The following is a 278,832-nucleotide window of genomic DNA, read 5'->3' as shown; positions in this document are numbered from 1 at the left end:
TTCAGATTCAGAATTCAGATTCAGAATTCAGATTCAGAATTCAGATTCAGAATTCAGATTCAGAATTCAGATTAAGAATTCAGATTCAAAATTCAGATTCAGAATTCAGATTCAGAATTCAGATTCAGAATTCAGATTCAGAATTCAGATTCAGAATTCAGATTCAGAATTCAGATTCAGAATTCAGATTCAGAATTCAGATTCGGAATTCAGATTCAGAATTCAGATTCAGAATTCAGATTCAGAATTCAGATTCAGAATTCAGATTCAGAATTCAGATTCAGAATTCAGATTCAGAATTCAGATTCAGAATTCAGATTCAGAATTCAGATTCAGAATTCAGATTCAGAATTCAGATTCAGAATTCAGATTTAGAATTCAGATTCAGAATTCAGATTCAGAATTCAGATTCAGAATTCAGATTCAGAATTCAGATTCAGAATTCAGATTCAGAATTCAGATTCAGAATTCAGATTCAGAATTCAGATTCAGAATTCAGATTCAGAATTCAGATTTAGAATTCAGATTCAGAATTCAGATTCAGAATTCAGATTCAGAATTCAGATTCAGAATTCAGATTCAGAATTCAGATTCAGAATTCAGATTCAGAATTCAGATTCAGAATTCAGATTCAGAATTCAGATTCAGAATTCAGATTCAGAATTCAGATTCAGAATTCAGATTCAGAATTCAGATTCAGAATTCAGATTCAGAATTCAGATTCAGAATTCAGATTCAGAATTCAGATTCAGAATTCAGATTCAGAATTCAGATTCAGAATTCAGATTCAGAATTCAGATTCAGAATTCAGAATTCAGATTCCGAATTCAAATTCAGAATTCAGATTCAAAATTCAGACTTAGAATTCAGTTTTAGGATTCCAGTTTTGAACTCAAATTCATGTGAAAATTATCAGATCTGAGGATTTAATTCTTTCACACAAGTTCTGATTTCGAGAATTTTGTTTCATTCAGGGGGAAAGCAGTTTCATAAAACATTGATCGCATTTTTTTTCGAATATTTGGAACTTCATCTGCGGAACAGCCGAAAAAAAACGTTTAACCCATTCAAGAAATGTCGAAAATTTAAACCTTTGTTTCAAAATAGGAAAATTAATTGTAGCTAAAGGAAAATTTATCTTAAACAGCTAACCAATAATGGGCGAAAGAGAAATGCAAAGTGTTTCAAAAAAAGAATGTTGAAACTATCCAAACTAGAAACTAGCAAAAAGCAGTCTGTATATGAGAATGGGAGGAGGAAAGAATTTGTTTTTTTTTATTAATTTTAACGAACTGTGATGTAAAAACATATTTATTTATATTTAATGCAAAATCTATATACATATTGTATCCATACTAATCGGTCATAAACAAAATAAGGCAGAAAAAGAATAAATTAATTGGAGAAAAGAGCAAAAATTTGTAAGAGAGCTAAGGAAAAAAAAATTCAAAGAGATGTGTTGTGTATAATTCTGTACTATTAGGCATATTGCATTGTGTATAGTGTCGTACGAGCAAAACCTGATGTAAATATTCTCTTTATCAAACATACAACACAATCACCCTTGTGCATATATAAAATAACCTTAAACAAATAATGAAAATTATATGCAAAATAAATCCAGAGAATCATCCATAAAAGAAAATTGAAGATATTGCGTATGCTGTTTGTTGCGTTTTTGTTTTTTGGCACGCAAAATCCAATTTGACATGGGATGAAAGAATGTCAAGCTTTCGAATACCTACGAACTATTTTGTTTAACGTTTTATATATTGTTTTCACATGTTTTTATTTTATTTTAAGGAAACTGGGATACAGAGAGGGAAATATATTCAGAGCAAGAATGTGACAATAGGCAGACGGCTTCCTTTCAGAAACAAAACGTTGATTCCTCATTTTTTCACATGTGAATGAAAGGCTACCGAGGAAGGATAAGAAATGTCAAAAACAAGACAAACGAGTCCTGTTAGGCAATGTTTTAATGTCATTCGTTGTCGAGAACATATATTTAGAAACAATATGAAAAAGCAAGACACAGAGTATATAGAAGCAAGAGTAAGCTACTCACTTAAATTCCTAAACACATAAATGTCCAAAGTCCATTGAAATAGCGAAAATATTTTTAACAAATGAGACAAGATTAAGCCAAGTGGATGTGTAAAACCGTTTTATGAAGCTAGCAAAAAAAAAGGTATTTTAATCGAACAGCAAGCAACTCTTCGTAACGTTAATGTCCTCAACCATCAAACATTTTCAAAACTGATTAAAGAAAACTCAAGAGGAAGTGTTCGACGGCACGATGTGACTCGAATTTCTACGGTCTCTGTTTCCTCGTAGCAAAAAACGAATGCTTTTCAGAACTTGTCAAGAGATAGAAAATATTCCATCAATCCTCAAGCAGCAGAGAGCGACTTTCTTTCACCCTCGATAGTAAATAGCAAAACATTAAAAAATAACATCACAAACAAAGCAAAACAGAACTTGTTCCACATCTAGAAAAATAACGCCACAAGACAATGTAATGTCGATTCCTATCGTTTAAAATCGGAATTTACAGTCAGTCAGTCGGTCACCCATGTCATCCGTAACTTCACATGCCTCAATCAATAATAATAACAACAACATCAAGGAACACAAGAAAGAGAAACAAAAAACAAAACATTCAAACAAACAGCAAAGTTACAACACGTACTGGAAATTGAACAAAAGTCGATAATAGTAAACTATAATATATTAACTTATTAAGATAGTAAGAAAAGAAAAACAAAAAACCAACATAAGAAATCACTACTACAACACTATGAAACATAGTAATTAATATAATTTGGGCGTCACGAGGTTTTAGAAAAAGAAATAATGAAAAAACTAAACCCGCAGCAGGAAACCCAAAACAAAAACCTATATTATATGAATATATCATACAATGAAACAAGTGGTGAATTTAATGATGAAACAAGTAAAATAATGAAAACAAAAGAATAACAAACAAGCAAACAAAAAAGGAAAAAAAAATATGCCACAAGACAGCAGAACCATCGTTTTGGGGCAGCAGTAGCAAGCAAAAAAAACAACAACAGAAAATATTTAATTATATGACAAACAAACCGGTAAACAAAATATAGTTCTTTCAAATAAAAATTAAACCCCTCGGTGTTTCATTTTGGTTCTAGTCGTATCCGAAATAACCTTGAACTTGTTATGAGAGAGACAACTTTGTTGTTTCAAGGTGACTTAAACAGAAAACGTTTCTGATTTCATCCGTCGAAATAATGGTGTTTGCTATGCGCTTTGGTAGGTCGTCGCTAACACAGACATCGTATTAATGGTACTTACCGGGGAAAAGCTTAGATGAACAGAGTTAATACAAATCTGATATTTACTGAATTTGAATTTTGATTTGTTCTGAATCTATTTGATTGTGAAATAACATGTAAAGTGTGTCGAATTGCCGAACTTTTTTCGAATGTCAAAACGCCTGTAGTTTCTTTTTGGTCCAATCGAATGACAGAATTGGAGTACCCGGATTTTTTTTTTCCATGCGGCAGCTTTATGAGAAATCACACGGCCCTTTTGAGGCCAAAATTTCTCACCCGTAAATGAAATGGGTAGGATTTGGAGGAGACCGCAATACACCGGGCGAATTAGGAATGTGTCCCACTTAAACTCCGGTTGCTCTCTGACAAGTCAAACCCTGGCGAACCAGGACTGGGCTTGCCAATGAGCCGTATTACGAGCAAGGGTATTTTATATCAGTTGTATAGTGTGTAAATGTGTAACATTGTGCTAAGTGAAGTGAGCTACAAATAACAGTCTTTGTAGGGTTATGTATTGTTGTCCCAGTCAGTAGTATTCTGTCATATGAAGTGAGCAACAAATAGTAGCCTTTGTAAGGCTGAGTGATGTTGTCACAGTGAGTAGTATTGTGTCATGTTAAGTGAGCAAAAATAGTAGCCTTTGTAAGACTGAGTGTTGTTGTCACAGTGAGTAGTATTGTGTCATGTGAACTGAGCAACAAATAGTAGCCTTTGTAAGGCTGAGTTTTGTCGTCACAGTGAGTAGTAATGTGTCATGTGAAGTGAGCATCAAAAAGTAGCCTTTGTAGGGCTGAGGTTTGTTGTCACGGTGTGTAGTGTTTTGTGTAAATAACCCATCCCAATTCCCGGTCAAACAATCATCACTGATCGGACCTTTAACTGATTGGTTGAACGTTTGTGAAAAGCCCTGGGGCCAGCACCGTGATACCCGGCTTCACCTCAGTTTTAGTGATCGGGTGGTGCTCCTAAGTATCGCAAAATGGTGATATTTTTGCAAAGGAATAATACTTAGGCGACAAGGCATACCCAATTATATCCAAGTGATATAATTGAGCCTTCAACCATGCCCAGGGAGAATTGGAGTACCCGGATTTTGATTTGAAATTTTGTATGGAAAACACGAAAATTTGTTCGAAGAATATGTCACTTTTTCGGAGTTTCTTGAATGTTTTGTTCTTACGCGATGCATTTAAAATTCGAATAAATGGTATTATGGAAGGCTGTTCTGGGGTCGATGCCACCAGATAAAGCTGATAAAATTCGCAAACATAAATAAAGCAACATCAATGGTGGTTGCATAATTTCGGATCAAGGGGCTGAAGAAAACAAAAATTCCCGTACCAAGTTTTCAGTCAAGAAACCCGCAGGAAGAAGAAAAATGAAACGAGTGAAACACGTATAGCGGCAACATGGCGTCCTCATTGCAAAAATTTCAACCACAGGCAATTTTTAATAATCCTTAAAATGATATCTACGGCTCGAGAATGTCAATCAAAGGGATCTTTGGTAACATTAATAAATTATGGTTGGGCACAAAATGCAGAGTTTTCAGCATAATCCTTGTAAAACTTCATTCTAAATCTGCAGTATGACAACAACAGATGCGTTTGGCAACAAAAATATTACCCTATTTCGAGTCTGTTATGGGGTGAAGTGTTTAATTTCGGGAACCACACTGACGTTCTGGTACCAAAAAATTTGGTACGGTGCGTTTGTATGCGATTTGACAGCTGGTTCAGTCCTCTGTTTCGGATGGCCCATTTTATTATTTTCCCCCCATAGAACAATAATTTAAAGCGACTTACGTGCTGTGTTGCTTCGTTGACTTTGCTGGCCTCGATGTTTGATGAGTAGCAATGATCGTTTCCATACTCCCGATTCCGGAAATTCTGCTCCCACGATTGTTCCGAAAATTCAACAGCACACCATGCCCTGAGGGTGCTCGACGCGCACAGTGGGATCCACCCAACAACACTGCGCTTTCTGCAACCTGTCGGCTTAAGTGCCGCACCGTCTCCTTGAGAACGACAACAATCGCGCACTCACTCTTCTTTCCAGCTGCTGTTAGTTTTAAACGTAGCACAACCCCCTGTGGGTGCACTCCGGAGGCACAAAGCAGCATCCGCAATCCTCCACTGTCTTCGCTAGACAACCTTGGCTGTCTCCGTTCGCTTGAACAACTCCGACAATGTCGTGCCGATTCACTCCGACAATCGTGATCGAAATCCAAATTCTTCCTAAATCGTGGCTGAACCGCAACAATTCCCTGCTGTCGACTGGTCATCAACACCCAAAGGAAAGCCGAGCTGAGATGGCCACACAGGTGCACTTCCGAATAAACTTTTCCGCTGACCGTCGAGAAGGCAGTGAAATTTCTCGTTTCTTGATAGCGCTCTCCTACCGCCGATGTGCCAAGAAAGAAGCGAGGAGCTGGCACGTGTGTCGAATTCGGAAGCGTTCTGAGGAACCAATGGCTTCATCACCCATTGAGGCACTATGTGTAGAAAATGGAGTACTTCCGTTCACTTCCCTTGCAGCAATTACATGGGCAAGAAAGGCAACCTGGATTGCGGAAAGGAGTAGAGTAAGCGAAAATTTCCTTCTGAACAGAGCGAATAGAATGCTGCATGAAATTACTTACCATCGACTACCACCAATACTCAAATTGTCATCAGAAACAACGAGGAACTGGTACGAGAAGCCACCAAATATCGACTGGACTATAAAACGTCATTTCAAATCCGGTGGAAATAGTAGACAAGCAGTTGCCTTGTTCACCTCACTGAAAAACAACAAGTACCTACATAAAGCAGAATGTTTCACTGATGGCTCCCTATCAGAAGGAAAAATAGGCATTGGAGTTTTTCACCCAGATATGGAAAACGTTTCGAGACAACTCCCAGAAAATTATTCAATTTTTTCCGCAGAAGCAACAGCCGTGCTTCTTGCTATGAATAACATCAACATACCAACCGCAATTTACACGGACTCAGCTAGTGTTCTTATGGCTTTGGAATCCGGAGTAAAGCATCCGATTATACAAAAAATCTATAAACATGTTAACTTAAAAAAAGTTACATTTATCTGGGTCCCAAGCCACGTAGGCATAACCGGAAATGAAGCAGCAGATCGTCTGGCAAACGCAGGGAGGGAAGCCGAAATGCTGGAAACTGGAACACCGAAAGCAGACACCCTAAAATGGGTGAAATCGATTATTTCGAGACAACATTCATCAAAATGGAGAATCAACACAACAATCAAATTGAGAGAAGTGAAATCAGATACCGACAAGTGGAAAGACGTAGAAAACAAAAAAGACCAACGTATCCTGACAAGGCTAAGAATTGGCCACACGAAAATTACGCACGATTACCTGTTGAAGAAGGAAGAACCTCCAGTGTGCAGTACCTGCAATGTGGTGTTAACAGTGAAACACATTCTAATAGAATGTATAAAATACAACACACAAAGAAGTGATTTACTACGAGAAACAACTTTACAATCAGTGCTACAAAATGAAAAAAACAAAGAAAAAAAAGTGCTAGAGTTTATAAGAAAAAGTGAACTCAGTGATTTAATCTGATATGTAAAATATGATACACGAAATGGGAGGGTGAAAACATCTGGTTAATCCCTCGATAAATAAAACATACAAAAAAAAAAAAAAAAAAAATGGCTTCGACTAAAATCTTTCGCAATCGCGTGTACCTTCGGCCAACGACACCGCGATGAAAAGCTTTAGCGTCCTGGCAAAATAAATGAGCTTTCCGTAGAGGCAAGGCAGCCGTATATAAAAAAAAGGGGTCCTGAAGAGGACAACATTTTCCAATCAGGAAGTTTTCTTATTTGGTTCCTAATTTTCTACTCACGTTTGACCCCTTTCTTCTGGCTTTGCTGGTACTTTGGCCAACGGACCTCGGAGTATCCGCTTGCTGGATTTGTTTCCGGGCGGTGACGTATAATTGCCGGCTTTTTCCACTCCACTAATAATCGCGTGTCCGCGAGCTACCTCCGATCCGTTTGTTTCGGCTCTTTTTCTCCGCACTTTCGAGTGCTAGCAGCACCGGATTCTCGTCGCTCAGTGGTGGAGCGAAATCTGTTTTGCGGGAGTAATGGTTGGGTTGATAGAAAATTGAAGTTTTGCACGGGATCTCGCTTACCTTCAGCGTTTTTTATGTACGCGAAAATTGCTGCGGCTTCCTCCACCACTTTGCACGACTTTTTTCCCCGGAAGTGTTGTGCTTGACAGCCGAAGTGTAGCCAACATTCAAGCGCAAACTTTTTCCGGGTCACGAATATTTGCGGTGCGATTTCTTTATGTATTTGTTTGTTTATTTCACGCCAGGCAGCACGGTAAACAAAGTTATTCGAAACTGTATAAAAATTAATACAGTTTCAAGAAAAGTGTCTCCACTTAGTTTTAACTTTGAGCATTATACCAAAGATATTATATTCTATCAAGATACCCGGCTGAATAGTTTTTCGAACAAGTAGTCTGGGACATCGATACGTTTGTTTACGGTGCTGCCACTCAGCGAAAAAGTCTTCAAACTTTCGACTTGCATTCAAGCTTGCAAACACATACAAGTTTTCCATCAGGTCGACGAAATCACATAGTCATTAAAAATGAAAAACAATGTTTTCTAACTATTCTGGGTTAAGTGTTTTTTTATTTCTACCACAGAAGTAATTTTTCGACTTCTCTTGAGAAGTGTGGTGGTGTGTGGTTGATTTTTAACCGCAAAGCATAGTTGCGGAGAAGTTGTAAAATGGTTATTCTTGAACTAAAATTTAAAGCCATGTTTCTCGTTATCTCTGAAAGATATGAAAAATTCATAAATAAAAACACAAATTTTATAATGAATAATTTTATTGTTATTGTATGCAAATAGATTTATTTGAACTTGGAAATCATAAAAAAGTAGTACATCCCGGAAGTGGGATCAAGACAATCTTCATTGGCTGCCACGACACGCGGAATTCAGCCGATGATTCAACTACGACACGAGGATGCTGTTTTATATGTTGTCTGTATGATACATAAAATAATCGTATCAGCTTCTTATTGCGTATCAATTCCTTCAGACATCAGACGTTGTCGCGAATATTCATAAAGAGTTTGCCAGGGATTGCAAGTAGGGTCAAACAACTGATGGCATCTGCTACAGCCACATCGATTAAGGGATTTATGACATCCTTTTAGGGATGAGGGGGCTCTAAACTTTGGGTATCGGTTTCTGGATATCCATCACAGGCAGGGTAGAAAATTTGTTGCGAAGTATTCCTCTGTATAGTTCTTCTTAAAATTGGCAAACCTGTAAAAATATCAAACTATAATATGAGAAAGCCTACGTAAAAAACAACACATACCAGTTCTAACATCCGGGTTCCGGTCCATCGCCTTTAAGTTTGTTTTTTCCGCTTCACATACAGTAGGAGCTGCAGCTGACACTATTTCTAACAACGAACGAAAAAAATCTACTCCATCAGATGTAAACAAAAACGTCAACGCATGCTATTCAGATTTTCGATTTTAAGGTTAAAGCATTATTCGTCAATAATTTTTTGGCGCTAGTGTTATGTCCCCAAAATTTCTCATAAGCTGATAGTACCTGATTATACTCACAGTGTGTGCAAAGAGCTTTTATACAGTTTCGAGCTTTTCGTCTGTTAGCCAACTCTAAGCCTGTTCAACAGGCAATTGCAATTGGTTTCAATCGATTTCGATTGGTAAATGGATGTTCACTCAGCCAATGTTTTGGTCGAAACTAATCCAATTGACGTTCAATGAAGCCAATCGAAATCGATCGAAACCAGTCAAAACCGATCAAGCTAGGAAGCAGGATTCGTTTCGATCGATTTCCATCGCACTAACACATATGTATTTGTTTGCTGTCAAAAACAGCAGATTTGGTTTGTTGTGAAAAAATTATTAGAAGAAATGAAAGCGGTGTCATTCGGTGCGGTGTTTCCTGTCGTGTGCTGAGTCGGTGGTGCAGTGCTAGTCGTGCGGAGTCAGTGGTGCTGATCGGTGGTGCTATGTCAGCCCTATGTGGTTTATCTATAGGTGGGGACAACCAAAAACTTTAGTATTAGTTCGTTGTATCCATACAGTTGTTTATGAACGATTGTGACGTAACGCGACGCCATCACGGAGTCAAGTGTTAAGCGCCCAAATGTAGCTATGGAGATTTATAAGGAAGAATGTTTGGGACGCAAATAAACTTGTTTATTATTTTGAACGAATACCGTCGCCGTGCTGTGCTGTGCGTCAGGAAAAAAAGCGTAGATGAATGGCTGCTTTGATTGTGATTTAGGAAATTGCATGGAACATTGTATGCCGTCGGTGAATGGCGACTTCAACGTCGAGACGCTCATGAACGATTGTGACGTAGCAATCAAAACATTGAAAAAACTGATTCTCACACTCGTGCAAGGGCACTCTTGTCCGCACCTATAGATAAACCACATAGATGTCAGCCATGCTGGATCGGTGGTGTTGTGCCAGTCATTGTGAGTCGGTATGGCTGTGCCAGGTATTCTGGATTGACGCGCTGGTCTGGTGGTGTCATACATGCTGGGTCTGTGGGGCTGTGCCAGGTATCCTGAGTCGGTGGTGCTGTGCTAGTCGCGCTGGTCCGTGGTGCTCAAAGAGATGTCGGTCGATGTGGCGTCGCTGTTCTGTGCTGTTCTGTTAGGACTCCATTTTCACAATACATCTGTCTGTCGGTCTTGGATTATTATAATAATCAAATAGGAAGTGACCAACTATGTGACTACTATGTAAATAAATAGGAAGTGAAATTTGGTCTATGTTGTGAAATACGATAAAATGTCAAATAAAATATAAAATTTATCGATCCTCTGTATTTTATTTTATAATATCATGATTGTATGTTTTAAAAATAATAATTATTTTCCTATAGCAGCAATTTTTCGCTTTTGTGCTTTTCTTTTCCCTCAAAATTGCTCATATTTTTTTTTTTCTTATTATAGAGACTTTCAGCCTTCGGCTGGTTCGTCTCTTTCTAAGCGCACATCTTTCAAAGTAATGATGGCTAACATCTCACAAATGCTAAAACCACCAGACCACAGAAAGTGTACTATGTATGCCATGACCGGGATTCGATCTCATGAACTTTGGCGTAGATGACTTGAACTCTAACCACTACGCCGAAGCCGCTGGCTTTGCTCATAATTCTAAACAAATTCCTATTTAGTATTCTAATATAGTTCGAGTCGAACAATAAACTTTCTAATCTGAAATTTGTCGGACAGCTTGTATACGGGAAAGAATTGCTATTGAGATATGGCCAAAATGATGGATTCATTACAATTTGCCTTGAGTAAACCACCTTTTCGAATTCTGAACGAAGCTGATAAAGAAAATTACATCTGAAAACACTGCGCCAGTGCGTTAGTATTAGTGAATGGCTGTTCAATCAACAGCCTAAAAGAAATCGATCGAAGTCAATTGGAAAAACAGCTGATCAACTGTCAATCCATTTCAATTGATTTCGATTGGGTTTCGTTGAACGCACCTTCTGTATATTTTGATATAGGGATGGGCAAGCGTATATGATCAGTTCATCTGCAGATGTAAACAAAAATTGTGGATAGAAAAATAAGTAAGAAAATATTGCGTCAAGCAACGAAAGAACTTTATTAATTTATTTCTTTTGTTTAAGGAATCAGTTTGCTGTCCTGCTGTGTTTCTCGGTTCAATTTATGATTTCTCCGATTCATCCGAATTGCAAGAGGAGCATGCAGTGCTTAGAAGTGCAGGAGGCAAGTTACTTCTTTGAATGTCGGAAAGTTATGATTCCGGTGTACCTTGTATCGGGTTGGGGAACGAAACAATAATGGACGAAAACTTCGGACCTGGCCGCTTCCAGCACATTCGGCATTATTGAGCTTTCTGATGTCGACTCTAGCTGGGATGAACGATGAGCGCCGCTCCGACATGTACTGGCAAATTGCAACGGAACGGGAAACAGTTTACTGTGCAGCAGCTTTCAATATTGATCAGAAGATGCATAACAACCGACAAGGCTCAAATTGGAATATTCTAATTCCCGATAGGACTTCATTTCATATTGGTTTAGTGAACATCTGCAAACAACGGTTGAAATTATATTATCAAGTAAGTGTTTTAAAAAGTTATTATGTTAAAAATTGGATTGGAATTGGAAATTGGAATAATTGCTTGGTTAGGTTTTTCAATAAATTTCAGAATTGATAAATAATAAAATTTTAAAGAGTATTAATCCGTATTTTAGAATGTGATATGATTTTTGACTTAAGTAAAAAATAAATGAAAAATTTCATACCTGTTCAATTATCCAAACATTCAAAGCGTAACTTTCACTCCAACCATAAAGGCAATCCGGCGAGTCAATGATTACTGCCTCGGAGATCAAAATAATGACCTCCTCCGTTGCCGTCAGTTCGTAAAACTTGAGCACTGTAAACTGCCGAACCAACTGTTCCCGGATCTTGCCGGCTCTCTTTGGTCATCCGATCCGTTCTCCATATTTTAAAATTATTATTTCGGTTCCAGAGCCAGCTAAACATCTAAAATGAAAACTATTTTAGAGGCGGAACAATTTCGAATACTTCTGAAAGCTTTCCTCCAAATAAGACGCGACGGATGTTTTACCTTTACCTTTACTGATTTTCGTTAACAATTTTCGAACGAGGGTTGAAAATAAATAAATAAGTCAACGAATAAAAAACTACCTTCACTTAATGATTTTTCCGGCTGTCGATTGCCAAATTTAAAAAAATACTTGCACCAAACTTTTCACCGGCGCTGCGCAAAAAGTTTTGACATCCTCTTTCTACATAATTACAACAACAGCAAACTTTTTGTACAGAGCTGAATAATCGAGAATTAGTTCGGATTTGTATATCGGCAACCCAAAGTTACCCAAAATTGAATTGCGAATAAACAAATTTTGAACAACAATCGATAAGTTATGCTGAAGGTGTAATTGCAATACATTTTATGCATAACTCGATTTTTCCGTGAGGGGTGTGCTAAACGCATTCCAATCTTGGTTGCACGCTTTAAATTGTTTATGGGGAAATGGGTAAATTATAAATTGTTTGCGACTTCGCTCAAATATCGTATCCGAAAATAATCAAAAATATTAAATGTAACAATGGAGCTTACTAGAAAATTCTCTCGCTCCAACTTTGCCCAGAGTAGTTGCAACTTGTTGATTTTTCACATTTTATCTACCTTCTTTGCGACAATTATCTAAATGAATCGTTATTCGTTTTGTTTAGAATCGCCCCTGATGGCATATGGATCGGTGGAATCAGACCTTTATTTGAACATTAACAAACTATTTAATACCGTATTTGTTTATCTCGAGTGTTGCACTAGTGCACCACTAAGTGCTGTCATCTTGTTTGTTTATTCGGACAGTGTTGCACTGGTTTTGACCTGGTGGCGCACTGCCACGATGCATAACGTCGTAAAACCACCTTGCCGAACTGTTTATTTTGCGTACATTACGCGGCAATGACTTCTCGCTAGTTTTGAAATACTCAGAGCCCGACTCCATTTTACATTTAGTTTGATCGAAAACGACTCAGTTTTTTCGAGTAACGGCTACTCAGACGACTCGTGTATATGGCACTCAGAGAATCCGAGTGCTTGAAGGCAAAAACTGAGTGAATTTGGATCAGTTTGTGTGAGGCAGTCGACTTTGTTTGTTTTCCACAACAAGGAATTGGATAATTTAGATGGTAAATGTACATTTTTAACGGTAATCTAATTATAATAACGGAATTTTAATCCTTTTACAGGGAATTGCGATGAGTTTTTCTCGAATCCGAGGTGCATTGGTCTCCGCAGGTCCCACAGAAGACGAAACCCAGCGGGGGACGTAAAGAAAAATGAAATGGTTAATTCGACATAACGTTTTTTTTTACTAAAGATTTATGAGCAATATTTCGACTTGTTATTTATCTAATCGACAAATCCATTATTTTTTACAACAACTTTACAGGTTTTTACTTTTACAGTATAAAAAATCCTCCTGAGCCGATGTCCGTGAGTTCGAGCCCGAGAGTAAACATCGAACACAGTCGTACCGGAAAAGTTTTTCAATAACGATCCGCCAACTGCCACGTTGATAAAGTCGCGAATGCCATAAAGATGGTATTATGCATGCTGAAAAATTCCAAAATATACGCGCTAATAATCATAGCAGCTTCCCTACTAGCGACACGTCGCATACGTCGCGACGTTGAAAATAATAACGACGCAGCGCGAGTTTCCTAGGAAACCTGAAGCATGCGATTGATGGCCTAAGGAATATTTACAGAAAATAACATAAACAATGTTCGAAAACTAGATGGAAATCGCATTCCATCCTAGTCGCTTGGCAAGTGCGGATGTATTTTCGTTTCGCTACATATCGGTGCTTAATACACGCAGAAGTGAAAAAAAAGTTTTAAGTTCCCACAAGCAGTTATCCTGCATCATTCGGTCGTCAATTGCCGAATCCATTCAGCAACGGAAGTGACAAGCTGTGTTTCCCCCGGCAGCGCTGGTGCGCAATCCCCACATCTGGCTGGAACATCAGGCTGCCTTGTCGTCACCATCAGCACCAGGACCATCAGCAGAGGAGTGCAAATAGTTTCCTCCCAATCCAGGTTTGATTACTGTATGGGCGGTTGTCCGATAATCCGGTATTAATTGCCGTGTTCGGATAACGGAAGCATTGCACAAGTCTGAATTCGATTGGTCATTCCCTCCCGGTGAATCGAATCATCATCAATCAACCGAGGAAAAAAACATCATTGCCGTCGTCATCGCCAGGGCCAGCTGCGATCGACAGAAGAACACGTGGTTGTGTACCAGGAAAAAAACACTCAAGAAAATTAGCTTACTAAGAAGTGCTTGAAAAAAATTGTAAGTTCTTTTTCATTCTTTTTCACTTTTTCTTTTTACTATCTATTTCTCTTTATTTCGACCATTGTTTGCTTCGTTCATATTTTTAACATTGGACATTCGTGTTCGTGTGAAGAAATATGAGCGAAGGCGGGGGGTTGATCCCCTCAACTGAGGATGACGAAGATAGCGTCTATGAGGATGAGGAGCATTTAGAGGATTCGGTTGTTGCGGGTCCTTCTAATGATTTTCATTCTCCAATGGATGATAATTCTGAGTCATCCTCAGTTGAAAGTAAAGCATCCCGACTCCGAGTCTACACAGAGAGCACAACTTTCACTGGTCCTTGGGTGGTTTTCATCCGGCCCAAAAAGAATGGTAAGCAATTAAATGTGGTTCAGATCACAAGAGATCTGGCAAGGTGGTCCTCCGTAACCTGCATTAAAAAGGTGAGACCAAACAAATTGCGAGTTGAAGTGGCCAACCGGAAAGCCGCAAATGAAATCGCTGTCAGCAATTTTATAAACTTAGAGTACCACGTGTACATTCCGTCTCGAGACGTAGAGATCGAGGGCGTGATTACAGAAATGAGTTTGAAGGCAGATTACGTGAAATCCAACGGCGTTGGTAAGTTTAAGAGCCTCGATTCGGCTTCGGTCGAAATCTTGGATTGCCGCCAACTCAGAACTGCCACCGTCGTAAATGGAGTCAAAGGGTACTCACCTTCAGGCTCATTTCGAGTGACCTTTGCGGGAACCGCCCTCCCTCATTACGTCTTGATTGACGGAATTTTGAGGCTGCCTGTGCGACTCTTTGTTCCTCGCCCCATGGATTGCAAGAATTGCAATAAGTTGGGACACACTGCGTCGCACTGCTGTAACAAGCCACGGTGTCCCAAATGCGGGGAGAATCATGGGGCTGGAGCGTGCTCAGCAATAGAGCAGAAATGTGTCTATTGCGGGGGCTCACCCCATGAAATCTCCTCGTGCGAGGCATATAAGAGTCGCTGGGATAGCCAAAAGCGCTCTTTGAAGGAACGCTCAAAACGGTCTTATGCCGCCATTTTGAAGAGCGCGGCGCCTCCGATCCAACCTCATTCAAGTAACATTTTTACTGCGCTGTCAGTTGTAGACAATGTAGAAGCAGATTCTACCGACGAAGAACACCCGGTCATCTTTGTAGCCAACTCGCGAAAACGCTTAAAACCAGCACCGAAGACCCCCAAAATTCCAGCGAAAATCCCAACATTTAGTCCCTCAATTGGTATTAAGCAAAAACCGACACCTATAGTGAAAGAAAAACAAGTCCCTCCTGGATTCCGTATGAATATGACATCTCAGAATACACCACACATTGCGGAAACTGCTAAGTCTTTCGTTCCTAATGTTGTTTCGCCAGAATCAACTTCACAATCTGGAATTTTTAAATTGTCCGACATTTTAAATGGGGTCTTTACTTTTTTCAACGTCTCGGAATCGATCAGGAGTATTGTTACCTCTATGCTTCCTGTAGTAAAGACATTTTTGAAGCAATTGATGCAAACTTGGCCCCTTCTTTCAGTGTTTATCTCTCTCGATGGCTAATTTAAGCCGAGAGGTCGGAGATATCACTGTGTTACAGTGGAATTGTCGTAGCCTAATCCCTAAACTGGATCCGTTCAAATTTCTTCTTCATGAAACTAGTTGCGATATTTTTGCCCTTTCTGAAACATGGCTTTCTTCTCAATCAAACATCTCATTCCACGATTTTAACATCATTCGTTTCGATCGCAATGATTCTTATGGAGGGGTGCTTTTAGGGATCAATAAGCGCCACTCTTTCTATAGAATCCACCTCCCTTTGTCAGGAGGAATTGAAGCTGTTGCTTGTCATACAACTATAAGGGGTAAGGACTTATGTGTTGTCAGTTTGTACTGGCCTCAGAGAGTTGCAGTGAACCAAAGCCACCTAGAGGACCTGTGCTCAGTGCTACCTGAACCAAGGTTGATCCTGGGTGACTTTAATTCACATGGGACTGTCTGGGGGGAGCAAACTGACGATAGTCGTTCTACTCTTATCTATGACATTTGCGACAGTTTCAATTTAACAGTTTTGAACACGGGTGATAAAACACGGGTACCTAAACCTCCTGCTAGACAAAGTGCAATTGACCTCTCACTCTGCTCAAACTCACTATCATTGGATTGCCAGTGGAAGGTAATCCCTGATCCCAATGGTAGTGATCACCTGCCTATCAAAATTACAATCACCAATGGGGTGAACGCTTCAAATTCAACAAATATGGTATATGACCTCACAAGACACATCGACTGGAAAAAGTACTCGGACGCAATTGTTTCAGCCATCCATTCTGTGGAAGTGTTACCTCCGTTGGAGGAATATACCTTCCTTGCTTGCTTGATCCATGATAGCGCAGTTAAATCTCAAACGAAACCCATCCCAGATCCATCTGTTCGCCGAAGGCCTCCCAATCCATGGTGGGACAGTCAGTGTACTAAACTTTACGTGGACAAATCGAACGCTTTTAAAGTTTTTCGGAAACACGGAACCCTGGATAACTTCAACGCGTATTTTTCTCTTGAGCAGCAATTTAAAAACTTGATCAAGGGGAAAAACCCGATTTAATACACTTATCAGTGGATTGGAGGCTTTCTTACAGAGTGTCAATTATCTTTGGAAATAAATGACACAAATGATTCCTTATTTCTGAATTAATTATTATTAATCTATAAAAAAGATTATGATTAAAGAAAATCGATAGCAAAAATTACTAAACTCAATATAAAAAAAGGTGCCCAGTACGTTTTTTGGAGGATAAACGAACTTATATTCAACGAGTTCATTTATAATCCAAATAATTCAAACTGTTAAAGTTTGAGAGCCACGTATCTCGACGCTCACTAGTGGTCAAGGGGTTAACCTCCTAAACTCTCATGCTAGATGGCGTGGGATCGATTCTCTGCTGTTTTATGAAATTTTTGTCAAATTTTTGATCGCCTTTGTAATTAATTTAGCGATTGCTGGCTACTGCTGCTGAGCAAATGGCTACCTTTTTTGGAGCCAACGTAAGCATGATATGTTCTATGGAATAGAAAAATTTTAAACAATTTTGTTTTTTTTTTGGTTTTGAGATAGGTCCTACAGGAAAAAAAAAATGCAATTTTTTGATACTAAATTCATCAAAATCGTGAAACCTAGAATAGGAGTTAATGTGTTAAGAACGTTTTTATGGAACATACAAATTCCCGGACATCATCGTAACTCGTCGAGCTGAGTCGATTGGTACCTATAAAGTGGGGTCTTGGACCCTTAATTAATGATATCCCCAACTGACCGTTCCCTATGCCTTTCTGTAAGAAAGCCAAAAAGGTGGCCAGTACGTTTTTTGGGGGATAATCGAACTGATAATCAACAAGCTCATTTACTCTTGAAATATTTCAAACTGTTTAAGTTTGAGAGCCACATTTCTCGACGCTCACTAGTGGTCAAGGGGTTAGCCCTCTCAACTCTCATGAAAGATGTCGTGGGATCGATTCACGGCTGATTGATGAACTTTTTGTCAAATTTTCGATCGCCCCTGTAATTAATTTAGCGATTGCTGGCTACTGCTGCTGAGCAAATGGCTACCATGTTCGATATTGACTTTATTATACATTGGAATGCCATAAAAATTTGCACAGAATAATTTTGAGGGCGAACAATTAATTTTAAGACTCAATTTTTTGGCAGGGGTCGGCAAAAGGGATTCTCCATATTAACTGTTCACTTAATTTTCGATATTACCTAAATAAGACATCAAATGAATTTGGGAATTTTCAGGAAAATTTTGATTCACATGTCAAAATAAAGGGGCTGTCCATTTCAAAAGTTTTCTTTTTTGTGGCATTGACTTCATTATGCATCGGATTGAGAAAAAAAATTAGCACATGGGAATTTCGAGTGGAGAAACGGCCAATCGATTTCAGGTATCAAATTTTCAGTCACATGTCTGCAAAAGAAGTCGTCCAGATTGACTGTAACCTGTTTAAGAGCCCTTGACGTTATCAACTATCCTTATTAAATGTTTAGTGTTTTGTGATATAATTTCGTGGGATTTCATGAGAAAATTTCTCATCCAATTTTAGTGTTAAGGTTTCACATGTGTTTTTTAAAGACTTATTTCTGATTTTAAGTTTAAGAACGAGAAACAGGGTTATTGAATGTTTTATTCCATATTATTCTCATATCACATAATTATGGTTAAGGCTAGTATATCATAAATTATGCTTTACAAAAATAAGGAAAAATAGACGATTCAGAAAAATCAACTCCAAATATATTCTCAGTCGTTTCTGTGTTTCTGTGCAACCCCTTTTTATCGACCGCTGATTGGAAAAAATCATATTGGAAGGTTGTTGCTATTTTTATCTAGGGTTGGTGGTGAAGGGAAAACCTCGTAGTCACCATATGCTGCATTGAAAAATTATAAAAAAAAAAACAAATAAAAGAGAATCATATGTTACCACAACAGTGTTGCTATGAAGCAATTTCTGAGTCTAACTTCTCAATATGAATTTTAATTTGTAATCTGAATTCTGAGTTTGAAATTCTATTGATAACTGATTTTTCATAACGGATGAAAATAAATTGAGGTTCAAAAAGTCTTTTTTCCTAAAGAGTGAAGTGCAGTGACGACGATGATCAACTTACGCTGGAGAGAAGGGGTGACGAACTGCATTTAAATTGAAGATGTCAACACTGTGAACAGCTTTGGCTAAAGGAAGTGTGCGATTCGTTATGTACTAGCTTTGTAGGAAAATTCTGCTACTGTTTTACTGTTTTCATTCCAATACTTGGTGCTAGAGAGTGAACTTTAAGATAATGTATTGTTAAATAAGAGTTATTGTTTTAAAAGTAGGATGGATCCTCATCCAAAAGAATTAGTTTTTAAAATGAATATTTTCTCATGAAAAATAAATAAATTGAAGTAATACAATATTGATTTAAAATAATAATCTCATTTTTTATTAGTAATACAAATTTAAATTCCAATGATATTCTCAATGTTTGTAATATTTTCTCTTAATCTAACATCTTTACTCTTAACATTGTCTCTGTTCAAAACAAACTTAAATATTTTAATCAAACAAACATGTTTATTTGGTTTCTTCTTGTGTAAATTTTAGATCGAAAAACTCATCAGGTATTGAATCAATCGATACTTTTCTTTTTTTCTTAGGTGCTGAATTTTTGCTGGTAACAAGTGAGTCATTGGCAGCTCGACTACGACGTTTCTTTCGTTTTTGTACATCCATTTTAAGCTGATCAATTTCTTGTTCACACTGGGTTTTATTTGCTTCAACTTTTCCAATAGAAGTCTTGTTTTCAGACACCGATTTTCTATTGCAACTACGAAGAGTGTTCATATTGTGTATACACCTGAAATAAATAAAAGCTCTTAAAAAAGTTTGTACAGTCATAAGGAGTAAAATTGAACAACGCACCATACACGATTATCTGAACTGTTAGAATATTTTATTTAACAGATGCAAAAAGAAACTATTATAAACACAACTTTGTTTGTGTTTTTATTTCCATTAAATGTTTTTTACCGAACTAAAAATATCTACAATCAGTTTTTAATAAAAATTTAATTCAAGTTGCATATCAGATGTCAATAATTTTTTAAACCATATTTATATGTGTATGAGAATTTTTCAAAATTTAAAACATAATCTCTAAAAAAAGCTTAATGATGATGATGATTATAGTGTCCCACCTCATTCCCCTACATCGATTTGAGCTGATCAGTTCATCATCAAAGTTTATATAAATAAGAATTTACATACAGAATACAAATTCGATAATCTCCATTTTACATCTGTGTTTATGTTTACAATCGCATAAAACGTTTTGATTCAGAGTAAATAGTCTAGGTCTAATTATATAAAATTGAAAGAAGAAAGCTTCCAATATTTTTTGACTGACTAAATTTGAAGAACAAAGAGCCTCAATTTCTTGAATTTAGTGGATAAAACCAGTTGTTAAACGACCAAATATAACAAACCATCTTTGCAGTAACTGGAAAAGTAGATTTTGGAACTAAACGTCAAATATATGCACGGGGTTCAAATACATGTAGACAACTCTTAAGTTTATTCTACTGACAGCAAAACGCTGAAAAAACAAGAAATTTTATCATAACCATCATCAACACCATTATAATCAAATGTTAAAAGAGTTCGAATATAGTTTTGAAATTGGAATGAATACTCACTGAGAATCGAAAATTACACCTTGAAATCGATAATTTTCAGACTTAAATTAAAGAACGAGAAATAGGGTTATTGAATGTTTTATTCCATATAATCGAGAAAATGTATCGATTCAATCTGTATGCGCAAACTAATGTTCACATAATTATGGTTGAAGCTAGTTTATCATAAATTATGCTTTACAAAAATAAGGAAAAAATAGACGGTTTAAAAAAATCAACTCGAAGCAGTCTTCTGTGCAACCCCTTTTTATCGACCGCTGATTGGAAAAAAATCTTATTGGAAAGCTGTTGCTATTTTTATCTTGGGTTGGTGGCGGAGGGAAAACGTCTTAGTCACCGTTTGCTGCATTGAAAAATTATCAAAAAAAAAAAAAAGAAACAAATAAAAGAGAATCGTATGTGTGGTGAACTTTCACTTTCTTTCCAGGCTCCATGACGATCACTATCGGAATCACTCTTCGTTAAACTTATTCTTAAATCCGCGCACTGCTCATTCAAAAGTAGTCGAAAGAATGACCGTTTTTTTTCCATCGCATTAGATCATGGATTCCGATCCGGACGATCATGTATAGACCACATCACAACGCTACGAATAATACTGGAACAAATCAACGAATTCCAGGACTCTCTTCTGCTGGTGTTCGTTGATTTCGAAAAAGCATTTGACCGACTGAACCACGAAAACATCTGGGCTGCTCTTAGACGACGAGGGGTCCCAGAGAAACTAGTCCATCTCATCGAAGCACAGTACGAGGCATTTTCGTGCAAGGTCTTGCACGACGGTGTCTTGTCCGAGCCAATCCCGGTAACTGCTGGAGTGAGACAAGGATGTATTTTGTCACCGCTGCTTTTTCTCATCGTAATGGATGAGATCTTGACTGGATCGATTGACTGTAGACCAAACCGAGGATTGCCGTGGAATCCTTCAACCATGGAGCAACTGAACGACCTTGACCTGGCAGACGACATTGTTTTGCTCGCCCAAACACAACAAGACATGCAGAGCAAACTCGACGACCTCACCGAAAGCTCCAAGGCAGCAGGTCTCAAAATCAATGTCGGAAAGACCAAGTCGATGGAGATCAATACAGAAAATCGTTCCAATTTCGTGGTAGCTGGACAACAGGTTGAGACAGTGGAGTGCTTCCAGTATCTTGGTAGCCAGATTACGCCTGATGGTGGTACCAAGAAAGACATCGAAACCCGCATCAGAAAAGCCCGATTTGCGTTTGCGAGTCTCCGAAACATCTGGCGGTCACGCCAGATCTCTCTACGAACTAAGATCCGAATCTTCAACTCAAACGTCAAATCCGTATTGCTGTACGGGTGTGAAACTTGGTGCACATATGCGGTGACGACGCGAAAACTGCAAGTTTTTGTGAATCGCTGCCTGCGGAACATCATCCGCGCTTGGTGGCCTGGCAACTGGATCTCAAACGTTGAACTTCATCGCCGGTGTCATCAAAAGGCGCTAGAAATCGAGATTCGGGAACGTAAGTGGAGATGGATTGGGCACACGCTGCGAAGAGATGAAAACGAGATTTGCAGAGAGGCGCTTGACTGGAATCCAGATGGGCATCGAAGAAGAGGCAGGCCCAAAAGCTCGTGGCGGCGAAGTCTAGCCGCTGAAATCCGCACAGTTGACGAGAACCTTGGCTGGCAGCAAGTGAAGACGCTGGCTCCGGATCGCCAGCAGTGGAGATCTTTTATCTCAGCCCTATGCGCCGGTCAATCGGCGCTGGACCCTTAGGTAGGCATTAGATCAGACTTCTATTACGCACACCACAGTCTCCCAGCCTCTTCTCATTCAACCTAGATCACGCATACACTTACACATATTCACTGATTCTCCATTCATTCCGTTCATTCATTTTTCATTCAACGACCCACTGCTAAATCACATTAATGATTGCATACACTCAAATAAATTCTTTAAACCATAATATTTTTCATATCAACGATAACGTTTTCATAACTTATTTTATTGTTCATTTTTAATCTCAAATATATATTTATGATTTCCCCAACTACATCTACCACAGTATGTTACCACAACAGTGTCGCTAAGAAGCAATTTCTGAATCCAACTTCTCAATATGAATTTTAATTTGTAATCTGAATACTGAGTTTAAAATCTTATTAATTATCAATTTTTTAAAACGGATGGAAATAAATTGAGGTTCATAAAGTCTTTTAATCAAACCCCTGTTTTTTTCTAAAGAGTGAAGGGCAGTGACGACGATGATCAACTTACGCTGGAGGGAGGAGGTTACGAACTGCATTAAAATAGAAAATTTCAACACTGTGAACAGCTATGGAGAAGGGCATCCCAACTTCCAAACTGAAACTTATTTTTACTAGATAATGCAATTTGCACAACTTTGAAAAATTATCCCGGAGCGAACGAAGCCTACCGGAATTCTTGTGTTATAGCTCCGTCAAAATAAATAAAAAAATAAAATAGATCACAGTCAAATGTGTGGTGGAATAACTAAAGGACCCGAAAATTTTGAAAAACTGCATTTTCCGCATAAAATTATATTTTTTCCTTGAAAACCAAACTATTTATTGAAATTGGTAGAATATTGTTCATTAAGTTCTATGTGTGACCTAAATTTAATACAGGAAGGCTCAAAAAGAACGTAGAAAAAATACAAAGACGTTGAAAATGATGTTTTAATTCGTAGATATTATTATCTTCGTAGACTGTTAGCATAGTATGTACCATTACCATTCACGGGCCAGACACCATTTACCGCCCAAAATCACACATTAATGTGCATTTAAAAAAAAACTGGGATGTTTTCCCAAAAATAAGACATCTAATCTCTGTTGGCCTCATTTTTCAACCATATCACTGAAAAAAACAACATTCAATTATGCTAACGATAGCCATTAATTATATATTTGAATTTTCATTTTCGGTCAAATTATTCAATTCGATGCCTTTTAGCGAACTGAGCATTACTGTGCTTCTAGTGCGGAAAGGGTTTTCGTTTACCAGGTATATAGTACATATTTGGCTGAAATCGACTTGAAACGATAGATTTATTTTCACACAATAGGTTTACATAGGAAAATTTTCGATTTCTTCAATAGTTGTTGTTTTTTGAAGCGTTTAGTAATGGGCGGTCAAATGTGTAAATTGGAAGTAGCATTTAGTTTGATTATGTTACAAAATGATGAAAGTAATCGGTTACTTGAGGCTGTTTGCCGGGAATCATCATTTTGTCAGTCAACACACTTTGTTAAAATTTGCGAGAAAATTTTCACAAAATGTATTCTCTCGAGATCCAAAATATAGTTTAGACAGCTCCATACATGGACAATACTACAAAGAACAATTTACGGCTTGTAAGATAGTTTTTCTTAAAAAAAAAACACTACCGGTACCGGAAAAAGTCGAGTGGGCAGGGCCAGTTGAACAACCCCAGGTTTAGTTAGTTATACGTTTTTCGCATTCCACTAAATTTTTTTGAAAGTAGATCAGTTTTGAGATTATTAGAAAAGAAAGCGAATTAAAATCTGCCATCGTTTTCGTATCAAACATGTTTGAAGTTGAAAAATCGCTTAACTGGGCGGTAGATGGAAACTTGACGGTTTTCTCATTTTCACTTGGTTTTCAATTTACGATGATAGTGGTATGAATTGGTTAAAACCATAGTAAATAAACAAAAAAAAACGACCCACGTACCTTTATTAAGTGTTACCAAGCAAAGTTGGAAACTATCTTTCACAAGATATTTTAATTTGCACAACTTTTCAACAAAACTTTTAAACACAACAAACGTACACGTACACTTCGAGGGAATTGAAATGGCTACCTAAAGATTTTCATTAGATTGAGCGTAGGGCGCTAGCAACACAAAAATAATATAGTCATCTCACTTGCACTCATGAATACCCGCATACCTATGAGAGACCAACGCGAATGCTGTCAGCTGTCAGTAACCCATCATATACGCTCCCAATTTCATACTCAAAAATTTGTTGTTTTGGTACTAAACAGCAGTTCAGTGGAATCCAGGAGTGCCAGGTGTTCTTTTTTTTTATTATTTATTATAGACATTTTACCACGGTTGTGGCTTTCGTGTCTCACCAGGTGTTCTGGTTTTCAGTATTTGTTCCGGTTTTCGAGGAATAATCATGATTTATTAATGGGCACACGTTTTCATGTTAAATTACAAAGAAATTCATGGTAAATGTTAAGAAAATCTAACATATCTTTATGAAAATAGTTAAACCTGATCATGAGTTAGAACTTAAACGATAATGAACACGATTTTCCTCAGAATACTTTTCAATGGTAATTTCCAATGACAATGAAGAACTCTTGATCTGGGTTATGAATTCTGTCTCTGGATCTTAATTTCGAATCTGAGCTTTGAAACTTAATTCGTAATAAGAGTAACCCACTTCTATTGAATCGGGGACTCTTATACATTAACAAACTTAATATATGTCAAAACAAATGAAAATTGTAATCCATATATATAAAAAGCAATTTCTGTGTGTTTGTTTGTTTGTTTGTCCACTATAGACTCAGCCGTCTTAGAAGCTAGAGGTCTGAATTTTGGCATAGATGCTCATTAGGACCAGGAATGATGAAAAATGTTTTCAGATTTTCGGATGACCCCTTTTGAAGGGGGTCGTCCATACAAGACAAATATTGTTTTCGCGTTTTTTTACGTTATTTGTTGTCGGATCGCCATGAAAATTTGCCTACGGGTGTTTTAAGAGATAGGAAATCGATTTCAGGTATTGGATTTTGGGTCAGGGGTCGCCAAAAGGGGTCGTCCATATTAACTTTTCAATATTTTTGTCATATTGTCGTTAGTGTACATCGGATTGATATCAAAATTTGCGCTCGGAAGGTTTTGGGGACGGGCAATCGATTGCCGGTATCAAATTTTGTGTAAGGGGCCAGCCAAAGGGGTCGTCCATATTCACTGATCGCTATTTTTGTCATACTGGTGTTATTATACATCGGATTCAGATGAAAATTAGTACACGAGTGTTTTGAATGACAAGCAATCGATTCCAGGTATCGAATTCTGTGGAAGGGGTCGACAAAAGGGGTCTACAATTTCAACTTTTCAATATTTATGTGATATTGACGTTATTGTTCAACGGATTGAGAAGGAAATTTGCACAAAGAAATTATCAAGGATGAACAATTGGTTCTTATTATCCAATTTTCGGTCAGGGGCGGCTAAAAAAGACGTCCATATTAACTATTCACTGTTTTTTGCGATAGTGACGTTATTACCCAATGGATTGGTTTGAAAATTTGCACACGGGAGTTTTGAAGGAAGGGTAATCGATTTCAGAGATCTAAGTTCGGTAACGATCGAGTCGAATTCGCTTTGCAATAGTTACGTGAAATTCATAAACGGGGGTGTTTTGGCACGATGAATTGATTCTTGATTTCAATTTAAATAGGAAATGACAGAAAAAGTGATCGTACATATAACGTGTTCAATATTTGTGCAATTATTCGTTAAAAATGCATTCGGAATTTGTCTCTGGAAAATGCATGTAAATTGACATTCATTCAAACTGTTGATGACATATTCTAAATTGAAAGCGAAACGGAGTTCCTATGGGATCAGCTAGTATTACATAAATAATACCAATTGAAGTTGGAAAATATTCTTCACTAGATGTTGCAGTTTGCACAACACAAAAACATCGCGGAGCAGATTAATCCTACCGAAATCCAAATTGCATATTGTGACATATATTTGGCAAAAATATCGTAATCTAATTAATAATAAAACATTTTTTTTAACTTGGATAAGTTTAATAAAACTACTAGCACAATGCGTTCATATAGCGGACAATCACGATAAGTGAATTCTGCCATAATAATTGGAGGGTATTGTCAAAACAAAATCAAAACAAGTCCACCTTTCAAGTGAACTCGTTGCAAAAATTTAGAGGGACATATCCCCCAAAGCTTCATTTTTTTCAGGGATTTTCATCCTATTGGATGATTCATCCCGTTATATGAACAGCCCAAAGTTTCATCTGCTCAAATGCCAGATCTTGGCTCACACCCGGTATGCTCCTACAGCGATTGTCATCTCATGTCAAAATAAGATCAAAATTTTACCCAGATCAGAGAGATCTTATGTTAAAGGTTGGTGCAGGAGAGATTAGAGAGATGATAAATGAAAAGAACTCTTTAACTGTTTTTTAATAGGTCATACACGCCAAAGGTAAAAAAAATCGAGCCAGCTGGGTGACACAGATTCACGGCAGATTGATTTTTTCTATCGAAGTGATTTTTTCTATCGATGCTGGCGTTCGGAAATTAAACAAACTCCATGCAAAAACATTGAAAGGTGCTTTGACATCTAACAAAAAAAATCGATGCATCACTCAAAAAATCAGTTTACGAACACGCCGTCAGAATACAGAAATGAGATTCATTGTTATTGTTGATATTATCCAAATGGCGGCTTAAGGGAAAATCAACAATTAAAACAGCTTTCTCTTTAAAGGGCACCCAATCGGCCTGACATTGGAGAGGGAGGAGGGTCTTTTAGGACCCCAACTTTCAATCTCAGAATTCAGATTAAAATTTAAATTCATATTAAGAACTTGGACTCAGAAATTGCTTCATAGCAACACTGTTATGGTAATTTACGATACTCTCTCATGGATTTCTCTCTTTGTTAGTTTTGCAATGCAGCAAATGGTGACTATTAGGTTTGTCCTCCGCCACCAATCCAAGATAAAAATAGCAACAGCCTTCCAATAAGAAATTTTCCAATCCGGCGTCGATAAAAAGGGGTTGCACAGTAAACTGCTTCGACTGGGAATATATTTGGAGATGAGTTTTTTAAGCCGTCTATTTTTTTTCCTTTATTTAGTCGAGCATAATTTATGATATACTAGCTCCAACCATTATTATGTTAATATGAGTTTGCGATTGCATATTTATTAAATCCAATGCTTTTTCTCGATAATATTGCATAAAACATTCATATCACAAAACTTTAAACATTTCATAAGAATAGTATATAACGTCTAAGGCTCAAAAACAGGCAACAGTTAATATAGACGACTTCTTTTACAGACACGTAACTGAAAATTTGATACCTGATATCGATTGGCCGTTCTTCAAAACTTCCATGTGTTAAATTTGTTTTCAATCCGAAGCATAATGAAGTCAACATCACAAAAAACTCCTCAAAACTCCTTTGTGCAAAATTGTTTTATCAATCCAATTTATAATAACGGAAACTAGCCAGATAGTTTCAGGAGAAAGCGGGATACTTCACGAAAAAAGCGAAACATTCTAGATACTCTTTAAAAAAAAGCTTCGACCATCTCTTAAACCGAAATTTAATACATGGAATCAGTTGCTCGTCTCTCAAAACTCCCTCAAAACTTTCTAAAATCCCCCATGTACAAATTTTCAGATCAATCCGACCAAAAATCACACCAAAAACGCGAAAACCGTGTTTGTTCTGTATGGACGACCCTCTCCTGAAGGAGCTATCCAAAAATCTGAAATCATTATTATTTATTGCTGGTTCTAATGAGCATCCATGTCTCATTTCAGCTCTCTACCTGTTAAAACGACTGAGCCAAATGAAGACAGACAAACAAACAAACCTTGAGCTTTTTAAAATTGAAATTCAGAATAAAGATTCGGATTTGAAAATTTTCTTTTTTTTTTATTTTAATATTTCTGTTAGCTAAAGTCTTTGCGAAATATTCAATTTTAAAAATGTAAAAAAAAATGTATTCTGTAAGATATCGAACACAGAATTCAGATTACAAATTTAAATTCATATTAAGAACCTGGACTCAGAAATTGCTTCATAACAACACTGTAATGATAACTTACGATTCTCTCTTATGCAGAAACGGTGACTACGAGGTTTGTCCTCCGCCACCACGCCAAGTTAAAAATAGCAACAGGCTTCCAATAAGAATATTTCCAATCAGCCGTCGATAAAAAGGGGTTGCACAGTAAACTGCTTCGACTGGTAATCAGGACCTTTCAAAATTATTTTTAAGCCAAGTTGTACATACTATCCTTCATGAAAAATCAACATGACTTCACCATTAGCCACAATTTTGATTCATTTTATTTTTCGAATCGCGAAGCAGATGTAAAAACGCATACACTTGAAGTTCAATAAATATGACGACCTGAGTTTGATTTAATCAATTAACTCCATCGAAGAATCATATGCGTACAAGAAGTGTTTACGAGCAGAGTTATTTAAACTATTCTGGGTACTTCAAAATTTTGCACAACTGAGGCTTGGTTCTTTAAAATTCAATTAATATTTTTAAATCAGAATTAATTTAAGAACACGTACACTTGAAATTCAATAAAATGTCAACTGTAAAAAGATTAAATTTCAAATGTATCAGTGATCCACAACGAATTACTCTGAACTAGCTAAATGTATGCTGTTTAATTTACCAAGTTAATCTAGGAAAAATTATCTGACGTATAAGTCAAGTATTTCAAAACGTCTTGGTCTTTAAAATTTCTAAGTAGGATGCATATGAAAATTTTAAAATCTTTCTTTGCAAAGTACAAGGACGCGAAATTATATTATAGGTTTTTCCGGACATTTTAAGCAAAATATGTGTACTCACTTATCTTAATTTGGTTTTAAAGCTGTGAAAATAGTTGTTTGATTTGATTAAAAAAATTAGCACATAAACAAAAAAACCTATCCACGTACCTTTAATAAGTGTTACCAAGCGTGGTTGGAAACTATTTCAATTTGCACAGCTTAAAAAAAATCGCGGAGCAGAAGGGTCCTTTTGGAATCCTAAATATTGCCTTGTGTGATAGCTTGGCAAAAAAGTACCATAATCGATGTTGAAAAAAGACAAACGGGAGGTAAATGAACTTTGTAAGTACCCGACAATTTTGGAAAACTGCATTTTTTCGCATTCCATCGTATTTTTTTCTTGAAAACCAACTTTGAAATTTATTGAAATTGGAAAATTTTGTTCATTAAGTATTATTTGTGACCTGTGACCTAATCATGTTCGTAGACTATTAGCGAAGTATGTGTAATCATTTTCAATCGGTTTTAAAATTGTGCAAATAGCAGTTTGATTCGATTGAAAGAATAGCAAATAAACAAAAAAAAAACGACCCACATACCTTTGATAAATGTTTCCAAGCAAGGTTGGAAACTATCTTTCCTAGGTATTACAATATGCACAACTCTAAAAAAAATCGCGGAGCACCGAAATCCAAAATATCGGCTTGTGAAACATAATCCGTATCTTAAAAAACAAGTGGTTGGTAAAATTAATTGTAAAGCACCCGAAATTTTGAAAAACTGCACTTTTTCGCATTACATTGTATTTTAACTTTAACCAAACCAAATTTGGTTCATTAAGTTATATTTGTGACCTGAACATACCTCAAATAGAACGTAGAATAATATACAAAGACGTGAAATTAAAATTAAATAAGATTTGTAGACTGTTAGCAGAGTATGCGTACTCATTTTCACTTGATTTCTAAGGTGTGAAAAAAGTAGTTTGATTACATTAAAAGAATAACGCATAAACAAAAAATAACGACCCACTGCTATTGGATTGAGACCTTTTATACTTTTACAATGTTAATGTACGCAAAAAACGAATAAAAATTTTAATATTCGTACGTTTACTTTACATTGAAAATTATACATTTTTCAATTTATGCAAAGACCAAAGGTATCCTTCGGAAATTCAAAATATCGTCTTGTGTGATAGCTTCGCCACAAAAAAAACGATGTTAAAAAAAAGTGATTGGTAAAATAAATTGTTAAGTACCCGAAATTTTTGAAAAAATGCATTTTTCCTCATTCCATCGTATTTTCTCTTGAAAACTAAAAAGTTTTGAAATTTATTGAAAATGGCAAAATAAAGTTCATAAAGTTCTATTTGTGACCTGAATTTAAAACCAGATAACTCAAACAGAACGTAAAATAAAATACAAAGATTTCACGTCTGTATTAGAATAATCCGTTGTTTGCAAAGTATGAGTATTAATTTTCACTTGGTTGAATTTGCTGAATTCGATTAAAAGAATAACGCATAAACACAAATCAACCCACGTACCTTTGAAAGTGTAACCATGCAAGGATGGAAACTGTATTTCACTTGTTATTACAATATGCACAACTTTGAAAAAAAAGAAAATTCGCGGAGCCGACGAGAACGCGTACATTCGAGGTGCTTAAAACGACAGCCTTACAAAATTAGCATTAAATTCACCGTTGGGCGCTAGCAATACTATAAGAATATTGTCATCTCACTTCCGCTAATGAATACCTGTATACCTAAGTGAGAGCATCACGTCAGCTGTCAGCTGACAGTAATCCATAATGCACCGATCATAAGGTAAAAAACGACCATTTGCTATATAGAAATGCCATTTGCTGTGATGGGACAAAAAATCAGGCCAAGACACCGGGATGAAATTTACTTTTAAAAATGTTTCAAACTGTTTTAGTTTGAACATCGATATATCAAGCGTTCACTGGTGGTCTAGTGGTTAGCTCTCTGGTCTAACACGTTTCAGGGCGTGAGATCATATCTCTGCACTAGTTTGATGTTTTTTTGTCAAATTTTTGATCGCCTCGTGATTAATTTAGCGATTGCTGGCTACTGCTGCTGAGCAAATGGCTACCTTTTTTGGAGCCGACATAGGCATGATATTTACTATGGAATAGAAAAATTTTAAACAATTTTGTTTTTTTTTTGGTTTTGAGATAGGTCCTACAAGAAAAAAAATCCAATTTTTTGATACTAAATTCATCAAAATCGTGAAACCTAGAATAGGAGTTAATGTGTTAAGAACGTTTTTATGGAACATACAAATTCCCGGACATCATCGTAACTCGTCGAGCTGAGTCGATTGGTACCTATAAAGTGGGGTCTTGGACCCTTAATTAATGATATCCCCAACTGACCGTTCCCTATGCCTTTCTGTAAGAAAGCCAAAAAGGTGCCCAGTACGTTTTTTGGAGGATAAACGAACTTATATTCAACGAGTTCATTTATAATCCAAATAATTCAAACTGTTAAAGTTTGAGAGCCACGTATCTCGACGCTCACTAGTGGTCAAGGGGTTAACCTCCTAAACTCTCATGCTAGATGGCGTGGGATCGATTCTCTGCTGTTTTATGAAATTTTTGTCAAATTTTTGATCGCCTTTGTAATTAATTTAGCGATTGCTGGCTACTGCTGCTGAGCAAATGGCTACCTTTTTTGGAGCCAACGTAAGCATGATATGTTCTATGGAATAGAAAAATTTTAAACAATTTTGTTTTTTTTTGGTTTTGAGATAGGTCCTACAGGAAAAAAAATGCAATTTTTTGATACTAAATTCATCAAAATCGTGAAACCTAGAATAGGAGTTAATGTGTTAAGAACGTTTTTATGGAACATACAAATTCCCGGACATCATCGTAACTCGTCGAGCTGAGTCGATTGGTACCTATAAAGTGGGGTCTTGGACCCTTAATTAATGATATCCCCAACTGACCGTTCCCTATGTCTTTCTGTAAGAAAGCCAAAAAGGTGCCCAGTACGTTTTTTGGAGGATAAACGAACTTATATTCAACGAGTTCATTTATAATCCAAATAATTCAAACTGTTAAAGTTTGAGAGCCACGTATCTCGACGCTCACTAGTGGTCAAGGGGTTAACCTCCTAAACTCTCATGCTAGATGGCGTGGGATCGATTCTCTGCTGTTTTATGAGATTTTTGTCAAATTTTTGATCGCCTTTGTAATTAATTTAGCGATTGCTGGCTACTGCTGCTGAGCAAATGGCTACCTTTTTTGGAGCCAACGTAAGCATGATATGTTCTATGGAATAGAAAAATTTTAAACAATTTTGTTTTTTTTTGGTTTTGAGATAGGTCCTACAGGAAAAAAAATGCAATTTTTTGATACTAAATTCATCAAAATCGTGAAACCTAGAATAGGAGTTAATGTGTTAAGAACGTTTTTATGGAACATACAAATTCCCGGACATCATCGTAACTCGTCGAGCTGAGTCGATTGGTACCTATAAAGTGGGGTCTTGGACCCTTAATTAATGATATCCCCAACTGACCGTTCCCTATGCCTTTCTGTAAGAAAGCCAAAAAGGTGGCCAGTACGTTTTTTGGGGGATAATCGAACTGATAATCAACAAGCTCATTTACTCTTGAAATATTTCAAACTGTTTAAGTTTGAGAGCCACATTTCTCGACGCTCACTAGTGGTCAAGGGGTTAGCCCTCTCAACTCTCATGATAGATGTCGTGGGATCGATTCACGGCTGATTGATGAACTTTTTGTCAAATTTTCGATCGCCCCTGTAATTAATTTAGCGATTGCTGGCTACTGCTGCTGAGCAAATGGCTACCATGTTCGATATTGACTTTATTATACATTGGAATGCCATAAAAATTTGCACAGAATAATTTTGAGGGCGAACAATTAATTTTAAGACTCAATTTTTTGGCAGGGGTCGGCAAAAGGGATTCTCCATATTAACTGTTCACTTAATTTTCGATATTACCTAAATAAGACATCAAATGAATTTGGGAATTTTCAGGAAAATTTTGATTCACATGTCAAAATAAAGGGGCTGTCCATTTCAAAAGTTTTCTTTTTTGTGGCATTGACTTCATTATGCATCGGATTGAGAAAAAAAATTAGCACATGGGAATTTCGAGTGGAGAAACGGCCAATCGATTTCAGGTATCAAATTTTCAGTCACATGTCTGCAAAAGAAGTCGTCCAGATTGACTGTAACCTGTTTAAGAGCCCTTGACGTTATCAACTATCCTTATTAAATGTTTAGTGTTTTGTGATATAATTTCGTGGGATTTCATGAGAAAATTTCTCATCCAATTTTAGTGTTAAGGTTTCACATGTGTTTTTTAAAGACTTATTTCTGATTTTAAGTTTAAGAACGAGAAACAGGGTTATTGAATGTTTTATTCCATATTATTCTCATATCACATAATTATGGTTAAGGCTAGTATATCATAAATTATGCTTTACAAAAATAAGGAAAAATAGACGATTTAGAAAAATCAACTCCAAATATATTCTCAGTCGTTTCTGTGTTTCTGTGCAACCCCTTTTTATCGACCGCTGATTGGAAAAAATCATATTGGAAGGTTGTTGCTATTTTTATCTAGGGTTGGTGGTGAAGGGAAAACCTCGTAGTCACCATATGCTGCATTGAAAAATTATAAAAAAAAAACAAATAAAAGAGAATCATATGTTACCACAACAGTGTTGCTATGAAGCAATTTCTGAGTCTAACTTCTCAATATGAATTTTAATTTGTAATCTGAATTCTGAGTTTGAAATTCTATTGATAACTGATTTTTCATAACGGATGAAAATAAATTGAGGTTCAAAAAGTCTTTTTTCCTAAAGAGTGAAGTGCAGTGACGACGATGATCAACTTACGCTGGAGAGAAGGGGTGACGAACTGCATTTAAATTGAAGATGTCAACACTGTGAACAGCTTTGGCTAAAGGAAGTGTGCGATTCGTTATGTACTAGCTTTGTAGGAAAATTCTGCTACTGTTTTACTGTTTTCATTCCAATACTTGGTGCTAGAGAGTGAACTTTAAGATAATGTATTGTTAAATAAGAGTTATTGTTTTAAAAGTAGGATGGATCCTCATCCAAAAGAATTAGTTTTTAAAATGAATATTTTCTCATGAAAAATAAATAAATTGAAGTAATACAATATTGATTTAAAATAATAATCTCATTTTTTATTAGTAATACAAATTTAAATTCCAATGATATTCTCAATGTTTGTAATATTTTCTCTTAATCTAACATCTTTACTCTTAACATTGTCTCTGTTCAAAACAAACTTAAATATTTTAATCAAACAAACATGTTTATTTGGTTTCTTCTTGTGTAAATTTTAGATCGAAAAACTCATCAGGTATTGAATCAATCGATACTTTTCTTTTTTTCTTAGGTGCTGAATTTTTGCTGGTAACAAGTGAGTCATTGGCAGCTCGACTACGACGTTTCTTTCGTTTTTGTACATCCATTTTAAGCTGATCAATTTCTTGTTCACACTGGGTTTTATTTGCTTCAACTTTTCCAATAGAAGTCTTGTTTTCAGACACCGATTTTCTATTGCAACTACGAAGAGTGTTCATATTGTATATACACCTGAAATAAATAAAAGCTCTTAAAAAAGTTTGTACAGTCATAAGGAGTAAAATTGAACAACGCACCATACACGATTATCTGAACTGTTAGAATATTTTATTTAACAGATGCAAAAAGAAACTATTATAAACACAACTTTGTTTGTGTTTTTATTTCCATTAAATGTTTTTTACCGAACTAAAAATATCTACAATCAGTTTTTAATAAAAATTTAATTCAAGTTGCATATCAGATGTCAATAATTTTTTAAACCATATTTATATGTGTATGAGAATTTTTCAAAATTTAAAACATAATCTCTAAAAAAAGCTTAATGATGATGATGATTATAGTGTCCCACCTCATTCCCCTACATCGATTTGAGCTGATCAGTTCATCATCAAAGTTTATATAAATAAGAATTTACATACAGAATACAAATTCGATAATCTCCATTTTACATCTGTGTTTATGTTTACAATCGCATAAAACGTTTTGATTCAGAGTAAATAGTCTAGGTCTAATTATATAAAATTGAAAGAAGAAAGCTTCCAATATTTTTTGACTGACTAAATTTGAAGAACAAAGAGCCTCAATTTCTTGAATTTAGTGGATAAAACCAGTTGTTAAACGACCAAATATAACAAACCATCTTTGCAGTAACTGGAAAAGTAGATTTTGGAACTAAACGTCAAATATATGCACGGGGTTCAAATACATGTAGACAACTCTTAAGTTTATTCTACTGACAGCAAAACGCTGAAAAAACAAGAAATTTTATCATAACCATCATCAACACCATTATAATCAAATGTTAAAAGAGTTCGAATATAGTTTTGAAATTGGAATGAATACTCACTGAGAATCGAAAATTACACCTTGAAATCGATAATTTTCAGACTTAAATTAAAGAACGAGAAATAGGGTTATTGAATGTTTTATTCCATATAATCGAGAAAATGTATCGATTCAATCTGTATGCGCAAACTAATGTTCACATAATTATGGTTGAAGCTAGTTTATCATAAATTATGCTTTACAAAAATAAGGAAAAAATAGACGGTTTAAAAAAATCAACTCGAAGCAGTCTTCTGTGCAACCCCTTTTTATCGACCGCTGATTGGAAAAAAATCTTATTGGAAAGCTGTTGCTATTTTTATCTTGGGTTGGTGGCGGAGGGAAAACGTCTTAGTCACCGTTTGCTGCATTGAAAAATTATCAAAAAAAAAAAAAAGAAACAAATAAAAGAGAATCGTATGTGTGGTGAACTTTCACTTTCTTTCCAGGCTCCATGACGATCACTATCGGAATCACTCTTCGTTAAACTTATTCTTAAATCCGCGCACTGCTCATTCAAAAGTAGTCGAAAGAATGACCGTTTTTTTTCCATCGCATTAGATCATGGATTCCGATCCGGACGATCATGTATAGACCACATCACAACGCTACGAATAATACTGGAACAAATCAACGAATTCCAGGACTCTCTTCTGCTGGTGTTCGTTGATTTCGAAAAAGCATTTGACCGACTGAACCACGAAAACATCTGGGCTGCTCTTAGACGACGAGGGGTCCCAGAGAAACTAGTCCATCTCATCGAAGCACAGTACGAGGCATTTTCGTGCAAGGTCTTGCACGACGGTGTCTTGTCCGAGCCAATCCCGGTAACTGCTGGAGTGAGACAAGGATGTATTTTGTCACCGCTGCTTTTTCTCATCGTAATGGATGAGATCTTGACTGGATCGATTGACTGTAGACCAAACCGAGGATTGCCGTGGAATCCTTCAACCATGGAGCAACTGAACGACCTTGACCTGGCAGACGACATTGTTTTGCTCGCCCAAACACAACAAGACATGCAGAGCAAACTCGACGACCTCACCGAAAGCTCCAAGGCAGCAGGTCTCAAAATCAATGTCGGAAAGACCAAGTCGATGGAGATCAATACAGAAAATCGTTCCAATTTCGTGGTAGCTGGACAACAGGTTGAGACAGTGGAGTGCTTCCAGTATCTTGGTAGCCAGATTACGCCTGATGGTGGTACCAAGAAAGACATCGAAACCCGCATCAGAAAAGCCCGATTTGCGTTTGCGAGTCTCCGAAACATCTGGCGGTCACGCCAGATCTCTCTACGAACTAAGATCCGAATCTTCAACTCAAACGTCAAATCCGTATTGCTGTACGGGTGTGAAACTTGGTGCACATATGCGGTGACGACGCGAAAACTGCAAGTTTTTGTGAATCGCTGCCTGCGGAACATCATCCGCGCTTGGTGGCCTGGCAACTGGATCTCAAACGTTGAACTTCATCGCCGGTGTCATCAAAAGGCGCTAGAAATCGAGATTCGGGAACGTAAGTGGAGATGGATTGGGCACACGCTGCGAAGAGATGAAAACGAGATTTGCAGAGAGGCGCTTGACTGGAATCCAGATGGGCATCGAAGAAGAGGCAGGCCCAAAAGCTCGTGGCGGCGAAGTCTAGCCGCTGAAATCCGCACAGTTGACGAGAACCTTGGCTGGCAGCAAGTGAAGACGCTGGCTCCGGATCGCCAGCAGTGGAGATCTTTTATCTCAGCCCTATGCGCCGGTCAATCGGCGCTGGACCCTTAGGTAGGCATTAGATCAGACTTCTATTACGCACACCACAGTCTCCCAGCCTCTTCTCATTCAACCTAGATCACGCATACACTTACACATATTCACTGATTCTCCATTCATTCCGTTCATTCATTTTTCATTCAACGACCCACTGCTAAATCACATTAATGATTGCATACACTCAAATAAATTCTTTTAAACCCATAATATTTTTCATATCAACGATAACGTTTTCATAACTTATTTTATTGTTCATTTTTAATCTCAAATATATATTTATGATTTCCCCAACTACATCTACCACAGTATGTTACCACAACAGTGTCGCTAAGAAGCAATTTCTGAATCCAACTTCTCAATATGAATTTTAATTTGTAATCTGAATACTGAGTTTAAAATCTTATTAATTATCAATTTTTTAAAACGGATGGAAATAAATTGAGGTTCATAAAGTCTTTTAATCAAACCCCTGTTTTTTTCTAAAGAGTGAAGGGCAGTGACGACGATGATCAACTTACGCTGGAGGGAGGAGGTTACGAACTGCATTAAAATAGAAAATTTCAACACTGTGAACAGCTATGGAGAAGGGCATCCCAACTTCCAAACTGAAACTTATTTTTACTAGATAATGCAATTTGCACAACTTTGAAAAATTATCCCGGAGCGAACGAAGCCTACCGGAATTCTTGTGTTATAGCTCCGTCAAAATAAATAAAAAAATAAAATAGATCACAGTCAAATGTGTGGTGGAATAACTAAAGGACCCGAAAATTTTGAAAAACTGCATTTTCCGCATAAAATTATATTTTTCCTTGAAAACCAAACTATTTATTGAAATTGGTAGAATATTGTTCATTAAGTTCTATGTGTGACCTAAATTTAATACAGGAAGGCTCAAAAAGAACGTAGAAAAAATACAAAGACGTGAAAATGATGTTTTAATTCGTAGATATTATTATCTTCGTAGACTGTTAGCATAGTATGTACCATTACCATTCACGGGCCAGACACCATTTACCGCCCAAAATCACACATTAATGTGCATTTAAAAAAAAACTGGGATGTTTTCCCCAAAAATAAGACATCTAATCTCTGTTGGCCTCATTTTTCAACCATATCACTGAAAAAAACAACATTCAATTATGCTAACGATAGCCATTAATTATATATTTGAATTTTCATTTTCGGTCAAATTATTCAATTCGATGCCTTTTAGCGAACTGAGCATTACTGTGCTTCTAGTGCGGAAAGGGTTTTCGTTTACCAGGTATATAGTACATATTTGGCTGAAATCGACTTGAAACGATAGATTTATTTTCACACAATAGGTTTACATAGGAAAATTTTCGATTTCTTCAATAGTTGTTGTTTTTTGAAGCGTTTAGTAATGGGCGGTCAAATGTGTAAATTGGAAGTAGCATTTAGTTTGATTATGTTACAAAATGATGAAAGTAATCGGTTACTTGAGGCTGTTTGCCGGGAATCATCATTTTGTCAGTCAACACACTTTGTTAAAATTTGCGAGAAAATTTTCACAAAATGTATTCTCTCGAGATCCAAAATATAGTTTAGACAGCTCCATACATGGACAATACTACAAAGAACAATTTACGGCTTGTAAGATAGTTTTTCTTAAAAAAAAAAACACTACCGGTACCGGAAAAAGTCGAGTGGGCAGGGCCAGTTGAACAACCCCAGGTTTAGTTAGTTATACGTTTTTCGCATTCCACTAAATTTTTTTGAAAGTAGATCAGTTTTGAGATTATTAGAAAAGAAAGCGAATTAAAATCTGCCATCGTTTTCGTATCAAACATGTTTGAAGTTGAAAAATCGCTCAACTGGGCGGTAGATGGAAACTTGACGGTTTTCTCATTTTCACTTGGTTTTCAATTTACGATGATAGTGGTATGAATTGGTTAAAACCATAGTAAATAAACAAAAAAAAACGACCCACGTACCTTTATTAAGTGTTACCAAGCAAAGTTGGAAACTATCTTTCACAAGATATTTTAATTTGCACAACTTTTCAACAAAACTTTTAAACACAACAAACGTACACGTACACTTCGAGGGAATTGAAATGGCTACCTAAAGATTTTCATTAGATTGAGCGTAGGGCGCTAGCAACACAAAAATAATATAGTCATCTCACTTGCACTCATGAATACCCGCATACCTATGAGAGACCAACGCGAATGCTGTCAGCTGTCAGTAACCCATCATATACGCTCCCAATTTCATACTCAAAAATTTGTTGTTTTGGTACTAAACAGCAGTTCAGTGGAATCCAGGAGTGCCAGGTGTTCTTTTTTTTTATTATTTATTATAGACATTTTACCACGGTTGTGGCTTTCGTGTCTCACCAGGTGTTCTGGTTTTCAGTATTTGTTCCGGTTTTCGAGGAATAATCATGATTTATTAATGGGCACACGTTTTCATGTTAAATTACAAAGAAATTCATGGTAAATGTTAAGAAAATCTAACATATCTTTATGAAAATAGTTAAACCTGATCATGAGTTAGAACTTAAACGATAATGAACACGATTTTCCTCAGAATACTTTTCAATGGTAATTTCCAATGACAATGAAGAACTCTTGATCTGGGTTATGAATTCTGTCTCTGGATCTTAATTTCGAATCTGAGCTTTGAAACTTAATTCGTAATAAGAGTAACCCACTTCTATTGAATCGGGGACTCTTATACATTAACAAACTTAATATATGTCAAAACAAATGAAAATTGTAATCCATATATATAAAAAGCAATTTCTGTGTGTTTGTTTGTTTGTTTGTCCACTATAGACTCAGCCGTCTTAGAAGCTAGAGGTCTGAATTTTGGCATAGATGCTCATTAGGACCAGGAATGATGAAAAATGTTTTCAGATTTTCGGATGACCCCTTTTGAAGGGGGTCGTCCATACAAGACAAATATTGTTTTCGCGTTTTTTTACGTTATTTGTTGTCGGATCGCCATGAAAATTTGCCTACGGGTGTTTTAAGAGATAGGAAATCGATTTCAGGTATTGGATTTTGGGTCAGGGGTCGCCAAAAGGGGTCGTCCATATTAACTTTTCAATATTTTTGTCATATTGTCGTTAGTGTACATCGGATTGATATCAAAATTTGCGCTCGGAAGGTTTTGGGGACGGGCAATCGATTGCCGGTATCAAATTTTGTGTAAGGGGCCAGCCAAAGGGGTCGTCCATATTCACTGATCGCTATTTTTGTCATACTGGTGTTATTATACATCGGATTCAGATGAAAATTAGTACACGAGTGTTTTGAATGACAAGCAATCGATTCCAGGTATCGAATTCTGTGGAAGGGGTCGACAAAAGGGGTCTACAATTTCAACTTTTCAATATTTATGTGATATTGACGTTATTGTTCAACGGATTGAGAAGGAAATTTGCACAAAGAAATTATCAAGGATGAACAATTGGTTCTTATTATCCAATTTTCGGTCAGGGGCGGCTAAAAAAGACGTCCATATTAACTATTCACTGTTTTTTGCGATAGTGACGTTATTACCCAATGGATTGGTTTGAAAATTTGCACACGGGAGTTTTGAAGGAAGGGTAATCGATTTCAGAGATCTAAGTTCGGTAACGATCGAGTCGAATTCGCTTTGCAATAGTTACGTGAAATTCATAAACGGGGGTGTTTTGGCACGATGAATTGATTCTTGATTTCAATTTAAATAGGAAATGACAGAAAAAGTGATCGTACATATAACGTGTTCAATATTTGTGCAATTATTCGTTAAAAATGCATTCGGAATTTGTCTCTGGAAAATGCATGTAAATTGACATTCATTCAAACTGTTGATGACATATTCTAAATTGAAAGCGAAACGGAGTTCCTATGGGATCAGCTAGTATTACATAAATAATACCAATTGAAGTTGGAAAATATTCTTCACTAGATGTTGCAGTTTGCACAACACAAAAACATCGCGGAGCAGATTAATCCTACCGAAATCCAAATTGCATATTGTGACATATATTTGGCAAAAATATCGTAATCTAATTAATAATAAAACATTTTTTTTAACTTGGATAAGTTTAATAAAACTACTAGCACAATGCGTTCATATAGCGGACAATCACGATAAGTGAATTCTGCCATAATAATTGGAGGGTATTGTCAAAACAAAATCAAAACAAGTCCACCTTTCAAGTGAACTCGTTGCAAAAATTTAGAGGGACATATCCCCCAAAGCTTCATTTTTTTCAGGGATTTTCATCCTATTGGATGATTCATCCCGTTATATGAACAGCCCAAAGTTTCATCTGCTCAAATGCCAGATCTTGGCTCACACCCGGTATGCTCCTACAGCGATTGTCATCTCATGTCAAAATAAGATCAAAATTTTACCCAGATCAGAGAGATCTTATGTTAAAGGTTGGTGCAGGAGAGATTAGAGAGATGATAAATGAAAAGAACTCTTTAACTGTTTTTTAATAGGTCATACACGCCAAAGGTAAAAAAAATCGAGCCAGCTGGGTGACACAGATTCACGGCAGATTGATTTTTTCTATCGAAGTGATTTTTTCTATCGATGCTGGCGTTCGGAAATTAAACAAACTCCATGCAAAAACATTGAAAGGTGCTTTGACATCTAACAAAAAAAATCGATGCATCACTCAAAAAATCAGTTTACGAACACGCCGTCAGAATACAGAAATGAGATTCATTGTTATTGTTGATATTATCCAAATGGCGGCTTAAGGGAAAATCAACAATTAAAACAGCTTTCTCTTTAAAGGGCACCCAATCGGCCTGACATTGGAGAGGGAGGAGGGTCTTTTAGGACCCCAACTTTCAATCTCAGAATTCAGATTAAAATTTAAATTCATATTAAGAACTTGGACTCAGAAATTGCTTCATAGCAACACTGTTATGGTAATTTACGATACTCTCTCATGGATTTCTCTCTTTGTTAGTTTTGCAATGCAGCAAATGGTGACTATTAGGTTTGTCCTCCGCCACCAATCCAAGATAAAAATAGCAACAGCCTTCCAATAAGAAATTTTCCAATCCGGCGTCGATAAAAAGGGGTTGCACAGTAAACTGCTTCGACTGGGAATATATTTGGAGATGAGTTTTTTAAGCCGTCTATTTTTTTTCCTTTATTTAGTCGAGCATAATTTATGATATACTAGCTCCAACCATTATTATGTTAATATGAGTTTGCGATTGCATATTTATTAAATCCAATGCTTTTTCTCGATAATATTGCATAAAACATTCATATCACAAAACTTTAAACATTTCATAAGAATAGTATATAACGTCTAAGGCTCAAAAACAGGCAACAGTTAATATAGACGACTTCTTTTACAGACACGTAACTGAAAATTTGATACCTGATATCGATTGGCCGTTCTTCAAAACTTCCATGTGTTAAATTTGTTTTCAATCCGAAGCATAATGAAGTCAACATCACAAAAAACTCCTCAAAACTCCTTTGTGCAAAATTGTTTTATCAATCCAATTTATAATAACGGAAACTAGCCAGATAGTTTCAGGAGAAAGCGGGATACTTCACGAAAAAAGCGAAACATTCTAGATACTCTTTAAAAAAAAGCTTCGACCATCTCTTAAACCGAAATTTAATACATGGAATCAGTTGCTCGTCTCTCAAAACTCCCTCAAAACTTTCTAAAATCCCCCATGTACAAATTTTCAGATCAATCCGACCAAAAATCACACCAAAAACGCGAAAACCGTGTTTGTTCTGTATGGACGACCCTCTCCTGAAGGAGCTATCCAAAAATCTGAAATCATTATTATTTATTGCTGGTTCTAATGAGCATCCATGTCTCATTTCAGCTCTCTACCTGTTAAAACGACTGAGCCAAATGAAGACAGACAAACAAACAAACCTTGAGCTTTTTAAAATTGAAATTCAGAATAAAGATTCGGATTTGAAAATTTTCTTTTTTTTTTATTTTAATATTTCTGTTAGCTAAAGTCTTTGCGAAATATTCAATTTTAAAAATGTAAAAAAAAATGTATTCTGTAAGATATCGAACACAGAATTCAGATTACAAATTTAAATTCATATTAAGAACCTGGACTCAGAAATTGCTTCATAACAACACTGTAATGATAACTTACGATTCTCTCTTATGCAGAAACGGTGACTACGAGGTTTGTCCTCCGCCACCACGCCAAGTTAAAAATAGCAACAGGCTTCCAATAAGAATATTTCCAATCAGCCGTCGATAAAAAGGGGTTGCACAGTAAACTGCTTCGACTGGTAATCAGGACCTTTCAAAATTATTTTTAAGCCAAGTTGTACATACTATCCTTCATGAAAAATCAACATGACTTCACCATTAGCCACAATTTTGATTCATTTTATTTTTCGAATCGCGAAGCAGATGTAAAAACGCATACACTTGAAGTTCAATAAATATGACGACCTGAGTTTGATTTAATCAATTAACTCCATCGAAGAATCATATGCGTACAAGAAGTGTTTACGAGCAGAGTTATTTAAACTATTCTGGGTACTTCAAAATTTTGCACAACTGAGGCTTGGTTCTTTAAAATTCAATTAATATTTTTAAATCAGAATTAATTTAAGAACACGTACACTTGAAATTCAATAAAATGTCAACTGTAAAAAGATTAAATTTCAAATGTATCAGTGATCCACAACGAATTACTCTGAACTAGCTAAATGTATGCTGTTTAATTTACCAAGTTAATCTAGGAAAAATTATCTGACGTATAAGTCAAGTATTTCAAAACGTCTTGGTCTTTAAAATTTCTAAGTAGGATGCATATGAAAATTTTAAAATCTTTCTTTGCAAAGTACAAGGACGCGAAATTATATTATAGGTTTTTCCGGACATTTTAAGCAAAATATGTGTACTCACTTATCTTAATTTGGTTTTAAAGCTGTGAAAATAGTTGTTTGATTTGATTAAAAAAATTAGCACATAAACAAAAAAACCTATCCACGTACCTTTAATAAGTGTTACCAAGCGTGGTTGGAAACTATTTCAATTTGCACAGCTTAAAAAAAATCGCGGAGCAGAAGGGTCCTTTTGGAATCCTAAATATTGCCTTGTGTGATAGCTTGGCAAAAAAGTACCATAATCGATGTTGAAAAAAGACAAACGGGAGGTAAATGAACTTTGTAAGTACCCGACAATTTTGGAAAACTGCATTTTTTCGCATTCCATCGTATTTTTTTCTTGAAAACCAACTTTGAAATTTATTGAAATTGGAAAATTTTGTTCATTAAGTATTATTTGTGACCTGTGACCTAATCATGTTCGTAGACTATTAGCGAAGTATGTGTAATCATTTTCAATCGGTTTTAAAATTGTGCAAATAGCAGTTTGATTCGATTGAAAGAATAGCAAATAAACAAAAAAAAAACGACCCACATACCTTTGATAAATGTTTCCAAGCAAGGTTGGAAACTATCTTTCCTAGGTATTACAATATGCACAACTCTAAAAAAAATCGCGGAGCACCGAAATCCAAAATATCGGCTTGTGAAACATAATCCGTATCTTAAAAAACAAGTGGTTGGTAAAATTAATTGTAAAGCACCCGAAATTTTGAAAAACTGCACTTTTTCGCATTACATTGTATTTTAACTTTAACCAAACCAAATTTGGTTCATTAAGTTATATTTGTGACCTGAACATACCTCAAATAGAACGTAGAATAATATACAAAGACGTGAAATTAAAATTAAATAAGATTTGTAGACTGTTAGCAGAGTATGCGTACTCATTTTCACTTGATTTCTAAGGTGTGAAAAAAGTAGTTTGATTACATTAAAAGAATAACGCATAAACAAAAAATAACGACCCACTGCTATTGGATTGAGACCTTTTATACTTTTACAATGTTAATGTACGCAAAAAACGAATAAAAATTTTAATATTCGTACGTTTACTTTACATTGAAAATTATACATTTTTCAATTTATGCAAAGACCAAAGGTATCCTTCGGAAATTCAAAATATCGTCTTGTGTGATAGCTTCGCCACAAAAAAAACGATGTTAAAAAAAAGTGATTGGTAAAATAAATTGTTAAGTACCCGAAATTTTTGAAAAAATGCATTTTTCCTCATTCCATCGTATTTTCTCTTGAAAACTAAAAAGTTTTGAAATTTATTGAAAATGGCAAAATAAAGTTCATAAAGTTCTATTTGTGACCTGAATTTAAAACCAGATAACTCAAACAGAACGTAAAATAAAATACAAAGATTTCACGTCTGTATTAGAATAATCCGTTGTTTGCAAAGTATGAGTATTAATTTTCACTTGGTTGAATTTGCTGAATTCGATTAAAAGAATAACGCATAAACACAAATCAACCCACGTACCTTTGAAAGTGTAACCATGCAAGGATGGAAACTGTATTTCACTTGTTATTACAATATGCACAACTTTGAAAAAAAAGAAAATTCGCGGAGCCGACGAGAACGCGTACATTCGAGGTGCTTAAAACGACAGCCTTACAAAATTAGCATTAAATTCACCGTTGGGCGCTAGCAATACTATAAGAATATTGTCATCTCACTTCCGCTAATGAATACCTGTATACCTAAGTGAGAGCATCACGTCAGCTGTCAGCTGACAGTAATCCATAATGCACCGATCATAAGGTAAAAAACGACCATTTGCTATATAGAAATGCCATTTGCTGTGATGGGACAAAAAATCAGGCCAAGACACCGGGATGAAATTTACTTTTAAAAATGTTTCAAACTGTTTTAGTTTGAACATCGATATATCAAGCGTTCACTGGTGGTCTAGTGGTTAGCTCTCTGGTCTAACACGTTTCAGGGCGTGAGATCATATCTCTGCACTAGTTTGATGTTTTTTTGTCAAATTTTTGATCGCCTCGTGATTAATTTAGCGATTGCTGGCTACTGCTGCTGAGCAAATGGCTACCTTTTTTGGAGCCGACATAGGCATGATATTTACTATGGAATAGAAAAATTTTAAACAATTTTGTTTTTTTTTTGGTTTTGAGATAGGTCCTACAAGAAAAAAAATCCAATTTTTTGATACTAAATTCATCAAAATCGTGAAACCTAGAATAGGAGTTAATGTGTTAAGAACGTTTTTATGGAACATACAAATTCCCGGACATCATCGTAACTCGTCGAGCTGAGTCGATTGGTACCTATAAAGTGGGGTCTTGGACCCTTAATTAATGATATCCCCAACTGACCGTTCCCTATGCCTTTCTGTAAGAAAGCCAAAAAGGTGCCCAGTACGTTTTTTGGAGGATAAACGAACTTATATTCAACGAGTTCATTTATAATCCAAATAATTCAAACTGTTAAAGTTTGAGAGCCACGTATCTCGACGCTCACTAGTGGTCAAGGGGTTAACCTCCTAAACTCTCATGCTAGATGGCGTGGGATCGATTCTCTGCTGTTTTATGAAATTTTTGTCAAATTTTTGATCGCCTTTGTAATTAATTTAGCGATTGCTGGCTACTGCTGCTGAGCAAATGGCTACCTTTTTTGGAGCCAACGTAAGCATGATATGTTCTATGGAATAGAAAAATTTTAAACAATTTTGTTTTTTTTTGGTTTTGAGATAGGTCCTACAGGAAAAAAAATGCAATTTTTTGATACTAAATTCATCAAAATCGTGAAACCTAGAATAGGAGTTAATGTGTTAAGAACGTTTTTATGGAACATACAAATTCCCGGACATCATCGTAACTCGTCGAGCTGAGTCGATTGGTACCTATAAAGTGGGGTCTTGGACCCTTAATTAATGATATCCCCAACTGACCGTTCCCTATGTCTTTCTGTAAGAAAGCCAAAAAGGTGCCCAGTACGTTTTTTGGAGGATAAACGAACTTATATTCAACGAGTTCATTTATAATCCAAATAATTCAAACTGTTAAAGTTTGAGAGCCACGTATCTCGACGCTCACTAGTGGTCAAGGGGTTAACCTCCTAAACTCTCATGCTAGATGGCGTGGGATCGATTCTCTGCTGTTTTATGAAATTTTTGTCAAATTTTTGATCGCCTTTGTAATTAATTTAGCGATTGCTGGCTACTGCTGCTGAGCAAATGGCTACCTTTTTTGGAGCCAACGTAAGCATGATATGTTCTATGGAATAGAAAAATTTTAAACAATTTTGTTTTTTTTTGGTTTTGAGATAGGTCCTACAGGAAAAAAAAATGCAATTTTTTGATACTAAATTCATCAAAATCGTGAAACCTAGAATAGGAGTTAATGTGTTAAGAACGTTTTTATGGAACATACAAATTCCCGGACATCATCGTAACTCGTCGAGCTGAGTCGATTGGTACCTATAAAGTGGGGTCTTGGACCCTTAATTAATGATATCCCCAACTGACCGTTCCCTATGTCTTTCTGTAAGAAAGCCAAAAAGGTGCCCAGTACGTTTTTTGGAGGATAAACGAACTTATATTCAACGAGTTCATTTATAATCCAAATAATTCAAACTGTTAAAGTTTGAGAGCCACGTATCTCGACGCTCATTAGTGGTCAAGGGGTTAACCTCCTAAACTCTCATGCTAGATGTCGTGGGATCGATTCTCTGCTGTTTTATGAAATTTTTGTCAAATTTTTGATCGCCTTTGTAATTAATTTAGCGATTGCTGGCTACTGCTGCTGAGCAAATGGCTACCTTTTTTGGAGCCAACGTAAGCATGATATGTTCTATGGAATAGAAAAATTTTAAACAATTTTGTTTTTTTTTGGTTTTGAGATAGGTCCTACAGGAAAAAAAATGCAATTTTTTGATACTAAATTCATCAAAATCGTGAAACCTAGAATAGGAGTTAATGTGTTAAGAACGTTTTTATGGAACATACAAATTCCCGGACATCATCGTAACTCGTCGAGCTGAGTCGATTGGTACCTATAAAGTGGGGTCTTGGACCCTTAATTAATGATATCCCCAACTGACCGTTCCCTATGCCTTTCTGTAAGAAAGCCAAAAACGTGCGCATTGGCGTAATTTTGTGGGAGGTTTGTCGCGGGAAACATCCTTAAGCACTTTGTGGAATGTGGCACGCAGCATGCGTAATCGTTCTCACACGAACGAAAGTGAAGAACATTCGCATAAATGGATTTTCAATTTCGCACGGAAAATCTGTCCAGATTCCACACCAGTGCAAAAAATCATCCGAAGTGTGTCTCCGAACAGATGCGATCTGGATTCCAGCTTTTCAATGATGGAACTCTCACTTGCTCTCCTCTCTTGTAACAATTCAGCTCCGGGAGTTGATAAAATCAAATTTAACTTGTTGAAAAACCTTCCGGATGCCGCCAAATTTCGCTTGTTGAATTTATTTAATCAATTCTTGGAGCATAACATTGTTCCCGAAGATTGGAGACAAGTGAGAGTTATTGCCATCCAAAAGCCTGGGAAACCAGCTTCCGATTTTAATTCGTACCGTCCAATAGCGATGTTGTCTTGCATTCGGAAATTGATGGAGAAAATGATTTTGTTCCGATTGGATAAATGGGTGGAAACAAATGGTCTCCTTTCAGATACTCAATTTGGGTTTCGAAGGGGCAAAGGGACAAACGATTGTCTTGCTTTGCTGTCTTCAGAGATACAAATGGCGTACGCAAAACGTGAGCAAATGGCTTCGGTGTTTCTAGACATAAAGGGAGCTTTTGATGCAGTCTCAATAGAGGTTTTGTCTGACAAGTTGCACTCCCGGGGTCTGCCTCCCCTATTGAACAACATCTTATACAGCTTGCTTTGTGAGAAACATCTGAACTTTGCTCACGGAGATATTTCAATTAGAAGGACCTCTTACATGGGCCTCCCGCAAGGTTCATGTTTGAGTCCTCTTTTGTACAACTTTTACGTAAGTGACATCGACAGTTGTATCTCCGAAGGTTGCACACTAAGACAACTTGCAGATGACGGTGTAGTGTCTGTCACAGGATCTACTGAGTCTCATCTGCACAGACCTTTACAAGATACTTTAGACAGATTGTCAACCTGGGCTTTGGGGCTTGGGATTGAGTTTTCTCCACAGAAAACGGAGATGGTTGTTTTCTCTAAGAAGCGTAGACCTGCTCAACCTAAGCTTCATCTCCTAGGCAGAACGATCACTCAATCGAGGTGTTTTAAGTATCTTGGGGTTTGGTTTGATTCCAAATGTACCTGGAGAGCCCACATTGAGTATCTGAAAGGAAAATGCCAACAAAGAATCAATTTTCTCCGATCAATCACTGGCACTTGGTGGGGAGCTCACCCAGAAGATCTTTTAAAATTGTATCGAACAACAATTCTCTCAGTTATGGAATATGGTAGCTTCTGTTTCCAGTCAGCTGCTAAAACTCATCTCATCAAACTCGAGCGTATCCAATATCGTTGTCTCCGCATCGCTTTGGGCTGTATGCCTTCTACGCATAATATGAGTCTTGAAGTTTTGGCAGGCATACTCCCACTAAAAGATCGATTCAATTTGTTATCACTCCGGTTCCTCATCAGGTGTGAGGTCATGAACCCATTGGTGACCGCAAATTTTGAAAGGCTTCTTGAGCAAAATCTTCAAACCAGATTTATGTCTATATACCATGTCTTCATGTCCATGCAGGTTAATCCTTCTTCATATTCTCCAACTCGTGTTTACATCCCAGACTACGATCATTCTTCTGTCCAGTTTGATTTGTCTATGCAGCAAGAAATTCGTGGAATCCCTGATTCGCACCGTCCACTTCTGATTCCAAGAATTTTCGAAGCTAAATATAGACACGTCTATGCTGACAAAATGTACTTTACAGATGGGTCGCTTATAGAGGAATCAACGGGATTTGGAGTTTTTAACGAAATAGCTACTGCCTCATATAATCTCCATCCACCATGCTCGGTATACATCGCAGAATTAGGAGCCATTTACTGGGCGTTGGACAGCGTCGTTTCAAGGCCAGTAGGACACTACTATATTATAACGGACAGCCTCAGTTCTGTTGAAGCAATCCGTTCAATAAGACCAGGAAAGAACTCACCGTATTTCCTCGGGAAGATACGGGAGACTCTGAGTGCTTTATCAAGACGTTGCTTTGCCATCACCTTCGTTTGGGTCCCCTCACATTGCTCGATATTGGGTAATGAGAGGGCGGACTCTCTGGCAAAGGTGGGGGCGATGGAAGGCGTCACATATCACCGTGAAATCGTCTTCAACGAATTTTACTTCATAGTTCGAAGGAACTCTTTTGTCAACTGGCAGCGCAAATGGGACGAGGATGAGTTGGGTCGATGGCTCCACTCGATTATCCCAAAGGTAAGCCTCAAACCCTGGTTTAATAGATTGGACCTGAGTCGAGATTTTATTCGTATATTTTCCCGTCTCATGTCCAATCATTATTCCTTAGACGCGGTACTCTATCGTTTGAATATTGCTAGCAGCAATTTGTGTAGTTGCGGCCAAGGTTACCACGACATCGAGCATATTGTTTGGTCGTGCGAGGTCCATCTTGTCGCTAGAACGAATTTGATAGACTCCCTTCGGGCCCGAGGAAAACCACCCTATGTTCCAGTGAGAGATGTGCTGGGTGTGAGAGACTTGGACTACATGTTCGAAATATATCTTTTCCTAAAAGCTATTGATCTTCGTCTATAATTTCTTCTTATTTTCATATTTCCCTATCTATCTTCTTTTTTCTTTAAAAGTGAACTAGATATAAGCACACAATTGTTATCAAACAAAACGAGTTTGGCTCCTTAAAGCCTAAAGGTATGAGCCGTTTCAAATAAAGAATTTACAAAAAAAAAAAAAAAAATAGATGGAAATCGCCTACTGGACTGAAAAAAGAAAAGCAAACCTGCGAATGACAGGAATCTCGCTAGAAAAAAACCGTCGCTATTCCTATTGTCGCTATTCGGTTTGGTGCTATACACATAATAAAACGACTATAATCGAAACAACAAAAAAAAAAAGTATAAAAAATCCGGTGAAAAACCGTCCCGAAATCATTCACGCATTCTGAGTAACCCTGACTCAGAAGTCGCGAAAAGGGCAGTTAGTCAGATCTGAGTAAAGGCCGTTTAGTCAGAACTGAGTAAGTGCGGCTTTAGTGACAACTGAGTAGCCGCCACTCTGAACTGAGTTGCGGAAAGTTAGCGAGAACGGCAAACGACGCAAAAACCAAATTGCACTCAAAAATGAGAAAGTCATATTACGTCCTAAATTAAAAACAACAGATATTCATTGATCAACTGATGCCAAGCTTTTACAGAATACTACTTTTAATTCATTTGCTGTCGATAACACAAATTTGTTAGTATTTATCTTTTTTTCCAAAATGCCCAGATTTTTTAATCCCCAACACCTGGTATCCCTGTTCATGCTCCAAGCAACAAAAGCAAAAAAAAATATTTTGATTCATTTATTTCTTAATTTATCCAATCAAATTTCAATCTTTTCCATAAGTGATTCACGAAACACATAACAAAATTTACCGATTGTGCTGCCACCTAGTAACATGTACTAAAATATAGTTCATTTATTAGAATCCATCTCCACCATTTTGACAGTTGCCGCTGTCAAAACATTTCGAAACGCCGCTTTTTTAGTACAAAAATCACGCAACTTTGTTGTTGTTGGTGGTGCTTCTGCGGCTGCAGCTCGCTGCTTTCGGTCTTTTTTTTTCTTTCCTGTGCGGTCACGGTGATGATGGTGCTGCGTTGCTTCTCGCGGAAAGTTAAAAAGTGATTCGTCTCTTGGTCGCGTTTCAAAATTCTGAGTTTTTGCCGGACGATTCCAGTTGATTCTGGAGGAAAAGATTACTTTTAAGCTGTCGGAAGCGATCTTTATCGGGTTGTCGCGAGCGCCACGTTTGTAAAATTGTGTCGGGTTAAGGTTTAAAAGTTGGAAAAGGGCTTACGCGGCGAATTTCGTTTCTATAAGTTCATTGAAGAAAAGGAAAAAAATTAGCGGCTTATTGCAGATTGCAAGTGCAAAAAATCGCGAAGTGGAAACCAGCACCAGTAATTCGAGCGGCGGTGGAAGAAAAAGAAGAAACTCAAGGTTTGATTCAGTAATTTGAACTCAATAAAATTTTCTCCCTTTATCTTATCAGTAAGCGCAGTACCAGTCCTATTAAATATTTTTTTCTTTATGCAAGGTCCAATTTCCGAGCTGAAAATCACTTAAGCGTCGTTGCCCTAATATTTGTCATACATTCGTTCTGTTTTAGAATTGACCGATTGTGTTCAGCGATAATCCTCTAAAAGAATCCTCCGGTGCCATGGATTCCACACCGGCGACCGAAGATCCGGTGAAAGAAGCGTCTCCCGAAGTGAATCGACAGACGGGAAAAGAAGTTCCCGTTTTGGAATCGAACGGATCCGCTGGTGCGGAGGCCAAATTCGGGGAAGCAAATGCACCGGAAGAGTCGGTCAGTGAAACGACGGCGATCGGCAAACCGGTTGCAACATCAGGAGATGAGGTCAAGCCGGTTGAGCCAGAATCGGAACTGATCGAGGAACCGTCCGATGATAAATTTGAGGATGCCGTGGATTCCGAGGAACATGTCATCCAAGATAAGGTAAGCCAAAAATGTCGTTTGTCCTGATTTTTTATCCTCTAGGATGGTTCATCCTTGTAAGACAAATAACTTATATTAAGCTGATAAGTCGATATTGATACTTTCAAACAATAACTCGAATCTCGTATAAGGTACACCGGGGCAAGTGCAAACGTATTTCACCATAGTTTAACTTTCACATGTCCTAGAAAAATATGAAAATCTTCAAAAATTTTCAATTATCGTTGCATCACTAAAATAGTTCTCAAGAAATTCTTGTTGAAAGTTGAAAATTAAAAAATGTTGATAAAAAGCAACGGCACTTTTTTGAAAAAAATCTAAGTTTGCACTTGCCCCGTTTATGGGGCAAGAAAGTTTAGTTTACCTATGTCAGGTTGTTTGTTTGGGCATAAACAACAACTTCTAGAAGAACAATTTTTTTTTGTAACAGAGGAAAGTTGATCGTTTGCACTTGTCCCGGTGTACCTTACTTATCATATTTGAATGCGAACTGATTTGAAGTTCTTGAGACAGCGCCTCAATCTTTATTTTCACCAATATTCTATTTCAATGAGGCCCTTAAAGCCAAAGGGGAATAAGTGCAAAATCTGTCGATTTTAAGTTTAAATTGCCAAACAATTCTCCATATTTAAAATTTTATTTTGGTGAATTCTTCGGATTTTTAGAATTTTGTTTATACACTTTTACGGTTGGAAGAAAAATATAAATTTTCGAAAAATAAATGTAAAATGGCCAAAACACAAAAACTTTGAAATTAGCTTTAATGCACTTACACTCCTTTGACTCCAAAGACCTCAAATATCCTCTGGGGTTTACTCAACTTGGATCCATATTTTAAAATACTATAGTGATTTTTTTTCTCAATATTTATTTGATTGATTGATTGATTGATTGATTTATTTATAGAGGCTTTAAATAATTAGTTCATTCGCCTCTTTTGAAAGGATAATAACAAAATATAAGATACAAAATATAAGCAAAATGGTACATTAAATAAGCTTAAATAATTCTGTTGCTCGCAAAAACTCTAACAAATTGTTCTCGATCTCCTCTTCGTTTCCCAGGATGTTACGTACTCCGACGGGCAGATTATTCGCTGTACGTTGAGACTCATAAACTGGACATTCCGCTAGTATATGTTCGATAGTTAGATAGGAACCGCAAGTTTCACATTCCGGTCGTTGGTTTGGTCCTGTATAATCTCAATATTTATTTCTCAAATAAGTTCATTTCTCTTACTTTCAAAAATGAAGAGGACATTTGGGAATGGCCTTGTTTGACGGTGTTGTTTTTGGCGGTAAGATACTTATCAAAAATATACTGAGCAAAAGTTGTATCCTAATATTTTGTTGTTGTTTCGAAACGCAAAGCGTAGGACCATACTACATTCTTGTTCGAACACGCAGTGTAAATAGCAGTCTCTTAGCTCTGACCTATGTTTCTTAGACGGCCCAGTTTTTGTAGGTTTACTCAAAGACCTAGGAACGCCCCGTGTTTCTAGGTTTACCCAAAGCTAGGTAAAGTGTACGACTAAGAAGTTAGGGAAGATTCACTTACTATTAACTTTCGGATGATATAGCAAAAATCACTTCTTGGATGTTTCAACTCCAGTCTAAGACTGATCTATTTATTTACTTCGATCAGACTCATTGTGAACGCATTATTATTATAAACAATACAGAGAGCATTTCCCTCTCACTTAAAACAACTCCGCGAAAGGGGTTTGGAAGTGAAGGTCGAAAGATATAATACTAGGAACAATCCTCTAGCCCGGTCCTAGCGCAAAGTGGAAGGACCATACATCATTCTAGTTTGAGGAGGCAGCCTTTTAGCTCTGGTATACGTTTTTAAGACATCCTCGTTTTTCTAGGTTTACTCAAAGATCTATAGAAAAGCCCCATGATTCTAGGTTTACCCAAAGCTAGGGAGATTCCCTCAGCACATCCTCGTAGTTCCAATCCATATTACTAGGACGCCGACGCCTTTTTAAACGTTTGAATCGAACAGCGAAGTGACACAGTTGCCAATTATCCATATCGTCAAAAAGAATTATTCGGAAATTGGGATACCGCGTAGCGTTACAAATCGCCAAAAGGGATGAATGCCAAATGAGAAACCGCAAAGTGTTGCAAACCGCCAAACAGGTTCGTTTATACGCAAAATATCGTATCGCCGAAATAAATACGCAAAATAATGGTTTACCGGAAGCTGTGATACAATCGTAAATGGGCCTCACAATAGGAAGGTTAGCTGCTGTCAGTCAGTAATGTAACAAATCTAGCGTATTATTTCATAAAGGCGAAACTAGCAGTTAACTTGAATTTTTTTTTGGTTCCAATAAGGCTGGAACAAATATCAATTTCTTCTTTTGTCTCCCCCCCCCCTTAGACATTTCCATAAACCCGAAGGGGGAAATAAATAAAGCTTTAAGTATTCCATGGAAAATTTGATAAAAAATTTAAGTATCCGGAAAATTACAAGACCAAAAAAGAAATTTTGGAAGATGGAAGAAATTTCACCATGTGTATTCTTGATTTTATTGAATTTTTCAATAAAAAATTTCATTATTTTATAGGTTTTGTGCAATGATATAGCATGCAATTTTTTGCATGCAAGATTTTGTGCAATTTATTCCAATTTATTTGTTTTTCGCATTATTTTTTATTGTCCCCCCCCCTCGCGATGTTTCAACTCTGTGTGACAAAAGAAGGATTTGAAATTTGTTCCGGCCTAATAGTCGTTTTAACATCTCTATGTCATGCTTGACTAGCATCTGTTGCTTGCTGGCCAACATGAGCACTGTTCGTAGGGTCGCCTGTCGTACGACGGGGGCAAAGACGTCGTAGTTATCTTGGCCGTATTTTTGCGAGTATCCTTGAGCAACTAGTCTTGCTTTATGATGCACTATTTGCCCGTTTTCTTCCTGTTTTCTTTTAAAATTCCATTTGCATCCTACCGGTTTGTTTCCAGGTGGCAATTGGACCAACCCACCGTACTTTTGAAGAGAATTTATCTCCTCCTGCATTGCTACCTGCCAGACAGCAGCATCGGGTCGTTTGATAGCCTCAGAGTAGCTGCGGGGTTCTTCTTCGAAATGCTTCACCACAACTGCGGCAGGGTCGAACCTTTCAGGGGGTACACCTATCGTGCGCCGTGTTAACTTTCTGCCTACTAACGGTTCTTAGGGGTCACTCTCGCCCTGCCGTCGGACAGGCTATCGCTATCTTCAGTATCTTCTTCTTCGCCTTGTTGCTTTGTGATAACTGGGTCCTTCTGCAAAATGGAATCGAATTCCGCTTCCCTGTCGATATGGTGATCTCCACTGGAGGTACCTACTACGCTTGAGTCCCTTTCGTCTTCGAAAAACTTGGCGTCTCGGCTTAAGTGGATCTGACGGGTGGCTCTGTCCAAGAAGCGGTATGCCTTGTGCTCCGGCGAATAACCGATGAATTGAAATTGGCAAACGCGCCGTTGTATTGAAGCGGAGATTGCAGGTTCAAGTTCTGCCGGTGAGCCGTTGTATCTTTTTCGAAAAAAATATGATATTTACGGCTTATGTTCTTTCGTTCTTTGATAGCTCATGTCTCTCTTATTCTTTCCATCATCCACAAAAATGTGATTATTTTCAGGTACAAAGATGTACCAAGCGATTTCATATCATAAGTATTGATGAATATCAGCTTCTGGGCAAGGCCCCGAAGACACTGCATCACTACAAAAGCAATTCGACCTTTTCGCTACCTGGTGCAACAACAATTGCCTGGCGTTGAACCGCAATAAATGTTCCATCATAACATTTTCGCGCAAAAGGCATCCCATTTCAGCCGATTATTTCCTTTCGGACCACTTAATTGCCCGTGTGAACCACATCAAAGATTTAGGTGTGATTCTTGATCAAAAACTTGACTTCAAGAAACATACAAACTATATAGTGGATAAAGCTTCTCAATGTTTAGGCTTTATTTTCCGCGTGACGAAGGACTTCAGAGACGTATACTGCTTGAAAAGCCTCTATTGCAGCCTCGTTCGCTCCATCCTGGAATATGCATCGGCAGTTTGGAGCTTTTTCTATCAGAGTGGTGCTGATCGGATCGAAGCTCTACAACGACGGTTTATGCGAGACACGCTACAAGCCCGTCGAGCTGTCACACGGGCCTTGTTTGGCTCCGATATCCTGACATCGAAAATTGACTGTCCTTCGCTTTTGGAATCAATCAACATTAGTGTCAGACCTCAAGGACTACGGAACCGGAGTTTACAGCTCTACACTCCCCTTCGTCAAAACAACTACAGGGCAAATAGTGCATTGATCGGCGTGATCAAGACGTTCAACCGTTACTCTGAACATTTTGATTTCGGTACATCGAGGGATTCCTTTAGAAGAAAAAATTTAATAGCGTTTAGGTCAAGGTAATTTGTGTAAACTTTTTTTAATAATTTTAATTGTTTTGATTTGTATCCATTTAACCATTGGGATCAACATGTGATCCGTTGATTTGTTACCAAATAAAATATATGAGCTGTGGCATCCAGTTTCTTCCTCTTTACTTGAGGAATGTGAACCCAAGCGCTGGAGCCGAAAACTTTCAAGTTATTGACCTTGGGTTACACACCATCCCAGAGCTCGAAGGGCGTGACGTCATGAGGTTGCATAGGCAGAATGTTTTGGATGTACCGTGCTAAGCGCCTCTGCCCAGTAACTTTGCCCTAACTTTGCATCGAAAAGCATGCGGCGCACTATCTCGATGAGGGAACGGTTCTTTCGTTCCGCAATTCCGTTCTTTTGGGGGCTGTAGGCGACCGCTGCTGCTTGCTGCTGTACTCTCCGCCCTGGTCTGAACGGATGGCTTTCGGTGAACGACCCAACAGCGTCTTGGCACGAGCGACGTATTCTTCTATTTTCGCTGCCCCTTCTGATTTTTCATTCAATAGGAAGATCACGCAGCATCTAGTGTGCTCATCAATGACCGTCATAAAATACCGATAGCCACTGACCGACGCTGTGTCAACTTGACCGCAAACGTCCGTGTGCACCAGATCCATAGGAACAGCTGACGTAGACGTCGATTCGCTGGGGAAGGTAATACGTGGCAACTTACCTTTTATCGCTTTCGGATTCCGGCCTAATCTAATGTGCCAAACGTGCTTACAGTCCTTGTCGTGATGGTCGCTTGCCAACATGACGACGCTTTGTGGTTGTTCGATGTGGTACAGCCCGTCTTTCAAAGTTGTCGCTGCTATAGTGACTGCTCCTCGCATGATCCGACAGCCAGCTGCGTCGAAAATTATAGTAGCTTGCTTTTCAACCAGCGCGCGGACCGAATGTAAGTTCAGGGACAGATCCGTTCAATTCTTGACGGTGGCCTCGCTCGTCAACGCACTCGACGATGCAGGGCACTTCACACCAAACCTTGACATCCTTACCGTCCGGCCAGCTCGACAGACCTGGCCGCACTTTCCTTCAGCTCCAAAAACGATTTCCGGTCGGCGACGGTTTGGCTTGTCGCACCGGAGTCGGCGATCCACGGCTTACTTGCGTTTACTACAGCTACACCACGGGTAGCCAAAGAAAACGAAACGGTTTTCTTCCGGCTTGATGGTTTTCTTTGGGATTTTGATTCCCCCTCCTTGTCGCAAACCAGCTTGCTGCATTCTTTCTGCCTATGCCTGGCGAAAGGCTTCTTCTTTCTGCTGTCGCGGCTAATCTGCAGCACCGTGCCAAGTGCTGATCCCTGCTGCTTAACTGCCTCGTCGAGTAGCTTCCTCTTGACAAACTCGACCGTGAGGTCTTCGTCCGATCTGCTTTCGAGAGCTGTCGTTAGCGTGTCAAAATAGCTGGGGAGACTTCTCAAGATTACCATGAGATTCTGTTGCAGCTCTTGTCCGGCGTTGGCTAAACAAGCAAACAGCTTTTCCATCTCGAACAGGTGCTCCTCCATATCTTTTTTTTTTTTTGTAATTTCTTTATTTGAAACGGCTCATACCTTTAGGCTTTAAGGAGCCAAACTCGTTTTGTTTGATTACAATTTTGTGCTTATATCTAGTTCACTTTTTGAAGAAAAGATAGAAGATAGATGGGGAAATGTGAAAATAAAAAGAATTATAGACGAAGATCAATAGCTTTTAGGAAAAGGTATATTTCAAACATGTAGTCCAAGTCAATGACAGCCAGCACATCTCTCACTGGAACATAGGGTGGTTTTCCTCGGGCCCGAAGGGAGTCTATCAAATTCGTTCTAGCGACAAGATGGACCTCGCACGACCAAACAATATGCTCAATGTCGTGGTAACCTTGGCCGCAACTACACAAATTGCTGCCAGCAATATCAAAACGATAGAGTACCGCGTCTAAGGAACAATGATTGGACATGAGACGGGAAAATATACGAATAAAATCCCGACTCAAGTTCAATCTATTAAACCATGGTTTAAGGCTTACCTTTGGGATAATCGAGTGGAACCACCGACCCTGGTCATCCTCGTCCCATTTGCGCTGCCAGTTGACAAGAGAGTTTTTTCGAACTAAAAAGTAAAATTCGTTGAAGGCGATTTCACGCTGATACGTGTCGCCTTCCATCGCCCCCACCTTTGCCAGAGAGTCTGCCTTCTCATTACCCTCTATCGAACTCCTCCATATCTTCTCCGTTGACCTATCGCTTACTGCAAATCCTTTTGAGTTGCGACAGTTTTGAGGTTAGGGTCGTCTTCTGGTGGTGGTTCTGGAGCGCCGTCCAAGTAACTTTGGTCGTCATCAATGAGCGAATCAATCCGTGCTGGTTATCCTCAATCAATAGGCCAATCGTGGCTTTTGCTTTGGCGTCTCCTGCCCTCCACGCTTTGTATCCGTCTTTACTCCTGGATCCACGTATCGCCAGAGCTCCTTCCGAACGAGCAAGAACTCGACCTTGAAGCGTCCAGTCGTGTTATTGTTGTTTCCGAGCTTCTGTAGCGTGAATCGAGTCCCCTCCATTACTTTTCGCGATTACCAAAAAAAAGAAACAACGTGGTTAACGGTGTGACTGACAAATATAGAATGAATTTTATTTCGTAAGCAAAGTGTGTGTTTATTTTATGTGGATTGTGTGTGATGGAGTAATGAAAACACTGATGAAATGTTCCGGGTAGAACTGATGTCGGGCTCCATAATGGAATAGTCCGACAACTCTGCCCCCGGTCTTTAACTTTAATGCCGCCGGTCGTGGCCTAGAGGAGAGCGTTCCAGTCTTCTAAGCCAGAGTCCATGAGATCGAATCCCGATCACGGCACATATAGTACTCTTTCTGTGGTCTCGTGGTTTTAGCATTTGTAAGATGCTAGCCATAATATCCTTGAAAGATGTACGCCTTAGAGTTAAGTAAATTAGATCTCTTCAAAGAAACATGAAGTTTCACTGAGATCCTATATGTGTGTGTTCGTTTTTTAAACTCTTGGGCTCGAACTCACGAACATCGGCTCAGGAAGCCCAACTGAGCTATATCACAAGCCTCAAAGTTTGGTTTTTTTCAAGGAAGTTTAACTGCCAGGCAGGGATGCCAGGAGGTTTTGTCAAAAATCAGGACACCAAGAACAAAAAACCGTGATTTTTCAGGACACCACAAATTCTGATTAAATTGCATGAATAAGGTGAAAAACGATAAATCCTGATTTATCAGGACACCTGGCACCTCTGCTGCGAGAGTCATTCTTCCCTAAAGCGGGTTATAGACTAGACAATATTTGCACAAATGCGATGAAATTCTGTCTGAATACCATTTGCATCGTATATGGCAATGCTCAAATGATTGCGCAAACGGTTTGAGTAAAATCGGTCGGGATCGAAATATTTTGTACAAACAACCTTCCGTGGCATGGTGTATGGTGCTGTTTGTACAAAATTCAGGCCATTTACTCGGCCCCAACCGGATTGGAGGGGGTTTTTGTTGTTGCTATTACTGTTTTCGCCAACAATCGTTTGTGTTCGCGTGAAATATCAAACAATCGTCGTGGAATCTGCGAATTTGCACAAATCGACAAAATCGACAAAACAAATTGACAAAATTGATAAAACAGAAAAAAACTGTCCAATTAGCCAATTTGACCATTTTGGCAAAATTGACAAAATAGATGAAATTTACAGGGTTGCTAGCGAACCGGGAAAACCGGGAAAACCGGGAAAAACTTTGGAATTTCATCACGTCACCGGGAAACCGGGAAAAAGCCGGGAATTTCGGCATCTCACCGGGAAAATTGACATTTTTGAATTTTTTTGTCACGAAATTTCAAGAATATTTTTAGAATTATTTCAAAATTTAATAGTATTTTTGAGAGTCTCGATATAGATTTATCTCATAATCGCTTATTTTCGTTCATAAGTAAAATAAGCGTTTATGTTATCACTTTTTTAACTTATTGCGAGAAATACGAGTTATCTCATTTTTTCGCTCTCCGCGTGTAAGTGTGCTACACTTACAAGCATAACTCAAATGATATTGATTTAATAATGAAACTATTAACGACAAAACTGAACTTTGTTCCTCTCTTAAAGAGGTTTCTAACTTAACCAGGTTCTCTTTTATAGAGGGTCAGCAGGGCTTGTGATATAGCTCAGTTGGCAAGCCTGTTGTCTCCTGAGCCGATGTCCACGAGTTCGAGCCCAAGAGTAAACATCGAACACAGTTGTACCGGATAAGTTTTTCAATAACGATCCGCCAAATGTAACGTTGATAAAGTCGCGAATGCCATAAAGATGGTAAAACGACTATAATCGAAACAAAAAAAAAAGAGGGTCAGCAACATACAAATGAATTAAAGTGATCTAGAAATTCAACTGTATTTGATAAAAATCTACCTGACACCAGTTCATGCATCAGTTCGAAATGTTCTGAGTAAGTTTCAACATGGTACAAAAGTGTTATTTTCTCTAACTTCCTTGGTCTAGTCTGGAAAACGACTCTAGCTTATGGAGGAATTACACTCTCACTTGAAGAGGTTTTGTGCTTTGCAAATCTTGAGACTTGTTGTTTTCTCTCACTACAGAAGTTTCTCGCACATCCAGGTTACCAGTACCAGTACCAGTTTCAGTTTCGACGTAAAATTATTCAGTATTCGATATTCATATTTCATTAAATTATTTTATCCAAAAAGCAAATAATTTGGCAGCGTGAGACGTTTTTAAGCAGAGTTACACCTTTTTTTTATCAGAAATTCATCAGAAATTTCAATGCTGTTGTTGTTGTGTATTTCGTTTGAATTGGTCTGAGGAAGGAAACATTACATCGCAAGTGTTAAGTTTTTAATTCATTCAACGTTAAGCTGTTGCTTATAGTTTCTGAAATCTAAGGTCTTAACCCTGATAAAAAAAAATATCTTAAACTCACGGTTTCTATATTTTCACGAATCTTTAGTTCAAATGACTGTTACTATAGTTATTCATTGTTTTGTTTTAAAAAACATTTTTTTCAATAACATTTCTTTGGATTTGTACAAAAAAATATAACTGGATTTAGAAAATAACTGAATATTTTCCGGCAATATGATGATTATAAGTTTTGTAATCCCCATTCAAGTTGATCTTAAATATGTTTCGATGTATTGTTCACATATTTTTTTAAAAATTATACTTTTTTTTCTAGAACTCTATAGAAATTCTAGAAAATTTATATTGGCTGAAAAGTACTACATCATAGTTTCAAGATCAATTTAACCGGACTATTTTTTTGCAAAATTGTTGAAATTGTTGAGTTAACCAACGAATAGATGCCCAGTTCGTAAGATTTGTTTTAAAAAAATCATGAAAGCCTGTAAATTTGAAACGAAATGACTACGTGTTACAAGACGCCGAAGTGTTTCCCATGATTTCTAATCGATTTACAAGTTTTAGGATACAATTATTAGAAATTTTAAGCCTTTTATATTATTCTTTTTATTCGCCATGATTTTAAATCAATAACGAGTATAAGAAAAATCGGAAAAATCATCATTTATAACCGGGAAAAAACCTGGAAAAAACCGGGAAAAACTTTGGAATTCCAAAACGAAAAATCGCTAGCAACCCTGAATTTACAAAACTGACAAAATGATCCATATTGACAAAATAGATAAAATATATTGACAAACTGTCCAAATTGACAGAATTGTCAAAATTCAAAAAATTACAAAAATGAAAAACACGACATAAATGACCCAAATGATAAAAATTAAAAAAAAATAACAAAACTCACAAAATTGACAAACAAATGACAAATTTGACAAAATTTGAAATATTGACAAAATTTAAAAAATTGTCAAACTATATCATAAGTGGCAAAAATAACCCAAATGACAAAAATGACAAATCTGAAAAAATTGGAAAAATTTACAGAATCGACAAAATAGACCAAACTGGCAAAAATTTCAAAATTGACAAAATTGGAAAAACTAACAAAAGAAACCAAATTGACAAAACTGTCTAAATTGACAAACTCGATAAAATTTAAACAATCAACAAAAAATGACAAAAATTCACAAAAATGACAAAAATTTTGCCATTTTGTCTAATTTTGTCATTTTTGTCAAAATTTTGACAGAATTGACAAAAATCACAAAAATACCAAAAATGACAAAATTGACAGAATTAAAAGATTTGACAAAAATGGCAAGATAACAAAATTGAAAATATCGACATTTCAAAATTTTTAAGAATTATCTATCTATCTATTAAATCTACCAATTATTTTAAATTATTGTCGATTATTAACAAAATTGACAAAACTGACAAAATAGACAGAATAGACAAAATAGACAAAACTGTCCAAATTGACAAAATTGTCAAAATTGACAAAATTTAAAAAAGGACACAAATGGCAAAAAAGACAAAAATGACAAAATTGGCAAAATTTATTCAAAAATCTCCAATAAGTTGCAAATTATGTTATTTATATGAAAATTGTGATTATTTCAAAATATTTTTATCCTTTAAAAAGTTTTGAAGTTTAATTTCTTAAAATCTTTTTGGATTTGCTTTGTTCGAAATTCTTTAATCATAATACAGAATTTATAAATCTATTATTTGTTTATTATTTTGTGTCATATGTATCCAAATATGATTTACAGACTGTTAGAAAGACTACAATCCTCGGTCAAGTGTATTAAATCGGGGTTTATTTTGCTATGCTAATAAACAATGGTGTGATAAAAGTTGAAAAGGGAGTAAATGGAATAATAACCATTAGCATGCGATTTAGAATATTCGATTCCCGATTCATTGTTTTAAACTTTAATGTAATATAACTTATAATCTACCCTTTCCTGATAGACTCATTTCCAGTAATCTGAATCTGAATCTGAAATCGGAACCTGAGATCGGAACCTAAAATCTGAATCTGAAATTCGAATCTTTAATCTCAATTTGATTTCTGAATTCAATTTCGAAATATGAATTTGCTATCCGAATCCTGAAACTTTCTGATTTTCCTAAAAAACCATTAACTCAATTGTGTTTCCGTCTTCATGCTTACAGGCTTCCATTGAAGACGCCGAGAAGCAGCTTCCGACCACGGAAACGAAAGACGATGCAGCAGAATCCTTGAAAGCAGATTCGGAAACGCCACTTTCTTCGCAACCCTCTAGCGCCGATCTCCTCAAACCGTCCGCATCCAGTGACGATATGCTGGAACTAAGGGTTTCGGAATCGTTCGTTATCGAAGACTCCTCGCCAGAAAAATCTCCGGTTAAAAGGCCAACGGAAATTGCTTCGTACAGACCCTCGGTAACTTCGACGACCGCTGCTAAGGCGGTCCAGGAAATCGTCACGGTAGATTTGGATGACGACGACGATGATGACGATGACGATATGGGTACTGCAGCCGCGGTTAAGGATGAGTACGACGATGATGAGGATGAAGTCGAGGAAGAGGAGGACGAAGAAGATTACTACGATGATCCGGACAGTGATGATCAGGACGTCAGTCGGGTGATGAATGAAACAGTGGACGCAGATTCGGGTGAAGATAAGATGGACGTTAGTTCGTACGAAGAGGGTTACAGTGATGATGAGGTAAATGAAACGGAAGTGGTAGCTCCCAGGGAGGGTTTCGAAAAAGCCGGTCCAAGTGGAAATAGTGGGGCCACTGCAAAGCGTCAACGTGACGACGATTATACGGATGATGAAGAAGATCATTACGCGGAAGAACATTACGAGGAAGATGATTACGATGAAGAGGAAGACGATGACGAAGAAGAAGACGACGATGTGGCTGAAGTTGTTGATTTGGGGGGTAGAGAGTTTAAAAGGAAGCCTCAGGCTTCGGTTTCTATGGGTCAGATTAGTGTGGAAGACGAAAGTGACGAAGATCGGGGGGTGAAAAACGACGGATCTACTCGTTTTCCGCAGAATAGGCAGAAAGTGTGGAGAGTTAAATACAAAACCTACAAGTTACGTGTTCTGGCGAAAATTCGGAAGCGAACGTACAAAATGTAAGTACTCGATTTGCTTTTCTCTTTGTCTTTAATTTAATAAGGACTCGATATTTTTTTTTGGAGAACATTATTTATTATTATAGTTCTGGCATTCACAGATTACCAAAAAATTAATAATGGGGCTTTATGAGAATCCAGATAACAACATGTGATTACATTATTTCTATCTTTATTTATTGGGATACAGCAAAAACGAACTCGAAAAAAACTTGTTATAAAAAATATAACTCCTACGAAATGGCCAAAAAGGTCAAAGCATTAACCACATTGGGGAAAGTTGAACGATAAAACCGAAACAATTCCCAGTAGCTGGTAGTAGCATTGATACATTCGCTCCTATCCCGTTACTAGCCATATCGCTGTTTTAATTTGAGGGAGCACGAGGTAAAAGTGCAAAAGCACAATTTGAAAGCTACATCTCAAAAAAGGAACCGAAGGCAAACACACAAAAAAAAACGCAACGGAACCCAGTTGAAGCCACCAAATGTTTGAAGGTTGAATGAATTTTTGAATCGTTCACCGCTCAACCTGACGACGACGACGCGAGAACATGACGACGTCACAATTGCATGGAGCAGGGGGAAGGGCAGGGGTCGAATTCTGTCATTGGAGTCGACCTTCTAGCTGGCAGCGTGTTCTTCGTGTGTCCATGACGGCAAAGGATCGGAAAAGGTCAACCAACCAACCAAGCAAGCAAGCGACCGGCAAAATCTTCACAATCTTCGGATGCATGCCATGGCCATATTCGGCGGCCCGGCAGGGAAGGTTAAAGTTCGGTTTCCCTCTTATTGGTGCTGCTGCTGCAGTTTTGGGATTGTAATAATTTCGATAACGTTTTTTTATGCGATAGCTTTCAAAGGGGATGGATTGGAATAGGTTTAGGTACTAATAGGTATATTGACATAAACGTTGGCATGAGCTAAAATATCACATTAAACTAACAGAGCTAGTGGTGTAACACGGAGAGTTTCATCATGAAATAGTGAGTCTACGATTTATCAATTTCTTAACATTTTAAGGATCGCGAAGAAATCTAAGTCCGGAAACACCTTAATTTGGCAGTCTCTTTCTCAGAAACGACTGGACTAAATTCTACAAATTCAGTTTTTTTGAGTTAACGAAAGTGTTGTACACAATTATGTCGAATAAAGTTCCTTTATAAAATGTATCACATCTGAGTTATGCTTCTCAATGAAGCGTACTCGCGTCAACCGAAATAACGAGGTATCGGGTATCCTTCTGGCGAGCCTTGATGAGGAAATCTTTCCCTTCTTAAATCTCCTTCGGCATTTTCACTATAATTTACGATAAAATCCGGAAAATTCGACTCCACGAACCGAACGTGCATGTTGAGTTCAATAAATGCCGCTATGCCAAATAAACATGAGGTACACCAGAGCAAGTGCAAACGGATTTTACTATAGTTCAACTTTCAACTTCAAAAATTATCAATTATCGTTCATTGCATCACTAAAATAGTTCTCAACAAGGTCCCGTTGGAAACGAAAAATATAAAAAAAATGGTAAAAAGCAACGGTACTTTTGTGAAAAAAATCTAAGTTTACACTTGCCCCGTATATGAGGGCAAGTGCAAACGCAATGCTTTTTTCCAAACTAATTCATAGATGGGTCAGTGTATCGGTCCTAAAATTAATTTAAAACATGTTCCGGTATGTCTTAACAACTTTTTTTTGGTATATTTGCTGTTTTCCTGCAATATTAATTACTTTTCGGGACTGCATTTTAGCGTACTGTAATTTTATGCAGAAGAACTTAATTTACCAAGAAATTACAAAATTTTGAATATCCGGTTCAGTTACAAATCTTTGGATATCCCTTCAGACCGTTCTAATATAATGCTGAACCATTTTGGAGATGAAACTCTGAAATGGCTGATGTTATATAGCTTAAAGGTACGTTTGCACTTACCCCGATGGTATCGTTTGCACTTGCCCCGCAGTGTGGATTGACAAAAGTGAATATTGTTTTCAAAACTTTCAGGGTGTACCGAAAATTTATCATAAATTTTCTGCTTTCGCTTGAATATCAGTCCCAAACACGAAAAATCGGATTTGAATGCCCTTTTTTAAAGCCAAAATATGCAAATCAAAAACACCCTTTTCATGTCTTATAAAGCTATAATCATTTAGTATCCGGACACTTCATTTCGGTGATAGCTACATAACTAGAGATCGGATATGCAAAACTTTAGCAGCGTTGTGTTGGTTATGAAAAGGACCATCTTGTCTTTTTTGGCCAAATGGTTAAGCAGTATAAGTAGCCCCTCTAAGATCCACACGAAGTTCAAACCAAGCATCAGAGTGGAACCTTTGATCTTAAATATGGTAAAAAGTCTATGGTTATTGAGGATAACTGAATGCAGACCCCTTAAATAATGCAATAAATCCATTTCCGGCAGGCAAAAAGTGATGCCTGACTAGTAGACACCATGTAAAAAACTAATAGTGAGCAGTTCAATAGATCGCAATCTGTGCAACCGATTTTTACGCAATGTGACAGATGTGTTCTTATGGACAAAGAAATTTATGTTAAAACTGGATTTAAGAAATCAAATTCTTCGAGATGCCTACTCATGAAAAGGTTCCAACCAGATTCCAATTGATTTTCCAGTTGAGTTTGTGTAAAATATCATGATTTTGCAAAGGTTTTGCTTCTGTGGTAAAAATAAGAGATCAGTACATGACTTAAAAAAAAGTGTGCAAAGATAAACAAAATTTATGAAAAGTAAGAGTATTTCTTGAAACATTGATAATTTTATTTAATATTTTTACATTAAATGTCATATCAACACCTTCATTTGCTCCATAGAAACTTTTTCGATCAAATGAATAGTTTTTTAAATACACACGTTTGTAACTGTCTAGAGTAGGGTTACCATACGTACTCTTTTAAGAGTACATGTACTCTTTTTTGATCGAAAAATGGGCGTACTCTATTTATTTTATTTACATAGTATACCGTCTCACGACATAACTTAACGAACATAATTCCTATAATTCACTCGGTCCATGGCAACCGTTCTCCAATTTCTCGGGCACCCAACGTTCGCCAGATCACGCTCCACTTGGTCCCACCACTTCGCTCGTTACGCCCCCGCTCGTCTTGTTCCTACCGGATTCGTAGCGAACATCAGTTTTGCAGGACAGTCGTCCGGTATTCTCGCAACATGTCCCGCCCAGCGTATCCGGCCAGCCTTCACTACCTTCTGGATGCTGGGTTCGCCGTAGAGTCGCGCGAGCTCGTGGTTCATCCGTCGCCTCCACACTCCGTTCTCCCGCACGCCGCCAAAGATGGTTCTTAACACTCGTCGCTCGAATACTCCGAGTGTACGCAGGTCCTCCTCGAGCAATATCCATGTCTCGTGCTCGTAGAGAACAACCGGTCTAATGAGCCTCATATACAGGTCATCCCCTACCCCCATTCTGAGCCTCATATACAGGTCACACTTCGTGCGAGGGCTAAGTCTTCTCAACCGCAGTTGCTTGTGGAGTCCATAGTAGGCACGACTTCCGCTGATAATTCGCCTCCGGATCTCACGGCTGGTGTCATTGTCTGCGGTCACCAGTGAGCCGAGATAGACAAAGTCTTCGACTATCTCCAGCTCGTCGCCGTCAATCGTGACCTTGTTATTACTGGACAATCGGGTTCGGTCGGTCTCGAATCCGCAGGCCAGCATGTACTTCGGCGTACTTCGGGCATACTCTACTTTTTGTGAAATTTTGGGAAATGTACTCTTTTTTATGAGAGCCATTTAATCAGAAAAATGAACTTGTTTGTTCCAGTATATTAACTGCGTTTACCGCATCTTATATATAGAAGAAATATGGAAGAAATACAACATACAAAAACTTTCAATACCTCTCCTAATTATCCCGGATTCATGAAAACATCTTTGAATCGTAATTTTTAGTGAGTGCAATAAGCGCCTTCGAGTATGCAATGAACCTCCGAACAGTTAACAAAAAGCACATAAGCAATAAACTCGAATGCTTCGTCGCGCACAATTCAATTTGGATGTTCAAAGAAATCAACGCGCCGAAAATCTCTTTGAAATCAAGTATTTTATCCCGTTTAGGTGTGGCTTGTCAGTATAATATCGAATACTTCTTTTTCTTCGAATAATCCAAATAGGAATACTAAGTCCCTGACTTTTCTCTTTTCCTCACAAAAAAAATTATGACAAAATTTATAATTATCATACAGTGAGGGGCAAAATAAAGTGTCCAAATTATTTTTTTTTCAATTTCTTTTATTTTTCTGGTTAAAATTCAACGAAAACACATCGTAATCATTTTTAAAATATTGTTTATTATGTTCTTTTCAACTTTTGTTAACGTTGCGCTGGAAAAAAAAGAAAGTTTTTCTGATAGATAAAAAACAGTTAATATTCCAAAAAAAAACAGGGGCAAAATAAAGTGTCCAGATCAGTACAGCTTCAAATAATTCAAACTGAAGGCAAACAAGAACGAGTTAATAATGGGTATGGCCTCCTTCAGCCTTCAACACCTCCTGCAAGCGCTTCGGCACACTTTCAACAAGGTTGTGCAAGTGTTGTGGGTCGAGTTCGTCCCACGCATGCTCCAGGGCATCAAAATAAGTACTTTTATTTGTCACACCAGTCTTATCAATCAGAGCATCGAGGATGGCCCACAGATTTTCGATGGGGTTCAGATCAGGACTTTGTGAAGGCCATTCAAGGGGTTTGATGTGGCAGGAACGGGAAAATGACGTCATCAGATTGGCCGTATGCTTCGGATCGTTATTCTGCTGTAAAACGAAGCGCTCTCCGAGGCCCGTCTTGATGAGGGATACCTCGAGGTTTTCCGGCAGGATATTGCAATATGACTCAGCTGTCATGATTCCGTCAATTTTTACCAAATTGCCCACCCCACCCCAAGAAAAGCACCCCCACACCATCACGTTACTTCCTCCGTGCTTGACTGTTCCATGGATATGGCGGTCTTGGAGCTCCTCACTCGACTTGCGCCACATATGATCCCGCTTCTTCCGGTTGAATAGCTCAAATTTGGATTCGTCGGCCCACAACAATGTTTTCCTCTGAATCAAAGCAATCGAAAGATTCCTTTTAATTCAACTACGGTAAATGAAAAGTTCAGATACCGGTATTTCGATAGCAACTTACTATCTTCTTCAGTAAGCGTTTTCGATTGGTATCGAGCACGGATCAACGGAGGAAGTAACGTGATGGTGTGGGGGTGCGTTTCTTGGGGTGGGGTAGGCAATTTGGTAAAAATTGACGGAATCATGACAGCTGAGTCATATTGCAATATCCTGCCGGAAAACCTCGAGGTATCCCTCATCAAGACGGGCCTCGGAGAGCGCTTCGTTTTACAGCAGAATAACGATCCGAAGCATACGGCCAATCTGATGACGTCATTTTCCCGTTCCTGCCACATCAAACCCCTTGAATGGCCTTCACAAAGTCCTGATCTGAACCCCATCGAAAATCTGTGGGCCATCCTCGATGCTCTGATTGATAAGACTGGTGTGACAAATAAAAGTACTTATTTTGATGCCCTGGAGCATGCGTGGGACGAACTCGACCCACAACACTTGCACAACCTTGTTGAAAGTGTGCCGAAGCGCTTGCAGGAGGTGTTGAAGGCAGTGCTGCAAATTTTCTTTAAGGAGGAATGATACTGACTATGATTTTCTATCAGTGTAAAAAGCTTTAACTGAAATGAACGGAATAGAAAAGTCAACAAATATAAAAGCTTCTGATCGGCTCGGTCATCTTCGTGCTTACAGAAAGCTGTGTGAGTATGTCTGTCAGTCAGTTGAAAGCTCACTCGTTAACCCGAAATAACCTGTTTCACTCGACTGCTACGAAAGCGTCTTTCGCTTAGGCGTTTCTGTCACTCAGTGCGTTCGGTCAGTGACTGCAGCTTAAGTATTCCATCAGTGTCAGAGAAAGTTGCTGATAATTTCAGCAAGCATTTGTTTTCGACATTTTTGCAAACTGTGAATTGGGGTGCGAAAAGCAAACACGACTTGAAATGCTTTAAGACTATACGATTATTTAAAACGGGGGGCAGGAGGACGGATGAATCTAAATTTCTTGAGGATTGAATTTATGGCAATTAATAATGACAAAAATATGTCAAATGAAGTAAAAATATGACGAAAACTCACAAATATGTCAAAAACATGACGAATGTGGTCAAAAAATGACAAAATGTGATAAATGTGTGGAAAAAATGACAAAATAATAACAATAGTATGAGTAAAATCTGTCAAATATGACTAAAATTTGACAATAAAATGACAACAATCTAACAAATATGACAAAATTATGTCATAAATATGACAAACAATTGACAATATAATGACAAAACAACAAAAATAAGACAAAAATCCGACAAATGAGACAAAAATTTGACAAATGTGATAAAAATATTACAAAAATTTGACAAATATCACACAATAAAGCAAAATTTTTAGAATACAATGACAAAATATGACAAAAAAATTTCAACATTATGACATTATTTGACAAATATGACATAAATATGACATAAATTTAACAAAAAGATGGCTAATATTCTAGAAACCTTGTTCATCAATAAATGAAAATGATGAAAATAAGACAACATCATTACATGAATCTTTTTATTACGACAAAATTATCACAAAAATTGTCAATAAAATGATAAATGCGGTACAAATGACAACAATCAATTTGTAATATTTAATGACTTTGTCCTATTTTTACATAATTTGACGACATAGTTGGATTTTTGTTCTTTTGATTTGAAATTTTCAAATATATAAATTTGTCTGATTTTTATCCCAATTGTATGACATGATTTTGTCATTTTATTGTCATATTTTCGTCATATTTTTACCACGCTTGTCATAATTTTGTTATATTTGTAAATTGTTAATGAAAGTTATCATATTTTTGCCATAATTTTGTCATTTTTGTCATATTTTGGTTAAAATATTGTCATATTGTCATCATTTTATTGCAAACTTTTTGTCATATTTGAGTCATAATTTTGTCATAGTTTTGTCCCCCATATTCTTCCCGCACGCTCCCTCGCCAACATTCGTCTCACCAACCCGAACACTCATTTCTAAACCTTCCCACCCCTTTACATCATTTGTTAAAGACGTATTTTTTATCACAATCCTTCAAAAATAGCGACAATCTCAGCAGTAATTATGTAATTTCCGCAAGTCTAGCGAGTCGACAATCTTTGTCACCATTCAACTAAACGTAATGATAATAGAATGGAGCTTTTTTCACTTTCAGTAATGTTAGCATGAAACTGAAAATGAAGATTGGATAACCTCATGAACCTGCAAAGAGCCTGAATGTATACTGAGCACCGATTTTGCTGATTGGTGAATGAGTGTGCAGAGAGCTTTCAGGACTGAGCTTTCTGTTCATTCTCGTATGAATCTAGTTGGAATTGAACTGACCGATACACTGCAATAAATTCAATTGAATATTGAAAGCTGACACTGAAAATTTGCAGCACTGGTTGAAGGCTGAAGGAGGCCATACCCATTATTAACTCGTTCTTGTTTGCCTTCAGTTTGAATTATTTGAAGCTGTACTGATCTGGACACTTTATTTTGCCCCTGTTTTTTTTTGGAATATTAACTGTTTTTTATCTATCAGAAAAACTTTCTTTTTTTTCCAGCGCAACGTTAACAAAAATTGAAAAGAACATAATAAACAATATTTTAAAAATGATTACGATGTGTTTTCGTTGAATTTGAACCAGAAAATTAAAAGAAATTGAAAAAAAATAATTTGGACACTTTATTTTGCCCCTCACTGTATACGTCATACCTAAGCCTGCCAGAAATTTTTCTGAGCGTATTCGGGCTCGGCAAATCCGGGCATTTTACCAGAAAACCTGTCAAAATCCGGTCATTGGATTTTGAAATTCTCAATTAAAAACCGCATAATAACCGGGAAAATCTGACGAAAATGCAGGCTTTTCTCATGTAAATTCAAGATGTTCAATTTATGTAAATTCCATGAAAAGAAAAACGTAGTTTTGATTTGGATTTTGCTTCGATTCAGGATATATCCGGAGATATTACGGACCAGGAAAAAAGCAGGCAATCTAAATGCTTCCTCATAGTAATAATAATAACAAATTGGCAGTATTTGAATGATTTCAAATATCTCTTTTTTTTATTTTTCTAAAGTTTTTCTAACTTTTTTAGTTTTTTTTTGTAAATTGTTCTTTTTTGGCATACCTGGATATGGTAACCCTATCTAGACAAATTTTATAACGCTTATGAAACGATTGATGGACATTTGCAAGGGTGGTCACTCATTCGGGAAAGTCGGGAAATGCGGGAAAAAGTCGGGATTTAAAATCCATCGGAAAATCGGGAATTCATTCAAGAAGTCGGGAATTTTTGGCTCAGCTCCTAGTGCCTCCAATGCTCCATGATAACAAAAAAAAAAAATAAATAAAATAAACACTCAAACAATAATCCAAAAAATTAAACAGAAAACTTCATCCTTGATAAAATTTGAGACTTTAATCCAGTTGGTACCGAGAAATAGCTGGTGGAAGTATGAGACTTTTCCATATGAATTTGTTAGCGTGAATTATTTTTTTATATTTACTGAGAACAGAAAGCGTCCATTACAGTGCTGCATTTTTTTTTAAACACCGATGACATTGACTGTGATTTTCTATCAGTGTAGAAAGCTCAAACTACGGCAAGCTTTGTGAATATGTCTATCAGTCTGCAGTTGAAAGTCAACCCGTATACATATCTTAGGTGGCGATGGAAATCCCGTGGTAAGTGTTAGTAAAAGTTTTCTTTGTCAACATATGCCAATTCGTGACGTCAGTTGCATTTTCAAACAAACATCCTGTCAAGTGACGTAGGCTTTGTTTATCTTTTTACTTTTTGAATAACGATTTCTGTAATAGTGTGCGTGTTTGTTCATCACCATCATCTTTGTACCACATTGGTTGAAAGTTCACTCGCGAACCAGAACGAACTTGTTCCAGTCGACTGCTACGAAAGCTTCTTGCGCTAAGGACTTTCTGTCAGTGAATGCAGCTTTAGCATTCAATCAGTGTCAGGAAAAGTTGCTGATAATTTCAATAGGCATTTGTTTATGCCATTTTTGCAAATTGTGAATTGGGATTCGAAAAGAAAAAACGACATGAGAACCGCCACAACCATATTTCATATGAGGGACGGGGGACTATGGGATGAAATGATTCATAAATATCAATCCCATATTTATGAATCATTTATCGAATTTTGCTAAATGTATTGTTCATTTTTCTCTACATAACTCCACGCTATATTAAAATTTACGTCGGATCTCCATAAGGTGTTTCGTAAATTTGATTTCTGAATCTTTAATCTGAGTATAATTAATGGAAGATTTATAAAGCCGAATTTCAATGTTGGTTATCTGCAAAAATCGAAATAAAATTAACACCAGAGTTAACTCATTTTATTTTTATTTACATAGTATTCCGTCTCACGACAAAACTTGACGAACGTAATTCCTAAAATTCACTCGGTCCATGGCAACCGTTCTCCAATTCCTCGGGCACCCCACGTTCGCCAGATCACGCTCCACTTGGTCTAACCACCTCGCTCATTGCGCCCCCGCTCGTCTTGTTCCTACCGAATTCGTAGCGAACACCTGTTTTGCAGGACAGTCGTCCGGCATTCTCGCAACATGCCCCGCCCAGAGTTAACTCATTAATGCCAATTCATGAGCATTTCATAATATACACCTGCAACTGAAAAAGGGTTTTGGAAAGTTTTTTTTCTCTTTTTTTATTATAGTCGTTTTAACATCTTTATGTCTGCGGCCAAAAGTTTGGGATCACCCCTTCAAAAACAACAAAATTACTATCGGCCATATCTCAGCCATCTATGACATATTGCAATAATTTTTATCTCATTCAAGAGATCGTGAGCAAAACCTTCTTTGTATGTTTTTGACAAAATGTTAATGTTTAAATTTAGCTTAAAGTTGGGACATTTTCCAAAAATTCAAACCCGATCATTTCAGGGTGGGGTGGACCAAATTTCAAAATTAGAGTTGCTTTCGTATCCTTTTTCCATACTTATCAAAACACATTTGTTTAATTTTGTGCAAAAAAATTGCAATGCACTTAAAATATATAAAATAGCTGCTTAGGTCATCGTCCAAAAGCTTCGGATCACCCCGTAGTATGGTGTAACGAGTGACCGATTACTCAAATAACAACGCAGGTTTTTCATAATTAATTTCATCGTTGAATGTCGCAAACAAAGTTTCTTCTGCAAGTCTAGCGAGCCAATTCGCCCAAGCTTTTTCACCATTCAACTTAATCTAATGATATTGAAATTTAGCTTTTTTTCACTTTCAGCATTGTTTGCCTGAAACTGAAAATGATAATTTGCTAATCTCATGAACCTGCACAGAGCCTGAATGTATACTAAAATCTGCTTTCGAAATTCAGCTTTCTGTTCATTCTCTTATGAATCCTGTTGGAGTTGAACTGACCGATACACTGCAATAAATTCAATTGAATATTTCATGCTGACACTGAATGTTTGCAGCACTGGGCTCATATGAGCTTTTTTGTGTCTTTAATCATCAATAACGGCGCCGGCCACGTCCTAGTAGTCAATAGATAGGTTGAAAAAGGTAGAAAGTGAAGAACAATTTTACGCTTTAGTACCCAGGTTACCTCTGCATCTCAACAGAAAATATTGTATGAGAAATGGGGTGAAGGATTAATCAGGAGACACTTTTGCAACCTGTGCTCCTAAAGTCCTCAATTCTCACGTTTTCTGTTAAAACTTCTATTTTCTCTATATTTTATAGATCGTTTAAATCAAATCATAAGAGCCTTGAATATATTAAAATAAAAGTTTTTATTGGATTGGGACAAGAATAATACTTTTAACACTTTAGATCAGGGGTGAGCAACCTTTTGAACCAACGGGCCAATTTAAATTTGAAATCTTGTCGGCGGGCCGCACTTTAAATAACTTTTTTTTAAAATAATTAGCAGAACTTCACGTCAGTTTTTATAACTACAAATTTTGGTGAGGACAAATCTCAAAAAGGAAAGATAAACCGAATTCACGAGTTTAAAAACAGAAATTCAACACGACTTTTTGAATACCCGATATTGAAAAGGTACATCACAAAATCTGTGTCATTTTCACTATCTCTCAGTTTTTCAATAGTCAATCACCGTCTTCTTAGCATTGGACGTTGAATTGTTAATTGACTTTCTGTGTTTTGTTTTTTCATGTCCTCAAAGCCTAGATTTTTTTTCCAACGAACGATAAGTACCTCGTTTTTTAAATCAAAGTTATGTAATGGATCATTGCATTGAGATGTTGAGCAAGGTTGTAAAGAATTCATAGAAAAATTTTCAATTTCACATATTTTTAAGCAACTATCTTGAAAACTACATGCTTCATTCTAGAATTTTTATTAAGATTTTCATAATTTTTAATCTTATTTAGATATCTTTGGGATAGGATTTCAAAAGTTATATTATGAGTGAAACAACTCAATTTATCGAAGTTTGATATAAATTTTCTAACAAATTTCTGAAAAAAGCATCACCGATTATCATTAAATAACTTTTGGGTCAAATCACAGAATTTCCGATATCTATAGTTTTTATCAATAAATAATAATTTTTGTCGGTAACTTTAATGCCGGCTGATTCATGTTAATACAAAATCTAAAATCGTTCACCCAGGCTTTATTATTAAACTTTCGTTTTTTCGTCAATATACAGAAATAAATAATATTTCACAAGGTTTAGGTTTGAATTTTTTTGCCAGTATTTCAATGCTTACAGAACAAGCTTTTTTACCGAATTAGATAGAAAATTATCTTCTGAGCATATTTTTTATCATTCAACTTAATTTTTGCTTGAGACGAAAATAATGACTTCACTAACGGACTGCGAAATATCTTTGATCATGCTTTAGCTGCTCTTCCTCACTTCAATGAATTTGGCTTTTCAAGGTGGTAGGAGTTAAATTATTAGGAAAAATGTATCCTGAATTAAAAAACCCTAAATGAGGTTATGTCAATAACAAATATTGCATTTATGCTTTGAACAGAACATAATAAATGCTTAAAAGCCAGAAAAAGTGAACAATCTCAATGATTGTGGGGCAAATGCAGATAAGAGCATATTTTGATCAAGTCATTCAAATTTTCCTAACAATCCATATTTGAAAAGGCATAAAAATTTGAAAAAAGCTTCGCGGGCCGCACAAAAGGGCCTCGCGGGTCACATGCGGCCCGCGGGCCGCGCGTTGCTCACCCCTGCTTTAGATGATTGTATCCCGTTTATCCGAAAATTTTTGCCCAGAATGACAAATACCCGAAATCAAACCCCAGTATGAACCAATTCCCAGAAAAAAAATCCCCAGAATGCACCATTTAACAGAACTTTTTTCGCTGAATATGCTATGACTTTTTGGTTTAGTTAAATTATTGAATTATTTGTTAAAGGTAGAAAACCGTTGATTTGAGCTGCGGATAGTTAAAAATTGTACTTGAGTGGCAACCCTGATTTATTGAAAGTTTTATTCGTTCGCAGTATGCTTTATGGCACCGAACTTTTCGGATCTACTGAAAAAACATCAGAGTTAAAAATGTTTCTTTGGGTTCCGTATTTATCATTCCGGGTTGTGTTCTACCTTTTTTTTGTTGCCAATTTTAAATTAATCACTCGACATTTAATTGAAACTGGTTAACTAACTGTTCAATTTTGTCGATGGTTCAATCATTTCGCAAGTGTACTTGTCCCCGAGAACAGAACCTTCGAAATAACATCGATGGAATTCCTTCCTACCCAGTCAGAGGTCGAACCATTCCCTAACAATGATCTAACTAGTTCAATCAGCGGAAGGCCTTTGCATTAGCAGCCGATCGCTATCTTACGTTTTCCCTACAGTATTCGTTCCGTTCTCCATGTATCATAGACAGTTGTATATGTGTTTCAAGTCCATGTAGTTCCGAAATGGATTAGATCACCTTTTCCAAACCTCGGAAACATCAAGTGCTCAAGCACGGACGTGAGATTTTTCCTATCGAAACCAAAAAAAACTGAAGCCATCAATGACACGGTTCGCAAAACCCTCCTACTCGTGGTTCTCCCATGCAGTGCCTCTCATACGACACAGGCGCCTGTTTAGTAGATTTATGCTTAGAAGGGTTTCTGCTCACCCGCTACGGTTCATTCCATGGTCACTAAATCAAGAGACCCGGCTGCTGGCTGGATTGCCGATTGGCTGCTGGTAACTGAAACTATCCGTGTGATCAGGGACGATCACTTTGGCGCTGAAGGTTAAGCATCGGTAACAGTAAGTAAGCAGTAGAGCTCGAGCGACCCAGCCAGGCAGCGTAAGTGCTGCACATGTACCTACTACTAAGCGCAAAAGGGTGAGAAAACTGTGTCAAGGTAACTTCTAGTTGAAGTTCTCTCTGCTTTTCCTCCATGTGCCCGGCTACACGGCTGCTTGGCTGCCGTGATCTTCCTCTCATCATGGTACCAGTCAGTCAGCCAGCCAGCCAATAGTCGTCGGTCGATCGGCTGTACGAGAGTGTCTGTTTGTTGTGTATGCATAAGTTACCTACTCTATGCGTCTCCTTTGGCGTTGACTCTCTCGGTACCCGGCAATTAGCTTCAATCGATCTTTCAATGCCACATGCGCACGAGAACCGCCTTTGCCTATTATTCGCGGCTGCTGCTTAGAACGAGTGCTGAGAGATTGCTCTTTCGAAGGAAGATTTATGGAACTCCTTCGGCTGAGACAACGTTCGGGCTAGCCGTTGTTGTGGGATATTCCGGGGAAAAAATACCTACTCCAAAACGCTACCACTAACCGAACCCAATCGAAGCTGCGATGGTGGTTAATCGGTGTGTTTAGAGCAAAAGTAAAGGCCAACACGGTTGACGATGATGATCTGCAGCAGCAGCCAGTTCGCCGTAATAATAGTAATAACAATAATGCATTAGGAAAGGGCGATGAAGAGATGCTGACCTGGATTTAACTAAGGCATTCGAAACGTTCGAAAAGTCAGGGTCGTCTTTTGAGAGATGCAAATCGTTTTTGCCTGTAGTGAATGGCATCCTGTCGGCTTAGATCAATATATGAATCAATATTACCGCGATCTCAGTACCAAGATCGGGGTTTTCACAGGGATGTTGCCAAAAGAGCTCTGATTATGATTTGTGATTTATATTATAAGGCAACTCTGACACATTCTATATAAAGCCACAGGTTTTCCGAAAAACGTTCCAGAAAGTCGATTTCTGGTAAAAAAAATTATTTCGAGATAACATCAGATCTATTATGCATTTATAGTCATTTGGCATCAAAATAAACAATTTCGATTTTCCCGATTTTCTGTGGTCCCTTTTTCTGATTTTTTTTATTTATTTGAAAGTACAAAGCAGAAAATTGGCTATCAGTACCATGTGGAAGCAAAACCATGTAAGCAAATGACTATTTCATAACAATGTTTACAACATGTCTTCAACAAATTAAATCTTCGAATCAAACCCTATACAGTGAATCCCCGATTTTGTCACTCCCATGATGTAGGGTGGCACATGGGGTACAGTTACAAACAGGGTAATTTTTTAAAAGCACTCCTTTGAAATAATTCGGTATCGAATTTTGAATACGACGAATGCGCCAACATCACTGTTTCGAGAAAAACACGTTCAAAGTTTGAGAACTCCATAAGCTCCCAGCAAAAATTTTATTTTGTTTTCTCAGTTTCTCGAAAACCAAATATCCTTCAGTTAACGTTGTGGATTCAAAATGTAGAGCTCTGAACGTACTTTATCACCCAACTGATAACTCCATTTGTTTACATTTGGCGCATTCGTCGTATTCAAAATTCACTACCGAATTCTGTTGACATTATCAGAAAACAGTATAGGGTGTTTTTTCTACCGGTATTATGAAAGGAAATGAATGATCGCCAGTGAATCAAATCCAATATTTTTCCAAACAACTTCCAATCAAAATAAATCAAAACTGACAACCTCTTCTTATTTCAAATGAAGCTGTACGGATATTGGACCACATAGTTCATTGCGCTGATGCTTCAGATTTCTCGATAAATGACGTCATCTTCTTGCGGCGTATTAGAGGAATTGCTTTGAAGAAACCTCAATTGAGGCCCTCAGAGCCAAATGGGTATAAGGGCAAAAATGGTCGATTCAAAGCTTATGATGGCAACCGATTTTTCATTTTTCAAACTTTGCTTGGTGATTTTTAAGATTTTTAGAGTTTTATTTTCATAATTTGGCGTTCGACAGAAAAATACAAATTTTCGAAAAATATATGCAAATTGGAACAACACAAGCACTTGAAAGCGTATTTTCTTCAGGGGTTTAACCGCCTAGAGATTTTTTTTCGAGTAAAATTCTCAGTTCAAGAAAGGAATTTACAGTAGTAATGGGAAGTTACTAGATCCCAAAAGATGTTTAAAAATAACTGTTAATAAACATGTCAGAACGTCGCCAGTCGGTCATGGCCTAGAGGATAGCATCCTTGTTTCTAAGCTAACGGTCACGAGATCGTATCTCGGTCGTGAAATAACCTTGCACACATAGTATGATGACGGTTTTAGCATTAGTGAAATGTTAGCCGGGTATACCTTGAAATTGTACGTAATTGAACATGCAAGGGAACTTAGATTGCACTTGAAGATTCTGCCTAGATTTGTGTCTGTTCGTAGTGCTACTGGTAAACACCTGAAACTTGAACCAATAGTGCAGGGGTGTCAAGCAGCATAGCAAAACAAAAATAATAACTCGGGGTAATACCACAATAGATCAACTAAATATTCGCAATGAACTCTCTCCCCAACAGAAAAAAAATGTCCGGAAATAAGGTTTTTTAAGGAGTTTAGTCAAGGCCTAAGATATTTTATCTTAGGACGTTTTCAAATTGATACTAATTTTTACTTTTTAAGTTTGCATTTCATTTCAGTTGCAGTCCAAAAGACCATCTGTATTGAAATGGGTTGTATTTAGAATGGATATTTATTAAGAAGCCATCGGGGGCTGGAGCCATTTTTCTTGAGGGGCTCCTGTGAACCGGTTATATATATTTGTATGCCATCCCGGAAAAAAAAACGTAATATTTGAATCGTGCTAAGGGTCTAAAAATTAGTTCAGTATATTGCCTTTAAATACTGATTATGGCTGCGTAGTCTGGTGATATCTTAAAATAAAAAGTTGTTGATAAATCACGTGCAAACATTGCGGAAGAGTTAATAAACTTATCGAAAAAACAACGCTGATTAAAGCTGTTAATGCAAAATTTTTAAATTTGCGAGTTATCTAAAAACTCTTTTATTTGCAAAAATTCTTGGTTTAGAAGAATTCAGAAATAAATATAAAAATGTTTTTCATTTCACCATTGAACGCCTTGTATATGCTTTTTCTTTAGCAGAATAAAAATCTCTCTCATGAAAATTTTAAAGTAATATTCAGATTTCAGAACTAGAATTCAAAGTTTAAAAGATAATACAAAACAATAAAATTCAAATTCCTTGGAGATACAGATATGAGAGCTCAAGAGTAAAATAAAGCCTTGAATCAGATTTTATTTCAAGCCATAATTCAGTGTCTGAAATTAAATTCATCCTTTCAAATTAAGATTTTAAAATCAAATAACATATCAAATTCACATGCTGTTTATTTTAATCGTACACCTTTAAAAACAAACAATTTAATAAAATTAGTAAAAAAAATTTAAAATGTAATGTAGATTACAATTTCAAATTTACAAAATATGATTCTCATCAGATCAATTATTAAAATCAGGTACTATTGTCGAATTGTGACAAAAGTTACATTTCAAAACATTAATTCAGAAGAGGTATTAAATGTTTTAAACACAGAAACAAATTTTGAAAATGAGATAAGTAAAGTCTAGATCAAGAGTTCTCAAAAGTCAGAAAAACCATGAAACTGAAGAAACAACACAAACTTGATTAATTGAATCTCTTTTTTTTAAATCTTGAAAACGGTAAGATAGAAAACATTGGAATGTTTATGCTTTGAGAATCACTCAATGAAATTCGTAATTAGACTATGAGATTGTTTTTATGATAAAATAAATTGAGAATGGTCGATTGGAAACGATAAGCTTTGGATCGTGGAAATTTTGGATATTTAGATAGAGGATAATTTTTAAACAGAAGTATACCAGAATCATGTTTATTTTAATGTTGGGTGTGCATTTCAGTTTTTTTTCGAAAATGCTCGGGCTGAACATGTGTTCTTCATCTGCAGAATACAAACATTAGCCCTGATTTCAAATTAAATCAAAATTTAGATTCGTATCAAAAGGCTAATGTAGCAATTCAAACATCGGCTTTTTAGCTATCTTCTCTAAAGGGGAAAGTCGGGTAAGATGAACACCCTAAGGTAGAATCGCAATTGTAAATCAGATATTGCTTTTCTCATCGCAGTTTTCGTGCAGAGTGAGGGTTTAGGTTGTTTGGTATCGCATTAACCATTGGAAATAGTACATTTCCTCCATCAAAACTGTATTATATCAATCTATTTAAAACATGCTTGCAAATTGCAGTTTTCAAAAATGGTCGGATACACTGCGTAGAAAAGGTACTTTTTTCCGGAAAAATTGCTGTAAAAGTATATTTTTTTGTGAGATAGGTATTTGAGAACGTTTTTTTTTTATCAAAATCTTTTTATTTGATCTTGTTATTACAGTTTTTAAGGCCCATCTAAGATGGTGAGTGCTTTTCGACCGACAATTGCTCTTGCCAAGGTCTTTTGAAGGCATATGAAGGATAAAACCGATGAAAAATTTGGAATACCTGGAGACTTATGTTTCCGTTTACACGACCTCTAGGTTTCAAAACATTTGTTGCTTAAGCCCTTTAACCGAAGTTCGCTGATTTTTCTACAGATAGTCAAATAGAAACCTAATGAACATTCCTAATTTGAAAACGGTTGAATTTTTCTATAATGTCGCAAGTTATGAACTGTTTTCTGAGTAGAAAAAACATCAAATAATGGATCCTCAAAGTTTTTGTTTATTTTGTTTACTTTTATGAGACCTTGCTTGATGTAAATAAATAAAGTGTCTCGAAAGTGTTGATAAACTCAGGCAAACATATTGCCATCATTAGATTTGTGGCAAACATTGAATTTTTCGAAATATTAAAAGTGTCCGTTTTACCCGCTGTGTTCGTCTTACCCGATTTTCCCCTATAGATTTTTTAGTTTGAAAAACGATTTGAACACCGCTGACGTGAAAATAAAAGAAATCAGGTGATTTTCCTTGATTTTTTTTGTTGAAAAACTTAAAATCTTCGCATAAATTTTGCCGGATTTGAAAATTTTTTGTCCCGATTTGCTCAGCTCTTAATATGCGGAAAACTTCTGCAATGCTTACTCTATCTATAGGGCCCCTTAGCTGTTATACATATTTAACGTTTTAATTCTAATTTTTGAAGTTTTGATTTTTTTCTTGTTTTCTAAAAATTACAGCAATATGATTGTAGTAATCTTAACCTAATCCCCCTGAGCCGGGGGGCCCGAGGCAATTTCCCGTGTTGACCCTCCTCCCCCCTCCCCTTGATTCCGGCATTGATAATTACTTAAAAATTCATTCATCGAATATTAATTTTACATGTCAACAAATTGATATCCATGTGATAGGCTTTTAATACTAACGATAGTCAAAAGAATTAGCAAAAAAAAAAAACTTAAACCTCAATTTTATTATCAATCACTTTGGTTATTAAAAAACGCAATCAAAAATTTTCTGCAAATACAAATATTCTTCAAGAAACAAATTTTAGCTTGGCTAACCACAACATTCACATTTTTCCAAGGTGGAAAGAACTTTAGAACTATTTTTTTTTATAAAATTGGTTCCCTGAATCCAAATAGGCTAACGGATTTATTTTGGACCAGAGGTCCTATTTTGAACCCTCTTGTCTAGCTCTTTTATGAAACAAAAAATCATGAAATTTTTTGGCAAATATTGTTGAAGCCCGGGCACTCAATGTAACGTACTATTTTTTTTCAATATTAGTTGCTTTATAAGAGAGCTAGTCAAGGTTGGCCAAAATAAGTTCCCTGGTTCAAAATAAGTCCGTTAACCTATGCAATTTTTTTCTATCCGCTTTTGTTTTTCGAAATCACTTTTAAAAATAAGCAAAAATCATTTATGTTAATTCGGAACTTTTGTGATAAAACGTTACAAAAAATTTTAATATAAAGGTTTTCATTTAATTATCATCTTTTGCTAAGACCGAAAGTTATTTTGACTTATGCGAAAAAAGTTACAAAATTTTCTGTGTGTTTACTTATGTTAGATTTCAACAAGTTTTAAAAAATAACAACCAAAATTGAATTTTCAATATCTTTAAAAGCATAAATTAGATCAACAAAAATGTTTAATTAAGTAAAATCTGTGTTTTAAACTCTTCAGTAATATCAGCAATACTTGTTATGATATTTTTCCTATTTTTGAAAACTTTTGCGACTGTTGTTTGTTAATTTTGGAAAATTTTTGGCTTTCAGTCAAATTATTTAAGAAAAACAGCGTTTTCCTATTTCATCCGACGATTCGGCGTAATGTATTTCGCCTTCTTCAGAGTTTTACTGTAATTTGTGAGTGTAACAACAAAACAAACAAGACAAAAGAATAAATTGATATTTGTTCCAGTGTTATTTGTATTTCTAAATAAATTAACCGTATTTAATAGTATAGTTTTTTTTTTAATTTTCAAATAAATTTATCGCATGTCATAGTCAAACTATTTTAGTTTATTAAAATATTTTATAATAAGTTTGTCTATGTTTCTATAGTTGAATGAATGAATTTTTAAATATTAATCTTTGGAATATAAAGGGACGAAAGGTTGTTGATTGATCTTATGAAGTATTCTACTAACAATCCTTCCTTCATTCCTCATTGACTACTAGGACGTGGTCGGCGCCGTTATTGATCATTTTCAAAGGGAGAGCATGAGTTTTGTGCATTGTGAATGAACTGCTAGTCTCAAGCACCATTCTTTTGGCCCTTGCACAAAATTGATGGCCTCGATCAATGACGGAATAGCAACCATTGGCGAGGTAGAACTCGTTCTGCTTAGCCACGCCAGCGATCATGGAATTTGAAGTGCGTAAGTTGAGCAAAGTCTAATCAAATATGTTATCTGAAGTTTTAAATGTATGATCATTAGACCGCTGCAAAAAATGACTTTTTGCTCCTATATGTTTTTTTGCTACCTTCTGGTTCACCAAGCATCAGTGTAAAATTTGAGATGATTTGGTTGATTCCTGAGTTAGCGCAACACTTTTCAATTTTGTATGGAAATTCGTATGGAAGAAGAAATTTTTGCACATTTAATCATCCAGAAAATTCAAATTAGCTTGAAATGAAGTCGGTCTTTAATTTTTTATTTTGCTTATTCTTAAGCTTCATTTTTTGCTAACATGAAAAGCAGCTAAGAATTTCATGAAGAAAGTTATAACCATTTCAAAGTAAAAAATCTGAATCCATTTAAAAGTATTTAAAAATAGCAGACTTTGCTTGCTCGAGCTTTTAATAATTTCATGAAATGTTTTTGCAAATGTTATACAAATCAATAATTTTCCTGGCTGTGCAAAGAAGTTTTTTAAGATTTTTTATTCTCATCCTACTTTTTCACAGCTTTCAAATAAGCAGTCAAAAACGCTAAAATTAAAAAAAAATTTGAAAACAAACATTTTGTATAACATCGAATATCTTTCCTGGGATAAAAGTTAGGTTTGTGGTTTGTTCACATGAATTGTACTGTAAGAATTAAGGAATATTTTTCATCCAAAGTTATATTTTTTGGAACTTTTAGTACAACTATGGCGATTTTTAAATGAAAATTTTTGATTTCTCATACAAATTTCCATACAAAATTAAAACTCGTTGCGTTAATTCAGGACTGAATGGATCGCTTCCAAATTTTTTATTGCTATTTCTGGCAGCAAAAACAACCAAAAAAAGTTATGGGAGGTGTAAAAATTTAAGAATTTGAAATTTCCATACAAAGCTTGCAGCGGTCTAATGATCATATATAAGCACTTTAAGTTCAATGATTTAAGGTGGATATGAATAGTCAACTAAGCTAAACTAAGCTATTTTATGATAAGTTTGCCTTTGTTGATGCTAGATTTTTGTTTACTGGAAACATGATCTTGTTTAAATTTTGAAAAAAAAAACACAGTTTCTACCCTTTCTCGTTGTCAGGACCGAATATTTCAATTGGCAGTGAAAAAATATTCGGAGCTTGAAATTTTAAACAATATAATCTGCACTTCAAAGTTTATAAACGTTCCACTTTTATTATTTTAAATAGGTGCCCGTTAGTTTCACGATAACCCGTAGATAGCGCTGCGGAACGGATGTCAAAATCAACCTTCAGTGGTCAGTCTGGGTATTCAGTGTCTGCGCTCCTGCACACACACCAAGCTTCAACACTCCACTACCAGAGGGCCAACCGTAGCACCCGAGGCTGTTGGTAACCAAACCAAACGAAGTAAAGACAAGTGCGAAGCAACGACCTCATTGAAAGTGTTATCTGACGCTTGCATTGACGTCGTTGCTCTTTTCAAATAGTCTGCTGCCTCAATGGGGAGAATTTTGATCCGATAGGTTCGGGAATCGGAATCGACAAACCATCACAAAAAAAATTGGCCAAACATCGACTTTCCGGAACTTTGTAAAAAAATGGCCGTGGAGACGATTTTTCACAAAAAATTTTTTTTCAGAAAACACCAAATCTCGACATTTTATGCATTTTTAAGTCATTTGGCATCAAAATTAATATTTCATTTTTTTTCGGCTCCCTTTGGATCCCCTTTGGTGATTTTTGAGGGTCATGAACCGAAACTTTGAGCGCTTGAGGCACTTCTAAATCAAGTCCGATTGAGCTGCTATTTTGCACAGATTAGTTTTTTTTTTTGCTCAAACTGAAAGTGTCCATTTTGCCTCGTGTGGCCATCATGTCCTTATTTCCCCTCTTAAAAAGGTTGCCAAAAGGTTTCACTCACGCATCTGGACCGGGCAGATCCGGGTTGTTTTATCTAAAAACCTGGCAAAATTCGAACGTTTAATTTTAAAATTTGCGACTCAAAAATCGGACAATATCCGTAAAAATATCCGGGCAGGTCCGGGTAAAACCAGGCAATCTGGCAAGTTAACATATAAGCGAATTAAAACAAATTTCGCGAAAACACGCTTTTAGGTTTGTATTTGGCCATTTTTCTTATATTTTTTGGAAAATTGTATTTTTTTTTCAACCGTGAAAGTATGTTAATAAAATTCTCGCAATCTTATAAAATTACCAAATATTGTTTATACATATGAAGAGTCGTTTGGCATCATTCACTCAAAATCGATCACTTTGCACTTATACTCCTTTGGATCTGAAGTCCTCAAATAAGATCGAGCTTTTAAGTTTTTCTCAGAAGGTTGAAGAATTTTTTTCTCCCGAAATTCAATCCGGAAACGGAAGAAGAAATAGCTTGGGCTAGGAGTTCATGAACCCTGCCCGATAACCTATGCGCTATGCGATGTCGCTCAACTCTTCGAAAACATCACCAACAAATAGTAGCACAGCTCTAACACGGCAGCAGAGAGACCAACGAAAAAAAACAGCATCGAGACCGGCGCGTTCGCAATTTCTTTGAGGCCATTGAACCCGCGCCGCCGTTTCTGCTGTGTGTTCTGGTCGTTTTTGTTTTTGTGCGCTTTTTTTTTGGGTTCACCCAGAAGCAGCGGGGCCAGTGACCACATTTAGTGTCGTCTCTACACACTGCTGTCTATGTGTCTTCTTTTGCTGCTACCCTCCGGTGCAGTGCTGATTCAACGTAACGTATTGGATCCGCGCCCCCGATTCCACTTCTACATGGCGGGAAGTCGCGGTAGGAGGAATAAAAATATTAAAGTCACAATTTTTACTCATTTTCAATTACCGCTAACGTCATCCCCGTTTTGTGTTGTCGTCATCCGATCAACAACACGGGAAACCAACTTGCATCAACCATCAGCATGCATCTCTGTACTTTTGACCGAATTCGCATAAACGTCTCATGGAAGTGTTCCAGGAATGTTATTTATGAACATATTTTACGACCAATGGTAAAATGATTCTTGACTCTCAAAGCTTTGTTAACGATAACATAGGACAGTTAACTGAATACTGTGCGAATAATAGTCACCAACTACACACACCATCGGTATTCCTTTTTATTTTATTCTGGCCAGTTGCGGGATGCCATTTTCCGAGCGATGACTTTTCGAGAGGGAGGGAGCTACCAACAACTACCTAGATTTGCGCTTCTGGGTGGTGATTTGCTCGAGCTGTTCATACGATCGAGATGCATTTCTTACCAACCCGGCAAGACTTACACGATATAAAATGCACTCCCAGTGGTGCCGCCAAAAGGCCAAGCAACAATTGGTTTTCTATTCGCGCTACACACATGTGTTGAGCAGGAACTGTCGTTAGGTGCCGAAGTTTTTTTTTTGCTTTCCTGCCTTCCATTCCACGTATTAGCTGCAATTTTCAACGATATGGGAGTTGGGGTTGATCACGTAATTATGGCCCAATGGATTCTTTGGGATTTTTAACCAGTCGAGTCGTTCGTTCTGAATCTAAAGATTGAAATTAAACCAAATCCGGACGCAACAATCCTTTTGTAACTAAGTCTTTATTTCATGTAGAGCAACCAACAGAACAACACAACTATTCTGTAAAAATGTGTTGTTCACGTTTATAAGATTTCGTGACAATCTTTCATGTTGTTATTTTTTAAGCCAGCTTCTTCTTCCAAGATGTCTTCAATTTTTTTTTGTTAATTTTGGAACGCCACGGTCAGGTGTCTCCGATTAATTTCTTACATCGATTCCCTTCATGTGCAGATCGAAAGATTTCTTCAAAAATATCGCTGGCCATGAACCAAAAATTATGATTATTTTCCAAAATTTCCCAGAGAACTTCTAACATAATCATAAACAGGAGATTAGGAAACAGTCAAATCCCGATCAGAAGAGCGTATCAAAATCGCTACTCAGACCTATCTCAGCGAGATATTTAGGTATCTATATCTTATCCAATTATACTTTTGTTATGAGATTTGTTGTTTATGTTTTTTTCGAAGACAGAACTATATCAAATTTTGATAACCAGATTTTTTTAAATCACTTTAAGTATGAACACATACAATAGCAGTTGAAATTTCCTATTTATGTGGATGAATCGATTTTATTCAAATGTAATTGAGGGATAAAACATTTTTCTGTAATATTAAATAACTTTAATTTAAAAATCGAGTGCCTTATATAATAAATCTGTTTAGTTTTTTTAAAGCAAAAGGTATAAGTTTAAAAAATTGGCAAGTACAGTTGATTTTCTAATTTCTTGTTTACCTGTTTTAAAAGGATTTATTGGATTTTAGAAGCCCTCATTACAATCCATCAAGTATTTCATCTTGAATCCCGAAAATCCAATTCTATGCATAAGGTAAAACTGTATGTATTCCAATGAAACGACACTGGGCAGCCTGCCGGTAGTGCGCACGAATCCCTTTTCAAACTCCTATACTGCCGTTCCAAGCAAGAATGTCCCATGTGACTTTTGGGTCATTTTCACTTTTTTGCTGGAAACGGTCTCTTTTAGTGTTAACTTTCGAATAAAAACACAAACAAGTATACTTTGTTTTGAACTTATACGAAATTTTCATCAAGGTGGTTGTATATGTTGATGTTGATAGTTCTACGCAAGAATTTCACACTAGAGAAAGTTCTATGAAAAATGCAAATTTCATCAAAAAAATCTCTTGAGATGAGTTTAAACTGTTGAATTTAATATTATTCACTGAAAAGAACACTAAAATACATATTTCACAAATTACGGTTTAACATGAGTTTTTGGGAAAAATTAAACTATGCGAGCTTTTAAAATTATAGAAAAATTGTAGCCGTGACAGTTTTTCGTAGAACTAGCATCGGTATGCGTTCTGATTCTACGCAAAAGTGTCACACGGAGCATTTTTGGCTCTAATTTGCTGTTTTTTTTGTTGTAGTAAATGTAATTTTTTGGCAGAAAACATTGTAAAATGATTAACTTGAACTGTTCACTACGAAAAAAATGTCGGTGCATTTTTAGTTTGAGAGAAAAATTGGAAATATAGCTGATATTTCAATCGCGTTTTTCTCGTTTGCACGTTTTTCCACGTGGGACAATCTTGCTTGGAACGGCAGTATAGTCCACAAAATTACTGTACATCGTTGAAACTTATATAAATTCCCATTGTCTTATGTCAAGGCTCCCAAATGGCCGCCTGCCTGAGCGCGTTAAAAAAAACGTTCCTACCCCTTTTAAAATTCCAACAGTCAAATTAAAACCCATCAAATATCCAATATATCAAGTAAACTTATACCAATTCCTATTGGCCAATTTCATGGCCCCCAAATAGCTGTCTGTCTGTGTGGTTTTGAAAAAACATCAGCCTGCATCAACCTTTGTCGAATCAGCATGAAAATAAACATCGTCTTCCTTACGAACACAGGTAGAGCAGTAGGTTAAGGCACGCAACTGATTAGACGGGGTAGAATTAGACAAGTGATGAGTTCGAATCTCATTTTTCGTCGCCTTTTTTTAACAATTCCTATAAGATTTTTTGTTGATATATCCTATCTGAATTAATAATAATTTTGTTTAAATTATATCTATGGTTGTTATGATTTATTTATGTTTGCATAGATAACAACCTATTTTTAACACCCTACGAATACTAGATAACAATTCATTCAGATAGAAAAAATATCAAAATGAATATCAAAATATATCATCTTGACATAATTTTGTTTTTCACTCCTGATCGGGATTTTTCATGGACAGAGTCAGGTGTCCCAAAGACTTTTAACATCGATTATTTAATGTACAGGCAGGGTTGCCAATGTGCTTGATTTTTAAATTTTTGTGAATATGCTGGAAAATGACTAGTACGGAACTGCATTAAAGACATTAGTGGAGGTCAAAATGTGGATCGATGATTTAAAAAAGTCTTACTGCGAGCGAAATTTCCTTTGGACAATGTATCCTAATTTTTTATTTCTTATGTCCTCAAATTTTGAACCAAAAAAATGTTGGTAACTCTGTGTAAAGACCATAAGCTTTGTCACAATATGTCGCAAGTCGTGTTGCCAAGGTTGTCAAAAAAACTGTGTTTCGGTGAAAAAAAATCCGGACTCTCTGCGATTTCACCCATATCCAAAATTTATATGACCATAAAAAACTATAATTTTTAAAATACGAACAAAATTAAAAAAAAAAAAAACGGGAAATCTGTAAATAATTTTTGTGTTCTGTGTAACAGATTCTGTGATGAAATTTCGCTCAAACTTCTGTAAAATTATAAAGATTTTTCTGTGATTTCGGCAACCTTGCATGTTGCAAAAATTCAGATTTCCTAATTTTAGAACTCTAACAGAATAGTCAGGATGCAATCTCTCCGACCCACTTCTCACATGTATTCCACTCAGATAAAAGCCACCATCTTTCTCCCAATACGCCTAAGCCATGATTTAAAAATGTATTCCCATTAAGTTTCGCGCGAGCTTTCATTACGTCGCACACAGGAGTATTTTACCCCAAATCCTGGCCAAAACCTCGAAATTAAAATTTGAGAAAAAATATTTTTTATAGGTTTTTTGGTTGTTAGATAGTTTTTGTGTATTAGTATTGTCGATTTAAAACCATCGGGATAGTGAAATCGTAATGGCATAACTCGAAACATTGATGTATCAAAATTATTAATTTTGTCTTACAAAAATTGGTGTTAACACGTACAATTACAGACTGCGTAACACGCAGAATAATGTGACTATTAACAAAATTTCTTCTACAAATCTTCAGTTTAAATATGACCAATGAATTGTGGCTAAAATTGAATTCATTTCTTGAAAAACACATGTAGTAGAGAAGCTTAACAAAATAGTGCAATGTTTTTTTAACAAACCTATATTGTTTTTTTACAAATTAGTGTTGGAGTTTATCTTCCGGACTCCGCCGGGAAAAATTTCACATAACATACGAATGTTTTTAACTTCCTAAAACATGTCCAGCAGAAAAATCTTGCGCATACTTGCGAACTCGAGCTATTTTCAATTTTGAAATCTAAAAATTTGAGCGATTTTTATCCCTAATTTGTTTTTATATAGCGAGCATGCCATGCATTTACTTTGTGTTATACAAACTTTTTTTATTGCGTTTGATTTGTTTGTTTAAAAAATCGTATTTTTCATCATTTCTGATAGTTGATCGGCTGGTTTGCTTCGAATTTACTTGAAAACAAACATTTTATAAGGGTGCAGCAAGTGACCCAAAAAGACCAAAATTAAGAAATTTGAAATTTTGGTTAAAAATGAGTTGTGTATAATTGAATACAACGAAAAAAAGATTTTTAATCATTTTAAAGAGAAAAACAGGTTTTGGCCAACTTTTTCCATAGAGTACTCCTATGTGCGTCGAAAGAAACATCTTAACAATTCACAGAGAACTGCTGCAAAAGTTATCAAAACAACTTTAAATTTTTTTTTCACATATAGATTATGTTGTCCAGGCTACAAATATTTAAAAATGGAAAGAGGTTGCAAGTTGCAATTAGTTTATGTCAGTCGTTGTGTTTTTTCGTAAAAAAAATCCTTTGTTTACATTTTGTTTCATACGACGTAATGAAAACTCAGGCTAGAAGTACAGATCAAAAGCATTATAGAAAATATGTCGAAAGCTTTCTCTGACAAATTTGATTTTCCGGAAACGGCTGAAATCGTTCTTTTCAACTCAAATTTTCGATATTTTTGATCAATTCTTCTGTTTTTGAAAAATCAACTAAATAAATCGGTTTACTTTCGATTCCGTCTTTTTCTATGTATTCCGGAGATTTCGAGATTCAATTTCGTGTAGAACTATGATATCTGTGCTAACCGAAAGACCGCTTTTAACCATTAGTGCCACTAAACAACTAATAGAAACGAGACCGGCTTAATCGATAACAGGTTTGACCTTTATATTCGTCTAGACTTTTGAGTAGAACCAGAACTTATTTCAAATTCCCAAGTAACCAAAAATTCCATAGACCGGTCACTTGAAAGCTTACCCAGCTCTAATTTAAGCATCTATAACAGTCCACTCATCTCAAATTTTAGGGTATCATCGAGACTTTCTAGTTCCATAGCCGCTGCTGGCCAGAATGCTATTTATCAAGCTTCCCAATAAATCTTCGAACAAAAAGTATTTGTAGAAAAATAAAGCTCGGGATGAATAAACCTACTTTGTTTAAAATCCCTGAGAAAAAAAAGGAAAAATAAAGCGTTTATTTTTAATGTTCATAATAATTCAAATACATTTCTAGTATTCATATTTAAATATTTTTTCTACTCTTAATGCAAATTTTTATGTAGATACTTGAAAAATATATACAGACCCCGTTCGTTTTTGGCAACATTCAAAAAAGACGATTTTTTTTTGTCACTTTTTTATTTTTTATTTTCATTTCAAATTAATCAAAATTAATGTAAAGCGTAATATTAGCTTGAAATTTTTCAATTTGGCTTAATTATAATAGTTTTAAACAGTAAAATCATGAATTGTTCCATGTTTTACTACATAAAACTAATATAATTGAGCCATATTGAAAAAAAAAAATATGCTAATTTAAGGTTCAACATCAATTTTGACTAATTTGAAATAAAAATTAAAAATTAAAAAGGGACCAAAAAAAAACCGTTCGATTTAGGCAACATTCGATTTTGGCAAAATGAAATTTACGGGCGTGTTGCCAAAAACGAACGGGGTCTGTATGCCTGAAGATACGCTGATTATGGTGAAAAAAAAATGAAATTTTTCTTTTGTCACCCCCAAAATCCCAAAGTGGGGGAGAGGAATAAAAAAAAGTTTGTGGTATTTTATTAAAAATTTGACAAATTCTTTAAAAATTCAAACAGTTCAAAAAGCGGAAGTCAAACTATAGAAGATGAGATTATTATTAGATTATTTTATAGATATAGGTAGAGATCAAGGCCGTGCGAACGGGGGGGGTTTTAGGGGTTTAACCCCCCCCATGGAGATTTTTTCCAAGTAAAATTTCTTAGTTCAAGAAATGAATCTTCATACAAAATGGTGTTTTGAAATAAGTGTTAACAGACATATCGCAAAATTTTCTCGCCTCCGGCGGAATTTGCTCCTATGTCACTCCAAGCCTAAGACAAGTTATTCTGCGACAGTACATGACATTTACGATTTGAAACCAATTTTTAATTGTCAGTTTGGATTTACAATTTTAAAACAAAACCGTTTCTTGTCTTTGAAATAGGCTTTTATTAAGAAATGTTTCTAAATAAGTTTATCCATAACGTTCTAACAATTACTGTGATAATAATAAAAAACTTTTAAATCATAACAAATTTAATGCTGATATGAAATAATCTTAAAGAATCAAACCAATTTAAACATCAACTTTATTTTGTGTTTATTGTTCTTCTAAATACTCAACTCGACATTGAAACAATTTTTAATTTACGTGCAAAGAATTTAAGAGCAAATTTTGATTAATTTTGGTGTCTTCCATCTTTTGAAAATAGGTATAAATTAAAACGACTTTGAAAATGTATTAACTTAATTCAATTTGAGATATTTTTAAAGCAAAAATCAAATCGTGTCGCAGATTTTGAGAAGTTCGTTTACTTGAATCATCAATTGAATTTTATAAATAAGAGTAGAATTTAGTAGAATTTTATTAGATGCATTTTCATCACATGTCATCAATTTGTTCCTCAAGAAATTTTTTTCAAATTATGAATTTGAAATGTTCTTACTAAAAGAACATGACTTTTACTGACAAGGCGAATAAATTGAGTGAACATTTTATTATAATTTTCAAGTAAATTAACTTATTTAAAAAAAAATAAAATTACTGATTTTCATAGTCAAACCATTAAAAAAATTTGAACAATTTTTAATAAGTTTGTCTTTGTTTTTCAAGTCTAAATTTTTGTGTCGAAAAATGATTCGAAGAAACCATTTCAAAGCTTAATTTTAATTCACAACGTTGACTCAATTATTATTTGATTTTCTGAGTTTTCCTTAAGCTTAAATTATGACAAACGTTTCAACTCTAGATCGCATCACGATAAGCGTTATCACAAAAAAAAGTTAAACTGGTTTCAAATATAAAGTGATTTTCTTAACCATTAATCTTGTTTATTAAAAATTTCACCAATATTTTCACAATCAGAAAGTCTATAGAGAATGGATTCATTTATGGATTCATATGATTACAGATAATTTTGATGATTTCAGATAATTAAACCCTTCAAGATTGCTGACAAGATTTGCCAGCCGATTTTCAAATGTTAAAATTAGTAGATATTTTTTAATGCAATATTTTTTGTTTTAATCACTTTTTTCTGTAACTAGTTTAAAATTATCTTAAATTTTTTTTATGGATTTGGATGAGAATGTTTTGCGAACTATTTAAATTAAAATTATTTCGAGTTAAAATTAAAGAATTAGCATCACTGAAATTGTAAAACACTTAAAGTATATATTTTTTAAACATTTCAAATAAAAAAAAATATTTTGGATGGATGGTTCCCGCCAAATATATTAACTTAAGGTGGAAATGCAAGCGTTACTGCAAGTGAATTAGCGTTACAGTAATTTTTATCTTTAAATCCTTCTACGATACTCACCGTGCCTTGTTCATTGTGTGTTTGTCAATTCTAGCTAAATTTGAATTTCGAAAACCCCCCCCATGGACGAGTCCTTCGCACGGGCCTGGTAGAGATTGAATATTTTCGATCTAAAATCACTCGATTTTTCGGTTGTGTAAATTGTAGATTGTATGCAAGTTTAGTGCAATTAAGTTTTTTTCCAACTTGTTTCAATTAATTGAAAATTTGGTTTATTTTTTTAAATCTTCGGGCAATTTTATATAAAAACCTGGCATAATCCGAGTATTTGATTTCAAAATTTTCAACCCAAAAACTGGGATCAAATTTCAGAAATTATTCAACTAAAATCGAGAAGAGAAAACATTTGAAACTTATTTTAGAAACTCATAGAAACCCATCATTAGACTTAAAATGGTATTTAAGGCTTCTAAAAAACCGGTCATGAATATTTTGAAACAAACCATCTCAAAAAAAATTGTTTTCATACGCGATTTATAGCAACGGTTTTTGAGGTTTTTGTTAGATTTTGCTAATATTGTGAATAATCCGGCATTTTTCAACGAAATCTTGGTAATCTGGGCTGGCCTGACTTTCCTCAAATTGTATATCAAATATCCGGGTAAAACCGGGCAATCTGGCAAGCTTATTGTAACGTTAAATATGACCATATTCAGCTTCAGTAATTTATTTTAACGTTATTCAAAGATGAATAATTTCATTTTGAAATAACATGCTTCGGGGAAAAGGCTGTAAATCAGTTATTTGTCCGAAAAAAAAAATCACTTAGCGGCTGAGTAAGCTGAAGTTAGAAGTTATACGTCGCCCATTTGGAAATATTTTTTAGTAAATTTTTTAAGATCATGGTCTCAAAAATGTAAATAAAGTGGTGTACGAAACGAACTTTTTAATTATTCAACTTCCAAAGGTATTCCAGACTAAGTCACCACAGTAAAAAAATGAAATCTGAATTTTAAAGTTTATTAATTTTTTTTCATATTTAGAGTTATAAGATAGGAAACACTCAATTTTGGACGAATACTCCAATGTAGTTCTTTTTTGAACTTTAGATCAATCTGCATTTTCTGAGACTATTCTAGCATGAATTCGACTTTGCACTGGCTTTTGAGTATGTTAACGCATGGTTTTCGCAATAAAATTATATGCACAAGATAGGAAATTTGATATCGGCTGTATTCTGCGTAGCACGGAAATCAAATTTGGTATAGAAACACGCACAACAGCAAAAATATGCTTGTTATATTCAAATATGAGCGCGTGGAGAATGGCGCCAAAACCAATTTGTTACACTAAGTTTACGCTCTAATGTAATTTATTTATTTTGAAAATCCACATTCACGTTTTTGCAATAAACGCTCGTGAAGTTGATGGAAAATAAAAGTTAAAGTTGCAATAAGATAGGTAGCAAACGTCGTAGAATGTTGAAATCTTATGCAAAACGTGTGATTTTAATCAACTTATACATATAAATTCTCATCTAACAATAGTTAGGTTTAAAAACTACTTCGAAGAAACTTTTAAATAACTTTCAAAATCAAACCTCTATAACTCTGCTCTGACCAGAGATAGATTTTTGGCGTTTTCAATAAAGTTTCATATTTTTGCGTATTCTACAACTTTGTAGAACAAAATTAAGCTGTATCTGGGGCCGTTCAGATACCACGTGGACAGAAAAATGAAATTTTTGACCCCGCTCCTCCCCCTCCGTGGACAAGCGTGGACATTTGGATAACCCCTGCCCCCCTCCCCGGATGTCCACATGGACAGATTTGAAATTGTTTTTTTTTTCTAAATCTAATTCGACAGTTAAAAAACACAACTTTTTGCCTTTTTGTTATTGAAATATTTGATTTTGTAAAAACGAATAAGCATTTCCTGATACAGAATAATTTAAAAAAATTAAATTTCTCAATTATCATATTTATCACTCGCTTTCAAGTGGCTTTAAACATCTTAATATTTTTTCACCTTTAGAAAATATTTTGGAAATATGTCCACGTGGACATGATCCAAACCCCTACCCCCCTCTCCGTGGACAAGCGTGGACATTTCCATACACCTCCCCTCCCCCTAAGTTGTCCACGTGGTATGTGAACGGCCCCTTCTAGAAATAAAGAGTAATAATTTTTAGTTTTTTCATAGCAGACTTTTAATAAATTTTTATGCTTCCAAGTTATGAAGCATATTTGAAGGAACAAATGTTCTGAGAGCACTAGGAAAAAAGTTCCAATTTTTGCTTCTTCGAACCACTGTGCATTGGCGCTACGATGATGCTGAGAAAAATTGAAACTTGGAAATCTGCATTAAATAGTCTTGGGCGTTTTGTGGACCCTCTACCGTTGAATGATTATTCTAAAAACATATTCTGATAATAATTCGTTGGCTTTTAAAAGTCCTCTTTATTAAGTTAGGTAATATCAGCAATAGGTAATAGCTATAAAATTATTAAAAATTTCATATTTGGCCGAAACATTTTTTTACATGGACATCCTCATTTTCTGCATGGAATAGTTGAACATCAAACGCAAGTGTCTTTATCAAATGCCTGGCGAATGTCCATGGAACGTAATTTTTCCTCGTTTCAAAAGTAAAAAATCACCTAAATAATGAAGGATATCTGCTTACCATGAATCTATCTATCTATCATCATATTTGTCAATAACACACCATGAAAATTGCCAAATAATAATTTTTGTTTTTAAATTTAAACTCATGCTAACAACAACCAAAAAGTTAATCTAAACAAGGACATCGCCCTGCCTCCTTGCAGGCAACAAAAATACTCAGCTACTAGCTTAAGGATCATCTTTTCCTGTTTGTTCAAGTTCCATGGATAGACAAAGGTTACCCCGGGAAGGTTTACTCTTTCGTTCACCTTTGGCCCATGGAATCATAAATATAACGATTGGTTGGTTGGGTGGTTAGCTAGCTGTGAAACGAGGTTTGCTGCTGATTTTTGCCTTTTTTCCCCATTTCGGGTGCTTCTCACCAAACTCGAAAAATCCGAAGCACGTGCCAATGTTCTCCTTACACTCAATTCAGTCGTATCAGGTTCTAGTAACGATGCTGCACAATGGGTGAGAATGATAATTTTGTCCAATATTTTTTAAATAAGTTACAAATTACTTCAGAAATATCTTAGATACCTACCTATTTGAATTTTGTTTACAAAAATTTTTTTTTGAAAACTTCAATCGTAGTTGTTCTAGTTAAAATTCGCGTTTTCCAACTGCAATGTGATGCCAAAAACCGAAAGCTAAACCATACAGCACAGCACAGAGGTTACACGAAGGAGAAAGTGCAACAAACTCTAACACTGGATGCACTTCGCCGTTCAACTCACGCGGTAAGGACGATTGCTTTTTACAGTGTGGTCGTTTTTTCCCTAGCAATGGTGGGATACCAGAAGAAATATGCTCGAACATGTGGCTCGTGGGTAAGGAATCGGTTGAAGACCACCCGACAACTACCACCCACTCCAGTCTCCACAGTAATATCGCGTCCTCGTTTGAGCGAATAATCAGGATTTCAACCTTCCCCAAAAAGGACAACCACTGATTTCGTCCGAAGAGTTCCGCTGCAAAACTTGAATCAAACTAAAAGTTTGCTTGGCTTGGGGGAAAGCATACAGAAGAAGGTTGTACGGAACATTGACTTGATGACAGCAAGGACAAATCCTTTGGAATGTCAAATCTGTGGAACGGTTCAATGAACCATTCATAACTTACTGTGGTATGATTCACAAAAATTTTTACACAAATTGTTTTATAATAATTCAATCGTCAATTTTATTGAATCTTGTTATCAATTTTATTTTGTAAATCCATTTTACATGAGAGAATTATTAAGGTGAATATTTTTCAAATAACTGAAATAAACAAAAAATTGACTTAAAAAGCTTTTCCCTTTCTATTCCTTTTAGTAGCCAGAATGTTGAAGGATTCCATAAACAACTTTTGTAAGACTCGAAATTTCGACTCAAACCTGTCGAATTTTGTAATTCGAATTAAATAATATCATTTAAGTGCACTAGTTATTGCTTAGACCCATGCGAAAGAAGTCATGCATTAAAGGGTTAAGTTATAAGAGAAACTCTTATTATTGAGGGCCTTTTTCAAGTCCTTTAACTTCGTGCACCTTCAAGAAAGGTCTCCGATTGTCCCGCATGCATGATCTATTCTAAGTATTTCTAAGACTAGTCCACAGTTTTTTTGCTGGCCAGGTCTTAGATTAAATCAGTTTAAGCAGCCACATAAAAGATAACATTAGAAAACCATGAACTTGTACTGAAATTTAATAAAAATAATTAATTGTAAAAATTCACATAGATTTTTCTTCCATGTCACTGATATTTTATTGAACCTCACATTTTGCTCCTTTGCTTCAACATAACTATTTCGATCATAGCTGGAAATAAATTTTCGGGTCTCTTTTGTTGATTCTCTTCGGTGATGTTTTTGATAAAAAAAGGCAATTTTACGTTCAATCTACTTTCATTCGAGAAACTATGTATTTTTATTATTTAAGAGGAGAAATCACCGTGAATTTGTTTTATGAAATGAATTTGCGGCTTTATCGGTGAGGGTTAAAGAGTTGAAATGAAAGACGGATAGAAGATCAGAAGAAAATTCTAAGGTGGTGAAAAGAGCGAAGAGCATTTGAAATAGAAGCTTGATCACATGCTAAATTCTTTGTCCCGCATCAATTAACTGTATTGAAGAAGTAGTACCCAATAGAGAAGGCACTACATTTTTCGATACAGTTAACACTAAACGTACCGGAGGCGGTCAAATGACGGTTTTGAAACTTTGAAGGATGATTACGCCTTATATAAATTTTTTTTCGCCAAATAAACGACTGGACTATTTTTATTTTCAAAATACAAGTATTTTTGCGTTTTTAAATTTTTTCTAAGTGTTGTGGTTTTCGAATAACGCATGTGGTATACCTATTCATACCGCGAGCGGTCAAATGACGGTTTTCACTGTTTACGCTATAACTTTCTTGTTTCTCAACCGATTTCTTTAAAATTTATAGTTTTGAAAAGCCGATAATGTGACTCAAATATGTTTCTCAGACAGTTTTCAGCTACAATCAATAATTTCAAAGTTATTTCAAGTCCAAGAAATTTTTTATGAAAAAACATGCTTCAGGAAAATTGCTATCAATCAGTTATTTAGTGCTCGAAAAAAATTTCACTTAGTTCTTGAGAAAGCTGAAGTTAGAAGCTATATACTGCACATACGGAAATTTTTATCAAATTTTTTTTAAGATCATGCCCACAAAAAATGTAAAAAAGTTGTGTAAAACCCGTACTTTTCAATCAATCAACCGCCAAAGCTGTTCTTGTTACAGTAGGAAAATTTCAAAAAATGAATTGGAAAGTTGACGTAATTTGTCACATTTTGGCATCTTTAGATTTTGTAAAATACGAAAAACATAATTTATGACGAATTTTCAAAGGTAGCTGTTTTTCGAACTGTTTATCAATCTGAATTTTCTGAGACAATTCTTACGCCTAAGCTCAGCTTTGCACTGGATTTTGAGTATGTTAACGTAAGGTTTAGGAGATAAAACTATATGCAAAAGAAAGCTAATTTCATACCGATTCTAGTGGTGTAACTATATTGGCGGTGCAATGCTTAGCAAAATGATGATAAATAAAACAGTGAAGTAGTTTCTGAATTTTGAGAAGTCAGCACAAATTCTTGCTTGGCAGACGGGCGCTGTGGGTGGTAATATCTCAAAGCTATTTTACACACGAAGACGGGTGAAAGGAAACGAAAAAACAAACGAGCATTTGCTCAAATTTTATGGTTTTACTTTCAGAAATATATTTATTATATTTTTGTCAAGCATCGCACCGCCAATGTAGTTACGTCACTAGAATCGGTATGAAATTTTCTTTCTTTTGCATATTATTTTTTTGCCTAAACCTTACGATAACATACTCAAAATCCAGTGCAAAGCTGAATTTAGGTGTAGGAATTGTATCAAAAATCCGAATTGATGAAATGTTTTAAAAACAGCTACCTTTTTAAATTCGTTATAAATTATGTTTTTCGTATTTTACAAAATCTAAAGATGCCAAAATGTGACAAATTACGTCAACTTTCCAATTCATTTTTTGAAATTTTTCTACTGTAACAGGAACTGCTTTGGCGGTTACTTGATTGAAAAGTACGGGTTTTACACAACTTTTTTACATTTTTTGTGGGCATGACCTTAAAACAAATTTGATAAAAATTTCCGTATGTGCAGCATATAGCTTTTAACTTCAGCTTTCTCAGGAACTAAGTGAAATTTTTTTCGGGCACTAAATAACTGATTTATAGCAATTTTCCTGAAGCATATTTTTTCATAAAAAGTTTCTTGGACTTGAAATAACTTTGAAATAATTGTTTGTAGCTGAAAACTGTCTGAGAAACATATTTGAGTCACATTATCGGCTTTTCAAAACTATAAATTTTAAAAAAATCGGCTAAGAAACAAGAAAGTTATAGCGAAAACAGTGTAAACCGTCATTTGACCGCTCGCGGTATGAATAGGTATATACAAATTGTCGGTATGTTTAGTGTTAATTATGGATGGTTCGACCGCCATGTGAGTGTGCACATGTGTCCGTTCGGCACATGTGCACACTCACATGGCGGTCGAACCATCCATAATTAACTGTATCGAAAAATGTAGTGCCTTCTCTATTGGGTACTACTTCTTCAATACAGTTAATTGATGCGGGACAAAGAATTTAGCATGTGATCAAGCTTCTATTTCAAATGCTCTTCGCTCTTTTCACCACCTTAGAATTTTCTTCTGATCTTCTATCCGTCTTTCATTTCAACTCTTTAACCCTCACCGATAAAGCCGCAAATTCATTTCATAAAACTATGTATTTTGTAATTTTATATTGAAAGAAAAAAAGTTTGAAATAACAATTTATTATTAGGAGCTCGAAAAAGAAATTCACTTAATGCCTGAGTAAGCTGAAGCTACAAGCTGTATGGTTTACATATGGTTTTTTTTTAATTTCTTGTGATTATGGCTACAAAAAATGTAAACAAGTAGTGTAAAACCGTACTCTTTATTTCATTAGGCGTCAAAGCTTCCCTTCGAGGTAGAAAAATTTTAAATAGTAAATTGAAAAGTTGACGTTATTAGTGACATTCGGCTTCTTTAGATTTATAAAATACGAAACACAGAAGTTTTGACGACTATTAAAATTCAGTTGTTTTTCGAACTTTTTATAAATCTGCATTTTCTGAGACTAATCTAGCGCCTCAATTCGACTTTACACTGGATTTTTGATATTTTTTGTAGCCATAATCATAGAAATTTAAAAAAAAATTCCCAAGTTAAGGAAAGTTTATCTAAGACTTACAGTTACGCTAAGCAAAAATTTCCCAGTAAATTCGTAGGTAACAGTGCGCGGATATTGTCGCTAACATTCTGTTTTTTTTTTGTTTGTTGTTGTCAAAAAGTTCAACATATAGCTTCCAACTTCAGCTTACTCAGGCATTAAGTGAAATTTTCGTATTTTTTTACGGTTCGTACTGTACTTAAACATCTTAGTATAGTAAGAATTAAACATTATATAGCAGCAGGCAGAAGGTCTCATGCCAAATTCCAGCAAGATCTGAGCATGTGGAGGGGTTGCTTGAGTCTTAAACGTGAATTGGATTTTAAGGTATTTTTGTATTTTTCTCTGGAGGAACAAAAATACTGGTTTTTCATTAATTACATTTTTTCACTGGCCGATTGCTTTTTAGAACTAATTTTCTTAAAGCTTAAATTGAGACAAATATTTTAACTGCAACACGATTGGACTTAAAACAAAAAGTTATTGAAAAATCACAGAGAACAGACGTACAAGCTCGAACAAAAAATCAGAAAAGTTATATCAGAAAAATTGAAAAGCTTTCACCAGAAAAATACGTTAAAAATTGACAGGAAGCAGTGCCATCTGTTGCGTCATTTAAAAGATACAAATTAACTTTTGAAGCGCTCAGTTTTCGAAACGACGTAATCGTAAATAAACTCATGAATAAATTAACCACTATCTCAGTAAAATGAACAGCTTTAGAATTAGAAAATCGTTTTATATTTTTTCCAGGGAGCAAAATTATATTATTGAATGATTAAATTGTAACTTTCTTCTCTCAACGCAAAACTATATTCTGTTTTCGATAGAAAAAATCAAAAAGAGTACACCTTTATCTTCGTGCTTTTCAGGGTGGCCAGCAAACCGGGAAAACCGGGAATTGAAAATGGCACCGGGAAAACCGGGAAACAACCGGGAATTTGACATCAAAACCGGGAAAAACCTTATGCATTGGAAACCTTTTCTGTATAAATCCTACGTATAGAAAAAATTGAAGTCAATCAAGAGTAAACTTTTATTCAAAATTGAACATACTAGATAATAATAATTTTCTATGATGAAAACACAAAATGGGAAAAGTTTATTCGTGTTTCCATTCTTCAATGTTCGCTTTTTCCACCAAATGTTAGAAAGTAAAACCGAAATTGTTGAAATTGTTAAATCTTGCTCTAGAATTATAATTTCAGAATCCAAATTTTGGATTAAGAATTGATATAGAAAAGTTTTATTAAAAATTCAGGCTTAGTATGATGTTTCAAATTTCGATTCTGAATACAGATTTAATTCAAAACTCAGAATTAAGAAGGTCGACTTAAGTTCTCTATGTTAAGACTTCAATCATGCATTCGAAACTTGAACTGAAAGTGCAGATGAATTTTGGGACAAGATTCTGGTGTAAGCTTGAGACTCAGTATTAAATTTCAAAATGATATAAGCTTGAGATTCGATAGTCAAACTCATTATCTGGATTTATTATTCTCATTTTAGAATAGAAATAAAATCAAAACTAAGCAACTAATAATCTAAATCTATAATTCAATAACCAGTACACAGTAGGTACTATGATATCAGAAGTTATTATTCAAATATCATTCGAAAATCAATATTCAAATAAAAAAAAACTTAAACTTAAAGTTTGAGTAAGCAACGAGATTTGGAATCCAATGTCGACATTTATGGTTCAGAATTTCATTGCAAGGTTGGTATTTCGGAATTTAAGTTCAACTTTTCAAGTCCGAGTTAAAAAGTTAAATACATTAACATCACAAAATAAGTTTGTTTATTTAACTAAATATACTGTTTTATCAAATTTATTTAAAATTTTCAAATTTGGTTCATTCTGGCGATTTTTTTTGATATTTTTTAGATTCACGAACCCCTTTTCAAATGCACATAACTTTAAAACTCATTCAAAATCAAATAAAAACATTGAAGTTTAAAAAAGGGTTTTAAAAATTGCAAACTTCTACATGATAAATCTAAAAACATGTTGTATCATCAAATATTCGCCAAAATATACAATTTTCCAGCCCTTTTGATGTTGTAAATTTCATTTAAGACATTTGTTTTTCGAAGAATTCATAAACATTTTCAATAAAATACCTTAAATGTCTCGGAAAATATATTTTCTTCATCATAATTTAAGAGATTATAGAAACCTTTGAACCCCAAAATTGTTTTATTGACAAATGGAAGTTTCGGTTCTGCTGATCAGGGTGGATTAATTAATGGAATACTGGAATAATCCAATTCGGGCCAATAAATATTGTATTATGTATTAAGCAGTGTATCCTAAAATCGTGGAAAACGTAAAATCTGATTACGTTGCATAGGGGAGAGTCTCCTCTATAATGAGGCAAAGTTCCAGAGCCGCCGATTTCTTTTGAAAAGTCCGAAAAAAACACCGTGAGTATAATTAACACAGATCTACAAAATTTACCTTTTTTTTTTTTTCTTGAAAAGAATATTAGAGCTGAAGGGCGCAGATCCCAAAAATTCAATCGATTGTTTTTTCGATCAGCTTTAGTTTTTAAGATTCCAGGGTAAATGAAGAAAATGAAGAAAACGTTTACACTTTTTAGACACATGGTTTTATATTTTGTTTTTGGGAGAAGAAAACAAATTTCGTTCCGGAGATCATCAGAACATGTTCTTACAAAATATAAATTATGTCTCCCATAAAACACAATACATTATCTTTTGTAACTCTACACAAAATACAAATACATACGAACCAAGAAGGTATAAATACAACACACAAATTGTGTACAAGAACTCTTGAATTGTAATTCCGTACCCTAGGCTGTAATGGGTCACGGCGACGGCGTGCATTACTGTGTTTATGGAAGTTGACGGTTTGGAAACAGACTCTAAACTAACATAAACCTGAAAGGGCGGTTGCACGTAGCCTTATTCGATATGAGATCACAGAAAGTGAATTAAAAGGTGCTTCAATATCGTATACTTTTTCTTTGATGATCCATGTTGATAAGGTGAATGGGAGTTGAAACACTTGCCCTCCCTTCCGTTGGACAACAACAGCATTGCGCAGTGGAAATATCACAATTAGCAGTTTAAATGTTGATATTTCCACTTTTCCACCATGCGCAAGTTAGATTAGAATAAACAGTATTATAAATGAATGATAACTGCCAAAATTAGAAAGGCAATTCAATTGTACAAGAATTAGTGGATGAAGATGTTAACAATTGGTTAACACATGGTTAGGTATTCAATGTGCTACTAGGCAAGGTAAAGTAACAGTATTCTTCTCCCCAATGCTCTAGTAAGTGTGCATTTGCGGTTTATGAATTTCGAAGGCTTATTCTTAAATCAAGCATTTTACAAGAACTAGAGGCTAATTGGATCAAGATGCTGTTTAGACAGTTTCCTGTCAAGAATATTTCCTTTTCGTTTCAATACTTTTTGATAGATTTGTAGAAGATAAAAGGTATGATTTTGATAAACAAGAACCTTCTCGTCCAAGAAAATAATATCGGGGTTTTAAAAATTGACATTTATTTTAACCAAACCAAAGATCAAGGAAGGTTGTTTTGAAAAGTTGTTCCAAATTAGCAATGAGGTTTTAGAAGAACAGAATCGACATTTGCATTATGGTTTATATCCTGTTGTTTTGATAAGTCAATGATAGTACAAAAGATATTGATCATGCAATTCATAATTGGATCTCTATTTTATTTTTAAATTTTCCAAAAATTTGGTACAATTAATATTTGTGTTTAGCGAAATTCTATAATTGAAGCATTGAGAGATAGCTTCTTATCAAGATGTTTTGTTCTGAATACGGGAAATATGTTTTATTAGTCAATCTATATTCATCTCGAATAAAAACGATCATAAATTCAAAGTTATTGAATCGAGTAAGGTTAGGTGACAGGTAGGGATAACTCAACTACGGTAAGATAGTGAACCCTTCTGACAATGACATCGAGACGTTAGCATATGATAACTTTTGTTACCATACTGTTACTGCTCGGTTGAATTGGAGGTTGGGTTAACTCGAAGCTCATGTAGGGCCCAATTGTCCCAGTCCGTCGAGCACTATCTTAACGCTTCCCTAAACTGGTGCTTCAGAACCCTCGGGCTCTGTTGCCGCTATCCTACTCTAAGCTATTCTACTCTCATGTAAATTTTCCTCTTCTGTCCCCCGATCTGTTTTTCCTTTCCGGGTCAGCCAGGTAGCTCATAAACCCATACAAAAAAAAAAAAAAAGAACTCTTGAATTGTAATTGTCACTAAATCCACGCGTTTTTTACTACGTCGTACCGAAATTTCACCAAGCTAAGTCCCAAGTTAAGGAAAGTTTATCTAAGACTTACAGTTACGCTAACCCAGTAAATTCGTCGGTAACAGTGCGCGGATATTGTCGCTAACATTCTGTTTTTTTTTTGTTTGTTGTTAAGGCTTGTTAGTAAGTACATCAGTTATTGAAGATTGATTTTACACATAACTGATTATTTTAGAGCTTCAAACCATCATATCACCAAAACTAGAAGAACAAATGACTTACGGATGCGAACTTCTTTCAAATTGATTTTAAACCAAGATTCTAAAAATGTCCCCTGTGTGAAAAAAAGGAAAAAAATGCTCTCCTAATTAGTCGGTAAAACAGAAGTTATGAATCTTCAACGCTCGTTAAAAATATAACCGGCTGAATGACAGATTACACGAAATCAATCATCCACAATTAATTCGAGATTACTTGACTCGACTCGCGCCATGGCCGGCCGCCTTGAAGATCACTTCCCGTAATTGGTCATCGAAGGCAGGCACACGGTACGGAGGAAATTGGCGGAACCACCCGACGAGAGTGTGTGCCCTTTTAGTTCAACCCCGGCAGCTGAATCGATTGATTGCAATTTTTCTGCCACGATTGTTCAAAACCAATAAGTTCCGAGGTCTATCTAGTAGGTAGTTGCTTGACTTGCGCCGTTCATGACTTGTGCTTTAGAACGATCTCCTGCCAATCAAGACCATTACTACACGGTTGTGGAAAATAGATACTTTTCATATAAACTGCCCTTCCCGGAAAGTTCGCGTCATTCAAGCACCGATATTGTCTTGGATAACTAACTACTAGTCTTTTGTGCAATCGCATCGCAACCCTGGAGACTGTCATTAGAGGTTTAGTGATTTCTTGGATGTCACCTTGGACCCTTGACGGCAGCCACGTTATTTGTTCGGTGGGGAGTTTCCAAACAAGCTAAGCTTTTCCGGTGCCTCGAGAATTAAGAGATAGAGGGAAAAACAACAACACAAAAGGTAGGGAGATCATGCAATTTTCCCGCGAACGATGATGATGATGGGAACACATTGTAGTTGGATTAGTACCAAGGTCTTCCAGTATTATGGTTGCGATTGGCGATGTACCGTTCCTCCCTTGTCATCGTGGCGGGCGACAACGTCCGTCCATGTGTAATCAAGCTGAGAATGTTATATCACTACCGAGAGCGACCGGCCCGTGTCGTTGGACTTGGAAAACCACAAAGGCAAAGGCAAAGGCGCTTGGCACTGGCAACCTGGCGTGTCGGTCAGAACTAAAAGTCACCAACAATCAGCAACAGGTGACGAGACGAGACGATGTCCAAACGATACGGGCGGCATGCATGGTGGCAATCGATGTGTTCTACCTGTAGCAGCAGCAATCTCATACTCTATCCATACACACATGCCACAGATGTACAAGGTCACCTGTTTGACAAAGTGCACTCTGTGATATCCATATACTGAAAATGAACACCAACCAGCCTCAGTCGTTCTCCTCCACCTGGCTGGTTGGCTGGCTGCTAAGCTCGATTGGCGGCTGCTAAGTGACGGCTACTCGGAGGTGCTGGTACAAATGCCAGATTCCATACAGTCCAAAATAGTTCGTAGCCGCAACAATCCAGCAGTAGCGCAAAAACCTTGGATCCGGCACACTGCTGATGATGATGGCATTGACCAAGAGCGCCCCGCGAGGTTGCACTTGGAATCAAATTGTTCGTGTCTAGCTAGGAGTATAGCTAGGTATAGTTAGCGGCTTTATGAAGTGTTCCGGTATAGAAGATTGACCACCCACACCATGTGACCGTTTTGAGGTGCTGCGTGATCGATAGACGTTTATTCCCGGGAAAGAGCTGATGTTCTGGGAATTCTAGCACTGATGAACTTTTCCATTTTCAGCAGTTGTCCCAAGATACCAACTTGTTTCTCAGTATAGATGAACCTCAACCAAGCTGTTTATTCAAGATGATGATGACTGCATGGAGTACTAATCCTGGATTGTTTAATTCCAGGAAAAGATGTAGGAGAGAGTGGGGTATCAAGGGCCGCGTTTTTTCATTGCTCTATAACTTCTTTATTATCTATATCTTCGATGGTTTCTAAAATACTTTCAAACCGCTCCGACTTACAGAAAGGGGGGCTCCCATACAATATTCATAAAAATTTGACACAATTCGAACAATTTTTTAAAATTACTGAACCGATCAACATAAAATTTGGTGTGAAACCGTTTTTAAGACCGGGAATAGTTCCTTCAATACTTTCAAACCCTTCCGAATCCAAAAAAGGGTGGCTCCCATACAAAATTTACAAAAATGACACAATTTGAACATTTTTGAAACTTCTGAACCGATCAACGTGAAATTTTGCATGGAATGATTTCTAATATATTTTCAAAACCTTCCGAATCCGAAAAGGGGGGGGGGTGCTCCCATGCAAAACCATTAAAAAATTGTCAAAATTTCAACAATCTTCGATAGATTTTTGTTAAAAAATGATAAACGTAAGCGTTTTGACATGGTGTGATGATTTATTGAATTGACCTAAAAGTTTTTACAAAATCAGTTGATATATTGTTTTGATAGACGCTCCCCATTTTAATGAATTAAGACTCTCATTGTCAATAAATGAAAAAAGTCAAAAAGTTCAAAAAGTATATTAAATTGTTTTGAACATCCCTCCTATTTTTTCGCTAAAGAGCGGCTCCTTCAGCCTTCAAGTTATATTGCGACTCAAGACAATCTAGAAGCTCAGCGATCATGAAAAATAGTTCGCTTTTTTATTATGATGAAATTTTATAAAAAAATAAAGATTATTTTTTCCATGAAAGGGGTAGCAAAGCACACCGGGGCAACTAGCGCAGGACAAAATGAAAACGATCAATGGTATTTTTTTTCTACGATTTTAATCTATCATTAAGCATTTTTTTTAAATAAATTCTGTTCAATCTCGAAGATATTGGTCACCCTGGATAGAATGGAAAACGCCTTGAAGTATAGTGTCCATCTGAACATCGCTATAATGGTGCCAGTTATTCATTCTATTGTTATTTCATAAAAAATTTAGCGGGAAAAGTTGTAATTTTAAATCGAACTAAAATAAAATTTCTCTTTTTGATTAGACCGTTCATAAAACAAGTCTTGTTTTCCTTTACATCCGACATGGTCTGCCCAAACAAATTCAAACACAACATTATTCTGATTATCGGTCCAAGAAATTCGCTTTTTAGTTGCCTTGATGCCATTCTAATTATTTGATTTCGTGATTTCAGAATTTCCAAAATGTTCACGCGATCAGAGCTCGAAGAAATCATATTCGTTGACCGCAGTAGGGCATGAATGAGAGAAAATAAACTTCATCCCCACGTGTTTCGAAAGACGATGAAATAAAATCATAGTAGCATAGACGAACGTCGTAATGACAGTGAATACATTTTTTTCTTTCGTCATTCACTCCACAGTCATTCAATCCACAAAGTCGTGACAGTCAACAAATATTCAATCATGTCAATTGGATTTTTTTGTGATTGCATGTACTTTCTATACTACCAGACAACTAAAAATTTTCTCTTCAGGACTCTTAGCAATGCCGTCTGACGTTTGCGAAATCAATTTAACGTGACTACCCTTCACCAGCACCGTTAGGCGTGTCTGAATGATGAAATGCCTCAAAAAACGATGATTTTAATTGGGCGGCTTAATAATTTCTTAATAGACTATGACCTGGAAGAAAAACGATGGAGAACCCCGTCATGCAATGTTTGTAGGGGATAAAAACGCCCAGGCGTTAAAATCCCAAAAAAAAAATCATGCGTTGTTTGCAATTTCAACTCTATCATGATCTCCGAATTTAGATGACTGAGTTTTTCAAAAGTTCACATTCACGAGTAAGAAATTGAAGTGACTTTTTTTCGACAGTCAGTCACAGATTGCTATTTCGACTGATTGGGCGCAATGATGAAAAGGTGAAACGTAGACATTGAAAAGAAAATTATTTCACTTTCATCCAAGAATGTCAACAGTTTTGAGCACTGCACGCGATACCAAGTACTTATTTCTTATACAAAATCATCCAGCACACCTAAATTAATCCCGGATAGTCGAAAATGGATCAATTCCGTTTAACAGCAAGAAAGTGCTATCATTTACGACTTAAAACCGAAAGAATAATGTTTGACCTATTGAAAAAAAAAATGAATTAGTATACTGTTTATTGGATTCAAATTCAGTCAAAAATCTATGTTTCATCCTTTCACGTCATGTTTATGTTTATGTTTATGAAAAATTAAAACAAGACAAGACTATGACCATAATTATATGAGCAAATTTTTGTTTTCAAGTTTACGTTCCCTACCGATGCAATTAACATGTGCTTGAATAATTATGTAACTACATTTTTATATTTTTTTAAATAAAAGAACCATATAATGCCTTCCCATCACATGGAAATATTTACTTACGCAGAGGGTCGACTATGACAGTTGGGTTGAGATATTTATCTCAACACACATCCGAGATATTCCCACGTTTCCACATGGCCCACGATACTTCACTCTCTCCTTTACATTAATTTAAACTAAAAGTATAATGAGCTCATAACGAGCTCTATTTTTCGTTATTTGAAACAATTCTGAGTGAATTGTACGTTAAAAACGATTAAAGACTAGCGTGAAATCAATCATTTAAAAAAAAACGCATAAGATTGTTATGACATTCGACTGTTTATTCCTGGTTCTTCACTTTCGATTTTCAACTTTGGACTATTGGTTTTATTAGTACAGTGAAAACCCGATTTTGTCACACACCGATTTTGTCTGCCCCCGATTTTATCTACCCCCGATTTTGTCTCATTTTTTCACTCGATTTTGTCATCATTTTTTATTCGACGCAAAAATACTAAATATCGCCTTTTTTCATTTCCGTTGAACATCTTGAGGTTGAAATCATTCTGAAGGGAAAAAAACTGATGGATGATTACATCGATATTGAAAGTGAAGATGATTGATCAGGGACGTATCAAGATTTTTATACAAAAAAGTCAAGTTTTAAACAGGTTTTTTGTTAATCAAAGTTGTTGAATACAATTATAACTAAATATAATGGTATAAAAGAACATATTCAAGTAATCTTAAAGCTCTGCATTCTTCAAAGCAATCTCTCTGATACGTTGGAAGAAGATGACATCATCTATAGAGAGATCTGGAGCATCAGCCCAATCAACTATGTTGTCCAACATACGTACAGTTTCAACATCAATTATGTTTATTAAAATTTCACATGAATCATTTGGGGTAGATGCCGATGATTCTGAGTCTGGTGCTACATCCGAAATTTTTAATGGCTTTAATGATTCGAGTGGCTCGCTGACTGATCATCCAGCGTCATGTTCAGAATTTCTTCATCCGTAAAAGCTTTACTAGCATATCTCTCCTCAGGGTCCTGTGGCTAAATAGTTCCATCGCGGTTGTTTACATCAATCAAATGGATCAAGGGAACACCATCTTCGTGAACGAGTTTGTTATTTAAAATAATTCCAATTTTCTTCCATGACTACTGCATTACTGTACGCTTTATTTCACTTCAAGCATCGTGCATCCAGAAACATAAATCCCTCAACGTTATGCTCTTCAAGCTTTGACCGATATCGATTTCGCGAGCCATGACATGTAGCAAAAGTTTTTGACGATATTTTAGTTTACAGTTCTGAATAACATTCTGGTCCTTGGGTTGAATCACTGCAGTCACATTTGGAGGCATAAAAACAGTTATCAAACCATCATCGCTTTTTAGCTCATCATTCATATGATGTGCTGAGCAATTATCTACTAACAACACAGCTTTAGGATTAATAGACATTTCGGCTGAAAATTTGCGTACTGCTAGTACGTATTCCTAGAGGAACCAGTTTTGGAAAATCATTCGAGTCATCCAGGCATTTTAAGAGGCGAAATATGTGACAGGCACATTATAACCAAAAGAAATAATTAGATCATAAGGTTTTTAACCATTAAAGATTATTTAATTTTTCTGATAACATCGGTCGAAACAAGGTGTTTAAAGATGCGTAAAACCAATATTGTATGATGTTTTGATGTAAAAAAGACCTATAACTAGTAGTATGTCAAAAAGGGAATATCTACTACAAAACCTCTACACTGTTTTATTGGGATAATATACGTTTTTTGTAGTAATTTATTTGATTATGACGGATTAAAATCATTTTTTAAAAATCTCCCGATTTTATCACTCTCCCCGATTTATCACTCTAAAATTCATCATGGGGGTGATAAAATCGGGTTTTCACTGTATAGTAAAATAGTTGCTCTTTATGTACATTGCAGGAAATAAAAGTTTGCATATATGCAGGGGTCTTCAGGGTTCAAAATTCTTATTGCCCGAGAGCCAAATTGATTTGGAACATCAGAGATCCCCGAATTTATCCAAACATTTTTCTTTTTATATACATGATTCGAAATTTTCATGAAGAAATTCAGTTGCTGCTGTCCGCTAGCTACAAAATAAGGCAATTTTGGTGAAAATCTTGGCCACTCATGGTCTAAAGTTCTGATATCAGATGATTTTTGTGGTATTTAGAAATCTTCTCCAAAACCGAATTGTGACTAAAACTGGGTGTTTTTCATCAAAACTAATAAGTTTTGCAAAAAAAAAAACATTGAAAATCTATTGTTTTATATGAATTTAGATATCTGAATATTTCACATTGAAAAAAAATGCATTGTTGTTTTACAGACCACAGCTGATTTTTTGAAAAACTCTTTTAAAGGTTTAAAACTTTTTGATAACACTCTAAGTGTTTGGAGCATTCTAAAATTTTAGAATTCAATGCAATTAATGAAATTTTAATGACATTACTGTTTTTCTATTTATCCACTTTCATTAATTGCCGAAGTAAATCACTGAAAATTACTATAAACTCTGACGTAGTTTTTCAGGGATGAGCAACATGCCGCCCCCGAGACACTTTTGTGCGGCCTGCGAGACTTTTCTCAAATTAAATTTATTTCTCGATTTGTAATCATGACTATCATGGTTGGGGTAAAATCAGAACTTCGAAGTAATATTTAAATTATCCAAAAACTTCTCAAAAATACGCACACAAAAAGAAATTATAGATCCAACGCTGAAAATACATTGATTTAAAAAAAAATAATTGTTTTATCTATAAGCTATCACTGTAGTATAAGACTGAGTCGATTTGAGGTCACTTTTGAGTTTCTCAAACCCTGGGGTCTAAAAACCATCGATTTGGTTAAAAACTCATCCATGATTTTTTGCAGAATTTTTAAGTATCAGGTATCAGAATGGGGGTAGGCTTAATAGCGGCACGTTATCCAAACATACGGGAAAATTGTGCCTAGCCTTTTTTTTATCCAAGATTTCATCATTTACCTGAGAAACCTGAAAAACCTATAAAAGGAAGAAATAAATTCAATCTATTTAAGATGGCATAAAGCCTTTCCACTAGGGATTATTAGCATTAAAGCTCTTTTCTACATTCGGTAAGGAATGATAGAATGTTTTTTAAGTTTAATTTCTTAAACTCAGATTCGCTTAAAGCGTAAGATCCCAGAGTACGAAAACGTAGTCTGGCAAATGAGGGACAGTTACATATAAGATGGAAGGGATCTTCCACATCTGATTCACAACTACCACATACTGGAGATTCAGCACGCTGAATGTTGTGCATGTGATAGTTGAGTTTACAATGACCGGAGAGTGCTCTGATCAAGATGCTGCAATGAGATTTATTTAAAGTTAATAAGTAACTCGATATGATTGGAGATGGTTTTTCTAAAAATAATTTAGTTTGACGACAAGTGTCCAACTCTTCCCAGTATCGTTTATGCTGGTTAGAGGACCAAGTTTGAATTTGGTTTCTGAACCAACATGGTGATATTGGGACAGCCGGCTCTGGTCCGTAAAATTCCTTTTCCGACCCAGCTCTAGCGAGTTCGTCGGCGCATTCGTTTCCAAAAATTCCCTTATGTCCGGGTACCCATAGAAGGTTTAATCCATTGCCTTCAGCAAGTTCTTCGATTGCTTTCCGGCATGCGATTACCAGTTTTGATCTAGAACTGGAAGCACTGAGTGATTTGATAGCTGCTTGGCTATCTGAACAGAAATAAATTGTTCTGAACATAATCTTCTTTTGAAGTGCAATTTGCACTCCATACATAATAGCATATAGCTCAGCCTGAAAGACTGTACAATATTTTCCTAGAGGTTGAGCATGTTCTATGTTCAACTCGTGACAGTAAATTCCTGCACCTGCACGGCCGTTTGATAATGAACCGTCAGTATAGAATACAATATGAGAGGACATTTGGTCCTCTACGAAACCTGATAACCATTCTTGAGGAGAAGGAAATTTGACTTTAAACCCCATGTAGGGAAAACTACTCGAGAGTGTTAAATCGTTTGGCGCTAAATTAAACTTGTTTAATCTAACTAATTCAGGCCACACATTGGTATGACTCGATGATCTTTCGATATTTCCTGACAGCCAGAGACCAACTGCCTGTAGACGAAAAGCACATGAGAAGGCTTCCTGTTTTAGGAACAAGTGTAGAGGTTTGATAGAAAACAGAGCCTCTAGTGCTGCAGTAGGAGTTGTAGTGAACGATCCGGACATCCCCAAAAGACACATTCTTTGAAGGTGATTTAGTTTAGTCCGAACTGTTGCAACTTCTCCTTTCTGCCACCACACTAGACACCCATAGGCCAGAATTGGTCTTACTATTGTGGAATAAATCCAGTGAATATGTTTGGGTTTGAGTCCCCAGTTTATTCCGATTGCACTTCGGCATTGTCCGAAGGCCATGCATGCTTTTTTGATTCTGAATTCGATGTGATCAGACCAGTTTAATTTGGAGTCAAGAATGACACCCAAATATTTAACTTGATTAGACACGGTGATTTCGGAACCATAAAACAGCAGAGGGCGCACCCCGCGGGTGATACGTTTTTTAGTAAATAAAACAATATTAGTTTTTAGAGGATTAACTGAAAGTTCTACATGAGAACACCATCGTTCAACAGAGCGCAGAGCTTGTTGCATTATATCAAATAATGTGCTTATGCACAAACCTCTTACCAGCAGAAGATAATCATCTGCGAATCCATAGGTTGGTATTCCACGGTCATTGAGTTTTCTCAACAAACCGTCTGCAACTAGGTTCCACAAAAGAGGTGATAGTACACCTCCCTGTGGGCAACCACGTGTGCTAACTTTTGTTATTGAAGCCTGTCTTAAAGACGAATGAAGATTCCTGTTACTTAGCATTGCGCTAATCCAGTTAGTTATAACACTAGGCACTCCATGAAGTAGTGCCGCATCCATTATTGATGTAAACGAGACATTATCAAATGCTCCTTCTATGTCTAGAAATGCTCCTAGACATGATTCTTTCTGTGAAAAACTATTTTCAATATTATGTACTACGTTGTGCAGAAGAGTGAATGTTGATTTTCCTGTTTGGTATGCATGTTGTGTCGCATTAAGCGGATGTTGGACAAGGCATTCTTGCCTGATATGATGATCAATTAAACGTTCAAGTGCTTTTAATAGAAATGAACTTAGACTAATAGGACGAAAGCTTTTGGCTTCGTCGTATGATGATCGTCCCCCTTTAGGGATGAATTTCACGGCTATCTGCCGCCAAAGTTTAGGAATATATCCATGAGCAAAACTGCTTATCATTATTTTTCTTAATATGTGTTTGAAATGATCGAAACCTTTTTGAAGCAAAACTGGAAATAAACCGTCACTTCCAGGAGATTTGTATTGAGCAAAACCATCGATTGCCCATTTGATCGATTCTGTAGTAACTATTTTCCGAGCAAAATGCAAGGAATCTAGACTTCCAGAAAAGAACTCAGGCTCTATCGATGAATCTTGATCAACACATCCTGGAAAGTGAGTATTGAATAGACAACTTAATGTTTCTTCGTCGTTTGATGTATAATCACCACTAGGGGTTTTAAGGTATGAAACCTGATAATCGTTTGATTTGGCTAAGACTTTATTTAACCTACTTGCTTCGTGCAAGCTTGAAATGTTTGTGCAGTAGTTCTGCCAACTTGAGCGTTCGGCAGCTCTTGTTGCTTTTCGGTAAGCTCTGCGAGCCAACTTGAAGGCATCAAAACCTTCCGTGCGCCTTCGGTTCCAAGAGCGTCTGCAGTTTTTTCGTAATTTACTGAGATTTGAGTTCCACCATGGTGTACTGTTTTTGTTGAATTTCAACGTTCTTACGGGACACGCTTCTTCATAAGAATTTAAAATAATTTCGGTGGTTTTTGCAACCACTTCATCCAACTCAGAAGGAGTAGTAATTTCAGGTGTATATCCATGAAATTTAATAGCAATATGCTCCAAATATAGGTCCCAATTAGTTGTTCTTGGGTTTCTGAATGTATTTGTTTCTAAAAACTCACCTGAGTGTTCAAAATAGATAAACCTGTGGTCAGAAATCGATTCTTCGTTAGGCACATGCCAATTTGAAATTTCCTGAGAAATTGTTCTAGAACAAAGTGTGATGTCAATCACCTCTTCTCTGTCACACCTAACAAAAGTTGGTTTATTTCCTACATTTAGAATTTCTAAATCAGTGCTGCTTAAATATTCCATTAAATTTAAGCCTCTCAGATTGATATCTGAGCTACCCCATACAAAATGATGGGCATTGGCATCACAGCCAATTACAAGAGGTATATTTTGTGATTCACAGAATGAAATGACATTTTTTAAATCATCCGTAGGGGATGATTGTTCATATGGTGAGTATGCTGAACAGTAGATGTATTTTCTATCACGCAGCGAAACCTGAACGACGCAAATATCTCTTGTTGTTAGATTGGGTATAAGTGTTGCATTTAAAGAATTGTTTATCAATATACATGCACGAGGCATTATTCGGGCACTAGTCATTCCAATTACACTGAACACAGTAAAGTTTGGTTTGAGCAAATTCCCTAAGTAAAAAGTTCCATTTCGGAAATAGGGTTCTTGGACCAAGGCGATTGATGCAGTTCCATTAAGGATTAAACGACATAAGTTCAGTGTAGCGGTTCTTTTGTGCTGCAGATTTATCTGTGCAACCTTAATAGAAAGCATTTCTATCAAAGAATTCCACACATATTTCCATCACACACAAGAACCTCTGCACCTTCATATCGACGCATGAAGCGGGGTATCCCATACAGGATGAAAATTTAAAAATCGTGTGTATAATCTGAATCCCACGAGTTGCCAGGAAAAATACGGCCCTTTGCACCAGTGCCTGGCTATAGTGCAGACCTTAACAACGTTCTGCTTAAGATAGGATTATTATACACCCTCCTACCCCCACTTTGGGGCCCGCAGGCACAGAACCACCTTGAAGCGGGTGTTTACAAAATTTAGGAGAGTACAACTCGTGCATGCGCATTAATAGCAATAAGCACAATTGGTGAATCCTCCCTGAAGAAACTTGGCTTGGAACCAAGCCAAGGTTCCCCCCTCCCAATGTGATAGTCGCATTTGAAGAATGACTAACGCATATGGGAAGTACTGGATAAGTCGCCTTTTACGACGTGGACCAGTATCCCAGTGGTAGTATTCTATAAGCCGCCACCACACAGCCAAATTAAATTTATTTCTCGATTTGTAATCATGACTATCATGGTTGGGGTAAAATCAGAACTTCGAAGTAATATTTAAATTATCCAAAAACTTCTCAAAAATACGCACACAAAAAGAAATTATAGATCCAACGCTGAAAATACATTGATTTAAAAAAAAATAATTGTTTTATCTATAAGCTATCACTGTAGTATAAGACTGAGTCGATTTGAGGTCACTTTTGAGTTTCTCAAACCCTGGGGTCTAAAAACCATCGATTTGGTTAAAAACTCATCCATGATTTTTTGCAGAATTTTTAAGTAACGTTTATATGAGTAAATTTGAACTTTTAGGTTTGTATGGGAAAATTGAATATTTTGTACTGAAAAATCAACTTCATTTACGTTTCTTCTGTGCAACCAAGCCTTCTTATGGTTTTTGTGCCAATTTATAAATTCTCAAAAGGAAATTTTCCGCTGAACAACTTTGTCAATAACTGTAACTTCGTATCTTATTAGCCCAAAAAGTTATTAGCTGTTTAACAGGGGTATGACTTTTGGAATTGATAAACAATAAATTCAATAGACACCACTGTAGGGGCATAATGAGAACCCCCCTGGGGTTTCAGCATTCGGCCAACAAATTTTAAATGCATTTTTAAATGTTTTATCTACATTTTCAAGTTTTAGCCAGTTAGAAAATAGACTTTTTTAGTGTTTGAACCCGAAACAATGATGTAACTCACATATTACAGCTGTTTTCTATCGTTAAATAAGCGTCCTTCTTAAAGTGGCCATTATGCCCTTATCTCCCCTAAGTGGTAAATTGAGAGCGGCCCACTGAAAAGCTTTTAGACTCAAATCTTATAAGGTTGCAGACCTCAATTTTTTTTTAAATTAATGTATAGTTTTTAAAACTGAAAAGTTTCCTTAATGAAACTCGATTATTCAAAAAGAGCCATTTGATGTAACGATATTCGACATTCGACAGAATGGCACCTGCCACATCCGCCTTAGAATGCACAGATAAGAAAGAATGCTGTTCGAACAGCAACCTTCAAATATGACTTTGAAGCCAAAAAGTCAATACTTGAAGTCCATTGACTTCGTCCGGTTGACGACGACGCCCGGTTCAACCGAAACTGCATCTGCACCCGCAAGATGCCGCTGTTCGTTCATTCGTCCCATTCTTTGCATTTGCAGTGCAGCCCAGCCAACAACGATGAACTCATTCGCTGTCGGATTCTCCACAGCAAACGGATATGTATGGAAGGGTTTGTTGTATAGATAGGTACTGACTTACTTCATGATACGATTATTGAATTGGGGGTGTAGCTTCTTCTTTTCTCATCAGAGGACGATGTGACGGAATTAAATTATCTCCCGATAGCCGGAGATTAGCGGGGTAGTATTGAGGTCGTTTACCAAACACGGCGGCAATCAGCTGGGTGTAACGAATTTTTAATGAGGACCTGTTATCCTGTGTAAGCCGTTAACGAATGAATCAGCATGTGAATTTAAAGCGATTCGATACCCGTGTGTTTTTGGCGTTTACAATCAACAGGTTGTAAACCTGGAATTTTATCCGAAGCCAACCTTTCGAAAATTTAAAAGCGGGACACATTTACTTAAGGAGCATCATAGGATTGTTTCCCTCTTCAATAAAACACCCTTCTCTAATAAAGTATAACAAATTCAAAGCATTCACCACAACACAGATCATTTATTTTAAAGCTGATCGCTCCAAACGCGTGTTCTTTAGTCTGGTTCGATGATGAGGCATCATCGAGAGTTTCATTGACATTTATGGACCAAGGCAAGGCAAGATTCTTACTTCGGCACAATGCACATGTTGGTGTATTACTGTCAATGAAAACCTTCAGCTGAAACGATACTTTGGTTTTGCAATAATGAAGCTTTCTTGTTTGCTAGTTGGAACGTTTGAAGTCAATGGTGTCGCTTAAAGAGAACGGTCTGAAAATCATTTCTTTGCGATTTTTGAAAACTACATTTCTTGATTGATTGAAATGTTTCATTGATTCATTGACAGAATTGGTATTCATTTTTCTTCTTAAATTATCCTTCTTAAATTATCCTTGGTAGGAGTTAATGATGACTATCTTTTCAAAAAACGTTCAAAGCAATGAGGAAAACATCCTTCGCGCGACATCTTTACCCGGCTTAGTTGAACCTTAAACCACCAACTGTTTCAAGCTTTGGGGGGAAGCTTTGTTTGCGGATAATCGAGAGCGCACACAGAAAAAGGCGCAAGACAAAATATGATAATTCATAAATCCTTGCCATTTCAATGTTACTGCCGGTTGTTCTTAATTTGCCCACGGTTTGCTGCCAGCCAGCACAACATCATTGGGGGCGCGCGCGCATGCATTTGATTGCCAGCAGAGAAACCAGGCAGCACATCCGCCTTGGCGATTCGCGTGAAGGTCTCGCAGGGACAACACAAAGAACTTCGCCTACTGCCGTCATTTGGCTGCAAAATACCACCCCAAAAGGCGACGCGCGGCATGGCGGCAACGATGACGCGAAGACGACGACGACGTGAATATGGGAAATGGTAAGTGGATTTGGCGAATCTGCTGCATTCGAGGGGCAGCCCAGGCATTATTAGCGATGGACACGATTCTGAGTTGTTTTTCTGCCGTTGAATGTTAGTAGCAAAACCCCCCTTCTTGGAGGTCGCGATGGCCTTCGAAGTTCGGTTGGTACACGGGTAAGGTAGGTACAGTGCAGCGCGCTCTATTGGAAAGTTGTTTGACTCTCATTTGCCATTTGAATATCGCTAACCCAAGAGGTGAAGGACTATTTGGGTTTGAAGGAATTAGATAGTTGAAGAATGGGTCAGGAATTTTTAGAGCCGTGTTGAGGTTGCTTCCAGTATGACGTTTCAAGCTTTGTTATGATTTTTTTTTAAATATATCTACCTGTTCCTGACGTCGTTTGAGAGAATGGTTTGTGGAAAAGGCTTGGAAAAATAGTTTTAAAATGGTTGGTTTCCTCAGTAATTTTTAAATAATAAAAAATGCGATTTTCATGTTATTCAGAGAAAAAGGTTACTTGCAACATCACTTGTTTCATCTATGGTATTGATAAGGAGTGTTTTTAGCTGATATCATTAAATCAATCTATCATATCATTATCTGTAAATGTTAGAATTTCGATAATTTTTTATAAAATGAAAAAAAAAATGTTATGACTTTTGTTGAATCCAATTGTTGCATCTAACTTCTCTGTTGTATTATACCCCATTTAATGGTATTTAAAAAAAAACCTTCAAATTAGTTTTTAAGCTGTTTATGTGTTATAACACAAACATATCCAGGTACTCACACAAAACTGACACAGGGTGCGCATATTATTGCGTATGCCTGAAAGTAACAAAAAAAACATTATTTCGTTTTTCACCATCCTATCAGAAGACAAAGCGGATGGATTTGCTGGTAAGATTCAATGCTTGGTTTGCGGTGGCAGAAAGACTACGAAAATGAACACCCGTTCTCCAATTGACCCAGGTAGAGGACATGGCAAAGTGGTGCAACTGGCAAGACTAGTTCAGCATATTGATTTGAGTTCGATGCTCAATTCGCATCAGCTTTTTTTATTGTTTTTCAAAAAAACAAGGACGCAACTTGCGAGGAAGTTAGACCAAGTGTAGCGTGATCAGGTGCATGCAGGTCGGGTATTGTGATTGGAAAACCGTTGTCTATCACGGATCGAGTTATTTGGAGAAATTATGTTCATTAAGTTATGTCGTTAGACAGAATAAAGGGCGAACACGAAATTATTGCGACACCGAAAATGTCATGCCAATTTTCTCATAATGTTTAGAATCAAACCAAAATTTTAGGGTAGTTTTATACTTATATTTACTTCAAAAATCAAAAGAAAAATTAATCGAAGGACTCTTGAGTGTAAAATTGAACGCATTTTCGTTTGATGCCCTCCATCAAAGCCTTTACAGTGTCATACGGTATCAGTTTCTCAGTTTTTCCAGAGTGTCCATCCCGGAAATTCGCGGTCAAGAAATCCCGGGAATTAAAGAAATTCGAGAATTTCCACTCCCCGAGAATCCAGTTTCCACTCCCGGGGATACATATTATTTTTTGTACGGCTTGATTTTTAAATTATTTCAAATTTCAGTGAGTTTAACACAAATTTTCGAAAAGATAGGTTTTGGTTAAAAAAAGCTTTTTGGCAATGTGTCGATCTCTTTAGTGAACATTTTGCAGTGTTGTAGAGCAAGTTTTAGATATTTGAATTTTTATCTTCATTCTCGGGAATTCCCGGGAAATTGGCCGTCAGATTTCCCGATTCTCGGGAACGGAAAAATGGCCGGGAAATGGACTCTCTATTTTTTTCCATTTTCTTAACATGTCCTTCTCGTCTTTGACTGTCTTCTTGCTCTTCCGAAGTTCCCGCTTCATTATTGCCCAGTACTGCTCCACCGGGCGCAGCTCCAGACAGTTTGGCGGGTTCATGTCCTTTGGAACAAAATGGACAGAATTGGCCTCATACCACTCCAAGACACTTTTCGGCATGATGCCAAATCTGGTTAAAATAGATAACTTCGTCGTGTTGCTGCAAGAACGGCAAAAGGCGCTTCTCGAGGCACTCAGATTTGTAGTTAGACAGCATGTAAACAATGCACATCAATGAGAAAGTGTGCAAAATTTGGTTGATGTTTATCCAATGGGTAAAAAAGTTATGCCCTGTTAAATGTGTCGCAATAATTTCGTGTTCGCCCTTTACTAAATGAATAAATTAAATTAAAATTTTCAAGCAAATTGAAAAATATATGAATGGCCACAAGGATGTCGTGAAACTAAAAAAAATCAAACTAAGATTTTTTTTTGACATTTGTGGATCAGGTAATTCAAAACGAAATTCGGACTCGAAAATGGGGTTTTTTTTTACAAGTCCAAGTCCAAATCCGAGTTTGAAAGTAAAATTTTGTACGAAGTCAATATAACTCAAACGTTGTTCTTAAAAAAAAAATAGTTTCATTTTTGGATTCAGCGGCCGATTGTACATTATAACCGTCAATAGAATTCAATTTTTTTTAAATTTTGTTAGGTGTAACTAACTACGTTTATGTGTATTTTAGAAAATTTGAAATCCGCAATAATATGAATTTAGCTTGAATTTCAATCTTTGCAAGGTTATGTATCGTTTAAATCTACATTATAAAAACATGTTGAAATATAGAAACTCAACAAAATCTAGTCAATCGCTAAAATATATGTTAAAAAAAATAGTAGAATATGATAAATAACAGTTATGTAATGATTATACGATTTGATAAATTTCAGTGTAAAAAGTAAATGATACTTCATTTGCTATTTACATAATAAATCATGAAAAAATCACCATAAAAAATTTGCATCAATAATAAACTTGACAGTTTCATGGGAAAAAACGGAAAAGTTTAATAAAATAAAAAAATGGTTTTTACTTGAACATCATTACACTAAGTAAAACTGTATCCTTATCAAATCTTTTTCTCCCATCCTACAGATCAATTTATCTGCTAGAATGCAGAGGTAACCTTGGTCTGAAAGCACAAAATTATTCTTTCGTCCTCTTCTCTTCTTTTCATTCTATCTATTGACTTGTAGGACGTAGCCGGCCCCGTTGTTGATGTTTAAAGAGAATGCATCCTTTTCGAACATAATGAATGTGCTGTCAATCCAGACTATCGTCTTTTGACCTTTCGACAATATCTATGGCCTCGGTCAATCATGGAGTTGCAACCAGACTTGTAAACCATCGACATTTTCTCTGACAGTCGCACAGCCTGCTTTTATCAGTATCATTGTTCGTGCCATCAAACGAATGCGACCGAAAACTTGCCGAACAGTCGACTACCATCAAACGAAACGACATTCATTCTTCTTTGTGTGATTGACGAACGAAATTTCGTGTCTTGGTACACGAGAGGGATAATTTGATGGTCAAACGACCATAATTCCCGACAGTTTACGACATCGCCTATCTCTTTCACGCAGCAGAACTTACAGACTCAATAAGCAAATGCAATCTTTTCTATTCACTCCCTCCTGTTGAAAAAAAAATTCGTCACTCTGCAGCGCCGGGTTTGGATGTGTTGGTCGAACAATGTGGAATGATTATCTCGATTATCTACGCAAGAGGGATGACAGTCAAACGACTAACCACAAAAAAGATCATAATTTCGTTTGACATTTTTTTGCTCTCCGATCAAACGATTGCGCTCTCCACGATTGTCACGAACGATGTGTGGTGGTTGTCTCCGGAAAAATTCAAACGATGGTGACCAATTACAAGCCTGGTTGCAACCATTGGCGATGTGGAACAAGTTCTACTGAGCGACGCCTGAGCTCGTGGAGATTGAAGTGCATATAATGAATACTATTTTTAAAAAATGTAAGAAGCTGTTTAACGATTGGTTTTTAAACTCTTGATAAAGCATTTCAGACTTAACGATTAAAGGTGGATGTGAGAAGTCAATCAAGCTAAGCTGAGCCAATTTTGTTAAGTGTAACTAACTGTAAGATAGCACAATTTGGAGTAGTGCGTATTTTTATACATTTTTGACATAGAGTTAACATTGATTGGTAGGGCAGGTCAGCTGAGTTTAGAAGTTTTCAAAGAGAAATTTATTATGCTAAGCAAAACAAATCTCACTTATCAAAGCATCAACCAACTTTGGGTTGAAGAAGGGTCATGTCGGCTAAATTTATTTATTGGAAACGTTTTGATCTGAAAGTATAAAAAAGTATAGGGTGTCATTATGTCTAAGCACGATTTAGAATGAATAATTTAAACACAACTTGTACATGACGCTCATTAGACCGGTTGTTCGGGCATGAGACCTAGATATTGCTCGAAGAAGACCTGCGTACACTCGGAGTATCTGGACTTCGTTAGGTTTGTACCAAGCCATCGTGTCTTTTGAGTAGTGAACTGATGTCAAATCCGACAAAAACAATACTGAGTGATCATGCTGGCGGATTATGGGTAGCAGACGATGGTTCAGGCACTCACGAACGTAAATAGCTGTATTCATTGTGTCGGTGTTCACAAACGGCTCGGAAAGTATACCACACTCACATATGGCTTGCCGAACCATTGCCTTTTTACCGAATATTTCGGTAAAAATTGATGTCTCCGTCTCGTGAATAATTAAGCCATCCTGAACAGTGTAGGACTGGTCACCCGGAAGCGTTTGGTAACCAAACTTGCAAGAGGTTTCGTCGTCGATGATAACGCACACCGATTTTCCAAACAGCAGTTCATCATATAATTTACGAGTTCTTGGTTTGACGGAAGCAGCTTGTTTTTGAGTCGGCTTCTCTTTCAGACTTTAGACCGGTAGGATCCTTGGTACGGTGGACAGTGCTGAGAGGGGATCCACGCGTTAGACCACATCCTTAACTGAGTCAGTATTCTTACTGGCAAAAGCACGCATGACTTTCCGGTTTCTGACAAGATTTTTCTTTTGCCCCAAAGCTGCTTTCCTCTCCATAATTCAGGATCGAACTTCAAAAATTTTGGGGACAGTACATTAGGCCGGAACAAATATCAATTTCTTCTTTTGTCCCCCCCCCCCCTCTCCTTCGAAATTTCCAAAAACACGATGGGGAGAATAGATAAAGTTTGAAGAATTGTATGAAAATTTTGACAAATTTATCAAATATCCGAAAGATAACAAGAGCAAAAAGCAAATTCTGAAAGTTGCGAGTTTTATTACCTTTTGTATCCTTGATTTTATTGATTTTTCAATAACAAATAACTTGATTTATAGGTTTTGTGCAATGATATAGTATACAATTTTGTTGCATACAAGCTTTCGTGCAAATTTATTCCAATTTATTGGTTTTTTGCATTATTTTTCTTTACCCCCTTCTCGCGATGTTCTAACTCCGAGTGACAAAAGAAGGATTTGAAATTTGTTCCGGCCTTATTTTTGCGCTTTTCCGAGGACATGTTTCTCATGTTCAGTGGAGCTCACGATACACAGAATTTCAAGTCAAACTGTAAACAACAACACCCACCCAACCCCTCATCCGGAATAAGCATGGTTGTATCATGATCGTGTTTAGACATAATGAGACACCCAAAACAGTTATTTGAAATTTCTGGAAAATTTTGAATAATGGTAAATATACATTTGAAAACATGTGCACTCTAGATCTCATGTATTTCATTCTTGTTGGAAAAAAATGGTACACTTTTGGAAAAGAATGATATCTAAACCAGTAGCAACAATTACTGCGACTAAAAGATGCGGAACATCCCATAAGACATCGCCTCCATCTAGAGTTATTCCATCGCCAGATAAGGTATTCCTATCACCTGGTCGTTGACCTCCATCAAAACCGATCAGTGTCAGGCTGCCAATTCATCTCCATCTATTGTAGCAGCATGTATACAAAACGAGCCACCCCGAAAACCGAGACAGGTTCAACAAACTTTTTCCTACTAAATCCGCCCGAAATTAACGACTCACTGTCGCTATATTTTTTGTTTTGCGTTGTGGAAGGCTGCCGGTTGTCCATCACACAGAGTGGTACTTCTCAGTAAGGTACTATGTGTGACAAATAACACAGTGTTTCTTCGGTTTTTATCGAACATTTTATCCATCGATTGGAATTTGGGTTTGTCTCTTCTGATGACAACCTTTCAAAATCATAGGTGCTAGATCAGATTTTGGTTGCCAGTGTTCTTCGTGTTCGTTCGATGTCCTCCATCCGTCCATTCCGAACGATGACATTGTCTGTGTCCCTCGTTGCCCCACTCTCTCATCTCTTCAACAGTAGCGTCTTCATCTTTAATTTGTTTTCGTTCCCATGCACACAACAAGTGATGATCTAGGCATGTTTGATTGGAAAGGAAGCCGAAACATTTTGCCAAAAACTGTGGTTGACCTCGATAAGCTCTTTCTCTCTGGGGCCTGTGACGAAAAAAAGGGGGTTCATAAAGCCAATTTTCCAGTACTGCTTTGAAAGCTTACCCCTGACACTTGTCCAATTAGCCTCCTATCGCTCTCGGTCTGTTTCTCTCTTGAATGCTTATTCACTCTTCAGCTGCGGTGGCGGCGCGGCGTCGCGGCAGGTTTTTGCTGTTTCCATGAGACATACACACAGCAACACCCGATGCATTGGAAAGAGCCGGTCCTATATAGGTTTAGGCACTTTTTCTTGGCAAAAATAGCAAAATACTAAGCGAATGTGCGCGCGGTTTCTCTAATAGTTTCAGGGTCATCCCCCTTTCGAGTGAATGAATGAGAATTTTATAGTAGCAACTGCATACGGCCAGCCACTCGACTCGTAGGGTTAGTTAGTTGCATATTCGGCTTCTAGGTACACATTCTCTAAGACCACGGCCGGCAACGACGCCACACTCGGCAAGTGTATTTTTTAAAGTTTGCATTTGCATTCAATGCCATTTTCGAATGGCTTTTTGCTGTAAAGTCCCTTTTGCGGGTGGGTTACAAGTCTCGATGTGGCCGAGCTTTTGACGATTTCTTTCATGTTGTGGATTGAAATATTCGGTACGTAGCCGAACATTTTGAATCACTATATTATTATTATTTAGAAACTTTTCAGTCTATCTGATCCCCCATATAAGTACTTACTTGAAATCCTGACCTAATAAGAGTAGCGTAGCTTAGCTTATTCGAATACTCATATTCCTTCGGAGAAGTTTTGCTGATTCATCCAATTTCTAACATATTTTTCAACACTTAAAACCTGACCTGAACCTGAACCTGATGTTGAATTGCTTAATCTGTTGATGGCCATGAGCCGTAAATACGACCCGAAAACATTGAGTTTTGAAATTCGCGGATCACCGATTCTAATCATGCGATTTTGCTCCACTTCGTTCCAAGTTAAAGGTGAAGAATAAGTGCACATTTTTAATTTTTTTGGCACACTTAATCCCTCTTACTTCCCTCCCGGCTGGAATGTTTTAAACGCTATTTTTAAAAACGATTCATAATCAGTCTAAAGTTTGGGATATCAAAAGTGCAGAATGTTTACATGAGCAAAAAGTTTTTGGCGATCTGTCTAGTGTTTTTTTTAGATAGCGACTTTGAGTAAGTTCAATGAACAAAACATGACCCGCTTAAAAATTAGTGTAAAAAAAGTTTTTGGGGGGAAATCTTATTTAACTTATTGAAAAATGTGTTTACAAGGTTTGAGGAAAATTATAAGGCTGGGTGTAGTTTCGACCATTAACAAGTAGAACCGTTTTGTTTTAGTTTGTAGAAATTTATTATTCTTCAAGTTCAAAAGGTTTTGATATACGTATTGAAATGTTGAGGCTACTTGAAATATAAAAAATACCACCATTTACCTTCGTATTTTAATAATTTAACCTATCGTTAAAATTGGTTTCAAAATGCTGGATATGCCTCAAGATTTCAACCTGTTGATCATGTTATAACTTTTGAGTTTCAATATCTCAACAATTTAAAAAAAAAACCAACGAAGTAGTTTCGGAGCCGGAAAATTGGGGCCAAAAAATCATTATGTATCACTACTTGCCTCATGTTCATCTGCGCTTATATTTGGCGCGTTATAAGCATCCCAAGCATAGATGCCAGTTGTCCTGATTTTTCAGGATTTGTCCGGATTTTCTAGAGACTGTAGTGATTCCTAAAACGCTTGAGTTGTCCTGACTTTTTTTTTTTTTTAAAAAAAAAGGTCTTTAAAATGTCCTCATTTGTCCTGATTTTTAAAATAAATTATAACTGAATCTATAGTTAAATGTCGAAAACAATAAACAAATCTGTAATGAAAAAATTAACTAATTAAATCTTCAGTTTAGATTATGTATAAGGGTATATACGGACGAAAGTATTGACGAAAAATTGGCCTCAGCCATAACCTCAAATTTTGATTTGCTGGCGGCCTCACCAGTGATGCTAGGTGCGTTACTGAAATCAGTATTTGCTTGTTTTAAACTAATTATAATATTTCTGAATTGATTAAATTTTTTAACTATCAACAGCTAAACGTTTGAATTCATTACGGGGCGTCCATAAATGGATGAAGATAAGCTATCTTTTGCTAATGAATGTTCAAGGTGAATTAAAAACATCTGAAATATATTTTCATGTACTGCTCGGTAGATTAAAAAAGAGTTGTTTCTAACTTCTAAACGAATGCAAAATCATTCACTGTTACAAACAAGCTTAAGTGAAAGCCCCGTCTTTGTTGAATTTGAAAATAATCGCCTGCATGCTTTGACTATTTTCAACAAATCCACATAATTCACTTCTTCGCTTAAGTGTGATACAGTAAGTTGTCCTTTCGTTCAGATAAATCATGCGTTTAATTTCACATTCGAATATAAATCTACGGGAAAGTTGCAAATCCTCAGTACTCATGAAAAGGTTTTTCCAAATATCAATGCACTTGGCAGCCCTGAACACCCAAAAAAATCAAAACACGAACATCTATGTGCATCACTTTTCCACAGGGCGAATTTGTCGATTTTAGTACCGGAAAATCGCGTTTATCGTGCGCCCTTCTCAAAAATCGATTCTGTTCTCCCATGGTTTGAGGTTAGGGCTGAGGCCTTCCGTTAAAGTGGTGTTCGTGTAGAACTGTCAATATATCCTAATAAATGCCCACGCAACCAAAAGTCACATATTTACTTGAATAAAGGCATTGAAAGTTGCATATTGGCTGACAAAGAGAATCAATTGCCCAATTCCCATAAGTGAACTATACGTACTTATTAATGAACTTGAACGTTGCAATAGTGACTTCTACGTACGTTATACGGGACTTCAGTCACATAAAGGGCACAAAATGGCTCAAAACGGGATTTGGTAATTCACATAAAGTGCATTGAGGTGCTTTCAAAATCAAATCACCACTTCGAGTTTTAGTTTCATTTAGAACAACATCTAGACGTGGTCTTGTTGTAGCATGTTCGATTCTCACCACGAAGGTCGGGGTTCGATCCCCAAGCCGGGCAAGTTTTTTTTTCGATAAGTAATTTGGTAATTGAGTGACCATTCTGATCCGGAAATGTAGGACGAAGCAATAGAGAGAATAGTAGAACATAGTAAATAATTAAGAGAAGGTGAAATGTACTGATGCCAAGGGTGCAGTTGAGATAGAGAGAGGTTTTTGTACTCATTTTCCGATTTTTTGGAAGCTGAATTAAAAGGCCACTTTAAGCTGAATAGAAGATCATTAAGACTTGTTTTGGAACTCGAAAGGATCAATAAGAACTTAAATTTTGAGCTGCATAGAACGTATTTCACCTTTTTTTGTGCAATCTAAGCAGAGCTGCATGTTTTTCCATCAATTTAATGGTGTCCTGATAATTTCCTGGCACCTCTGATCCCAAGTAACATTTTTAGCTTTATTACGGTAAGCGTGACTTTTTTTTTAGGTTTATAGCTCAAACCTTCAAAGAAAGCTTAAGCTCTGTATCACCAGAACTCTTATAAAGCCTAAATCAGGCTATTAAGTCCATGTTTTTAAACGTCATCATGACCCATTTTTTAAACTTCAGTGAATTCTTTTCGTTGTTAAATATATATCACCAAATATATATCACCAAAGTTTAGTTTTATACTGGTCGTAACAATTGCGCTTTAAAAAAAAAAGTTTCATGGCGGCACTATAAAAAGCTTAAATTTTGAAGTTTCTCTTGCAAGCCACTCAGTTACACGCATAGAATGAGTTCCTCATTCTGAGTTGTTAGACACTAGTACAGTGTCTTTTTCAATTGAATAAATCTGGTATTAGTTATAAATTACCGGTGGCATGAAACCATGAATTGAAGTCGATTTTCGTTGTCTGACGCCATCTTGGAATCAAAGATGGCGTCTTCTGCTTAACTTTAAAATGCGTCGAATCACTGCAAATCGAATGGAACTCACACAGTATGGGTATTAGTTGAAAGGGCTCAACGGAAAGAAGTCGAATTTCACTGTCCGACGCTATTTTGAATCCAATATGGCGGCTTCCGTTTAATCTGGCTGTGAATGACTGAAAATAGCATGACACCCCAACAATATTGGTATTGGGTGAATGGGCTAAACTAGAATTTCGATATTTGACGCCATCGTAAAATCCAAGATGGCGTCAGATAGCGAAATTCGACTGCTACTTGTTGAGCCCTTTCAACTAATACCCATATTTTAGGGGTTTAGTTAAGGGGTTATTAAAATGAAGCACTTCATAAAACTTTTTTTTTTAAATGCTTGGAGCAAACTTCTTAGTTTGTGTTTTATTGGAGTTTTAACAGAGCATTCAAAACATTTTCTAAACAACTAAACGAGCAGAATGTTTAGTAAAAGGTTCATTAGCTTTGTCAGAATTAACTGAGAACAAATGTTTACATCAACAATCCAAGCATTTCTCATAACTATAATAAAACAGTCATAAAACGAGCTGCACAAAATAAATCCATGATACAGTTAAAATTTTAAACTTCCCGATATTCAAAAGGTATGATATCCAGCGCAAATCCACACCGCGATGTCTCAGAAATCAAAATGCACACACTTATTGGTTTGGTTGGCGCATTTGATTCAACCTTGTCAAGTAGTTGCTGGTATAAAAAAGAAAAACGCCAAACGAGAGCCAATCAGGAGCGTTGATTTCAGGTCTACGTACATTTTATTCATCCGCACCGGGTGGTTCGAAGTTCGCATTTAGTTAATCGGCGCCGTCGTCAATGCTTTAGCGCAGCAACGGTCGATGACGGACAAATGGCCGGGGAGTTTTTTGAAGTGGTGGCAATCACATCAACCAACTGCACACACAGGTCAACTACATCGATATTCTAAAGGCTATTTTTGAACTCGAACGTCGTCGACGACGACGACGCCAGCGCCAGTACCTACTTGTAGAAAAGGTAGGACCAAGAACTGTGGAACTGCAACTGCTTCATGTTAAGCAGCTCGCCTACAAGAATTAAGGTTAGGTCCTTGAAGCTCACCAGCCAACCAGCCAGCAGCAGCGAAGGCGGTGTGATTATTTGATTCAACAGATATTTTTACGGTCATGGCGAGAATCGAAGAGATCTTTACTTTTTGACGCTATATCGGTGGCACCTGGAGGCTAGAGAACGTGACGTGAGCTGGTTGGTTCAACAAGCTAGGCAGCTGTAGTAATTCATGACTTCTTTCGGTGTGGGCGGTGGCTAGTTGGGTTTCAACCTTTCGAGTGACTTTTTTTTCTTGGGCATGATCGTAAATATTTGTTAGGCTTCATAATGCACTAGTTAGCAATCGGAAGGTTTACAAAGGTGAATGAGAAGTCTGGAATTTTTAACATAAGTTCTGTTAAAGAAGTACGATCGACTGAGGCAGAGAGGAAAATCTAAAAATAAGGTTGATGATTAAACGATTTCCTCACACTGCCCAAGATTAACTCCCTGACTGCGTTTTGGTTGGTCTACAAATTTGTTATGTTTGGAATTATTGAGGATCAACTTTTAAATTAAATCTTATAAAAAGTTCGAATACACTTTTCCATCTTTTTGTGGTAAAGCAGAAACAGCGTAGCGATCTGTCAAGTAATTTTTTTTAAAATAACTTTTAATAAATAAGTACATTGACCAAAATTTTTACGCCTTTTAATAAATTAGTAAATTGACCAAAATTTTACGCAGAGTCGTAAAAAATCTCGGAAATTTCTATGAGAGACCCCAAAAAAGCTCGAAATCAACTTTGCGACCAAAGTTAATGTGTTCTTGTAATCCTAGAGAATCTAACAGTGGGCTAAAATTTGAATAAAAGTGAGAACGAACGATTCCATGAAGGTAGAGGGAGTGAGGCTACGATGCACAATCCGAACATATCGATCGGAGAAATTGTAAAGAAGGTCAGTTTTTCCTGTCTGATTAACCCAGCGGATAATAAAAGCAGACCTAATATAATAAACATAATGCGGTGGTCAAATCGTGCGCAAAATGGTGAAACCGCGATCGGAGTGAAATTTGAAAAAAAAATATTGAGGAAATCGAAACGAACTTTCTAGCGAGCACCGGTCAGTTCTCCAGTCAAAAAAAATTCGTTAAAAAGCTTCGCCTGGAAGTTCCGAAGAAGAATTAGAACAAATTTTGTAGTATGTTTAAATAAAAAATAATAATTTTACCTGAGGATTTGCGTAAGATGCAAATCAATTGACACAATTAGCGGCCAAGTATACAAAGAAGAATGCCTCTAAATACAGCCATTTTCCCATAGAACTTTTATAGGTCTTGTCATAACTTCGATCAAATAATTTTTTTGAGTTTATTTGAAGGACGATCTCCAGGAAATAGAGAACATCATCCAAAAAACCTTGAAGTTGAAAAAGGGTTGTGGAAAATCGCCTTAAAGCGATGCCATTCTACATTGGACGCTATCTCAAAATGCACTCGACGGATCGTCACAAAATTTTGCACATGCTAGGTAGTTTCACCTAAAATTTCACCAATTTTCATCTATGCTTTCAAAAGTTATTCAAAAAACAAAGTGTTGCATTTTTTCCGAATACACTCTTTTTTACACCTCTTACTACATTGCGAACCAAATTCGAGTTATTTTGTAGCTGACTTTTAGGAAGTGTGCTACAATTGAAATAATGATTTTGATGTGTAAATTTAACAACGAAATTATATTTCACAAAATTAAACAAGATATTCTAAACAGCTTAGGAATACCATATTTGTAAAGTGTTATTCAGTGGTTGTCGAGATGCAAAACGTCGAATTTCGGTTCTTGTTCAAAATTTCTTGCGGCATGTGATATAGCGGCATCTAAAAGACGTAACATGTTATAGATTTTTTTTCGGGAATTGTTTTCGATTTGCAGTCTTGTTTTTAGCAAAAACGATGTATTCATTTACATGTCCAACGTTTCGACCCTTATTCGATCTTCTTCAGGGATAATTTTCCACAACATCTAACTTTTAGCACAGTCTTCACTTTTCACGTATTCTGTTTCGATCTTAAGTCATCTGAACTTTTTTTATACAGTGGTTGAATTAAAGGAAACCTTTCGATTGCTTTGATTCAGTAGAATTATTCATCCAAGTAGGCTCACAACACATGTTAGAGTTTTCATTATTTCTCATCATGTTTCAGACACATTTATCACTTTTGTTGCTTTGTTTACCATTTGTTATTTTTCTGTCACATTTATGATTTTTATCCTGTGGTCCTTTCTAAATATATTTTTTTTTGTAAATTTTTGGTCTTGTTTGTATTTGCCTTTGAATTTTATCAACTTATTTGTAATAGTTTTTGCCATTTTTGAGTACTTTATGCAACTGTGTTTATTGGGGTTATTGTTGCTATATTTTGTCATGGTCATGGTATTGTTTTTGTCTAAGTTATATTGGTGCTGTAAAAGTAAAAAATATTAGGTAATGTAATTTAAAAAATCGGTCGATTTAAACATATGTGCAAAAATCGAACGGGGTCTGTAATTGGATTATTGTAACGCAAAATTCTGCTTTATAAAATTAACGTTAGGCATGATGTCAAGCTGAGGCGACATTCATCGCTTTGCGTTATAAATTCCAATAAGAAAGCAATGCAACGCATTGGTATGTCATGCTGGCGCGCCATGGCGCTTTCAAATTTTACTACAAATTATCACTTCTCTACATCTGAAATTAATCTAAATAATGCATGTAAGCACATACTTAGACAAAAACTGCGGTGAATCAGTGTACCCATGGTATATAACCTACATACATAGATACAACCCCTAGCTGAACTTTCAGCTCCAATGGTGTCCAGATACTAGGTTTACGAAGTTTTTGAGCTATAACTATGGTTAGTGCAAGATAAACTAAGAGTAAACATTTATTTCTAGCTGTCTTGTGTGAGGAACAAAAAGTTATACCTTTATTACATGTTGTTGCAAATTTGTAACAATTAATATTCTGGCTAAATACTCGAAATATGTGAAAATAATATTTTTTCATTTTTTTTCCCTTCATGTACTCATCATTGCGCACTATTAAGTTATTTTTAAATAAAAAATAAAAAATCATGAAATGAAGGGTTAAGTTCCTTTTATTTATAACATATATTCTTCAAAATTCTTTTAATCTAAGGCTTAGGATTTCTGTGTACAAAATAAATCATTTCCAGCCCCTTTAGAATGGTCCTAGTGATTGTTTGAGTTTCTACACATTACGCATGGTTACTTCATCAAGGAGCATTTTTCTTAGCATGCTTCCAACGATATTGCCCAGTTGAAACGTATGGTACTGGTGGTCCACGTTTCTTCCTGTTCCTGTGTTCCGGATGTCTCTGCGTTCTCTGCTCCATGGTAGGCCCAACCACTTTGTGTTTTTGATCATTTTAATGTTTTTATGTTAAAATAATTAAAGACATGAACAAAGACAAGAAGAATAATAAGACACTTTTATTATTCTTTGGGACTCAGACATAAGTTCTGGCTATGGAAGTACGATTAGAGATTAGAGAAATTATCACTTTTCTACATCTGATAATGCTTGGAATCGTCTCCTTTCTTTAGGGAGCAATTAAAAACTCATCAGATCATGATCCGGATTGCGAAAATGCCGAAATTTCAACCGACAAAATTCTTTGTTTTTTTTTGCGGGAACTAAGAATTTATGAAAATTTTCTCGTCGATTCAGATATTATTTAGTTTATGTGTGTATGTGTGTATGGTTCCCCCATCGGTAGCAAGGTCCAGCCTATGTCTGTGTGGCTTGTCCTTCGAATTGCTTCTCAGGCTTCCACGGCCGATGGTTTGTCGAGGGAAGGCATCCAACCTTCAGAGACCTAAAATGGTTGGCCACTCCGCTTGCAATAGTCTCTTCAGATTTACCCCAGATGCATTCCCTCTGAAATATATAATTATTTGTACAACGAAACACATCTTACCTGACGGCAACTTATGGGATTCGAACCCAAAAGATTTTCTTGCCGATACCGGGAATCGAACCCAGTACGCCTGGGTTACAAGACTCGCGCCACCCTATCCACTAGACCACATCAGCGCTCGATTCAGATATTATTTAGTTTATTATCACAAATTGTGACGGATCTATGAACTATTGTGGTTAAAACCCGAAATCACTGCTTTAAACCGAGAAAAAACAACATTTCCATTGGATTTTCTACTTGTCGCGCTTCAAAACACCCTGGCATCAGCTTTGTCGCGCTTTCCAATGCGCTCAGCATGACAGGTCTGCGCTTTTTCCATAGAGATCAAATGAGAGCAGGTATGTCGTGTGAACGTGTTGCGCTGCTTGTCGCCTCAGCTTGACATCAGCCTTACGCATTTAAAGACATCTTTTGTGCATTAAAAAGTTTATGGACGCCCCCCTACAAAGGATTGAATACCACTGAGAATGATTGTTTTTTTTTTTCTATATCAACCTCCACAAGTCAATGCTTTTGAGTAATTTGAAATTATCAACCCTCTGACTGACAGATGTTTCGAAAGTTAGAACCACTTGATTTTAGCAGTGTGACAGCTCTCTTTAATATCAGGTGAAAAAAGACAATCATCGGTGAAACCTTCGAAAATCACCACACCCACAAATCAGACTCTACTCCAACAATGAACTTCCTTGGAGGTGGAATTTTCGGTATAAGATTCTACACCAGACCGGCATTGACAAGCTTTCTAATAACTGGCATTATCCTCTCAGCACAACCGCATTGCATATTAGACTGAGTCGATTTGGGGTCATTTTTGAATTTCTCAAACCCTGGGGTCTAAAAAGCTTCGTTTTTGGTCGAAAATTCATCCATGATTTATTGCAAAATTTTTAAGTAACGTTTATTACATGAGTAAATTTGAACTTTTAGTTTTGTATGGAAAATTGAATATTTTGTACTGAAAAATCAACATCTTTTTTGTTTCTTCTGTGTAACCAAGCCAGTTGATGGTTTTTGTGCCAAGTTATAAAATTCCTCAAGAAAATGGTCTGCTGAACAACTTTGTCGAAGATCATTATTTCGTATCTGATTAGGAAAAAAAGTTATTAGCGGTTTAACAGGGGTATGTCTTTTCGCATTGATAAACAATAAATTCAATTAACATCACTGCTTGAGCCTCCCGAAGTATAGCATGAAAAGTAGTAACGCAATACCTCGCTAGGCACCCTGCAGTGATGTCTATTGAATTTATTGTTTATCAGTGTGAAAAGATATATCCCTATTCAATAGCTAATAACTTGTTTGCCTTAAAAGATACGAAGTTACGGTTTTCGAAAAAGTTGTTCAGCGGAAAATTTCCTTGCGGAATTTTATAAATTGGCACAAAAACCATCAGCTGGCTCGGTTCCACAGAAGAAACAAAAATGATGTTGATTTTTCAGTACAAAATATTCAATTTTCCCATACAAACCTAAAAGTTCAAATTTACTCATGTAAAAGTTACTTAAAAATTTTGCAATAAATCATGAATGAGTTTTGGACCAAAACGGAACTTTTTAGACCCCAGGGTTTGCGAAATTCAAAAATGACCCCAAATCGACTCAGTCTATTGCATATGTCTGAAAGAAACCAAATAAAACATACCTCATATCCTACCATAAGACAAAGCAGGATGGAATCGATCAGCCAGCAAGGATATTGTTGAATGATGTAGCGAGCGCTGTGTGTGTATGTTAACCGGCAAAAGCAAAAAAAAAACATTCTTTGTTTCCAACCGAAAAAACAAAACACTAGCTAAGATGAGCTGTGCGTGTGCATTTTCTTACTCTCACCTCATTTCCTTCCCATTCCCATAACAGTTCCCTCCTTTTCTCATTCCTTCCCATAAAAGAAAAGGAGGATAAAAAAAACACCGGCCAAACGGCAGACGGTCAATGCTATGACAATATGACAATAGGGCTATGACAATAAACTTTCGTTTGCTAACCGACCCAGATGGTGTACCGTGTAAGGCATCGGACTGGCAAGCCGAGGTTAGATGTTGCAGTGAGTTCGATTCTCTATATTTTTTTTTTTTGACGAATTATCCAATAGAATGAAAATCCCATAGAATGTTTTTCTTGTTTCGCTTGAATGTAGCGGTCATGCATCGTTTAGCTTGGAAGCTCGAGTTTTTATGCCAATAGTGCTTTTCCAATCTTCCCTCCATATCATCTTTGGAACAGTACATTTTTCATCGCATTTTCGGCACAGAGATTTGCCAAATAGGAATTTGATTGCGTGATGAAATGATAAACAATCTGCACAGATTATGTTTGTATCTAAATATTAATTCGATAGATTTGTCGCAGCCAAAATTTGAAAAAAATAATCAACGATGATTACTTCCTTAATGACCCCTTTCGGAAAGGAGGACTCCCTTTAAATGAACGCTATACTTGCATAAATATAAGTACGTTAGCTCAAGAAATCAAATCGGCACACTTGTAAGTAAGTAAGCAGACTTCTACACCGGTTTCATTTTCCGTTGGCGGCGTAACGACACGATCGTCACACGGTTCTGAGCCGTTTGTGTCGAAGTCGGTGTTCTAATTTTTCCAAGGTTATTGTATCACTAACTGACTGCTGCCTGGCTGACTGCATAGTACTCATATATGCTGTTTGCGCCGTACTGCCACCAGGCCAGGCTAGGTTAGGTTGTTCATGGTGAAAAACGCTGCTGCTTCTCGAATGCCATCCACCGCCAGTCGTAGCTAATTCGTAGAATGGCGGGAGAAGCGGACCGGGGAGGAAGAGAAGTTCTTTTTACGTCCAAGGCTTTCGAGTTTAGTTGGAGGAGTTTGTTCTATTCTCGAGGCAACTGGCCCAACCGATAGAGAGGCGCGCAACAGGCAGTGAAAAGCAATAAAAATCATGTACCGCCAGTAGTTTATGATTTATGTACTTTTATTTCGTGATGCATGTGACGTTTGGTATTTAGTTCTCGTTTGCACAGATGTATGTATATTTCTAGGTTTAATTCTCTGGTGCTATTGTTAAATTCAATAATTGTTGAGTTGCTCTATTTGCTTTCAAAAGGTCATGGCAACCTCTTAGTCAAACTTATTTTGTATCAAGTTCTAAAATTGTCTATTGAAATTTTGATTGTTTCATTAATGTTTCTCTTTTTTTTTTCTTTTTTACAGGTAAGTCATCGATTAAGTTCGAAGTTGCGATTCACGTGAGTAGTTTGTTGAAAATATATTATTCGAAATGTTCTATCACATGGTTTTTTGGTTATAGGTTTGTTTTTCTAAAGGGAAAAACGGTTCCATCTTTCCAACCTCTATAAAAACAAAATTTTAATAATTAGGATGGCTATAAGAGTATTCCCACTTGTAAAAACCTTAAGCTGAACCAATATTTTAAAAATGTATTGCTTCATTTTTTTTTTTTCAAATGATGACTATAAACGTATTTCTAACATAAGAATATAACGGGCGGAAGACCATCTACCTCAAAAATGCCATCACTGATCAACATAATATTGAAAGCCATTTATACTGCTCATTCTTATTTGCCTCGGAGCAGTCAGAGCCAACCTTCACAGCAGCTCGGAAACCAACGAGAATTAATCTTTCCTTCGTTCTCACTGGCTAAACGCTTCCGATTCGGAAAACTCGCACCAGTTGATTACCGTGATTTCTATTACCGTGAAATTCTCTCACACGCCATCATCATCAGTCAGAGCTGCTAGCACACGAAACCGACGACGGCATGCAGCAGCAAGCACAAGCAGCTTCGTTTGGTTGGATTGGAAGCTAAACAAGCAAGCAAGAGTTGTGTCGCCGCGGTGATTCCTCCCTGATCTCCATAATCATCAACATCATTGGTCGACTCGTGCTCCACACGCTCTCAGTAATCAGTTGCTCTCGCAACTACCACAAGCTTAAATCTTAGACATGCCGTTTTCCACCTATCTATAAACTTCGAATAAACGACTCATCAACACCCGCAACCATCTCATTGCACCCACAACCCAATACAAACTTAACTTCTGTAATACATCTTCAACCATCCCCATTTGAAGAGAGGATACACACAAAATCCACCCTTCATGGGATAACGCCCTCTGATCCCCCAACAAGTCCACCCACCCGACCATCTCTCGTTTTCGACTGCATTCGAGCTAGTTGTTGCAAGGTGAGATGATCCGCGTCCATCAACGCGCGCGTTTAAATGGGCAAACTATGACGCCGGGAGAGCAGCGTCGACAGTCGTCGCGAACGGAACGGCAAAGGCCAATGCGAAAGAACCGAGCGAGGAAATCAAGTGCCCCGTCCGTCGATGTGGAGGATCAGGGGTACTGTTGGGTTAAACGTCACTTCTTCAATCAAATGGTCAGCAAAACTTTACATTAGATAAATACTATAGAGTTAACTGTTTTTTGGTAATATTTTTGAAAATTCTTCTAATGAGTTCTGTTTGAAGTAAACAGTAAATTTTTCATCACAAATGTGAAACGTAGTTTTGTTTAACTTATTGCGAATTTTGGGTGAATGAAAAAAAATTTAGATTGCAAAGGTGCACTAGCTTACACCAGAAAACCCTTCAGAACACTCAGATGAGGGTGGCTGCATTTACTGAAGCGAAGGTTTCTCCAAAGTTGGTTGATACTTGTATGCAAAATCTGGCTCTTTTAAAACAAAAGTAGAGATGTTCGGTTATTGTGAGATAACTAATCAATCTTGAAAACCAAAAAATATACTTTTATTTTGAATTTGAATCGATTTAAATTCAATTTTTTTTTTTTTCGAGAAAATTAAAATTCTTTAAACCTTTTTTTAAACATTTACTCTTATCTTGTTTAAACGTGCATGCATGTTAACTTTTTTTCCTGAAGGGTGGTACGGTAAAAATTTGGTCAAGGGAAAACGCGTATAAATCGGTGAAATTTTTTATTTAAAAAATCAAATTAAATTTCTTATTCAAGTTTAATTAGTATAAATCCAGGAATAAAATATTCAATTAGGCTTCCGCTTTTCCAAATCCGATTTGCCGGGCCTTACGCTTAACCCCTGCCATCAGATTTTGTACAGCCAACTTGTCCACCTTCTACGCCGCAGAAAGCCAGTTTGCCTTGAACTGCTGTTCGTCCTTAGCAGTTTTTTTGGTCTTCTTTAGGTTCCGCTTGACAATAGCCCAGTATTTCTCAATTGGGCGGAGCTCTGGCGTGTTGGGAGGGTTCTTGTCCTTGGGAACCAACTGCACGTTCTTGGCGACGTACCACTCCATGGCCTTTTTACCGCAATGGCAAGATACCAAATCCGGCCAAAACAGTACGGAACAACCGTGTTTCTTCAGGAAAGGCAGCAGACGTTTATTCAAACACTCTTTCTCGTAAATTTCTTGGTTGACAGTCCCGGAAGCTATGAAAATGCTGCTTTTCAATCCACAGGTACGAAGGCTTGCCAAACCAGATATTTCTTAGCGAACTTTGACAGTTTCATGTGCTTGAAAATATCTGCTACCTTTCCCTTTCCTTTTGCCGCATAAAACTCCTGTCCCGGAAGCTGCTTGTAGTCGGCTTTGACGTAGGTTTCGTCGTCCATTACCACGCAGTCAAACTTCGTCAGCATCGTCGTGTACAGCCTCCAGGATCGCGCTTTGGCCGTCGTATTTTGTTTATCATTGCGATTTGGAGTCACTACCTTCTTGTAAGTCGATAGTCCGGCTCGTTTTTTGGCTCGATGCATGGTTGTAGACGATACACCCAGCTTATTTGCGGCATCTCCGTGAGAGAGGTTAGGGTTTCGCTTGAAACTACCGGCAACTCTCTTTGTCGTCTCAGCGGCTTCCGGTTTTCGATTTCCCCCCGATCCAGACTTTCTGGCTGTCGACAAACGTTCCCCAAACACTTCAATTACATTTGTAACGGTTGATTTGGCAACTTTTAGCGATTTTGTCAGCTTTGCGTGCGAGTAGCTCGGATTTTCGCGATGAGCGACAACTGAAGAATGAGTTCCAAAATCAAAATAGGAACAACATTCTACAAACACACACACACCTTCAAAATGAGGGGTGTTCAGGTTTTTTTTTAATTCAAAATTGAAAGAAATATGTCAAGTTGATATTGACCAAATTTTGACCGTATCACCCTTTAGTAAAAAAATGTGTTTTAAATTTAAAAAAATTAAATAATTGCAAGCTTAGATTTTTTTTAAATTGGCTTTAATGGCGTTATTCAATGTAAGACTTGAATATTTTATAGTTAGTGCACTTTCTTTACGAATCTTTAGACAAAAATAATCTGAAAGTCTTAATGAAGAAATTAGTTAAATAAATAAAAAAAAAAAATTATAACATCGCATTCATATGTTGATAGTTTTTTTTCCTGAATTCTTATTTCGAAACTTAAGATAAATGCTTAAGATCTTTCTACAACTGGCCTAGAATTTATTAATTATGTTCAAAACTTTATCAGAGATGCGCTATGCTGAATCAAAACTCAAAATAAGCAGAAATGCAAAGAAAATATTTCAAATGTACAGGAAACATTTTTTTAGAGTCCGACCAAAACATCGAATGAATATGTTGAACAAATGAGGGTGGAATGAAATTGACTGATTTTTGGCTATTTTTAATTGCGCATACGAAAGTACACGTACACGTTATTATCTTTACCATGCTTCAAGTTTTCATTTCATTAACAATATATTTAAAAAAAAAAATTAGAATAAATAGGAAGTTGTTGTCAAAGACTGAGAAGAAGGTGGAAATAATCAATGAAATTTCGCAGGATACTAGAATTATTCAAATTATTTTCTTGAAGCTTTGCATTTCAATTTGTTAATATTTTATTTTCTGTGAAATATCCTCGCTCATATACATAAATGTCTACTTTTTTGGTAAAAAATAACTATAAACAGATTTCTTTATGTTAACTTAACCGGAGAAATCATAAAATATTTTACGGATAAATCTTTATATCGCTGGCCACCCTGAACTTATAGATTTAACGATTTGTTTCACTTTTAAGATTAAGGGTGATCACTAAATCCTCGGGATTGATTCAGGACATTTTTCGGACTATCTTCGAAAGATTACTGTCGAACTTAGCTCTTTCAGTCCACATGTTGGTAAATATGCTGCATTTAAATACTACGGAACGTAATCTTTTCTGGAACTGACATGAAAGTGGATTCACTACGATTATAGGGGATCCTGGCTACAGTTATGAATATTTCCCGATACACTATATGATGAGTGCGTCAAGAAATGTCCTTTAAACGTATCATCATTTGAAGCAGTTCGAATCAATTTTTGTTCTTTCCATTTTCTTTAATGGAAACTTCAGGTTTCATTTAAAAGTTTTTTAATGGTTTCTAAATGAGAAATTTTTTTGAGTGTTTAGAATTTTAAATGGTAACCGACAATTTTTTTTCATACTACATACATGGAAGGACAGATTATTTTTAGTTTTATGGCACACATTTGGCCTAAATAAAATTTATCAAAATAATATTAATTTCACGATAAATTCTTACCTACTTGTTTTAGGAAAGATGATTGAATAGATGGTTCCTAAATGTCAGTAAATTTCCATTCATTCTTTTCTTTCTTCGGATAGAATGTTGAACTTTATTTTAAATATCTTCTACATATCGATCGATATTTTGATGTATTTATTAATTTTTTGGCAGTCGTTTTTTTTTTGTATTGACTATCCTTAAGGTTTTATAAGATGCTCATCATTTTTCCTTTAGAATGTTCTTCACAGAAAGTCTTTACAGATAAGAGGTGTTATTATGATGTTCTAAGAAAATAGCTTTTATTTATTTTATTATAGAAAGGAAGATATGCGTTCAATGATTAAAAATTACATCAGCTAAATGACCACCACGACCACGCCTTAAGGTCCATATCCTTTTCTTTAAATTATTCATAACAAAATCATAAAGCGGCAGTCCTACGTCCTCGATAACACCACGAATTTCATCTTTGAGGTCTTCAATCGATGCTGGGATAGTCGCAAGGTATCAAATTATAAGATCTCGGTTGATAATTGTGATAACCTTTTCGTGAGATAACACTGCTGAAGCGTGTATCGTTCTATTTTCACGAACCGTGTAGTTTCTTCTTGTCAAATGTAAAAAAACAGCTTTAAAGTGACAACTACTAGAACAATTTAAAAAAAACACAACTAACTGGAGATACTGCATTTGAAATTAAAGTAACATTTAGCAAGAGGATTATGATTTATGTACCATTATTCACTAACCATAACATGAACTACACCCATAGGAGAGGTTGCAAAAATCCAATGCCTTTTTAGCAAATCTGTGCCAAAAATGCGCTAAAACTTTTAATGTACCAAAGATGATATGATTGAAAAAGCACTACTGGCATAGAGACTCGAGCTCCCAAAAAAAAGGATGCATGACCACTACATTCAAGCGAAACAAGAAAAACATTTTATAAGATTTTCATCCTATTGGATAATTCATCCCGAAAAAAATATAGTGAGAATCGAACTCACTGCATCATCTCATCTCAGCTTGCCAGTCCGATGTCTTACCAAGTGCACCATTTTTTTTTCATCATCCTTTGTCTTTGATGGGAAAGAGACGAGAATGGGAGGGGAATGAGGTGGCAATGGGAATCTATTACCGGCACACGCACAGCTCATCTTGGCTGGTGGTTTTTTGCCGTCGGTTGGGCACAAAGGGTGTTTTTTCTAATGCCGGTTTACACACACACAGCGCAGGGTACATCATTCAACAATATCCTTGCTGGCTGATTGCTTCCATTTTGTTTTGTCTTGTGATAGGACATGGAATATATTTTGCGGTTGAGCTGAGAGGACATTGCCAGTTATACGAAAGCTTGTTAACGCCGGTCCGGCATCTAATCTTATACCGATAATTCCACCTCCAAAGAAGATCATTGTTGGAGTAGAGTCTGATTTGTGGGTGTAGATTGAAAACATACCTACTTTTACTAACAGCCCTAGCGTTTATGTATATACTATGAATATTACAAAAGTACAACAACATCAACTGGATTCTTCACATTCAACCCGGCATCCCTAGTCGAGTACCTCGTGGGGCATACCCCCAATCAAATGCTACTGTTGCTTCTCGGAGCGCCACTTCTTGACTGAGGAAGGCCCGGTTGTACTAACTAGCGACTGGCAGCAAGCAATGCCAATTTGGCTTTCAATGTTTGTTGGCGTTTCGCGGTTTTTGCGGCGAACCGCGCGAGCAGCAGAAAACATCAACAAACCGTGTGTGTGCCTCTCTCATTGCCGTCGTCAGTCGTCAGTCTAAGTCGAACCCCGGGTCGATTAGCTGCTGGCTGACGGAGAAGAGTTCAACTAGGTAACAAACAATTTGTACCTACTGACGGCTGTTTGGCGGTGTCAAGTCAGTCAATGCGCAACCGCCGACCAGCAAGAGCAGCCAGTGCCAGTGTAGAGGTCGGACATCCGCTCGCGTGCTCATTCACCTTCCTGCCTTTGATGAGGTAGTTGATACCGGACGCCGCTGTTGCTTTGAGCTGAAGTGTACTGTGTACATACCTACTAGTGTGTCGAATAGTTGAACAGAGTAGAGGTATACTCAATGCTAGAGCTCTACTAGCTCCAGTTTAGTGGCTTCGGTTCTGTGCGGTTCTAAGCTAAGATACAGATTGTTAGATCTCCAGATAGAAAAACAACATCGGCTCTCCGGGGCATCCGTTCGTTTGCCTTGCGTTTGCTCTCCGGCTGCTGGCTGTTATTGTTATTGAGTGGTTTCAAAGTCATCCTTCAAAGTGCCCATTCAAACGTCAGTTCGTTTTCGGCTCTCGCGCGGAACTGTTCTGTTCGTCTACTCACTCTTCTAGGAAGTGCATCGCCGAAGCATCTTAGAAATTGCAAGTGTGTGATGTTGCAGAATCTTTTTCCTATTTTCTTGGGAAAAAGGAAATTTTAAATAATTGACATCATACCTATAGTGATCAAGAAAGAAGTGGTTAAAATCACCTCGTGAATTTCTGTTCGCCATAGCGTTAAACCTAACACGAAAAGTTATGTCTACAGATGCCAGAATCAAGATGTGAACGAAAATCGCCTACCGTGAAGAAATAAACTATGGCGAAAGCAAGTGGAAAATTGAATCTGTGGGTTTTTTGCTTTCTTCTGTGCAAATCCTCCCGAAATGTGAACCTGGTATAAACCCAACAGAATATCAACAAGAAGTAGAAAAAAAACCGCTACAGTTTAATGTACCGATAGAACTGTAAGCAGTGAAAAGCCGACAGAATCGATAAAGTCAAACTCAAGCTCTGGTGCTGATCCGGAGACGATTCATCATTTGGCTACCGTCCAATTAATCCCGAGCTAAAGGGTGTGTGCAATCGTGAAGATTTCCAAAATATAGAGGAATACTTGTGAACTGGTGAAACTTAATTTTCCACTAAGCTACCAGCCGTCTTGGAACGGAAATACAATTCTCGAGGTGTGTAAAGATGTTTTCTGTCTCTGTATGTTATCGGTGTTATTTGTGTTGTATCCTGTAATGTCACAGTTTATGGTAAAACGTAAGAAGCATTAAAAGCACGCTGCACCTCGATGTTTGAAGGTTTCAATCTTTGACTCAGCAGAAAAGGAGAAAAAAAAACAAAAACACCCTTCGGCACCGATCAGTTTTCCCATCATCAAAAAAGTCATCACCGCAGATCATCACTGGGTTCGAATATTTTGGAAACTGTTTGCAATCGTTTGTGTTTAATCAAAAACACCCTTCCTCGGCCATAGACCTTTTCATGAATCCCATCCGTCTGAGAAATGCGGTATGAGCTGCAAGCGGACGCTTATGCACCCCATCGATCCAGTAGGTATGTTAGCGTTTTGCGAGCGTTTTGGAGATGTCACTATTTTTAACCTTTTCGAAAGAAATTGTGGTTGGTAATCAAAAATGTACGAAACTTAGTTTTCTGGTGTGCACGGATGTGTGATGTATCGTCCAGGGCCAAAAAAAATCCATCGTGGTAGATAAAAAATTATGAATTAAAGAAGTGTTTTACTTATAAATTCCATCCAAACCATCTGCCTGTCAACTGAATTGAAGAATTTGAATTCGGTGCATTAGCTGAACGTCTTTGGCATTATTTTCCTTGTAATGTTTCCTATGCAATTTCTTTAATTCATTTTTTCCCATGGAAGTTTTAATTGGCCCCACAGTAACTTTTTCTTGTCTCGTTAAGGTCTTTCCGTTTATGGCACATCCGTGTACACAAAAAAACAAAATTTCCCCAGTCATCATTGATTTTCTGGAACTAGACATTAATTTTAAACAAGTTTCGTAGCCCTGCACGTTTAAAACTCGAAAAACGTGATCATGGACCTTATTAAGGCTTACATGTCAAAATAGCTTGACGATGTGTTCAACAGTGTTTCATTATTTTGAAATGCGCATGATCACCTGATTATTTTAACAGATCACCTAAAAGTGAGATAATTAGTCTATTTCTTAATTTTTCGTTTAATCCCATTGACGTCTAGAGAAAAGTTGTTTATTATTTCATTTCAAAAAACCTTGTTAAAGACGCCAATGCTCTATTTTAAAAATAAAAATGTTTTCAAGATAATTGTTCAAAAACTAACATAAAAACGAAAAATCCACCGTTAACAGAGTTTCGAGGTCTATTTAGTTTAAGAGAGTTGTGACAATTGTAAATATACACCACTTCATTTAAGGGACCGTGAAGAAATTTAAGCTGAGAAGGGGGTGTAGGGTCTAACGGGTAAAAAAACACCATTTTCACGATTTTTTTTAGAGCTATCGTTAAAACAAACGTATTCAAATTTTTTGCATTATACAAAGCATTGTTAAAAGAACATTTAGTAATTTTTTCGTAGGAAAATATTGAAAAATGAGCTGGTGACGGAGCACTTTCGAGGATGCCTTTTAGAAAACAGGATTTGCGGTGGACACTGTATCTCAGCACAGAATCATCTGAAATCAAAAAATCAGAGCAAAATATTTTTAATAGATGTTTTTCTGGACCCCAACGATTTTATTCAACTTAAAAAAAATTTATGAAATTTTTGTGGCTGTTTGAAGTAAAAACTACGATTTTCCACGAAAAAATCCGACATTTTTTATCTGTAAAATCTTCCCAAAGTAAAAAAAAAAGAAAATCGTTGGGGTTTGGTATTTTATATGTAGAAAATATGTTTAAATTTGAAAAGAATCGGTGAAGTAGTTTTCAAATGACGATGTCCACGGACTTTAAAAATGTGCCTTCGAGAAAAACGCGACTGAAGTTTCTGTTTCTGCTCGCTCTCTCTCTTGCAGTATTAGATAAGAGGAGATAAGGCCTATAATTTCTAGAGTTTTGCTTCGATTGACTTGAAATTTTTACGCAACATTCTTGAAATGTTTTACAATAAGAAAATATAAAAATAAAAGAAATATATTTTTGAAAGTGTTAGACCCTACTCCCCCCTTAACCTTCCAAAGCCGTTCGCTAAATATCCGTTTCGAAGAAATTTGAGTTGTGGTTTGATTTCGTTCTCCTGGCTGTAAATATTAACCGATTTTGATGATATTATATTCATTGTGTAGGTAATTTATTCTTTTTACTCAACATTTAAGAACAAAGTCGATATGTTTTACCTGAATATCACAAAATGGTTCAGAAAGTAAAAAGTCCGAAAAATCAATTTTATTTATAAAATACTCAAAACTTTTGACAGCTTTACTGTATTTAAGTGTTTCATTGATGATTGATATCGACAAGAATCCATCTGTCCGACAATGTATAGATATTTTGGGGTCCAATGAAAGTTTTGACCGCTATCTAAGATCTTCCGGTAGAAAAAAAAATCCTACTTTAAAAACGACATTCAGTTTTGGCTTTGCATAGCTGTATTTCATTTCCCAATGAAACGATTTTCAAAATTCAAATTTTAGTTTCTTGTCGTTAACTTGATCATCATTTTCATAGAACATACATGGTCTGTTAAAATTTACAGTTCTTCAGTATATTGGAATGATGATAAAGATGTTTAAAATGTGCGCTTCGGGTCATATTGACCCAAACAGCTTTGGAGGGTTAAGATGATAAGGAGATTTTTTTATGAAAAATAAATACTATGGGAAGTACGAAACTATTCTTCATGAACATTTATTTAAGAAAATGCATGCTTTTGTAGAAACTCTGCCCCAGGTGCTCGTTATTCCCTTATCTCCCCCCCCCCCCCCTGCCAGACTTGTCATTAGCCCTAATATTTCAAAATCAAACTACGTTACTCATTTTAGTGGGTTGTGCCAACGTAAGAACTTTTAACTACATAAATAACACACGACGTGTTACAGGACACGACACTTAACGTTCTTACTAACGAAAAAAAAAGAACCAAAACGACCTTTTTGTCGACCGGTTTCGGACTTGATGTTGCCCATCTATAGGACGATGTCCGATTTTTGTTCCTTTTTCCTTTAGTAAGAACGTTGAGTGTCGTGTCCTGTAATACGAAGTGGTGACTCTATTTTTTTTTTTAAATAATCGAAAATCTATTTCAGATCATTTCATCAAAACATTTTAGGACTCTAAAATCAATAACTTTCTTGTTGAAATAATATTTTTGAAAATTGGACGGAAGATCAGTTAGTGTAACTAGTTGCTTTTCGTGAAAAAAAATAATGCTCTGTTTGGGACGTCATAACTATTTTCTCGCTACTCCAACCGCTTTGCCGTGTTTGGTAAAGTTGTAGCCAGAGAATTTCCAAGTAAGCTCCATATATTGGAATTTCAATTGCATTGCATGAGAACAAAATATTCAAGAAATTTCACGTTTTTCCATACAAAATTTAAAATAATAACCCAGGTACCTGAACCTTATTTTAAAATCCGCAAAAATTCTGTCGTTTGTTTTGGACAAAAAAAAACTTTTTAGACTACAGACAGAGTTTTTTTTAAATTCGAGAAAAGTTGCAAATCGACACATCCTAATGAATAATAAATTAGTACTATTCGGCTTTTTTGCCGGGGAGCGAAATACGAGATATCTTGTATTTGACCCAAAATATGTTAATATAAAACGATAATTTTATGATGCATGATGGTTGATATTACAAGCATCTATATTATCAAGCTTGCCCGATTTCCTGGTTTTATCCAGACCTGCCCAGATATTTGATACAAAATTCGCGGAAAAGCCCGGTTCGGCTCGGTTGCCCAGATTTCGCTGAAAAATGCTCAGATTTTGGACGGATTTATTCATTTTATTTGCAAAATCAGACGAAAACTCATACTGATTTTTTTTTTATAAATTTTTGCATCCAAAAACTTTTTTTTTTTGAAAAACTTTTATCAAAATAATCAAGACCGGTTTTCTGGAATAAAAAAAAATGATTTGAAAGCTGCTGATATGTTTTTATGGAAAAATTTTTTTCAAGTGTTTTCTTGATTTTGTTGAGTTATTCCCGGGTTCTGCCCGAATTTGCTCGAATTTTTGATTGAAAATTTTGAAAATGCTCGGCTTTGCCAGGTTTTTTGATAAAATAGCCCGGTATGGTTCGGACCGGAGACTTGCGGGAAAAATTCAGGCAACCTTTAACTATATGTATCTGTTTTAGATGATTATCTAATAAGGACTGTATTCGACAAAAATGCAACACTTTTATTTGTGAATAACTTGAAATTGATGTAATTTTCCGTGATACTACCTAGTGATATAATGTTGACATGTGATTAATAAGTAATTTCTGAGATAGCGTCTAATGAACAAATTTATGGGCAGGATTGTGAAAAATCTATGGAAGTCCCATTGAGAGTCGCCAAAGCAGCTGGAAATCAACTATGCGATCGAAATTTATGTTGTACATCGTTTTTAAATTTCTAAAGGATCTAACAGTGAGTTAAAACTTGAATTAAAGTAAGTATGATTATTCCATGAAAGTATGAGAAGTGAGATTTAACAAAGCGCCTTCCGAACTTTTCAATTGGAGAAGTGGTTAAGCAGGTAAATTTTTCTGTCTGATTCGCCCAACAAACAAAAAAAAACAAAACATCGTGTCTGAATGATAAAAAGCGCTGTCCACCGATAAAATAAACAAAATACTGTGGTTAATTCGTGCGCTAAATGGTAGACCCGGTGCCGGGGTGATATTTTGAAAAATTTCGTGAAGGAAATCAATACGAACTTTTTAGCGGGCACCTGGTGGATCTAGTGTCAGAAATTTTTCTTGGAATAGCCTCACTTAAATGTTCCGGAGAAGAACGAGAGGACAAATTAAAGAAAAAGATGTCTAGTTCTAAATTTGGCTGGCATTCTGTGGAAGATGCAAATCGATACGTGGTACCTAAAGATTTACAAAATTAATGGCAGGGTTGCTAGCGAACCGGAAAAACCGGGAATACCGGGAAAAACTTTGGAATTTTATCTCGTCAACGGGAAACCGGGAAAAACCGGGAATTTCGGCACCTCACCGGGAAAATTGCAATGCCTGAGATTATTTCACGAAATTTATAGAATAGATTTATATCATAAACGCTTATTTTCGTTCATTAGTAAACATACGAAGTTTGAATCGCTTTTTAACAAATTGCACGGCAATATGAGATATCTAATTTTTTCGCTCTTCGCAAGTGTCCTATACTTACAAGCATAGCTCCAATGTTATAAATTTAATAATGAAACTATTAATATAGAACCTAGATAAGTGAGAGTCCAAAGGACTGACATTTTTTTCTCGTTTATACCCAGCTAACATGAAATCGTAATAGAAATGATAATCCAAATCGAATATTGAGACACTTTCAATAACTATCGTAAACACGTTGGTATTTGTTTATTTATTTCGTCAACCGTAACGTAGACTACATAGTTTAATACATGTGAATTTCCTTAAGAATAGGTTTAAGCAGTGTCTGCTTTACAATTTCTCCTTAAGAGTTTAGATTTCTTCGATTAAAATATTGTTTGAGTTTTTGCCGAGACATTGTAAAGTCAATGGTTTCGCAGTGTTGATTGTAAGAGGCCATCATGCGATTTATTGGCCCGTTTTTCGCGTAGTTTGTGCGATAGTGATTAATGAAAAATAAATTTCGATTTCGGAGTTGCCGAGAAGGTGCATAAAAGTTTAATTTTGATAGAATTTCTTTTGAGTCAATACGCTGCGAAACAATATCGTTTACAAATGAAAGCATTGCATATTCACGGCGTTCTTTTAGTGTTTGTATGTCAATGAGCATGCAGCGCGCTTTATATGATGGAAGTGGAAATGATGTCCAACCTAATTTACGAAGAGCATATAGTAGAAATTGCTTTTGTACTGATTCTATTCTTTCTTCGTGTGAAATTGAATAAGGGGACCAAACAACGCTGCAATATTCCAGTAAAGACCTTACATAGGCAATATATAGTGTTTTTATTGTGTATGGGTCTTGAAAATTAAAGCAAAAGCGCTTAATAAAGCCCAGCATGTTATTTGCCCTATGGATGATAGTATTGTAATGGTCTGTGAAAGTAAGTTTAGAGTCTAAGATAATTCCTAAATCCCTAACTCGTTCACATTTTTCTACATTCTGATCTCCTAATGTAATTGTGATGTTTGGTGTTGTTCTTTTTCTGCTAAATGATATTAAATTGCATTTTTTTACATTGAGCTTCAGAAGGCTTTTTTTGCACCACTGGTAGAAAATGTGAATTTCATTCTGGAATATGCTGATGTCTTCTTCATTTCTTATTTCCAAATAGAGCTTCATGTCGTCGGCATAAATGAGCATTTTGAGATTTTTGAGAATAAAGGAAATGTCGTTTACATAAAGTATGAAAAGTAGAGGTCCTAAATGAGATCCTTGCGGAACTCCTGAAGTGACTTGAATAGGGAGCGATTTCTTTCCATTGAAATTTATTATTTGTTGGCGATTCGTCAGGTATGATTCAAGCCATTTCAGGAGTTTAGATTTTATTCCAATTTTTTGTAATTTGAAAAGAAGCATTGGTATGTCTATGCGATCAAATGCCTTACTAAAGTCTGTATAAAGAGCTTCCACATGGTTGCCATTATCCATTGCATTCAATGAAAAGTCTATAAATTCAATTAAATTAGTTGAGGTTGAACGGCCTTTGAAAAAGCCATGTTGCCTGTCAGTTATTCGGTTCTTAATTTGGGAAAATAATTTTTCGTTTATAATTGCTTCAAAAAGCTTGGGAATGCAAGAGATAATGGCTATCCCGCGATAATTTCGAATGTCAGACTTTCGACCAGATTTGAAAATAGGCACTAAAAATGAGCTTTTCCTAATTTTAGGAAAATTTCCTGATTCCAATGACATATTGAAAAGCCAAAACAATGGAGCTGTCAGTTCCATTGCCAAACTTTTCATGAATACAGGAGGTATCCCGTCTGGTCCTGGACCTTTCGAAGCGTCTAGATTTTTTAGTCCTTGCAGAATATCCTGCACATGAACTTGATTAATGCTAATGTCCCTTGAGAATTCTGGGAAAAATGAAAAATAATCGCGATCACGATCTTCTTCATTAAATGTCGTATAAATTTCTTGAAAGAAATTTGCAAAAAGATTGCAAATTTGCTCCGAGTTATCACCGGCATGTTCGTCAAGGTGCATTCTTGACGGAAAATTCCCAGATTTCAACTTCGTTTTCACGTAGTTGAAAAATTTCTTTGGACAAGTCTTTATTTCAAGCTCAGTTTTCTCATTATATTCTTCAAGTGCATTGTTAATGACCAAGTTCAGTTGATCGCATAAGTTCAAATACGATGCTAAATTTTCATTAGTATTGTGTTTTTTGTAAAATTTGTGTGCTTTTTGTTTCCGATTCTTTAAGCTCATGATTTGTCTGTTGAACCAGACCGGGTACTTAGAGTTTCGGTGACGTCTTCTTTTCTTCAATGGTGTTTCTTGTGAGATAATTCCAAATAAAATTTTGTAAAAGACGTCAGCAGCAGTTTCGACATTTCCTTCATTCCTAAAAATTTCTTGCCAATTGACACTGTTTAATCTATTCTTAATGTTTTCATAATTTGCAGATTGGTATTCAAAGACTTCTTCATATTGAGTGATTTTCTATCATTCATTTACGACAAGCTTTGCCTAAAAAAAATTGAATCGGATAGCAGTTCAGTCAATTCGTAAATATGTTTCCGAAAAGTTGAGAATATGTTCCTTCGACATTTACGATTTAAGTGAACTGAATTACGATAAATGGGCGGTCCTTCAATTGACACTCTCTCCGGTCTCTTCCTTTGACAGGTTCGTAAAAAGAAAATCTCACCTATAGAGCTTTAGCGTAGACCATATCAACTGATGAGTTAGCATCGTGGTAAGATACCGGTCTGCTAACTCGGAGGACTGGAGTTCAAATCTCGGTCGGGGAAATTTTTTTTTCGTTTATTTTGCTTTTTGTTGTAAAATCGAACCGTTGGAATCTTGTCTTTGTAGATATATCGCCTCCACTTTTGTAGCTATATGCTATTTTGGTAAGTTTAATACAATCTTTTTATCTGGTATATTTGTTTGAATAATTCTGTTGTTCCTGCGTTATACCTTCATAAATGTTTGCTGGGTATGCAAGGTTGCCGAAAAAAATTCTGTGTTTTTGACAAAAAAAAAAACTCGAATTCTGTGATTTGAACCTAAAATTCTGTAACGGTTTTCTGTGACACTTTTTCTATGAAGTTCATAGGGAAATCATGTCAAACATCAACAAATTAGAAATTTCTTACAGTGTTAATTGAAAAAAAAAAATCAATTTACATTACCTTGTTTTCATATTGTCATGAATTGTAGTCAGAAATAATAAGTCTAAACTGACAAAAAATATAATTTTGGAAATCTGTACAAAATTTAGAAAATCTGTCAATTCTGTGAAAATTTTAAAAATTCTGTGATCTGTGACGAAATTTTGCTTAAAATTCTGTGATAATACAGATTTTTCTGTGATTTCGGCAACCTTGTTTATATGTCTCATGTAAAAATTGTAGTCTTTAAATCTTTAGTTCAAATGACTAAAGTTATCCATTGTTTTGTATTGTAAATTTTTTTTTAACATGTCTTTAGATTTGCTAAAAAAATATACTGTATTCAGAATATTTTAAGTTTTGTAAGACGAATCCCCATTCAAGTTGACAAGCTGATTTGATATTATGTTTCGATGTATTTTTTTTATATATTTCTATATAAACTATACATTTTTTTCTGGAACTCTATAAAAATTCTAGAAAATTTGACAATGGCTGAAAAGTGCTATATTGTAGTTTCAAGATCAATAGTCCTCGATTTTTTTTTTTGCAAATCATGAAATTGTGGAGCAAAACAACGAATAGATGTCAATTTCGTTAGATTCTTCTTAAAAAATCATGAGAACCTGTCAATTTGATACGCAAAGATTACGTATTAAAAGACGCCGAAGTATTTAGCATGATTTCTAACCGGTTAACAAATTTTGGGATACAATTGTTAGAAATTGGAGGCTCTTTACAATAATTTTTTTATTCACCTTGATTTAATATGAAAAAGAGAGTAAATTAAATGGAAAAATCATCATTTATAACCGGGAAAAAACCGGGAAAAAACCGGGAAAATCTTTGGAATTTTAAAACGAAAAATCTCTAGCAACCCTGTAATGGTCAAATATACTAAAAAATACCTAAAAAAACGACAGTTTTCCTTCCATGACACTTTCAAAGGTTTCTTGTTAATATTCTGCTTTGGTGAAAATTTCTAAGAAAAAATAACTTTTTTCACAAAAATTCAATGCGCAAAACAGAGATTAGATTAGTCAGACTGCTGGCCGCTGAGTGATGTTCTTAGAGGCTTAATCTTGAGGGATAATATAGATGAGACATCAATTCATAGTTTAAAAAGACCCAGAAGTTGAAACCAGATTTTTACCAGCAATTACAGAAAATGTTGAAACGAATTGTCTTGTTACAGAAATTCGACAGTGACTTCGTCAAAACTTGTTGACACCTTTTTAAAGGTCTCCATAGAAAAACTATCAACAACTCTCCATTTCGCTTTCAGAACATGAATCAATTCAATATAAGACCGATATCCTTGTGTTTAACTTTTCATGATTTTTTAGAAAATGGTATCGAAAAATTAGAGCGGAAGGAGTTTTATGAAACGAGTTTAGTCAGTAAACACCTTTCAAAACGAATAAATAGGTAAATGTCCAAGACCATTGACGATGGGCTTTTAAATCAGTTCCCCATTTATGGAATATGTCAATCATTACGTCTGACAATAATTGGACGCCCACTCAATGCACACCAGTTATGTTATTACTAGTTATTCGTCTAAATATCGAAGCTCACTGTTCGAACGTTCTCTTAATTGTAATTTATTTTTATCACCCTATTTACATCATACATACGACGGTTGCCCGCCATAATGCACCAGCCGGAATCATAGAAGAACGTGTAAAATTGTGCAACATCTAGCAGCTAGAGACCGGACCCGAAGGTTCTTACTTTTCATAACTCACCCAGATTAGTTTTGCCTTTAACCACCATTCATTCTCGCCGCAACGCAAGAGTAAGACGAAACGACTAGGACGCCAATCGTCGCCAGCCATGGCGTGACCTACATTCTCACTCCCGTGTGTGCGCTGCACGGTGGCCTCCGGAATGAATTGGTCACATTCATAAAACTCCGCGCAAGTTCGCGTCGGATAAACTCAAAACAGAAAACCACGCAGCAGCCCCACATTCGTCCAGCTGCTGCCGATGATGATACGCGAAACGTCAACAATCAACGCGGACCAAGAACGGAAAAACGCGAACCTTTAGTTAGACGATTCAATTTGTTGTGGAGAGTTCAATATATGCGGCAGCATGCGCTCCAAAAGTTTGTTGGGCTTGGAAAACTTTACTTTCAAGTAACTGCGCAGAACTAATCTAAGATTAGTAAAGATGAAAAGTGAACGAATGAAGAACGTCTTCATGCGCGTGGATCGTTAAAGAGTACGAGCCAAAGGGTTGATGCATCATTTTCTGCACCACCATCATAGGTAGCACTCATCTACTTGTTTGAGTCGCTTGTTGTCATTTCGTAATCTATTAGCTATTTGTTCCGACAGATGACGCAGCAGCAAGCAGCCCTTTAAAGTAAAAACGGCGGGTGCTACTAAATACGTGGAATAAATCTGGGAATAGTTAGAGCAATTTAGTAGGTATTACCTGAGCTGCGCACAATCTTCGCCTTTTCTTTGGCCGACGAATGATGTCGTTGCAGAAAACCGTCTCAAGTGTGGTCAGTCTCCCGTTTACAAAGAGAAAACTTAGAAGAGATTAACAACACTTGACTTATTTAATGAATGACTGCGCATTGCGCTCAGGTACAAAATAGGTCAAACTAATTGCACGGTGTATTCTTGTAGAGATAAAATTGTTCTGAAAAAATTGTCTTCCAAAAAGTGAATCATTTAATTTTTGTTGAGATTCAAACAATGTAATGTAAGTGCTCGATTTTAAATATTTAAAATATTACGCAGTTCACCTTTAATTCACCGAAGACTCTGTTTGAATAAACGAATCTATAAACCGATCATTCCAAGAATGGTATTCCATTCGCGGTAGAAAAAACCTACACGACGGTTGTTGATGATCGAGATCGTCACCGTATGAATTAAGCTATCGCAACGGCCATCAGCCGTTGAACAATCTCCCCATTTACCGCGGCTTAAAAGGGAGCCCTCCATATGAGTCAGCTGTTCGCACCAGGGCAGGGCCTTGAATTGGTCTTCTCTAAGATCGCATTGGGACCCCGCGTCAGCCTTACTTTTTGCATCTCAAAGTATGTACCTAGCGTTGGAGCGAAAATGAATCACACATTTTGATTCGATTATCGTTGTTTTCCAACCACAACTCATTCAGGGGAACGATGACTCGGTGTGGTACGGTTTTAAGATCGAAAAGATGCGTCTGGCCATTTGCTGGGTCGTTCAATACCCCAGGTCACGGCGAGTATAATGCGATCAATCGAATGTAGGTCAAGTGACGATAGATTGGTGCTTCTGGAAAGACCATTAATAGGGCTGACCATGTTACGAAATAATTCTTCGACACTAAAAGCGCTTTAAAAAAGAGTCAGTCAATTGATTCTTTAAAATTGGAGATAAAAAAAGTTCAGTAGATTTTTGATTTTCAAGTCTAGTCAAATAGCTGAAAAGGGTGGAAATAAAAACCTGCCAATCGCCAGGATAAACTCGAATTAACCCTCATCATTCCCTGAAATTTTTACCCGTTACAGTCCCTGAAGTGTCAAATAGATACTCCTGACTAAACCAATATAGCTCTCTTGTTTCCCAACCGCACAACCGTACAAATTTTTTAGTTTTGGATTAGATTTAATAACAACACTTCAGTTTTCCAATATTCAAAGTCTAAGAAAAAAATATCCGGAAGCATGCTTCGGAAAAAGGAAAAAAGACTGTAGATCAGCTACGGAAAAGAAATCACTTAGTTCCAAGAAAACTGAAGTTAGAAGATATACGTTGCATTGCATTGCATACGTTGCATTTTTTTTTTTTTATTTTTTTAAGATCATGATCACAGTAAAAAAAGTGGTGTAAAAACCTTTTCAATCAATGTATCGTTGAAATTGTTTAAATCGCACCAGATAAATTTTGAAAAAAAAAACAGATCCATCCTAAGAATTTTTTACTTGTAAAATAACAAGGGGTGTAAATTTTACATTTCTTGCTAAAATCACTGTATCTCTTTTGTTTCTGTAGCAAAAAGTTAAAATAATCTATGAAAATGCAAATTGACAAAAAGATTAAAACACTGCTGCCTTCAAACATTTATCAAATAATTTGTATTTTAACAATTTAATTATGCCCAAAAGTGTGAAATTACTTATTTTCTAACTAAAGCTAAACTGTGCATTGAGAGGAATTTACCAAACCCTACTTATACGGTTTTTGCCTTTCTTACAGAAAGGTATAGTTATCGGTCGATTTTTTTACGTGTTTTTACCATAAGTCAGTATTTTAAAACAGACAGGATACGTCTACGAGCAGAGATGCCAATGTGCCTAATTTTTCAGGATTTGCCTGATTTTTCGAGGCTCAGCCTGACAACCTGATAAAGGATTGGATTTCCCTGATTTTTTTTAGTGAACCTACATAAGAGAAGCGATGTCTCAAACACAAAATTCCAATCGATACAAAAGAACTGTCAAAATCGATTCCAATCGATCCGAGCATTTGTTGCAGATCTTTTACCTTTCTTATTGAAAACTCAACCAAGGAAGGTATTGTGATTGTTGTTATAGTTCAAACAGATAATTTTAAAGCTGGTCATATGAATTTATGATAAGTTGCAATTCTTTTCAATGCTTTGGTGAATCGTGTTCCTAGTTAGAAAACTATCTGATTGTTAACGAAATTCAAGTCATTCATACCGTTTATCGCGATCCTTCGGGCATCGAGTTTAATGTTGTTTTGTTGGATTGAAGGAACGTTCACTTTAGAGCTTGAACATTGAGCAAGAATACAGTGCTGAGGATTTTTTTGTCCATGTTGCCACATATTTAATTTTGAGAGGGATCAGATGTCGCTTCTCTTATATGAAAGTTCACTATTTTTTTTTAAATAAGCCTGATGTTGCCTGATTTTTGCGAATGCGATGCAAAATGGGTAGTAAGCAAGGACTAATAAAATCGTGTACACGAGTGGCGATTCCCGCTCGTCTACGATTTTTACCCGTAAAGGTTCGCCAAAGCGCGAGCAGGCTGTGAAAAAAAATCCCTTAGGTTCGCGAACCATAGGAAACACGAGCGAGGCAGTCCAACCAACAGACGATTCTTTTGGATTTTGAATCCTGTCTCGCTCGTGGAAATCGTAACATACATGAAAATTTTCCCCGCGATTTTGGCTCACGAACCATTTAGCGAAAAGGTTCATGAACTTTTTTTTGGATGGGAACGCGTGGTTATTCGATTTTCTTCCGTAGGCAGGCTGTGCGTCTCTTTAGGTACGCGTACGGGTAATAAATTGTGCTTCAAGCAGCAGCAGGAAGTTCTTCATTTTCCACTGTTCTTTCAATTATTGTATGAAATATTTCTGTTTTATTTTTAAGTTTATTAAACAAAATTTTTTTTTTTTGATAACTTACAGCGTTTTAAGATTAACGAAACTCTAAATATTAAATCAAATTCATTCTGCCATGTCAACTCCTGGGAGGTCAATTGAATTAAACAAAGCTTTTTGACAAAATTATGGATTAGAATGGACACAAGAAGGCCCTAATAATGATCTTTAACAACCGTTTAAGGAATAAATAATCAAATCAAATCTTAGAGCCTTACAATTTCATCCAAATCACTACATTTCTGTAGTAGAGGTTGAGTGTAAAATTCCATAACTGTTTTTTAAATTTGGAAAAGACAACCACGATTCCATATGTAAAGTTTCAATAAGAAAACACATGCAAACGTATCAATGATTATCTTGGATTAAAGTGAATATCATAAAAAATTGATGAATTAATTCAATAATCAAAGAAGAGTTTTCAAGTAATTATTCTTAAAAAAAAACTTCCTTGAGGGGTTTTGGCTTGAGGGATATCTACGGAAACTTGCTTTTTCACCACCTTATTCACATGCCCCTAGAAGGATGAAGAAATAATGAAACCCTTAGTTCCAACGGCTTTTGCAGAGAATTTAATTCTTTTTAACTTATAAGAAGACAAAACAATTTTCCAAGAAGAGAAAAAACCAGAATTATAAGAGTTCGTACTTTATTTTGTCAAAGCAAAAACGGACTTTGACCACAATGACGGGACGGTAGTTTTTAAATATTACAATAAATTCATGTTATTCTCAATTCAAATTTTTTTAAATAAAAAAATGAGTATGATACTCAATCAATGATAAAACCGATAGAATTAATGATACGTCGGAAAATAAATTAAAAATTTGCATTGTTATTTTTAAATTATAATAATCTCTAACATTAACTCTGAATCCGAACTTGATCTTACTACTGGATTTTAAATCACCTTTTATTGTCTGAATTTCCTTATATTGAGCATCTTGAATTGATTTCTGAAATTTTTTTATCTACCACTTTTTCGTCATTTTTATCTACTTATAATCTGAAGATTATTTTTCGATCATCAAAATTCACAACGCAACTTTAAAATGAATAACTCCAAATTAATTATTCATTATTTATGATTCAAAACTATCAAAATTCTTTTTATGGGTTCATCACTCTATGTTTCGAACTGTTAGTAAGTACGGAGTTTGTTTTTCAGATTTTTTTTTAACACTAGCTGACCCGGTGTGCTTTGCTACACCTTTCCAATCAAATGATATTTTCAGAAATTATTAATATTTTTATTGTTTTGTTAGCCCATTTTTACATAATTCAAAATTAACCATATAAAATGAGAGCTGCAGCTGGAGCTTTGAATTGCAATACAAAGATGACTTAAACTAATTTTCTGAATTTTGATCTATACATTTGTGCTAAAGTTCCGATACTTTAATCTTTTTTTTTAAACTTCGCCCTGAAATATGAGGGTCTCAAATCAATCGTACGCAAAAAATCTAACTTATAAAAAATGGTTGTTTTGATTGATATGTTCTAAATTTATGCTAAAAAACTGGTAAGAGACCCCTCTGTCCTTCCCATCACCCCCTGTTGAATGGAGGTCGTGGTGTTTAATAATCATACCCATATTTTTCCTAACCAGGAATCCTCTTATAGCAAATAAAGTTCTATTAGCTGATAAGTTTTTGAGCTTTACAACAAAATTTATATGGAGCCCCCTCCTTTCTTTTACTCTCTACATTGTAAATCGTAAGGATCTATAACTATCGTGGAAATATATCTCGTATCCAAATACCTTTCTATGCCATATTTGTTTCGTTGCTTTGTTGTTCAAAATTTCATTCGGCCCACATCCCTTTACCTATGTACATACTCACTGGAAGAAGGAGGGTGCGTCAAATAATCAGAGAATCACATTAAAATCATTTTCCATGTTAAGTTTTGCACATTACTCGGATTTTGTAAAAAAAAGTTAAACGTAAGCTTTCCTCTTCTCTTCCTATGTTCTCAGTTCCCAGTTTATTCTCCTTCAGCAAGAAAGGAATTGTTTCACATAGAAATATCTATCGTATTGAAATACCATCCCATGTCAAATTTAGTTTTATTTGCGTAGTAAATTCTTGAGTTATGCATAAACTTGAAGAGAGTACCATCCCTCTTCCATTCTCCCCGTTTAATTGGAGGGGTGAGAATTTTATATTCATAGAAGTATTTTTCGTACTCAAGTACTTTTTGATGCCAAATTTGGTTTCATTCGCTCGATTAATTCTCGATTATGCAAAAAATTTGTATGAAAACCCCCGTTCGCCCCTTTATATCGTTCCGCTGAAAAAAAAAAAATGGGGCTTCAATTTATCATAGAAACATTTCTCGTATCCAAATACCCTCACACGCCAAATATGGTTCCATTTGCTCGATCAGCTCCCCAGTTATACTCAAAATTGTAAGGGAGACCCTTCCCCCTCCCCTTTTCATCCACCTCTTTGAAGGAAAGAGGGATACCAAATATTCTTAGAAGCATTTTCGTACCCAAATTTCGTTCCATGCCAAATTAGGTTCCATTTGATGTTGTAGTTCTCGAGTTATGCTGTAAAAATTGTATGAAACTCTCCTACCTCCTTCCTTTCTCCCCGCTGGAAGAAGGAAGGGGTCTCAAACAATCATTAGAACTTGTCACGTTCCCAAATACCCGCCCATGCCAAGTATGGTTCCATTTGCTTGATTAGTTTTTGTGTTATGTCAAAAATATAAAAGAGGCCCCCTCCCCCTTGATATCTCTCTATTGGAAAGAGGGAGGGGTCTCAAATAATCATAGAAATATTTTTCGTATCAGAATACCTTCCCATGGCAAATTTGGCTCCATTTGCTTTATTAGTTTTTGAATTATGTAAAAAAATATGAAATAGGCCCCCTTCCCCTATCTAATGGAAAAAGGGAGGGGTCTCAAATAATCATTGAAATATTTTTTGTATCCAAATACCTTCCCATGCCAAATTTGGTTCCAATATCTTGATTAGTTTTCGAGTTATATAAAAAATTGTAAGATAGCCCCCCTCCCTCCTTCCTATCAGCTCACTGCGAGGAGGGAGGGGTATCTAATATTCCTAGAAATATTCCTCGTTTCCAAATACCACTTCATGCCAAATTTGATACCATTTACTTGATTGGTTCTCGAGTTATGGAAAAAATGTCTTTTGTTTGTTAGGCCCCTCCCTCCCGTCATGAAAGAGGGAGGGGTCTTAAACTATAATAGAAACCTTTCCCGGCCTCCAATACCCCCACCTGCCAAGTTTCACGCAAATCGGCTCAGTAATTTCCGAGTCTATAGGGAACAGGCAGACAGACAGACAGACAGACAGACAGACAGACAGAAATTCATTTTTAAATATATAGATTTCTGAATCCGCTTATACGAATTTTTCTATTAAAATTTATATTTTCTCACTCTTTGCATAGAGTTTGGAATGGAAAAATTTATGATTGAAAATTGCTTATTCCAAATTCAAAAATATTCAGTTGAAATTCATTTTGGAATAGGGAATCCTGATTTTGGAATTGTGATCTTCTGATGACTTAATTCTGAATGAAAATGTCACACTTAACTATTTGAATCGGGAATTCTTAATCCACAAATTAGATTCAAATATTCGTAGAACTTATTTCAAAACTCAGAATTCGAATTAAAACTGTACAGTTTCAAATTAAGTATCACGAATATGAAATTATGAATTTATGAGATCATATACTCCCTATTGCTATAGTTTATTGCAATATACCAATATTTCGTTGCATCCAAAATCAGTTGAATTAAAAAAAGATCTTTTTTATTTCAAAACAGAAGTAAAAAAGCAGTTTTCAAAAATTTAAATGCAAATTTTTCAATTATCGTTATCTTTAACATTAATTTTGAGCTTGATCTTGATCAAACTCATGGATTTTAAATCTACGTTTATTGCCTAGATTTCCTTTGATTGAGCTTGTTGAATTTTTTTCCTGCTATTTTTAATTCGTCATTATTATCTGCTCATAAACTGAAAATGATATTAAAGAAATAGGGTTTCTTTCTTATCTAATGTTGTCCGATTTCCCGGTTTTATTCGGGTTTGCCTGGACATTCAATACAAAATTTTGAAACAGTCCGGGGCGGCCCGGTTGCCTGGATTTCATTGAAAAATGCCCGGATTTTGCCCGGTTATATTCACTTTATTTGGAAAATCAAAATAACAAACTCCTCCAAAACAGAATTTTTTGAGAAAAAATAATCATGAAAGGTGTTTTGGATCTTAAAGTACGATTCAAAACCTGTCGATAAGTTCTGATGAACAAAAAAGTTTTTTTGCCCAGATAATGTTCGGATTTATGGACATTTTGAAAATTAATTGCCCGGATTTTGCTAGGTTTTTATTTAAAATTGCCCGGTTTGTCCGGCTCGGAAAAGCGTCAAGCGAAAAAACTAGATATTTTGTATTTGGTCCGCAATGAGTTAACATTGAAATTCTTAATTATCTTAATGGTTTTCCCTCGCTTTCAAAACTTCATCGCACGGTTAATGCCTCCTTTTTTCTGCCATGACATGAAATTTGAAATTCCAAACTCATATAACTTCTTCAATTTTAACTTCGGAAGAAACTTGAAAATAATAAAGGAGATACAATTAAGATGCCGAAGTAGCACATTTCTAGATTGGACTTGTTTTTTTTTATCCTTCCCCCACCCCATACATCTTTTTAGGATGCGGAGGAACTTTTTATCCTCCGGATAATTAAATCAATATTTTTTCTATCTGTTACTGGGCCAGATTGCATCCTTTCGAAACTCTATATACAAATTTTCCAAATTTGACGTTGTTCAACATCAGAAAGGACAAACTTCAATTCACAAATTATATACATTATTCAAATTTACAAAATTGTAAATTATTTTCGAGAAATTGTTATGAAAACTTTGAAAAATCGATTTATTTCATCTGTCCACGCGTTGCATTTGGCGCAATCAACAACCACGTGGAGACAAAATAACGAAACGGAAAACACGACCATCAAGTGTGCAATGCGTTTTCCAATTTGGTTCACGAACCAAAATCGCGAGGTTCGCGAGGTTTTCTGCCACGGCTCGCTCACGATTTTCTGGCGATCGGATTCCCCTTGAAAAAAATCCCCTACAATCACGTGTTTGCTGAGTCGCGAACCTACTGTGGTCAGAACTTTTGTGAACTACGCGCGGTTTTGTTTCTTGGCTGCTCCGATTTGAATACGATTTTTTTAGTCCTTGGTAGTAAGGAACTGCGTTAAATATACTGTTGCAATAAAAACAGTTTCTTAGCAACAAACAAATTAAAAATAACGAAGACCAAATACTTTAAAAACTTTAAAATGATGTGTGATTCGAGTTTGAGCAAGGTGGAATGACATTCAGTAAGTTGACGTTTTCTCCAATCAATCGGGGCGGCATCCTTCTGGGTGACAGCCGTCACTTGATGAGCCACCAGTTGATCCACTGGTTCGGACGAGGGATCCTCTTAACATATACCATTGCTGAAGTGAAAATGTTGATCGATGACCAAAACGAACTCTCCCTGATTTTTGAAATAAAATGTTGGCAACCCTGCTTCCGAGTGTAATCTTCTTTCGCTGATTGTGCTCTACTCGTCCTCGTTATCCGAGTTTACAAGAGCTGTAAGCGACTCGGATGGCTAAGGTTGCCAGATTGCCCGGTTTTATCCGAGTTTGCCTAAATTTTTGATAATAAATTTAAGTCTTAAGAACAGTCCGGCCCAGCCCGGCCCGGTTGCCCGGATTTCATTAAAAAAAACTCCCGGATTTTGCCCTGATTTATTCACTTTAATTGGAAAATTAAACCAAAAAAAAAAAAACAACAAACTCCTCAAAAACGAAATTTTTTGAGCAAGTTTTATAAAAGTAATCATGAAAGGTTCTTTGGAAGCCTAAAATATGGTTCAAAATTCTATCGATAAGTTTAAATGAAAAAAAAATTTTTCATTTTTTTTCTTGATTTTTGTTGAGGAATTTCTGAGTTTTGACAAAATTTGCCCGGATATGGCCCGGATTTTTATTCGTCAATTTGAAATCGAATGCCTGGATTTCGCCAGGTTTTTAAATAAAAATAGCCCGGTTTGTCCGGCCCGGATACGTGCTGAAAAAATTCTGGCAACCTTGCGCAATTGTGAGCATGAGAGCTTTTGCATCTGAGTGGGAGAAAGAGAATTCTAGGCAAGAGCCCCCTAGTGTTTCAGTCAAACACCTCCGGGATAACCAGATTCCTTAGGTCTAGTACTCCATTGCTTGCATATGTATAAGTAGGCCAACCGCAAAAAAGTTAAAGAAATTCCACAGAAATATTTGGAAATTTTTAAAAATATTAATTTTTCAATCTAAAAATTCTGAAAAAAGGTAAAAATGTTCACCAAATTATTTACAATGTTTTAGGCGCTTATGCTGATGGAAAAAATATGTTTTACGTGGATTTGTTAATCGAAAAAAGCTTTCTGCCAAATTCCTTATATTTTTTTTTATTTTGCAGGATCTAAAATAAAGTAGCATTTATTACAAGTTGGAACATTTAATTTTTTGCATATTTTTACAGCTACATTGAAAAAAAAACATGCTTTCCGAAATTCGAATATTTTGCTTTAGAACAATAAGACCCCTCAATTTTCCATTCGTTTCAAATCCCATACATTCGTTCGAAATTTCATAACTTTTTTTACCCTGCTTTTACACGGCTCTGTCGATTGAGGTTAAGCGCAATGTTATACCTTTTCATATATCTATTTTGCTTCACCTCAGTGTAAATGAAAAAAAAAAAATAAGTAGACTTCCACCACACAACGTACAAAAAATAACAACCATTTCTTCCCCGCTGTCAGCGTTGCCACATTCAAATCTTTACTCTCATTAAAATAAATAAGACCAACAAAACAAATTCAATTATAATTTAGATTTTTTTTTTATCAAAAATCGGGACAATTCGAGAGTTTTTGAAAAATCAGGACGGCCTCTCGAAAATCAGGACACCTCTAGATCGGAGAGCAGCGTCTTTTCTCGTGATCGTTCAAAAAAAAAAACTGTGTTAACTCTCAGATTTCTTCTAAACAGAAATCACAATGCGCAATATTTTTTTCCGGAGAAAGGAATTCTCTTCATTAGTCGGTCAATCACGGAGTAGCAACCATTGGCGATGTGGAACTTGTTCTACTGAGCCACTCCTGCGATTTTGGAATCCGAAATGTATTGTTTGTATTTGAACTAAAATTAGAAATCAATCACAGAGTATACTAGAATACTTTTAAATTCTTCATCAAGACTTTTTAATGTGCATTTCGGGTTCAATGATTCAAGGTGGATGTGAGTAGTCAATCAAGCTAAGCTAAGCTAAGCCAAGAAAGGAATTCTCTTAATTGGCGGATGTGAATGCTCAAAACATCACTCAATACTCAAAACCAGGCTCGGCAAAAGTCATCGTCATGAGGCGTGAAGCTGTGACTGTGAAGCCTCTTGATCCGTCAAACTCAATTGACTGTTCCTTAACGACCAGTCACTTCGTTTGCCAGTCATTCATTCCCCAGTCATTTGAAGCTAAAAGAATGACCTAGTCAAGCAATCGCATTCAAACGACCGGTGACGAAAAAGAAACGCATTTATCATTATTGTTGCTCCTGCCAGCAAGCCGAAGACGACCGAAGACGAACAAGAAAAGCATTTATTATTATTGTTGCTCCTGCCAGCAAGCTCGTTTTCAGTTTTTTATTGCTATTGTTGCTCTCTACCAGCAAGTCGTTCAATTAGTTGTACCTGCCGTCAGCAGCCGATCGAAGTGTGAAGAGATTTACCAGTCACTCTCAGGAGAAATTTTGACCTTGTGTAGGAGCTTCGCCAGTCGATGATGGAAAAATGTTGATTGTTGTCGTGCTGTATCCGTCATGCGAGTAGGGAAACATGCCCTATTATGCGCCACCTAAGCGAATCGCTGATTTTCTATGTATTCCACGTACAAATTGTGTTAAAAATGGGTGCAATCGTTGAAGAAAATTGTTTTCTACAAATCCCTATGATTTTTTTCTACTCAAATAGCTATAGTTGCTTCAAAAACTTGATTTCTGAAAACCTTATTCAAAGCCACAGAACAAAACTGTGTTGCAAATTCGCGCCACTGTGTATTCAATACGCGCCTAGCAGCCGAACACACCCGAGAGCAGCCGAAGACCGAAAACACACCAATACTTACAGGCACTTTGACTGAAAACAAAATCAAAATGGACTAATCAAAATTTAAAAAATAATAAAAGTGGATTTTTTGGGCAGAATTAACGCTCAAAATAAGGTTTTAGACTTTTTGTGCAATTTCAATGAAAGTTGGCCTTTTTGAAAAATTAATGCTATTTTCAGCCTACTACGGTTGGCGCGTTATAACGAGCGTATGGGCCGTGATAGAACATACCCATAAAAAGCATAACTTAACGAGTTCATTATCGGTTTTAGCATAAAATCATAGTTTAGATTCTCCTCTATCGATGTGTCAGAAAATATTGTCTTATTCGTTTTTCTCTGCTTGGTGACACCTTATTGAAAGTGTTTTAAAATTTAGATCGAAATGAAGAAAAACCTAAACTGTGAAATTATCACGACACAGGAGCATTTTAAGGAAAAATTCATATTTGCCAGCATTTAGAACAAATTGGTAATATTTTGCAGGCTTAAAATGTTTCAGATTCTTCAAAACAAGGGTGCGCGTATTGGCCACATGGGGCGTTATATAAACTTTTCCCCTAGTGAGGCTCCGTCAATTGAGAACAGTGCCAGTCGTTTGATGAAACAAAACTAGTCGGGTCAAGCGTGACGGGCGAAATTTACCATCACTGCTCAAAACATCTTTCACCACTCTTCTTGCCAGTAGCACCACTCAGCCTGGCCACCTGGATCAGTTGGAGAACAGGGTGTTTATTAACGTAGTATTAACCGCGACCAATAGTTTCTGTCTAAGATTGAAGTACTTGTATTTTATCCCACTTTACCCTGGAAGTTGGAAAAATTAAGGAAAAATAAAACTTGAAATTTCAATAACTTCGGAAGGAAAGATCGTAGAGACTTAAGAACTAGGGCAAAATGTGCATATTGAGTGTGGCAACAAATGTTAAGAACATTCATTCAACATTCAATTTTCATATTTTGATAATATCTACAACTTTGTAGAACAAATTTTGTGTCTATCTCTTCAAACATTAAAGTTAGTGTTTTTATTTCTATCGTAGTAAATTGTGACTAAGCTAAGCTAAGCTGTGCATCGGCCAAGATGCCCGGCTGTTAACAGCAGCTGTGCGTGTGTATGTACAAAAGTTTTTCGTTTCCAATTCCCTTTTCCATCATAATACAATACTGGCAAACCCTCGGCTAAAAGGTGACGGGCCGTGGCAAGAAGACTATAGGCGGCCGCACAATAGCGCGTCCGTCGTCGCGTCGCGTTGACATTTGATTTTGGGAATGCCATTTTCCGTTTGAGTCACCACAATGGTGCGTCGCGTCAGTGATGTCATTGTACTAAAACGCGAAACTTGTTCTAAACTGCAGCGTTCTCCAGCGTCGACGTTTTGGTTTTGAAATAATTCAAAATTTTAGCGCGTCAAAAGGGTTTGAACTATTCCTTTTTAATGTTTTTCGTCAATGTTTGACACAAATAGATTCAAAAATCATATCATCTTCATTTTGTCTCCTCGATTAAACAAATTTGTTGAATAACGTCATTGAAATTTATTTTTAACATTCAAATACATTTGACATAATGATGGAATCATAAAGAATTAATTTTAAATTTGAGCTTGATTTTTATTTTCCTGTTTTTCAAAAATAAAAATAAATTCAATGAAACATTTTGCCGAGTTTTGTTTCAAAACTTCTCTGTCAGCCCTGTCAGTGGATGCTATATTGTGGTGCGAAAATTCTAGAGTGCGTCGCGTCAGCGTTTTAGTACTCAACGACGGCGTTGACAGCTGACTCGACGCGACGTCCGACGCGGTATTGTGTGGCAGCCTTATGACAGACAACTTAAGGCGCCCACACAATAGCCCGTCGGACGTCGCGTCGCGTTGACATTTCATTTTGGGGATACCGTTTTCCGTTTGAGCCACCACAATGGTGCGTCGCGTCAGTGACAGCATTGTACTAAAACGCTAAACTTGTTCTAAACAGCAGCGTTCTCCAGCGTCGACGTTTTTGTTTTGAAATAAATCAAAAATCCAGCGCGTCAGCAGGGTTTGAATATTCCTTTTTTATGCTTTTTTTGTCAAAGTTTGACACAAATATACTCAAAAATAAAATTATCGTCATTTTTCTGTGTTTTGTAATGTAAGGCACCCCGAGATTTGTCTCAAAAATTCTGAAAAGCCTAGTCAGTGGACGCTGTATTGTGCTGCAAATAAATTCCAGTGCATCGCGTCAGCGTTTTGGAACTCAACGACAGCGTTGACTGCTGACGCGACGCGACGTCCGACGCGGTATTGTGAGGCAGCCTTTACCCAACCAACCCTCTTTCTCCAACTGGCTCAGGTGATACACTGGTTAAGCTGTCGGATGGGCAAGATGAAGTTCAAAATGGTTGTGAGTTCGATTCTCACCGACGATTTTTTTTTTGTTTCTGGGTGAATTATCCTATAAAATGAATATCCCTTAAAATATTTTTCTTGTTTCGTTTGAATGTTTGTATGTAGTGGTATTGCATAATTTCGCCCGAGAGCTCGAATCTTTATGCCAGTGACGGGAAAGCAATCATATCATCTTTGACGCAATGTACATTTCAGCGCGTTTTCGGTTCATAGTTAGTTCTGATCGGCAGTGAAATTTTGCAACCTCCTCTTCGGGAGTACCATCTATCCAAAACTAATTCTAGAACTCTCTAGAATTTTCAGGGGTATAGTAACCATTTCATATTGATCTCTATATTATTAAATGCTACAGACAATGGTGTTTGGTTTATCATTGAATGATCCAGCAACATAACTATAAAACCTCTATAGCCCGGAAGTTTACAGCGGTAGTAAACGGTACAGCACAGTATCATCTGACCATGATTCGCTAAACATGCCAGCCAACAGCAGTAGCTATGCGCCATTCCTAAATGGGCAGAAACAACCTGATCTAAGCACATGATAGTATGTAGTGAAACAGTAACGCACATGCACCCAGATTAGATCAATACAAATTCCTCCCGGTCCATAATAGAACACAGCCCAAGCCGAAGTCAGTCAGCTATTAAGTGATGATGCACTTGAACCTCCAACAACTTGAATTGATATCTGCTTCCGGTTTCGTTCCAAAGCTGTCCAAGCGTCTTGCCGACCAACAACCACCTTAGGGCATCAACAAAGTCCGTTGGGAAAGGTAGTGGATGTGAACGTATAATTTTCTAATTTTCGATTCGATGAAGCTTTCTAACAGAATTATAATTTGGTCATGATTGTCGGATTGTTAGAAATTTATACAATCCCGGATGGAAACGATGTTGAATCATGGTTTAGAGTTTCGGGAAGTTAGCCGCTTAGCATTTTGTGAGGTCAGTTCTAAGGTGGAAACCAGTAGAGTCAGCACATTGTTTGATATTCTTTCGATGGTAAAAATTTATAGCTGTTGCCTACAGGTGCGGGTTGAACATCTCACAATCAATACGCTTGAAACCGTAATTAGCGAGCAGGTATTTTAGAACAATTTGTAATGTAAAACAGACCATATACAGCTTACTGGTGCACTTTTCGTTACACAATCACTGCCGCTGACTGCCGTCGGTTGGTTCTCTCTTAACAAACAATCGCTTCATCCCAAACAATGATGGCTGCCTGGTGTCCCTGGGAAAAGCTATAATTTTTCACCGGCCAAAAGCTAGAAATCGTGGCAGGAAAAAGTGTTGTTCTCGTGTTGCCCAGGCGATGGTGATGTTTTGATAAGCTCGCTGGACATCTCTAACCCGGGTCTGCCGGCAGGTGCTTGGAAGGGCACTTAAGCTGGAGATGTTAGTTAGACTACTTGCAACTATCCGGACGATGATGCTAATGAGATGCACCACTTCGCGCTGATGGATGATACAGATAAACGCAATTGGAAGATGCCTCTGTAAGAACGCAAGCGCATCTCGGTGCGTTTTTGCGATTCAAAACAATGCAATTCCTCCTCGTCGTAAGCCGACGACGATTGGACGGGTCCAGGAATTTCGATTAACCTTCAAGGCTGATCAACGCCACGCGTTTCGAGGTTTTTTTTTTGTGCGAGGCCGGCTAAAGCCCTGCTTGTTCGATGCTTAGCTTCTTGGCTTTGCCACTGCACAAGTGCATTTCAGGTCGCCTGTTTCCGAACCGATTTCAGCGATAATGATAAGGCGCTTCTGTTGAACAACATCAATCTGAAGTTATAATTTGTTTATTACGTGGTAATACTCTGTGGTCGGTTCTCTGGCTACGTTAAGACGCAAAAGCACCTACATAGCTCGGAATAGGGTGGGAAAACTCTCAGGACAGTTGTCTTGTTTTGATTATGATCTCATTATTCCATCGAAGATTGATTAATCTGATTGCGTACTATTTTAGAATACCGACAGATCGAAACCAATGAAAAGAACTAAAACTTTGTATTTTGAGGATTTTTTCTTAACTTGAAAACTTTTTCCGTTTTTGAATCATTGTTCTAAAGAACCAATCTTTGGCATCGCTAAATGAGAAGTTAGCGTCGCTACCTCAGCCTAAGTTATTTATCATTCGATTTTCCGGGATTTGAAAACTATCGTGATATTCATCCCTTTGGGCAATACCCGGTCAAATAGGCATTCATACAAAAGGAAAGGATGTGAAAAATTTAATCGATCCTGACTAACTTATTTGTTTAAAAAGAGGCGATTGAGAGTGCAAATACCTTATTGCCGTTTCTAAGCTTTTCTGTTGAAGTTCGGTATTCCCGATGTGTTGTTTATTATATTTGCCGAGATTTTGAGTTTTGAAAATGCACAAATCATATATTTTGATAGAAAGTTCAACGTCCATCACAAAACTCCACGTTTCTTTGAAGAGATCTAATTTACTTAACTACATCTTTCAAGGATATGATGGCTAGCATCTTATAAATGCTAAAACCACCAGCCCATAGAAAGAGTACTATATATGCCGTGATCGAGATTCGATCTCATGACCTCTGGCTTAGAAGACTTGAACGCTATCCTCTAGGCTGCGGTCGGCGCAACCTGATATATTAGGTTGAATAAAAATTTGCAGTTTGTGTTAAATTTCAAATGTTATTTTAATAAGCACTTCAAAGCTGACAACAAAACAGTGCCATCTGTTGCACCGTTGGAAAGTTACAAATCAACAATTGAAGTACATAATTCTTGGAAGAGCGCAATCGTATATTATCTCAAAATATATAAACCAACATTTTAGTAGTCCAATCTACTTCAATTTGTCGCTAGGTAAACACAATAACTTGTTACTTGTGAAGTGGTAAACTTGATAAATTTATCTAGTTTATTTTCTCCTATCTCGTTTTACTAAACCAGCGTATGAAATCTGTTTCTGCAGGGAAAAATTTAGTACTTCCTGCTAGTTCAAAGCAATTTACCAAACAGCTTTAAGCTTAATTAATTCTTCGTCGTTGGTACTTTACACACCTTTTAAGGCCTAGCTTGTACGTCTGTTCATCTGTGTCACAGAAAGGAAGTCTCGCATCAGTTATGAAGTTATACAGTCATACCAAAAGAAAGAAAATAAACTTTCATCACAGAAAAACCACAACTTTCTGAAGAGCAACGGATTTGTAATAAAATATTTCAGTTTATGCGCTGACATTAAATAATGCGGGCAAAAAATAGGTATAAATATTGCCTATTTCAAACCTTTAGCACAGATGAACAGATGTACAAGCTAAGCCTCGAAACATGTGTAAAGTCCCAACGATCGTTTTGAACCAAATTTATGTTTTTTTGGTTGAGCTGCCAGATGTCTCCAAGACTACCGGAGACAACTGTCAATGCCAGGAAATGCCATTTTAACGAAAATGATATCCAAGATTTAGTCAGTATTGAACGGGTCGTATTACTATTTGAAGAGTTTCGAGAAAATCGACCTTGCAGTTTCGTTGATTTCGTTACACATTCGAGACCAAAGGTCGCACGTTTAGGGAGTGATGGATGTTATTTTGTCTGTATAAAATCCATTTTTTGTGCGATTCGGAAAAGAAAAGCAGCGATGTACTGGATCTTCTATCGATACTCCATGTGTTGTGTTCTTTGCCCACTTTTGATTAGTAGCGGCAAATCCGAAGCAATCGACCATGTGCGCGCTCGGCTCAAATCCCGAGTCGATTGGTGGTGATCACGGTGAAAAAAAGACAAGGTAGGCTACTTCCACGAGAAAACAACTCGTGTGAATGTGACGTCATAGCTATCTTCGAACGGCGTGCAAGACAATAAAAATCGTGCGCGTAAGATAATGATAAGGTCTTTCTTTCTTTGATATGTTATGTTTCTCTAATACATCCCATCACCTTTAAAAACGTAAAATTTGAAGTTTTTGCGAATATTTTTTAAAGATTTTTTTTTAAAATTTGCTCATGTATTTTGTATACAAACCTTTAAAAAAATGTTCTAGACCCCCCGATCTGTTTTTTACCTGAATAGTGCGTTGGATAGGGGAAGGTATCCTATATAATTTGGTGAATTTTCTGATCTGCCATTTTTTTTTTCTTGAAATCGTTTTAAAAAGACACCATGACCATGTAATTCATTTACCAAGAAACAAACTGAAGCCATCCAGTTATAGGTTTTTGTCTTTCTAACAGAATCTAACAGAAAGGTTTGGTTTGGTTTTTATTTTTGAGATCATATACGATTGTGCTCAGAATTTGTACATCTGTTCCTCTATGCCTTCAGTACTGTGGTTGAATGGCTTTCTTTCAAGCCATCGACTACCTTCATTCTGTTGAGAAATCATTTCACTCGCGAACTATCGGATGGATGCGATGCGAGTTGAGTGAATTGCATACAATATCAATTTGACATCCTAAAAACAATAACACAGCCCTACGTGTGGAGACTTCATCTGTCAGCTGTCATCTGTCAAACGGACAACTTGCGTAGAAGATTGCACGAGATTGGATACAATGTTTTACACATTATTGAAAGGAATCTAGTGGGCAACTAGATCAAATGTTCATGGTTCTTCAAATAAGAAATAGGCACACGGAGAAAAAGTGAATGAATAAATCTAAACATCACTAATGTAACACATTTAGTTTTGAGCAATAGACGATTGTTGGTCTTTACAAAATTTAGAGGCGAATCTACCAAGCAAGCCTCTCTAATAAAATAAACTAAACTAAACTTACAAAATTACCTTAAACAAGAGTTCGAATCGATTTCGCTTACTCTGGATATTCAGGTTATGGACCCATTGGATAACTGGTGATATGGTATCCTGTACACCCTAACACATTCGTATTGGAATGTCATCACACAATTGCTTGGTGACCACAAGTGGAAAATCTTGGTTTACGGATTGTATCCTTAGGCTTGGCGAGCCATCGCGTCCCCTCAGTTTGCTACTCTGGGTCCATGGGTACAATGGGATGACTCATGATTTACTAGGTATCTCTTAACCCCTAAACTCCATGTCCGCAGACCTAGTTCCCACCTCAAACTGTTTAACACACTATCCTTCAATAGAGGGAGGTCTATTATCGCTAGTGCGCTCCAAGGCAACATTAGACAAGACCACTTTCAGCAATACCTCTCAAAATTACGACTCGAAGTCTGAACTCTCCTTTAACGACTTAAGAACCGACATCTCCTCCTCGCAACGACTCGAGACTTGAGGCTCGATCTCTCCTCTTATGACTCGAGATCCGACCCCTCCTCGCATCGAGTCGAGATTGACGTACGCACACTACACATACCTCTCCTCTGCACGACTCAAGGCCTGATCTCTCCTCTAACGACTCGAGACCTGGCCTCTCCTCGTAATGACTCGAGTTAAACACTTATACCCCTCCTATTGTTAATAAAAGGTCTGATCTCTCCTGTTGCGAGTCGCGATCCGACGTCTTATCGTAAAGACTCGAGGTTGTTCACACAACCTCTGATCCTGAAGACTCGTGGCCTGACCTTTCCTCTAACGGCTCGAGGCCCGACCTCTTATCTCCAGTATTCGAAGTTCGGCACCTTTATGCCCGTTGTATGTCGATCGAGAGCAGCTTATGCTAGACTTGCGCCTGTCACAACACACGCGCGGACTTTAACGCAACTACTCGGATGATTCTCGACGAAGACGTTAGCCTAGACCGCCTCGAATGACACACCCGGCGTCGGAGCCACTCTACCCGTGGGTATTCCCCGATCGTGGAATAACCCTTTCCCAACGATTTCCAATGCGAAGAAGGTATAGGATCGTTGGGAACCCCACTACTCAGATACCCTCCGAAGGGAGAGGATCCTACGCATGAACGCGGCGTACCCACGGCATCCGCTACGCAGAAGATGTTGCCTTATCTTTGTAGCTGAAAACCGTGGGGTCGGACGCACTCTACTCGACAGCCCCTCGTCGAAGAGGTCAGTCAACTCCAACCGTTGTCCGGTATTCTTGTATCCCTTTGGCTGGCAACCCTAAGATTTTTGGCCCAAGGCTTTTTTTGCTCGTCGTGAGCCTGATCGAGTGCAGCTTGCCCTGGAGCTTGCGACTGTGACGGCACACAATCGGGATTGTGAACGCTACTCCCGACAGTGACGACATCGTACAGACTCGAGAGACTCACCCGGCATCGAGAACCTTTCTATCCGTGGGTATCCCCCGACAGTGGTTTACCCTCTTCCTACGAGTTCCGCTACGAGGCAGGTATTGTCTTATCCCCGCAGTTTCCCCCGTAGGGAGCGGCTCTACTAGAATACTCCCCGGCTCTAGGGTATCCTACACACGTTCGCGGCACACCCATGACCTCCAATACGCAGAAGATGATGCCTTATCTTTGTAGCTTTGATCAAGGGATCGGACGCACACTACTCAGAGGCTCCCGGGTAATGGAGTCATCCTACACCGTTCGCGGATTTCCGTTGACTTCAGGAAGGCAGTCATGATCCGGGTGAACAATCGCTGACCGCGTACCAAATGTCGGAATCCGTACAGATCTTCTGAAACCAAGTTGTCTACAGTCGTGTTGGGCCCACAGACGGCAAGTCTGTTGGTACGTACCGCCAGAAAACCTCGGACAGGCTATCACCACGTGTTCGGTTGTCTCCTCTACATCTCCACAAACTGGGCAATATGGCGAAACCACATGTCCAAACCGGTAGTGATACTTCATGAAGCATTTATGACCATGATTACTTTGAAGACTACATATGAAGACTGTTATGAACAAACAAACCAAAACCAAAACTAAGTTTCAAACCATAGCTGATTTTAAACCGATTTTAGTTCAAACTTTGGCCAAAAATATCTCATTTTAGCACCTAATAACATTTTTGTCTCGCTCATAGAAACGTGAAAGGAAAAGTTGTTTTCGGTCAATTTTCTAAAACAAATCAAGGCAAAGTCTCACAAGAACCCCTAAGAGTTGACTGATTAAGCTCAAAACTGGCATGAGGCCTTAATCTAGACCAAGGAATAATTTAAGCCATCAAGGTTTTAAATCGAAAACATACTTCTTTTTCTAACCCTCCTAGTCTACATGAAGGTATTTTAGAAGTTCTTATCAACAATATAATGGGAAATCTTCCCTCATTATGCGAAAAGGGTTCGAAAACTCCTTATGATCAACTTAAAGACTTTTTTTAATTTTCGATCTGTTTGGTTGCTGCTATAACCCAAGTAACCAAAAGTTCTATAGAACGGTCTCTTAGAAGCTTACTCAGCTCGGGTTGAAGGCTCCATTGTTACTTTCAAGTTCCATATCTAACCTGAGTAGAAGGCTATCCAGCTTTAAATAGAACTTTTGCCAAGCAAAAATAAGCCCTTACTTTGAATTCTGAAGTGCTTTAATCTTTATTAATATTTATATTTGTTTTCATTTTTAACGATTTATGCTTACTTGAAAAATGTTCCTGCATGGAGATTTGAACCTGAACCTGCGTGGTGATAGCCGTGATTACCTTTGTACCATGGCTGTTTTTCAAATCATTTGTATTTAAAACATCTTTTTGACAAAATTTACGGATTATCCTTTCAAAAGCAGGCTGGATGAAAAATAGAAAACAACCAGCTTCAAATGTTATAAACAGGAGTTATGAACTCGTAACTTTTGAAATTAAACGAGAGTGCGCGAACTGAATTTTTGGTTTTTTTTTGTGACAGTTTATTTGTTTGCTGTTCAAAAAAGAAATTTTTCTTAAATGTGTGGGCCGTCAACAAGCCGCTGCCATTTCCGTTACAATCCAATTTTTAAGAGCTGCAGAAACAGATTCAATAGGAGGAAGTTATTAATCTGTTTCTTGTTTTTTATATAACATATTCGTACATTTTAGAATATTTGGCTAAAATCAGAAAACAAAAATTTAAAAAAAATTATCAGAACTGCACGCTTTTCACGACAAATCCTTGCTTTCAACATTGGGAAAATTGTGAGTTCAATCGGCCAAAATTTCCAAAGTGGTGCTGGATGTGTCGAAAACGTAGAAAAATTGAAATGTAGACAGAAAATGAATAAATGTAATTAAAATTTATAAACTTCTATATCTATATAAATTTCCCAAATATTTTTCACTTTTCTTTTATGTTTCTCCCTCCACCCAGTTTTGTCCAATTCGCCAAAGACGTAGGCAAAAAGGCTTTTTTTTGGTTGAAAAATATAAATGAGCATGATAGAATTAATAAGGCCTTTTAAAAAATTCTAAGCAAATGTGAAAAAAAAAATCATGTATAAAATTTCGACACTACTCGAACAACACACACATTCCCCAGAAGTTCTGCATGAAACTAAAAAGTTAATTAGAAGTTCCTCATTGAACAAAAAAGTTCTTTAGAAGTTCGCATGGAACTAAAAACTTTGCTAGAAGTTCGTTAGAAAGCACGATATTCAAATACGATTCTCGAAATTTGTAAGTGGCATAGAACGTATAAAAATGTTCCATGATACTTCTATCGACTTTTCAGGTTCATTCAGAAGTCTAAATTGAGCACTTACGAAAAATGGTTGCTATTTTTCTCGAGTATCTTTTTCAGCCAAATGTATACTTTGAATGCACACGATTAAGTAATTATGCGACTTTTGGTTACTTGGGAAAGGATAAACTTCTCTGTAAAACATTCCATATCTTGGCTATCAATTACCGCATTAGATTTGCAGCGGCTTTCCGGGATGATTCAAATGCACAATTAACCTGCAGAGCCAGTTTAAATGGAATTTACAGAGAGCAGCAGCACGATTGGTTTGCCATCGCCAACCAGCAGGACTTAACCTTGACATTGTTGATCAATATTTCATTCCCGAGGCGAGATGATGATGATGGTGGTGATGATACAACCAGAACCCCTTATTTAGAATTCATCGTCTAGAACCATACCGCGACGAGTTGAAAATGTATAGTTAAATACAGCAGGAATAACTGTTTTCCACTTTACAAAAAAAAAATCATTCAGTGTTAAGACTTTTTTATAACAAGAATTCTCATCAATAAACCCTTTTAAAATGAATGTACAACATCAACGCTTCGGAAAAATGATCAACTATCTAGTATGTTCTGATGAAGGAGCGCGTGCGCTCGGAAACAACCCTAGCTCTAATCGCTGAAAAGCTTGTAACATCAGGAAACCCTTTGCTACTTACATTCTTACTGAACTGACTTACAAGTGTCTTCTCCTTCATCGGCCATTTTTGTGCGGTACGATGATGATTATCTGACACCGCGCGGTTTGTTTGTTGGTTGTCAGTAGTGGCGGCATGTGCTTCTAACATTTTGTGCAAAGTTCTTCCGCCGCCCGATTCGAGTGGCGGAGCGTGCGTACATTTGCCGGTGTATGTGTGAGTGTGTAGGTAAGTGTGTGTGATCTCTTGGGAGATCACACGCCATCATCCCCAAGGGTAGCTTGTAAAGCTGGGCTAAAACACGACCGACGACCGAATGCAGCAACATATGCACTCGTCTCTGGCTGCATCGAATTATTCTATCGTCATTGAAAAACGGTGGGAAAAATGATTATACTGCACCGCAGAATGACTGGTCGAAGTTCTGTTTGTGTATTTAAGGTTGTTATTTTTCTGGAAATCTTGCTATTAGAAGAACCTTACGTAAGTTGCTTCCACTATTAGATACCTACTGTAGTCGATAGTCGGTAGTCGTTCGGTGCATCCGTAGGGTTTGACTGCTAATAACTTGGTTTTATCCAGGCGTTAGACGAGACGCAAGCGGAAGAAGGGCTTTGCATTTTTAAGGTTAGGTACGTGCTAAAAAGTATACCTATGTATTTATTCTCTGGATACTGGAAGCTGCCCGTGAATCTTGATTTGCCGTCTCACTTCTAGTTTGGCCTATAATCGAAGACTTCTTCCAAAACCGGCTCAATTCCACGGAGAGGACAGAAGTTTCGGGAAGCGATTGGTGGTGGTCAGTCAAGAATGTGTGGTAGCAGGGGAAGATCATTTGCATAAAAACCGCACGTCAAGTGCATTTTTGCTTTAGCGCGGTGCTGTTTGGAGGATGGCCATCAGCAAAGGCCATAATAGAAGCAGCTGCGCGGCACCAGAACGTGCTTCTAATTTTTCCTAGAGGCAAAAGTAATTGCCTTTGGGCCATCAACCGTAATGAGATGTCTCTCGTATATCTACTATATGTACGAGAGTTTCGAAGGTTGCTGATGGTTTATTGTGGTATCTTGTTTGACGAGGCGCGGATAGTCGTTGCACTAGATTGTGGCTTATATAACTAAACTTAGAATTTGTATATTGATATAAGCGCAAGTTGAGCGCCAATTAACACCAATCTTTCCGGAAGGCAGAACAAATTTATTATTATTTCAAGATCTTATTCGTCCTAATATCGATGATTTCACATCAGATAAAGACTTCTAATACTGACACATGTACTAACATAGTTTTTGATTTGAGGTTCCTTTCAAAAGCGAAAATTTGAATCTACCTTCAATTTTAAATCTGTAGGGAATTATATACTTTTAAAGCGCACTGTTTATCTCCAAATGAAACATACTGCCCAGTAACCTAAAGCTGAAATGATTAGGAACATGTTGGTCCTTCGAGCCGGATAATTTGGTCAATAATGTGCTGATTTGATGTTTGGCGTATTCCTCGAACTAACTGATCAAGTTGCTCAATATAACTACTACAAAAAGTAAACAACAAGCATGGTTATGATGATTTCAACCAAATAAATTAATCAAGTTGATACGGAGCAATTAATTACCGGTAGATGTGGGTGAATAAACAAATGTGCAGCACCAAACCGGGCAACGTCAAGCCCTGACAGTCAACATCTGCTCCTTCAACCAATGAAAGGCAATCAAGTTCCGAAGCTGGTGCGATAGCATTCGACCAGGTGCGTCGTTCATGTCAAGGTAACGCGAACCTTAAAGTTCCCATAACCTATATACCGTGTTGTGGTGTCTTACCTCGAGAGACCCGACTGACGCCTTATTGGCTCAGCTCGACCAAGGCTACGACGACGGCATGGCGGCCATCAGCCATCGTGAGCTCGAAAAGATTAGCCGGCAAAAACTGCGTGCGTACTTTGTTTCGAGTTGAACTCTGAGTCAGTCGAACCAAAAATTACCAAGCAAATCTTGCGGGGTTGTTAACAGATTATTATGAGATAAGTGATTAACGTCACTTCGCACAAGAAGTGAACACTGAAGTACCTTCTTGTTACTTTTTCGCCTTCTCAAGAACTAAACAAAAATTATCCTTAAGAACCACATGCCGTTCTACGCAAAACTAAACTTGAAAAGTGTCATTTTGACCTTAGCGTAGGGGTCGCGTCGTATTTATTTCTCAAGTATATTACCACGCCCCGGTTCCCCCGTCTGCTGTCCCAACTTCGCGATCACTTTTTCAAAGTCAAAACATTAAAGGTTCAAGCAACAACCAGCCCCTTATGTGCAAGGTGTCATTTTTGCCATGTGCCTTCTAGGGTCGTTTCACCTTGGCTGATGTCTGTTTTGTTTACCAAGCGGACAAACGACGGAAAGGCATTCGAGCGCGGCCGCCGGTGTGTTGATCGTTATTAATCAAAGTGTAAAAGATACAGGGATTCTCATAATCAGCATCAAAAGCATGTAGGGTGATCTCAGTTTTTTTCTAATTCAAGACGCTTTATGTGGATGGGTATCCTGAACAGTGCAGATTTGCGGAGAAAATTTCACCAAAATCATTGCCGAGTTGATGAAAGTTTATATTTTACATTTTTGTTCGGTTTCAAAATTATATTAAGAATAATAATGATAAACAGTTTTGCTCATGGTATATTCCTAAACTTTGGGGGCAGATAGCCGTGGAGTTCATCACGCCCTGAGAGCTGAGTTGCCAAGTGCCAGATTATACGTAAAATTTCGCTTGAAAGCATTGGTATTTCACAGATCAATCATTAAAACTTAATTTTTCAAAAAAAAAAAAAACAACATATTACGCGTAAGACAAGTGTGTTTGTTATATATTTGAAAACAACCAAATATGAAAATAAATAACCCCCCCTTACACGCATCGCTGAACATACACAGACTTTTTTTTTTCAAAATGCCCTGATTTTTTTTACTTTAACGCCTGGCATCCCTGCCTGAGAGCCAAATTTGCTTTCATTTTTGCTGAGTCAAGGTGGAAAAAAGCATGAATAAGAGCAAAAATTTGCATACATGGTTAGCAAAAAGAACCTATTCGACAGACGACAACTCGTTTTGAGAGCCAATTTATGCAAATCTAAGCTATCAATCAAATATAGAATGATAGCTCAATTTGACATCCATATGCTCTTTAAACATTCGGACAAACGAACAAAATTTTGCATCATTTTGTTAATCATTTATGAAATTTTCTGCTCTTTTTTGCTGTGTACCACCTTATGTCAAGCAAAATAAGAGCAAACTCGACACTCTCTCAAGGCGTGTAATTTTGTGTAGCCTTGCATTGCAGGGGTGCCAGGTGATTTTGACAAAAATCAGGAAACTACGATGATAAAAATACAGGATTTTTCAGGACACCACTAAATCGATTGAACCAAAGATTCTCATCGTTTGAACTATTTTAAGACGGATTTGTTTGATGGTCTCATCATTTGACTATAGAACTCGGTTATAATTTAGATATTTTTGCGAAAATCAGAACAAATCAGGACATTTTACAGACAACTTTTATAAAATCAGGAGAATTCGTTTTTGAAAAATCAGGACTGTCTTTCGAAAATCAGAACAAATTCTGAAATATCAAGGTACCTGGCACCTCTACTGCATTGTCAAGTTCAATACTAAAGTTAGATAGCCTTTCCAAACAAGGGTTAGATAAACTATAATGAAACAATTCTTTATGTACATACATTAGAGTGGCAATGTATAAGAAAATTTTCAAATTTTGAAAACCGGTCATTTAATTTTTCCCAAAAAGCTGATCTGAGCAAAATTTGAGCTCAATGGGACTTGATTTAGGTGTGTCTCAAAGCGCTCAAAGTTTCGGTTTTTTACCCTGAAAATCTCCTAAGGGAGGACCAAAGGAAATCGGGAAAATATAAAAATTTTTAGGATAAATGTCGTAATTAATGGATAAATCGTGGAGATCTGGTGATATCACGAAAAAATTTGACCAAAAATCGACTTTCGAAATCGAAATTTAAATCGATCCCTTAGGTGATTTTTGAGGGTGTAAAAATCGAATGTTTGAGCGCTTTGAGGCACCCTTAAATAAAATCCGATTGAGCTGAAAATTTACACAGGTCTGTTTTATGAGCCAATCTACAAAATGTATAGATATGGTCTGTTTTCGATATACGACATGACCCTTTTCGCTGTCACCCTAATCTTCATGTATCTCACGTTGGTTTCAGTTTGCTCTCGAATTTTTATTGTTGAAACCAAAATTATGTCAAGTTTTGGTGTAGCGGAAAAATTAACAGCAAATGATGCAGTCTTTTTTCTGTGCACACCTCTTTTGGTCTCATTTCAGTAAAGCCTAGTCCATACTAGGCAACTTGAACTGCGATTTTTGTTATGAGATTAACTTTGTCTTTAGTTGTTGTTGAAACCTGAGGCAGACTCAGTGTCTCCTGAATAAAAGGAATTACGCTGAAACCGTCTCGAGACAACTGTCTCCTACTGTGTGCTCATAGTACTTTGAAATATATAAGGTAGGCTATTCCGCTCTCTTTCAACGTATTGGTAAGAGGCCCCGAAAAATAGTTATGGAAAAAACTGGCAAATGTATGGAATTTATTAGAAAATCACATTTTTACAACGAATAATGTTTGGCTTTTCAACACCGCTAAAAGTTATATGCAAAGCTTTTTGTCGATTTAAAATTAAAATTTGGTGATTATTAAAAAATAGTATTCGATGAGCCAGAAGAATTAATCTTTGATATGAAGCCCTTTTCAAAAGAATCGAATGGCTATCGACGCAGAAATCAAGAATTTTGATTGCCATTCTATATAAAACTGCCACATTTCTTAACTTTTGTTGGTACGCAAGCATGTTGTGTACGTACATACATGGAGCTTTCAAGTGAGGTCAGCGCAATGTCCTACCTGTTATTTTCCAAGTACTATGATGGTGTGTGCTAGCGTTTACTTTTCCTTGTTGTTCTTTCAGTATAAATCAAAAAACGTCAATATGAAAGACTCAGATACAGCCATACAGTGTTGCTAGAAAAAATTATGCGATGCATAAATTCGGTAGTTGGATAATGGATTCAGATTTAGTAGGTCGGAAAAACGGCACCACAACAATTACCATTATGAAAAAAATATAAATAAAAAAACCTGGCTGATTTTTCATGATTCAAAATAAACAATTATTAGACGACCTTTGTGCTTGTTTTGATAAAAATTTAAAACGCTGTCAATTGCTTTATTCTTCTTTAATACCTTTGAGCATAGAGTTCATTTATTTATTTTTTTGGGAAAATATAAATCTGTTAGAAAAAGTTCAATCATGTTTGCTGCCAATGCTGCTCCAACATATCATCATTGGGGAAAAAAACAGATATCATCCAAAACATAAACTTAAGCCAAAAACATAAAATACTGCTGAGGCGTTCAAACATTTCCAATAGCACCAGGGTGAAGCTTCAGTGGGTTGATATATTCCAACCTTTAAAGTGTTCTAGTGTTCTCAGGATTTAAAAAAAAAACTATGTAAGTTTCATAGAAAGCCCCATTTAAATTTAATGGTCAATTACACGGAAAATATTATAAAGGCAAAATTTACCGTGATAGCAAGGTGATCGCTTGTGGAAGCCGAAAAGGTAACTTCTTCTTATTCGAGGTGAAACTCACCTCACAGTGAAGTAAAGTTTACCTGAATCGAGCTGAAAAAAAGGTACAATTCACCGAAAAAAAGGTAAATCCAATAAAGGTAAAACTTACCTCGTAGCGAGGTGAAGTTCACCCGAATTGGGCTGAATGTAAAAGTACAATTCACCTAGAAAAATGCAATTCCTATAGAGGTAAAACTTCCTTCGTAGCGAAGTGAAGTTGACCTGGATTGAGCTAAACAAAACGGTACAATTGATATCGAAAAAAAGTAAGTTTTTTCTATTTTCCTTGTAGGATCGTTTTGTATCTAGATGAGTATTTGGGAGCTAAAAAAAAGGCACAGAGAACAGACATCGGGCCCCGAACAAAAATTTGTTGAAATCGTGTGTGAGAATACCCACCTAAGTTTCAAACCAAATTCGTAAGTGGACTAACATCCATAAGATGTCGCTACCAGTACACATATTTTTTCCATTTTTTCGACACGCTTAGGAATTAATACTCATAGCTTATCTCAAATGAGGCCATTGCAATGTATGAGAGTAACACAACTTTTTGTGTAATAAATTTTAAGAACATCTTGATTTAAAAAATGCAAATCATATTTCAATCATACTTTAATCGCTGTCATATGTCCCAGCATATGCCCCATATTGTTCAATCAATATTCGCGCAGAATTGAAAGTTAAATTCCAAGTTTTAAAGTATGTCTGTCAGTAAATAGTTTTCTAGAACAGAGAATGTGAATATAAATGTTATAATTGTTAATTATGGGTCGGTATTCCGGTTGATGTTATCTTGCAACTCATGCTTATAAATAACTTTAATCATTTCTACTGATTACTAACCCTGAGTTACAATTCCTCATCTATCGATCTCAGGTAACATCAACCAGAATATCGAGTCATAGTTTACAATTATAACATTTATGTTATCATTTTCTGTTCTAGAAAACTGTTAACTGAAAGTAAAATCCCAACACATACTTTAACACTTGGAATTCAACTATCAATTCAGCGCCAAAATTGTTTGAACATTATGAGGCATATGACAGCGTTCAATTGAGATTGAAATATGATTTGCATTTTTTTTTAAATCATGATGTTTTAAAATTTATTACACTAAAATTAGTGTTACTGTCATACATTGCACTGGCCTCCTTTGAGATAAGCGATGAGTATTAATTTCTAAGCGTGTCGAAAAAATGGAAACAAAAATAGGTGTACAGGTAGCGACATCTTATGTATGTTAGTCCACTTACGCATTTGGTTTGAAACTTAGGTTGGTATTCACACACACGTGTTGAGCTCCAGCTCGAACTCTGTTCTCTGTGAAAAAGGCACCATCAGTCTGGCTTGATCGTTCAAAATAATAGATACCAAGACCAAGTGCGCTTTATCAAGGTTTTTTTTTTTACAAAATTCCAAAAATGATGCATTTTAAATTTTTAGGAAAATTATCATTTTTAAACTGAAAACCTCACAAAGCCACGGCGTAATATCAGAAAGAATCGCAAAATCAAAGGAATCATTCAAAATCTAGGAATTATTGAAAAAAAGCAAAATGACCGCGAAAGTGAACCATCAATCGATTTGAGTTTCTATTTTGATTTTGCAAATAATGTGAATAAATCCTGGTAAATTCTGGAATGTTTTCAACGATATCCAGGCAACCTAAAATGCGTCGGGTAAGATTGACACCCTTAGGTTGAATTACAATAGAAAAATCAGCTATTCCGTTTTCATTACAGTCTTTGTGCAGAGGGGCAGTTTAGGGTGTTTGGCGATGCAGTAACTATTGGCATTAGTAAGTTTTCTTCAACACTGTTTTGAAAGCAATGTAAAATGTGCTTGCAAATAACATTTTTTTTAATGGCCGGGTAAAACGGAAGGTAGAAAAGGTAGATCTTGCCGGAAAAATGGCTCTATGTTCATATTTTTGTGAATTAAGCATTAGAGAATGTTTTGAAACCAAAATGGAACCAACTTGTCCGAGTATACCTACTAGCGAAACAGTGTTACTTTCGGAATCCTGTTTTTTCTGCGCGCTTTCTTCATCGGGGATCCACTTTTGACAGATTTTATGTCCTGTTTGAGATGCTGAGTGCTTTTCGACCTACAATTGCTCTTGCCAAGTCTTTTGAAGGCATTTGGAGGGTCATACCGATGAAAAATTTGAACTTTTTGAAGAAGCTTATGTGTCCGTTTTACCCAACCTTGAAGTGGCCGTCTTACCTGACCTAGCAACTTTGTTTTCATAACGTTTGATGTTTGAGCACGTAGACAAAAATTCGCTGGTTTTCCTCCAGATAATATTTCCAGGCAGAGAGAATTACAACAAATGGTGCATCCTTAAAGTTTTTGATTGCTTTATTTACTTTTATGGCTTGCTGTAAATCAACAAAGGGATTCAAAAATGTTGAAACACTTCATCACACTTCAAACCGTTAGATCTAATCATTGTAATTCTCCAAATATTCAAAAAGTCAGTTTAACCCTGATTTTTCCCTATGCTTGAATCTGCATTTTTTCACTTCTCATGACTAATGGTTAGAGTGCTCTAAATAACCCGACTTTTGAAAAAATTATGCGCTGCAGGCTAAAATTGATCCTATGCCTAGTACAAGATCCAGGGCTGGTAGCGAGTCACTTTTTAGTGACTTGGTCACTTTTTTTGGGTCAGTCACTAAAAAGTCACTTTTTTCATCATTTGGTTACTAAAGTCACTATTTTCTGAAAAATGGTCACTTTTATCACCAAAAGTCACTTTTTTCACCAAAAATAAACCAATGAAAGAGTAATTTGAATTGCGCGTGTTAATATTGACGGTAGTAACGGTAAATTACTTGATCAGTCAGTTAGAAATTTTTTTCGCCTCCGGCGGAATTTCGGCATGAATCACCCTTGGCTTGAGACATTTCGATCTACGGCATTATTTGACGTTCATGAATTGAAACTAACTTTGATTGTAGATTTTAATTTTTAGTTCAATCAACCTTTTTTATTGGAACTCAAAACATGATACAAAAACCCTATCTCGCCTTCAGAATGGGGTTTTATTAAGGAGTGTAACTAAGATTGAGATTGAAACGAACCATTTTTTTTATTAAAAAAATCTTTTATGTCATAACAAATGCTATGTTGATATGAAATATTCTTAAAAAAAACAATTTCAGACTCAATTTTATTTCGTGTTTTTTGTTCTTCTAAATTCTTAAAAAAGGGTTTTAAAAATTCATACAAGGCCACAAAATTTACATTTTTCTTAGGTGCAATGAATTTAAACGGTAATTTCAACAAATTTGGGTTCCCCGAATCGAAATATGTATGCAATATTTATATTTCTATCAGCTTTTGTTATTAAAATTACTTTTGAATAAGTAAAAATCTTTAGAGAAGTTTCTGCACTTTTTTTTTTTACAAAAACTCAAATCAAAAACATATAATTAAAAAATAAAAGTTTTATATGAATTGATGAGCTTTAAATAGAATCAAGTTTTTTTTACACTTTCTGCTGTGATGTCAAAAATACTTGTAATGATATTTTTCCATAATCAGTTATCTATCAATGTTTGATTTTACTAGTAATAAACTCTTTATCACCAAAACTAAATGTGTTCAGCCGAATTTGACAAAATTTCTAGTTTAGGACACTTTTTACCAAGTCAATAGTTTAATAAAAATAAGCACCAAAATGGTTATGGTGAAACATGTTTATTGAAAAAACTCCTCCTGAAATGTTTTTAAAAACTAATATTTTTTGTTTCCATACTGTTTTTTCAATTTTCAAATAAATTTACCGAATTTTACTGTACAGTTTTTTTTTCAATTTTCTAATCAACTTGCCGGATTTTTTTTAATCAAACTTTTTAAATTTTTAAGACATATTTTTTAAATTTGTTTCCTTGTTTTTTAAATCTGAATTTTCGTGTTCTTCAACCATAAGCCTTTAACTCCAAATTTTTAATAATAAAACATAATTTCAACCTTCTGTTCTTTTTCTAGGACCCAATATTTTAATCAAAAGTGACAAAAAACTCAGAGCTTGTAATTTAAAGCTTAAAAACCTGCGATTGAAAATTTAAAAACTTTTTTATTAATATTTTTTATATGAAATCATATATTTTGGATCGATCATGATTTTTAAATTAATCTAAAAAGTTTGAAAAATTGTTCTAAGTAGCAACTTTAAAAATGAATTTTAATACGCAGTGTTAACTAACTTTGTATTTGATTTGTGCTTTCAATATTAATAACAAAAGTTTTGAACTCATTATTTTCAATTTTTCATCATTTTTTATCATTCACATTAAACTCATTTTCTAACATTTCTTTGTCAGTGTAGTTGAACATGAAGTTATTATTTAAGCTTCAAAAATGAAATTTTGATAACTGGAGGATTTTACTTTATTAAAGGTTTTAAGTCTGGCTTATATAACTGGCACTTTTAAAATAATTATAAATATATTCTTCTTTTTATCAAATTAAATTAAACCATCGAACATTGAATAAATTCTGTTCAAAGTTCATTTTTTATTCAGTAATCAGTAATTCACATTTTAAATCGTGATTAAATATTTTTTGTTCAAATTAAAAAATTACAGCGGAATTTCTCACTAAACCTCCAGTTGAAAATGAAGAAAAGAATTCCAAATTAAGATGAATAAAAATTAACAATTATTATCATTTTCCTAACATCTATTCATGGTAAGTTTTGTACAAGAATGGACATTTATTTTATAATTCAGATTTTTTTAATTTTAATTTTGCTAAGAAATTCTTTTGAAACTAGCTTATTTCTTACTTTCTTGACTTATCGAAAATTTGAAACATTCATTGTAATATGTTTCCAAAATTTGATTTATCAGTCATTTTTTTAGTTTGTGTGTTGAACATGAGTGACAAACGGTGTAAGAAAACCCTTTCCTTTTCAATTTTTTATTTTTGGTATTGTTATTATTTTTATCTAAATTTGAATTTCGAAACCCACCCTCCCATGGACGGATCCTTCGCTCGGGCCTGATTTGGTCACATTTTTTGTACTTCAAAATTACGTTTTTCGTTCTACATAGTCACTATTTGGTCACTTTTTCGGTCCTCAAAGTCACTATTTGGTCACTTTTTTTCAAGTTTTGGTCACTAAAGTCACTACTTTTTCATAGTCAAACCGCTACCAGCCCTGAAGATCTCATACCAAATTTGGGCCAGATCGGATCACGAGAAGGGATCGCTCTACGAGCCTAAAGTTTCTATGGGATTTTGAGACATTTTGTTAGGAAGGCAATGAAAAACCAGTTTTCATCAATAACTTTGATCCCCTTCGGCAGATTTCTTTTGAATAGGTTTTCTTAAAGCCTAAATTATGACAAATATTTCGTTCCAAGACCACATTTCGATTCGAGTTGAGTTAAAAAAGTTATTAAGCTTCAAAAATGGGCTAGCTTTTTTAAGGGTGATATTCATCTCTGTTAATGCTGCGTCAATATGTTAGACGCAGTGCCTCATCAACAGTGATGAATACCACCCTTAAAAAGTTAACCCATTTTTGTAGCTTTATAACTTTTTTTTTATTTCAAATCCAGGGATTAATTTTAGCCTGCAAGGCAGAACATTTCACAAGTTGGGTATTTCCCATACAAATTTAGGGCAGTCTACTAATGGTAATAAAAGTAAAACCTCAACCAATTACTGATAAACATTCGGTTTTTAAAATTAATATAATGGGCTTGCGATATAGCTCAGTTGACAAGTCAGTTGCCTTCTGAGCCGCGAGTTCGAGCCCGAGCGTAACACAGATAGCGTAGCCAGTCTCCGCAAAACAAATCTTCACTACAAGACTAACGGACTTGGCCGGCGTCGTTATTGGTCGTATAAAAGTCTGAAATTCTCAAAACTGCTTGTTCCCAGCAATCTTTCAATTCGTTTATTGTGCAATGTTGATTATTTAGAACCAATCACTGAGTGCAACCATTATGCCATATCGGTCAGAAGGTGCCGTATTTAGGTGGAACGAAGTTGAGACCTATTTTTATGTTTCGATTATAGTCGTTTTAACATCTTAATGTCATTCGCCGCGGCTTATAAAGATGGTAAAACGGCTGTAATCGAAATAAAAAAAAAATTGATACGTGATTACACTCGAACGACAATTTTACCTGAGATTGTGATAATATGCTGAATATCCCTTGAAGAAGGAACCGTAAGTGATTTCGAATCAAAAATTGTCCAACCTTCAATGGTAGACGTCTTAAGCCAACCACGCCTAAACTGAGACGGTGGCGGCAGCGTCGTCGGAAGCGATTGCTCCATTTCCAACTCTTTACACGAGACGACGCCGACCCGCGCGGTTTCGAGGTTGTAAATAGTGTGTTTTACCGGCGTGTTGTCTGGCGGCGGTCCCCATTCAAGGCTGCCCGAAAAGCAGGAACATTTTAGACGTTTGCAACGGAACGTTTATGAACCAGATGGAAAAGTCTTCTTCATACGTTCGTGTGTGTATGGATTTGGCAAAGATAAATGCGCGCAGAACGCGATGGCCTAGATTTGTGGAGTACAAATGTTACCGGGAACTGTGGGTAAATTTTTCAAATGTGTTTCGATTTATTTTGTCGAGAAATTATAAAAACTATCGAAGCAATTCTCCTATAGATCGCTTCGTTCAATAATTATGTCTTCAATGAAGTTCTTCAATCGGTCACATTTCAGACAGCCTTGGCTTTTTGCTCCGTCAGCTCAATGAGAGACCCTTCAAATCCTAGGGACAAAAAATACCCAAGGCATCATCATCGGTTACCTTCGGTTGGTCGGCTCAATGTCAAAACAATCTCACTTGCTTGCTCAAGATGCGCGCGTGGTTGGTATTCATAACTATGGCAGACGACGATTATTAAAAGTTTGCTTAGAGAGGAACACTTCAGCTACCTTGCTACTCTTGTAGGAGTGTACGAGTTGGTTATGAAAGTGTTCCGCAAAGGAAGGAAATCATTTGCGTTCTAATTTGGGTGACCTTATGTGAACAAAATTTGTGTTGAAGGCAGGTAGTCTTGACTGAAAAGGTTGGAATGTATGGTTTCGGCATTGTAAAATTTTGTTCTATTTTTTTTTGTTTCACCAATCATCTGACAGAACATGATCTATTTGAAATGTATTCTGATAAAAAACATCTTCTAGTTTCTATTAAAAAGTTTGACATCCCACCATACCCCAACTTCCCCATAAAAACTATCGAGTTAGATCAAAGAACACTTGGAAGTTGCAAAAAACCTTCCCATTCCTGCGGTGGCGCGGTGTGACCTTTTTTTTTCAACTCACTAGCCAAGCCGGTGTGCATAAAACGCATGTCAAGTATGTTTGGTTGCGGCGGCGCTTCTGAACGATTTAGTTAGCAGTTAGTTTAGAAGTTAGTTGCCTGTCGGTCGCTCGTTCGTTGCCGATCGTGGGGTGCGATATGTTGTGGTTCAATAAAAATGGAATTTACAAACTAGTCTACTGATGGTCAGATCAGATCCTATACCTAGTAGCTAGTACAGTACTGCACACATCAAATGGGAATTGTGTGTTCCTATTGCTGTAACTGTAACCTTCCAGTGTACATTTATGCATGGCTAAACCTTTTTAATTGCGGCCGGGCTGAGACGATCGATCTTGGTTGAGATACCAGTTGAGGTGTCCTTGTGACTATTCTAGCGGAAATAAAGGTATACGGAATAAAAGATTCTGTAGTCATAATTCTTGGGAACACTCGATTAGAGATATGCAAGATATGTGACAGGTTTTCCTGTAAGTTATTCCAACGGAAGACATAAACGCTATTTAAAAAGCGGTTAACGAATGTTGATTTGTTACCTTCGTCTGTTGAAAGCACTAACATCAACTCTTCTCTCTATTTTCTTTCAGATTAAACAAACGTCGCAGTATGCACGTTATGGACGAGGGCAGTGATGCGCTCGTGTGTTCGGATGCCAAAATAGTTAGCCTAAAATCGGTACCCAGTAGCAGCAGCAACGGAAGCACAATGACCGCGGCAAAACCTCACGTCGAAGAGCCAATCGCCAGCAGCAAGGTGACCAGCGTGAAGAACGACAACATAAAGTCCAAAGAACAGAGTCCGGTGCAACCCAGTGCAAGGGAATCTAGCAAAGATGAAGCAATCACTGACATCAGCGACAAAAAAGATGACGAGAACAAGGAGAACAAAGCGATCGTCGAAAAGAACGCACAGGACCTGTCCAATAAAGTGGAAGACGATGCAATGAAATCGAATGAGCTTCAAGACAAAAAGGATGGCGACGAGGCTGCGATCATCGATCAAGTTATGGGCGATATCGACGACGATATCGGTGGTGAAGAGACCGAACTCAAAGAAGACGAATCCAAGGCAAATCTGGACGACGAACTTACATTCCAAATGGATGCCGATGGAAGTCAACCCGATGACGATACCGAAGAAGACGATGACGATGAAGATGACGACGAGGAAGACGACGAAGATGCTGTAGACCTGTCGTCTTCATACGATGCCAACAAAAGTGACCGGGAGGATAGCATCCGTAACAGCCAGACTGATGAATCTGATGCCGTTGAAATGATTGAAAGTTCGCCCGAAAAAAGTCGAAGCATTCCTGAGAAGTTGAAATCAACCAGCAAACCAGAAGCACCAATCATCGATAGTGGTGACGAAAGTCACAAGAAATCGATCGAACCAACCGTTAGTATAAAGCAAGAGGTGGAAGATGATGCTGATAAACAGCCAGCAGCTCCATCGATTAAATCTAGTCCTCCAAAAGAGAAGAAACTACCCGAAAAACCAACAGATCCACCAACCGTTTCTCGAAAACGACGACGTTCAATAGATCCCGATGAAAATCAAGAAGACAACGAACCACTCGTTCCCTCTAAGAAACTAAAAAGGGAGCTAGAGTGCAATTTCCAAATGCATGATCTTCTTCTAAGAGAATACATTGAAACGACAGCCAACAACACAATGGACGACGTCCAGAAACACACCGAAGAACTGTTGGTCGATATTCAGACCCTAAATGAAATGATTCGTGCCAAAGAGGTTGAGTGGAACAACATGATCCACTTGAAGAAAGTAAAAGAAGAAATCCTAACCCGACTGACGCGGAAGAAACACATCATGGGTATTGTCGGAACCAAGCTTGGAGAAGAACAAGCCTACCTGCAACTCGATTCTTCCAACATTACAAATGTACGATCGGCCTCAGTTGGCCCGAGACCGCCTACGCCGCCTCCGGAAGTAGACATCCGACCAGCTTCCGTCAATCCAATGCAAAGCAACAGCAAATCACATTCTGCCTCGGCCAGCAATTCGATCTCCACCCGAAGCAAAGAAAATTCGCTGCTAGCCCAGTTCAACAGTTCTATTACTATGGTGCCATTATCGACCTCACCGTCGCTGATTACCTCTGCCAACACGATACTTGCAGCTCGTGCCAACATGAAATCGGCTGAGATAGCCAAAGAGAAGCCGAACGCCGCCCAAATTCAGCGACAAATCTTGCCAAAGCCCGTTCTTTCCAACCACCAGCAGATCATGAACAACCTGGCCATGTCGGCAGGACTTTCTGCGGCCTCAACAAGTGGCGGTGCCACCTCGATCTCAAATACCACGTCAACTGTAACGGCAGCAGCAGCAGCTCTGGCCGCCAACAACATTCTAGCTGGCCTTTCGGGTCTCCTGAATGGTCATCACAACCCGGGCGGCTCCCATGCAAACCAGTTACAGGTGGGTCGACAGGGTGTCATTAAAGATGTCAAGAGTATTATAGCCGATTATCGACAGAAACATCCAGAACAAGTTCCGCGACGGGGGCGACGCCTGAAAAATATACCCAGCTTCGACGGGGTCTCCATCAGCAACAAGGGGACGCTGGGATACCTACTGGGTCAGGAGGTAAGCTTCTTTGTTTTTTGTTTCAGATACTACGCTTACGGTTTATTTTGGCAATCATCAGGATCACGATCCAATCGATAATCCTTTGTCTGTCCTAATCCTTCATTTTCACTTATTTTTTATCACACATTATTCAGTAATCGAAAGAGCAATAACTTTCCCTATCCTCACCAAGTTTGCGTTCTAAAATGGCTTTAATATAATTTCAAATTATTGGAGTATTTGGTAAATTTTGGTAAAAGCAGGGTGGCCAGCGAACCGGGAAAACCGGGAAAAAACCGGGAATTGAAAATAGGACCGGGAAAACCGGGAAAAAACCGGGAATTTCAAATCAAAACCGGGAAAATTATCTATGGAATATGTTTCCCCATATGAAAACATTAATTCCTTGACTAATTCATTTCATAGTTACGAAACTTTTTCTCAGAAACTTTACAATCTATAGTCGTATATTTCAGGATAGTTAGCCATCCGGGAAGAGCAGGGGAATGTCGGAATTTTATATTCATGGGGGGGAAGCCGGGAATACAGAACAAAAATTCGATCTTTGAGCACAGCGCATACATTTGTCGAATATCTTGAAACAATATATCAAAATCTGCATTGAGAAAAAAGTGAAAGAAATTTACAAAATGTTTAAATGCTGCGACTTAATAGTTCTGAAAAACGAATACGTTGAAATCAGACAGTTTTTGATTGAATCCACATCTTGAAAACTAAGATTTAAACTTAACATCTATCTTTTAAAATCCAGAATTGATAATGTTGAATCTGCATCAGGAGCTTATTTTTTCTTCAGAAAAACACATTATGCTTAAACAAAACTTGAACAAATTATCAAAAATCTAAGAAACACGATTAAACTGTGGGAGTTAAAATTCCTACTTATACATCGATTAAATTTGATGCAAAAATTTGGAGAAGAAAAGAACGTTTAAAGGAAGATATAAATTCAGTTTTTCATCCATGAAGACCTAACTCGGTCTGATGATCAAAGGTTGTTTTTAAATAAATTGAACAACGAGATTTTCTTGACGTGTTATTTTCAATTGAATATTTAAATACATTTATAAAAAAAAAACGGAATTAATCATAACTATACTTCAAATTTTCATTTTTGCGATGAAATATAAAAAAAAATCTGAAAAAAAGCAATTTTCTTTGTTTGTGTTTTTTGTACTAACACACTTATAATTGCGAAAAACAATCAAAACTTAAGTTAAAAAAATCAAACATCAAATTGCTGAGAAACGACATAACCTCAAAGAACTTATCTTATTTGGTTCGATCATATTTTCTTATTATTTAGCTCAATTATAACTTTAAAAAATCGGCAATTGTTCCAAGCGGGAAAATGCCGGAAACAAAAAAACAAGATCCACCATTTTATTCAGTTTATTGATACACGCACAGAAGGCAGAAGATGTAACAAGATACTGAGTATTATGTGAGTCTTGTTTACATTTTTCGCTTAAACTAGTAGAATTTCAAATTGAAAAATCAAATAGAAATATGCATTTTTGAAATAGGACTGAAAATCGAGACTTCAAGTTTAGATAAATTTACCGGAATTTAGATAATTGGATTCAAGCATCTAAAACCCAGCGTATTCCATTTTTTTTAAAATGCATCCAACCAAAAACATGATTCAGTATCCAATATGAGAACCGAAATAAAATTTCAGGCTTAGCATGAATAAGGATCATCGGAATCTGTTTTGAGAATTTAAGAAGTAAAATATCAGGATATCAATCAGTAGATATCAATAGTAAAATCCAACATTTCAACTTGAAATTTTAAAAGTATTATATACATGGCATATATCAAAACTATAATTTATCTCTCTAATAAAAATGAAGCATTTTTCCTTATAAGCGAAAATGGCGTGAATGACTGAAAAGAAGGTAAAATATTTCGGTTAAGTTTAGAACAACTAGAATTATTTTTTACCGTGTCTCCATGACTGTAATTTGTATAGCCTTTGTGTTATTAAACTAAAAAAATAGCTCACGCTTTTACGTTCAACTTGCATAAACATATTTAAATTTTTGGTCAAAAAACCTGATGGATATATTTATTTGCACATTTTGAAACAAGGAATACCTTAAAGTCTCAATCGGGAAAACCGGGAAAAAACCGGGAATTTGAAAATGGAAACTTGCTGGCCACCCTGTAAAAGGGAAATCAATAAATTATTTTTTTTTTATTTGACTTTAAGCCAAATACCCTAAAATTCCAGGAAAACCTCAATACCTCATCAATCGATCCATCCATCGCCATTCTACCCCTTTTTCATCGATAGGGTAAAAGCTTCCAATCAGAATGTTCAAAAGTTGATCCACGCTGTTGTGCTGTTGTTAGCTCTAAGCTAAGCCTCCTCTTGCCTACTCTATGTGTTTCAGACTTCCCGTCCCTCAAGCAACGATTCGTCTCAGAGCAATTCTAACAATAACACCACTCCCAACAATTATCCCGCACACGGCCTACCGACTTCTCCCGGGGGTCTCTCCTTCAAGGATGTCCTGGTACAGTTTGCCAAAATGAGTCAATCCGATCACAATTTGCTATCCAATTTGACCAATGCGGCCGCATCAGCAGCAGCAGCCGTCGCCGCCGCCACCGCCGTTTCATCGGCTCCTGTCGCCACCTCCTCGACTAGCACGGTCCTCTCAACAGCACCTCATTCTTCTTCGTCTTCTTCCCAACAGCACCACCACCAGTCGAACAATTCCACTGCCACTAATCTCAGCAAAAGCGCATACCCGGAAGTAACGCTGCATCCGGTAATGAACTCGACTCCCATCGGAACTTCGACAAACGACCACCAGCTGAACCATTCCGGCGGCAGCAACGCCAATGCGACAAACCAATCCCAGCAGAACAACAGTCAGTCCAGTTCGACCAATTCCCTTCTGCACGGTATTCTGACCAAATCAACATCCCGACCGAACTCGTCCGGGTTCACATCGTTTTCGCCTACCCTGGCCCGGTTGCTCACGGCACCGGAACGGATGAACTCCCAGGCGGCCACCGTGACCTCGGGAGCGTTGGCCAACCTGCAGGCTAGCACCGGTCTCAACCTGTCCAAATCGAACAGCGAGATCACGATCACTCCGGTGGGATCCAGCTTGCAGCAGACACTGCTGGCGGCCCACCAGCAGCATCAGCTGCAGCGATTGCGGGAGCAGCACTTCATGAATCTGGTAAGTCGAATGAGCATTTTGGAAATGTGTTGTGTTGATTGTGTTATTTAATTTATTCAAAGATATATGACGCCATTGCTTTCTGCTTGTAATCAACTCCTCTAACGTGATATGTACTTCCATGCAGAGTCCATGCAGGATTTTTTTACCCTTACTTCGATTGAATCATGGACGAATTCTACCAGCTGTAACTTGGAATTTTCTCCTGCGGTGAGGAGGTTAACTACAAAAATAAGGAGGTTGTTGACATACGGGTATCTTTTAATCAGATTTCAGAACTCAAAGCAGGTATTTGTGTGTGTTAGACTTGGGTCGAACTTCTCAGTAGCGGAAAAGCTAGAACAGTATTCGAGGTCAGCTACACACATTAGGACTTACTCCTAAACTCGTTGATAGTAAGACTTACTCTTAAACTCGTTTGATGATTTCCGACGGAAAATTAATCTTACAGTAACTTTCACAAAGCCAGTTGGCTATTTGAAGCTTAGCTCCTGGCTCCTACCATCCAGATGCCTACTCCTTTCTCGGACTTCGTTGCTAGGACTTCTACCTTCTAGATTGTGATCATGAGCACTATTTCGTCCGTAAATCCAACTATCATCCCATTATACATGGCGTTCCAGTTCGGAACCTTGAGGAACACTTGCGGTTGGGCGAATAGATCATAACAAGGTTTTGGTTTTAAAGGTCAGGTCTTGGTTCTCAAAAAGCTTCATATTATTCTCCGCAGGGTATAGGGATTAGACATCCTTTTACTTAAGCACGTTGGCAATGGGTTCCCAGCTTGCCTCACAATCGTCACCATTCAAATGGGGCGATTTTAGATCTCCCTTTTCGAAAACCCAACTGTCAGATCGTTGATCAGTTGAAGATTATCCTATCTTATAGCTTGCCAAGATTATCCAGCATACAAATGCTGAATACCCTGGGAATTTTTCCCAGTTTCAGTAATAACTCCAATTTCGCAGTTTTCCGAAGGTTTGGGAATAATCCTTCGTCGAGACAATTTTTAAGCACCATTCTGTAAGCATCCAGAATCATCTGTGCCGCCAAGGCCAGCATTGAATTAGGAGTTCATTTCGGATCTGACTCCAAGTTTCTTTGCTCTAGCCAAGAGTTCTTCATTATTCGTTCATCGTTAATTATTACATGTGGTGTTCATGCCAATAAAGCTAGCTTCAGATAGAATTGGACCAAAAATAATTGCCATACTTTTAAGAAGAATACGGATTAAATCATTCGCCATAGTTTCGAAGGAATTTTCAATTTTTTCCTGTAGCAAGACTCACTAGGCGGGGCGTACCTTCTTCGTCCATTGTTTTAGTTATTTTATTACACCAGGTCTTCATATGATTGATGTTTTTGACAACCTTTTCCTTTACTTGGCCCTTGAGTCTCCTCTTCATGATTGCCTAGTGTTTCTCAATAGGGCGGAACTGGGGGTATTTGGGTGATTTAAGGTTTTTCGGAACAAACTGGACCTCTTTCTCTCCATACCATTCTTGAATGACTTTCCTGTAATGACAGCTTGCAAATCTGGCCAAAACATTACGGGATGGTCATAGAATCGAATGAATGGCAAAATTCGTTTTTGGAGACACTCTTTTTGGTATAGTTTTTACATCATTTCATGTTTGTAATGAAAACTTTACAACAGCTGCAAATGCCCTTTTAAATCATACATTTTCATGCAAATTTTTCGGTAAAAACAAATTTAAATTTGGCTGGAACATCTCCCCGAGCCGTTGCCAAGAGACCTAGGATTTGCTCGAAGTCAGCCTTGTCATAGGTTTCATCGTGCATCAGAAGAAACCCGTCGAACTTGGTCAGCACCTGATGGTCGTATAGCTTCCGAGAACGCCACCTTTCCGTAGTCGAATTCTCCTCACTGTACTATGGGCAGCACCAAATTTTCAGACCAAATCACGGTCCGACAGATTGGTATTCCTCTTAATCGTCTTCAAAATCTTACGACGCAGTTTCTGGGCGAAAATTCTACTTCCGAATCGTCGCGCTATACAGTATTTCTGGGCAATTTGAGCTGTTTAGCATAGCCTATTTTGATGCAGACCACAATGGATTTTCCAAATAACTGTGCACATTTTTTCCCTTCTTTCGGCTTCCATGTTGATAGTTTATAAAGTGCAGTCTATTTGCGGAATGTTAAAAATACATACATAAAACTGACAAAATTCCCGACCCTTGGGTACCAAGAACTTCCAAATCCGTCCACCAGGAGCGCCACAATACGAGCAAAAGTTTGTTCCAGTTCTAAATGAAGCAAGCTTTATACCACTGACCATATTGACTGGACATTCGATTTCGTTTGTTGAATAATTTTTCCAACAGTACGCAATATCGATTCTAGAGTGCGCATCGATCGATTTGCTATCACAGTAAGAAAGAGCCACTCAACTTTAAAAAAAAAACAGGCAATTTCTACGATAAAATCGTGCTAAACAGGTTCATTTTTCCTACTGGGCATTTTTTTCAACTTTTACAGGTTCGCCACCGACCGTCAGTATTGCGAACCTGCAAAATTTGACAAACAAATTAGCCAGAAAATGGTCGAATTTTTGGTTCTAAGTGTCATGTCAGTGTGATCAGTGTTTACACCTTACTGTCAGCCTTCTCCATAAACCTCATCAAGGACCCGAACGTCAGCATTACCTACTGACGAAAGTTCGTACTAAAGTCACTGATAATACCACCATCACCACCACCAGCGACAACAGCACCACCACCAAATCAGACATCCGCCATAATTGGTTCAGATTGTCGATGTTTATACATGGTTCTACCTTCTCCACATGATGGCCTGCTTGATGTGTCTCCTTGTTTTTTGAAGAGTGAGGTATATTGTTATTATTGCCATATTTTTCTATAGGTTCCTATGGGTTGTCATCTACGCAGTGCTCTGTGAACTTTTCCTTGCTGTACTCATCTCCGATCATGGACCTGCGAAAGTCTGCAATCGACTCGCCAGGTGATCGTCCACGCTCCAGTTCATATCAGCTTTCAATGATGGGCCGGAGAAGGCGTCATCAATCATTGACGTCAACCAAACGCGTCCACCACTACTTACTCCATCGGCTTCTCGTAGTCCATGCCCTGCCTTTTCTCTGCAAAGAACATTTGTCACAGGGGAAGCAGGATTACTGGAATTTCTCGGACATCCCTCATTCGCCAGATCACGCTCCACTTGGTCTAACCACCTCGCTCTTTGTGCCCCTGCTCGTCTTGTTCCTACCGGATTCGTAGCGAACACCTGTTTTGCAGGACAGTCGTCTGGCATTCTCCCAACATTGCAATGAGAGGAAGTGGGCGAATTGGGATCTGGGTTGTTAGCGGATGATTTAAGAGCGTCACTCCGAGGAGACCAGCCGCCTTTTGATAGCTTGCCCGGCTTTTGAGACCCAACAGAGGGTAGGTGTATATTGTATTGGCCCAGATCAGGTTTAAGCTACCGTCCTCAACCGTCGATCATCCATCACTATCACGGATTGATTGGCCGAAAAATCTACTAAAACTAAGTATGGTTGTTCGGTTGGCCAAAAAATCTCAACTGACTGGAATATAGTTTTCCAGAATTATCTTCAGCGGACCCACTTTCCCCGAACAAATTCCCCAGTATTGCTTCGGAAACTGGGAAGGGGTTGAAAGGAGAAACAAGCTAGAGTCAACCCTACTCGAAAAAAAACTCTACTTTACCGAACAATCGAAAAAAAAAACGTGAACTTTAACCACTGATCACACTGACATGACACTTAGAACAAAAATTCAACCATTTTCTGTCTAATTTTTTGTCGTCAGATTTTGCAGGTTGCAGATTTTGCGCAATACCGACGGCAGGTGGCGAACCTGAAAAATTTGACAAAAAATGCCCTGTAGGAAAAATGTTCCTGGTTAGCCTGATTTTATCGTAGAAATTGCGTGTTTTATTTTTAAAGTTAGGTGGCATTTCCTAACTGGGATAGCATTTCTTCAAATCGATCAATGCGCACTCTGAAATCGACATTGCGTACTGTTGGAAAAATTATCCAGAAAACGAAATCGAGTGTCCAGTCAGTATGGTCAGTGCTTTAACTTTTCATAAATTTATGTTTAAAAAACATTTGTTACAACAACTAATTTATTTATATTTCTCGAATTTGCTTATAGGTGGTTTGTTGTTTGTAGTATTAGTAGGAAGTGTATTTAACATTATGGTGGATGGTTTTGGCTGACGAACTTCCGTCTTCAACGGTAATCTTCTGCATTTGAACGATTCTCCTATCTAAACACTAGCGCCTCTAGCGATGCCTAGGCATACTAAACCTTCCCAAGTTTCCCAGGATGGGATTTTTTCGGTTTCACTGAGTGCTTTTCTTAAGTTTCCCTCGTTAAGTTAACCAGGAAACGATGCGGTGCGTTTTTCACCACCGGAGATTATTCCATCCAACCTTATCGGTGGACCATAGATTTTATATTTAAAATTTTATATTGTTAGGGTAATTTGAACAGGGGCCTTCTAGGTTCTCCAGCAAAGTTTCACCAAATCCCTTTAAAACACCCAGATCCGCTTTACGAAGAAAAAGAGTTTTTCCGTGACGTCACGCTCTTGATGGGGTGCTTCGGGAGTTTTGCTTACTCTCCAAAATATCTCTCTTATTCGGCTATGCTCTTGGTTTAACTGTTCTTTAATAGAAAGTTCATCGGCTTTTGCAGGGATGGCTATTTTCGGCTAGGTGTTCATTCGTGGTAGAAAGGGGTGTTCAAGTAACAAAAAAATGAAATTATTTAATTTTATCCATACCTACAATATGTCCTGCTCAGCGTATCCGGCCAGCCTTCATCACCTTCTGGATACTGGGTTCGCCGTAGAGTCGTGCGAGCTCGTGGTTCATCCTTCGCCTTCACACTCCGTTCTCTTGCACGCTGCCAAAGATGATTCTTAACATTCGTCGCTCGAATACTCCAAGTGTACGTGCTCGTAGACTTCACCGGTCTAATTAGCGTCATGTACAGGTTACACTTCATGCGAGGGCTAAGTCTTCTCGTTGCAGTTGCTTGTGGAGTCCATAGTAGGCAGTAGCGAATCTCACGGCTGGTCTGCGGTCACCAGTGAGCCAAGATAGACAAAGACATTTTGATGAGTTCAGCTGGCGAATGCCTTCCTTAACTTCACTCATCGTTGGGTGTGGCTCCTCTACGTCGTTGGCTACGCCGGCGATGTACCTTCCCCCACCGTATTGGTCTCATGCATGTACGCCGTTCAGATCATCGAAGTGCTACTTCCACATTTTGATCACCCCACGATTGTCCGTCAGGTTGCCCCCGTCCTTATCGTGGCACATTCGGGCTTGCAGCACGAAGCCTTTGTGGGATGCGTTGAGTTTGCCTCTTCCGCTGTCGGTGATTTTCCACATTTCGACGGGTGCCTTTTTGCACTACTGCCGCGGCATTCTCTTCATCCATGACCTGCCTACACTTCTCGTCGAAACAATCGTTCCGTCGAGTTCGTTCCACATGATCGATGATGCAACACTGTTGATGGCTGTCTCGATGGTATCCCAACAATCCTCGAGAGGGGCTTCGTCAAGCTCGCCCTCTGTCAGCAGCGCTGCTTCGAGCGATTGCGCGTAGTCTTCCGCGGCCTCAGGTTGCTTCAGTCGTGCGATATTTAACCGATGAGTTTTGGGCGCATCTTCACCATCGCCAGATAATGGTCTGAATCGATGTTGGTAACTCGACAGAATCTCCAGGTGTACTTGTGTGAGAGGCGGTGCTGGAAAAAGGTACTACGTTCGGCCATTCGTTGGTCAGCTGGTGCGCACTGAACCTTCCAATTGTCGGTTTGAATTCCTCCTCCTGGCCGACCTGAGCGTTAAAATCCCCGATGACTATCTTGATATCTTGTTTTTGGCAGCGGTCGTATTCACGCTCCAGCTGCATGTAGTATTCGCCTTTGTCGTCACCGGTACTTCCGAGGTGAGGGTTGTGCACGTTGATGATGCTGATGTTGAAGAACCGTCCCTTGATTCTCAACCAGCACATAAGTGGATCGATCGGCCACCACCCGATCACGCACATTCTTATGTTCCCCATCACTTTACAAGCTATTCCAAGCTTGTGTGTGTTGCCGCAGCTTTGGTAGATGGTTCTACCATTAGGGAAAGTTCGTACAGTGGAGCCCTTCCAACATACCTCCTGCAGCGCTACGATGTCGAATTTGCGGCTCTTCAATTCGTTGGAGAGCACGTGGCACTGCCCACGAAATTTAGGGATCAGCATTTCCATGTTCCAAGTTTCCAATCGCTAGACCCTTTTTGTCGCGTGGATTTCATTCGAACTTGTTGTATAAACTTGTACGATATAAGTTGACAAATCAATGTTTGTGTTTAATCATATCAAATCGACTCAATTCAAACACATTCTTCTTCCGTTCCAGGACGACGAAGCCGACGATAGCGTGGATCGGTTGGTCATCGACGAAGGTGACGATCATCATCACGGGGCCAATGACCGACGCAATGCATCCGATGGACATCACCGGATTGGTGGTGATTCCGGTGTCGTCATCACTGCCGGTGGTCGCGGCGGCAATGGCCCAGAGTTCCATGATAACGACGTTCCTAGCTGCCAGGGATGCAAGAAACGCGACGCCCAGTTCGTGTGTGCCGGCTGTGGCAACCAGTGGTACTGTAGCCGGGAATGTCAGGTATGCTGTTGAGATGATTTTGATCAGTGGAAGTACAGAGTTAATAATTTTTTTTCTTCTTTTTAAAGGTCAATGCTTGGGACGATCATTCCGACGTTTGTTCCGGCTAGGTAAATCCTGGACTGGACGGTCTGGTAGAAGTCAATAGGCAGGTATTATTTATCAAAAAAGTGGAACAACCAGTTAGCTCGTAAAAAATCACATTTTAACCAGTTCTTTACACATACACTATTCAACAGATAAAAGAAAAAACAGCTAGCTTTTAAGTTAGGAATACAATCCAATTTCTCCTAGGAGATTCAATTTGCCAATTCCTTTTCTATTAAATACAGTTTAACAAAGATACAAAGAAAAGAAAAGTGTAGCAAAACAAACCAAGACAGTGGAGCATCAAAATTAGTATTAGATACCTATTTGGTTGCATTTCTCATCGATGTTAGATACAAAAGTAAGAGCGAAGAGTATAAACAAAAATCTTAAAAAATTAACAACTCCCAACCTAACATTAAATCCATTTGCCTGAAAGTTATTCTTCGTTTACTACACCAAGCGTAGTTTTGCAGTAGGTATGTTTAGTCCTTGGTTGAACAAGTGAATCGATTGCATATGTATGTGTTAGGTTAGATAAGAAGGATCCCATCATTAGCACCTTTCTTATGAATCTATTCACGCACTATTCCTATTGGCAAGATAAAATGAATAAAAAAACGACGCACCTGTCGCTTAATTTAAGCGACCCGCGGGGAAAAGGATGTTCGCCGATCAACGGTGCATTCTACATTTTCCTATTTTATAAATTTTATTACCATTAATTGTACACCGATAATCGTATATATTTACCATTAAATGACTAGAACGCATATGAACAGAGTTTGGCATAACCGCCTCTCACAATTTGAAGCACGCAGACTTACCAGGTGAAAAGGCGCAGACAGTTATTGAGAGACAGAATGAGGATAGACAGGATTTCCTATATTGGAAAGCGCTATGGGCGAATGTTGAACTGCCCAGTTGCAATGCAACACTAGCAGAGCAACTCGTTGTCGACAGCAGAGGGACAAAATTCAAAGAAAGAAAGAACACTTAAACTGTTTCCTCGAACGGAAAAATGGAAAACAAAATAAAATACCTATTTAAAATTTGAACTGGTAGGATTTCACTAGACTAAAACAGCCGAACTATCCTTAAATATAAGTTTATTTTCATTATTGTACAAAATCTCTAAGAAAGTGCCGTTTAGGTAGAACTTCCTGCCTCAATATCGCCACCAGCAGCAGGTTGCTTCTTGTGGTGCTCCATAACCGCTTGCTGGGCCTGGCTCAGATTTTTCTGGCCCTCATATACCAGCTTGCGGATTTCGTCTTCGTTTTTCTGATTGACCGCCCGACTGACAACCTGCTTCAGCTTGTGGGCTTCGTTGAACTTGTGCTTCTTCGACTGGATCGGGGCATCTGTGGGGAGGATAGAGAAGATTTGGATGAAATGGATTCGATGTTCCGATTCAAAGTTCAAATTTTGAGTTCAGATTTTGATTTAGTATATGTACATCTGATTGAGAGTTCAGGTTAGAATTTTAAATTCAGGCTTGATAATAAAAGTTCAAATTCAAGTTAAGAATCAAGATTATGAATTCGGAATTGGAGTGCATTCAAATGCATTACTACAGGACCAAAGAGAAACATTCGCAATAACCTTTTCTTTTTCGTTTTCATATATTTATTCTAAAAGTTTCAGAAGGAGATTAAATTAAAAAAATGGAAATTTACACCAAGTAAAGATAGGAAAATTATTTGGCATTCTTAACACTTAAAATAGATGATTTCGGCGCTTACATTTCCTTGACTTCAATCGCTCAATTTAGAGTTCAGGGTTAAGGTTGAAAAAATGCGTTGTCTGTGTTTCTGTGTGTATTAGTGTGAATTTTTGTAAACTTTGTTCTCCACGTTTTTAATTGAGACACTTAGGATCAGAGGGGTGCAAGTGATTTTTTTTATCAAAACTGAGATAAACTGTTTTTTGGATAGTTAAAGTATAGATTAACATTCTGTAGAAGACACAGGACAAAAGAAAAAATATTTTTAAGCTATTTATAAAAAAACGTGTCAATGAAAATCCTGTTTCGTTTGGTGTGCACTTGCACCCTTCTTACACCAAAGGATTATACTTTTGGGCTGATTTCATTAGAACGTATACATTTTTGTCAATTGAAAACAACATCATCTAGCTCCGACTAACATTTTCTACTGGTTCTGACCAGGATAATCCAAAGTCCTCAGATAGAGAAGTGATGAAAATAGATTCAGGTGTAACTTCGTCGTCATAAAAATCTCATTGTTATGTATACAAAAAATTCTAAAATATTTTTTTTTATGGCAAATTTAGCCAATGCTAATAGGGATAAAAGGCAAACACAAAACGCACTTAACAATAATTTTTTTGCAAATATATCTAAGAAAAATCTCTCGGATGAAAGCTCAGAGGATTCAGAGTTTTCGACAGGCTCTGATCATGATTTTACATACTATCCCACGGAACAAAATGAAACTTCGAAAAGTTCAGAAGAGTCGTTGCGACAGGTAGTTTTAAAAAAATTACATTAAGTCTTTTAAGGAATATTTACATAACTGTTTAGGAAAGAGGCCTGGTATAATAAGACCAAAAAAGAAAAATTAAACATCCACGGTTCTTCTGGAGAATCAGAAGTTGCTGCTGCTGCAGTTGCTAGCGAGAATGAGTCCATTTCTGGAGAGTCAACTGGCCATTCATCAAGACCCCAAAAACGCCAACGAAATCAGGCAGTCTGGAAACTTATCTTGCGAAAAAAGCTACGAAACCAAGAGGAAGCGTACGTTGGTTCTACCGGAAAAAGCGACCAGCTAAACAGTTAATTATAATGAATGAACACATATGCAGGTATTCTTGTGTATCCATTAAGGAAAAAGAGAGATTGAAAGTTTTCAACAAATTCTGGGAATTAGGGTAGTGGAACTTGCAAACCTCGTTCATTATGAGTTGCATAGAAATTTGAAGCCCGAAAAGGCAGAAAATTAAATGTGCGAACAAAAACAAAACATCTAGCATCATACTGAAAATACTCGTTACATACAGATTCCAAAAGGATGCTATCATATTGTTTGGAGTCAGAGGGGTGCAAGTGTCATTCTTGGGATCAGAAGGAAGCAAGTGAAAAATATCAATAAAAGTAGTTCGCCGTTTTAACATAAATATCGCAAAAACTTTGGTTTTTCTTTCATTTTAGACCTCATGAGACACACTCCATCGAAAATTTAGTAGAAAAATTGATTCGATAATTTTGATTTAGAAAAAAAACTTTGAGGCCCGTTTTCTCGAAATCATCATTTCGGCACTTGCCCCTCTGATCGCGCCTCAATTATGAATAGATTTTTAAAAAAGAAAACTTAAGACCATAGTAAGCAGAATTTTAGGATTTCACTTGGGGGCTACTTTCTAAATATTTCAATAGAACCCAGGAGATATCAAATCACTTAAACATTTTTCATCAATGTGAAGTCGTTAAAAATAAATCTCTCATATTCAAGTAAAAATATCGTTATTACTTTACCTGAATACTAGAAGGTTAATAATGCCAATAGACCATACACTGTTCTTTACAGTAGAATTGTTTACTTTTTATGAAAATTTGTATGCATCTTTCAACTGATTTGTATTGATCATTAACATGCGAATGTTTTGAAAAAAAAAGTTCAAGTGCAACAGTCACTAGGAAATATTATATTTGTAAGCAACATAGCAAGTAGAGATATTTGCGATTTCCAATATGTTACCAGAACTATGAAAAAAAAACGAATTGTATTCACTTACTTTTTCGCTTGCTGAACGCGCTGCCTTTCTTATTTCCAGGTTTTTTGTTGTTAACTGGTGCCTTAGACTTAACTTTCATCTTTCCTTGCGCCATGACGAAAAGATTTAGAAGATTTTAAACCAAAAAACGGGAAGAAAGTTTAAACAACAATTTGATATCACACTTGGGTAGAGCGTTTTCTATAAACTAACAACAAACGCACATGTTCGATATACTGACAGCATCCATGTCAAAAACTGACAGCATCAACTAAAAGTTGGCGAAATACGATTGTTTTCGTTGTGTGTGGGGTTGTTATGTGATCAGTGTCACACCGTTGCGCTTTTCTCATCGGAATATTCATGTTAATTTGGGTAAATCATTAAAAATGCTACGGCCACTCGTTTCCGCAGGTAAGTTTTTAAAAGATCAAATGAATTTCAACATGTTAATCATGGATATTTCAGCGTTACGGAATGTAAATCATTCCCGGGCACTCGTTCGCCCGATGTTGGTCAAGCCGGCAACTAACATGAGCAACCTTAATCGGGACTTCTCCACGATGCTTCGCATTAGCAACAGCAGCATTCAGCGTGTCCCGTTCACTGTTTGCGCCCAGGCAGCCAATGCCGTTGCCAGCCCTACCGGAAGCATATTAACAGCACTTTCAGCGGTTCAACAACAACCGTCCCGAACAGTTATAAAATTTTCTCTCGGAAAGGGAAAACGAAAGACGGTGAAAGCGGTCGTAAAACGCTTCAAAAGGTTGCACTGGGGTGGCTGGATTCGCACCATGTCCGGTCGACATAAGCACATGTGGCGCAAATCGGCTGCCCGGAAGCACCGGCTGAAGCAGCATGTGCTGGTCAATTCCCAGCAGGCTACGTTGTTGGATAAGATGGTTACGAAATATTGGAAGCGGCCAAGGTTTTACATTAACGACCCTTACGCTCCCTATCACACCAGAGAGGAGCTACGTGAAACCCGAAGGAAACCTTTGAAGTACTAGAATTTAGTTGCGTTTATTTGAAGGACATTCGTAGATGAAATAAAACATTAATTAGCCTTCAAAACAGCAATAATTTCTTTAAATTATAATTTTTGAAACATTTATTAACTTTTACAAGGCTTGGTTTTTTCACGAATCATTTTTACAATTGTTTCACTGATCAGCTACAACGGTATTTTTTATTTTTCCGATCGACTCGATTTCGCTGTCGATTACATCACCTGGTTTGAGGAACTCCGGTGGATTACGATGCATTCCAACACCGGCCGGAGTTCCGGTAAGAATTACGTCCCCTGGCAGGAGAGTTATCGATCTGTAAACGAGAGAAAAGAAATTTTTTATCCTACATAAGTTTTTGTTTTTTTTAAATTAGCCGTAACCAAATTTGGACATGGGTTCAAATCAAGAGTAGGAATCTCAATCTTGTACGTAATTAAAAGCATGTGTTGGAAGCCTGAAATAGATCAGCATGATGGAATGGGATGAAATAAGCTTATTCCTGCACTGTGAAGTCAAATTTTTTGTGCATCGGTAGCTTCCAGACCTCTGGTGGTGAGATTCCAGTACTTGCTTATGATATAACGTCGGACAATTGAACTTGTTTTAAGCATAAAAATGGTTCTTAAAACATGAAGAGACTCTCTCGAGATTCATTTTTGCTATTCCATAATCATGTAATTTAGTTTACTTACTGCGTAACACGCTCGATGATGTCATCGATTCTGAAAACCAGTTCACCGGTGCTTCCGTTCTGTTTCTGCACCCCATTGACCGAGCAACGAATGTTCAGGTTGTGTGGGTCGGCAATTGCCGATCTGTGTACAACAGCCGGGCCCAGAGGGCAAAAGCTGTCCATAGATTTTCCGATCAAAAATTGTCCCCCATTGCGCGTTTTCTGCCAATCACGGGCCGATATGTCCTGAGCAACGGTGTATCCGAAAACGTAGTTTAAGGCGTCAGCTCGGGAAACGTGTCTCGCCTCCCGGCCAATGACGACCGCTAGTTCAACTTCCCAATCAATTTGCTAGAAAATCAATTAAAAATAATTCAACTAACATTTTTTTTCTGAATTTTACCACCTACATCAGTAATACGATGAGCAATCACCCCATCGAATGGTCCCACAATTGTGCTAGCATACTTGCTGAAGAACATCGGTTCCTTTGGAATAGGTTTGTTCTGTTCTTCACAGTGACCCCGATAATTAAGTCCAACACACAGGATCTTCTGAGGATTGGTAACCGGGGCCAATAGATTCACATCTCCGATCGCCAAAGATTTCCCCCCGGATGCCTTCTTCTGAACAGCTTCCAACGTTTGGCCCGACCGTATCAGATTGATCAGATCACCTGAGAAGTCATCCGAGATGTCAGTCACTTTACTACCATCCGAAGATAATACCCCCAAACGCTGCTGATCGCTGGATTTCGTTTTAAACTGGACGAACTTCATGTTGCTGGACGATGATTTGGAGAAATTTCTGCAAATAATGATAACATTTTTAATTTTACTTTAACAAGACAATTAAAAAGTAAATTCGAACCTTTTGGGACAGTTTACAGTCAGGGACTGGTGGTTATCAGCCGCAACCACTTGATAACTAGTTACTTTACAACCTAAGCCTCTACCACTACATGAGCCGATCAGCCCGGCTAGTAAGCGACCTCGAAGAAAACTCATATCGTCGAAACAGTACGACCAGCAGCTGATCTGTGTGGAAAAGTCAAAAACCGAAACCAGTTATTTTTAGTTGGAGAAATTCATTCAATACATATTCTAATTAATGGATAAATACAGACGCAAGTTTGGTGCATTTTGTAAAAACTTACTTTTTCAGATAGAAATATTCACGTTATGGCCCCCCGTTTGCTGTTACCGCATCAAATCAAAACAAGCACCTTTATTTGCGACCGTCAACAAGTAGCGTGCAGCACCAATACGCAATCTCTTTTTTTCGGCTCGCAGCCATGTGTATTTCGGCAAAATTTAACTGTGTGGTAGATCTCGGCCGTCTTGTATTCATTGATAAATATTTGTGATAATGAATGGTTCAACGAAAGATTATTCGTAATTACTTTTCTAAATATTTTTACTTTCTTTGAGTACCTGATTGAGGATAATTTATTCATTTAAATGAAACTGTGTGCTTAACTACAGAAATTTTGATAATATATTAGTCAAATCGTTTTGAAGTCATTTGGTAATTGATTGAGATTTACTACATTTAAAAAATAAGTCTTACAGCTTTCGGTTCGGAAAAATATTTATGTTTTGGTCTAATTTTGTGACAACGATAAAATGTCAATAATGTTTATCTTATCGTTCGTTACCTATTTATATTGCATATAAAGAGCAATCGAGAAGTTATCCTTAGTATGGTTTATTTGAATAAAATTAAATATTTACAATATACGCGATGCAGAATAAGGCCCATGATCTGAAGTACATTTTTTTTACTTCTTTTACACAGCTTTTTGCTATTCAAAATTCATGTTCTCTGCTGAAATTTGCAAAAGGTCATATGCGATTAGATTTTATTCAAGAACTTCGGAAGGGATAGGATTCTATACTATTTATTTCTAAAAAATATCGTTAGTTGGATCATAGGTTCGCGAAGAAATCTAATCCCGAAAACAACAAAATTTGAGAATCTCCATTTCAGATATGACTGGACCAAATTCAACAAATTTATTATCTTTGAGTTATTCAATGTGCTGTACAATACAAATTTATCAATTTCGAGTTATGGTTCTCAGTGAAGTGCACTCGTGTTAAGCGTGAAAACGAGACATCTCTTAAATATTTGGTCCTCAATGTGTTAAAGATGCCTCAGCTGTTATTTTCAGTTTAGAACTCGCTAGATCTTACAAAATTAAACTCGCTTAGAATATTTTACTTAACTTCGAATAATCTATCATTCATCCTTGAGCTTATATCTTACCACTTTAAGGTAAGAGCTCAACAGGTTTTGGTAGCTTGTCTAGATAAACATATGTAAAAATGGAATTTTCTTTCATGATTTATTAAAAACAATGAGGATTTAGCTGAATAAATTTATTGAAGAGTGTAATATCTTTTCAATTATTTAATGAGTGGTAGGTAGTAGCATTTAAAAAAAAATAGTTTCTATATAGATGTAAAATGACTTTTGACATGTCATTTAGTCGTTCAACACAATGAACATTTGACATGATATGAAATATCTGAAAAATGTATAATTAAACAAATAGACTTATCCTTTCTGCGCTGATTTTAGCGAGGAGAATTGTAAATTTCTTTTTTGTGTCAGAGTACAGTAAAAAAAGGTATTTTTTTAAATTACACTGAATTCTTTTTTAAACGATTGTTGTGTACGTGCAAAAAAAAAAGAAATCGTTTAAAAAAAGTTGAAAACAACCGGGTAAAATTTATCGCTCATTTCGAGTAAAGTGGCCAACTTGGACTGAAAATTGGTCATTTCCAACCAGGTAGACCATTCGGAGGTGATTTGAATGAAATCGGGAAGCCCAAAGATTTGTTTTGGGTTTTAATCCACGGTTGTTCCGGAACTTTCGCAGAATCTCTAAGTGGCCATTCCGACCCATGTTTCCGTCAGGAAGCAACGTCCTAATCAATTTACCACCCAAGAGTAATTTCGAAAAAAGCGGGAATGTTTATAAACTGTTTTTGACATGTTCGAAAATCGTCTTATTTCGAGAAAATCGTTTAAAAAAATATCGTTCTAAATAAAACCGTGTAAAATAAGATCGTTTAAAAAAAGAATCCAGTGTATTCATTTTAAGTCATAAGGGACGAGTCATTTCGGTACACCCAAAATAATTTTCACTTAAAAAATAAGTGACATCTGTAGTGAATTCTCGCCATACGTAATTTCATTTGAATTTTAAGTGATGGGTCAAGTGAATTCATTTAAGTGACCGGTCAAGTGAATTACACTATGACGTTCGAGTGAAATTTATCTGAATTTCTAAGTAAGTTTCTAATTAATTATCTCTCGCGTTTTTAAATAAAAGAACATATATAGAAAACCACTTCGATTTCAAATACTTACATTACGCTTTCGCCATAAATTTATTGATTGGAAAATTCCATCATGATCCCAAGGTAGATCGGTTACTGCGGATAGTTCGACTTCTAAACCTTCCCTGCAGCAAACCAGAAAATCTGTCCAGTTCAATCCACAAGCTGAAACATAATAACACCTTTAAATATAACTTTTTCTTACATCGCGTTTAACACAAACTACCGCCAAAATCGCCTAGTAAAGAGTTGGGAAAATCCAAATCTAGCATAAGCTTTAAACGCTGCTCTTTAGAATTTGCCATTTTGAACTCTGAAAATAAACACAATTACAACCCGACATTTACTTGAAATTCAAGTGATGGGGAAGTGAATATTTTTTCTCACTTCAAATTCAAGTGACGACTGAAGTGAATGTGGATGAATTCACTTGAAATTTAAGTGACTGCCAAGTGAAATGTATATGTCGCACTTGAATGGAAGAAAATCACTGGATCCTTGCTTTTAAGTGAAAAATCATGTGTATTTTAAGAGTGAATTTGGGTTCAGTGTATGGTCTTATCCTGATGATCACACATCTTAAGCGGGCCATAGACTACACAAATTGGCCTGTACAAATTCGATGATTCCGCGTCGATTGTTTAATCTATGCTCGCCCACACACACAAACATATTTCACGCGAACACAAATGATTGCTGGCGAAAACAGCAACAGCAACAAAAAAAACCATCTCCACCCCGGCTGGGAGAATGTTTTGTACAAAATATTTCGATCCCGACCGATTTTACTCCAACCGTTTGGGCGCTCATTCAAGCAGTGCCATACACTATGCAAATCGTGCTCACAGCGACAAAATTTCATCGAATTTCATCGCATTTGTACAAATGTTGTGTAGTCTGTGGCCCGCTTTAAAGAGGAGTAGCTATAGTCTTTTGGAAAGTTTTTCGATGTCATTAGCTGGTTTTACAGTGAGGGGCAAAATAAAGTGTCCAAATAATTTTTTTTCAATTTCTTTTATTTTTCTGGTTAAAATTCAACGAAAACGCATCGTAATATTTTTTTAAATATTGTTTATTATGTTCTTTTCAATTTTTGTTAATGTTGCGCTGTTAAAAAAAAAGTTTTTCTGATAGAAAAAAAAACAGTTACGGCGTGTTCGTAAATTGATTTTTTCTATCGACTATCGAAGTGATTTTTCCTATCGATGCTGGCGTTCGTAAATTAAACAAACTGTATGCAAAAGCATTGGAAGGTGATTTGACATCTATCAAACAAATCGATGCATCACCCAAACAAATCAGTTTACGAACACGCCGTTTATATTCCAAAAAAACAGGGGCAAAATAAAGTGTCCAGATTTGTACAGCTCCAAATTGATTCAAACTGAAGGCAAACAAGAACGATTTAATAATGGGTATGGCCTCCTTCGGCCTTCAACACCTCCTACAAGTGCTTCGGTATACTTTCAACAAGGTTGCGCAAGTGTTGTGGGTCGAGTTCCTCCCACGCAATAAGTATTTTTAATTTGTCACACCAGTCTTATCAATCAGAGCATCGAGAATGGCCCACAGATTTTCGATGCGGCAGAAACGGGAAAATGACTTCATCAGATTGGCCGTATGCTTCGGATCGTTATTCTGCTGTAAAACGAACCGCTCTTCGAGGCCCGTCTTGACGAGGGATACCTCGAGGTTTTCCCGCAGGATATTGGAATATGACTCAGCTGTCATGATTCCGTCAATTTTTACCAAATTGCCCAACCCACCCCAAGAAAAGCACCCCCACTCCTCCTCCGTGCTTGACTGTTCCTTGGATATGGCGATTTGGAGCTCCTCACCCGACTTGCGCCACATATGATCCCGCTTCTTCCGGTTGAATAGCTCGAATTTGGATTCGTCGACCCAAAACAATGTTTTCCAGTACTCGAGCCGTTTATCGGCGTGTTCCTTGACGAACTTGAGCCGCTTAGCCTTGTTCACCTGGCTGATGAAAGGCCTTCTCACTGCGATCTTTCTATGGTACTCCTTTGCATGGATGCGGCGACGGACAGTACAACGTAATACCAAAAATTGGAGCTCTTCCTGTATCTGCCGGATCGTTATTATTGCGTTTTTCTTCACTTCAAGAATGATTTTCTTGTCCGTTCTGGCATCTGTCTTGGGCTTCAGTCCTCTTTTTTTTTCTTGTAGGGGAGAGCCCACTGCGACCAGTAGTTGATCTATTGTGGTAATTACCCCGCGTTACTGTATGCTATCAGGCTCACCTGCACTATGGGTTGAAGTGACAGTTGATTGCTGACTAGGCATTTTATCCCAATCGGGTATGATATCAAAGATGTATGATATAACCTTCTTAGGGCTGATATTCGACCATATATCTTGTGCGCTTATTAACTTTGCCCCAAGAACACGCTCTCTCCTATTAAGGAGGGCGCAGCAGTTGCATAAGAGATGCTCTGCAGTTTCTTTTTCGAACCCGCAGAACCGACAGTCGTCGTTTTGAATAATGTTTATCCTTTTGAGATGCTGTGTTGTTGGACAGTGTCATGTCAATAGACCAGTGTAAGTACTTAATTCGTGCTTACTTAAGTTCAACATGTTTTTGGAGAGTCGTGCGCTTGGTTCAATGAATCTTTTTGCCTGAGTTGCTCCCTCTGCTGTTCTCCAGTTGGAGACAATAGTGGTGCTTTCCCAGTTCTTGAGTTCCATATTCAAGGCACTCCTAGATACTCCGCAGAAAGGTTCAGGTCCAATTAACAGGCCCTGAGATCCTTCCCTAGCTAGCTGGTCTGCTTCTTCGTTTCCTAGGATACCGCAGTGGCCTGGAACCCAGAATAACAATACTCTGTTCCGTATGGCCAGGTTTCTTAGTGCAACAATACACTCCCATACTAGCTTGGAGTAACATGTGAAAGTACTTAGTGCTCGAAGAGCGGCCTGACTATCAGAGAATATATAGATACTTGTGTACCTGTATCCTCTTTTCAAACAGGCTAAAGTGCATTCTAATACCGTATTTGTTTATGCCTAGGCATCCACTAGTGTTGCACTGGTGCACCACTAGGTGCTGTCAAACTGTTTGTTTATTCGGACGGTGTTGCACTGCCATCGGGCGGTGTTGCCCCGAAAATTTTGTCAGTGTTGCGAGAGAGCGTGTGAGTGAGTGAGGTAGCAATACACTGGCGACAGTTTGTGTTTGTTTTTGTCGGGTACGGTGGACCACTGATCGAGGGGAGAAAACAAATACGGTATAAAATTGCTTGAACTTCTGCTTGGAATACTGTTGGCCAGTTTCCCATAGGAATTGAGATCCTGAGTCTAGGTCCGAACACCCCTGTCCCAGTTCTATTATCCATTTTTGACCCATCAGTAAAGAATTTTATTGATCCGGAAGGAACCGCAGGTCCACCTGACTCCCACACTTCCCTATCATTGATAGTTACATTGTATGGTATGTCTAGATTGAAAACGGGTTCCATCCAGTCATCGTTCTTTACAATAAGTGAGTTTATTTTAAATATCTTTAGGATTTTTAGGTGTCCTGCAAGCACTCATTTTAGTGGTTTGTGCCAACGTAAGAATTTTTAACTACACAAATAACACACGACGTATTACAGGACACGACACTTAACGTTCTTACTAACGGAAAAAAAGGAACTAAAATTACCTTTTTGTCGACCGGTTTCGGGCTCGATGTTGCCCATCTACAGGACGATGTCCGACCCGGGTCGGACATCGTCCTGTAGATGGGCAACATCGAGCCCGAAACCGGTCGACAAAAAGGTAATTTTAGTTCCTTTTTTTCCGTTAGTAAGAACGTTAAGTGTCGTGTCCTGTAATACGTCGTGTGTTATTTGTGTAGTTGTCCTGCAAGATCCCCCTCATAGAGAGTTTTGTTTTTGGAGAGTCTCAAGGCACTACGTTCTGCCTCTAACTCAATAAATTGATGTAGTGGCAGGATATTTAGTAGTGCATTCAGAGCCTCGTTTGATGTGCTTCGCATAGCGCCAGTTATAGCTAGCGTTGTTATTCTTTGAAGCTTCGCTAGTTTCTTCCGGGCCTCTTCCTGGGCGATCCATCTCCGATCCGAACGTTTTCATCTTCTTCATGATTTTTGATACCGCTGTCTTGCTGATTTCGTAGTGCTTAGCCATTTCCCGGTGCGTTTGACCGTTATTCACATCACGAACAACCAGTTTCCGGATGGCAACGGAATGGAACCAGAAATTTATGCGTTCTCCATATTTTACAACTTATTCGAATGTAGACACCTGTTTGAATACCCCAGAGCCAAGCCAGTTGTTTATGAAACGTCAAAATACACAAAACAAACAAATTCGAGGGACCTCGCGATGGAAACTTATCGAAATTATATTGATTTTTGAGTTGGACACTTTATTTTGCCCATTTTTTTTTTGAATATTAATTGTTTTTTTTTCTATCAGAAAAACTTTCTTTTTTTACCAGCGCAACATTAACAAAAATTAAAAAGAACATAATAAACAATATTTTAAAAATGATTACGATGTGTTTTCGGTGAATTTTAACCAGAAAAATAAAAGAAATGATAAAAAAAAATAATTTGGACACTTTATTTTGCCTCTCACTGTATGTATTTTCGTAGCTCTGCTTTAATAAAAGCAGTGGTAAAAGCCCAAAAAGTCTCGATTAGCCGTGCCTCAAGGCAATTGGGGGGATTCATGTTCTTTGGCACGAAACAGACGTTTTGGCTTTTGTACCACCCTAGTATCTTTGGTGTAATGACATGCTGCCAAATCGGGCCAAAATATGACGGGTTAATCGTGTTGCTTGATCATCGGCAAAAAACGCTTCTGGAGGCATTTCTTCATATAGTTCTGGGTGTTCGTTGTTTCCGATGTGACTTACGGGCTAGATATTTTGCCGCAATCGCAAATTGCCTGCCACACCTTCTTGCCAAATTTTTCGGTTAAAATGGCCTTCACCGTTTCGCACCGAAAATAATTTTCACTTTAAAGGTAAGTGACATCTGGAGTGAATTTGCGCCATACGTAAATTCATGTGAATTTTAAGTGACCGGTCAAGTGAAATCACTTAAGTGAGCGATCAAGTGAATTTCAAGTGAATGGCAAAGTTAATTTCAAATGTTTGCTCAGGTCATTAATATCTTTCAATTGTAGTGGTTTTTAGGTGAAATTTCGGAATATCAAACATTAATCAACTTTGTTTCTACAAAACAATTATTTATTAAAAAATACAACGTAAAAAACGTCACTTTTTCTTCTTCAAAAAGATTTTTCGGCTTCGAAAAATCATTGACTTCCTCACTTTGACGAGACATTCGGGTTGATCTTTTCTGAAATAATAATTAAAAAATAAAATAAATTTAACTAGTATTTATTGTTTTGCATGATACTTACTTTAATTGCACTTGAATATTTCCAAAATAAATCATCATCGGAAAACGTATCCGAAACCTGATTGCTTTAAAAAGGGTCTCTGTGACGTGTTAACTGGTTCACACGATGTTTCTGTCGGTCGACCTATGGAAAATATCATTGTTTAATAACATATAAATTACTTTAATTCTGCATCTACCAACTCAAACAAACCTCTGTTGTTTCTTTTCCAAACAACAATGAAACAATCAATACTGACATTGTTGACATTCGCTATGCAAAAAATCACTTGAATTTTAAGTGAGCGGCAAGTGAATATTGGCTTAAGTGACCGGTCAAGTGGATTTCAAGTGAGCATCGAAGACATTCAATGCCGGTCACTTAAAACTCAAGTGATGAGCTAGTGTTTATTGATTCGGTCACTTAAAACTTAAGTGAGAGGCAAGTGAAATGTACATGAGCCCCTTGAAATGAAGAAATTCACTGCGTTTTCACTTTTAAGTGAATCTTCTAGTGTTTTTTAAGTGTGAATTTGGGTTCAGTGCGGAGATATCCTTGCGTACAGTGAAGTGTTGTGGCTCAGGAAGGGTTTTATAGTCCATATTTACGTATGTTTCATCGTCCATGATAATGCACCCAGAACATTTGCAAAATATTGAATCATACAGTCCCCGGACTCTTGGTTTGACAGAAGCGGCTTGATTTGGATCCTTTTAGGTTTTTCTGCTTCCAGTACGTCTTGATCTCAAGTCGCTCTCGCATCACGTAAGACGTCGAGGTCCCGACTTTTCTCCCCACATCCCGAACGGAAGCCGATGGTTTCTGTCATTACGGTATGACACTCTCATGGGTCATCTTGACAGCTTCTTTCATTGTTCCTGAGGATTTTTGTTTTTTAGGGGATTCGTGGTAGTCTCTAAAAATGCTCTATGGAGTTGAAATTTTAGGCGCTCAGGGATAAATTACCCACTCTCCTACAGTCTGAGCGACTTTATCGAGTTCAATACCGTATTGGAAGGAGTTATCACGTGAAAAATCCAATTTCTTCCCGAAAAGTTCCAGATCATGTTATAAGGTGGTCAAACTATTCATTTGGAACATCGTTGAGTTGAGAAACTCAATGCATTTGAATCTTTAGACCTCTCATGAACTCATAATATGCCTTTGATCTCCAAAAAAAATGTGAAACATAAATTGAAGCGGCCGCTAGGGGCCATGATAATGATGTAGAAATATTTTAACTAAGATTCTATCCACGTTCCAAAAGGAATTTTTAATTTGAAAACTAACCATTGAGTAAAAGAAAGTATTTGGCTCACACTTGAAACGGAAACTAGAAGTTATGTAGTTCATGAGGTCTGTAGATTCTAAAGCGAGCAGTTTCCGAACTTAACGACACGCCTAAAAAAGTTAGTTTGACTTTTCTATAACTGGTTACCTATAAGTTTTTAATTTGTAATTTATTAACTTTAACGCAGCCTGTCGGTTACAACTAACGATTAGTTCAGGTTAAGGAAATCACTTGTGTATCATAACGTGTGGAATATTAATAAATTGTGTTGATATCTAAAAATTTTAAAATTCCGAATTTTTGTATGTACTTTGTGTTTGTAAATTTACAAAAAAAAATCGATATGTCCATGATTTCCTTAAAATCATTTGAATCAATAACTAACTAATGTGTCATGTGATATATAGTAAAATAAACCAGAAGTATGGTCTTCCTGCACCAAAAAGACATCGCTCAGCCGCCCCACTCGACGACCCTCAAACCTTGTGAAGTTCAAAACCATGAAAGCGGAGTGCAATGCTTTTTGCATGGTTTTTATTATAGTTATATGAGAATTTTGCCATATTTGACAAAACAAAATCATTCATGTAAAAAATTAACTCAAATAAGAATACATCCTACCGGCACCGGCTACCCTCAGCGTCGTCTACTTCTTGGCGAAGGAAATCTTCATCGCGTGGGTTGGGGTAATCTTGAATCCTTGCAGTGCTTCCCGGGCGGCGCCACTCTGCAGTTCCGAGGCAAATTCCACGAAGGCGATATCGTGCCGGTTCGGAACCAGCCGGACCTCCTTGAAGCCTGGGAACTGGTTGAACAACATGGACAACATCATCTCGTTGGTTTCCTCCGGTAGATTGGTGAGGAAAAGGATCTGATTTGGTGGTTGTTCGGCCGTGGCCGAATTGTTCGCTGCGGCACCGGATTCGGCGTGCTTCTGCTTTTTGGACTTCTTTTCCTCCTGGTGGATCGGTTTAGGAACCTTTGCCTTTTTCGGGCGTTCCTTGAAGGTGCCCTTAATTTTGGCAATGATATCGCTGTCCACCTTGGAGTAGTTGATGCGCATCGGTTTGTCGTAGAAGGGGAAGCCCTGCATCGTTCGCATCGCGTTGGTAGCACTTCCGATTTCCTTGAAGATGATGAACGCTTGGCCACGCATTTTGAGCGTCTTCATGGCTACGATGTCCAGAATTTGCCCGAACTGCGAAAAGATGGCGTAAAGCGATTTCTTGAGTTCGTCTTTCTTGATTTTCTCGTTCAGGTTGTTGATATAAATTGTGTGATTCGGTCGGATATCCATTTTGACGATAAAATTAGTGAAAATTCACAGAACTTAAAAGTTTTCCCCGGAGTCGATCACTTGCAAACAAATTTCCGCGATGGTTGAAGAAAAGTGCTGTCAGTTGAAACTCTACACAGACCGGCAGTTTTGACGCAGGGATGCCAGATGCTTGGATTTTCACAGAATGAAATCTCTACCCACACGAATAAACATTAGTGCGGTTCATTTTTGGATTCTAAATCCAATAAGAATGTTTTTCGTAATATAAGATTTTTTATATCAAAACTGATTCATTTTTTCTATATATTGATTCTAAGTAATACAAGATGTGGATCATAGAAATTTAACTTTAAACAACAAGAATGCTATTTGAGTGCTTTATCAAAACGTCGCTTTACCATCACCTTTGTTTGGGTTCCCTCTCATTGCTCGATAGTAGGCAATGAGAAGGCAGACTCTCTGGCAAAGGTGGGAGCGATGGAAGGCGACACGTATCAACGTGAAATCGTCTTCAACGAATTTTACTATCTGGTTCGAAGAAACTCTCTTGTTAACTGGCAGCGCAAATGGGACGAGGATGACAAGGGTCGGTGGTTCCACTCGATTATCCCAAAGGTAAGCCTTAAACCCTGGTTTAATAGATTGGACCTGAGTCGGGATTTTATTCGTATATTTTCCCGTCTCATGTCCAATCATTGTTCCTTAGACGCGGTACTCTATCGTTTTGACATTGCTGGCAGCAATTTGTGTAATTGCGGTCAAGGTTACCATGACATCGAGCATATTGTCTGGTCGTGTGAGGTCCATCTTGTCGCCAGAACGAATTTAATAGACTCCCTTCGGGCCCGAGGAAAACCACCTAATGTTCCAGTGAGAGATGTACTAGCTGTGCTAGATTTGGACTACATGTTCGAAATCTACTTCTATCTAAAAGCTATCGATCTCCGTCTATAACCCTATTTTATTTTCATATTTCCCTTTTTATCTTCTTTTTTCTTTAAAAAAAAAGTGCTAGACTAAGAAAATGATTGTGAAAAACAAAAAACGAGTGTGGCTCCTTAAAACTTAAACGTATGAGCCGTTTCAAATAAAGAATTATAAAAAAAAAAAAAAAAAAAAAACAAGAATGCTGGAAAAATAGAATCAAATTTTGAGTTCGCAGTTCGCATTGTTTTAGCCGAGAGTAAAAGCGTATGGAAATCCTGCGTTCAAAAAAAAATTAAACACTGTTTTTCCCTTTTGATATTTTGATCAATCGTCAAACCAAGGTCTTTTGATACACTTTATACTTTTGAATATATACACACCTTGCGTCCAAGGTTCTTAGATACACTAGGTTCTCCGACTTTCACAGTAAGTAGGCGAGGAGTGAGCGGGGCTCTCAATGAGTTTGTTTATTTTTTGCTCGGCTTTTCTGTGGTTTGTTGGTAAACAAACTTCATGAGTTCCGTATAGTTGCATAGCCTACATAGCCAAAATGGCTGAATCGGGAATTCGTTATTCGGGAACACCTCCTGAATATATACGCACCTTGCTTGCGTCAAACTAAATTTTCAATTTGGGCGATGGAATCGAAAAGATTCTTTCTCTCCTTAAGGAAACTCCGTAAGATCTGTCAAAAATTGGGTGAAATTTTAAGCTGCATCCCACTTGCACTTATGGAAATCGCCCATCAGTCATCACCCTAATTCGACAACGCTTACTATCGCCTATCAAGGTCTTTTGATACACTAGGTTCTCCGACTTTCACAGTATTAGGCGAGGAGTGAGCGGGGCTCTCAATGAGTTTGTTTATTTTTTGCTCAGCTTTTCGGTGGTTTGTTGGTAAACAAACTTCATGAGTTCCGTTTAGTTGCATAGCCTACATAGCCAAAATGGCTGAATCGGGAATTCGATATTCGGTAACACCTCTTGAATATATACACACCTTGTTGCATAATGCGGAAGTGCAACTCTCCACTTGCATGCATTAAATTCTCGCCAAATTGGTTGGCGAAATACGCACCTCATCTGACAGCCTGTTGTTTACATCGCGGTTCTTTCGAAAATTTCCTCCCACTGCGCTCCGCTGCGAAAATCGAATGAATCCGTGGAAAAGTGCCGGCTGCTGCAATGTTTAAGTCCCTAGTTTTTACGGTAATTAAAAGGGGCAGTAGTTCCGTTCCGGTGTTTCGTTGCGCTTCCAAAGCGGCCGATGATGGGTGCCACTTGAAGGCTGCTGTTCTCCGAGAGATCGGCAAACCACTGGTTATCGAAACAGTGGAGAGGGTGAAGAAGCTCAAAGATGATGAGGTAATTTTTATTTAGTGTAATGATGATTTTTAATAGCATTTGTAACTGTTTTTAGGTTCGTGTGAAAGTTCACTATTGTAGCTTGAACGCGACGGATGTGCAGATTATATCTGGGAAGCATCCGGAACTAGAAGTCCCTCTGCCCTTCATACCGGGTCACGAGGTCTCGGGGGAAGTGGTGGAGTTCGGGAAGTCGAATCCGAATTTCCTCAAACGAGGTGACCGAGTAGTGGCAATGAACGATCTCCACGATCCTAAGGGGGCTTTGATATCGGAAATGATTCTGAAAAATCGAGACGTCTGGATTGTTCCCAGAGAGGTGCCCCTCAAGGATATGACTGTAATGCCTTACGGACATGGAACAGCACTGTTGGCGTTTGCCCTTCACTGTCCCCTGGAGCAAAATGACCTGTTGCTGGTAACGGCTGGTCCAGCTGGAATGGGCCTGGCCGCAATCGATTTGGCCGTTAATGTTTACAAGGCCAAAGTCATTGCTATTTGCGATACCGAGAGTAGCTCAGATTTGGTACGACAGAAGGGGGCCTACAAAACGGTTAGCATGAGCAAAAACTACACCAAACTGTACAAGGACATATCAGACGCCATGGGAGATAAAAAGGCACGATTGGCTTACGACGCTGTTGGCAAAGGACTACTTCATCTGTTGGCAGATTTGTAAGTTGATATAAGAAATACTTTCTGATAATCTAATTTATCAATTTACATTTCAGCGTTGACCATGAAACCGGTATGCTGTTTTCGGTTGATCCATTCTACAACGCGGAAAAGTTCAAAGCAACCAAACCGGAATTCGAGGTGCCGAAAAAGAAGAAAAAATCGGAAGAAGATGTGAAGCATTCCGCCCAACTCTTAGACTCCTTGATCCACCTAGACCTCTACAAAAATCCCGACGAAGACTTCTACAGGCAAATCATCACCGACACCATCGAGATGCGGCTTCAGAAGATGGTATCAGGACACGTAAGCAAAGTGTTTCCGCTACCCAAGATCCAGGAAGCGATTGAATTCATCCAGAAGAAACAATGCACCGGCAAAGTACTGATAGATGTTAGGCATACAGATTCCAAATCCGATTGCGGAGATGAGAAAAAAGACGGAAAACATTGAAGTTAGGACGTTAGGGCTAAAAATATTTATATTCGAATTATATAGCAGTAAACCGTTCCTTTAACAAATTGTGCTTAGTCTGTTGTATTGTGGAAAAATGCGTTTAATAAATTTTCTACGCTTCGTTAACACAATTGTTTTTACTTGGATTAAGATCTGAGTTCCTATTTGATTCCCGAATTTAAATTCAAAATTGACAAAATTGATAAATTGAAAAGATTACAAAAACTACAAAGACGACAAAAATGACAAAAATGACAAAAATGACAAAAATGACAAAAATGACAAAAATGACAAAAATGACAAAAATGACAAAAATGACAAAAATGACAAAAAGACAAAAATGACAAAAATGACAAAAATGACAAAAAAGACAAAAATGATAAAAATGACAAAAATGCCAAAAATGACAAAAATGCCAAAAATGACAAAAATGACAAAAATGACAAAAATGACAAAAATGACAAAAATGACAAAAATGACAAAAATGACAAAAATGACAAAAATGACAAAAATGACAAAAATGACAAAAATGACAAAAATGACAAAAAATGACAAAAATGACAAAAATGACAAAAATGACAAAAATGACAAAAATGACAAAAATGACAAAAATGACAAAAATGAGAAAATGACAAAAATGACAAAAATGACAAAAATGACAAAAATGACAAAAATGACAAAAATGACAAAAATGACAAAAATGACAAAAATGACAAAAATGACAAAAATGACAAAAATGACAAAAATGACAAAAATGACAAAAATGACAAAAATGACAAAAATGACAAAAATGACAAAAATGACAAAAATGACAAAAATGACAAAAATGACAAAAATGACAAAAATGACAAAAATGACAAAAATGACAAAAATGACAAAAATGACAAAAATGACAAAAATGACAAAAATGACAAAAATGACAAAAATGACAAAAATGACAAAAATGACAAAAATGACAAAAATGACAAAAATGACAAAAATGACAAAAATGACAAAAATGACAAAAATGACAAAAATGACAAAAATGACAAAAATGACAACAATGACAAAAATGACAAAAATGACAAAAATGACAAAAATGACAAAAATGACAAAAATGACAAAAATGACAAAAATGACAAAAATGACAAAAATGACAAAAATGACAAAAATGACAAAAATGACAAAAATGACAAAAATGACAAAAATGACAAAAATGACAAAAATGACAAAAATGACAAAAATGACAAAAATGACAAAAATGACAAAAATGACAAAAATGACAAGAATGACAAAAATGACAAAAATGACAAAAATGACAAAAATGACAAAAATGACAAAAATGACAAAAATGACAAAAATGACAAAAAAGACAGAAATGACAAAAAAGACAAAAATGACAAAAATGACAAAAATGACAAAAATGACAAAAATGACAAAAAATGACAAAAATGACAAAAATGACAAAAATGACAAAAATGACAAATATGACAAAAATGCCAAAAATGACAAAAATTACAAAGATTACAAAAATGACAAAAATAACAAAATATACAAAAATGGCAATTAAGACAAAAATGGCAAAAATGACAAAAATGACAAAAATGACAAAAATGACAAAAATGACAAAAATGAGAAAATGACAAAAATGACAAAAATGACAAAAATGACAAAAATGACAAAAATGACAAAAATGACAAAAATGACAAAAATGACAAAAATGACAAAATGACAAAAATGACAAAAATGACAAAAATGACAAAAATGACAAAAATGACAAAAATGACAAAAATGACAAAAATGACAAAAATGACAAAAATGACAAAAATGACAAAAATGACAAAAATGACAAAAATGACAAAAATGACAAAAATGACAAAAATGACAAAAATGACAAAAATGACAAAAATGACAAAAATGACAAAAATGACAAAAATGACAAAAATGACAAAAATGACAAAAATGACAAAAATGACAAAAATGACAAAAATGACAAAAATGACAAAAATGACAAAAATGACAAAAATGACAAAAATGACAAAAATGACAAAAATGACAAAAATGACAAAAATGACAAAAATGACAAAAATGACAAAAATGACAAAAATGACAAAAATGACAAAAATGACAAAAATGACAAAAATGACAAAAATGACAAAAATGACAAAAATGACAAAAATGACAAAAATGACAAAAATGACAAAAATGACAAAAATGACAAAAATGACAAAAATGACAAAAATGACAAAAATGACAAAAATGACAAAAATGACAAAAATGACAAAAATGACAAAAATGACAAAAATGACAAAAATGACAAAAATGACAAAAATAACAAATATGACAAAAATGACAAAAATGACAAAAATGACAAAAATGACAAAAATGGCAAAAATGACAAAAATGACAAAAATGACAAAAATGACAAAAATGACAAAAATGACAAAAATGACAAAAATGACAAAAATGACAAAAATGACAAAAATGACAAAAATGACAAAAATGACAAAAATGACAAAAATGACAAAAATGACAAAAAATGACAAAAATGACAAAAATGACAAAAATGACAAAAATGACAAAAATGACAAAAAATGACAAAAATGACAAAAATGACAAAAAATGACAAAAATGACAAAAATGACAAAAACGACAAATATGACAAAAATGCCAAAAATGACAAAAATTACAAAAATTTCAAAAATGACAAAAATTACAAAATATACAAAAATGGCAATTAAGACAAAAATGGCAAAAATGACAAAAATGACAAAAATTACAAAAATTACAAAAATTACAAAAATTACAAAAATTACACAAATGAAAAAATTACAAATATGACAAAAATGACAGAAAAGACAAAAATGACAAAAATGACAAAAATGACAAAAATGACAAAAATGACAAAAATGACAAAAATGACAAAAATGACAAAAATGACAAAAATGACAAAAATGACAAAAATGACAAAAATGACAAAAATGACAAAAATGACAAAAATGACAAAAATGACAAAAATGACAAAAATGACAAAAATGACAAAAATTACAAAAATGACAAAAATGACAAAAATGACAAAAATGACAAAAATGACAAAAATGACAAAAATGACAAAAATGACAAAAATGACAAAAATGACAAAAATGACAAAAATGACAAAAATGACAAAAATGACAAAAATGACAAAAATGACAAAAATGACAAAAATGACAAAAATGACAAAAATGACAAAAATGACAAAAATGACAAAAATGACAAAAATGACAAAAATGACAAAAATGACAAAAATGACAAAAATGACAAAAATGACAAAAATGACAAAAATGACAAAAATGACAAAAATGACAAAAATGACAAAAATGACAAAAATGACAAAAATGACAAAAATGACAAAAATGACAAAAATGACAAAAATGACAAAAATGACAAAAATGACAAAAATGACAAAAATGACAAAAATGACAAAAATGACAAAAATGACAAAAATGACAAAAATGACAAAAATGACAAAAATGACAAAAATGACAAAAATGACAAAAATGACAAAAATGACAAAAATGACAAAAATGACAAAAATGACAAAAATGACAAAAATGACAAAAATGACAAAAATGACAAAAATGACAAAAATGACAAAAATGACAAAAATGACAAAAATGACAAAAATGACAAAAATGACAAAAATGACAAAAATAACAAAAATGACAAAAATGACAAAAATGACAAAAATGACAAAAATGACAAAAATGACAAAAATGACAAAAATGACAAAAATGACAAAAATGACAAAAATGACAAAAATGACAAAAATGACAAAAATGACAAAAATGACAAAAATGACAAAAATGACAAAAATAACAAATATGACAAAAATGACAAAAATGACAAAAATGACAAAAATGACAAAAATGACAAAAATGACAAAAATGACAAAAATGACAAAAATGACAAAAATGACAAAAATGACAAAAATGACAAAAATGACAAAAATGACAAAAATGACAAAAATGACAAAAATGACAAAAATGACAAAAATGTCAAAAATGACAAAAATGACAAAAATGACAAAAATGACAAAAATGACAAAAATGACAAAAATGACAAAAATGACAAAAATGACAAAAATGACAAAAATGACAAAAATGACAAAAATGACAAAAATGACAAAAATGACAAAAATGACAAAAATGACAAAAATGACAAAAATGACAAAAATGACAAAAATGACAAAAATGACAAAAATGAAAAAAAATGACAAAAATGACAAAAATGACAAAAATGACAAAAAATGACAAAAATGACAAAAATTACAAAAATTACAAAAATTACAAAAATTACAAAAATTACAAAAATTACAAAAATGACAAAAATTACAAAATATACAAAAATGGCAATTAAGACAAAAATGGCAAAAATGACAAAAATGACAAAAATGACAAAAATGACAAAAATGACAAAAATGACAAAAATGACAAAAATGACAAAAATGACAAAAATGACAAAAATGACAAAAATTACAAAAATTACAAAAATTACAAAAATTACACAAATGAAAAAATTACAAAAATTACAAAAATGACAAAAATGACATAAAAGACAAAAATGACAAAAATGACAAAAATGACAAAAATGACAAAAATGACAAAAATGACAAAAATGACAAAAATGACAAAAATGACAAAAATGACAAAAATGACAAAAATGACAAAAATGACAAAAATGACAAAAATGACAAAAATGACAAAAATGACAAAAATGACAAAAATGACAAAAATGACAAAAATGACAAAAATGAAAAAATGACAAAAATGACAAAAATGACAAAAATGACAAAAATGACAAAAATTACAAAAATTACAAAAATTACAAAAAATTACAAAAATTACAAAAATTACAAAAATTACAAAAATTACAAAAATTACAAAAATTACCCAAATGAAAAAATTACAAAAATGACAAAAATGACAGAAAAGACAAAAATGACAAAAATGACAAAAATGACAAAAATGACAAAAATGACAAAAATGACAAAAATGACAAAAATGACAAAAATGACAAAAATGACAAAAATGACAAAAATGACAAAAATGACAAAAATGACAAAAATGACAAAAATGACAAAAATGACAAAAATGACAAAAATGACAAAAATGACAAAAATGACAAAAATGACAAAAATGACAAAAATGACAAAAATGACAAAAATGACAAAAATAACAAATATGACAAAAATGACAAAAATGACAAAAATGACAAAAATGACAAAAATGACAAAAATGACAAAAATGACAAAAATGACAAAAATGACAAAAATGACAAAAATGACAAAAATGACAAAAATGACAAAAATGACAAAAATGACAAAAATGACAAAAATGACAAAAATGACAAAAATGACAAAAATGACAAAAATGACAAAAATGACAAAAATGACAAAAATGACAAAAATGACAAAAATGACAAAAATGACAAAAATGACAAAAATGACAAAAATGACAAAAATGACAAAAATGACAAAAATGACAAAAATGACAAAAATGACAAAAATGACAAAAATGTCAAAAATGACAAAAATGACAAAAATGACAAAAATGACAAAAATGACAAAAATGACAAAAATGACAAAAATGACAAAAATGACAAAAATGACAAAAATGACAAAAATGACAAAAATGACAAAAATGAAAAAAAATGACAAAAATGACAAAAATGACAAAAAATGACAAAAATGACAAAAATTACAAAAATTACAAAAATGACAAAAATTACAAAAATTACAAAAATTACAAAAATTACAAAAATGACAAAAATGACAAAAATGACAAAAATGACAAAAATGACAAAAAATGACAAAAATTACAAAAATTACAAAAATTACAAAAATTACAAAAATTACAAAAATTACAAAAATGACAAAAATTACAAAATATACAAAAATGGCAATTAAGACAAAAATGACAAAAATGACAAAAATGACAAAAATGACAAAAATGACAAAAATGACAAAAATGACAAAAATGACAAAAATGACAAAAATGACAAAAATGACAAAAATTACAAAAATTACAAAAATTACAAAAATTACACAAATGAAAAAATTACAAAAATTACAAAAATGACAAAAATGACATAAAAGACAAAAATGACAAAAATGACAAAAATGACAAAAATGACAAAAATGACAAAAATGACAAAAATGACAAAAATGACAAAAATGACAAAAATGACAAAAATGACAAAAATGACAAAAATGACAAAAATGACAAAAATGACAAAAATGACAAAAATGACAAAAATGACAAAAATGACAAAAATGACAAAAATGACAAAAATGAAAAAATGACAAAAATGACAAAAATGACAAAAATGACAAAAATGACAAAAATTACAAAAATTACAAAAATTACAAAAATTACAAAAATTACAAAAATTACAAAAATTACAAAAATTACAAAAATTACCCAAATGAAAAAATTACAAAAATGACAAAAATGACAGAAAAGACAAAAATGACAAAAATGACAAAAATGACAAAAATGAAAAAAATGACAAAAATGACAAAAATGACAAAAATGACAAAAATGACAAAAATGACAAAAATGACAAAAATGACAAAAATGACAAAAATGACAAAAATGACAAAAATGACAAAAATGACAAAAATGACAAAAATGACAAAAATGACAAAAATGACAAAAATGACAAAAATGACAAAAATGACAAAAATGACAAAAATGACAAAAATGACAAAAATGACAAAAATGACAAAAATGACAAAAATGACAAAAATGACAAAAATGACAAAAATGACAAAAATGACAAAAATGACAAAAATGACAAAAATGACAAAAATGACAAAAATGACAAAAATAACAAATATGACAAAAATGACAAAAATGACAAAAATGACAAAAATGACAAAAATGACAAAAATGACAAAAATGACAAAAATGACAAAAATGACAAAAATGACAAAAATGACAAAAATGACAAAAATGACAAAAATGACAAAAATGACAAAAATGACAAAAATGACAAAAATGACAAAAATGACAAAAATGACAAAAATGACAAAAATGACAAAAATGTCAAAAATGACAAAAATGACAAAAATGACAAAAATGACAAAAATGACAAAAATGACAAAAATGACAAAAATGACAAAAATGACAAAAATGACAAAAATGACAAAAATGACAAAAATGACAAAAATGACAAAAATGTCAAAAATGACAAAAATGACAAAAATGACAAAAATGACAAAAATGACAAAAATGACAAAAATGACAAAAATGACAAAAATGACAAAAATGACAAAAATGACAAAAATGACAAAAATGACAAAAATGAAAAAAAATGACAAAAATGACAAAAATGACAAAAAATGACAAAAATGACAAAAATTACAAAAATTACAAAAATGACAAAAATTACAAAAATTACAAAAATTACAAAAATTACAAAAATGACAAAAATTACAAAATATACAAAAATGGCAATTAAGACAAAAATGGCAAAAATGACAAAAATGACAAAAATGACAAAAATGACAAAAATGACAAAAATGACAAAAATGACAAAAATGACAAAAATGACAAAAATTACAAAAATTACAAAAATTACAAAAATTACAAAAATTACACAAATGAAAAAATTACAAAAATGACAAAAATGACAGAAAAGACAAAAATGACAAAAATGACAAAAATGACAAAAATGACAAAAATGACAAAAATGACAAAAATGACAAAAATGACAAAAATGACAAAAATGACAAAAATGACAAAAATGACAAAAATGACAAAAATGACAAAAATGACAAAAATGACAAAAATGACAAAAATGACAAAAATGACAAAAATGACAAAAATGACAAAAATGACAAAAATGACAAAAATGACAAAAATGACAAAAATGACAAAAATTACAAAAATTACAAAAATTACAAAAATTACAAAAATTACACAAATGAAAAAATGACAAAAATGACAAAAATGACAGAAAAGACAAAAATGACAAAAATGACAAAAATGACAAAAATGACAAAAATGACAAAAATGACAAAAATGACAAAAATTACAAAAATTACAAAAATTACAAAAATTACAAAAATTACAAAAATTACAAAAATTACAAAAATTACAAAAATTACCCAAATGAAAAAATTACAAAAATGACAAAAATGACAGAAAAGACAAAAATGACAAAAATGACAAAAATGACAAAAATGACAAAAATGACAAAAATGACAAAAATGACAAAAATGACAAAAATGACAAAAATGACAAAAATGACAAAAATGACAAAAATGACAAAAATGACAAAAATGACAAAAATGACAAAAATGACAAAAATGACAAAAATGACAAAAATGACAAAAATGACGAAAATGACAAAAATGACAAAAATGACAAAAATGACAAAAATGACAAAAATGACAAAAATGACAAAAATGACAAAAATGACAAAAATGACAAAAATGACAAAAATGACAAAAATGACAAAAATGACAAAAATTACAAAAATGACAAAAATGACAAAAATGACAAAAATGACAAAAATGACAAAAATGACAAAAATGACAAAAATGACAAAAATGACAAAAATGACAAAAATGACAAAAATGACAAAAATGACAAAAATGACAAAAATGACAAAAATGACAAAAATGACAAAAATGACAAATATGAAAAAAATGACAAAAATGATAAAAATGACAAAAATGACAAAAATGACAAAAATGACAAAAATGACAAAAATGACAAAAATGACAAAAATGACAAAAATGACAAAAATGACAAAAATGACAAAAAAGACAAAAATGACAAAAATGACAAAAATGACAAAAATGACAAAAATGACAAAAATGACAAAAATGACAAAAATGACAAAAATGACAAAAATGACAAAAATGACAAAAATGATAAAATTGACAATGATGATAAAATTGATAAAATTTACAAAAATGACAAAAATGACAAAATGACAAAATTGATAAAATTGATAAAATTGACAAAAATGACAAAAATGACGAAACTGTCAAATGGACAAAATTGTTCGAAATTTCGAAATATCATCAACGTTATTTTAAGTCTATTTCCGACCATTTTTAGAATTTTTATAGTTTTTTTTCTCATGTTTTTGATGCATTTTGCACTTTTTTTGTTTTGTTTATAATCTTTGTTTTTTTTTTTTTTGGCATTTTTGCTGTTTTTGTCATTCTTAATCATTTTTTAGATGATTTTGTCATTTTGAGGCTTTTGTTTGTTTTTGTTTTTGTTTTTTTTTTTAAATTTTCATCTTTTATTAATTTTTGAGTACTTTATAAATTTAAAAAAAAAATTCATTTGTTGTTGTATTTTATCACCATTTCTGAACGTTATAACGTATTTTTGGTGTTTTCTAAATTATATTGATCCTGTTATAGAGAAAACTAAAAGGTAATGTCGCTTCTAAAAACCTTTCGATTTTGGCACATGTGCCAAAATCGGATGTTGCCAAAATCGAATGTTGCCAAAATCGAATGTTGCCAAAAACGAACGGGGTCTGTACTTGTATTGCCTTTCAATAACATAATCCAATGTTTTTTTCCGTATAAAAATTAATTTGTTTCGAATGTTCTTAATTCGGTTAGATATTAGAGTTTGAAATTCCCCTCGCTTGTCAATTTGTGTGACAAGCATATCGAGCTCAATAATATCCTGTATGAATTAATTTTTATTTTAATGAGCCACCTCGTTCGATACTTAGCAAAACTATCACTAATAAATTAGGCATCCAACGCTCAATGATCTGTTCAAAATCAAATTTGATTAACTTTCAAATTCTGTACGGTCGAACAGCTGGACTTTTCATTGTTTGTGACCTGCCATTTATAACAAATCAGTATTGTTCGACCGTGCAAAATTTATAGACTATAACGAAAAGCGGAGTTAAACAATATTCTTTTCTGAGGCAAAAAATAAATTCGATGAGTTTATTATAATTGATCCTTTTTACCTGGTGATGAGGTACCTATAGCTCATATGTATAAGGTGAAGGAGAGACACCAACAATTTCGACAGCTAATTTACAATCGACACCCAGGGGGTCATGGCACGATTCTGTGTGGAGTGGAGTGACTAGCTTGATGTGACCTTTCTAAACGGTTCATCAACCGATTTGAGTAGTTAGTTCACACCGTTTGAACTTTCGATGTGCCTGTCTTTGATAGAGCCAGTCATGCGTTCGTTATTGCCCGCTGTTAAATTTGATAAACTTATATTTAGATTTATTGCGTTTGGAAGAAAACACACAAAAGTTCTTCGATTTGACAGGCGAGAGACAGACGAATTCCGTAAAATGACATAAATAAGACTACTCATCTTATTGAGTACAGATTTTAAGCATGGCAGCAGTTTTTTTTGTGTTACCAATAACACAAAAAACTGTCATTAAACTTAAAATCCGACCTCAATCAGTTAAATTAAACAATCAGAACCTGTTCCATCTGGTTATATTCTATTTTGTTTTGGTTGACATAGCCTTTTTTTTATCCAAATGAATTTCTTTTGGGAACTATGGGAACTATGGGAATTAGAGAAGAATTGTGAAAACTTTTAACAAATTATATATACTCAAAATACTTATTTTGATATCCATTTATAGAACAATCTGCGATAAAATGTTGAAATAAAAGATTATTTTCGTAATGTGTACATTTTGTAGCTTAAAAATTATCACTTTGAGAACTCTTTAAAGAATTTTAGGATATAAATGTCATTTCACAAATAAACATAAAACACAAATTTTCGTAGAAGAAAATGTAAAAACATCTTCAAGATATCTACAATATTTTTCTTGGGCATCTTCATAAGACTCTACAAAATTTTAATGATTCTCATTTTGCAACAATTCGTTTGGAAATCCAAACATTTATTTGAGAAAAGTGTTTGTTAATAATTGCTAACAATTTAAAACTGAATTTTTAATAATTTTTATGCAGTATTTTGTTGAATCATGATTCAAAAATTTAGAATTATAAATTCTTGTTTTGATTCTTCAATTTCTAAATATAAATTTAATTCTAAAATATGATTATTCTAATCATATTCTTAGGTCTGAAGCTTTTGGAACTCCATTTTGTTTTTGAATGTCTAGCTCTCATACTAGATTTTAAATTTTATTGGAATTGGAATTTATTTGAATCGAAAGAAATAGTAACAAATTTGCATAAAAAATATTTTATATAGTTTTAATTTTTGATAGTCTATCCCATTTCAATATTTCAATGAAAAGTCCTAATCAATTGCGATGGATATAACCAAACTATCAGATTCAGAGTGATTTTTTTTAAATTAAATTATTAAGCTGGATTTCAACTCAAAATTTGAAATATTATTGTATAGATGAACTAAAAACAGTATTGGCGATGTAATTGGTGTGAATCCAGCCGTGTTGGTCAAAATTAAGAAAAATAACTTCCGAATGTTCAACTTGAGCGATTGCCTTGTTTCCGAGAAAATAGTCGAGTAATGATGGAATAGTTTTATCACGTTTTATCCCGTTTGTGGGAAATAAAAACTGTTCCGTAGTACGTTGTATGCGAACGAACTCGACTGTAAATACATTTATTATTAAATGGTGATAATGTAAACAATCTTTTATGAACTTACAAATAAGTTTCGCCGTTTACCCTAAGCTCTAGCTCTGGCAACCCTAAACCGTCGGATATCACCGGCTATTTGAAGCTAATGGACGAAAATCATATTTATCTTCGGGTACAAACCAAGTATTCTTGCGTACTTACGCTTTTTCTTTCCTACCGCTCTAATTGAGCTCAACCCGGTTCACCTAACCGGAACAACCGAACGGTCACTCAACTATCAAAGGAAATACAATATTTTAGTGGGAAATTGCGCAGTAAGGAATTTCTATCACCTAACCTCTTCCGACTCACAAACCCGCGAGCACTCAAATCCCGCGCAACTAGCCAAATAGATTCCACCTACTATAAAAATACATTAGAAGATAATCGAAGTAACTACAAAATGAATACATACTATTTTCTCCAAAAACTATTCACTACAAAACTAACTAACTGCCAGGTCAGGAAAAAACGTGTCGCAGCTTCGATCAATTTTCTAACAATGACAATTCTTTTTCGGCGCCAACGCGTTGACGTTTGTCCGATCCCGTACCAAGGTTGCCAGTTCTACTAACACCCCAACCCGTAACGTCGTAGTCAATCGACTTTACTCTCCTCCTGCACGTCCAACAGAGCAACCTTTACCGCTGGTCTTTGAAGAGTAGATCCGTCGCAGGTCTCCACGTCGACTTTGTGAACTTGTCCGTCTCGTCCTGGATAAGTCCTCACCACCTTACCTCGGAGCCATCCGTTGCGCACGGACTCGTCTACGATGACCACTAGATCGCCGACCTTCAGCGGCCGCGTTTCCGCGAACCATTTCGTCCTGCAGGCTATAGTAGGTAGGTAAGTTTGTACCCAGCGCTTCCAAAACTGGTTTGTTAAGTGTTGAATAACCTTCCAGTTTGGTCGAAGAGGTGTAACATCGTCGATTGGTACCCTTGGTGGTTTGCTGTCCTCGCCGGAACTTAGCCAAAGGAAATGATTTGGAGTCAGCACTTCTTCCTTGGGATCCTCCAGCGGCACGAACGTCAGCGGATGGGAGTTGACTATCAATTCTGCTTCCGAGAGCAATGTTCGCAGTCCTTCATCGTCTAGCCTTTGATGGTGCGAGAGAGTCTTGAACGCCTCCTTCACGGACCGGACTTTCCTCTCCCAAACCCCGCCCATATGGGGGGCAGAAGGGGGGTTGAAGTGCCATTGTGTATGGCTGTTGGTAAAGTAGCTCGCTAACTCCTTATTGATTGCATTAGTTTCTTCTTCCAACTCTCGTGCTGCCCCGCGGAAGTTCGTCCCATTGTCGCTGAATATCTCTTGAGGAGGACCATGCTTAGCGATAAACCGCCGAATTGCCATCCTGCAGGATTCTGCCGATAAAGAATGCACAACCTCTAGGTGCAACGCCCTCACCGAGAGGCAGGTGAAAAGCGCGACCCACCTTTTTTCGTCGCTACGTCCTCGTTTGACCAGCAGTGGTCCGAAGTAGTCCAGCCCTGTGAAGGTGAACGGTCGTACATAGGGTTTAACCCTGGGCTGGGGGAGTGGGGCCATTTTTGGAGCCTGTGGTCTAGCCAGATAAACACGACACCACATGCAGCTTTTAATCGCCTTCTTCACACTGGCTCTCATCCGGGGAATGTAGTAACGTTGCTTGAGCTCGTTCAGTACAGTCTCGGTATTGGCATGGCCGTACTTTTGGTGAAATCGCAGGATCAAAAGAGTGGTGACATGATGATCTCTTGGTATTATCACAGGATTTCGAAAGTCGAACGAATAATAAGCCGCTTGAGGGTCGATTCTGCTCGCCATCCGGAGAACACCGGACTCATCGATCACCGGTGACAGCTTCGCTAGGACACTTCCCTTGCCGATACGCTTCCACTGCTTCGATGAAAGCTCAGAACTGCTTCTAAGCGCTTGAATTTCTTCCGCAAACACCTGTCGCTGCACAGCCCGCCAAATGGCTGCTTCCGCCGACACATAATCATCACGATTCAGATCACCACAGGATTCACTAGATTCCACCGGTTCCCGTTTGAAGCGCTTGAAGCGGTGCACGAAATGATACATATAAGCAACTCGGTTGAGTAGCCCATCCCACCGCGAGAAACTTTCCATGTTGACTACAAAATCATCGTCAGACTGACGATGAACGTTTACCGACCGTAATTCGTCTTTGGGTGACTCCAGGCAGGGTTTTTGTTTCGGCCATTCCTCTGTTGGTCGGTACAAGAATTCGGGTCCTTTGTACCACAAACCATCTGGATCGAAGTTGGGACCATTACCCCATTTGGTTCCTTGGTCGGCTATGTTGTCACGGGAAGGAACCCACTGCCAGTCTTCCACCGAAGTATTCGTCAAAATTTCTGCTATTCTAAAACCGACAAATTGGCGATATTTTCGTGGATCCGCACGGAGCCAGGCCATAACAGTCGAAGAATCGGTCCACAGGAACTTTTCGGTAATTTGCAGTGAGTGACTTTCTTCTACAGACTTCAGCAACCGAGAACCAATCACTGCAGCGCCCAGCTCGTTTCGAGGTATGGATTGTGGTCTTAAAGGTGTAACTTTGGCCTTAGCTGCCACCAGAGCGCAGCGGGGAGTATCTCCGTCAACGATTCTAAAATAGGCCGCAGCACAGTAGGCCAGCTCACTGGCGTCCACGAACACATGCAGCTGAAGTGAATTGTAGCTGCCGGTAGTGTAGTTGGGGAAATAACAACGTGGCACTCTTACATTTTCCAACTTCGGTGCCAGTTTGATCCAGCGCTGCCACTTATCAAAGTCGTCGTCGCAGATAGGATCATCCCACAGAATTCCCGAACGCCAGATGGACTGGATGAGAATTTTTCCGTGTATGGTGTAGCAGGCCACGATTCCGAGCGGGTCAAAAAGGCTCATGACTACCTGCAACACTTGCCGCTTTGTTGGTCGCGTTTCCCCAGACAGCAACGGGAGTAGATCTGTTCGGAAATCCGCCGAAAATACAAACACATCTTCACTCGGTACCCTCATCATACCGAGGACTCTTTCGGTTTTTGTCGTCTTCTCGATGGCAAAGCTCTTCATCTCATCTCCAGTAGTCACCCCAACCCGTTTCAGGAGGTGTTCGGAATTCGATTGCCAACTAGGTATCTCAAAACCAGCCGATCGGTTGACCAGACTCACTTCCAAAGCCAGTTTCGTTGCCTCTTCAATGGTATCACAGCTCGCAAGGAAATCGTCAACATATGTGTTGTTAACGATTGCTTCAGCAGCTTCCGGATAACGATCTTTATGTTCCTGGGCGTTTTTATTCTTCGCAAACTGTGCCGAACACGGGGAGCACGTTGCCCCGAACGTTGCGACGTCCATTATGTACACGTCGAGCGCAGCTTCTGGATTTTCCCGATACAAAAATCGTTGTGCATTCCTATCTTCCGGACGTATAATCAACTGGTGGAACATTTGCCTTATGTCCCCAGCGATGGCATACTGTTTCTGTCGGAATTGGCAGAGGACAGATAGAAGCGGCTTCACCAAATCCGGCCCTTTCAAAAGCTGGGAGTTCAGAGAGGTTCCTCCATACGTAGCCGCAGCATCCCAGACTACACGCACCTTCGTTGGCTTGCGCGGATGTCGCACTGCGCTGATTGGCAGGTACCAAATCTTTCTGTCGTCACTGCTGCGGAGCTCGTCTGACGTCGCTTTGTGAACGTACCCCTTCTGTAGATAATCGTTGATTTGTTTGTCAATATTAGTTTTCAGTTCGGGATCTTTCAGCAAGCGCCTTTCAAAACAACCGTGTCGACGTACTGCCATGCTAAAGTTGTTCGGAAAAATCGGCTCATCGCTTTTCCAAAGCAATCCAGTTTGGAACTTTCCGGATGGTGTACGAACTGTCGTCTCTTCGAGCAATCTTCTGGCCCGTCGATCTTCATCGGATTCGGGCGGATTCAATCCGGATATCGCCAGGTTTTCGAATTCAAAATACTGCTGGACCAGTTCATGGAGCTCGCGGCTATTGGAGCACTCGCAGACGTGAACAAAAGCACTACCTATCGTCTCAGGTGCTCGTCTTCCGCCGAATATTGCCCATCCGAGGCGAAATTTAGCAGCAACAGGTTCTCCTCCGGATCTTTCCCTCTTCTTCAAAGCTAAGTTGAGCTGGGCATTATCGACACCGATAAGAATTCGTGGCACGGCCGTCCGGTAGCTGCTGATGGGAAGTCCACTCAGATGGGGGAATTGCTTCGAGAGACTTTCATAATCCAGGCTCTGCTTCGGTAATTCCAAGCTCTCAACGGTTCTTACGTTCGCCAGCTGATGGATGCGATTGTTCGATGCACCTGAGATACCTATCTCGACCTTACGAGAGTTACTCTCACTTCTCGTGACGTTACTAGTCCACTGCAAGCAAAGCGGAATTCTTTCGCCCACCAAGCCCAGTTCGTCGATAAGTTCGTCTTCGACCAGCGTCAGGTCGGATCCGTCGTCCAGAAAAGCAAATGTGGACACCGACTTCCCGTTCGCGTGAAGAGTCACCGGAAGTATTTTGAAGAATGTGGTGCCTTGCTGGTGTTGATGATGGGCAGTTACCGATACAGAAGATTCCGATCCTTGACTCTTGAGAGTCGAACAACTTCCTGGATGTAGCAGTTTATGGTGGGGCTCAGGGCATCCATTGATCCCGCAAGGCTGCTTGTTTCGGCAAGGCCACCTTCCATGCGGCGCCAGACAACGCCTACACATTCCCGTTTCACTGATGAACCTCAGCTTCTCTTCGAGCGGCAACGTTTCGAACTGCTTACAAGTTCGGACTCTGTGCGTTGTACTTTTGCACATCAGGCACGGCTTTAGCTCCGGATTAACTTTCGAAGGCGGTGGTCCAGGCGCTGAGGACACGGAGGCGGAATGTGCGTTCAAATAAACTGGCTTCTCCTTTCTCACAACACCTTTTGTGGCTTTTTCATTCAGACCAACATCCGACGTCAATTTCACCTTGCATGCCGCTGTTCGATAAGCCGACACAAACGCACAGAAATCACCAAGCGATGGTTCCGGAAGAGCTGCTAACTTCATACCCCATTGTAGCTGCAAGTCGGGTGGAAGCTTAGCGACCAGCTCTGCCAGCAAGAGTGGATTGTCCAAATGGGTGTTCAGTTTCGCTGACTGCATGTACGTCACCATGTTGCGTACCTCTCTGCCGAACGTCACTAGCGTCTCCAATTTCGTCACAGACGGCTGAGCGGTTTTCCGGATCTTGGATAGCAGACAGTATACAATTTGGTCTGGCCTTCCACACTCGGCTCGTAGGATGTCGATAATTTCCGGGATTGCATCCGGCAGCGTTAGAATATTCTGAACCTTTTCGCGAGCGCTACCAACAAGACTCTTCTGTAGCCTAGCGAGGTTCTCGTCGGGTTGTATGCCACACATGGCCGTTGTCGATTCAAAAGCACTCAAGAACATGGGCCACTCGAGTGGGTCCCCGGAAAACTTGGGGAGGTCTCTAGAGACAACTTGACGCGCCGCCAATTGCTGTGGCGTAATCATGCGACCTGTAGCATGAGGAAATCCTTTAACCAAATCTGCTGACACTGTTGGTGGAACTGTAGGCGGGTGCTGCTCGGATGCTTGCCAAGCACACGGCTGTACATTCAAACCAAAGTTCGGATGCCTGACTGGGTTGTTGATAAAGACTCCTCCCTGAGGGTGCGCAAACTGATAATCAGCACCAGATGACGGTATGTCAGGAATATTCGGAAAATACATCGCCCCGTAGGGGATATTCATCACTGGAAATCCAGGGAACTGCGACGAGTTCGGCGGTGGCAACGTTAGCGGATTCACTGGTACAGGTGGAACTGGATTCTGAGCCACTGGCGGAAAACGTAGATTCGAATCAAGATAATTGCTCCTTGGGCCCGGTGCTATAGCTGGGGGAGGATTTCTTACTGGAATCTCTGCTTGTTTTGGCGCAGTGCTTGGTTGAATCTGTTGACCTGATTGAATAACAGCTTGTATTCTTTGCCGCTCCTCTCGCTGTTGGATGGCGGGTTGTGGGTTCGCACTTGGAGCCACTGTCTCGGGTTTCTGCTGGACTGGGGTAGACGTATGCACGAATCCGCATTGTTGTTCCACCCAACCGGCGATACTTCGATGACTTTTTCCTCCTACGCTACGATCACATCCTTCATTGAGCTCTTCCAGAGCTATTTCTGTTTCTAGCTGCTGCTTTCTAGCAAGAAACTCGCGATCCCGTTCCGCTTTTTGATCTTCCAAATCCTTTTGCTCTTTCAGGTGCCTCAAACGAAGATGAGCAATAGCATTGACTGAGACGACTGATCCGGCATTCGAATTAGACGACGATTGAAGTCTTCCGAAATTTCGATCGTCCTGTCTCCCACTAATTGGACCGGTGGTATTATCATCACGATCGACCGCGCGAGCAGAAGCAAATGTTGTGCGTGCTTCGGGCGAGTTTATGTTGCCGGTTTGAGTAAAATTAACTGCGTTGTGACTAGCTACGCATCTGCAGCAGAGCCAGCTTCGATCGGCTATGGTAGCCGTAACACCGGCGCATCCATAATGTTGCCATTGCGAACACTCGTCACAAGCGACCATGCTCTGCGCTGAATCTGGGCGGCGACATGTCACGCAGCTGTACAGCTCTCCGGTAGGGCCTTCCATCATCGGTTCCAGGTTTAGGTTGCTCGTTGCAGCTTTATTTTCGAGATTTGTGGGAAATAAAAACTGTTCCGTAGTACGTTGTATGCGAACGAACTCGACTGTAAATACATTTATTATTAAATGGTGATAATGTAAACAATCTTTTATGAACTTACAAATAAGTTTCGCCGTTTACCCTAAGCTCTAGCTCTGGCAACCCTAAACCGTCGGATATCACCGGCTATTTGAAGCTAATGGACGAAAATCATATTTATCTTCGGGTACAAAACAAGTATTCTTGCGTACTTACGCTTTTTCTTTCCTACCGCTCTAATTGAGCTCAACCCGGTTCACCTAACCGGAACAACCGAACGGTCACTCAACTATCAAAGGAAATACAATATTTTAGTGGGAAATTGCGCAGTAAGGAATTTCTATCACCTAACCTCTTCCGACTCACAAACCCGCGAGCACTCAAATCCCGCGCAACTAGCCAAATAGATTCCACCTACTATAAAAATACATTAGAAGATAATCGAAGTAACTACAAAATGAATACATACTATTTTCTCCAAAAACTATTCACTACAAAACTAACTAACTGCCAGGTCAGGAAAAAACGTGTCGCAGCTTCGATCAATTTTCTAACAATGACAATTCTTTTTCGGCGCCAACGCGTTGACGTTTGTCCGATCCCGTACCAAGGTTGCCAGTTCTACTAACACCGTTAGTTTATTGGGAAAAATTGAAACATAGGCAAGTTTTTGGTGCCAATGCTTTAAAAAATGCTCTAGGAAAAAAAATCTGACTCGATTTTTTATCAGATTTTTTCCATCAGCTCTAGTTATAGAAGAAGTATGTTTAGTATTTTTTGAGAAAATTGAATAGGTTTTATTAAAGATGTACCAAATAGTGCAAACGGCTGAATACCGACTATTTATCTTTCAACTATTCGGTGAAACGATTAATCTGAAAATATATAGCAACTTTTAACATGACAAATCGTAATTAAGTAAAAAAATAATTTAAAAAAAACACTATTTGTATGTGCTTTGTATAGAATTTGAAGCTTAAATGATTTCAAGTTCCAGCCAATAATCTAAGTTTCATAATTTTAATGTAATTTATTATAACCATAAAATCCCCATGATTGAAATATATGTTCATAATTTTAATCGCTGGTTTCACAACAACTTTCGCGTACCCATTTCTTACATAATTACCTTGATTTCGATAGTTTTAAATTTAAGATTTGATTTTTTTTATAAAAACTATTGATCATAATTAAAACTGTTTAATTGTGATAACGGGTCAAAATATATGAGTGCACAAATGCCAATGAAAGACGTAAAATATTACAGTAAACACGTCATCGAAAGAAAAACAAATGGATTATCAAAAAAAGCTTATTTAAAGAAAACATCTTTCTGAATTCGAAGTGAAGAAATCCTCAAATAATTTGAATTATGAAGAGTGGTTTAACATTAATAAATCAAAATCAATCATTTTTGCTACGTTGAGGCGAATACAATCAAAGCTCTTTTTTTTAATCGTTTTAAAATAAACATCCTTTACAAGAAAAATTGTGTGTGGTGTATGGAGGAAAGTGAAACTTTTTTCAATTTTTGAGAGCTGTTTTCTTTCGATCGGAACCTATTTTTTTAAATATTTATATTATTTGTTATATTTATATTTATTTATATTTTTTAACTTAAGACTCTTGGACCTTCAGGTCGAATTCTTGAATTTTGAAATTCTGGAAATGTCACCAGAGTGAACTTAACAGATTCCCTTAGGACCCGAGGCAAACCGAAATCTACCTTTTCCTTAATTCATTAATCTTGTTCTATAATCCTTCTGGTTTTTTCATATTTTCCTATCTTTCTTCTTTTCTCTTAAAAAAATGATGAAATAGACTTACGCAAACTATTGTTAACATACAAGGGCAGTTTAGCCCTTTAAAGCCTAAAGGCATGAGCCGTTTCAAATAAAGAAATTATAAAAAAAGATATTCTGATATTTAAATGTATCTTCTAAATTTTAATCGTCTAGATAGTTTCGGTATCATTAATTCAGACGAAATATGGGCTTTTGTAAAAATCGAACCTTGCAGGGGGTTTATTGTAAATGTTAACGCTTGTCCGCGAAAAGGGGGGTTTCAGTCATGTCCACGTGGACATATTCGCCTCATAATTATTTTCACAAATTGAACATATGTGTTTTAATCAATAGCTTAAGATTGCTCGCATTTAAATAAAAATTAAACGTTAAATTATAAGTGATATATTCAAAGCAACATTAAGTATTAAATTTCTACTTCTATTAAAAAGTCGAGAGAACATTAAGTTCTGGGTTGAATAATTTTGATTACACAAAAAACCCATTGTAATTTTCAATTTTCGTTTATTTATCTCTAACAAACTTAAGTTATTTTTCCACTTCTGGAAAAGCAAGGCACCTCACACCATTTTACTGCACTCTGACGTGTTTTGAATGTTCTTTATCCGTAAATTTTCCGTCAGAAGTCGTCTATACCCATGCTCGAATTTGAAGCCCTTATAGCTCAAATTTACTATGGTGGCTTCCGATAACCTTATTCTAGAATTTCATGAGCTTATCAATTGAGCGAACTTTAGGTGTTTGGGGCATCTGAAATGAACATCAGCCGAAATTGTATGATGAAGGCAAAGTAATCAAATGTGTAAATATACCATACCATTAGTCTTCGTTACTCAAATCAATTCAATTACTTGAATTTCAGTTACCTTTTTCTCATAAAATGTTCAAATACATAATATTCAGTATATTTACGAATAATCCAGGTGGTAGTATATAGAATTTAAGCAACTTCTCGAGAAAATCGGCTGTTTTGGCTGGCTATAAATTCTTTTGTCTTGCTGAACCGCAACGTGTTTTAGCCTTTTGCTTCCAATTCGTGCTCCTGGCTCATTTTAATCGGGGGGGGGGGGGGGGGGGGGGGCTGTAGGGTCTAACACTTTCAAAAAATCGATTTTTTTTATTTTTTTATTTTCTTATTGTAAAACATTTCGAGAATGTAGTGTCAAATTTTCAAGTCAATTGAAGCAAAACTGTAGAAATTATTACCATAGCTGTTTGGATGTCACTTTTTTCATTGAGACGATTAATAATCCCATTGATTAAACCAATTGGGTAATCATTCAATCTCAAGTTGGTGCGAATAATGTCGTTAATTTCGATGCTGCGGAAATATAATCCAGAAAATAGGAGGAAGTACGGATTTTACACAGTAAGTCGAACAGCACTACAAAAACACTAGATTCACAAATTAATCACAAAATATTGTAACAGACACAAATGACAGCTTTACCCGATCAGCCGAATCAAACCTGACAAGAAATACGACACATTTTAGGTAAGAATCGGTTAATTTTGTGAAGACTCTTTGAAATTTTGTTTACACACAATAAATTTTACAGTCCCTGATGACGATCCTATATGGATTGAAACGTTGGAACGTTAAATAAATAGTCGCTTTTGCTATTTGAACTGACTGAAAGCCGAAAAAATCACCTTACATTTACAAAACAGATTAAAAATAAATAATTGAAATAATGAATTAAGATTAAACCAGCACTACAAAATTGAAAAAAAAAGATTCATGAATAAGAGCTCTAAAACTTGGCTCATAAAATTCTGATCTGGAATTAAGATTCGGAAATCGTATTTTTGTACATTTCAGAAATCGTATAGAAATTCGGCGACAGATTCGAAGTTGAATTTTTGAAATCAGGCTCAGAATTCTGTTTTAAAATTCATAAAAAGATTGAGCTTGTGAGTGAGTTTTGTAATCATCATAAAATCACAAATATAATGTTTTTTTTAATTTTGATTACCGCAATTACTAATAATCCTTTTCCTTCCCTTTTTTTCTAATGATCATCGAGAAAAATCAATCGGAAAAGATCATAAATATAAAGTAGAGTTTGAGTTAATTTTCTAAGTTTAGTTCAATGCAAAATATCCCAAATTATATTTTCAAAAAATCATCCACACGATTTTCATTATGGAATTGATTCTTTATGAAAAATATTTGCTGTTAATGAAATATGTACTTGATCTTCACCTAAAATATCTTTACAAAACCCTATATTTTCTTGGTGAATTGTTCAACATTATTATTATTGCAGTTTTTTTAAGCCACATAATATCATAATTTCAGTTCAAGTTTACATCAAGCATATTTGATCCGATTTTTTTTTATCTCTTACTGTCTCTTGAGAAAATTTTATTCATTTTCATCAAAGGTTAGAAACTTGGAACTTGCAAAAGAGTTTGGAAGATTGGGCTTGCTTGATTTGAGAAGAATATGTTTTTTTTAAGAAATTGAAAGCATCCCTAAAAAGAACTTATTTTATGCTCAAATCAAATAACTTTGATCTACCAGACCCTTAAACAAGTTAAAAAAAATCAACTATCGTTGAAAGCAAATTGCATATTTTGTTTCAAAAAGTTTCATTATAAAAATTTAGCTCACCTTTTAGGCTAAGGATCACTTTTCTAAAGTTACGTTTTAATACGAAATTTATTAATGAGTATTTCAAAATTAATAATAAAATAGATACAAATAATTTGTTTCAATTTTTTTTGTATTCTTGAATTGTTTTAAAAAACATAGGTAAAAATCAGTCACCAAACCCCCCCCCCCCCCAAACCATGAGTCGGTTCTTCCTACGGCCCTGGGCATGAACCTAGAAATGCGGTTTCTATAGAATTTTGGACGAATATTTCCATAGGAAAATCCTATTTTATGTTTAACAACCAGTGTTAGTAGAACTGGCAACCTTGGTACGGGATCGGACAAACGTCAACGCGTTGGCGCCGAAAAAGAATTGTCATTGTTAGAAAATTGATCGAAACTGCGACACGTTTTTTCCTGACCTGGCAGTTAATTAGTTTTATAGTGAATAGTTTTTTGAGAAAACAGTATGTATTCATTTTGTAGTTATTCCAATTATCTTCTAATGTATTTTTATAGTAGGTGGAATCTATTTGGCTAGTTGCGCTTGATTTGAGTGCTCGCGGGTTTGTGAGTCGGAAGAGGTTAGGTGATAGAAATTCCTTACTGCGCAATTTGCCACTAAAATATTGTATTTCCTTTGATAGTTTGAGTGACCGTTCGGTTGTTCCGGTTAGGTGTACCGGGTTGAGCTCAATTAGAGCGGTAGGAAAGAAAAAGCGTAAGTACGCAAGAATAAAGAAAAAGCGTAAGTACGCAAGAATACTTGTTTTGTACCCGAAGATAAAAATGATTTTCGTCCATTAGCTTCAAATAGCCGGTGATATCCGACGGTTTAGGGTTGCCAGAGCTAGAGCTTAGGGTAAACGGCGAAACTTATTTGTAAGTTCATAAAAGATTGTTTACATTATCACCATTTAATAATAAATGTATTTACAGTCGAGTTCGTTCGCATACAACGTACTACGGAACAGTTTTTATTTCCCACAACCAGTAAATCTATTTCAACCAAAAAATTAAAACAATATCGCGAGAATCTTATTTCAAATCACAAATAGATCATTTATTCCATTTTTTCTTTTCTTCATTGCTTTCGCCAGACATTTTTTGACTGATTTGTGGATGAAAACGATATTGTTCTCATGAATCGTCCAAAGTTATATAGAAATCGCATTTTTAGGTTCATGCCTTAAATATTGTACCTCGCGTAACTTTTCATCATGTCGATAGAACTTTTCGAAAAATTCAGACATGCTAGCTTTATATTTCAACAATCACTCTGCAAAATTTCAATAAAAAATGTAGCGTGGTTTCTGAGATATCGCAGTTTGAATGAGAAAAGTCCAAAAAGTCCAATTTTCGTAGAATTACTGTATCCTCAGGTCATACAAACTTTAGAAAGCTCAAATTTTGTGATATAATAGTGTGATAGTTTTTCTATCTAACGCAGAAAATTTTATCAAAAAATATCACCAGATTAAAAAGTTATGGAAGTTCAAATTCGAAGTGCCAGTGTGCGTGCTTCCAATTTATATACAATTATGAACGGTACTGTATATCGCACTTTGCCCCTAACGAAATGGAAATCATACTTTAGAAAGTCTTTCATAATTTAACTATTAAGACTTATATTATTGGTTTAAGTGTTCCAGTTTATCTATTTATGGTGAAAAACAGTCCCCATTTCAAAATTTTTGTGGAATTTACTGGATTGCATTCTTCATTTATGAGTTATAACACATTTTTCTTAACGTGGGCGTCTTACCCCCAGTTTCCCTATACCTAATAACACTTATATTTACGCTTTGATCCAATACAAGTAGGTAAAGTTTTTTTTTGCGTAATTTCTGAACGATCAGCCAGATGCGTTGGTTCAATATTTCATAATGACAAATCACATAATCTGAAAAAAAATACTTCATTGTTGTTTTTTCATATTTTCAAGGGAAACATTGAGATTGTTTAATTATTTGGGTTGGTTTGAATTTATTGTGGTCCTACTCGTTTAAGAACAATTGAGTCTTTCTACTTTAATGTTGGTTTTATAATCGCATTTCCAGCATCTCTAGGTACGAGATAAGTTGTGACTGCACCAATTTATTTGTCACTCGCATAATGGATTGAACATTAATTTCATTCAGTTCACTTTAAGCCTTCCGATAATCTGAAACATACAGTTTCGATTCGAATAAATCACACATGTCCCGGGTCGAGTCTTGCGAAATGAAATATTGGCCTGTAGATCCCTTTAGCTCTCAAGACTAGGCCAATGACAATTACCGAGAATCCTGAAGGGCGGTGGTGGCACAGCCATACGGATCAACGTAGGACTCAAGTTGTTCCATTTAACTTCTTACAAGGGGCTCGGTTAGCAAAGGAACTGAAAATAATAGCATTAATTCATTTATTTCCAGAGCAATCAAAGACAAAAGCTGAGGTCTGAGAGAAAAAAAAACACTTTCGTAATGCATGGTCTGAAGCCGCCCGGATTCAGAAGGAAATTGACTGCCGTTGAGATAAGTTTGGGGAGAAAAAGAACAAAGTGGTGGCCATATTGAAATTTAAGAACGAGAAGCGATCGTTAAATCGACCTTTTGTACATAATTTCCAATTAATACATGTTGGTTTATTAATAGGAACATATTTGTGCAACTATCCTGCAGTAACGTTTTCTGAAGTGGCGCCATCCACTTCCCAAGATATATACGATTATTGCGAGAGGAACAATTTATCTTCGGCAATTTAAAAAATTGGTCATGCTCAGACGCTTGAAACATTTCCCGGCTACTCCCTTCTGGGTGTCGTGCGAAAAAGTAGAAATCATTTGTTAATGTGGACTCGATTCGAAAAACCCAAAGCCACGGACAAAACCACGTGTAGCCCTGCGATCGTTAAGCGCATTCGAAGTGGCATAAGTAGTGCAAGGCCACCCCATCTGTCTGTGACTTTGGTGTGGTGGTTTTGCGAAATTTCTCCACAACCATCAATACGCCCCTAGGGAGTCACTGTGCAAATTACGGCTTTTAACCGACAAAACAATATCAATTTCCTCACCCGATCGGTTTGGTTTCGACTGGCTACTTCATGACCTATGTTGCAGGGTAAAAAGTTGTAGAAGAACCTTCCTTTTGAACCTCCCCATCCATCGGGGTGACGATCGAGGATCGGTGACCAAATCTGGCAGACACCGTGTTGTTTATAATCCTATAATAAGTACAAACCGTACCGTACAGCGAGTGCTCCGTCTGGAACCGGGTCGCTCGAAGAAATTGCGAAAAAAAAGCGCTGCCGCTGTGCAAATTATACCCAGCTAAATATAGTCCGAATTGGAAAAATTGTTCCGCCAATCGCCGAGAGTCGAATTGTTGGACACAATTCGAAGTGTCCGCGCTAAGATCGATGTCTGTTTGCAAATTTTGACCGAATTTATATACTATACCACGTCACCGAAATTTGTGTTTTCCTTAATAATTTCAGTAACACAATCTGGTAATAAAAATGCTGTATTCCAACTTCTAATTTTTAATTCCTAATTTGAAAACCGTCAGTTAGCAATTGCTTTCAAAATAAACATATAAATGGGCTGGAAACTACGCAACAGGTTAGACCATGGGTTGCAAACCATTTTAGTAAAAAACAATCAAAAAGTTGTTTGCACAAACAAATTTAGGTCATGAGAACATTACCAGCACTTGCATTTTTCGAAAAAAAAGCTACTACAGCAACCAAAATCACATTTTTAGATCTATTCGAAAGTATCAAAACAATTTCCATTCTTGGACCTCGTTTGAACTGTCAAAATTGTCAAAATTGTCAAAATTGTCAAAATTGTCAAAATTGTCAAAATTGTCAAAATTGTCAAAATTGTCAAAATTGTCAAAATTGTCAAAATTGTCAAAATTGTCAAAATTGTCAAAATTGTCAAAATTGTCAAAATTGTCAAAATTGTCAAAATTGTCAAAATTGTCAAAATTGTCAAAATTGTCAAAATTGTCAAAATTGTCAAAATTGTCAAAATTGTCAAAATTATCAAAATTGTCAAAATTGTCAAAATTGTCAAAATTGTCAAAATTGTCAAAATTGTCAAAATTGTCAAAATTGTCAAAATTGTCAAAATTGTCAAAATTGTCAAAATTGTCAAAATTGTCAAAATTGTCAAAATTGTCAAAATTGTCAAAATTGTAAACATTGACAAAATTGTCAATAGTGACAAAATTGTCAAATTTGTCAAATTTGTCGAATTTGTCAAATTTGTCAAATTTGTCAAATTTGTCAAAAAAGTCAAAATTATCAAAATTGTCAAAATTGTCAAAATTGTCAGAATTGTCAAAATTGTCAAAATTGTCAAAATTGTCAAAATTGTCAAAATTGTCAAAATTGTCAAAATTGTCAAAATTGTCAAAATTGTCAAAATTGTCAAAATTGTCAAAATTGTCAAAATTGTCAAAATTGTCAAAATTGTCAAAATTGTCAAAATTGTCAAAATTGTCAAAATTGTCAAAATTGTCAAAATTGTCAAAATTGTCAAAATTATCAAAATTGTCAAAATTGTCAAAATTGTCAAAATTGTCAAAATTGTCAAAATTGTCAAAATTGTCAAAATTGCCAAAATTGTTAAAATTGTCAAAATTGTTAAAATTGTCAAAATTGTCAAAATTGTCAAAATTGTCAAAATTGTCAAAATTGTCAAAATTGTCAAAATTGTCAAAATTGTCAAAATTGTCAAAATTGTCAAAATTGTCAAAATTGTCAAAATTGTCAAAATTGTCAAAATTGTCAAAATTGTCAAAATTGTCAAAATTGTCAAAATTGTCAAAATTGTCAAAATTGTCAAAATTGTCAAAATTGTCAAAATTGTCAAAATTGTCAAAATTGTCAAAATTGTCAAAATTGTCAAAATTGTCAAAATTGTCAAAATTGTCAAAATTGTCAAAATTGTCAAAATTGTCAAAATTGTCAAAATTGTCAAAATTGTCAAAATTGTCAAAATTGTCAAAATTGTCAAAATTGTCAAAATTGTCAAAATTGTCAAAATTGTCAAAATTGTCAAAATTGTCAAAATTGTCAAAATTGTCAAAATTGTCAAAATTGTCAAAATTGTCAAAATTGTCAAAATTGTCAAAATTGTCAAAATTGTCAAAATTGTCAAAATTGTCAAAATTGTCAAAATTGTCAAAATTGTCAAAATTGTCAAAATTGTCAAAATTGTCAAAATTGTCAAAATTGTCAAAATTGTCAAAATTGTCAAAATTGTCAAAATTGTCAAAATTGTCAAAATTGTCAAAATTGTCAAAATTGTCAAAATTGTCAAAACTGACAAAATTGTCAAAATTGTCAAAATTGTCAAAATTTTCAAAATTGTTTAAAATGTCAAAATTGTCAAAATTGTCAAAATTGTCAAAATTGTCAAAATTGTCAAAATTGTCAAAATTGTCAAAATTGTCAAAATTGTCAAAATTGTCAAAATTGTCAAAATTGTCAAAATTGTCAAAATTGTCAAAATTGTCAAAATTGTCAAAATTGTCAAAATTGTCAAAACTGTCAAAATTGTCAAAATTGTCAAAATTGTCAAAATTGTCAAAATTGGCAAAATTGTCAAAATCGTCAAAATTGTCAAAATTGTCAAAATTGTCAAAATTGTCAAAATTGTCAAAATTGTCAAAATTGTCAAAATTGTCAAAATTGTCAAAATTGTCAAAATTGTCAAAATTGTCAAAATTGTCAAAATCGTCAAAATTGTGAAAATTGTCAAAATTGTCAAAATTGTCAAAATTGTCAAAATTGTCAAAATTGTCAAAATTGTCAAAATTGTCAAAATTGTCAAAATTGTCAAAATTGTCAAAATTGTCAAAATTGTCAAAATTGTCAAAATTGTCAAAATTGTCAAAATTGTCAAAATTGTCAAAATTGTCAAAATTGTCAAAATTGTCAAAATTGTCAAAATTGTCAAAATTGTCAAAATTGTCAAAATTGTCAAAATTGTCAAAATTGTCAAAATTGTCAAAATTGTCAAAATTGTCAAAATTGTCAAAATTGTCAAAATTGTCAAAATTGTCAAAATTGTCAAAATTGTCAAAATTGTCAAAATTGTCAAAATTGTCAAAATTGTCAAAATTGTCAAAATTGTCAAAATTGTCAAAATTGTCAAAATTGTCAAAATTGTCAAAATTGTCAAAATTGTCAAAATTGTCAAAATTGTCAAAATTGTCAAAATTGTCAAAATTGTCAAAATTGTCAAAATTGTCAAAATTGTCAAAATTGTCAAAATTGTCAAAATTGTCAAAATTGTCAAAATTGTCAAAATTGTCAAAATTGTCAAAATTGTCAAAATTGTCAAAATTGTCAAAATTGTCGAAATTGTCAAAATTGTCAAAATTGTCAAAATTGTCAAAATTGTCAAAATTGTCAAAATTGTCAAAATTGTCAAAATTGTCAAAATTGTCAAAATTGTCAAAATTGTCAAAATTGTCAAAATTGTCAAAATTGTCAAAATTGTCAAAATTGTCAAAATTGTCAAAATTGTCAAAATTGTCAAAATTGTCAAAATTGTCAAAATTGTCAAAATTGTCAAAATTGTCAAAATTGTCAAAATTGTCAAAATTGTCAAAATTGTCAAAATTGTCAAAATTGTCAAAATTGTCAAAATTGTCATAATTGTCAAAATTGTCAAAATTGTCAAAATTGTCAAAATTGTCAAAATTGTCAAAATTGTCAAAATTGTCAAAATTGTCAAAATTGTCAAAATTGTCAAAATTGTCAAAATTGTCAAAATTGTCAAAATTTTCAAAATTGTCAAAATTGTCAAAATTGTCAAAATTGTCAAAATTGTCAAAATTGTCAAAATTGTCAAAACTGACAAAATTGTCAAAATTGTCAAAATTTTCAAAATTGTTTAAAATGTCAAAATTGTCAAAATTGTCAAAATTGTCAAAATTGTCAAAATTGTCAAAATTGTCAAAATTGTCAAAATTGTCAAAATTGTCAAAATTGTCAAAATTGTCAAAATTGTCAAAATTGTCAAAATTGTCAAAATTGTCAAAATTGTCAAAATTGTCAAAATTGTCAAAATTGTCAAAATTGTCAAAATTGTCAAAATTGTCAAAATTGTCAAAATCGTCAAAATTGTCAAAATTGTCAAAATTGTCAAAATTGTCAAAATTGTCAAAATTGTCAAAATTGTCAAAATTGTCAAAATTGTCAAAATTGTCAAAATTGTCAAAATTGTCAAAATTGTCAAAATTGTCAAAATTGTCAAAATTGTCAAAATTGTCAAAATTGTCAAAATTGTCAAAATTGTCAAAATTGTCAAAATTGTCAAAATTGTCAAAATTGTCAAAATTGTCAAAATTGTCAAAATTGTCAAAATTGTCAAAATTGTCAAAATTGTCAAAATTGTCAAAATTGTCAAAATTGTCAAAATTGTCAAAATTGTCAAAATTGTCAAAATTGTCAAAATTGTCAAAATTGTCAAAATTGTCAAAATTGTCAAAATTGTCAAAATTGTCAAAATTGTCAAAATTGTCAAAATTGTCAAAATTGTCAAAATTGTCAAAATTGTCAAAATTGTCAAAATTGTCAAAATTGTCAAAATTGTCAAAATTGTCAAAATTGTCAAAATTGTCAAAATTGTCAAAATTGTCAAAATTGTCAAAATTGTCAAAATTGTCAAAATTGTCAAAATTGTCAAAATTGTCAAAATTGTCAAAATTGTCAAAATTGTCAAAATTGTCAAAATTGTTAAAATGGACAAAATTGTCAAAATTGTCATGGAGTGTCCATTTTTTATTACAAGGGTCAAGATTGAAATTTTCAACAGAACAAAATTCAAGAAAGTACATTTTTTAAAAGAGTTTAGTATTCTAAACCTAAGAATTTTTCTGTCGTCCGAGAACCGCACGTTGCCGACCCCCGGCCGGCAAATCCGCATTAATTTAGGCATAATATCGTACACTCAATTCGAAAAACCACATGCATTCGCAACACATGTCATTTGGATAATCATTTTGGTGGGTAAATTCGCAAAGCAGCAGACCCGTGCGAAAGGAAATAGCACGGTGGTTTTTTTTGGCACGATTGTCATTATTACCTACCTTTTTTTTCGACAACCACACCACATCCCACTCAGAAGGATACCACACCGAAAGTGAGCCGGACAAAAACAAATGTGACTCGTTTGATCTACCCCCGAAATGAGGGAAAAAATCATCGTAATAACACGTATGTGTATATCGCCACGTAAATAATTCGACGATCGCTGTTCATTTTATTAAGTTGTCTCCAGTCCATCCACACATGAGTTCATTTCATTGTGGGGAGATCTGTTGGGGTTATGGTCTGTTCAGAGGAATGGACTGCCCGCGTAAAAAAAACTCGGGTAATTTGGATAAGAACCATGTATGATCTTACGTCGATCAGTTTGAAGAAGACTGTGTGTTGCGCGAGAAAAATAGCGTTAGATTTTAAATATCATGAACTAACATACTATACTACATAATGACATTAAATTTCACAAGCTTTCAACTCGTGATAGAAGAACCCAAAAAAAAAAACATAAAAGAACAAGTAGACTGGAGAAAATGTTATTTCCTATCACATTCACATCTTAGGGGTGAAACGATCAAAAAGTGCTTACACAAAACAAAACTTAGGATATGTTTATTCAAAGATAATTAAAAATTCGTCTTTGGCGTTCATACCTGCCATTATTTGAAAAACGAATGCTCGGTCCTTCCTTTTCATAAAGGATTTTCATAAGGTGATACGGTAAAAATTTGGTCAATATCAACTTGACGTATTTCTTTCAATTTAGCATTTAAAAAACCTGAACACCCCTCATTTTGAAGGTGTGTGTGTGTGTAGAATGTTGCTCCTATTTGGAATTCACTTTTCAGTTGTTAAAATGCCGTCCAAGGAAGAAGGAAGAAGCAACGTATCAAAATTTTGGCTCGCGCATCGCGAAAATCCGAGCTAATCGCACGCAAAGCTGGCAAAATCGCTAAAAGTTGCCAAATCAACCGGTACAAATGTAATTAAAGTGTTTGGGGAACGTTTGTCGACAGCCAGGAAGTCTGGATCGGTGGGAAATCGAAAACCGGAAGCCGCTGAGACGACAAAGAGAGTTGCCGGTAGTTTCAAGCGAAACCCAAACCTCTCTCTCCGAGATTCCGCAAATAAGCTGGGTGTATCGTCTACAACTTACAAGAAGGTAGTGACTCCAAATCGCGATGATAAACAAAATACGACGGCCAAAGCGCGATCCCGAAGGCTGTACACGACGATGCTGACGAAGTTTGACTGCGATGTAATGGACGACGAAACCGACGTCAAAGCCGACTACAAGCAGCTTCAGGGACAGGAGTTTTCTACGGAAAGAGGAAGGGGAAAGGTAGCAGATATTTACAAGCACATGAAACTGTCAAATTTCGCGAAGAAATATCTGGTTTGGCAAGCCATCTGTACCTGTGACTTGAAAAGCAGCATTTTCATAGCTTCCGGGACTGTCAACCAAGAAATTTACGTGAAAGAGTGAATAAACGTTTGCTGCCTTTCCTGAAGAAACACGGTTGTTCCGTACTGTTTTGGCCGGATTTGGCATCTTGCCATTACGGTAAAAATGCCATGGAGTGGTACGCCGCCAACAACGTGCAGGTGGTTCCCAAGGACAAGAACCCTCCCAACACGCCAGAGCTCCGCCCAATTGAGAAATTCTGGGCTATTGTCAAGCGGAACCTAAAGAAGACCAAAAAAACTGCTAAGGACGAGCAGCAGTTCAAGGCAAACTGGCTTTCTGCGGCGAAGAAGGTGGACAAGGTGGCTGTACAAAATCTGATGGCAGGGGTTAAGCGTAAGGCCCGGCAATTCGGATTTGGAAAAGCGGAAGCCCAACTGGATTTTTTTCCTGAATTTTATACTAATTAAACTTGATAAAAAAAATTTAATTTGATTTTCAAATAAATGATTTCATCGATTTACACGCGTTTTGCCTTCACCAAATTTTGACCGTATCACCCTTTATTTGAAAAACGAATGCTCGGCCCTTCCTTTTCATAGGCTGCATCAGATTTTGTACAATGTGGATGACTCGTTTACGTCGTCTTTTTTTTTGATGATTCTGGATATTTTTGATTAGTTTTTAAATAGTATTCCTCCTCCCAGCATAGTTTTATGAATTTAATGGTCTGTAAATATTACAGATTCGTACCTTGATAAAAAAAATCAAAGTACATTGGTTCAATAAATGCAGCCTTGTCATTGAATAAATTAATTTGAACAATTTGAACGTATTATACCAAATTAATAAAATTAAACACAGAACATTATATAGTCGCCAGATCGTGAAAGTTCTTCCCACGAGCTCCCGCGTCGTCGCGTCGTTCCGTTCCGCTTGGTGGAAACAATCTTCGCAAACATTCGACGGAAGGGCGAATTCCTGATCGCTAGAACGAACGCTCTGCTGAAGAATCAAGGTTTCTGCCAAGGCTGATGTACCACTTAGGCTGACTGACACCCGGTCGGCGGCAATTGTTAGATACACCATTATTGGATCCATACGAAGCTCGATTCGGTATTAAATTTGCATCTGGAAATGCCACCCGCCAGGCAGCTGCTCCCTTGCATGGATGTGATGACAGTTACGTGAACCGGAGGATCTGTTTACTGCCAAACAGTATGTGCTGAAATGATGGAGACATGTAACGGGAAATAATGTGTTATTGGAGATCAAATCAGATTTCGGAATCAAAGTTCAAATATGGATTCCGAAGCTCGAATATAAATTTGCAACATGGATCTGGTTCTGGGATCATGTCTTGTGTTTTTGACTAGAACTTTAATTCGGTATAAAAATAAGGCAAATTATTCAAACATATTTTTTTCATAATTGATTTCTGTAAAAGTTATTTAAAAAAAAAATTCTCTCTTGTTAACTTCTTTTGTCCTATACTGTCAGCAAAAACCGCTAGAAGGGTTCCGTTAGAATTTGTAATCCTATATGTGCGCCATATGGCAATTGTACCGTACTATGGGAGATCTGCATTACACTGTCCCGGTACACTAGTAATTAATATCACTGACCGTTTCACTTCCCAGAACAATACTAAGTTAGAAGATAAATTAAAATCACCTTTTTCAGAAACCCAATACCTCGTGTTCTTTATTCCAGTTGAAGGTGATCGCATTATTATCTTGTCGCGCATCGAACTATTATTATTTTTTCATGCGATATTCAAGAAAATGTCATGAAACCAAACATTTTCATTTATTAAATTGTACAATTCGAGTCTCACATATGTACGTTAAATTGGTTTTTAATTATTTGAAAAACCTTGCTAGCAGTGATGTCAGTTTAATTGACTGTTTTTCAATACCAAAAGACAAACCACTACTCAACAGCTGATAATTTTTTTGTCTCATGAGATACAAAGTTACGGTCGTCGACAAAACTGTTCACCGGAAAGCCGTGGAGGATTTTATAAATTGGCCCAAACTTCATCAGCAGGCTCGGTTCTACAGAAGAAACAAATACGATGCTGATTTTTAAGAACAAAATATTAAATTTTTCCATAAAAAACATAAAAGTTCAAATTTACTCATATAAACGTTTTTGAAAATTCTGCAAAATAACATGGATAAGTGTGACTGATTTTATACATTGGAAGAGGCGAATCTGCAAGCTAAGAGACGCTCAATCAAAAAGTAATGCCCATCAAAGCATAAACGGAATGAGATTTCATTTTGCATATATTATCAGCACAACAAAGATAAGGCCAACTCACATGTTTCTGGATGTTATTCCTTGATGTGGGCAGGTTGCCTGTTCCGTTTCTCATAGGTCATCATGCAGACATTTGGGATGCAAGGCGTGTGAAGCCTTCGTGTTGGTGGCTTAGATCGTCCTACTGCACCTCTTGCACCTTCCCACGTCTTCACCTTTCCGGAACTGCTTCCTCGGCACACTGCCCAATAGGCGACCAACAGGTTTTCGGCAATCACACCACCGGATGCTGTTTCCTTCGACTCGAAACGTGAGTATGCCGCATAAGTCCACATAGGCTTCCCGAGCCCGTTCTTCCAAACCCTGATGGATTTGTATCATCAGCTGATTCGATGGCTTCTGCCGCAACTTCCGCTCCAACCCCTTTCTGTTCGAAGAGATTCGCTGACTTGTCTAACGAGATGTTTCCCGCGTGCTCGGGCCCTGGTGAGCTTCTGGATTCTGATTGTACCCGACGACGGCATGGAGGGGTATTTCACAAGCCCCGTACCAGTGAACTTTCTCCTGACACACGACTTGACCTCGTTTATCTTTGTTATCCACCCGAGGATACCAACCAGGTGTTCAGGAACCGGACCTCTGAAGCCTGGTGGCGTTTTGTTGTTGAACACGAATGCCTTTCTAGGCGGTGATCCCTCCTAGCTAGGCTCGATTTCAGGCACCGAGGCTACCAACAGCAGCAGCTTTGGGAGAACTGCGCCAAGCAAAAGAACAACCCTGAGGACGAAGCGAGATTAGTTTCCTCTCTATGCTCTACGTATAATTTTTTCTTACGCGATATTGGGGCTGTTTCTTTCCACGGTCAGGTTCTTCTCTCGCCAAATCTGCGCTGTGGTGAATTGTGACTGACTGCAATACGAAGTGCGTTTAGTGCATCACAGCATGTGCACGCTAACTTTTGGCTACCCCTTAACGAATACTTTTGACCCGTTATTGGATAAGACTGGGAGAACTCCTTTTTTCGGATAAAACCCCTTTACCCTTTAAGGGGTACTCAGCATGATAACGCCTTAGCGGGTCAAAATTACCCCTTATTTGAAACGCTTGCGCTGGATAGAGATGTGAGCAGTGGCTTGTTGAATGGAAAAAAAATATGCAATGAAATGTCTAATCAAAATAAAACTGAATTACTATTTTTAAAAACATCATGTATTGTTTGGAATAAGATTGTTCATTAATAATTTTAGGAAGTTTTTGAAAATCGGTCCTCCGTTGCGATTTTTTTCTGGAATTCCCATCGTTTGCCCTGAACGTATCCCTAGCGGTAGCGGTATCGAGATGACGAAAACTGAAAGGAAATTCAACTTTTTGTAATATGAAATTGCTTAATAAATTTGAAGAAAAAAGCTTACGTTAGAATACGACAACATCGGCTGGGTTGAAGTGCCGATACGGAGCCGTCTTTGTGCTGCAAATTAGGTTCATTTCCTGTTTCAAGATCATCTGTAGCGGGAATTATTCAAATTAATATCTTAATGTTCATTAATAATGTCCACATTAAATAATAATTAAACACTTACCACGATTCACGATCGCAAATGAAACGTTTAAAATATGACAAGATTCAAAACTACCCTTTTTGAAGGGAATCAAGCCTTCCGAAATAAGGGGTAGTATTGATCCGTTAAAATGACCCTTTATTTGACAGATAGTGGAGGTTCTCAATAACGGGTCAATTTTACGCCTTTAAGGGGTAGCCAAAAGTTAGCGTGTGCACAATGAGGTTAACTTACCACCGGTAAGGTGTTCGATTTTTGCTCTAGTTTCGCAAAAGCGAACGACTCGACCGGGATGCCTTCTCTCTGAACCTATTAGTCCTGGCTACCGACAGAGACGTCCTCCGATAGCACCGGATCGCAATCCAACGGATTAATCTGCCGAGTTGGGGGGAAGAGTTTTGATTGCTTGAAGTTTGTTTTCCGACAAAAAAAGGCGACTCACAAGAATTGAGTATTGGCAAATAGCCTCCTGTTCGATCCGTTTTGCTCCCCCAAATCGCGGTTCCGATGATCCGGTACGGCCTAAAACTGGCCAGGAACGCCTCGTCGAGCCAGCCAGTCACGCCTTCCAAAACACAAGTCACTAGAGTTGTTTTTGACATTTCTTACGCACACTTTGCTGAGCGTGTACAGATGAGACGGGACAATTAACCTCCAAAACTCTCGGTACACAAAACGGACAGCCGGTCGACAAACATGGTCGTTTTTGAGGTTGATTGTCCCAAAACTGAAAAGTGTTGGTGAAACAACCAGCATAATATCACCAACACTATCAGCGCCAAATAGGACTCTTCCACCTTCCACGTCAACTTATTTGCGCGTTATTTTTCTTTTTTTCCGTTCGCTCTTTACACTGAAGCAAATCAGGTTTTCAATTTTGCTTGACGTCTGCGTTGACCGAGGGGTGCACGCTAACTTTTGGCTACCCCTTAACGAATACTTTTGACCCGTTATTGGATAAGACTGGGAGAACTCCTTTTTTCGGATAAAACCCCTTTACCCTTTAAGGGGTACTCAGCATGATAACGCCTTAGCGGGTCAAAATTACCCCTTATTTGAAACGCTTGCGCTGGATAGAGATGTGAGCAGTGGCTTGTTGAATGGAAAAAAAAATATGCAATGAAATGTCTAATCAAAATAAAACTGAATTACTATTTTTAAAAACATCATGTATTGTTTGGAATAAGATTGTTCATTAATAATTTTAGGAAGTTTTTGAAAATCGGTCCTCCGTTGCGATTTTTTTCTGGAATTCCCATCGTTTGCCCTGAACGTATCCCTAGCGGTAGCGGTATCGAGATGACGAAAACTGAAAGGAAATTCAACTTTTTGTAATATGAAATTGCTTAATAAATTTGAAGAAAAAAGCTTACGTTAGAATACGACAACATCGGCTGGGTTGAAGTGCCGATACGGAGCCGTCTTTGTGCTGCAAATTAGGTTCATTTCCTGTTTCAAGATCATCTGTAGCGGGAATTATTCAAATTAATATCTTAATGTTCATTAATAATGTCCACATTAAATAATAATTAAACACTTACCACGATTCACGATCGCAAATGAAACGTTTAAAATATGACAAGATTCAAAACTACCCTTTTTGAAGGGAATCAAGCCTTCCGAAATAAGGGGTAGTATTGATCCGTTAAAATGACCCTTTATTTGACAGATAGTGGAGGTTCTCAATAACGGGTCAATTTTACGCCTTTAAGGGGTAGCCAAAAGTTAGCGTGTGCAACAATTTAAAGTCCACACTGAGTGGATTTTGTGATTCTAATTTTTGGCCTTAACATAGACAAATGTGTGCTGATATATGCTTACTATAATAACTGTTACATAAGTTATGAGCTAAAACGAAATTATTTAGACTCCAGGGTTTGAAAAATTCGAAGATTAACCCGAATCGATTCAGTCTTCTAACTCAAATAACTTAGCGAAAATTATTTCAGGGATAAATCATCCCAGAGGATGAAAATGCCGTAAAAAACAAAGCTGCATCCCACTTGCACTTTTGGAAAACCATCACCCAAATTCGGCACCGCATCCATCGTCTATTGAAAAACTAATCAGTTTTGGGTAAAATTTATGTTTGATAACTCATAAACCAATTAACCTACATTAAATTCTACAGTTTTTTATAAATTTACATAGATAAGATTACAGCTAATTTTAACATCATTCACGAAAGTCTTTGAGTATGATTATATTATATTTTTTTAAAGTATTGCAGCACGAATGTAATTACACCACTAGAATCGGTATGAAATAAGCTTTCTGGTAAATTTCAATTTATTAAGGAAATCTCGCATTAATAAATCAGTGCAAAGTTGAATTTAAGAGCAAGAAGATCTGAGAAATTGCAAAATGAGAAAAAATTCGATACACAGCTACCTTTGAAAATTCGTCATAAATTCTGTGTTTCGTATTTTAAAAACCTTAAAAATGCAAAAGTGTGCCAAATTACGCCAACTTTCCAAACCTTTTTCCAAAATTTATCTGGTGTAGCTAAAATAGTTTTGACGATTCATTGATTGAAAGTACGGGATTTTCACCACTTATTGTGGTCATGATCTTAAAAAAAATCCAAAAAATATATCCTTGTGCGCAACGTATAGCTCATTGCTTCAACTTTTTTAGACACTTAAAAAATTTCTTTGAGCATTCCGTAGCAGAGCTACAGTCTTTTTTTCGAAGCATGATTTTTCGGATTTCGGTGCCTCATTATTCCAATTTAGCTCTTCAATTCCTTGCACCTCGGAACAATGTAAATTTTGTTGTCTTATGCAATACGATAACCTCAATATTTATTTTTCAATTTTAAATAAAGAATAACACAATTACATATTAGTATGATTAATAAAAATTAAAACTCATCAATCTCATTTATACATTTATACAAATTGTCTATTTGTGCACCAAAAATTCAGCCTTTACTCCAATAATGAGTTCTCAATATTTTAACACCATTGGCATAAGCGCCACTGGCGTTTACGATAGTTCGATTCGAGAGACATTAGGAAAACTACAGAGAAAAAACATTTTTTTGTTAAAAAACCACCGACAAACAATCTCCGGTCAAGCTGCCCGGCTGTGTATGTAAGCAGGCAGTAGAAAAGTAAAAAACGGCATTCGTTTTCAGAAACTGTGCGTGCGTTGTTTTGGTGAAGAGCCGTGCGCAAAACCTATGACAATTAACCCTCGTTCCCCATCTTCCTCAGCTGGTATAGGGGAGAGGCGGGTTATATGCGCATATTAAGGAAAACACTCATTTTCTCCCATATTCCGATAGATAGGAGCCTGAAAACTATATGCACATGAGCGGACATCTGTTTTCTATACGTAAGAGCAATTTTTCTGTTAAAATCTCTTACAGTTTTTGTGAAAATAATTTTATGTTAAAAGAAGTCAAAATAGCCGATTTCCGAAACCGGCGGGCTAAATGCGCATATTTATGTTTTAAGCTATATTTCATTTACACTCGCAATATTTTGAAATTATTTAATTGAAAATGGTAGAAACGGATGTTAGACATACGTCAAGGCTGAAATTTTGGTTAAATTTTTTACATCACTAGTTCTTTTGCATGAAACATAGTTAAGTATGCCATATGGCCATATTTCATGGTAATATTTTGTTCATATTGTATTTTTATCGGATCAGTATGAAGTTCTTCTTTTTTCGCTGTAAGATCGTGATTTGAGCGTAGATTTAATGTTTAAATGATAGGAAGTAAAAAATTTATAAGAATAATCTATTTTTCTTGATATAGGCATTTAACCTGCCTTTATATGGGCATTCAGAACCTGTCTCGTATTCCAATATCTTATCATCTACAACTTTGCCAAAAGCTTCAATTTGTTGAATTTCCGATTTCCAGATGAATAAGAAAGAAAAACCAATAAAATTTTTGTTCACAGAATCTGTACGCACGATAATTAAAATTCAATATATTATATCAAAACTGACAAAAATCTTGTTTGAATTTTTAAATTTTTTCGACTTTATATAACAATTTAATTTTTTCATGCCATGTGTTAAAAGCGTACTACCCTCAAACTGCACTGATTAGATATGATGAATCTCTAGCCATATCGTCAATCGGCTGTATGCGCATATTACCTAACATGCGCATTTAGGAACACTTCCCCCTACACTGGTTAAGCTGTCGGATGGGATAGAAAATTGTTCTTAGTTCGATTTCCACCGACGGATTTTTTTTTCTTGTTTCTGATAAGATTTTGAGACAAGGTGTCTTCAGCAAAGATGCTCATCAAATAATGCGCTTTAATTATACAGTATAAAATATTAGGATGTATCAATTTTTCCATTATTTTGACTCACAAACTTTTTTAATTGAAAAGATAGAGTAAAATTGTCCTCTACAATGTTGCAGCCAGTACCTTTTAGAGCAACTTTGTTGAAGACATCGAATTTATATGACGATTAAGAAGCGCGCTATGATTTTTTTCAATGTTGAAATGTTAGAACGTTTGTTGAAAAAACAGTTTTTCAGCTCTAACTCCATTCAATGAAGTTATACGTAAGTGGTGTCTTCTAAGCAAGGTTGCCGAAAAAAAAAAATTCTGTGTTTCTGCGAAAAATAATTCTGTCTTTCTGTGATTCTCTGTGATGGATTTCTGTGATGAAAACAGCATAAATTTCTTTGAAAAGTCATGAAAAATTGAATCTTTTATACATCTCATATACATTTCAAAAATCCAAAATTCGTGTTAACATTAAAATTATAATTTTGGAAATACGTACAATCTAAGATTATTTGAAAAATGCTGTGTTCTGTAACACAGAATCTGTGATGAAAATTTTCTTAAAATTCTGTGAAATTATGAATTTTTCTGTGATTTCGGTAACCTTGCTTCTGAACACTTTCATAAAATCAAAATGCACACCTTTTCTTCTAAGACAGCAAATGTCTACCTTGAATTCATTAGTTATAAGGCTGTGTCTATCTTGAATTCGTTAGTTATAAGGCTTTTTTTATCAGAAATATGTGTTTTTCGAGACAAAAAATCCAAAGTTAGTAAGTTTTCAATACTAAATGTTTAAAAAATGGTAACCTAAATTGGTATAATAGAGCCTTAAAATAAAAAAGGGAAATTACTTTTATCGATGGTGAAAATCTATAAATTTGCTTGAAGTCTGGTAGATCTCGCTCATTTGATTTGAACATCAAATAAGTTTTTTTTTTCAAGAAAGCCTTCAGTAAAAAAAAGAATTCTATGCTCAAATAGAATGAGTTCTAGTCTATCAAACTGTTGAACCAATCAAAACAAATCAATCATCGTAGAAAACTTTTTTTTTCAAAAGTTAAAGTGAAACTCCATCCAAATTAAGGATTGAAGTTTGAAATTGGAGTTTTGAGAAAATTGAAATTTTCATCATTTTAAAGTATAAACTGAGAAAATATGGAATTTTCTACAGTTTTTTTTTAACGTGAATGTTTTTTTATAAACAATTTTTTATCATTATAAAAACCTGTAATAAAAAAATAATTGAACTTTTTACAAACCAAAAAACAAATTTTGCAAAATTAACCTAAATTGAACTTTTTGTTTGTGATTTTTATCAGAATTTTGTATATAAATTGACTTTGATTTAAAATAATTTGAAATTGAATTAACTATCATGATTATAAGTCTGCGATCTCTTGCCATTGCAACAAAATAATCAACTGGATATTTTTGTTTCTGTTGCTAAACTCAAATACGAGCTAAATTTCCACTATTTATTCTGAATCTGAATTCGAAACCTGAGTTTATAATTTAAAATTTGAACCTGTTTCCGAATTTTAATAAAAAAAAAAACAAAAAAAAAGTTAAAAAAAATACTTAAGATTTCAGAATCTATCTATCATGAGAACTTCTTACTAGTGAGATCTAATATTTATAGTCCTATTGACCGTAACGCCTATCGCTTTTTTGATAAATCTTTTCATTTTTTTTTCATAGTTTTTTTTGAATGTCTTCGATTGCTACATAACACAAATAATTTTTTTTAAAACAACTCTAATCTTCTGGACTAAGTGAATTCGTTGATACGTATATAAATTTTCCTAAATCGTTCAATGCTCTCCAAATAAACATTTAAACTACTGACTTTTTTTTTCAATTTCTTTCTGTTGGTTACAGTTAGTAAATTTAAAAAAAAGCAAATATGTACAACTATTGTTTTGTTTGAAACTACTGAAGTTAGATATTATTGTTCGAAGATTTTGTTTGTTTTTTGCCAATACTTGATTCAAAATCATTCAATATAAATAGTGCTATGTAACAAAATCCTTTCACACCTACTTTTGTAGTGCGTTCAAAACATAATTTCACCTAATTTTATAAGATTTCAAAATTCAATCAATTTTAGTAATTTACTTACATTATTCATGACTCTGTTGTTTTTTTTTCAATTATGCCAGATTTATCAAACTTCAGAGTGATCATAAATTGGCAAAAAAAATATCATTTACTTAAATTACTTTAGGCAGATATCTACAAGGAGTTTGTAAAATATATAAAATTAAAAAATATAAATATTTCCTAGACAATCAAGCTGTGTATACGTATTCACAAAATGTGTCTTTCGGTTTATCTGAAGAATCAATTTTAATTTTTACGTATCGGGTCATTTTCTCTAGTCTATTTTCTTCGATTCCTCAAATTTTCATTCTTCAAAATTCTTCAATATCTCATCTAATTTTTGTTACTTTAAGGTTTAGATATTTTATTTCGAAAAAAATTAAATTATATTTCATGATAAAATTCGTACTTATTAGATTGTTTATAATGGATTTTGGTTTTTGCTTGTATTGAAAATACTATTTATCAGAAAAGGTGATTTGAAAATAATAATCTGTGAAGAAAAAAATCATTCAATTAGGAAAAAGGATGAATTGATTCATGCTATCAAGTTTGCCCATACTATTCTTTTTTTTTTATTAGTTGATCACCCAGGTGGTAAATCCTTTTTACGGATTGCATTCCGAGGCACGGCGAGCGACCGAGTCCCCCCAGTATGCTACTCTGGGTCCATGGGTGCAATTGGACGACTCATGATACTAAGTACCCCTACGCCATAAAGTCCAGCTGGGGCCTCTGGCCATAATTCCCACCCGGACCAACAAGGAAGGATATACCCGAGATGGGAGACCAAGTCCGCGCTTAAGCGCTCATCGGCAACTCCAGTTCGAGTCAAACTCCAGCACTGCCTCTCGTTACGATTCAAGACTAAGGACCTCTCCTCTAACGACAAGAGATCCGGCCTTTACTCGCAACTCGAGACTAGCTTAGTTCCCACGAAAATCGTGCGCTCCGCCCCTGTTCGAGACCACTGCAAGAGACCAATGACCTCTCCTCTAACGACTCGAGATCTTGGCTCCACTTGGCTTGGCTCGAGGCCCTCTCTTCTTTGCCCTTCCGTGTGCCGATCGAGAGCAGCTTATCCTGGACACGCGCCTGTCACAGCACACGTCCGGGGCTTTACGAAAGACTACTCGGATGATTCCCGGCGAAGAATTCATCCTACATCGACTCAGGTGACTCATCCGCCGACGACGTGAAGTCACCCTACCCGAGAGTATTTCGCGGCGTAAATACTCTTCCCCCTACGAGTTCGACTGCGAAGAAGGTATAGTCTTATCCCCGCAGCTTCCCTCGTAGGGGGCGCGTTTTACTCAGATACTCCGCGGCGGTGGAAGTATCCTACACAACGATCGCGACGTGCCTAAACAGCTCGGCATACGCAGAAGGTATAGTCTTATCTTTGTATGCTTTACTTCTAGGATCGGACGCATACTACTCGAATGCCCCCCGCCGAAAGGACATTCTACTCCGACCGTGGTCCGGTCTTCCTCCTCCCTTTTTGGCTGGCAACCCTAGGGTTTTTGCCCGCCGTGTGCCGAATCGAGAGCAGCTTATCCTAGACTCGCGCCTGTCACAGCACACGTACGGGACGGTGATGTCATCCTACCCGACTCGAGTGGCTCATCCGACGGCGACGTGAGACCACTCTACCCGAGAGTACTTCGCGACGTGAATACTCTTCCCCCTACGAGTTTGACTGCGGAGAAGGTCATGTCTTATCCCCACAGCCTCCGTCGCAGAGGGCGCGTTCGACTCGGATACTCCGCGACGATAACGTTGGAGGTATCCTACACACAGACGCGCGACGTACCTAGCAGCTCGGCATACGCAGAAGGTATTGTCTTATCTTTGTAAGCTTTACTGCCAGGGTCGGACGCACACTACTCAGGTGCTCCCCGATGAAGGAGTCACCCTACACCGTTCACGGACTGGTGCTGGTTCAAACTCCTCTGCAGGGCAGTCATGATCCGGGTGAACCCATCGCTGACCACGCGCCAAGTATTGGCGTCCTCGCACATCCTCCGCACGATGTTGTCGGCTGTCGTGTCCGGTCCGCAGGCGGCAAGCATATTAGCACGTACCTCTTCGAACCTTGGACAGCTGAACACTACGTGCTCTGGTGTCTCTTCTTTGTCTCCGCAGGTTAGACAGGATTGCGAAGCCACGTGTCAAAACCGATGGTGGTATTGCATGAAACATCCGTGACCAGTCAGGAACTGTGTCATGCAAAAGTCCACCTCACCATGTCTTCGATCCATCCAGGATCCAATATTAGGGATCAAGCGATGGGTCCACCGGCCACGTTCCGAGCTGTCCCACTGATGCTGCCAGTTGGACAGCGAGGTCTCTCTGGCATGTTTCCGCACGTCGGGCATGTGCCTGTGCTCGTAGCAGAAGGTATCTTCCTCTAGCAAGACCGAGATGGGCATGACCCCCGCCACAACATCAGCAGCTACCGAGGACACCGTTCGGTATGCGCTGATTACACGCAGGTTCATCAGACGCTGCACGCTGCAGAGCTTTTGCAGATTACACTGCCTGCTCAAGGCTGCCTTCCAGGCTGCCACTCCGTAACGCAGAATGGACGAGGTCACACTCGCCAGGACCCTCCTTCTGCTGCAGCGGATCGCCGAGTTGTTCGACATGGCCCGTGAGAGGGCTGCTGTCGCCATTGACGCTCTTTTGCAGGCGTAGTCGACGTGGGCCGTAAAGCTCAGCCGGTCGTCGATCATCACCCCCAGGTATTTTATCGCACGCTCGATTGCGCACGGTCCAACTGCGATCGTCCCTGATTGTGCTGAAATCAGGATGGTGATCAGCACCATCTCGGTCTTGTGGTGAGCCAGACGTAGGCTCTTGGAGCGCATCCAATTTTCCACCTTCTCGATAGCTACTGTGGCGAGTAGCTGGACCTCCTCCATTGACGGGCCCGATGCCAGGAGAACTACATCGTCGGCGAATCCCACAAGTCTCACTCCTGTGGGGAGACGCAGTAACACTCCACCATCCTACAGATATATGCCGGAATCCTCATGTTGATGAGCGACGACGCAATCGCTGCCCAACTGACGCTGTTAAACGCGTTCTTTACGTCGAGACTGACCACTGCGCAGAACCGATCTCCTCTCCGTTTTTTCAACCTGGCTTCATCTGCACTTTCGATGACCTGTCGAATGGCATCCACCGTGCTACGACCTTTCCGGAAATCAAACTGTTTGTCGGATAGGCCGTTCGCACCTTCAGTGTACAGCTGGATCCTACTCTGTAACACCTTTTCTAGAACCTTGTCAGCAGTGTCCAGGAGGCATATCGGGCGATACGCTGATGGTTTACCAGGTGGCTTGCCCGGTTTTGGCAGGAGCACCAATCGCTGCCGCTTCCACACATCTGGGAAGACCCTATCTTCCACATACTGTTGCAGTGAAGACCGGAACATTTCGGGATGTTCCATGAGCGCAGCCTTCACTGCCACATTAGGGATGCCATCCGGACCCGGAGCTTTGTTCAGCTGAAGGGACTTAGCGATGTCGCGTAGTTCCTCCAGTGAGATCTGCTCCTCTTCACTCGTATCCCAATCGAATGGGACCCTCGGCCATGTCACTTCCACGTGCTGTGGGAACAGCTCGTTAACGATCTCACGCAGTTTTATCGCCCATACTATTCTGCCACAACCACTAAGTAGGGGAGAGGCGGGCTATATGCGCATATTAAGGAAAGCACTCATTTTCTCCCATATTCAAATAGATAGGAGTCTGAAAACTATATACACATGAGCGGACATCTGTTTTGTATACGTTAGAGCAATTTTTCTGTTAAAATCTCTTACAGTTTTGTGAAAATAATTTTATAATAAAAGAAGTCAAAATAGCCGATTTCCGAAACCGGAGGGCTAAATGCGCATATTTATGTTTTTAGCTTTATTTCATTAACATTTGCAATATTTTGATATTATTCAATTGAAAATGGTAGAAACGGATGCTTAGCATACGTCAAGGCCGAAATTTTGGTGAGATTTTTTCCATCACTAGTTCTTTTGCATGAAACATAGGTAGATATGCCATATGGCCATTTTTCATGGTAATATTTTGTTCATATCGTATTTTTATCGGATCAGTATGAAGTTCTTCTTTTTTCGCTGTAGGATCGTGATTTGAGCGTAGATTCAATGTTTAAATGATAAAAAGTGCAAAATTTATAAGACTAATCTATTTTTCTTGATATAGGCATTTAACCTGCCTTGATATGCGCATTCAGAACCTGTCTCTTATTCCATTATCTTATCATTTACAACTTTGCCAAAAGCTTCAATTCGTTGAATTTCCGATTTCCAGATGAATGAGGAAGAAAAACCATTAAAATTTTTGTTCACAGAATCTGTACGCACGACAATTAAAGTTCAATATATTAGAACAAAACTCACAAAAATCTTGTATGAATTTTTAAATTTTTTCTACTTTGTGTAACAATTTAATTTTTTCATGCCATGTGTTCAAAGCGTATTAGCCTCAAACTGCACTGATTAGATATGATGAATCTTCAGCCATATCGTCAATCGGCTGTATGCGCATATTACCCAACATGCGCATTTAGGAACACTTCCCCCTACTGTTGATTTCAATTTACTAAAATTTCTAAAAATGACAAATTTTTTTTAATACTTTCTGGTATTTCGGCCGAAGATTTTTTCAAACGGTGTAAAAGACTTGAAAACAAAATTCCAAGAGCTGATCGAAATATGAATTTTATATGTTTATCTAAATAATGTGTAAGTCAAAGCTTACATTTCTTTGAACATTTTCGGAAAGAAAACTACCTTGATGAGTGATCAAGCTAAATCCTTCGAAGGACTTTTTCTTTAAAGGGTGCTTCAGTAAAATCTCAAAATATGCAATGTAATTAGTTATTTTGTTGTCGTTAAATGCTTTCGAAGTAAGAAGGTTTGCTTTAGATGACTTGCGTCAATTCCAATCGTTGATCATCAAAGAAGTTTCGTTGTTTTTTTTCTAATGTGAGAAGCAGAAAATATTCTCACACCTCGATTGCAATCTGCTGCCACATTCATAACAACACACTAGGTATCTAAACCACTTGTGAGTTTCCCCCAAGTCCTCTGATATTCACAGTCGATCGTGATCACGCTCATTATTTATGCTTTTCAGTCCACCGAACGTCACAGTTCCTTTTACCCAAGCCAAGCAAGGCTTTCGGAGTACCACGTAGTGCACATTCGCTCTAAGCAGTGCTAAACTCAGTTCATAGGATACACTAAACTTCTTCTCTCTTCTACTAGTTTGAGTCTCTGTCTCGATTGTTATTAGTTTGTGTACTATCTCTCAGTCGAACAGCGAAAAAACTTGAACTTTTCAGAGAGTTCTCCACCTTTCCACAACAAGAGTGGCTGGTGATACCGATGCGGTTTGTTTCTGCTGAAGGAAACTTTGGCGAAGGTCTAAGTCGCGCGCGGTCTGATGTGTTGATTCTCAGCTGAGCGTGTCGTTCGTGGGGTAAGTATAGTGGCTTACCCAGCTCACTCACTGTTCCTTTTGCGATTGATTGGGGGCCCCAAGCTCAGCCGAAGAATCTCACTCACTGCGGTTCAGTGTTCGTTACACTCTCCGTGCGCGCGAAGGTTCGTCGCAGCCCGTCCGTTGAAGTCTATTGCCAAGTCGCTTGCTTGGTGGTGTTTTTCGTTTTTCTGGTTGACACTTTTATTGGATTGTTTTTTTTTCTTGTTTCTTCGGGATTGTCGATGAATTTTGGAGTTTGTGCGCGTATGCTTTTCGATTGTCGATTTTTATCAGTTTGTGATTACACCGTCGTGATGGAAACTTGAATTTCGTGAATCCCTTTCGAGGTTTGTTTGGGGCCTTTCGGAGGGTCTAAATTGTGTGATTTTTTTTTCAACTATACGATCAGGTCTCTTTTGGAAGTGAAGGAAAAAACCAAATCGTGTGCGATTCAAAAAGTGTTTGTGTACTCGTGCCTGGTGCACCTGTTGGTCTGTGTACTGAGGCTGTTGTTGATTTTGTTATTTGCTCAAGTGCATTCGGGGTTTTTCAACGAAATTAGTGCAGAGTTGGAGGCCCTTTAGCGCGTGCCCAGGGGGAGCCAATCGATATGTTTTCGATACGATGTACGCAGTAGTCAAAGTAAGGAAAAATATACGGTGCATTTTTCAATGGTTGATTTCGCGAAAGTTGTGCATTTTGCCACTTTCCGTTCCTTTGGGGTGGGTTTTCATATAGCTATGTATATGCCAGCGATTATGCTCTGTTATGATCGCGTTTGTTGTGTCTCTTTCCTCGGGCCCTCGGGCATGATGATAAAAATATGTGTGTACGGTACAGTGCCTTAACAGTGCAGTGACTTCAATGGATCTTCCTCTTCGTCTTCGTCTGGCTGTCGATGGTCATTTTCCGCGTCGTCCATCATCGACGGGTTAGGAAGTATATACCCTTGTACGTGGACCGTTAAATCAAACTTCGTACAAGTGACTTCTGAGAACTGAGAAAGAGAAGGAGACAGCTAAATAAAAAGCAGCAAACGAATAATAAAAGATTTACTACCCACAATAAATCTTTCGTATTCTGGTGAAAAAACTTGAAATCTCTCACCTGATTGCCTCAGCAGTGTCAACGTGCTGGCATCGGAAGCTAATTTGAAAAATCCCCAAAAATATCCCGCGTAAACCCGCCTCATATTTGTCATTCCACAAAGCGGTAATGCCAACAAAACATACATCGAGTAGCAGCAGCAACAGCAACAAAACAGCAGCAGCAATAAAGCCACTGCTGCCGCACAAATTGACAACTGGCCAGAAAACGCAAATGGACCCCCGATTGAGGAGAATTGACGACCAAGAGACGAATTCGAGGTACCCTGGCAGTCAGTCCTATTACTGCTGCTGCCGATGACGAGAAGCAAGAAAGCAACAGAAAAAAAATCGTTTACATAATTCACTTTCTTCGGTGTGTGCATTCGGTGGGATTCGTTTGGTTTGGTTCATTTTTTTTTTGCTTCTCTCAGCCTAGTGGGCTCTCCACTCCACTCTATTTTTTTCCTTTTGACTCCGCGCGCTATTATTTCGATGTAATATTTTGTTGTTTTTCAGACCCCCGCTTATGTCTGAACCGTCTGTGTTTGGTTAAGGATCTAATCGAATTCGAATATGTGGGCCTAGGCTGGTTTTTTTTCGTTGTGATTTTTTGCACCTACCGACGATGGGTGCCAATTTCGCGGGAAGTTATGCCAATTTTGAGCCAAGCCCCTCGAACCGAATTGGTATGAGGAGTATGGCGAGGTGGATGTGCGTGTGTGCCCGCGCTTACATAGATATCGAGGATTGTTTTGCCTTCTTCTTAATTAATTTGTTAACTGGCTCGGCCGCCCCGTGATTGACTTGCAGCACCTTACTGATTGAGGTTAACGAAAACCAAAAAAAATAGTAATGGAGCACTGGAGAAGAATGGAGAATGAAAGCTAACAAATGTGTTGATTTAAAGCTGAGATTTTTGTTGAATTTAGTCATCATTTGAATTGGTTTTGGTTTCAAACTGGATACAATTTTTTTTTCAAAACTACTCAAAAATATTGTTGTTAATTCTAGAACCTCATAGTATATTTAAGTAGATTTTACCTTTTAATTGTATTTTTTGAAAAAAAATATTTTCAAGATTTATTGAAATTTCTATTCAATTTTGTATTTAAAAATCCTGAGATTAACTTTATGAACTTTTTAAACCTTAACCCTTTATGCATAGTTTTTTTTTAAAAGCACACTGATTACATTCCAAACTTCTAGAAAACGTAGATTTGTTGTTCACAAAAAAAGAAAATAAAAAACTGACTCATAGTATTTTTAACACGATATTTCAATGAATGTGTGAGATATTTAAGAGAATATGCAGAAAAATTGCAACAATCACATTTATTCTTTTTGTTTTTGAAAAATTTTTTTTTTTTGGGAAATTGCTGTTATTTTTTCAGATAGAGACATTCTAGCAATGCAATTTTCTAAATCTCAATGTTTCACAAACTTCTTTGCGTTCAATGAAAAATGTTTGGAATAAAATTGAAAAATTGTATTGAATGAATCAACGATTTCAAAAATTATTATTCAACTTTGATGGAGCATAACTTTAGTAAGACTCAAAACAGCGGCTTAATATGTGTTAAGAGGTGTTATTCTAACTGAAATGATATTATAGGGTAAGAACACTATATATTGAACACCATCTTTAAGATTCAACACATTTGTGGCCAATAAATAATAACGAAAGGTTTTTCTGACAAAATTTTGATAGCGTAGCTTAAGCTTATTTCTCTGCTTCGAATCGATATATTTTTTTCGTGGAAATATGTTTTGAAATTATTATTTAAGCCTTTTTATTCAAAATTACTTTTGTCCCAATGATTAAACACAATGATTCAAATATTGAACAGGCAATGTTCTAATTATTGAACACGTAAACATTGAATATCATTGCATATATTCAGGGGTATTTCGCTTGATAGTACGCCTTGCAGGGGCGATTTTGGTTGAGCTAGCAACCAAGAAACAGTTTGTTTACATTTCCAAACACCAACCGATGTTTGTTCAATAACTGCTGCATGCATTTCTTTACGAAACGAGTACTGTAAGATCGAACGTTCAATAATTGAAACATTGGCGTTTTCTGTGATCCAATGATTGAACACTTTAATTTGTTAAATTTTAAGAAAATAAGAATAATATAGGCTGCCAATCTTCCAGAAATCATTCAAAAAGACTTAGTTGAAAACACTTATATCATTATCTTAGACGTTTAATTGTCTTTTATCCAATTTTTCCCCCAATCAAAAATAGGCTGTTTTCTTCATCCAGTCGAAAAACCAAGCCACAATTTGAACACATATTCAAGTTTCGGGGTTTGTGGCTTTAAGAGTCCGAGATTCTTGATAAAAATTTGAACATAGGTAGAAAATGCTTCAACAGTGGCACAACGAATTTTGATTCATTTTTCTACTGTATATTATTGTTTTAATCGGTAAATGTTTTACTAGTGTTCAATATCTTGTACCTGTTCAATAACTAGTGCTTCTACCCTATCACTCGAATCGAATTTACAAAAAAGTTATACATTAAAGGGTTTAAACACGTTCATAAATTTTCGACATCCTATCAAAATAAAAAAAAAACTATTGAAAATCCGTTGGAAGATGTGAAGTTTTTTTAATCTCTTAGAATATCTGTGAATACTTGCAGCACAAATAAATTTTAGGTTCATTGACGTTTTATAAAACCTTGGATTATAAAAAGACTCCAAAGATCAAAAGTCTTTCAATTTCATTTCAGTCGCTATCCTAAGTGTATTTATCATTTTTCTCCCATTATAGCATAGTTGATCAAGCCTGGTAGATAATTGAACGAAAGTTACACTTTTTTTTAATGTAACTAAAGGGTTTTTTTAGTTCAATTACTCGATAAATGTCTAGTCTTATTAGGTTATTATTATTTTTTGTGAACCCCCCCCCCCTCTCCTTTCGAGATTTTTCCGAAATCTCCGAAGGCAGAAATAAAGAAAGTTTTAAGTATTTTATTGAAAAACTAGCTCACCAGGTGTGCTTTGCAACTTTTTCCAAATAAATTTGATTTTTTTTAAAATCCGATTTTGAATTTATTTTTCATTTAATATTTAAAATTATAAATATTTGGCTCAG

General features: G+C 36.5%; 8 protein-coding genes and 1 long non-coding RNA gene across 15 annotated transcripts in view; 4 read left to right on the top strand and 5 right to left on the bottom strand.

The window, feature by feature from the left end:
• Positions 1 to 51,890: 51,890 nt before the first annotated feature.
• Positions 51,891 to 207,654, top strand: LOC129743939 (midasin-like). Of its 5 annotated transcripts, none has more exons than XM_055736184.1 (8): positions 51,891 to 52,263; positions 52,433 to 52,783; positions 64,260 to 65,215; positions 194,591 to 196,442; positions 196,500 to 196,610; positions 199,013 to 199,813; positions 206,244 to 206,513; positions 206,582 to 207,654. In XM_055736184.1, the coding sequence occupies exons 2-8, from the start codon at positions 52,484 to 52,486 to the stop codon at positions 206,621 to 206,623; spliced, it is 4,332 nt and encodes a 1,443-aa protein (XP_055592159.1). In that variant the 5' UTR covers positions 51,891 to 52,263; positions 52,433 to 52,483; the 3' UTR covers positions 206,624 to 207,654. The 5 variants fall into 5 exon arrangements, with proteins under 5 accessions (XP_055592159.1, XP_055592162.1, XP_055592161.1 ...); XM_055736186.1 differs by having other exon boundaries at positions 51,892 to 52,263; positions 199,319 to 199,813; XM_055736183.1 differs by having other exon boundaries at positions 51,892 to 52,263; positions 194,591 to 196,610.
• Positions 207,655 to 207,719: 65 nt separating this feature from the next.
• LOC129749532 (uncharacterized) lies at positions 207,720 to 210,555 on the bottom strand. The gene is made up of 2 exons (XM_055744511.1): positions 210,357 to 210,555; positions 207,720 to 207,964 (listed from the first exon to the last, which is right to left on the bottom strand). The coding sequence occupies exons 1-2, from the start codon at positions 210,448 to 210,450 to the stop codon at positions 207,750 to 207,752; spliced, it is 309 nt and encodes a 102-aa protein (XP_055600486.1). The 5' UTR covers positions 210,451 to 210,555; the 3' UTR covers positions 207,720 to 207,749.
• Positions 210,556 to 210,622: 67 nt separating this feature from the next.
• Positions 210,623 to 211,411, top strand: LOC129747851 (39S ribosomal protein L35, mitochondrial). The gene is made up of 2 exons (XM_055742225.1): positions 210,623 to 210,749; positions 210,804 to 211,411. The coding sequence occupies exons 1-2, from the start codon at positions 210,725 to 210,727 to the stop codon at positions 211,343 to 211,345; spliced, it is 567 nt and encodes a 188-aa protein (XP_055598200.1). The 5' UTR covers positions 210,623 to 210,724; the 3' UTR covers positions 211,346 to 211,411.
• Positions 211,412 to 211,433: 22 nt separating this feature from the next.
• LOC129747850 (fumarylacetoacetate hydrolase domain-containing protein 2-like) lies at positions 211,434 to 213,354 on the bottom strand. The gene is made up of 5 exons (XM_055742224.1): positions 213,175 to 213,354; positions 212,889 to 213,055; positions 212,429 to 212,825; positions 212,038 to 212,369; positions 211,434 to 211,658 (listed from the first exon to the last, which is right to left on the bottom strand). The coding sequence occupies exons 2-5, from the start codon at positions 213,023 to 213,025 to the stop codon at positions 211,499 to 211,501; spliced, it is 1,026 nt and encodes a 341-aa protein (XP_055598199.1). The 5' UTR covers positions 213,026 to 213,055; positions 213,175 to 213,354; the 3' UTR covers positions 211,434 to 211,498.
• Positions 213,355 to 222,457: 9,103 nt separating this feature from the next.
• LOC129745172 (U1 small nuclear ribonucleoprotein A) lies at positions 222,458 to 223,422 on the bottom strand. Its single transcript, XM_055738091.1, has one exon. It carries the CDS (start codon positions 223,329 to 223,331, stop codon positions 222,681 to 222,683), a length of 651 nt encoding a protein of 216 aa, XP_055594066.1. The 5' UTR covers positions 223,332 to 223,422; the 3' UTR covers positions 222,458 to 222,680.
• Positions 223,423 to 225,337: 1,915 nt separating this feature from the next.
• On the top strand, positions 225,338 to 226,847 carry LOC129746984 (quinone oxidoreductase-like protein 2). The gene is made up of 3 exons (XM_055740983.1): positions 225,338 to 225,605; positions 225,661 to 226,280; positions 226,337 to 226,847. The coding sequence occupies exons 1-3, from the start codon at positions 225,426 to 225,428 to the stop codon at positions 226,731 to 226,733; spliced, it is 1,197 nt and encodes a 398-aa protein (XP_055596958.1). The 5' UTR covers positions 225,338 to 225,425; the 3' UTR covers positions 226,734 to 226,847.
• A 12,091-nt stretch (positions 226,848 to 238,938) lies between these two features.
• LOC129743331 (uncharacterized) lies at positions 238,939 to 244,754 on the bottom strand. Its single transcript, XM_055735313.1, has 2 exons — positions 244,675 to 244,754; positions 238,939 to 244,627 (listed from the first exon to the last, which is right to left on the bottom strand). Exons 1-2 carry the CDS (start codon positions 244,752 to 244,754, stop codon positions 238,939 to 238,941), a joined length of 5,769 nt encoding a protein of 1,922 aa, XP_055591288.1.
• LOC129750152 (uncharacterized) lies at positions 244,754 to 245,343 on the bottom strand. Its single transcript, XR_008738310.1, has 3 exons — positions 245,303 to 245,343; positions 245,169 to 245,243; positions 244,754 to 245,111 (listed from the first exon to the last, which is right to left on the bottom strand). It is a non-coding gene; the product is annotated as an uncharacterized LOC129750152 (long non-coding RNA).
• Positions 245,344 to 274,747: 29,404 nt separating this feature from the next.
• The window catches only part of LOC129744289 (putative uncharacterized protein DDB_G0291608), a 438,626-nt gene continuing 434,541 nt past the window's right edge, over positions 274,748 to 278,832 (top strand). For 2 of the 3 annotated variants that reach the window (XM_055736745.1, XM_055736743.1), the window contains exon 1: positions 274,748 to 275,282. The gene's annotated coding sequence lies outside the window, so the exon portion shown is untranslated. The remainder of the gene's footprint in view (positions 275,283 to 278,832) is intronic. The other variant, XM_055736742.1, reaches the window with a different exon arrangement.

This window comes from Uranotaenia lowii, chromosome 2, assembly GCF_029784155.1.
Source record: "Uranotaenia lowii strain MFRU-FL chromosome 2, ASM2978415v1, whole genome shotgun sequence".
In the NCBI taxonomy this organism is placed as follows: Eukaryota; Metazoa; Arthropoda; class Insecta; order Diptera; family Culicidae; genus Uranotaenia; species Uranotaenia lowii.
This window is presented reverse-complemented; position numbering and strand designations above follow the sequence as displayed.

Bases quoted from the DNA above. Each gene is read 5' to 3' on its own strand.
- LOC129743939 (XM_055736183.1), top strand. From the start codon at position 52,484: ATGGATTCCACACCGGCGACCGAAGATCCGGTGAAAGAAGCGTCTCCC. The intron at 65,216-194,590 runs GTAAGTACTCGA...ATTTTCTTTCAG, and splicing joins CGGAAGCGAACGTACAAAAT to ATTAAACAAACGTCGCAGTA. The intron at 206,514-206,581 runs GTATGCTGTTGA...TTCTTTTTAAAG, and splicing joins ACTGTAGCCGGGAATGTCAG to GTCAATGCTTGGGACGATCA.
- LOC129749532 (XM_055744511.1), bottom strand. From the start codon at position 210,450: ATGGCGCAAGGAAAGATGAAAGTTAAGTCTAAGGCACCAGTTAACAAC. The intron at 207,965-210,356 runs GTAAGTGAATAC...TCCTCCCCACAG, and splicing joins CGCGTTCAGCAAGCGAAAAA to ATGCCCCGATCCAGTCGAAG.
- LOC129747851 (XM_055742225.1), top strand. From the start codon at position 210,725: ATGCTACGGCCACTCGTTTCCGCAG. The intron at 210,750-210,803 runs GTAAGTTTTTAA...TGGATATTTCAG, and splicing joins ACGGCCACTCGTTTCCGCAG to CGTTACGGAATGTAAATCAT.
- LOC129747850 (XM_055742224.1), bottom strand. From the start codon at position 213,025: ATGAGTTTTCTTCGAGGTCGCTTACTAGCCGGGCTGATCGGCTCATGT. The intron at 212,826-212,888 runs GTTCGAATTTAC...CATTATTTGCAG, and splicing joins ACTGTAAACTGTCCCAAAAG to AAATTTCTCCAAATCATCGT. The intron at 211,659-212,037 runs GTAAGTAAACTA...TCTCGTTTACAG, and splicing joins ATCATCGAGCGTGTTACGCA to ATCGATAACTCTCCTGCCAG.
- LOC129745172 (XM_055738091.1), bottom strand. From the start codon at position 223,331: ATGGATATCCGACCGAATCACACAATTTATATCAACAACCTGAACGAG.
- LOC129746984 (XM_055740983.1), top strand. From the start codon at position 225,426: ATGTTTAAGTCCCTAGTTTTTACGGTAATTAAAAGGGGCAGTAGTTCC. The intron at 225,606-225,660 runs GTAATTTTTATT...AACTGTTTTTAG, and splicing joins AGAAGCTCAAAGATGATGAG to GTTCGTGTGAAAGTTCACTA. The intron at 226,281-226,336 runs GTAAGTTGATAT...TTTACATTTCAG, and splicing joins CTTCATCTGTTGGCAGATTT to CGTTGACCATGAAACCGGTA.
- LOC129743331 (XM_055735313.1), bottom strand. From the start codon at position 244,754: ATGATAATACCACCGGTCCAATTAGTGGGAGACAGGACGATCGAAATT. The intron at 244,628-244,674 runs GCCGGATCAGTC...TCTTCGTTTGAG, and splicing joins AATCGTCGTCTAATTCGAAT to GCACCTGAAAGAGCAAAAGG.